Source organism: Trichosurus vulpecula, chromosome 4 (genome assembly GCF_011100635.1).
Source record: "Trichosurus vulpecula isolate mTriVul1 chromosome 4, mTriVul1.pri, whole genome shotgun sequence".
NCBI classification, from domain to species: Eukaryota; Metazoa; Chordata; class Mammalia; order Diprotodontia; family Phalangeridae; genus Trichosurus; species Trichosurus vulpecula.
This window is the reverse complement of record NC_050576.1, coordinates 67,516,725-67,760,517: the sequence shown is the minus strand read 5'-3', so window position 1 is coordinate 67,760,517 and position 243,793 is coordinate 67,516,725. Positions and strand designations below refer to the sequence as shown.

The window sequence follows — 243,793 nt, the reverse complement described above, 5'->3', positions numbered from 1 at the left end:
ATAATATAATCACTACTGTACTTTCAACTACTAACATCTGTGCAAATCCCAAAATGCTACCTAATTCCCCATGAATCCATTGTACAGTAAACTGTTATGTACATAAGCATGTTGCCAGCAATAAACATCCCTCCTTTTAATTTAACAGTCAACTTTGGCTCCTTGACATGGATTCAGAGGCCAAGGAACAAAAGGCTCAAAAGCTGAGAAAGCTTCTACCAAGATCATGTTCCTTAATCTCAGTGTGACGGCTTTGGCAGTTGGAGCCACCAGCCTCTTGTAGGGACAATTATACTAAATGGACTTTGTTTCTTTGATGGGAAAGAGGTGGCCTCAAAAAACTGATGTTTTATTATATGCACTTAAAGCAGATCTTAATGTAGGCCCCAAGATTTAAATTCCATTGAAAGAGATCACTGTGATCATGAACTATTCCATCTCATCCCACCACGTCACAGCTTTCAGTTGAGGTGTTAGCATTTGTCACTAGAATGGGAGAAATTATATTGTGTGTGTGTGTGTATGTGTGTATACATACATATATACACACACACACACGCTTGAGAGAGATGAAAAGTGGCTATCTGAATCAGGGGCCTCTGCGCAGGCTGATTTAGGGGCTGCATGGAAACTCTTCTTGATAAGAGTATTTCAGAGAATGGTTTTAGAAGCTGTGATGGAGCCAGGCATTCTTTCCAAAAGGAGCCTGTTCTTTGACTCTCACCTGAGTCAGTGGATTTTAGGTGACCCGACTCCTTCAAAGGCTGTGTCAGTCTGTGGCACTCTTGGTAGTGTTAAGAATTTCATCCAATCAACACCAGCACCAAAAATAGCTCCAGTCTTTCTCTGCCTTCTTTGAGGATGAACAACTTTGTGCTACAAGCAACTAAACTTGCATCACTGCCATAGAGTAGATCAATTTATAGCCTTGGAAAGACTTATTATCACCTCAAAAGACTGACTCACCTGACAAAGAGTCACGCAAATCCAGATGGTATCTTAATTTTTGCCAAAAACTATTTGTATTTATGCTTTGAAATGCCTGAAACTAGAGCTTGGAGGGCAGTAGCCTGGTATATTCTTAAATTTCTCAACATGATGAAGGAAATGAAAAGCCAGTTAGGTAACCACTGGCTTTCCTATGAGAGGGCTACAAGGCAGCTAGGTTTCTCAAGCTTGCTTTGCCAAAGTACCCAACCATGCTGCCACTTCAAATCACCTGCAACAATGGATCATACTCAGCATGGTTGAGTTCTGAGCTCCTTTCAAGACCTCAGCTGCTAGAGTCTAAAAGGGTGCCTCTGTGATGGCAGGGGCGGGCAGTGTACCTAGAGACATAAAAGAGGTTCTGCAATCTTTCCTAAATGCTAGCACCAGGATTATTCTGGTTTGGTGATTAGAGGATACAGTTTTTGAATTAGCTAGGTATTAATAATAACAATTTAAAAACTGAATGTCTCATCTTGAGAATAAAGTTGACTGTGCTGCTTTAAGAATATCTCCCAAGATTCAGTCTCATTTATCCCTTTGGGTTGCCACTCTGGAGTGGCACCCATATGGATGTTCCTAAGTGTGTGCAGGAGGCTGCCTGGGATGAGCCACTGGTCCATCATAAGTGAGTGGATTCAGATCACTCACTGGAATTACATAAAAGGTCAAAAGAAAAGTTGTCAGATGAACAAGAAAGTTAAGGAGAGAAAATGAGAAAGCAAAAGAAAGGAAAAAAAAATGATGACTTGAAAGAGAAAGTAAGGAAAAAAATAAGTTTACAAAATTATTCCGGAAAACCAAACGTATAAATGAGATTAAAATTTGGGTTTTTAAATCTTTTAAAGGTTGAAAATTTGTAATTAAAGAAAATTATCATTCTTGAGACTAGTTTTCTTTTGAAGGGAAGCCCCCAAGAAGGACAGATTTTAGTTATCAATTGGTTTTGTCTAACCTAATTTCTTTAAGAAGGATAAAAACCTAGGTAAACTTGAAATGCAACACTGAATAAGCTTCCTGCCTATTTAAGTACAATTGCTCTTAGACCAGAGTAGATTCCACAGTGACTTAGTTTGAATAAATATTCTGGAATCTTGGAGACAAATGCCCATTCAATAGAGGAGGATTAAGAAAGAGTACATACTGGATATAGTGAACAGGCCCACAAATCTCTATCCTGGAAGAAGGCATACTTAAGAAAAAATGCTAGATCAATATATGCACTACACAAAACTAGGGCTCTCAGCTATATTTTGAGCTAAACTTGCTAACTTCACAAAGTAACACATAAAAGTCTATCGGTACAGCTCAGAGAATCTTGCCCGTATACATTCTTTAACTCAAGATTCTACATATAACCTTGAAGGATGGACAAGAAAGCTTTCCCCACCAAGGAATTCTATTTCTCATAATCTTCTATTTCCAATATCTTTCCATGTCCAAGCGCAGCCACTCCTAGTGCACAGAAGCTACTAGAACACTGAGAACCACAGTTCACAATGAAATAGATGATGGACAAACATACATTCAGGAAAGAAATAAATTACAAGAAAGCAACTTGTTCACAGTTGGAAGGAGGATGATTCTAAGAGAAACTTAAAATTCAACAATCCTTAACAATAAGTATTTAAACATACACTCACACACACATTCTCATGCATACAAAATTATGAAGAAATCTGGCTTAATTTTCAGTTATTTCAATTGAAACAGACTATGCTTATTTGGGGAAAATGCTAATACCAGAAAAAGGGGATGGTGGTCTCTGAAAAAAAGTACTTGGTACTACAGTCCAAACACACTTTCTCCAGCAGGACTAATTCTGCTATCTGTTTCCAGTAAATTCACAGGAACTTCTGGTACAAAATCTCACAAAAGGGGTATAGAGAGACAGAGAGATAGACAGAGAAAGAGAGAGAGAGAGCAAGAGAGAGAGAGAGAGAGAGAGAGAGAGAGAGAGAGAGAGAGAGAGAGAGTGTGTGTGTGTGTGTGTGTGTGTGTGTGTGTGTGTATACACATACGTATATATGCATATACAGGCACACACCTTTCTGCTTTTGCGGTTATTCTTAAAAAGATTTTAAGGCTTACTTTTACCTTATATTATATGGAAACTATTTTAAGAGAGCCACATTATCATGCCTGTTACTAATCAATGAATTACCATAATTTCAAGAACGAGGCAAATCATGAGGTTCAGTTCTAAGGGTTTTTTCCCCCTAAAGCCCTTAGTATCTGGGGGAAGCAGTACAAAAGAGGTAAAGAGAGAAAGGAGTCTGCAAGAGAGACAAATAAAAAACAAAAACTTTTTAAAGGAACTGGTGATTTATTGCTATATAGCTCAAACTCCCCAACCTATATTTTACAGAGACAAGATAACAGCAATGGTAAATCTTGGGAGAATTCTTTTAAACCAAACCATAGCTCCAGGGGAAGTACTTTGCTAATGATTTTGCCTTCATCACTTCCCTGACTCAATCATTTATTAAAATAGATCTGTTTTTCCAAACCTAGAATGCCCCAGGAAAATACATCCTTGGCACTTTCCATTCTCTTCCAATCTTTGAAGTGGCAGAGGCTAGTCTTTGTACAGTTTGGTGCACAAATAAATTAAATGCATTGCATAATTGTAAATAGATTCAACTCAGTTGAAAGGAAGATTTGGTAATTAGGTTCCACTGAGGGTGATGTGATGGCTACTGCATATTAAGTTGCTGGGCTGTTCATCATCCCTCAAAATCTGTTAACTTCTTTTCAAGTCAAGCCTCCTCTTCCCACATGTGCATTTCTGAAATAACATCTTCAAATCTGTTGCCTAATCAAAATGTGGCCTTTATACTATGATGAGAAAGTAATGGAATTCTTCCCCAACCAAAGCTGGTATAGCCAGACTGAAGCTTTCAGCAGTTATACCACTTTATTACCCCATCATTCTCCCTCCTATCAGAGCACTATCCACCAATGCATTCTAGTTTTCAACTACTGCCATAAAGAGAAAATGCTTCTATTTTTACTGCCAATACCATCTTTGGAAAGCCCCATTTCACAAAAGCAGGGAAGATACTAATAATCAAAACAAAATTAAAAAGAAACAAAAAAGCCTTCCTCCATCTCCTACCTCCTTTTCTCTCCAATCTTGTCATACTAGCTTCTCCTAGAAGATTAAGAGACATAACTCACCCCTTTGATGAGTTGGTCTTGGAAGGTTTATGATGTACACGAAATGAAACTCAAGACATGATAAATTCAACTGAGGTCAGAGGTAAGTATGATTCTGAGTAAAGAGAAAACAAAACATTAGAGTCTTTTGAGTAGAGAGAGAATAAAGCATTAGTCTTTGTGCCCAGTTATAACTGTACATGTAGATAGTAAATTTATACTTTCATTCAGGTGATAGGTAAGAATTCAGTAGAATGAAAGTTCCATCTCAGAACATAGAGATGACAGCTGCCATCTTTGTTTTCTTGCCAAGAACAGAAGCAGCTTCTATGCTAAAGTACCACTTACTGAACATGAAATGAGATCATACCTAGTGCCCATCATTTTATACAAAACTGACAAAGTTACACTAGTACGAGCTAAATGATCTTTTAAAAAAAAATTTAGCCCTTAGTGCCAACCCAGTTTCATTTTCCCAGGGGACACATACGGTGGTTCAAATTTGGCTGTCAGTGGTTCAGTTCAAATTGAGTCAAATAAAGAGTCCATTCTGGACATATTTAAGAGGCATTCTTCATACACACACAGACACACATACACATTCAGCAGATGTCGAAAGAATATTACTAATTCCTATTCTAATGACCTTACAGTGACTTTAACTATGAACTAGGGCAACGTCACAGTGAGACCTGAATAAGAATTTTGGGCAGTTATAAAGAGTAAATCTTTTCTAAGGAAAGATAAAAAACAAATAAAAAAAAACAATAACTGCTCTCTCAAGCCTTATTTTGATTTAAAACTAGCTTAGGCAAGGATTTCATGAGTGTTATGGTCCTGACTAGGCCAACTAAGAGGAAAGAACCAGCATAGAGAATTGTGCTGATAAGTGTTGGATAATTGGGATTTTCCTCTATTCACAGTATCAACACAGTAAAAACCTGTGAAAAGTCAAATAAAGGAAAAAAAGAGACTAAACCTCACCACACACTCATGGTCTTCCTATATGAATAATGTTGTCCATACTTCATTGGAGCCCTCTGTTGCTATACCTGGATGGAATTAACTACATTGGCTAGGAGAACTTTTTTCTTTTATAGCAGTTACTTAACTTCATCTTTACATTTTGGTAATGGTATAAAAGCTATACTTTCTTATTTAAAATTGTCTAAGTAATTAACAAAGCAACAAAGTATTTCCCGGCACACTTTCTCTTATGAGCAGAATAGACTTAAATTTTCTTCTTCCTTTTTGGTAGGTTTAAAAGCTATGTCTAAAGCAGCATCTTCTGGACTTCTCCCCCCTTTTCCTCCCACTCAAATATGGCAAAATCTGTCCAAGCCCCTCTTTTATCAGTGACCGATGAAAAACTCCTCTAAGGGTCCCGGTCTAACCTGAACTCCCTCTTGGCTTGGCCACGAAACACTGACAATCCTTAGATGGCCACTGAAGAGAGGTCTCACCACATTGCATTGCTGCCCCATTCAACAGTGGGATGCCACAGTCCATAGTTCTAAAAACAAAATGCAGCTCCTGAAAAGGAACCACCTGCCCCTGAGCAGACTCTGAAGCAGGCTCTGCCCTTTATGGGCAGGCTCTCATTACATGATAGCATCATACCACTCGAAGAAACTGTGCCTTCCTGGGCCCCTCCAAAAAATGTAATGATCTCTCTTGGAGGAGGGAGTACGGTAGGGCACCCATAATTTATTGAACAAATAACACAATTTACTTTTCAACAGTGACCTTTTGTACTCCAACTTCTTGTTTTCAGAAAAATATCCTTCTTCTCTGCCCACCTTTCCATAGATCACAACATGTTCTCAGAAGGGGAAGAGGGCCTGACCAGCGTGCTCACAATCAGTTCACCTGCACTAGCACAACTAACATCCAATGTTATTTTTTCACTTTTATGTGCCTCTGCACCAAAGCAATCTCTTAAACCACTGCAGATTTTAGATACTTTAAAGCAACTCAACAAAAAATCAGTAACTTTTCCAACAATGAGGGAGGCCAGAGATTTTTCTCTTCTATTTGCACTTGGGTCTGAAAGCAGTTATCTACTACTTACCTGCATGCCTTAGTATTCAAAAAAATCCTACCATAGGCACAAGCCTAATTCCTTCCCCTTCCCAGTCAGGGCAGGGGTCATGCAGGTCTGCTTAGCTCTCTCCACGATTTTCAACTTGAGAGAACCTCATTAATACCTAAAAATGCCAAAGAGGCCCGGTGAATATTGCTGAATCTTGAGAAGGAACGAGAGAACAAACATGATCAAAACTGACCCCCTGTTCATTTGCTGCAACAAATGGGACTTCATGTTGAGCATTCGTGATGATGCTCTGTGTAAATGCCCTGTTGGGTACTATTTAAAAAGCAATACTCTCGAACAAACACTAATTTACTGAGGGGTTTTTGTGAATTGGCAGACTGGAGACATAGGAATTAGTGAGGTTCTTCAAATGAGCAGGAAATATAAGCTATTATATTTGTAGGAGTGAACTAAATTATGGTTGCGATAGGAATAACAGCTTTATATTTCCTGAATCACGATGCTGTTGTAACACAAATTTTTTTTTAAAACTTCGTATAAAATTTATCAAACTTATCAAACATGGAGATATATGGATTTAAAAACACAACCCAGCATCACTTCACTGGGAAGTGACATTTTTGATGTACAATATTGCTGTTATATAAGACCAGGAGCCAAAGAGGCCTGACAAGACTTTGGTGGTCAGCCTCCAGCTCATTAATCCATCTGGGCCAGAGCCACTGCCTAATGCTTAGAGATGTAGAAAGCACTGTCGTGTGTCCCCAGTCCCAGTTAAGAAGTCGCAATGTGGTCCTGTGCTAGTCCACATTTACAGACACACAACGTTTCCCCTCCTCCCCATCTCCCTCACCACACACCTAATCCCCCAAATGCAGCATTGTCTAATGCAAACCTCATAGCTGCTAACTTAACTTTTGGTACCCTATGGTGCTTACAGTTGTATTGCCTACTAGAATACTGCTGCAAGAGGTTGCCTACGTGAAGCAATCAGGCAAGAAGCCAGTTACCTGGATGGGGCAAACAGAAAGCCCCCAATCACATTCTGTTGAAAAGAAACTTGAGAACAATAAGGACCACCAGAACTATTCTTTTTTCTTTGACCGTGAAAACAGTAATAACTGGCAGGGGAGGTAGAGGAGTAAGGCCCTGTCCTTACTACCTCTTCCTCCTCCTCCTCCTCTCCTGTAGCTGATCCAGACGACGGAAGCCTGAATGCTGTGCTTGCTGGAGCTGGGACATTACAGCCACCAAGGTCAGTCACCTGGACCAATTCACAGAGTTGAAACCATGGTTGGTAACTAAATGACAGTTTATCCTGGATTTTCTTAAAAAATTTTTCTTAAAAAAATTAACAAACCAAAGCTGTTGATCCCTGAATCAGAAAGCTGTTTTGCTTAATTATTTTCTGAGGTGTGAAGTGGGGGAAGGGAAGGAAAGAGCCTTGAGTTTTTTTGTGTACTTTGTTAATCCTCTAGTTTGGCAACATCTTGGGAGCTTCTTCCTGTCTAGTGAGGTGGCATTTTGTGAATCCAAGAACCAGCCCTTGGCCCAGATGCTGGCTGCTTATGGCCCAGAAGGGGGCAGAGGACCCTCCCCCTTTCCCCTGCCATCTTTCAATCAGGCCCAGTGGTGGATACAGATCCCTGTGCAGTCTCCCCAGGGGCAACTGTCTCTTCCTGTGGGGGTGATTCTTCCTCAGCCTGTCCCCGGGATGTGACTGTTGTCTCAGGGGAGATGCTATGAGGCCCTTCTAGAGGCATACAGCCTGGGTGATTCTTGCGAAAGTGCTGGTTCAGGATGGCCTGGAAGGGGAAGCTTTTGCCACAAACGTGACAGTGGAAGGGTTTGTTGCCTGTGTGTTTGCGGATGTGATACTCCAGCTGATCTTTGCGGGTATACTTCTTGCCACACATACGGCAGACAAAAGGTGTGATCCCCATGTGTAGGCGCATATGGCGATCCAGGCTGCCTTTCTGGTTGAAGGATTTGGCGCAGTAGATGCAAGTGAGGCGGGGATTGTATCGGAACCACCTCTCAGATACTTCTTGTTCACGAAGATATTCTACATAACCACTTACTCCGATCATTGCTGACTCTTCAACCTGTACCAAGAGTAGCAATACACAAGCACATAAAATATCAAATACAAGTAAATCTAAGTATGTTATTTTTTAAAAATCTACTATATGCCTATGTGGTCTTAGGCAATTTAACCTCTCTGGGCCTGAATTTTATCATCTGTAACACTGGTACACTACCTGACACTTGTATTCTACCTAAAGAACTTGCTGGAAGATCAAAAGAAATATCTGGGGATGAGGAATAAGGTTAAGAACCAAATGACTGCTGGAATTACTATAAATAAGAAAAAACTTTTACAGACACTTACATTTTTAAGTACAGAAATAAAATGAAAAAATATTGGTAGTATTCTGTTTTATTAAAGTCCTGTTCCCATCGATGCATTATTATGTTGTGGAATTCTTAAATCTCTGACAGATCCTACATCAGCTGCTTGAGTAGTTGTTTTTCATTTTTGAAGAGGACCAATGACATCATGGGTGATGTCTTGACTTACATGTGAAATGGATTTAAGTGATACAGAACTGCACAAAGTCTTACTTAGTCTCACTCTCTCTTCCAGAGTTACTGAAGTCCAGTGGCAAACTAAAGTCAAGATGACTGGCAATAGCCTGGGATGCAGTGGAGGACCTTGGTGTCTTCAATGTCTGATCAAATTCTAAGCATTTCACAGCGCCTGCTTCAATTGCCTTCATGGTCACTGTGACCAACTGTTTTCATCTGCCCATTCCATCAGAGGTGGGGTGGGGGAAAAGGGTTGAGGGAAGTCTTCACATGCTTGGGGTAGACAGCCCCCCTAACCTGCTGAGTTTTTGGCCCACAGCTTGGTTTAGCCCATCTGCCAAGATGGGGTACATGGATGTCCAAGGACTAGCACCTCTGCTGTGAGGGCTTGCCGAGCCCTTTTCAGGGGCTCATCCACCTTTGGTGTCTACCTATCACCCAACACTCACTTGTGGCTCCAAGAAGCTGTAGCACACACATCGACCACACCATGGTAAGCCATCTTCTTGGCAGATGGGCTAAAACCAGGTTGACGTCAAATATTTGAGCACGGGACTGGGGAAGGATGAATGTCATTCAAGAACCAGCCTCAGAAAGGACTGATAGCAGTTTGGCTGCAGGGAGACTTATTTTTCAAACACGGCAACTCTTACAGATGGTCAACTAAATTGTAGAGGAAGAACCCACACTAATGAAATCACAGGTCCTATGAAGTATTCTGCTCCATTATCACATAAGAGCAAGAAAGTTAAAGGTGACTTTCTGGTTGATAGACAAACTAGATGCTTCTAAAGCACCTTTTGGATAGACTACCTTATAACTAAACAACTAAACAACCTCTTCTTATTCACCAGACTCACAAGCAATGTTGAACTGGTGAGGTCCTTCTGATCCATCTACATAAATCAAATACCAAAACAACAAACTGTGTGAACACTAAGTAGTCATTTAAAAACAAGAAAGACACAAAATAGGATTAATCTTGAGGACACAAAGGAATTAGATTTATCCTGTGTAGTTCATACAATCATAGATTTAGAGCCAGAAAGGGCATTAGTGGCCAATGAGTCTAACACTCTTATCTTTCAGATGAGAAAACTGAGACTCGAAAAGGTTAAGTGACTTGCTAGGGTCACACAGGTAGTGTCTAAGCTATCATTTAAACTTAGGTTTTCTTGATTCTAAATCCATTGATCATGCTGCTTCTCAGAGGCCAAAACTAGCGCCAATAAGTAGAAATTAAAAGGAGACATATTTCAGCTCAATTTAAGTTGGACTAGGTGATTGCTAAGGAGTTTTCTAACTGAAAGCCTCTATAAAAGCTTAAGTTGCAGGCAGTAACATTCTTAGTGACTTTTCAACATACTATTAACATTTTATACGTATCTCACAGACAGGTGGCTGATCTAACACCTTAGAGCAAACTAGCAGAAAAGCTAGAAAGAGAACCTAGACTGAAATATGAATCTAGTGTCCTATACATTTATTAGTTTTATGAAAAGTTCATTGGAAGTAATCAATATATAATACTTATTGAGTTCTCATAATTCACTTAGTATATAATTCACAGAAGAATTAAGAGGAAGGGGAGCAGTTTATGAAATCAAGAGTTGAAGAGTGACTAAAGTTTTAGAGCATCATTATTTTGTTTTAGATTAAGTCTGAACAATTTAGTAATGTGAATGAAAGATTACAACTTAGTTGGTCAACAAAATCTCATTTCCCCAATATGATATATCAAATCTAACACTCTAAGTATGGTCTTCAAAGACTTTCTCTACCTGGTGTTGGCTGGATGAATATTAGATTAAAAGTCATCTGGTCCAGTTTGTCAGTTTCATTTAAAGACTTCTGTGGTTGAGAATGTCATCATCAACCAAGTAGTATTTATTGAGTACCTACTATAGACTCAGTACTATGGAAAACACAGACATGTCAAGAGGGCAGGATGGTCCAATGGAAAGAGTACTGGACTGAGAACGAATTTGTCTAGATTCACATTCTTGCTTGTCTCAGACTACTAGTGTAACTCCGGAATAGTCACTTAATCTCTGCTAGGCCTCCCTTTCTTTAGGACAAGTTCCTCTAAGATCTCTTCCAGCTCTACAACCGTGACCCTTACTGGGGAGATGGGACTAACACACATAAAGTAACAGCAAACAATACAACATAAAAGTACTAAGTTGTGTAACAAAATCTTTGTAAGGTAGGTGTTCAGAGAAAAGGGGGCTCAGTGATGGCTTAATTAATAACAATTCATATGTAGATATAAAGATATAGATACCTATATATTTATCTCTATATATGTAATTTTTTAAGGTTAACAAGGCCTCTCCCTCACTGCCTTTGACATAGGGAGTGTAAGGATTCTTATTCACCAGCAGTCAAAGGCAAATCTGACTGTGGAGTTCACTGCTTTTTCCACTGCCATCCATTCTCTACATTTAGGGAAGAATTAGTGGAGGAAGTATGCCTTGAGCTGGGGGCATAAAGAGAAGAGCAAGAGAGAATATTTTGAAGTTAGGAGCAAGCTAAGTGTTTCTCAGAGAATGAAAAGATTAACCTATCTGAAATTGCTGAGGAGAACTAAAAAGAGAGGGTAAACCAAATTACATGAGAACCTGAAGCCAGCGAAATTTAAATTTGTTTTGGTAGAAAATGGGAAGTTACTGAAGGTTTTTGAGTCAGTAGAGTGACCTAAGTATAGTTTGTTCTAGTATTCTATCACTCTTAGGGTCAAATACCCCCTCACTAAACCCAGATAAACTGTTTTGGAGACTGCTAGGTAGCTCGGTGGATAGAGTGCTGGGTTTGGAGTCAGAAAGACCTGAATTCAAATCTGGCCTTAAACACTTACTAGCTGTATGATCTTGGGTAAGTTACTTAACCTCTGTTGGTCTTAATCCATTAGAGAAGGAAATGGTAAACCACTCTAATATCTTTGCCAAGAAAATCCCATGGATAGTATGGTTCATGAGTCAGACATGACTCTTTTTGGGCAGCTAGGTGGTGCCGTGCAGTGTGAGGCCTGGTGTCAGGGAGACTTCTCCTAAATTCAAACCTGGTTTGACATTTACTGGCTATGTAATCCTGGGCAAGTCACTTAACCCTGTCCGATATAAAATGAGCTGGAGAAGGAAATGGCAAATTACTCCAGTATCTTTGCCAAGAAAATCCCAAATGGGGTCATGGAGAACTAGACACAATTGAAAAACAAGTGAACAACAAACTCTGTTTTACTACAAATTTCATTTCCTTATTTGGTTTTCTGCAGAAATGGAGAAAAACAGGTGAGCAGCCTCCTCAGAATAATCCTTCATATACATATGTGCTCTCTTGAACCTTGAAACAACACTAAGACTTTTGAGACACAGTATATAAAGACCATTATTAGCAGGACTAGAAAAGTTCTAGGGTTCCTTTGTACCTGTTAACCCTATGATGTCATGAATTAAATCCTTAATTTCATTTCCAGACAGTATTGTTTATTGCTTGCTTCTTCCTAGTCTGCACCCCAGTCTGCATCTAGTCAAGAAAGTCTTCTTAATGTATTTCTATCTTTTCTCATTTTGATACTTCAGGTTAGGCTTTACGCCTGAAGCAATCAGCTTTTGCCTACTCCTTTCTTTTAAAGTGTGGTTGAAACTCTTCCATGAAGTCTTTCTTAAGCAGATGAATTCATCCTATCTTTCCCCAGCATTATGACTGTGTACATGTGGTTGAGTTGTCTCAGTTGCATTTGATTCTTTGTGACCTCTTTTTGGGGTTTTCTTGGCAAAGATACAGGAGTGGTTTGCCATTTCCTTCTCCAGCTCATTTTACAGATGAGGAACCGAGGCAAATAGGCTTAAGTGACTTGCCCAGGATCACATAGCTAGTAAGTGTCTGAGGCCAGACTTGAACTCTGGAAGATGCATGCTGGTGTGCAATTGAGTCTTTGGTCCTACTTAAGTATTCCAGTGAATTAGTTATTGTTAGTGGTCTCATCTTCCAGCAAGATGCTAATTTTATCTGCTTATTAACATCTTTATTTGCATGGCAGTCACCTTTATATAGAAATTATATCCTTCTTTAGAGGCTGGAGGAAAAAAAGATCCCCAAAGCTTTTATTTTGTGCCTCTAATTTCCTGCTGTTTTTTTCCAACTTCAGAAGAAAAAATTTTCCATGGTAATAGTGACAATTCCCTTTTAAGATACCACGAACTTAGTACAGATACAAGTATTCAAGTAACAGGCAGGCCCACTCAGCACTCACTCTAGGCAACTAAGACAGAAACTTGAAGGGCAGATGCCAATCTGCATTGGCATGTGTGGTTTCCTCACTGTGAGTTCCACATAACAAAACACAGGTCTAGTTAAAAAAAATGAGATTATAGCCAACAACTACAAATTGAACATAATATTACCAGTGTGCCAGAAGTTGATAATAACTCATGTTTATCTGGAACACTAATGCTTCTGAAAAGCATTTTCCTTACACTTCTCTAAGGTGGGCTGTCAGTGCCAATGTACAAATAAAGAACCTGAAGCTCACAGACAAGAGATGGCTTGCTCAGGATCACACAACTACTACATGCTGGGATGCAAGTGGAAACAAAGTCTCTTGATTCCAAGTCCAGCCCTCTATCCACTAGGCCATACTGCCTCTCATTTATAAGTGGTGACTAGGGCAGCTCACACAGTATCTTACATGAAATTATTTTTTAAAAAATCCTCCATTGCTTCTCTTTCTAACTAAGTGGCCAGAGAAAAATGACAGAACTGCTCAAACTTCATTATATGTCTTCACTTGGCACATGTTTTTCCAGTCCTCAGTCGGCCTACCATGTGAATACCATTTCACACATAAGCAACAAGTCCAACATATTTGCAAAGTGCTCACTAGTCAAGAAACTGAACAAGGTTCTGTGAAAATAGAAATCATAGTCCCTGTTCTCTAGGACTTTATAATTTATCAGAGGAGATAAGTCTAATACAAATAAGAATATGCAAGAATATGAATTGCAAGTACTTAATAAATGCCTTTTCATTCATTTCATTCAAATGCATAATCGATTAGAAAGGCCAACTAAGTCCTACTCTCCTTGCATGTACTTTGTCCGAAGTAGGTTTAATTTCTCCAAGGACACAAACTGTCCCAGTATTCTAAAAGAAATGCTATGTTGCATTCCTACGGCTTCTTCCCAAACTTCAACCTCCACCAAAAGAACACTTTTTTTGAGTGTTGCAGAACAAGTGTTCGGAAATAATGAGAGAACATTAAATATAATATTTAAGACTCCCTCTCTTCTCAACCTTTATTTTTCCATTAATTCAAAAACAATGGTAACCAAGACTTCCCAAGGTGATCAAAAGGGGTACAACTTAAAAAGACTATGCTGTACTTGTTGAAAGGCATTCTTAAATTTCAACAAAGTCATTCAGATCTGTCACTACATACCTGGGAGTTGGGTTGTTTAGGCTCATCCATTCTCCCAGGAGATTCGCTGCGGGCTCGGTGTCGCTCAGTCAGGGTGACAACACTGCCAGAAGGGCTAAATCTGTCGGCAGAGGAGCATAAATGGGGTAACAGAACAGTAATGTTAAAGAATGTGTGATGAGGTCATTCCCTTAGTCTATGGATAATAAAGGGGAAAGCATATGGAACAGTATGAGGATTTGCAGCATGGTAACTGAGAAATGCTCACACTGGGTCCATTTTGACTTGAAGTTAAGAAATCACATTTGGTCTAATAAATTAAAGAAAAACCATTTTGCAGAATAAGTGATCAATGGCACGTGATGACCTAATGACACTGAGGCACAATATGTAAGTAAAATGCTTATGTCATAACCACAGTACTAGAAAAACACAAAGAAATCTGTATAATGACTCAACGAACAAAACTTAAAGTTAGGGCTATGATTCTGGGCCTGTTACTTTGTCTGTGTGGACAATTACATTTTAAATTAGTAAGAGATCAAATGCCAACAAATTATATTTTCAAAAATCAGATTAGTGAATGAGTGATAGGAGCTAAGCTAACTTCTAGGTCACTTGGATTAAAACTTCAGTTACTTTTCTCACTGGCCAAACCCTGGGGGACAAGAATCGGTACAGTCAATAAAGAGTGCTACATACGATCCATAAGCCAAGGGAGAAAGGAGAGAAAACATCCAAAATGTGACCATCTGAAGAAACAAGAGGTCATTTCTGTGGCACTTATTGATCTCTGCAACTAGGTCTTAAAAGGCCAGTAACATATTTTAGATCTGCTGTTTATGCGGTCAAAATTCATTTTTTATGGACGGGAGAAAAAAATAGCAGAATATATTCTTTGGATTGAATTTAACCAATCTAAATTGTGGGGGACGATGCTTAATGTACTTTCAACTTAATTTAACACCTGTGCCCATTCCTCCTTGAAGGTATGTCCTTAGCTACTTACATAAAAGTATGTCAGAAAGAGAAAAGTAAACGAAGACAAAAAATAATGAAATGGTTAGGCCCTTGGCAGCAGTAGCCACTGATCAAGGCCAGACAGAAAATATATTCAAATGGCAAGCTGAGAAAGAAATGGAAAAATAATCCCAAAAGAACCTCCTTGGCATCACACTATTACCCACCGAGAGCCAAAGAATCACCAGGACCATACCGATGCCTCCTCTGGAGGCGGTGGCTAAAGGAAAGTGAAGCAGGGCTAAAAAGGAAAGTGAAACTCCCCCAAGCCACCTACCTGTGTGATAACATACCAAGGAAGGGAAAGGCCGCCTGGTTCCCAGCTGACGGTCAGCTCCCTGCCTCGAATCCGAGGAAGCCCTGGCAATTACTGACGCTAGTGTGGCTGCAGATGCTATTCTGATTCATGGAAGTGTCTAACTTTACCATAGTTCTCACAACACTGTGAATACTTCAGGACTAGGAGCTTCCTGCTTTAAAAAAATAAGAATGCAAGTCTTTTGGCACACCTCCAATTTCCCCAACAGAGTCAATTCTTATTTCATCTAAACAACAGGTAGGGAAGATGCTCTCTAAGGCAGAGCGATGGCCTCGATCAGTGGTACCTGAGTGACAGTCAGGAAATGCGCAAAAGAAACCTTACCTGTCCATTTCACTGCTGGTTGGCCGAGTGGCCTTGGGTGCTGAAGACCCCAAGGCATAATTCTCTTGCCCTCCTGACCCATGGCCTGTTGTATCGATCACCATGGCGGCAACCTCCTCAGCACTGCTCCCATCTTCTCCAGAGGGCTGATTCTCTGCCCCAAGCCACTCTTCCAGATTCTCAGTTTTGATCCGAACTCCTCCAAGAACTCTCACCTCATCATCACTTCGACCCCCCCGGTCAGCTACCCCAGTCTCCACGTACCACTGTCCTGCTCGGTTAATCCGAAGGATGGGCTCCCGGCTCTCCACATCGGAACTCTGCTCAATTATCTGAGGACTGGTTGATTCTTCAGGGGGACTTAGCTCCCTGATGTCCAGCACCGTGCTAACTTGGCCTCTTCGGCTCCCCTTTGGTGTATTGTGACGTGGGCTAAGGGGGCGGTTTAGATTTGGAGTGACCCTGTGAGATTCTGGGGGTCTTTCCTGGTGCTTTGTCCTTGTCTGGCCTAATTCTGCCTCAACTTCTGCTACATTAATCTTGAAATGTATACCCTCCAGGATCTGTGTACATTTGTCTATGATGTGCTGCATCTGTAGGAAACTGGCAGCTGTTAGGTAGCTGATGATATCTGCCAGTTGTAGACATATCCGCCCAGTGTAACAAAATGAAAGGAGCTGCTCAAAAACAGTAGGATTCTTGATGACTGATATGGAGACAGTGCTCATCTCGTTCAAGGACATATGGTCCCGGAAATAGGGAGAGCTGGCAGCCAACACAACTTTGTGGGCCCGAAAAGCCTGTCCTTGCACATTGACCACAATATCACACAGACGACCCTGCATACGAAGCTGGTTGAGGTGGCTCAGGACTGAGTTGCTAAAGTCAGGGATCTCCAACTGTATGTTCCCACCTTTCTCCATGATGTGCCTGATGGTACAGGCTTTCAGCCCTGCTGAAAGAGGAAATAGGAATAATGACTACCAGTCATGACTACATTCCCGGGGTGCTTTACATCACACAAGTATTTGGAAATTTTACTTCAAAATGCCTCTAGAGAAGAAAGTTACTTTCCCTGGATCTAAATGCAAAAACAGCAGTTATCAAAACATTAAGTCTACTACTCCAGGGTTTGTGGTAAGTCACCATGAAACCTGGGAAGAAACTTTGGACTTTTATTACACTACCATTAGACTTTTGTTACACTATCTTTATTAATAATTCTGTAGCTTCAACTTTGATGCAAGAGTTCAACAGAGAAAGAATAAAGCATCTAAATGTTTGACTTCTTAAATGTATACATTTTTAAGTTAATTTTTTCAAGATGAAAAAGTAGAGAAAACTTTGGGGGGGGGATGAGATACAATGAATAAGCAAGGATATACAAAAATTGGGGCAGATTCTGATTAACTAAGGTTTGTCAGGCACCTGTGAACATTTTACTGCGATCCTTACCCTATGTTAAATATTTTGTGGTATGACTAATAGCCTATTTAAAGATATGCCAGTTTTCCCAAGTAAACCAGCCAGTTCCTGAAAAAGCTGGCTTAGGACACAAAGGCAAATCTTGTTTTAGGAAAAGTGCCATAGGTAACTGGAGTACACAGTGCAGATGAAGAGAAGTATCATTATCTCCATGAGCTCTGTAAGGCTGGGCCGACTCACCCCATCAGAATTCAGACGTGGGAGTTTTTGTGGTGGGTTTATAACTTGATGAACCTTTGCCTAATCTGATTCAGAAAACTTACAAGTTTAAGATGTTGTGTTCAAACTCATTGGAAACTAAGGCTGACAGTCAAAAAGGGTTGCGCATGAGCCCCCGATGGAGCCCACTGTCTGAACACCAGTGTGCAGCTACCTACCTTCCTACCTGCTCGTGTAGTGTGTCTCGCTTCACGTACTTACTACAGTGGCTTCACCACCTTGCTCTACGTTCATTACCAAGAAAGCTCGCAGCTACCAAGGGGTGCACAGAGACATAGACATCTACGTGGTTGCCACTTCTGAAGCTTGCTGTTACACAATTTGACCCCCCTTCCTCCCAAGCCTATTTGTGTTTGTTTTTGAAACATTTAATTCAAAGAGCCCGGCCGATGCCACACGGAATTCAGACGTGTTTATTTTGGAGCCTACACCAGCGCCTTTTTCTGTGGTGGTAGTTGTTTCCTTTTTCCAGCAACTCCCAAGTGGGAAGGGAGGAATCCCCAGGAGAAAAGTCTGTCTGTCTGTCTCTGCCTTGCGTGGCTGGGGGTCCCGCGAGGCCGCGGAGTTGTGCTCAGTTTGCAGATGGGAGAAGTGGGCAAGGGGGCACTTGGGAGGTGGGCAGTTGGGGCAAGAGGGCACGGGGGCGGGTCAATCGGGGAGGGGGGCTACCCCCGGGAGGGGGCGTTCCCCCCCCCCCCCGTGGGTCCAGGGCAGGTGGGGCGGGGTGTGGCTGCGAGGGAGCGGTGCCCGCCGGCTGCCAGGGTGGGTGCGGGTCTCGGGGGTCTGGAGGGAGGGGCCCCAAGCGGGGGGGCGGGTCCACCCGCTCACAGGGCGGAGAGGAGGGGGTGGGGTGGGGCGAGAAAGGTCGCCCCGAGCTCCGGGGTCGGGCCCCCACCCCAGGGCCGGGCTGAGTGGGGGGGCACGGGGCGGGGCGGACCGGAACGGGCCAAGGAAGGGAGGGGGGAGGCCGGGAAGGAGATCTGGGGCCCGGACCCCGCCGAGGAGCAGTACCTACCTCCGGGGGTGGAAATGGGCCGGAATGGGCCGGAACACCGTCCCGGAAGTGAAACCCCCCGCCCCCTCCCCCCGAGCGGGCGACGTGCCGGAAGGAAATCACTCACCCTTACACCGCCCCCCATCCTCCTCCTCCTCCTCCTCCTCCTCCTCACTTGCCCCCTCCCCCATTACACTCCTCCCCCCTCCCCCTTCCTCTGCTCTCCGCTCCGCTTCCCAGGCCACAGCCCTGAATCACGTGCCCCCCACGAGTCCCGCCCCCCGCCGCGGGCTGGAGGAGGGGCCACGAATGCGTTTGACAGGCGGAGGCGGGGGCGGGGGGCGGGGAGGGAGGAGCAGGTGGACCAACGGAGAGGGAGGGCGAAGCTGAGGTCTTCAGTTCCCGCTCTTTGGCGGAGGCGGGGCGGGGCGGACGTCGGCGGGGGCGTCATGACGTCACGCCGCCTTTATATAAAGGGCCTCACGGCGCCCCTTCGTTCTTTCCGAGAGAGCTGGGTGTGTTTGTCGTAGGTAAGTTCGGCGGCCTCGGGTGCTGCCCAGCGTCTGTGGGCCTGACGGTTCTGTTGTCGGCCCATCCCCACCTCCGCGCGGCGAGCTAATTTTCAGCCGCGTGTTGATTAAATTTTGGAAGGCTCCGGATTGCATTCGGGGCCGCCCTGGGGAGCGAGGCTTCGGAGCCCGAAAGGCCTCCCCGGCTTGTAATGAAGTCCTGAGGCCACCATTGGGGGAGGGCGCCTGGCCTTTAGGCCTTGCTCTATGTGATGAAAGCAACGTTGGTAGGGACATCTGAGACTGCTGATGAATGCCAACGTCTCTGATGAGTAGCCTGGGCCGCGCCAGCGTGGGGTGGGGGGCTGCTGAGGGCTCGAGGAGGCACCGAGGGCAACGTGGTGCCCAAGGCCAGGGCGGCTTTGCACTAGAGGCTATTACTGTCTTTAAATTTCGCGAAATGGCCGGGTGACTGCCCGGCGCCTAGGCCTGAACGCAGGCATCACGTGCTCCTTGGCCCACGTGCTCCTTGGCCCACGTGCCCGAGCGGGAAAACCCGGCCGTTGGAGCCGGGCTGGATCGGGAGTCAGCCGAGGGCCTGAGGCCCGTGCTTACTTAATTGGCCAAGCACCTTGCGGCGGATTTTTGGACCGTGTTAAGATTCAGGCCCAGCTTCTGACTGAATTTAGGTTTAGATTGTGAGTAAAGGGAGCAGGCTGGACACGAAGTAAACACGTAGGTTTTGGCGTGGAGCATTTTTTGAAAACTAATGAGCTTTTTCACCATATTAATCTTGGATACCAGTCGGTGAATTTTTAAGACGCTCATTGCAACGGGAGGTTAAAAATATAACTCGAGAGTCAACGTTGGCGTGGGTTGGTTTCCACAAAACCTTGTTTTTGTTTGTTTTTAGGCATGGAGCTCAGAAAAGCCGAAGGAGGATGGCCCTTGCTGGCTTTAAAGGTGAGCTGTGTGGGGAAGACAGGGTTTTAAGGGAGCCTAGGGCCTGCAGTGTGGACAGCCTGAGTTGTAAAAAGTACTATTTAATTTTGGCTGTGATAACTATTGTTCAAAAATAGTGTCTGTAGTACTGTGAGGTTTGCAGAGCACTTAACAAATGTTCCAGACATTAACTCTTAGAATTAGAGTGAACAAGTCAAGCTGCGATCAGTTAATCTCGATAGTCTTAAAGCAGTAGCGTTGGATAAACAGGTCTTGGGGATTTCTAAAGCTGTTAAGCCTATGATGGTTTCAGAGTAGTGGACAGAAATCATTTCTGACAATGTTACATACTGAGGCTTTGATGTTGAGGGATAACGATTGCATTCAGCTTGGCTCTTTGCAGTGTTAAGTCTTTTTTTTCTGTATATTGCAGTTATGCATCATGGATGAAGTTGCTGTTGCTGAAGTAAGTGTTGAATATATTTCAGTTAAAATGCAGCTTTGGGAAACAGTGCTCTGCTGTTTAGCATTTGGCCCGACCTCAAAGCTGTCAAAAGCATTGAACAACTGTGCTTTAATGATGAGTTTTTATTTGCTACTCTTGATCATGAATATGATGAGAATTATTACCACCTTTGTCTTACACTGAAGCACTCAAACTATGCTAATTTGGAGATGTGTGCACAAGGAAATCGTTATTTAATGCTGCTTATTTCTCTCTCTAGGCTCCGCAGGTATTAAAATCACAGGCAAACAGGTAATCACCAAATGCCAAGTTTAAGTATTCACTGTGGTGAAAATCATTGACACTTAAATGATACAGTAAAACAGATACTATGATGGTTGCATAGTTCAGCAGATAGAATAGTGAAGAATGCTTAACCTTATTATCTGATGTGTCTGGCTTATGAGAAAATAGTTTGCTAAAATGTCCACAAAAGTCAAAGGAATGACTTTTTTTTTTTCCCTGCTTTTACCTCTAGGAACTTGACAACTGGAAATAGAAATGGTAAGGCCTGAAGCCATTCAAAGTAGATCCCAGGGGATAGTGCCATTTATGAGTAAAAGCTATTTGAGGCCTATACTAATCAAAACTTGAAAATTTGACAAGATCAACACTAGGAACTCCAGGGACACAGGTTGATAAAACAGCTTGTTTGACTTTGAATTAAAAATTGTGACCTTACTTCCTATCCTTATGGATAAGAAATTTGCACTGTAGCTTGCTCCTTCCAGGGCTTTAAGTAAGGACACTAATATAATAAACCTGAGGTTGGTTCTACCCTTGTCAGGTTTTGTGTTGGCTCTGTAAAAACTCCTGTGAGACAAATTGAGGTGGTTGATACTTTTGGCTGTTAATTAGGAAATTTGTATTGTGTTCAAGGTTAGTTCACCAGTTCAGGTTTTGCTTGTATTGGTGTACAATAAGAGTTTTTTTATGCTGTTAGATTTAATTTCCTATTACCTAGTTTCATAGCTGAATTCCAGGGAAGTTATCCAGTAGTCTCAAAGCCTGTATGATGATAAGCCAATAGACTGACTTTATCATGGAGGTCTAATTAGCTCTACCTGATTTCAGGCATTGTTTTAAACTTTCAATACTAATTCCTTTTTGACTGTTACTTAACTAAGATTGGTCTCTTTTAGGTGTCAGCTGAATCTAAGTTGCTGCAGTTGGATTATTTTGTAAGTGAATTTTAAGAGTTATCCAGGAGACAGTTATGTTGATACCAATACTAGTGCAGGAAGAATTGGTTTCAGATTCAACTTGATTAATTGTAAAAGTCCATAGGTAACTTAACCATGCTGGGATTTACTTGTAAAATGAGAATAGCTTTGTAGGTAATACCTATCCCCATGAGGATGTATGGATCACTTGAGATTTAAAGAGCCTTTTCCAAAATTTATAGCAGTATGTTCAGTTTAGATTTTGTAAGGATTTTTGGAAATAATCAACCACTTAACAGGGTTTATAATGATGTCTTCAAATGTCTGACCTGAAATCAGCATGTAGATAAATCATAGCACTGAAGTGCCCTGTAACAAATTAAGCACAACCTTTGATTCTCTGTGACAAAGTTACATTTAATGTAAACTTTTGGTTTAGGTTTCCCTGGTCTGTCCAGATTCTGTGATTATCACATGAAATGGGTAAGGACACTAAATACTGATACCTGGATAGTTTTGAGGGTCATTGGTTACATTATCCAGATTTCTTCAGGGACTCTTGTTTCCTGGTTTAAGGTTAAAAGAAAACATTAATTTGTGTGGAAGGAGCTATAGTACTTGTTTTGGCTTTACCCTAACTTCCCTTTGGTACGTAGTCTGGGCTGTAGTTGATCCATTTGTAAAATGAGTCCCTGTTTTTGTATGTGTAAAATTCCAAACCTTAAAGAAGTCGTAGTGTATGAAGTGATTTTTGAAAAAGCAAGTACCGAAGGCTTATTTCTTTTAGATGTATCAGTGACTAAGACTATTGAGTCCAAATGTAAATATTCCATTCAAGAAGGATATAAAGACCAAACCTGGTTCTGGGTTAGGCCAATCTGTAAATGTTATGGGGCTGTAGAGTTGCCTTATGATGTACTGTTGGTGATGATTTATATAGTAAAACAATGGGAATCTCTCTGAAAGAGAATGAGGATTTTCTTTTTCTGAAACAGTACTGGTTTTGAAAATGTGTATAGACTGGCTGGACAACTCAGCAAGGACTTAACTCCTTTTTTTTTTTTTTTTGGCAGATGAAAATGAATTGATCTGGGTTGCTGTTGATCAAATGGGCTTATCTGTCCTGAGCCAAAGGTGAAGATGTCGAAAAGGTGATTATAATCTAATAAAATTTCAGAAATTGCAAAGCTAAAGGGGTGTCTCAAAGCTAATACAATGATGATAACATAGTTCAGCAGATGTATGGTGGTGAACACTGGTTTTGTCTTTCGCTCCTATCTGATGTATCTGCTATTGGAGACACCAGGACTATGTTTAATACCTGTAAGTCATTGCCTTTAAGTACTTACTATGCCAAGTACCATTTTGATTTTAAGTTTTTTTATTGTGGCAGTTGTACTTTGCTGCCTGTAGTAAGTATTAGAATTAGTGTTTTTATAGTTGTTTTGCCCTCATTGTATTGTGTCTTTCTTTTTTCAGCATAAAATGTCAAGGGGTTGGAGAAAACTGGTAAGTGAAATCATTTAGTTCATCTTATTGGATATTTGAGTGTGTTTAATTGTAACCAATGATGTAAAAGATTCTGCCAAATGATGGGTTGTGATTTTACTCCTAAACCGTTCCATTTTTTTACACTGAGGTTACATTTAGATACATGAATGCAGTGGCATTATCTTAATTATTAGGAATTTTATAGTCTTGAGGTTTTGGCTATAAATGGCCTGAATGTGAGGGTATATGGGAAAGCAGCACACAACTAAGGAGAAATGACAAAATGGGGACCAAATGTCTTAAGTTTTACATTTTATACATTCTAAAGTTTTTTCATCCTTTCATATAGATTTGGCAAAAAACCCACAGGAACTTAAATACTGTCAAAGGTAAGACCTTTTTAATCTAGATTTTGCTGATTTTTTGGCGGGGTAAGAACTGATTAACCAGTGATGTTAATGATTCTGCCAAATGAAATGGCTATGATTTCACTCATAAACCGTTCCATTTTTATTCTGAGGTTATTACAAAACTAAATGTTGTTGCAGGCATTCAGAAACTTTGGATAATTTTACCTTTTTTTCCCACATAGGAATCCTTCTGATGAATCATCAGAAATAAGACTGCTGGCCCAACTTCCAAGTAAGTTGGGGTGAGGAAGAGCAAACTAATTCCCTGCCCTGCCTTTTAGAATATGATGACATCATCCTTTACTTGAACTCTCTCACTGATCAAGTGATGAGAACCTAAGGTCTGATTAGGACAAAACTGGGAATGTATCTGTTGTTTTTTTTTTTTTTAAACTAAGGGTGGCCTTTTTTGCATTTACAGGTTAGGACCTTTTTGGGGATCTGAGAAGTGGAACAAAACACCAGTATGCTTTTAAAGTGTACACAACAGAATTTTAATAAAATGATATTGTACATTAATTGCTGTCATGATTTTCCTTTAAGAACTATGAATTTCAAATAGATATTAAAGCTCAGCTCACTTAGCACCATTAAAGGGAAGGATGATCTATGACATCCACTCTATTCTATGAGGTATACTTGGAAAGAAAGATCATTTAAGTGACATTAGATAAAGTGAGTTCATAAGCCTCACTGAGTGAGCTTATGTCATTTTGAGTAACTTTCTTTTAACAATAAGAAAGCTAGAATTTTATATAGAGTACTTTTAAGTTTGCAAAAACTGTACATATCTCCTTTGACAGGAAAATAGTTTGAAAAGAACTGCAGGTACATACACAGATTCACAAGGTGCAAGTCAATGGCAGTTGAGGTCGGCGCCCAGGTTTTCTTCATTATAGTGTCCATTAGACTAGAAGTTTGCCAATTTTTCCAAGGAAGTTCTTTGCCATCTGTAAATCAAATATTTTCCACAAAATGACTATGTGGGGCTTTATTTAACTTGCCCTCCCCATTTATACTAGGTATCCTTAAATTGGAAAGATGAGTGAATTCATGTGGAACTGGATGACCTAGAAATTGTCATTGCTTAACCAGTGCTCTAGGAGATAAAGCCACTGATGGCTTCCCTGTCCCTCCCCTGCAAAACTGGCATTTTTTGTAACAGGTCTAGTTTTAAAAGGGGTAAGTTGCATGTGAATTGAGGCTATCTAAGTCAACACAAAGATTAATCCCTTACCCACAACCCTTCTAGCTCTTCCTTCTTGAAATACCATACTTCATTATGTCTGTTGAAGAGTGTAAAAGGGCTGTTATAACGGGCAGTGTAGTAGAAATCAGAATGAAAGGATTGGCCCTCTTTCTGTAAAGTATCTGCCAGAGCTTTTGCTTCTTTGCTGAATTTTTCCGCAGAAGCAAATCCTCCAAATGACCTGTAATGAGATGGAAAGGTTTTACTTTAGCACTTTATATTGACATTCTATGGTGAGTGGTAAAACTAGTACAATGTAGGATGAAGTCCTGATGATAACATTGTACTTCCGTGCCATGGGGGGGCCACTACCTCACTGAAGTCGAAGTGCAAATAGCTACCTGACAAAAATGGCTGCTCCTTTCCTCTGCTCAAGGAACACATCCGGGTCTGTGGGCTCTGGTGGAGAACTCTGATGCTTAGTTGGTACAAAGAAGGAAACCTTGTATTCAGCGTTGCCAGGCTGCACCAAGCAGGTCACTGGCACTGTCATCTCAATCTTAGTCTCTGGTAAGAAAAAACTCAATAGTGACCTACACGTATCCTGCTAAAACCATGAAAAGGGCATTAGTTTGAAGTCATCTGATCAATGTCCTGCCTTGGGAGTCTTCAAGAAGCAGGTGATAGAAGGGTTTGGATATTTTGGTGACTCACCCTGTATTTGGAAAGATACTGGTCTTATGGTACAGTAGCATAATATAGTAAGGGTTATATGCATTTATATAGGAAAAAGGCTTTCATGATAGGTCTTTTGTTATTTAGGGAAAATTAGCCCAAGCCAGTTATTGAGTATACATGTAATACGCATTTTTGTATTCGTGCCAGTAAAAGCACCAACCTAAGCTCTGGGACAGAGTTAAAAGAGGCTGTTAACCTAGACTTTTGGGGTGTGACCAAAAATAGCTTAGTATTTTAACCATAATTTAAGGGCAGTCACCTTGGGCATAGAAGTGGTGCCACTCCACAGTGATTAAGCCTTAGTTTGGATTTAGATGGTGATGTAGGGTTATGTCAACTGTTATAACAAGCTCTGGCTATAACCTCAAAGGTTGGAGGGCCTGCTTAATTATGGTGAGAACTAAGCAGTTACCTGTTAGGGTACTCAGTACTGGTCACCGCCTTAAATCATCTCAACTGCAAAACCGGCCTTCCAATAGTGGTAATGGTTTATTCTAAGAGAAAAGGCCAAAACCTGAGATGAATGCCATTTGGTTTTGTAATCCAAATGGAAGCTTAAGTGGCCTCAGGTCTTCTGCATAGTTCAACTTGCCTATGGAGCCCAGCTCTTGATTTAGGAATACCACCTACAGTGGTAAGAAAGGTCATTCTGGGTAGAGTTTGGGGGGTTGAATAGCTGGATACCTGTCTCATTCTCTCCCTGGAAGTAGTGGAAGAGTTTGCTGAACCCTTGACGAAGTGCCTCCTTCTGGCTCCCACCTTTGATCACAGTGCTGGCCCATAGGCCAGCCTCATAATGCCGGAGTTCACACCCGGGCACCTGGGAATACAACCATCTTTCAGGATGTGCTCTGGTGGACAACCATTTATTTGTTATTTATGTTAGGAAGTGGCCTTGTCATACCAGCTTCCCAAAGCTTTTCAGCTATCAAATCCTGTTTATCTGATGGGCTTTATAGATCCATGAACAAAACCAAGTCCTGCAGCTAACTGGACCCATAACGAACAGGTTAATCAGTTTGTTGGTAGCCTCTATTTGTCCTTGTGTTGCTGACAAACCCTGGCTTACTTCAGAAGCTGACACTGGTGAGGTCTTAGAACATCTCAGTGGTGAAAAAATAGTCTAGGGACATAAAGAGTGGAGAACAGCCCTAGGCTGTAGTTAACCTTTGTCTAGCCACATACTGAATGTCTGACATCCATCACTGTTTTAGTCAGGCAGGATCTCTACCATCTCGGTGTACTTAATGCCTATTGATTTGAGGGTAGAGTATGACCCAAGAAAAACCCTCCAGTGTCAAACCACACTGCAAGCCAGGATCCTTTTTCAGTTGGCTCAGTTCCTGCAGAAACCCCCTATGATAAATCTCATTTCACTTCCCACCACAATTATCTCTACCCCAAATAATGGCAGTATTTACCACAACCGTTGCTGGACTCCATTTAGGTGACTCCAAGTTCTGAGACAGCAACGTCTTTTTTAGGGATCTGATCATGATGTCCACACTTAGATGCCTAAGTGGAGTCAGCTGAAAGAATAGGCAAAGAAAAAGGAGGTCTGATGTCCAGGAACTGGCAAAGGGGCACTTTTTGTAGGATTGTGCTTTTTCTGTCTTCTATCTTATAAATAAACTTAAACTGGACAGGAGAGTGTATCAAGAGAAGAGCCACTCCTGAAATCACTCTCCTGACAGACCCACAATAGCTGCAGTCCAGGGCACTGAAACGAATAGTAGTTGTGATCACTTGGCAGTCTTTGAGAAATCATAAGAAGAGTGTCTTTAAAAGGTTAGAGATGGATGAAAGTCATTTTTTTTACATGGGAAAAAGTGGCTTCTGGAGACTATAGGCTGATTAGTTTGATAAAAATCTTCAGCAAAACATTCTAAGGTGTATTATTAAACAGATGATTTGTGAACACATGGAAAAGAAAGAGGTGATTGCTAGGAGCCAGAGTGTATTTGCCAAGAAAAATCATCCATAACATGTCCACATTTAATAGAGTTGCTACGTTGGTAAGTAGGGAACACTTGACATTTGGAAGTCTCTCAGGATATCCTTGAATAAGATGATGGAACATGATTTGGAGAGTATTACTGGTGAGTAGCTTAACGGCTTCAGGCAGCTAACTTTTCTGGCCCAGCAGATGGAGCACTGGTCTAAGAGCCATGAAGACCTGTGTGAGTCTGGGCAAGTCTCTTAACCTCTGTGTCAGTTTCCCCATCTGTAAAAATGGGGATGATAACAGCACCTCCCTCCCAGGGTGGTTGTGAGCATAAAATGAGATGTTTGTAAAGCACTTAATAAACCTTAAAGAATATAATAAATGCTATTAATATTATTAACTGGTCGAATGACTCCAGAAAGTGGTGATTAATAAATAGCCCTAGATGGAAATCGGTAGTCAGTGGGCTACAGAACTCTGTTGGACACCTTGTACAACATAACTTGAGTTTTAAGGTCTACAAAAATTACTGAGGTAAGTAAGAGTAGGCAGTTTCCTGTTTTACAGGAGAGGCCACGGGCACAGAGAAATGATTTGACAGCCGTATACTACTACCACCACCACCACCACCACTACCACTGCTTTACAAATAACATCAATCTCTCACAGCAACCCTGAAAGGTGAGCGGTGTTATGCTCATTTTATATATAAGGAAACTGGGACAGGCGGAGGTTAAGTGACTCACTCGGAGTCACACTCAGGTCTTCCTGACCCCAAGGCTAGTGTGCTTTCTGTTATACCACAATGGTTGCCATGAAATCAGGATGTTAGAGAAGACACAACAGGTATGCTTATCAAATCTGCAGTTACTCCAAAGCTCAGAGAGGTAATGTTTTTTGGGAGCACAATCAAAACTTAAAATGATTTTTAATAGGTTGGGACTGTGGGCTGAAACTAATAGCTTATAACTGCATTAAGACTTTTCGTCCAACTTGTAAAATGTCAGACCCTGCATCGTACTGAGGTTTGCTAAATGAATGGCATAAATATAGGGCAGGGAAGAATTAGCTTGATAGATTTCATTTGAAAAAGATATGGGAAGGCACTTTGAGGATGGAATGTGGCATATATCAGATGGGGTCACCACCTACCCTGGTGGTTTGGCTCAAACTTTTTTTTACAAGGGAGATGACTGTGTGTGTTTGTGTGTGTAAGAGAGAGGAAATTTATATCCAGAAATGATGTAAAAGTGAAAAGAATCCATAAAAAATGTTTAACTAAAGACTCATACATATAGTTAGAAAGGACCATAGAGATACTGATTATATCTTAGTTGGCCACAAGGTAGCAGTGTGACGCAGCTGTTGTAGAAAGGAACATTGGTCATTTAAAAACAAACGCAAACCCTATCTTGTAACAACTCGTTCTCTTCTCTCCCTGCTGTTGCTTACACACATGCTTGTTCTAAATTGCACATGCAAGTATTAAGTCAAGTCCCACTTGGCAGCTGGTATTAGTTGTTTATGAATTCTCTTCCAATAGACTGGAGAGTCTGGAAAAGCTGCAGCATCAGTTGAATGGCTGAGGGACAACAGGTAGGCTGAGCTGGGTCAGGCAGGAACAACTACCCTGCCAGAGGAAGCTGACTGGCTTTCTGACTGCCACATTAAAGGAGAAGAGACCGAGGGAATGCCAACATCTGAGAAGATGGTGCAGGAGGAATAGGTTTTAGTAGGATGCGTACCCCTGTTTTCAGTACTCTATCTAACCTGTGTAATATGCAAGGTTATTGTGAAAATCGAAGGATGTATAAATGAGGTGAAAATTCATATGATCAAAGGTCTAGAGATAGAAAAAGGCCCTTGGACGTGGATCATCTCATCTAATTTCTTTTTACAAATGCAGAAACTGAAGCCTAAAGAGATGAAGTACTTTGTTGAAGGTCATATAGAAATTGAGAGTGACACTAGTCCAATAGGTTTTATTCAATGCTCGTTGCTTTTGTTTTCTTACCCATAGCAAGAGATCAGCACTCACTGATTCTCAACTACTGGACAGGGCAAGAAAGATAGCTGAATAGGCCATAAGCTTTTCACTCTTACAGTCTCAATGCTATTACTTCTTATTTCAATTCAGTCATCAGGGGAGATGGAAGCTGATCAGTAGTCTAATTTATTTGGACTGTTTTATAATATTTGACTTATTAACCAATAATTTGGTAACAGCCTTCAAACAATTTTCAGAATTAAATCTTAAAAAAAAAGTCTTATACCATACCATAACTGTATGAGGCCTTTTCCTTCCATTCCCTTCTTTCCTCCCCCTCCCAGACCTCCCCCAATTCCTAGAATTGGAAAGAGATTAAGGAATTGCAAATACTTACATCTGAAAACACAAGCTCCCTGGTCCCTGTTTTCCAAAGTGCTAACACATACCCAGATGTACGTGTTCCAGTACGTGTGAGAACACTTATGTCACTGTTGGAAGACTAGGACACTCCTTCCATTTTTCTATTGGTGCAAACTATTATAAGAACCAGAGCATTTTAAGCACCAGCACCCACATATGGCCACTCTGGGTTGGTATGCCATCTGTTTAATTAACGGAGCCTGAAACAAAGCCTATTGCCACAGACGTTAAGAGGAGCACAAAGAGAGGATTTATGTGTTGCTGTTCTCAGGAGTCAAGATTCAGAAAGCTGATATTACATAATAACACAGCTTCTATTCTGCCCATTTAGGATAAAGATGACACTGCCTTTAAAAGGACCAACTCCTAGGTTTCATCTTTTCACAGTGCCCCAGGGCTAAATCGCACTACACTTGGTGGAGTTTCCTCTTGGTGCGCTCCCGTGCCAATGAATTCACAGGGTCTGGATTAACAAGGGTTTACATCAGGTTGACCCAAAAAATAAAAAAGAATTGAGACAGGAATCTGGACTAAGAATTCTTCAGTTCGACTCTCTGTGGGAGCTACTTTACTCTAAAAGGGGAAGAGAGTAAGCATTTATATAGCTTCTATAAGCATTTATATAGCTTCTACTACCTGCCAGGCACTGTTAAGTGCTTTTTTTTTGGTGGGGGGGGACAGTGGGGGGAGGTGAGGCAATCAGAGTTAAGTGACTTGCCCAGGGTCACAGAGCTAGTAAGTGTCTGAGGCTGGATTTGAACTCAGATCCTCCTGGCTCCAGGGCCAGTGATCTATCCACTGTATCATCTAGCTGCCCTGTGTTAAGTGCTTTTTACAAATACTTTCTCTTTCGACCTTCACAACTTTGCAAGGTATTATCCCCATTTTACAACAGAGGAAATTAAGGCAGATGGAGGTTAAGTGACTGGCTCAGGGTAGTAAGTGTGAAGCTGAATTTGAACTCAGGTCTTCCTGACTCCAAGCCCACTGCTCTATTCTAGCCTAAATTCAATAAAAGAATAATCACCATCTACTAAGATTGGACTGACTTTCAGGAATAAGCTAGTGAGATATAAAGACTGAAGTAAGCAGAGGCCTCAGTTTTGTTCTAAGAGGAAGACATTCCAATTACATGGTTTAGACCTAGATGATTCAGGGCCACATATGGTAGGCAGTTTCTGCTTTTTCTAAACACGATTTCAAAATTTTAGGGTACAATTTAGAAATGACTAAACCCACATAATATAGACTCAAAACATTTTATTAGTCCGTAAACATTTAAAGATGCCTTTCTCATACTGACTGATGGTATTCCAGCAAACATACCAGGGGTCTGAAAAAATTTACGCTGAAGATTTTAATTCTTATTTGCAACCTGACCTCACCTAAGTTCTTTCATTCTCCAAGCTTTTAATTCAGGCAAGTTTGAGTTAACATAACTAAAATAGCCGTATGACCTTGGGGAAGTCACTTGGATCAGTCATCTAGTACAACCCTTCCATTTTGGGGATGGGGAAACTGAGACTCAGAGAGATGGGCTTGACTGCCTGGAGTTTGGGGTGGGTACAAGTGGCTATCATGGACAGCAGCTGCTGGAGGAGGAAAGAGAAAAATCCTAGGACCCGTGTGTAAAAGACATTTATTTTTTTTTTTTGTTTTTTTGTTTATTTGTTTTTGTGTGTGGTTGTTGTAGCAAGGAACTGGAAGCTAAGTAGATATCCATCAGTCAGAAAATGGCTTAACCAACATAACAGCATATCATAGGATTTAGGGCTGAAAGGGGTTGCAATGGAACATTATTTTTCCATAAGAAATGATAGAGAAACCTGAGAAGACCTGAATAGATTTAGAGTGAAGAAGGCAAAAACGAGAAAACGATTTATAAGACAATTACAATAATGAAAACAACTTGAGGGGGCTTTCTCAGCTCTTGGCAGAGAGGTAATGGCTGTTGATGTTGGTCCTTAGATTTTGAAGAGGACCAATGACATCATGGCTGTTGTCTTGATTTGCTTGTGAATTGTAGTTAAGTGAAGCAGAGTTGCACAAAGTCAGCAGCCTCACTCTCTCTTCCAGAGTCACTGAAGTCCAGTGGCAGGACAAAAGTCAAGGTGACTAGCAATGACCTAGGATGCAGAACCCCAGGTGAGAGCTGGGTGACAGAGGAACACTAAAGGAGGATGAGCAACCCTGAACAGTGCTAGTCCTTCTTGCACAAACACCGCACACAGTTGACAATAGACAAGGCAGTGTGCAGGTTGTTTGGCTTTTTTATACTTGTATTAGTGAAGGGAGAGCTGTTTGGGGGAGGAGTTGTGATAATGATGCAGAAAAAGAGTATCAAAGAGATACTGAAAAGATATATAGAAGGGGGCAAAAGGAAGTTCAGAAGAAGACATTGGAGACAAGGGGAATTTTGTTACTACTGTGTGAAATTTTATATTCACTTAAACAGAAGCTCAATTTCATATGCAACCCTATTTTTTATTGTTATTCTTATACAGAAATGTTTATTAAATTCATAATAAAAATTTTAAAAGAAAAATTCTAAGGGGCATCACTGGCATGAGTGAGAAGAAGATCATTTGCTGTTTGTATTGTAATAACCTGAACTCTGCCTATAAGAAAAAATCATGGGATTTGGGATAAGGTAGTGTGAGTGGCCTTTGTGAAGTGCTCACCTAGTTCCAATCCTGCTTCTGACACCAGCCAAGGGACCCTGGGGCAGTCACTTAACTTCTCTAAGTCCATTTCTTAATTGTAAAATGTGGTTATGGACACCCTTGGTAGCAACACTTTATAGGGTTGTTGTGGGGCTCAAATGAGATGAAATTTAAAGTGCCGCACAAATATTAGTAATATTATTAATCTAGGTATTATTAGCTGGAGGCCAAGGGCCTCTAGCTAAAGGAAGTGAGGAGTTCTCTTATTAGCTCCATAAGTTTTCATGGAGGAGATAGACTTTCAAATTAGAGAAGATAAAAAATAGTGAGAAGAGGATGTGGGAATCTATTAAATGAGAAATGATATTTTAACAGATGTGCCTGACAGAATTTTATAGCCAAAAAACTCCCTAAAGATCAAGTCCAACTTTCTGTTACAGATGAGGATCAGTTTCTGTAGAGAAATATTAAGTACTGTGTAATCACCTTGAGCATTATCATTATTATTCCTTTCCTTGGAAGTAAGGAAAAAACGTGGGGTTAGCCAACCTTAGAATGACTCATACTTAAAAAAGGTTGGTAGAAAGGGCTCTACTAATTAATATAAAGAGACCTAAACTTTTAAAAGGCAAAGGGAAGGGGAATTCTTGGAGTAAACAAACCAGTTGCATAGGACCATTGTTTCTAAAGCAGAAGGGCATAAAACGAATCCATCAGACATGGGAATAGAAGTATCAGATGACAACAAGGAGAAATTGTTCACAGGACAAGGATCACTGCAGGACAATGGCTACCACTGTTCTCCCCAAGACGCAGTGGCCAGCCTCTCTCTACCCCTTCAGTTCCCCCTCTCCTTTTAAGCATGTATGTTACAGTTATTTCTCAGGGCTTTGGCTAGAATTGAAAATTTTGGCTTCAATTTGAAATTAGTTTAAGAATTCCCCAATTCCCCAAAAGCCCTCAAACTGTACACGTCCTTGACCAAGTGATACCCTAAAGAGATCAAAGAAGAAAAGGACACATACATACAAAAATACTTATAGCAGCTCTTTTTGTGGTGACCAAGAATTGGAAACTGAGGAGAAGCCCATGAATTGGGAAATGGCAGAACAAGGTATGGTATATGAATGTGATGGAATACTATTGTGCAATAACAAATGATGAAGGGGATGTTTTCAGAAAAACCTGGGAAGACTTATAGGAAATGATGCAAAGTGAAGTAAGCAGAACTAGGAGAACAATTCATACAATGACAATAATATTGGAAAAGTAATTAACTTTTAAAGACCTAGTAACTGTTCAACACAAGGACCAACTACAATTCCAAAGGACTCATAGGAAACATGCTAGCCACCTCCAGATAGACTGATGGAGCAAGAGTTCCAATTGAAGCATATTTTCTTCTCTTCCTTTTTTTTTTTTTGATATAGCTACTCCAGGAATTTGTTTTGCATAACTATACACACTGTAATGGGTTTTATTTTTCTTGCCTTCTCAATGGATAAGGAAGAGATTGGGAGGAGGCAAAGAATCTAAAACTGATAACCAAATAAAATTGAACTTAAAAAGAACAGAGATTTCCCAATATAAGCTATTCTTAAAATTGCTCTAGGACATCTTAAAAATTAAACTAAGAGTGGATACTTAGCTTTAAATGACTAATTGGAGATCCTCGATCTGGTAGGCAGAAAAACAGATAGACTTGCTGAGATGGAATCCTGCTGCTGTGATGCCAGGCACGTTAACTTCTCAAGGTCTCCTAGATTAAATCTTGGAGCACCTGCCCAATTTTGTGTGTGTTGTGGGGGGAAGGGGCAAGGACTTTTCTGTATCTGCAGAATCACAGTTCTAGTTCAAAACCCCAAGATTTAAAAGTGGTAAAATATTACTAAATTTCAGAATAAACATTTTTTGGCAGACTTGAAAAGGACTTAGGCAATATGACTAAATTTTCTGGGATCTAATGTTGACCTCTTTGAGATTTTGGGATACTGGTAGCTTTTTGTCAGTGTGTAGCAGGCATGGTGAATATATTTAATAATATCAGGAAATGGGTGATTACATGTCAATGAGAAAGAGGCAGTCGGAAAAAATGGGACCACTCTGCCTAAGGAAGGTTTCTGTTCACTTCAGAAAAACCTTCAGCTGGTACAGAGCAGAACACCAGCACCTTTTATGTCACCATCCAAATCCTCTCATTAAAAATTTTCTGGTCACCAAGTGCCCACCAAAGTAAGGTGAGACACCATTGGCAAGACAAACTTGAGGGAAAAGCACCTTTCCTATTGTATAACCCCATCTATGTTATGTATAACTTACAACATGATCGAAGACAAATTTTATTCACAAAAAAAAATTTTTTTCTTAGCTGACTAGATCATAGGCCCAATATTTATATGTCACCTGTAACCCAACGAAAAATAGCCAGGTATATGAAGGTATTTGAAAATTCTGGACCAAATGCATATTGTCCAATTTAAGGTAAATCAAGGAAGTATAATTAATCATAGTCTTGTTTGTATTTCTATTGTCAACCCTAATCATTAATTAATGGAACCAACCTTCTACTGTTTCATTAGCGCCATTAAGGTCACATTTATATAGTGCTATTTTATAGGCCATGAAATGTGTTCCTCACAATGATCTCCTGAGATCAGTAATTTAGGAATGGTAGAGGAGTGTCAAGAGTCCTGTCCCTACTAGGCACAGGTAGTGTGGCAGTCAGCACTTGAACCTTGTGTTCTTTCTACTAATGTCATGCACATCTTAATTAGTACTGTCGTATGCTGATGCTTCTAATCAGGGCAAAGGATCGCATTTAATGATGAAATTATTCTTTAAAACAACATGAACAGCTGATTTATAAATCTGTTGATGTTACTCTTTGCTTGGGCTTTAGTCATAATATACAACTGATTAGCTGCCTCTCTGTATATAATATTTTTGGTAGTTAATAATAGCACCTAATAGATATATAGCACTTTGATTTTTCAATGGATATTATTTAATCCTCATAACCACCTTGTGAGGTAGGTCATCAAGTGGTATCATGATTAGTTTTCAGATGAAGAAACCAAGGCTGAGACGGGTGAGATGACCTTGGGGCACCTGGACCTAGAGCCGGCCTCCTGACTAACTTCTCGCCTGGTATTCAGTCTCCTCCCCGACAGTGAAAGTGAAACATTACAATTTAGCCAGTAATACCAGGGTGATGACAAAACCACACTGTCTTGACCCTACGACCACAGCGACGATAGCATTTTCCACCCGACACATTTCGATCACTTTTGCTGTAAAGGATGCACGAGTGGGTAGTGACTGGGTGCACTGGAGAGCCATAGTTAGTGGGCACGAAGCCATGACTGATCTCAGAGAGGAGCCTTTCTCACCCACCCTCACCATCCAATGGGCACAGAATCCTTCAGTCTGAGACACCCGATGTGCTCTATTACTGAGAGAAAAGGAGACATCTTCCATGTATTCCACTCCTTCTTCATTGGTTATCTGGATATCTGCTGGACTTCCTTTCTTCCAAAAGCTCAGGAGTTTGGCCTGAAGCCAATTTTTTCAAGGGATTCTCAGTCTTGGCAAGGCTTGGAATGACCAACTGTTGTGAAGACTCAGTTTCACAGATAACAGACTTGACATCTTTTCTGTCTGTGACTTCTGGCCTCTTGACCTTGATGTGGTAGGGCTCTATATCTTCAGAAGATACGTAATCTGGGGCATTGCTCATCAGGTCATGTCCCCGGAAAGACTTTGGAAAGGCAATGACATCTCTTATGCTTGGTGCTCCAGCGACAAGGCACACAAGTCTGTCTAGCCCTGGAAGTGAAATCTCATGTTAACTAAATAAAAGCCATGTGACTTAGGGTTAATAGCTTTCTATCTGAATTCTAGATAATATTCTATGTGAAATCTTGAAGACATCAAATATAATTTACTGAATACCTTAAGGGTTTTAATTGGCTCATGAATCCAATTCGTAGCAACAATTTTTTGTTTTGAGACTATATTCTTTTTTCTACACACTCATTCTGGAACAGTATTCAGGATCAATATCCAAATGCTATTATAATGAACAGCAAAGTTTTGCCAAGAATTTACTGATGGCCCTCTGTGGTCTGGGCAGTAACATATTACTAGGTAGCATAAGTGTAAAAGAAAACAGACTTCTTGTTGGGATATTTACAATCTGGCTGGGGCTGCCTGAAATTTGTCCCTCTTCTTGCTTGATAAGATATGAGGGACAAGTAGCCCTTGCAAACAGAAGGTAAGCAGCACATTGTTTTTTAGGTGACAGGAATGATTTTCATGCACTTACCTAAAGCAATTCCTCCATGGGGGGGTGCCCCGAAGTCTAAAGCCTGAAGTAGGTGAGAGAGCAGTTTAACATCCTCCTGTAATTCCAAAAAGACAATAGTCTTAAAGCTGCACAGACTTTCCTTTTCTACTTCTGGGGAATCTAATACTTATAGAAGTGTAGAAATTCCATTCATCTTGTATTTACATTTCCTCAAGCCTTTCTTCCTTAAATCTACTCTATATTTTCTAATAATCCTAATTTCCAGAGTACTGGCTTATATTCTGGATACCATATTCTAATTTCTATGCTTTAAATCCTAGAGATTTGTCATATTTCAAATTCAAATTAAGACTATATAATGAATGGTATTAAAGCCCTTTTAATTCTTCTCCCTCCTAAGTCTTTTCACCATCGTTTCAGCTTCACATTCTAAATGCTCTGTATTTATGAGCAATGTCTCAAGCTGTAGTAACAATCTTGCTAGCAGCTTCTGTGGGGGTATAAGATCCACCAACAACCAGAACCCAGAAAACTGCCAACACAGGTCCTTTGATCTGCTTTACTAAGGAAAGTAACTTTAAGGGGTTAACAATCTTATTTCAAACCAACATACAAATATCATTCATAGTTCAGGGGGAAAAGATCAGCACCCTGAACTTCAAGGCAAATACAAACAGAAATTACAAACATCAACAGACGGACCCTGTCTGAATCAAATCACAACACAGTTACCAGAGAAGAACCAACATCTGAGTTGTAAAGCTGGGGGGCAGTTGCAGGTTACCCAGAGTCTCAACACTCCTTCTATGAGTGTATCCAAAAATCAAATGCCAAGCTCTCAATTATATCATGTTCAGAGCCCTGAGGGCTCTGACCTCACCCAGGTTGGGTTTTACAATACAACATCCATGTTGTATTGTAAACAAGTATTTTGGGAATGATACTGAATGATATGTTTTGTTATATTTCCCTGAATGTGATCACCATGTATAATGCTTCTATTTGTTCCAGGATCCATGGCCATTTAATTTAGATTTTTGTTAGGCCATGGACCCTGGAGGGGTAGATTATGTAATAGTAATTGAGGTGGGACTTTTTGCTTTTCTTCTCTTAAGTGCCTTTAATGATTCTGGCCTTGTTTGAATGGGGCAGATAAAGTGGGATCTTTTTGTCTTGGCACAGAGACAATTGGGAGTCATTGATTTGTGTATGATGTGATACTGGGGATGGGGAACTATCCCACACCCTGAACTATGAATGATATTTGTATGTTCGTTTGAAAAAAGACTGTTAACCCCTTAATGCTACTTTCTGTAGTAAAGCAGATCAAAAGAACCTGTGTTGGCAGCTTTCTGGGTTCTGGTTGTTGGTGGATCTTACACCCCCACAGCAGCTGCTAGCAAGATTGTTACTACACAAGCTCAACACAGGACTATAAAAACTATAACAGCAGACTGTAAAGTTAACTTTGTAATGTAAAATGGCACTGGTTTACTTAGGTTAAAAAATATCTTTGATTAAAATAAGCTTTATCAAATGCCAAGGTGTTGCATGGATGGTAGCAGAGAAACCCATAGGGGTAAGGTTACCTTTAACACTGCTTCCAGGACATACTTCTGCTGCTCTGCATTGTGAATTCGGATAGAGCCACCTCCTATCTCACTGCCATTCAGCACTAAATCATAATGTTGGCTTCGAACCTAGAAAAGAAGTGGGATTTTCATATAACAGAAGGTTGTTGCCCTGTCTTGATTCAGTCCTATAAGAAGAACATATTGCAAGTATTAAATGAGTACCAATTTGCTAATTACTGACTTAAAACAGGCCATGTGTGGAACAGTTTAATTTTTTTTTGAAGTGCTAATAGTGAAAGTCAGTATTGAAAACTCTGATGCAGAATCTAAAGTTTTCTGTCTTGACTTCTCTCTCTTTTTATTTGAAAGTATAGAAAATGGTACCTTTTCTGGCTCAGTGTAGAGGAGGTGGATGTCGCTGGGGTGAGGAGCAGTAAATGGATGATGGGCTGACTCTAGTTCTGTGGGATCTTCCTCCTTAGGAAGGAAGAGTGGGAATTCCACCACCCAAAGGAAGTGGAACACAGCTGGGTCACGAAGCACTACTCCTCTGGCCTCCAGAAGGTCAGCACATTCCAGGCGTAATTTTCCTAATACAGAACACTGTGAATGACAGGGAGAGAATAAATAGTGGGAAACCTAGTTAACTGACACTCAGATTGGATGGAAGGGCTCAGCTACTAATAGTCCTTGGAATTTATAGAGACTTGTCTGACAAATTATGAGCTATCAGTTAACAAGTGTTGTTTTCCTGGATGAAAAGGATGTGAGAAAAGGTAATGTCAGTAACACCCATTTTCCCACTAATTTCCAAGGTTGATTTTGTTCCTTCTTGAGGCTTCATGCTCAGATAGAAAAACAAACAAAAAAGCCACATTTCTTAACAGAGGAAGTGAAGGGTATTGGATAAATACTTTCTATTTTCTGTAAGTGAATAGTGCTGGAGTCACATGCGTACTTCTCTCCCACGATGAGTGTGTTTTGATGTTGCTGCCTCCACATTATTTTAAACCTACCTGCTGCCATGGACTTGAGAGATCTCAAGTCATCAACGGGTGATAAGCACCTCAGTGACTTTTTGGCAAATGAGAGCTACATCAAGGGCTATGTACCATTACAGTCTGAAGTGGCAGTATTGGAAGGAGCCTCCGGCCCACCACTCGGTTTGTACTATGCTCTCTGTTGGTGAACTATATTAAGCCTAATGAAAAGTAAAAAGCAAGTTTGCCAGGAGTAAAGAAGGCTTTGGGCAAGTACGGTCCTAATGATGTGGAAGATACCACAGTAAATGGAGGTATAGATAGCACAGATAATGATAACACTGATTCTCTTTGGATCTAATGGGGGAAAAGTCAAGAAGCCAAGAAGCCAAGAAATGAAAACCTAGTGCAGTATGAATCAAATTTTAAAAGGCTAAATTTGTTGCTAAGATTTCCATTTTACAGAGGTAAAGCCTTAGGGCGATGAGATTGAAATGGCAAATTAAGAGGAGTATATCTGGTGACCTTCTAAGCAAGTTTCAGTGGTATATAACATTCAGGAACTTCATATAACTAGGTACATTTGAAGATGATAATGTTGGAACAGACACATGCAAGGAAAGAATGAAAAAAGCATTTATTGATCTAGGTGCTAGGGATAAAAATACAAGCAAGTGAGTTAGGTCAAGTTCTCAAGGGAGCTTCCATTCTAATAGGAGAAGACAACATCAACAGGGGAGAGGTGTCCAGGGTGGAGTGCTTTGGACAAGGAGGTGAGAGGAAAGGACAGTAAATGACTAATGTATCCTTTCCAGGAACGGCAGTGTTGACCTGACTGTGATTCTCAGAGCTAGCCTTGGAAGGGAAGGATGGGAGCAGGAAGCCTATTATGGCACCGCATAATGAGGGAAGCATGAACTTGGGCCAAACAAGGGATGCTCAGCCACCAGAGCTCAGTCAAGGTCATGGGGGTGGGAGTTCGTATTCTGGGTTAGGTGAGGAACAGGCTTGGAGAGGCCGGGAAGTAGCACAGTGGGTCTGAGACCCGGCAAGAGACGGTAGAACTCTCACTGACTAGAGCCCAGGATCATAGGAGTGGGAGCCTTCGTTGTTTTTAATAAAATCTAGAACCTTTTGTCCTTGAAAACTGGTTACAAATAAGAGCATGTACAAGCAAAAAAACCCCCCAAACCACCCTACATGAATAAATAGCAATGTAGAAACAACGTACTGCAGCACTTGGACACTTCGTCTCCAGAATAGGAGAGATAATGGTTTCTAAAGGGCTGTTTTCTAAGAGGGATCAGATGTAGTTTGTTCTTGTACGTGGCCTCAGAGGCAAGAGCTAGGAACAATGGATAGATGGTGTAGAAAGGCACATTTCGGTGTGAGCTAAGGAAATCCTTCCTAGCAATTAGAGCTATACAGCAGTAGACTAGTTGGCCTCTGGAGGTAGAAGGTCTCCTTCACTTGAGGTCTTCAAGTGGAGGCTGAATGATCACTCACTGAAGATCTCAGAGAGCCGGGGTTGGCAAACTACAGTCTGTGGGCCAAATTTAGTGCACTGCCTGCTTTTGTAAAGCCAGGACAGTGACCTAAGAATGGTTTTCACATTTTTAAATACGACATACCATTTAAATACAGTTATAACCTTATTAAACAATTAAACATTCTTAGCTCAAACTGTACAAAAGTTGGCTGGCAGGCTGGATTTGGCTGTGCTGTAGTTTGCAGACACCCATATGTGGAAGAAACTCCTACATAGGTATAGGTTGGACGAGATGATCTCTGAAATCTTCTCCAAATACAAGATTCTATGATTTCAAAACTGTGCATGATATCTTTGAGATACCATCACCCCACCCCACCCCACCATCTTGGAATATTTAAAAAGCTGATTATGTTCTTCAAAAGCCTGATTTCTGGATTTCTTCCAAGGAAGATCCAGGAGGAATTAAACTAAGCAAAATGAAACAATTTTTTTTGGCTTATGTCACTATTTGGCTATCCTATTTAAATAGGATTTTCCTACTGAAAACAAAACAAAAAGACCACACAACCAAATCTTTTAAATGAATTCATTAGCAATAAAATCTGTAGTTGTTCAGTCTTCTCCACATTATTGCTATTATAAGCAAAGATTATGGGTTACATTTGGCTTTCAAATTGTACTTCAGGACCCCTTGTAAGAGATAATACAAAGTAAAACTATCAGAGTGGAAAAACGAACTTCATAAAAGTGCTCACAATTACTATAAAGGAGAGATCCTACGCACTAGCGAGAGAAATCCTATACTTCCTTGTCACTAGCCCCCCTCCTCCCTTGCCTTCAGCCATCCAGGAGCCCACTCTCCACTTTTTTTTCCCCCTTTGCCTGGATGCTAACCTGGGAGTCACCACCTCTATTCCTTCTGCTGGGATGGAGGATGAGAGGTCTGATCATTTGCTGAACTTGTCGGCTGACACACTTGTGAACCCAAGGACCTTTGGGGGCCCTGCTACCCACTCAAAGGAACTCTGAGGACTTTGGGGTCTTTCCATCTCTTCTGTAGCTAAACGTTATTTTAGATGTTGTTTCTCCCAACTGTGAGGTCTCACTTTTTCTGTACGTATCCCTAATGCTTAGGACAATGCTTGGCATATTTGTTGTTGAGTCATGCCAGACCCACTGTGACTCTGAGGACCATAGCACACCAATGCCATCCATGGGGTTTTCTTGGTAAAGAGAGTGGAGTGGTTTACCATTTCCTTCTCCAATGGATTAAGGCAAATGGAGGTTAAGGGACTTGTCCAGGTTCACACAGCTAGTAAGTATCTCAGGCTGGTTTTGAACTCAGGTCAGGCCCAGTGCTCTATCTGAGCCACCTAGCAGCCTGGCACATAGTAAGTTCTTAAAAATGCTTTTTTCATTCATTAATACTGAAATAGACAGAGATTTAATCTATGTGCAAAATCTAAAGGTTATATTTTACTGACAACGAGAAATCAAGGATGCTTTTTTTCATTATGAAATATATTTAAAAATAAATATATTTAAAAAGTTGGAGCGAACATATATTTCCATAGAGATGTTGGGATTAACAAAGTACTTTCAAACACATCAGCACTTATTCACAGGGTCACCATTTTATGGAAATGCTACCTAATTTCTAATGTGTCCTACATAGAATGGAAGTGGTGCTATAAATCCTGCCATGAGCTCCTAGGCTTGGCACGTACCAGATATACATGACTTCCTCTTTAGGAAAAGCCTTTGCTGGGAGTTGGGAATGTGGACATGTGTGTATTCCTCCTTACCGCCTTATTGTACTCCCCAGCAGTTAGTAAGAGCACATCTTCTTCCTGGACCCTCATTAGACTGATCAGAGCTGATTTCTCCTCTTCCTTTAAGAGCTTGGTAAGTGGAGATTTCCCGCTTCCACTGGTTTTCAGAAATAAGGGTGAAACCTCCTATGGTAAAGAAAAAGTCACATTTATCTTCTAAATACTACCCAACAAATTTGGCAAAGGGCTTTTGTTGAGCAAGAAATTATTTTCTGTGTAATTTATGTTTTTTATCATTTTGTAAATCATGTTACTGGAGACACATTGTTGGAGAAGAGTGGTCAAGTATGTGTTTGGCTCTCCTGAGCCAAAAGCTCTGAAACAACAAACTATAAACAGCTGGATGGTAGACTCTCTCTATCTTTCAGTCAACTGTACAACTGTGAAAATGTGGTCTGCTGGAGAAAATGGTCTTTGAAAAATGCCTGTTCCCTAGTCATATTTTCATAAGATACCCTTAATGAAGGCATAGTCAAAAAGAGATGAGAAAAACAGACATAAAGGTTGGTAGTCAGTGGTACCTTCTCTATGAGAAAATGCGTTCAGGGTAGCAGTTTAGGAAGCCAAGTTGTGTTATGTCATGTCAAATAACAATAGTAGCTAACACGTACATAGCACATTACGGTTTGCAAAATGCTTTAACATATTATTTCATTTGATCCTCACGACGACCCGAGGAGGTAGGTGCTATTATTATCCCCTTTTCACAGATGAGGAAATTGAGGTAAACAGGTTAAGTGACTTATTTAAGGTCACGTAATAAATGTCTGAGGCAGGATTTCAACTTGAGTCTTGCCTCTAATGAACACGAGGTCTGATTTTTAAACCATTAAAACCTAAGAATGATGCAAAAAGACATGAATAGCATCATCCCGCAAGGTGAAAGACATAGAAGGATTCCCTAAATAACAAAACTTTCTGTATTAGCTATGGCTTAACAGGTCATGTGAATTTTAATTAAGTAATGATAACGGCTCATCTCATATAGTCCTATATTGTTTTTCAGTTGCGTCCAACTCTTTGGACCCCATTTGGGGTTTTCTTGGCAAAGACACTAGAGTGGTTCGCCATTTTGTTCTCCAGCTCATTTTACAGGTGAGGAACTAGGGCAAACAGGGCTAAGTGACTTTCCTGGGGTCACACAGCCAGGCAGTGTTTGAAGGCAGATTTGAACTCAGGAAGATGAGTCCTCCTGACTTCAGGCCTGGCATTCTATCCACTGTGTCACCTAGATACCCCCCATATAGGCCTTACAGTTTATAAAATGCTCTCTTCTCAACAACTCTGAGGCAGACGGTTCAATGAGGCTTGGAGAGACTGAATGACTTGTAGCTCCAAAGAGGCTCTTGGGCTCAGCTCTTCTGGTTCTAAGTTCAATGTTTTTTCTATGACAGCAAGATGAACCTCATTAAAAGTTCTAGATCATGAAAAGGAAGTAAAAAAGCCCCTAATACAACAGACACATTTGCTTCTCACCTGATTAAAATGGTTAACAGCAAATATCTTAATGGCCTCAAAGTCTTTACTTTTAAAATATTTCTGAAAAACAAAACAAAGAGGTAGAGCTCTTAGTATGACATGTGGTTTCACAAACTTATGGCCTTTGTATAAGATATACTAAATGGGACATGAACTCACTGCCATTTTACAACACAGAGGAATTCAATAAAACTAGTTTCTGCTGCTGAATGATAATTACTCAGAATTTTATGTTACTGTACTTATTTAAGCTACATCTCTCACATTTGTTGACCTTCTCTCTTTGGGATGTGGGGACTCAGTAGGAGGAAGTGCTATATTTTTCACAGTCTCTGTATCACTACTATACTCTAAAAAATAGGTAAAACCTCCTAAATAACAGCATATTCATAATTTGATGATTAAGAGCTTTCCCAAAAATTTCTCAAGTCTTTACTTTTTAATTGTATTTATATTCATCTGATTATTTTTTTCTATTAGGATCATCATCATCACTAAACATTTACTCAGTGCCTACCGTGCCTATTTTACTAGGTACTAGAGACACCTCTCCCTTCCCTCCAAATGGCATTTCATCCGTGGGAGCTGGGAGGACAGAGTCTAAGGAGTAAATAATAACAGTTTATTAACTTTTCAGAGGAGCATAGTCAGGTATATATTAGCTGAGGCAGGTCTGAACTGTACAAGTACAACTACTTTCCAATTGTAAGAAGTTATTTCCAGGTAGTGTTGTGCTGGTAAATGCTTAACAACCAATTTTCTGGGGGGATAAAGTACATATGGCATACTCCATCCCCCTTCAATTTATTATTTATTTATCTTTGGAAACATTCATTTAAAAAATTTTAAGTTCCAAACTCTAAATTCTGTCCATTCCCCACCCATTGAGAAGGAAATGTGATATTAATTATACATGTGAAATCACAAAAATATTTCTATATTTGTCACATTTGCAGAGAAAAAAAAGCAAGAAACATAAAGAAAGAAAAAAATTCTGCTTCAATCTGCACTCAGACTCCATCAGTTCTCTCTTTGGAGGTAGATTGTGTTTTTTATCATAAATCCTTCAGAATTGTCTTGGATCATTGTATTGCTAAGAATAGCTAAATCATTCACAGTTGATCATCATATGATTTTGCTTTTAATACTGTTCTCCTGGTTCAGCTCACTTCACTTTGTATCAGTTCATGTAAGTCTCCCCAGGTTTTTCTGAAAGCATGCTGCTCGTCATTTCTCAAAGTACAACAGAATTCCATCACAGTCATATACCAAAACTTGTTCGGCCATTCCCGAATTGATAGGCATCTCCTCAATTTTCAATTCTTTGTCACCACAAAAAGAGCTGCTATAAATATTTTTGTATACAGGTCCTTTTCCTTCTTTTTTTTTTAAATCTCTTTGGGATACAGACCTAATAGTAGTATTGCTTGGTCAAAGGGTATATGCATGATCTTATGGCCCACTGGGTATAGTTCCAAATTGTTCTATAGAATGGTTTTATCAGTATACGATTTCACCAACAGTGCATTGATGTCTCAGTTTTCCCACATCCACTCCAATATTTGTCATTTTTCTTTTCTGTCATATTAGCCAAGTTGATAGGTGTGGGATGGTAGCTCAGAGTTGTTTTAATTTGCATTTCTTGAATCAATTCTGATTTAGAGCATTTTTCCATATAGTTATAGCTTTGGTTCTTTTGTCTGAAAACTGTTGCTACAGCCTTTGACTATCAGTTGAGGAATGGCTCTCATTTTCATAAATTTGACTCAGTTCTCTACATATTTGAGAAACGAGGTCTTTTCAGTGAAACTTGCTGTAAAATTTTTTCACATTTATGATGACTATGTATTTCCCTCCATCCTATTTCCTCCTGTTCATCTCACACACTCTCCTTTAACTCTGTCAATCCTCAAAAATGTTTTGCCTCTGTCTTTTATCTACCCTCCTTTTCTGCCTAATATACATATTATGTGCAAACAGGGACAATAGTCAGGTATTCTGATGTTCCACAATTAAGATACTTTTGTTAATGTTAATTCTTCCAGGAAACATGACTCTATTGCTAATGTACAGAAAATGTACACTATCTATCAATGAATATAAAATTAATTTATCATATCTAAAATGAGTTAAATGTTCCTTGGGGGCCTTTAGTATATCAAAAATATCTCAACTCTTAGTCCTGAAAATAAAAGAATAAGCCATCTTCGGTCACTTTGTTAGGTTTTAAAAATACTATTTTGATATCTTAAAAGAATGATAATGAAATCAGCTAAAAATACTGCAACTGCTCTTCAGCCTAGAGGTGTCAACTCTGCTGATAGATAACAGTAGGACAGGTCCTAGCGTATGCCTTTTGAGTGGTGAAAAGAATCTGACGTGTCGTGTGTGTGTGTGTGTGTGTGTGTGTGTGTGTGTGTGTGTGTGAGAGAGAGAGAGAAAACTTTTTTGCCCCCATTTAATAGTATTTTATTTTTTCCAATTACATTCACTTTTACAAGATTTTGAGTTCCAATTATTTTCTTCCTCCCCTCCCCAAGACGGCATGCAATCTGACATAGACATGTTCTTTTTTTTTTAATTTTTTTTGTGAGGCAATTGAGGTTAAGTGATTTGCCCAGGGTCACACAGCTAGTAAGTGTCAAGTGTCTAAGGCCAAATTTGAACTCTGATCCTCCTGACTCCAGGGCCAGTGCTCTATCCACTGAGCCACCTAGCTGCCCTGAACATGATGTTCTTAACAACCTTACTGCTATAAGAGGATTTTATAAATGCTTAATGAAGCCATGACTTTTAGGGAAATTATTTAAGTTACAATATAAACATCTCTCTTAATAAAATTTGTTTCTGCACCAACTTACTGATATGGCATATTTCTGTTTCCTGACTGGACTGCTCTGCTAGTAGCAAAATATCACTTACTGCTCCTCCAGGAATACAGATGGTTTTGATGGTGCCTTGGGGCTCCTTCAGCACATCTTGAAGAAATTCAATCTTTGTGTTCCTAAATATGTCACTGACATCAACAATCTGGTAGATGAATAACAAAAATGGGCAACAAAATAAAACATGAGTCACATCAAAACTTTTATTTTGTGTTTTAATAATTTTGCTAATTTAATTCATACTTACATATTCATATTTTTGCTCAACACAGAAATTTTCTATAACTAGTAAATTTCTCATCTAATTCAAATGACATAGGAGGAAACTGAGACAAGGAATAGTTGTGAACTACCTGCTAGTAAATACCTAGTGAGAAGACTTGGGTGTCCTGACTTCCCCCAACCTCTATATATCACCTTTTCTGAATTGTATTGTGTTCACTTTGGAAGGTTTAAGTAGAGCTTACATTTTAAGGAGTTCCCCTTGCCTCATATTTTGCAGAAAAAGTTGAGGCTGTTCACTGTGAGCTCCTCTTTTACCTTTTTCCTTACCTTTTATCATTCTGATGCCATCTGACACTAACTCTTCCTTCAAACCTAACTCACATAAGGGACCTTACTCCTTACCAAGGCTAACCCCTCTCCGTGCTCAAGTGACCTCATTCCAGTCCAACAACTCCAAAAGATCGCCCCTTCTGTCACCTCTACTCCTATCACCTATCCTCCATCTTTCCCCGCCTCATTTCCTATCATTTACAATTATGCCCATGGCTCCCCCATCAGGAAACCCTCACTTGATCCTTCTGTCCCCGCTCACGACCCTCCTATGCCTCTTTGTCCCTTTGTGGCTAAACTCCTTGGAAAGGCCATCTACGATAGGAGCCTCCCCTTTCTGTCTTCTAACTTAACTCCCTACAATCCAGCTTCTGACCTTATCATTCCACCAAAGCTATTCTCTCCAAAGTTACCAAATCCAATGGCCTTTTCTCATTTCTCATTTTCCTTGACCTCTCTGCAGCCTCTGACACTGTTGATCACTTGGTCCTCCTTGTTACTCCCTTCTTTCCAGGTTTTCAGGACACCATTCTCTTTTGGTTCTCCTCCTACCCACATGACCTCCTTCTCAGTCTTCTTTCCTGGATCCTCATCTAGACCATGCCCTCTAACCTTAGGTATGCCACAGGGTTATGTCCTGGACCATCTTTTCTTCTCTCTCTAAACTATTTCACTTGGTGATCTCGTTGGCCCCCAAGAATTTAATTACCATATCTATGCTGATAATTCTCAAATCTACCTTTCTTGCCCCAAACTCTCTGCTGACCTCCAATTTCCAACATCTTGAATTAGATGTCCAGAAGACATCTTAAACTCAATACACACACACACACACACACACACACACACACACACACACACACACAGTAGACTGTGTTCATTATTTCTTCTCTTACCTTTTCCTGTCACTGTGGAGGACAATGCTATCATCTCAGTCACTCAGGCTCACAATCTAAGTAGCACTCTTTATTCCCTACCATCTCACTCCCCACAGCCAATCTGTTGCCCAAGGCCTGTGGATTTCACCTTTGAAACATAAGTCTGACACTTCCCCTTCTTCCCTCTCATATTGCCACCACTCTAGGACAGGTCCTCATCACCTCATGCCTGGACAACAGGCTTCAAGTCTCTCCCCAGTCCATTATGTCCTCCATTCAGTCACTAAAGCGATTTTCCCAAAGTATAGGTCTGATCATGTCACACCCCCCCAGTGGTTCCCTGTCACTTCAGGATCAAATACAAAATCCTCTGTCTGGCATTTAAAACTCTGCATAACCGAGTCCCTTCCAACCTTTCAGTTTTCTTACACCTTACTTCTTGACATGTACTTTTCAAGCTGGTGACACTGGTCTCCTGGCTGTTCCACAAACAAGACCCCCATCTCTGTGCTCCAAGCATTTTCTGGCTTGCCTGGAGTGTACTCCTTCCTCATCTCTACCCATTGTCTTCCCTGGTTTCCTTTAAGTCTGACTACAATCCCATCTTCTCCAGGGAGCTTTGCCTTCCCTCTGCTAATTATTTCCTGTTTATTCTGTATAGAGCTTGTTTGTGCATTATTTGTTTGCTTGTTGTCTCCCCTGCTAGATTGTGAACTAACTCCCTTGAGGGCAGGAACTTTTACTTGTTTTTGAATCTCCAGTGTTTAGTACAGTGGCTAACACATAGTAGGTACTTAAAAATGCTTATTGACTGACTGAATAAAAGTACAAACACAGGCAATTCAAATAACCTACCAAGTGACAGAATTGCAGTATTATATAAATTATATAAATCAGAGGAAAACACTGAGGACATTTTGAATAGATGCTCTGCTTTAAGGGTTACATCCTTTCCTACCAGTTAAATACGCCTTGAATTTAAATAATTTAGTGAAGACACAAAATGGTTATTTCCCATCAATGTCATCACTGCCATCATCATCACCATCTTTCAAAGTACATCCTTTTCTCAAAAATCTCTAGTTGACGATTTCCCTGACATTGCTGGGGCTGCCCCCTCCATGTCTGGGATACACTCCCTCTTCACCTCTGCTTCTTAGAATCCCTAGTTTCTTTCAAAGCTCAGCTCTAGTGCCACCTCTGCCATGAGGCTTTTCCTGATCCCTTAGCTTCCAGTACTTCTCCAGCAAAATAATGTGTATATTTTGTATATAATTATAAATGTGTGTGTGTTCTTTCTCCTGACAACGTAAGTTCTTTGAAGGACTTTAATTTTTGTCTTGTATCTCTAATGCCTAGCAGATGCTCAACACAGCAGGTGCTTAACAAATATACGGTAATTAACCGGCCTAGGAAAAGCATTCACTCCGTCACACCAAGACCAGTCTTAAGACATCGCAAAGTCATCAGTATTATTAAATGTGTGGAAGTATATGAGTAAGAGGATAATGTTTCTTAATCACAATGTTAGTGATGTACTTGAAATGTTTCCTAGGTCAGAGATGTAATAAAGGTAAATGCATTCTACTATTTTAATTGCTATTCAGTTGCTATAGTTTCAAATTAAATACTTTGGCTACTAAGGATAGTATATTCACATTAAATTATGAATAAATTGGTTAAATATGGCATATTTTGCATATCTGACAATTATACTGTTTTTTGACATCATTCTTGTACAGTCAGAAGTAATCGTGTGGAATTTGTTTTTCTTGACTTTGTGTATTTGTTAAAATGTTTTGTTTTTCTTTTTTTTCCCAATGGGGGATGGAAAGAGCAGAAAATAGATTTTTGTTAACTGAAAATAAATTAAATTATGTTAAAAAAATTTCTGGTTGGAAGAGTATTTTATGACAGGCTTGATCCTTAGTCTCCATGCTAAAGTGAAGAGTAGGATTTTTCATTTGAATTTATGAGTACCTATTCAGTTGAAATTGGGCTAAGATTATTTTAATCAATTTGGAAAAATTACCATATTTCACGTCAGACTTCAATAGCATCATGCCTGAGATACCCTCAGAGTAGTGAGATAAGACATATATAAGACTTGAATCGCATGGCTTCTTCCCAAATCATCAGAGTTCATCCTTCACTAATGTTTGCTACTTTCTATTCTCGTGTCATCAATTTTGCTGTGAAGACCATTACAGATGTATATGTGTGTATTTACACACACATATATACATGTGTGTACACACATACACAAAATCTGAAGTTGGAGGGGTCACGAAACACTGTGCAAAGTTTTATAAATATCTCATTTGATCCTCACAACAACAATAGGCAGATGCTATTACAACTCCTGTTTTACAACTGATGAAACTATGGCAGACAGAGGCTAAGTGATTGACACACAGCTAGCGAATGTCTGAGGCCAGATCTGAACACAGGTCTTCCTGACTCTAGGTTCTGTGCTCTATCCACTGTGCCACCTAGCTGTCTCTAAGCTGCCTAGAGTTTGATTACTAAAGTCGGTACCCCTAAAATGTAGTACTAGAGTGAATAGAAAGGGCTCTAAAACAGAGGGGTCAAATTCATGGCCCCGTGAGGCCCAGGTACAAACCAAAGCAGATTAAAACATAATTGGGAAATGTTCAACAAAATAAATAAAAATACAACATAAATAATGCAAATTAGTGGTTTTTTTTTTTAAAGTAAATATGTGGCCCATAGAGATCTCTTTCTATTTGAGTTTGATATCTCTACTCTAATATACCCTTTCCATTTTGGTTGATTAGAAAGCATCCTAATTTTAAAAATCAGGCAGTGCCACAGCACACAACTGACTGCTGCCTCCAAAATAAGTTTAAAACGAAGACTGCAGGAATACCTCAAAATGCTTCGCAGAAAAAAGAATTACCTTCATTCCAAAGCGAGTATCTGGTTTATCAGTCCCATATAAATCCAAAGCTTCAGCGTAAGTCATAGAAGGGAAAGGAATAGTAAGAGGATTTTTATCCTTAGGCCATGAATAATGAAGCAAACCCTCAATTAATTTCTGGATCCCGGCCTGGTCTACAAAAGACATCTCTATATCAACCTGAAATCAAGATAACATCACATGGATATCAGTTTCAATAGCTGTTACTAACATTTATAACCAAATTTTCTTTTCTTTTTTAAAGAAAGGATTTTATATAGATATATTCTATGGATGACAAAAATCACTGGATTTCTATACAGAAGCCACATTCTGGTTGCTTTTTAATTCAGATTTGGGTAGCTAAATTAAGTTGACATAGATGAAAGTTTCCAGGAACCTTATCAGTAAATTATGGGCATCATTAAAAAGCAGAAGAAAATTTTGACATTCTATTGGTAACCTGGAACAATATCAAGGTATAGTCCATAGGTCAAAAAAGGATAATTAGAAGTATAACTGCAATGAAGTTATGTTAGACATATGACTAAAATTAAAAGAGAAGTAAAATAAAATAAGGCAGAATGGCAACTGTGGTCTTAGAAATATTTCTCACACAGTGAATAATAATGATGATAAATTGTGTTTACATAGTGCTTAACACAAATACAGCATCAGGTTAGCCTGAATCTATAAAATTCAGATGAATGAACTCATTATACCTGGGTAAATTCAGGTTGCCTTTCTGGCTTAGAACCTTCATCTCGATAGCAACGTGCAACTTGGAAGTATCTGCAATTAAAGAACACCAATAATTTAAGCTCTGAAAGAAAGACACTCATTTTCCAACAAGGCACCATCTTAGTCATGCCAGCAAAACACAAATGAGAATGAATGCCACATAAGGAAGACACATTCTACCATTTTTGCTGTTGTTCCAAGCTAATCTCTCAACCTGTGTGAAGCTATTCCAAACCTTCTCTTCCCTCCTCAACCTTTCCATTCCTCTTTCTACACAGTCCATCCCACTTCTTAAGTCGATCATCTTGTTTCTTACTTTATTAAAAAAAAAAAAACTGAGGTCATTTGAGGTGAGTTCTCTCTCTCTCTATTCATCTTAAAACCCTCTGACATCATCTCCCACTCTTTTTCCCCGGTCTCTGACAGAGAGGTAGCCCTTCTCTTTGCCAAGGCCAACTTCTCAACATTCACTCGATCCTATGTCCTTCTTCACCCTTAATCATCTCTCCATCTTTCAGAATCTGAACCACTCCTCATCAAATGGATCCTTCCCTACTGCCTTCAACAAACAAGACTAAGTCTCTTTCATGCTTAAAAATTTTCACTACATATTACCATCAGTGTAAACTGTTGTCCTATATCTCTTTTCTTGGTCGAACTCCTTGGAAAAGTTGTTCACCTTTGTTGCCTCCATTTTTCTCCTTTCACTTACTCTTCAACCCTTCACAACTGGACTTCCATTCATTCCACATCGCTCAATTCAAAATGCTCTCCTGAAAGTTAGCAATGATCTCATAACTGCCATCTCTGATGGTCTTTTCTTAGATCTAACCCTTCTCAACCTGTTTTCTGCATCTGCCACCTCTGGCCACCCTCTTTGTTTACTCTTTTCTTTCTGAGTTTTTGTGCCACTATTCTCTCCTGGTTTGCTTCCTGTCTTATTACTCCTCAGTTTCCTTTGTTAGCTTACCATCCCTATTATATCCCCCAACTGTAGTTGAGCCTTATTCTTTTAAAAATTTTTCAAATTTTTTGCCAATTATATGTAAAAACAACGAATATTTGTTTTTTTAAAATGTCGAGTTCCAAATTCTCTCCCTCCTCACCATTAAGAAGGCAAACAATTTGATAAAGGTTTTGTGCAGTCATGCAAAATATAATTCCATTATTAGTCATGCTGTGAAAGAAAACAGACAAAAAAAACCCAAGAAAATAAAAGAAAGTTTAAAAAAAAGTGTGCTTTGATCTTCAATTAGACTTCATCAGTTCTTTCACTGGGGGCAGACAGTATTTTTAGTATTTTCTTCAGTGAGTTTTTGTACCTCCTTTTCCATTTGGCCAATTCTACTTTTTAAGTTCTCCTCTTCAGTGAATTTTTGTACATCTTTTTCCATTTGGCCAATTTTGCCTTTCTTTTCCGCAATGGATAATTATGCTTTTACCATTTGGCCTATTCTCCTTTTTTGAGGAGGGCAGCTAGGTGGCATGGTGGATAGAGCACTGGCCTTGGAACCAGGAAGACTCATTTTCCTGATTTCAAATCTGGCCTCAGACATTTACTAGCTATATGATCCTGGACAAGTCACTTAACCCTGTTTTTCTCAGATTCTCACCAGTAAAACGAGCTGGAGAAGGAAATGGCAAACCACTCCAGTATCTTTGCCAAGAAAACCCCAAATAGGATCCCAAAGAGTCAGATACAAATGAAATGACTGAACAAATTTTTAAAAATTTTTTTTTATTTTAAACTTAAATATAAAATGAGAAAAAAAATTGCCATGTACACAGCAGACCATGAGAGAGGATTCAATATAAAATAAATTTCCATTTCACAAAAACCTATATAATAAATACTACACATTGTTTTCAAGGTTTCCTAGCTTTGTTTTGCTTTCTTGTTGGTTTTCTTTTGTTCTCTGCTGTGCACTTTTAATTTTTTCCCCTTTCCCTCCCTCCACCACCCTAAAGAAGGCTACAAATAAGTGTGGATATACATATATATACACACATATACACATATATGTGTGTATGTATATGTACATATATACATACATACACACATACACATATCTATCTATATCTATACATATATACACACATATATACTCATGCACATATATGTAAGACCATACTATGCCTATTTCCTCCTATCATGTTTCTCTGAAGGTGGATAGCATTTTCCTTCATAAGTCCAAGTCTTTCCATGTTTTCCTAAATCAACCAGCTCACCATCTCCTCACCACCAACCAGCTCACCACAGCAATATTCCAAAGCACTCACATCATATCTGAGAGATTGTCTATGAAAGGTACCCCCCACCCAATTTTCTGCATTTCTTCGATTCTTGTTTATATAGATTTTATTTATATAAGAAAATTTTAATTTAAAATAACTAAAATTATCTTTTTTACACTTCAACAATGCTCTTGCCTTATGATATAGTTTAAGGTCTAATACTGCTAAATCTACTTCCTTTACATCTCTTTTTCTCCCTGGTTTCTTTGAAGTTCCCAACCTTTTGTTCTTCCAAATGAACTTTGTTATTATTTTTTCAAATTCAGTAAAATAAATTTTAGTAATTTAATTGGGATGACAAAATAAATAGATCAGTTAGGTAAGACTGTCATTTTAAAAATCATTTTGGCTTTATTTATCTATGAACAATAAATATTACTTCAATTATTTAGATCTGAATTTATTGGTATAAAAAGTGTTCTATGTTTCTGTTCATATAGTTCCTGTGTCTCTTCTGGCAGGTGTACACTCAAGTATCTTATACTGTCTAGGACCTAGACTCTAGGTGTTTTACCTAGATACGCTCTAGTATCTAGACTAGGTATTTTAATAGTCTAAAACAAGACTGAATAATATTGCTGACACATAGTGTAGTTTCTCTATTTTTCACTTTTGATGAAATCTACTTTAACTTTGTCTGAGATCATGATTACTATTCCTGATGTTTTTTACATACTAAATTCTACTCCTGGTCTTTACTTTATCTTTGTGTGTATCTCTAATTTTTATAATGTTTCCTGAAAGCAACATATTGTTGAATTCAAATTTTTAATCTGCTATCTGTTTCTGTGTTATGGGTAAATTCATCCCATTCACATTCTAAGCTACAAGTATTTGTTGTGTATTTTCCTCCTTTCTATTTTTCCTCACTATCCTTCTCACCCCTTTTACCCTATCTCTCCTCACTCCTCTGCTTTACTTCTACCCACTACCTTGCTCTTCTATTCCTTACTCTACCCACCCCTCTAAGAGTCCCTTCCTTATCCTCTCCTCCTACCTCCTCCCCTTACTCTCTTATTTCTGAATTTAGAAGACTTTTATACCCTTCTAGACATGTATGTTGTTCCCTCTTTAACTCATTCCCAATGAGAGTAAGGTTTCAGCACTACCCAATCACCCCCCTACTAGCTTCTGCTGTATCAATTTTTCCTTTTATGCCTTATTTGTATGAGATAATTGCTTTTTTTTCTTTCCCTACAGTTTTATTTTTTAGAATCACCCCATCATACTCAGCTTTGCTCATGCCTTTCTTTCAAAATACCCAAATGATGACAATCATAAAAGTACTGCCAATATTTTCACATATATGAAGTGAACAATTTCACCTTATTGAGTCCCTTATAATCGGTTTTTAATGTTAATCTTATATTTTTCCTGGATGTTATATGTCAAATTTTCCCTTATATTCTGGGGTTTTTGCCACAAAAACCTGAAAGTCTTTGAGTTTGTTAAATGTCCATTTTTTTTCATTCAGGATAACACTTAATTTTACTGTGTAAATTAACCTAGGTTGTAACCCCAGCTCTTTTGCTTTATGGAACACAGCATTCCAAGACCTACCATCCTTTGACTTAGTAGCTGCTAGGTCTTGTATAATCCTTATTGCAAATTCCATGATGGTTAATTGTTTTTTTTCTTGTTGCTTCCAATATAGTCTCCTTATCCTGGGAGCTTTGAAACTTCACTGATAATCCTGTAAGTTTTCCTTCTGGGATCTCTTTCAGGTGGTGATCAGTGGATTTTTTTTTCTATTTCTGCTTTGCCTTCTTGTTCTAGAAGTTCAGGGCAATTTTCCTTGATAATTTCTTGGAATATTGTATGAAGACTTTTTTCTTAATCATAATTTTCCGGTAGTCCAACTACTCATTTTACTTTTCCTCAAACTGTTTTCTAGATCAGTTGTTTTTCTAACGAGATGTTTCACTTTCTCTTCTATTTTTTCAGTCTTTTGATTTTGTTTTATGATTTCTTGGTGTCTTAGAATGTCATTAGCTTCCCCTTGCCCAATTCTAGTTTTCAAAGAATTATTTTCTTCCTTAAGTTTTTGATTCTCTATTTCTAGTTGGTTGACTTTCTTTTCATAATTTTCTTGATTTTCTTGGATTGCTCTTATTAATTTTTCTTTGATCTCTCTTATTTGATTTTTAAAGTCCTTTTTAAGTTCTTCCACGAACTCTTTTTGGGCTTGGGACCATTTCATGTTCTCATTGAAAAAGGAGTGACTTTGGGGCAGCTAGGTGGCACAGTGAGTAGAGCACCGGCCCTGGAGTCAGGAGGACCTGAGTTCAAATCTGGCCTCAGACAATTGACACATGTACTAGCTGTGTGACCTTGGGCCAGTCACTTAACCCCAAATTGCCCTGCCCCCACCCCCCAAAAAAGAAAAAGGAGTGACTTTTCAAGCTCTATTATCTTCCTCTGAATATAAACTCAGATCTTTTCTATCCCTGTAGTAACTATCTATGGTTGGGTTCTTTCTCCTTTGCTTACTCATTTTTATTTATTTTTTGTTTTATTTTGTAGAGAGGGCACTGTCCCAAATTCCTGTATTTTTGTGCTGCTGTTTTCAGAGCTGGTGGGGAGAGGTCCTGTAAGTTTTCCATTCTTCCAAGGCAGCATGATCTAAGGATAGGTGGGATCTCTGTTTTTCTGGCTTGTGCTCTGGTCTGTGAGTGACCACAAGAGCTCTCTTCTGCCCTGGAACTGAAATCAGGGTCCCTGCTCTATAGGGTTACATGCTCTATTGTTCCTTTTTGCTCTGGGACTGTGACCTGAAAAAGCATATGGGCAATGCAACAAGTTACTGTGCCCAGTGCCAGTGAAGGGTCCCCTGTAATCTCTTTTTGACCAGTTGTCTGACCTCCTTACTGTCTGTGAGCTGAAAGCTCTCGAAGCAGGTGCTGCTGATCCAGGCCAGTATAGTCTCAGCTCCACTCTCATCCCAGCATGAAAGACCTTTCCTGCTGACCTAGGTTGTCTTGGGCTGGAAAATTGTTTTATTTTGTCCTTTTGCTGGTTTGCTCCAAATTCATTTTGAGGCGTTATTTTAAAGTTGTTTGGAGGGGAATTTGGGAGATCTCAGGCAAGTAAGTCCCTGCCCTTACTCTATCATCTTGGTTCTGCCTCAAGTCTTAGTGATTCTGACTCTCCCATTCATAAAACCACCATCCAAGGCCCTCTTTTCTTTTCCCTCCAGGTAACCTTGTCAGCTCTCATGGGTTTACTTATCATTGTGGTGCAGGTGACTCATACATCCCTACTGTGCAGTTCCAGTCTTTCTCCTGAGTACCGGTTCTGTATCCCAAACTGTTTATTGTACATTTCAAACTGGATGACTTGGAAATATCTCAAACTCTGTATAACTAAAACTTAACTTGTCTTTTCCCCTTAACCCTTCTAATTTCTGTCAAAGGCACTGCCATCCTTCTAGTCTCCAAGGTTTATTACCTTGGCCTTATTTTGGACTTCCCCACATATTTGAAGAGTCACCAAATCTTGCTATTTCTTACTTTTCACAACACCTCTCAAATGCAGCTCCTTCTCCCCACTCACATAACTACCATTTTAATTCAGGCCCTCCTAACCTCTAACCTAGATGACTGCAAAAGCCTCCTAACTGACCTTCCTGCATTATGTCTCTCTTTACTCTGTCACTTCCACGCTTTTGTTAAAGTATTTTTCCTTACGCACAAATCTGACCATGTGATTTTGCTATTCAACCAACTTCAGTGGCTCCCTACTGCCTGTAGAATAAAATATAAGTTCTTCTGTTTATCTTTTAAAGCCTTATATAACCTTTCTTTCCAGATTCAATGAACATTATTCCACTTTGGGATATATTCAAATTGGCCTTCTTTCTATTCCTTACAAACACTGACACTCTGCTTTCCATTCTGGGGATGCCAGAAATGTACTCCTTCCTTATTTCTGCCTCAGAGCAGACCCTCTTTTACAGCTCAGGCACCTTTTTTTGTATTTTCCTGATCCTCCCGATAGCCTGTCCCTCTGAAATTACTTTTTATTTAACTACTTTGCATATATTTGCATTTATTAACTTTATATTTATGTTATATATATTTTTACATGTACTTTTAATCTTTTTCATTACAATGTAAGTTCCTTATAAATAGGGATTGTTTTGTTCTTTGTACTTGAATCTCTGGCACTGAGTGCCTGGCACATAGTAATGTCTTAATAAATACTTATTGATTTATTAAACCTAATTTTTTTCTTCTGCCCATCACTTAAAGAGTATCATTCCCAAATCTACACTGGAATCATTTGGTAATCCATACATCAGTACAGAATTTCATTTTATGAAACACCTGTAAATATCCTACCCTTCTCAAAAGTCTGAGTTCCTAAACATTCCCATTTTTGGTAACAGCTAGATTAAAGAAATCTTACCTGTCGAAACCACCAACCATCAAAAGCTGCTTGAACTGTTGAGGACTCTGAGGAAGAGAATAAAACTTTCCGGGTTCCCTTGATGGTACCACAAATTCTTTTGCACCCTGATATCAAAGCAAGGAAAAGAATGGGGAGATTGTTGAAAATTAAAAGCAAAGTATAAATAATTGGCCTAAACTACTGTTATACATTGCTAAGATCAAGCAAGTTGAAGTTAAAAAAAAGTTCTGGCTTAGCAGCTGGACAATCAAGATTATCTTGTGCATTATTTTCTACTCAAATAAATGTTAACTTATTTCCTACATTTAAATGTAAACTCATTGAAATGATAAACTCATTAAAAACAGGGACTGTTCTTATTTATCTTTATGCCTTCTCTACTTAACCACCTTTCTTGTAAACAGTAGACACTCAATTAATGTTTGTTGAACTGCTGCTTAAACTATAGTTACTAAGCCAATCAATAAAATTTTGTGCAAAAATACCAAAGTTTGGTAACTCAGTATTCTTCTTGGATCCTTCGGATGAAAGACAACCAATTGTAGACTATGAATCTTTCCCAATCCCTTATCAATTAATACCAGTTAAGTATCTAACAAACCTGAAAATAAAACAGAAAAGTTGGACCCAGCTTGGTGATCTCATCTGCTTCTATGAGTTCAATTATTATCTCAGCATCTTTCTCTCTCTCTCTCTCTCTCTCTCTCACACACACACACACACACACACACACACACACGTACAGATCTAGTCCTAATCTTTCCTGTACTTCAGCTGCATATCACCAACTGCCTGATACACTGCCACCTACTTTTTGTAGATGCCTCAAACGAAAGTATGTTCAAATCTTCCTCCTCAAACTCTCCCCTCTTCCAAATGTCCCTGTCTCTGCTTAGGCCCTTAGGGCACAGCCATATTTACAGTCACATTGGCTGATAGACTTGGCATTGCTGACTCTTCCCTTTTTCTATCCTCTTGATGTTATCAACTGTTGAGCTTTATTTTTTTTAAATTTTTTTTATTTAATATATTTAGTTGTCAGCATTGATTTTCACAAGAGTTTGAATTGCGAATTTTCTCCCCATTTCTACACCCCCCAACTCCAAGATGGTGTACATTCTGGTTGCCCTGTTCCCCAGTCAGCCCTCCCTTCTATCACCCCACTCCCCTCCCACCCCCTTTGCCCTTCCTCTCTTGTATGGCAAGATAAATTTCTACGCCCCATTGCCTGTGTATCTTATTTTCTAGTTGCCTGCAAAAACTTTTTTTTTTTGAACATCTGTTTTTAAAACTTTTGAGTTCCAAATTCTCTCCCCTCTTCCCTTCCCACCCACCCTCCCTAAGAAGTCAAGCAATTCAACATGGGCCACATGCATATCATTATGTATAACTCTTCCACAATACTCATGTTGTGAAAGACTAACTATATTTTGCTTCTTCCTAACCTATCCCCCTTTATTGAATTTTCTCCCTCGACCCTGTCCCTTTTCGAAAGTGTTTGTTTTTGATTACCTCCACCCCCATCTGCCCTCCCTTCTATCATCCCCCCCTTTTTTTATCTTCTTCCTTCTTCTTTCCTGTGGGGTAAGATATCCAATTGAGTATGTATGGTATTCCCTCCTCAGGTCAAATCTGATGAGAGCAAGATTCACTCATTCCCCCTCACCTGCCTTCTCTTCTCTTCCTACAGAACTGCTTTTTCTTGCCACTTTTATGTGAGATAATTTACCCCATTCTATCTCTTCCTATCTCCCTCTCTCAATATATTCCTCTCTCATCCCTTAATTTGATTTTATTTCTTTTAGATATTTTCCCTTCATCTTCAACTCACCCTGTGAGCTCACTCTTTCTCTCTCTCTCCATATATATATATATACACACACATACATATATACATACATACACACTCACATATACACATAAACACACACACACATATATGAGCATATTCCCTTCAGTTACCCTAATAGTGAGGTCTCATGAATCATACACATCATCTTTCCATGTAGGAATGTAAACAAAACAGTTCAACTTTAGTAAGTCCCTTGCAATTTCTTTTTCTTGTTCTTTTTCTTGATTACCTTTTCATGCTTCTCTTGATTCTTGTGTTTGAAAGTCAAATTTTCTATTCATCTCTGGTCTTTTCACTGAGAAAGCTTGAAAGTTCTCTATTTTATTGAAAATCCACATTTTGCCTTGGAGCATGATACTCAGTTTTGCTGGGTAGGTGATTCTTGGTTTTAATCCTAGCTCCATTGACCTCCAGAATATCGTATTCCAAGCCCTTTGACCTCTTAGTGTAGAAGCTGCTAGATCTTGGGTTATTCTGATTGCGTTTCCACAATACTCAAATTGTTTCTTTCTGGCTGCTTGCAGTATTTTCTCCTTGACCTGGGAGCTCTGGAATTTGGCGACAATATTCCTAGGAGATTTCTTTTTGGGATCTATTTGAGGAGGCGATTGGTGGATTCTTTCAATTTCTATTTTGCTCTGTGACTCTAGAATATCAGGGCAGTTCTCCTTGATAATTTCTTGAAAGATGATATCTAGGCTCTTTTTTTGATCATGGCTTTCAGGTAGTCCAATAATTTTTAAATTATCTCTCCTGGACCTATTTTCCAGGTTAGTGGTTTTTCCAATGAGATATTTCACATTGTCTTCCATTTTTTCATTCCTTTGGCTCTGTTTTATAATATCTTGATTTCTCATCAAGTCACTAGCTCCCACTTACTCCAATTTAATTTTTAAGGTAGTATTTTCTTCAGTGGTCTTTTGGACCTCCTTTTCCATTTAGCTAATTCTGCCTTTCAAGGCATTCTTCTCCTCATTGGCTTTTTGGAGCTCTTTTGCCATTTGAGTTAGTCTATTTTTTAAGGTGTTGTTTTCTTCAGTATATTTTTCAGTATTTTTTTGGGTCTCCTTTAGCAAGTCATTGACTTGTTTTTCATGGTTTTCTTGCATCCTTCTCATTTCTCTTCCCAATTTTTCCTCTACTTCCCTAACTTGCTTTTCCAAATCCTTTTTGAGCTCTTCCATGGCCTGAGACCAGTTCATGTTTTTCTTGGAGGCTTCTGTTGTAGGCTCTTTGACTTTGTTGACTTCTTCTGGCTGTACGTTTTGGTCTTCTTTGTCACTAAAGAAAGATTCCAGAGTCTGAGACTGAATCTGGGTGCGTTTTTGCTGCCTGGCCATGTTCCCAGCCAACTTACTTGACCCTTGAGTTTTTCAGCGGGGTATGACTACTTGTAGAGTGAAGAGTTCTATGTTCCAAGCTTGGGGGGATGCGCTAGCTCTGCCACACCAGCATTCCTCCTTCCCCAAGAACCCCCAACCCGGACTGGGCTTAGATCTTCAGCAGGCTCTTCACTCTTGCTCTGATCCGCCACTTGATTCCTCCCACCAGGTGGGCCTGGGGCCAGAGGCAACTGCAGCTGTACTTCTGTAGCTGCCCCACCTCCACTGCCCCCGGGGCAGTGACCGAACCAGGAACTCCTTCTTTCACTCTGTCCCCAGCAGCTTTTCCCACTAACCTTCTCTGTTGTCTTTGGTGTTTGTGGGTTAAGAAGTCTGGTAACTGCTGCAGCTCACTGATTCAGGGCGCTAGGGCACGCTCCACCCGGCTCCTGGTCTGGTTGGTCCATGCTGCCCACGCTGGGCTCTGCTCCGCTCTGCTCCCAGCTCTGCGCAGTATAGACCTTACCCAGAGACCATCCAGGCTGTCCTGAGCTAGAGCCCTGCTTCCCTCCGCTATTTTGTGGGTTCTGCAGTTCTTTTCTGCTGTCTTTGGTGTTTGTGGGTTGAGAAGTCTGGCAACTGCCACAGCTCACTGATTCAGGGCACTAGGGCCCGCTCCGCCCGACTCCTGGTCTGGTTGGTCCACACGGCTCATGCTGGGCTCTGCTCCGCTCCCAGCTCCGTGAGCGAAAGACCTCACCCAGCAACCATCCAGGCTGTCCTGGGCTAGAGCCCTGCTTCCCTCTGCTATTTTGTGGGTTCTGCAGTTCTAGTATTGGTTCAGAGCCATTTTTTATAGGTTTTTGGAGGGACTTGGCGGGGAGCTCACGCTAGTTCCTGCTTTCCAGCTGCCATCTTGGCTCCACCTGTGTTGAGCTTTATTGATCCTGGTTCCATAATGCCTCTTGCATCTACTCCCTCATGAAGCCGCCACCCTGGTTCTTCTCCTTATCAATTCCCACCTGCACTATTTTAACAGCCGCTTAATTCACCCTCATTGATTCCAGCCCACTCCCCACACAGTTGCCAAAATCATCTTCCGAAGGCATAGATCTGACAGTGTCACTCCGTAGCTCAAAAATCATTTCCTTTGGGCACAAATATAATTTCAGAGTTGGATATTTAAAGCCGTCTACATTCTCGCTCCTACTCATTTTTCCTGATTTGTTTAATAAGACTCTCTTTCGCTAACTTTATGTTCCAGTTTAACTAGTCTACTAACTGTTCCCTAACCTTGAGATACCACCTTCTGTCTGTCTCCAATACCAGGAATACACTCCCTCCTTAGAAGCCTTTTGTCTTTTAAGACTCAGCTCATGTCTCACCTTTGGGGGTGACACCTTTCTACAGTCTCTAGGTTGCTGGTGCTCCTTACCTCCTTGAGTTACCTTGTATGGACTTATCTGTGTACATGTGGTACTACCCGAGTAGAAGGTAAACTTCTTAAGGCAAAGGAGTATTTCGTTTTTGTCTTTCAAACTCCAGGGCCTGGAGCAGCTCTTGGCAAAGAGCACGTGCTTAATACTTGCTGAGTCAAAGTGCAATCAGGAGAAAAACAAAATGACATAATGTTCCAGAATATTAAGATATTAAGGAAAAAGTAACAGAAAACTGAGTAAGGAATATACATACCCCTGGAGTTTTCTTAAATAATGTTGGTGTTTCAATATCCACAAACCCTAAAAGAAGAACATCAAATTTGTAATTAGTCAACTAATGAAGCCCAGAATGAAGTACATCATCTCTGTAATTGCTCCTAGAATAGGAATTATGGCTGGTGGATACCACCTAGTTTATTAATCTCTATTTCCACAAATACCACCAAGAAGCAGGTTTTAGGGATTTGGTAAATCCTATAATTCTGCATAAAACAGTTTATAAACTATTTATGATTCCTTATCTCCTGCTGCTGTCCAGGTTTTCTGAATGTTATATGAGAATACCAAAGATAACAAAAAATTTAAATGAAAACTAGAAAAATTTTCCTAGGCAGCACCAAACAGTGATAGAAGTACAAGAAGATGGTTAAAGAAAATGACACACATGTCCTACTCAGAATGGCTGAGAGGAATGACGAGATAGGAGGCTAAGCAGAAGCAGGCCTTGACTTGCCCAAGTCACATGCACAGGGGGGTCAGTGGTAGAGCAGGCATGCAAAGCCAGGCCCCGTGACACCAAGCCCCAGGCCATTTTCACTACATCCGGCTGCTTCTCTTAAGGCAGCACTTTAAGACTTGAAGCCTCAGTCTGTTCAGCTACAAAACATGGGCAATAATTATCTTATGAGTCTGTGATGAAAGCCCTTTATGAGCTTTAAAGAGTGATATAGAGATGAGCTATTATTATTTATCTTCCCAAGTGTGTTTCAACTGAAGATCTGATAAGCATGCCTTTTGTCTTTGCCATTTCAATTCGATAACCATTAATCACTTCCCAAAAAGCAGACCCTTTTGAGCCACTGACTAGACTTTTAGATTATTTTTCTGGTAAAAATATCCTGAAAACAACCATTATTTTACTCATGCTGCTGTATATGCTGAATGCATCATAGGAACGAGGCAGATAGGTACATTTCAGTAAACAGAAAAGATACTGGAGTGCTTAGAGGAACACTCCGACATTGTTCTTACCATGCAGATTACAGAGGTATTCCCGCATTTTCATGACCATCTGGGATCTCAGTCTTAGATTATACTGCATTTGGGAACTACGTAAGTCTAAGTAGCGATACTTCATACGAAGAGCTTCTGTTTTCTAAACAAATTTTTAAAAAAGTGATGTCCATATAGTCTTAAGAGAGAAATATGCTTTAAACAAACATTAAAAGATAATTTTTCAGACAAATATTTTTCCTAAAATGTTAGCGCAACTTTAATTTCTACCATATAATCCATCAGCATTTATATATACAGCCCTAGTAAGTCTTCATTCTAGTTCTTCATAATCCAGGAAGGGTAGTGTTCCTGTTAACCTCATATTTATCAAATGGCAGAAGGCACAATCCTAATTCTACAGATTTCCACTTAATCAGTTTCTGATTTAAATTTCAAGTTTTTCACCCTTGAATGGAACTAGTCTGCTTTGAGAAATGCTACCTACCATGTCACTTCTATTTATTTGATCTTTAGTTCAATTTTGAAATTGTTTTAGTCCATAAACATATCAACTAAGAATTTATTCCTTAGCACAGGATTCTCTGAAAGGGATAAAATGTTGGGGAATAGAATAGAAAGGGAAGAGCTAGTATGCAAACCTTCATAGCAGTAAAAACCATTGATCAAATAGTCAGGGACATATCAATTGTTAGACTTTACCACTGCTGGCATGGGAGCAAGGAGGCTAATCAGGAGGTTTCTGCAGTAATCTAGAAAAGAAGCGATGAGGGCTTGAACTAGGGTAGTGGCTATGTGAGTGAAGGCAAAGGGACAGATGAAAGAGAAACTGTGAAAGGAGAACTGATAAGACTAAACAATGGTTACATAAACAGAAGTGACTTCAAAGTTGCAAAAGTGGAGGACTAAAAGAATGATAGTGTCAATTAAAATGTGTTCCAGAAGGAAGGAATAATTGATGTCACCATTACATAAAAGTCAAGCAGAACTACTGAGAAAAAACCATCAGATTCAATAGTCAGGAGAAAAAGCCAATAGATTCATCACAGGTAATCCTGGAAAAAGCTGTTTCAGTTGAGTGGTGTATCAGAAAGCAGACAGCAAGGGAGTGATTGGTAAAGGAAGTGAGAGAAGAGGCAACAGGAAAAATGACTTTTTCTAAGATGTTTGGCAGTGAAAAGGAGATTTCATACACACACATAGTAGCAGTGTGTGTGTATATGCATACAGACACACCAATACACAGACACACACACATAACATACACATATACACCCAAACCCACAGAGAAATACATAGGATGATAGCTTTAAAGAATAGTAGAATCAAGTGAAAGATCTTGAAAAGATGGAGGAAACCTGGGTATCTGTTGGTGGTGAGGGAGGACCTAGAAGATAAAAAGGATCCTGAATTTGAAAGGGAGGGGAACAACTGAAGGGGCAAGCTCCCAGAGGAGACAGCACAGAACAGAATCAAGGTTGTACAAAGAGAAGAAGGGCTGGCCTTGGCAAGATGAGGTCATCTCTTCAACAGAGATGATTCAAAGGACAAGAAAGTGGCTAATAAAGCTCCGGAATTTCAAGGTATGGAACGGGGAGAAGAAGACACTATAGCAGACGACTCAGGTGTCTAGAGTGCGTGACAGGGCCATGCTTACCTACCTGATAACACAATGGGTGATTTTTGGATCTACAGTTTATTTTTCCTTTAGCAGAAAGCATTCTAAATTATGGTGATTGTGCCTTGTGAGGCCTGAGGTAGCCATGATCACATGAAGGTCCTCAACACTGTTTTCAGCTTGAGCAAGTACGGGGTGTCACGTGTGTTCTGAATAGACCCCAACCGCTACTTTCATGCCAGGCACAGATTTACTCCTAAGATCAAAAACAATCGCAGGAAGATTGCACAGACTGGCAGAGACAGATGAGTTTACCAAAAGTGACAAACCAGCCCTCAAAGAACAGATATCTAGAATGTGTGAGGGTGAAATATTAACCTACCTCACAGCACAAAAGGTGTTTTTTGGATACAAAGGGAACTACAGGTATTTGAGGATAGTTCATAGAGAAGTTGCGACACAGGAAAATTTAAGGTGTCTCTATCATAAAGTGTTTCTATTTCACTCTTTGGAAATCATGCATAGTCTCTATCAATGTTCTACTTTTCTTTGATAATACCAACGTTTCCTGTAAACCGTATAGAAAAAAAAGACTGTAGTGACCTTCATAAAGTCCTTAATTTCAAAGGGCAGCTTCTTGCAGGAATTCAGAAGCTCAGCTGTTTTCACTTCGATTTCAATTTCACCTGTTGGCATTTTCTAAAAAGAGGAAAGAAACACCTATTTTTAAAACCACACAACAGGACGTAGGGCCTTGACTCTCTCCAAACGCTGAGGAGTTTTTAACTGTCCCCTTTCATACGTGCTAGTGTATTTGCCCACAGCGTTAAAAGACAAACTGAATTCAACAATTTAAGATATGATGCGTTATCCTTTTCGCTCTCACCTATATTTAGTGAAAGTGATTCCAGCTTTTGCTGCCTTTCGTGTATGTAAATTTAAGCTTATAACTTAATTTCAGTAGACTTATGTTCCAGATGAATACACAACCTACTTTCATTTTTCATCTACATAAAGGCACAATGCGTTTGTATCCACAAGCATTTATCACATACACACAATTTAAAAATACTTATCACGTACTAAATGGCAAACGTACGCATTCAACTCAATAAGCATTTACTAAGTGCCTACTATGCGCCGGTACTGTGCTAAGTGCTAGGCATGCAAGAAGAGACAAAAGACAGTTTCTGTCCTCAAGGAGCCCACAATCTAATAGGCGAGACAACATGTAAGTAAACACATGCAATGCAAGCTGTATCATTTTTGTGCAGACTTCTGCAGAGGCCCTTGCCACCTGTTCATGTGCTGTATTTTCCCAGGATGCGAGCTTCCTGAGGGAAGGGCCTATTTCATTTGGTCCTTGCATCTCTAAAATCCAGCACCGCGCTTTGCACAAAGCAAGTGCTCAATAAATGCATGTTGGTGCCACACAATTATGGGAAACCACACAAACAAACATATAGAAAGGGGTTATTTTTTGGCCTGGTCCTGCAATTTTATTGGTACTGGAAGTTGCCAGAGAAGAACTCTCATTAAGTGACTTGTCCCGGATCACAAAGCCAAGTTACGTCTGAGGTGGGACTTGAACCAAGGTCTTCCTGACTCCAAAGTCAACCCGTATCCCCACACCAATCAACCTCTCATCAAGAGATTTAGGCATGACAAAGCTATCCATTTTTAGTGCTGCTCTAGTAAAAGTCAACATCCATAGCTACATGTGCTCACGTGTCCACATGTCCAAACACACATACACATGTGTATAAAGAAACAAACATATACATCTAGACATGCACATGTAAAATAATATGCGACATACTTCCAATCCCAGTTCCATGAAATTTACATAGACAATTTTTGAAATACTAACTGGATTTTCCTGCCCTGGAGGCCGAGAGATAACAGTTCCAGTAACCTGAACCACAGATTCTATGGGAGCTTCACATAATAGCTTCTTTATGGAGGCAGCTGACTACAAAAAGGAAAAAAAAAATAGTTACCAGAAACACAGTGACTTGGAAGGCATTTTTGGAGTCACCAATGTGATTCTTAGAAAAGGATGGGTGCTTTACAGATCAGGTGCCAGAGTGTATCAAATAATGTCATTGTCATTAACTTTAAGGGTCTTTTTGAATACTGAAAGGCTTTTTTTTTTTTTATTAAAGTTTTGACAAGGGAAGTCAAAATCTCAGTCAAGAGTTTCTTAAATCTTCCTTTTGGGAAAGAAGATGAAAGGCAGATTAACCCTTTTAAATCAAAACCCATGTATTTTGTACGAAAATGCCTCTATGATTATTAGTGTTAAGGGGAATTCAATCCAACAGCAGTAACACACACTAATGTGGCTGATGGAACACAACCTGATGTCACTAAACTCATCCTGCATCCCTGAGAGTTTATATATATATTACAGAAACACAAGATTTAAACAAAAAACTATTTTCCCTTCAGGAGTATAAACACTAACAAGAACCAGTATGCAAAGTAGAAACCAATGCCATCCTGCTGGCCTGGTGACAAAAACTCAATACTTTAAATCATCCATAAAAGCTGAGCTCAAAGCTGCAGCCACACTTGACTAACTTTCCTCCCCAGCATTCAAGAGTTTTTCCCAAATAAAAACTCTTCTCTCTTACCTCATTTTGGGGAATGACGACTTGAATTAGCCCATGGAAATCTCTCAGGATCAGGAAAAGGCTTTGTCTAAATTCATAAAGAATAAACACCTTCAGGAACAAAATGAACTTTTGAGGGCAGAGTCTTTAAACAGAGTTAAAAAAATGAAAGTAGTTAAAAGGATTCTCAAATATATTTTTCATAAAAATTGTGTGCTTTTCACTACCTATCCCACTATATTTAAATGTAGTGTTAAATATAAAAACAGGGATTGGACCCATGATTTCATTAGTATAGTGAACTCCTAGGTGAGGGAACTCTTCCTCCTTGGCACCTCTTCTATAACTTAGTCAAAGAAGATGGTTTAGGGCACTCTCTTAGGTTAATTGAATCACCCAGTGTCACACAGCTAGTATGTATCCAAGGCAGGACTTTGAACCCAAGTCTTTCTGTTCTCTATAGGGTCTGTTAAAATCAAGTCAGAAAATTTCTGTTTTGAGTTTATTAGAAGCAAATCTAATTAGTAATATTTGGAATACAGTTATATAGATATTTTTCCTTTAGCAAAAAACAACCCCCAAAGCACTATTTTTTTAGGACCTATATTCCATCTTTTGGAGTTATTTTTTTTTATCAGATAAGCCCTAGAGCTAGAAGTGCTCTTAGAGGCCACCTGAAGGCCTTCTAATTCAACTCCCTCATCTGATTGATAAGAAGACTAAGGTCAAGAGAATTTAAGGGATTTGTTCAAAGTCCTATGAGTCAGGAACACCAGAGGCAGTATCTGAGTCCTCTGACTCCAGAGGAAATAGCTTTCATTTTATCATGCTATGTTTTATGTCTTTCCCATGTGAATCATGTAGTCAACATTAGAAGTGCACACATACAGTATTTGGGATAAATGGTTTGGTCATTAAAAATGTTAAACATATGGTATTTGTGTAAATCAGTGCTACCAGGACTGTAACATTAGTATTACTACTGCATAGGTGTGGCTTCATTTGCCATTTTTCAGGTCAGTTTTAAATAGAATATTTTCACAGCTTTTAATCTTGCCTTAGTGAATAATGTTCTTGTGTGAAGATCAGACTCCCATAAACTAAATTTAGACTAAGATAAACTCTTTCTAAACACCTCTTGGAGCCTGGTCATGGTGGTCAGAAGGGAATAGTTCAACCCAAGGACAGGTCTCCGGGCTCCTCCAATTAGTAACACTACCAGAAGGTAAAGGCTTACTACTAGGCACTTAAACGAATGCTACTGGTACCACTGCTTCAGTTAGCTCCTCCTTATAGATATGACTATAGTGGACTACAATCAGGCAAGATTAACATTTAAAAAAAAATAAATTCCTATTATGATCTTTACCTTGAACTAAAAGCCACAATCAGATAAAGGCTGTGAAGTTCACAAAGAAAGACCTCTTTAGATCTTAAGACCCCCAAATTCCTAGAAACACTCTGGGAGAACTACAGGGAGCCATCAATTCTTTGACTCTTCCAGCTGTCTTCAAAGTCCATAGAGTCCTCAGACTGGGAGAGAAGGAGCCGAGTGAGCATCTAATCCCACCCCTCCATTTTCTTGATGATGTAATTGAGGATTGAAGACTTGTTGGAGGTCCCAGGGGGTTCTGGTTAGGGGAGCTAAGACTGGAATGTAGGGCCTATGATTACAAATCCAGTGCACTGCCACTTTACCACACTCAAAAATGCCAAGTGTTCTTAAAAGTTCTAATTCACTTTACCTTCTGTACTGAATCCATCCACACAAGGTGACTTCTTGGCCCAAGTGAGAGGCACGCAATTCTCCACAAGTATTAGTTCGGACAACAAAACTATTGAAATCTATTAAATGAAAAATACTAATGAAATTACATGAGATATCAATTTAAAAAATGAAAATCTGCTTCTTAAACGAATTTATATTTATATTCAAAGTGCTTTAAAGAAAGGATCCCAAACCACAATAGCTCTGGTATTCTGTTCTAGCAGATAAAGCTTATAGAATACTTGAAGTCAGATACACGTATTTCTTCAGTGTTGGCCATCTCAACAAAGGCTGCAACACTTCTGAGATTTAGTAGACAATCTTTGTGACTTGATATGAAAGTTACCACCTTGTGACCAAACTACTAGTGAGCCTCTCTATACCTGACTAGTTCCCAGACTATAGATTTTTTTTTTTTGGCCAGGCCTATACTGAAAGGCTTTGTATGTTGGACTGGACACATCAGTTTAGTCTTGGTTAGCAAAGGTCGCCCCTACACCAGAGTGAGTATAATTACATCTAACATTAATAATGATTGAGAGGAAGCATGATCTAGTGGATACTGGGTTGGCTGCTGAGTCAGGAAGACCTGGGGGTAAGTTCCATCTCAGACACATACTGGGTGTCCCTGGGCCAGTCATTTATCCTCTAAGTGGCCCCAAGTAACTCTCTAAGGCTATGAAGGAGTCCTGTAGAAGAGTTACTGGCTGGAATTAGTAGATGAGTTTCTGCAACAAGAGCTCCCTATACCAATGGTATCACAGTGGCTGGCTGAAAAAAGATTACTTAATTTCTAGAATTAAACATTTTGACAGGAAGGGATCTTTTAACAATAATGTTTAAGATTCATATGGCACTTTAAGGATTGCAAAGTGCTTGACATGTATGCTCTCATTTTATTCTCAAGAGATTAGCACAGCACCTGGCACACAGCAAGTGCTTAATATATGCTTGTTGACTTGACAATAATCCTGTGAGGTAGGTGCTGTTACATCCCCATTTTATACATGAAGAAACCAAAACTGAGAGAGGATAAGTGACTCATTCAGGATCACAAACCTATTGAATGTCTGAGACTGGACTTAAATCTAGGTCTTCCAGCCAGCTCCTCCCATTGTAGATGTTTCCACAGTAAACATTCCACTGCAGTTGTCCTTAAGGAATTTAATAAATGATGACTCCTATTTCTGTACTGCTTTAAGACTTCCCTTCTTTCCCATTGGTAGGCTACCGATCACTAGAGCAAAGGTACCAGGATCTTAGGTAAAGCCCCCAGATATTACAACTGGAAAGGGGTCTTAGAGATCATTTAATCCAAGCCTCTTCCTAGAAGAGTAGTAAATTACCCTCTCTGATTACTTTTGACTGGTCTTTTAACATCCTGCTTGACAAAACTTTTCAGCAGCAACAACTCAGTGAAAAGAAGTAAACATGTATGTACATATACATGTCTCTATATGGGGCATCCTAAAAGTCTTAATGCAGTTTAAGGGTAAAACTGTGTACTAAAAGTTGTTGTTGTTGTTTTTTTTACAGTTTTAAGCTTCCAAGCAGCTTTTTAAGGTTTTAATAGCAGCTTAAAACTGCACTAAGACTTTTGGGACACTCGTATAGAAAAGAGACAGACTTCAGACTAATCTATTGAAATTGATTAAACTTTGGCTGCTTCTGACAGCCGGAATACCCTGGCAGTTAAGCAGACCCAACAGAAGTCCACCAAAATTTCACCTGAAATTCTCTTCTGTGTGCTCAGCGTCAGATATCGGGAGAGCGAGCCCAGTAGTGGTGGGGTTGTCTTTCTGATAGGTCCTGTCCGACTCCTGGACATCCTGTATATCAGGCACAATCCCCAGTGAAAAGGCATGCTGGAACCACAGACAGGAGCAGCTGCTGGAGTGGGCCTTCTGCTGTCAGTCTTGGAGAAACAAAATGGACTATTTAGAAAAAAAAATCTATTCCCGCTCAAGGGAAAAAGGATCCCATTTTTGTTGACTCCCTTTCTCTGGACATCACTGGGTCCAGGGACTAACAGTTGTATGACCTATGTCCTGTTGTACTGCACTTAAAAGTCTAGGGCAAGCTTCCAGCTTAGATGCAGCCAGAGCTGTGCTACAGGTAGGCTGGGATGTGCGTGTGCTGGGGGACAGGTAGGGTGGAGAGTGAGTGTGTGTGTATGTTTAGGTAGGGTGGAACGAGTCCCACCGGAGGCATCAAAGGACAAAACATAAGGTATTTTGCAGGTACAGGCCGGTTGTAACCCGGACTTGGTCTTACATTTCATCCAATTTGCCTAAAAATGTTCTTTAAGTTGGGGCCTGCACCAGGCTCAAGGAGGAGCCCAGAAGGTGGGTTCAAAAGCCACATCCTTTCTGGTCCTCCCACCAGACAGAAAAGATGCATTTATTTAGCGCCTCCTGCATGCGAGGCGCTGGAGATCCAAAGACCCTCGGCCCTCGAGGAGCTTACATTACAGGATCTGATGAGGCTCACTGAGCTGGAGAGGTGGAAGAGGGCGCCGAGGCCATCAGGTCCCTTATGCCGAGGAGAAGGCCCCGGGGGTCCGGAGAAAGCAAACGACTTGTCCAAGGTCACACAGATAATCAATGGCAAAGGGAACTAGAGCCCAGACCCTCGGCCTCCAAATCCAGGGCTCCTGCTGGAGGAAGAACAAGGAGGCGACCCTGTCACCTAGCCCAGCACTGCAGGCAACCTCCACCTCTGGCTCTGGCTCCGGCTCCCGCCCTGGCTCCTACCCCCACCTCCACTAAAGCTCAGCGCAATCTTCTCCGCGCCCTGAGCCTTAAAGCCGCGGTGGGCATGGCGCGTGCGCCCGCCGGCATCTTGCGTCATCTCCTGCGCGCCGGGCGACGCCGCGGCCACCACGTTCCCACGTTCCGCGGCGCGGGGGAGGGGCGCGAGGTTTCCCGGGCAAAGCCAACGGTCTCCAGAGGGGGAGATTAGCCCGGAAAGCAGGCTGGCTCTAAACTGGGGGAGGAGGGGTAGCTTACGTCAGATCGGATTACGTCGTTCGCCTCTGCCCGCAGTAAAGATGACAGGCGGCCCGGCGACGAGGCCGAAGGGGGGGAGGAGGAGAAGGAGGAGGAGGAGGGCGCCGCGGGGGCGGGATAGCTGGGCTGGCCGCGCAGCACGTCGGGAAACAATTTCAAACCGGGGCGGGGCCTCGCCTGGAAGATGCCGTGAACCGGCCGGAGCAGAGGGGATCGCTACGTGGGCTAGCCGGCCCCGGGGCCGCCCTGTCCCCGGCGGGCGAAAGGTGAGACACCGCAAGGGAGCCCCGGCCGCGGCAGCGGCCTCGGGAGCTGGGGCTCGCGGCCCATGGGCCCCCCGGCAGGCGGACCGGAGAAGCTGGGCGGGCGGGCGGCCCGGCCTCTCTCCAGCCCGCGCTCTTTCTGAGCCCTGGTCGTGGGCGGGGGCTCGGGCGGCCGGGGACCCAGCTCCCTGCTGTTTTGCCGGAATGACAGGGACGGCGGGTAGGGGAGCAAGAGAGACCATGGTTAAACCTTACAAGTCCGCCCTGGCCTCCTCCTTGTACCGATCTCGGCCGAATGACACCTGGGGCCCTGCCCTCTCTTGTGCTTTATTTTTTTTCCCCTTTATCCTCTGCACGTAGCCAGGTGCCTGGAACCTCGTAGGTGCTTAATAAGTGCTTGTGAACTGACTGATAAAGTAAACAATAAATGCCTGTTTGCCAAATGACTTCCTTCGTATCCCTAGCCTTGACCAGTGCAGGGTTTCGTCATTGCCGAGAGGCTCAGATAGAATGTCCAGGACCCCACGCGTGACCGACCACGCCACAGCTGTGTGCTCACAACTCGGGTTTCACAAACATCCTGAAATTGTTTCGCCTTCAGGATCCTGCGGCTTCAGTCGTTATTAAGTGTCTGTTTTGTGCCACGCACCGTGTGACCAAACCCCCCCCCCCTTCGCCCTTCACCCTCACTCTTAGACCCCTCGCTTCTCCCATTTCCTCTCTTCCCACCCAGTCCTCCGTGCCTAGGCTGGAATCTGGAATTTGCCTTAGAATCCGCTTACTGTCCTACCTCCTTCACCTCTTGGACTTGTAAACCCCAGGGTACACCTTTCCAGCCCATTTCTTCATTTCTGCTCCTGGGTTGCTGAGTATTTCAGGAGAGAGTTACAAAATCTAGCCGATTTCTCTCACCCCATCTGGACCCCATTAACTTGCATCCTTCCACTCTGTTCTGACTTTTTTTCCGCGGCCACTTTTCCAAAGCTTTGCTCGCTCTTTACACTTTCAATCACATAGCCCTCTGCTTAACAGCAAATATATCCTATATAATTGACAAGACTGAGTCCAGCTGAAAGTTCCCTCAACTACCCTACTTTGCTTGTCATCATCTCCCATGTTTTCTTTCCCTTCCTTTCTTTGAGAAGACATCTCCTGCCCATCTACTTCATGAATGAGTGAGAGTTTAGGCAAGATAGCTTAATGAGTGATAACTCCCCTGCAACATCTCGAAGAAGATGTGAAAGAGTCAGAATCGAAATAAGAGGGGAATGTAAAGAATCCCTTGTAGGATAATCCTCAAAGGAAAACTAGCAGAACAAAGAAATTAGTAATCAAAAACTTATCATATAATGAATCCTACAGAATAAAAGAAAGTGAGGGGAAAATATTCATAAAGATTGACATAAAGAAAAATAATAGCACTATACGCTTAGAAGAGTGAATGGGCATGCTGTAAGACTCTCCAGAGTAGTTAATGATTACAAGAAATACAATAAGAGTGAATTTTCAGAATTTCTACTTTGGTGTTTAGGGACAGTTTTTAGATTTATTGTTCTAGGTTTTTTTAGTTGCCCAATTCATTGGTTTGTTCCTTCTCTCTTTTGTTGATGAAGGTATTTAGAGACATAGATTCCCCCCTAAGGACTGTTGAATTAGCAAGCCTGTAAGTTTTGATACATTTTCCTATTATTGTCGTTGTCTTTCATGACATTTTCTATTTGTTCGTATGTTTTATTCTTTGACCCACCAATTTTTAGAATTAGATATGTAGTCTTTAGTTAATTTTAATTTTTTCCCCTAAACCCCATTGTTGAATATAATTTTTGTCACATTTTGACCAGTAAAGAATGTATTCAGTATTTCTACTTTTTAGTGAGGTTTTTATACTCTAGGTCATGGCCAGTTTTGATAAATATGCCATGTATGACTGAGAAAAAGCAAAATTCCTCTTTTTCCCATTCAGTAATAGCCAGATATCTATTATGTCTATTTTTTCTGAGCTGCTATTCAGGTCCTTAAGTTCTTCCTTGTTTTATCTTTTTGTTATATTTGTTTGGATCTGAAAGGGTTACATTGATGTCTTCCACCGTTATATATTACTACCTCTTTCTCCCTTCACTTTCATTAACTTTTCCTTTAAACATTTAGAAATTATACAGTTCAGTGCATATAGGGGAAGTATTTATATATTAATTTGTTACCTTGGATATCTTTAAGCACAGTATCGTTTTCCTGCTTATCTCTTTTTATCATGTCTTTATTTACTGTAGCTTTGTCTGAAATCATTATTGCTATCCTTGCTTTTTTGAGTTCACCTGAAGTATAATAGATTCTCTTCCAGCCTCTCATTTTAAATTTATGTACGTCTTTATAAATGTGTTTTGTTTTGTTTTTTTGCCTTTTCCTCCACTTTATTTCATACTCCCACCACACCACCACAATAATGACTTCTTCTTAATTTAAACTAAAAAGCATTAGGGGTTCTGGAAAGTTGTGTGTATGTGTGTGTGTGTGTGTGTGTGTGTGTGTGTGTGTGTGTGTGTGTGTGTGTACTGGGGGGAGGGGGAACGGTGTCACATCCTGAGGTGTTGGGGGTGAGGGGAGGGGAGAAGACAAGTCAGCGGATGGTCTTGACAGGGCTCTTGAAGTTGCTGGCTGCCTGAAGCTGCAGTTGGTAGGCCATAGGGTGGATCTTGAAGCCATACAGCCTGGGCACAAATTGGTTGGCAGGCCGTTTGGGCCTGTACTCAGAATGCACCATGAAGAGCATGTGAGGAAAGCCAGTGCCAAAGTAAGCACCATCTGTGTGGTGGTGCCTGGACGACTTGGGGGTGTAAACATCCATGCACTTGGGGCAGTACAGCTTCACCATGGCCTCACCTGGTATGTCTGACAGTCCAATGGGCAACATGGGCTGGTTTTCACAATATACACGGGGACAATAGCCAAAGTCTCCCTGCTGGTATTTTTCCAACATCTGGGCGATGCCACGGTTTGTGAGGACGTAGCGGGCATGAATCAGTCCATACAGCATCTCGGCTGCTTGCTCGATCAGGTCACTCTGGTTGGGGTTGTCCTCCAACTCCTTATCAGGTTCCAAGTCGAGGATCATGTCTAGTGCCTGCCTATAGTGGGGCACCTGTTCATTGAGCCCTGTGAGGTTGAACTTGTCTTGGATATAGTCTTTATCCACCTTGCAGAAGAACTCATTGCCACGAAGCCCACAGAACCATGAGATCCATGATACTTCCTCTGAGCTGCTCATCTTTACGTCAGCTACTGGGCCGGGGCTGGGGAGGGAGAGGGAGAGGTTGCTCCCAGGGGTGGCGGCAGCAGCACCAAAACCACGCAGCGAAGGCCACAGACCCGACTGTGGCAGGCCTAAGTGTGTTTCTTATAAACAAAAATATTGTTGGATTCTGTCTTCCGATACATTTTACTATCCTCTTTCCTTTTATAGGTGAATTCATGTCTTTTATGTCTATAGTTATAATTGTTCGTTGTGTATTTCCCTCAGTTCTCTTTTCATGTACTTTTTTTGCTCTTTGACTCCACATTCCTCTTCACAATGTGGTAATAGAGGCACATGCCTTACAGGTACGATCTATAAATCTGTTCCCTCTCTGGGTAGCTAGGTGGCACAGTGGATAGAATACTAGGCTTGGGATCAGGAAGACTCATCTTCATGAGTTCAAATATGGCTTTCATACAATTACTAGCTGTGTCATGCTTGGCAAGTGACTTAACCCTGTTTGCCTCAGTTCCTCATTTGTAAAATAAACTGGAGAAGGAAATGGCAAACCACTCCTTCCTTCCTCCTTTCCTTCCTTTCTTTTTCAAGTTTTTTTCCCCCACAAAATGACTAATATGGAAATGTTTTACATGATTGCACATGTATCACCTATATCAGATTGCTTACCATCTCAGGGAGAGGAGAAGGGAGGGAGGGAGAGAATGTGGAACTCAAAGTAAATGTTAAAAATTGTTTTTTCATGTAATTTGTGGAAAGATAAAATATTAAAAAAAGAAAATGTCCATTCCTTTCTTCTTGTTTGTCTACTTTTTTATGAATCCCAATTATAAGAAATGGAAAATTCCCCTTCTTTCTTCCTCTTATCTACACTAGTGTATTCATTTTATCCTCCATTTGAAGCAGATGGAAGTACAGTAGATAGAACTCTGGCCCTGGAGTCAGGAAGACCTGAGTTCAGATCCAGCCTCAGATACTAGCTATGGGACCCTGGGCAAGTCATATAACCTCTGTTTGTATCAGTTTCCTCAACTGTAAAATGGGAGTCATAACAGCACCTACCTTGAAGGGTTGTTTTAAGCATCAAATGAGATATTTATAAAAGTTCTTGGCACGTAATAGGTACTATATAAATGCTTATTCCTTTCCCTATTCTCTTTTTTCTCCTAAAACCCTTAGAATATGACTTATTCAACCCCAAGACTTCTGTTTTTTTTTTTCTTATTTTATCTCCAAATACCCTTTGAAGACCTTAAGATTCTAAAGGGGCATTTGTTTCTTCTCCCCCAGTAGAACGTTATCACCTGCATCATCATACAGCTCCATCCAGTTGCACAAAAAAATTTACCTTTCTAGGTTTTTCTAGGCTCTTGTGCTTGTATTTCAAAGTTCCTACTCATCTCTGGTCTTTTTTTTAGCAAAAAATACTTGGAAGTTTCCTGTTCCATTAAAGGTCCCCATTTTTTGTTCCTCATGTAACATCATACGTAGCTTAGTTATTTTTAATTGTAAACCTGATCTGATCTTAAGTGACTAATAGAAAATGGCTAGTAGACAATGTGTGTGTGGGGGGGGAGGGAGGGGCGCTCGAGGGGTATATGTGTGTATAAATGTAAATATGTGTGTGTTTGTGTGTATATAATATGTAAGTGTAGTTGTTGAATCTGTAAAGATGTATTACAGTTTTAGTGTCTAAAATCTTATTTTTTTTTCTTTTCGTATAGTTATGGACTCATCACATGTGCCAGAATTTACTCCAAAACACGGAGTCCCTCCAAGGCTTAGAGATTACTTTACCGGTGACAGCCCTTTTCAAAGACAAGTAGCATCAGTCAGAAAGCAGACTCCATTTGGTCAGACACCATCTAGAAGGAAAATTCCTCTGTGCTCACCATTGCAAGTAAGCTTTATGTGGTCTTTATTTCTAACTTCCAGGGATCCATGGTTATCATATCAGCTAGGTTTTTTTTTTTTTTAACCATTGCATGTGGTGGCTTCTTCAGATCTTAATAGATGACTTCATATCTTTCTGTGGACAAAAATAGGTCATCTACTGGCTAGCTTTTTGGTTATGAGTATTAATAGCTCACATTTACACAGTGCTTTAAAGTTTTCAAAATAGTTCACTCATAACAACTCAGAGGTAGTCATCATTTGAAGAACCTCTGATTTTCTGGGCCTACTGTTTTTTTTTATTTCCAGCAGGTTCTTTCTGCTCTAGGTCCTACTGCTTTTCTGCCTGGTAAACTGTTCCTTTTCTGGAACCTGTATAACTGCCTAACTGACTAGAAACATCAGTGACTCCACAAACACTTATTAATCACTTATAATGTTCCAGGCACTGTGTTAGGCCTTGGGGATCCAAAGACAAAAACGAAAACATTCCCTGCCCCCAGAAAGCTTACAGTCTAGCCAGACCAAGTTTGCTTATACTGAATGCCCATAAAATGATTTTGTGGGGAGGGTACTAGCAACTGGGAGCATCAGGGAAAGCTTTATGTAACAGATATTCTTGAACTGAATATTGAAGGAAACTAAGGATTCTACGAGATGGAGGTATGTGTATGGAGGTGCAGTCTAGGCAGGGGCAACTGCCAGAGCAAAGGCCTGGAGGCGGGAGATAGGGCTTCATGTCTAAGAAACAGTGAGGAGGCCAGTTTGGTTGAATCATAGTGTGTAGGAGAGGCATTGTAATAAGAGTAGAAATGTGTGTTGGAGCCAAGTTGTGAAGGGCTTTACTACTAATACTACACAGAATTGTTTATATTTTATTAAAGAGGTAATAGGGATGTGTGAACTTGAACTTAAAATTATCTTTGGCCCCTGGGTGGAGGATAGATTAGAGTAGGGAGATAGGAACCAGGCATTGTGGAGGCTATATTGCAACAGTCTAGGTAAAGACCTGAATTAGAGTAGTTACTATTTGAATGAAGAGAAGGGATGGATTTAGAATATTGTGGAGGAATGTACTACAAGATTTGGCAAATAAATGATTGGATGCACGAGGTGGGCAAGAATTAGGAGTCTAGCACTGAGATTGTGGACCTGAATAACTGGAAGAATGGTAGTGTCCCAGACAGAAAAAAAACAAAAGAAAAAAAATTTAGGAGAATGGTGAGTTTGAAGGGAAAGATATTGAATGATGTGTTACTGGAGCTCAGGAGAAAGATTAGGGCAGTAAATAAAGATCTGAAAGTCATTAGTATAGTCATGATAATTAAACTTGAGTTAACTGTTCAGATCACCAACAGAGAGCATGAAGAGAAAGAAGATGTCCCGGGACAGAGCTTTGGGGTGTACCCACAGTTAGGAAGCTTGATACAGAAGACAAACCAATGAAAGAGACTGAGAAATGATTAGATAGGAAGGGAACAAAAAGGAGTAGTGTCATGAAAACCTAGAGAGGAGAGAGTATCTGGGAGGAGAGGATGGTCAGCTGTGTCTTAAGCTGCAAAGAGATCAGAAGGATAAAGATTGAGGAAAATCTATCAAATTGGGCAATTAGGAGATCATGAGTGACTTTGTAGAGGGCAGTTTCAGTTGAACAATGAATTTGGAAGCCAGTGAGTGAGAAGTGACTGAGAGGAGATGAGGTGCAGACATTTAGTGTAGACAGCTTTTTCTAGGAGTTCATCTGAGAAAGGAAGGAGAAGTATAGGATGATGGCGTGGGGGAGGGGAAGGTGTAAAGTTTTTTTTTTAAGGATGGGAGAGACATGGGCATATTTGTAGGCAGATGGTAAAGTCAGTGAGAGCCCAGTTGAAATTAAATTAAATAACATAACTTTAAAGCCTAATAGCATGTTTGTGTGAATTTCTTCATCTCCGTTTAGCTGTTACATGAGTAGAAGTGAGGTGCTGAATATTGGGAATAATTTCAGAGTGGAGTTTTATAGCAGGATGAGGATAAAGGAACAAGGGATTTTAGTAAAGAATGGCATACAGTTGGATTTATTAAATGAAGCATCTGAGTTAAAAAGGGAGGAAAGGGTGATGACTTGGAGGTGAAGATGAGGACAATGAATAGGTTTAATAGGAATAAGGCTATGGGAAGAATGGAGTGACAAATTATGATTAGATAAAGGATTTCGGAGTTCTTGATCATGGAAGTGGAATCCTTGTGGGTGACATTGAGCTCAAGGTCATGACCATCTCTGTTTGTAGCTGAGTAGTTCACAGAAGCTGAGTATTTTGAGGAACATCCCTTTTGGGAAGATTTAGTTGTTAGGAAGCTTTTCCTTACAAAGAATCTAAACTTGCCCCTCTAAAGCTTCTATCCAGGCTCCAACATGTGTAATCTGGGACCAAGCAGAACAAGTCTGGTTCCTCCTTCTTGTGATAGCCCCTCATGTTCTTGAAGAGAACTGTCGTGTTCCTCTTAAGTCTTTAGTTATCTGTGCATAAGATGATCTAAGTACTTAAATGTATAGCTTGGCTTTCATAACCACAAAAGGCTAATTGGGAGGACTGAATCTCAGTGGGATGAGCCAGTGATGTAGTTGTTCATACAGATGTGGAAACATCAAGCCTGAGATCCTTAGTTCTTGTGTTTAATATCTAGGTAAAGCAAAGGTAGATGTGAATGAACAAATTTATAATTTTAATTCCTATTTGGAGAGACTGAGGATATTAGGAGGCCAATTCCCTTCTCTAAAGTGTAAGCTCACTTTACTAGAACTTACAAAGCCTTTCAAATGTTCTCTTTTGTTTAGTCACCACACAAACTAGCCGCTAATCCTTTAACTCCTTACTGAATTACCTATAAGATGCAGAAGGCATTTCTACTGCATAAAATAACTCATCTTTTTGTGCTTAAAGTTTATAAAGCACTTTACTTAAAGTCCTAGCAATGGGATCAAAAAGCAATGATCAAAATGTAGGATACATTTTGTAATTGTAAGTGCCAGATTGAACTTTAAAAAAGATTGTACTACTGGAGAGCAATTTGGAGCTATGCCCAAAGGTGCTAAAACACTGCGCATACCCTCTGATTTAGTAATACCACTTCTAGGTCTGTATCCCAAAGAGATCATAAAAATGGGAAAAGGACCCACACATATTTATAGCAGCTCTTTTTGTGGTGGCAAAGAATTGGAAATTGAGGGGTTGCCCATCAATTGGGGAATGGCTGAACAAGTTGGAGTATATTTATGTAATGGAATACTGTTGTTTCATAAGAAATAATTAGCAGACGGATTTCGGAAAACCTGGAAAGACATGAACTGATGCTAAGTGAAGTGAGCAGAACCAGGAGAACATTGTACATAGTAACAGCAACATTGTGCAATGACTAACTTTGAGAGACTTAGCTCTTCTCAGCAATATAGTGAGCTAAGACAATTCCAGAGACTCATGATGGAAAATGCTGTCCACATCCAGAGAAAGATCTATGGAGTCTGAATGCAGATCAAAGCATACTATTTCTTTTTTCTTTCTTTTTCGCGGTTTTCCCCTTTTGTTCTGATTCTCTTTCACAATATGATTAACGTGGAGATATGTTTAATATGTTGTACATGTATAGCCTGTATCAGATTGCTTGCCATCCTGGGAGGGAAGGAGTGAAGGAGGGAGGGAGAAAAAAATTTGGAAATCATAATCTTATAAAAGTGAATGTTGAAAACTATCTTTACATGTAATTGGAAAAAAAAATACTGTTAGGTGGGGAAAAAAAAGATTGTATCAGTTTAATTTCATCAACAATTCAATAGAATGCCAACATAACTCTTCTTACTATAGTTATTGTTTTTCTTAACATTTTGATTTTCTCAATATAATTCAGAAGTAATAATTTTTTTCTATTTTTCTTGAAGATTGATAATGACAGAATGTCTAAATAACTCTTGAAATCTTCACTTTTAAAACATAATAGGTATATAAATATGTATATAGTTAGTCTGTTATCTATATTGTTTGCCCATGTAAACACAACAGTATTAAATATTAGTTTAAAGTTCTTTTCTAGTTTATTTCTCACAATATTACTATGTTAGATTTTACATATGACACAATTGAGAACCAAGAATTTGGTCACATACATCTTTTTGATTAATCTTCTCCAAGTGCAGTTAGGAGTTAGCATTGTAAATGCTAAGTTGGACCTGTGGGTATAAGTGATAGAGCTAGGGTATAAGAAGAGAGGAATATAATTCTCTGTTGAGCATCTACTATGTACCAGTAGGGAAAACAGGGAAGAGCAGGAAAGGCCAAAGAAAGGAATGTGAGAATTGTGAAAAGAGCTATCTATGGTAGGGAGTGGGAAAATGCTATCAATACTTTTCAGAAACCATAAGTTAATTATCCTTGGATTAGAATACATAAAGTCTTAAACACTAAGATCAAATTTCCACTTATTTTAGGAAAACGTTGACCCACAAAAGATTGCCTTTCTTCTGCATAAACAGTGGACTTTATATACGCTGACTCCCATGTATAAGTTCTCCTACACTAATCTTAAACGGTATTCTACACTTCTGAAGTGCTTCATTGCTGCTGAAAAGCAAAAAGGACTGGCTGTGGAAATGGGAGAGGATTTTAATTTCAAAGTGACTTTCTCTACTCTCTCAGGAATGAAAGGAACACACCGGGACCCTGCAGCATTTCTTGTACAGGTATGAGGCATATTTGTATATAATTTTTTTCATGTATCTATAATTAATGACTGAATAGAATGTGTAGATAGCTGAGTGATTTTAATTTTCCACTTAATTTAGAAATTTTTATTTATATGCCTTCCAGCTCTAGATGTATGATTTTACAACCCATTTCCTGTTATTTCTTAATTTAGTAATTTACAAAAATTTGATAGTTTTATTTTGACAAATTTAGTCAACTTACTTCTCTTTTGTGCTTTATTCAGTTTCATCTCTGTTGCCCTCTTATATCTTCCTGCCTGGTGCTCAATATTTTACTCCTTACTTAAGTGCCTTCATCAGATGGTGAACAGAAAAAGATTAAAATCAGTTCATATTATTCGTGTGTTGAGTGGGTTCAGAACTGGTGGATCAAAAGAGGTTTGAGGAAGAGTGTGAAACTTTTGATTTAATATAGACTATCTTTTACTTCACTTGCATATTTTAATGCTCTCCACAATAATACATGTAATAAATGGTGACTCTTATCCATGTCATTGAGATAGTATTTGAGTTAAATTCAGTTCCACTGTCATTGAATCTTAGAGTTGGGGGGGGGGGGAAGGACTCTCATCATTTATGATTTGCAATTTGTTTGCAGTGCATTTCTTATAATATTAATTTGAGAAATTTTATGGTTGATAAAACTGAGAATCAGAGACTCCATAATATATGTCTTTATGATTGACTTTCCTCAAGTATGGCTAGGAGTCAGCAACCTGAAAACCAAGCTGTATCTATGCTGTCAGGATAGGATCCAAATCATGAATCCCAACTTCCAAAGCTTACAGAATCTCAGAGATGGAAGGCACTTTAAAGGTCATTTAATCTAAATTATACCTGAACAAAAATCTTTGGATGAAAACTTTAGTGAGAAAGAATCTGTCACCACCCAAAGAAGCCCATTCTGTTTTTGGAAGCTATAAATAGGAAATTATTAGCAAGAAGCTATAATTGTTAGGAAATTTCTCCTTATATTGACCTAAAATATGCCTTTTTGCAATTTCCAAGTTCTACCCTCTGTGGCTAAACAGAACAAGTCTAATATCTCTTCCATATGATACCTGTTCAAATACTTGCAGATAGGTCTCATGTCAGTCAACAGGCATTTATTAATCACTTACTGTGTGCAGACACAGCTGTAAAGGAAAAGCAAAAATAATCCTTGCTTTTTAGGAGGTTACATTTTAATGCAGGACACAGCATGTATATAAACAATGTATCTACAAGACAGATACAGAGTAGATAGAAGTAACCCTTAGAGAGAAAAGCACTAGCAACCAAAGATACTAGGAAACGCCTCCTGCAAAAGATGACATTTGAACTGAGTTTTGAGGGAAACCAAGATGTCTACAGGGAAGGTGAGGTGGAAAACTTAACAGGAAATGGGGAAACAGCCAATGTAAAGGCATAGTGACAGATAAGGACAAGGGATAGAGTGTCCTGTGTGAATAATAGCAAGTAAGCTACTATGGCTGGATTGTAGAGTATGTAGAAGGGAATGATGTGTAAGAAAGCTGGAAAAATAGGAGGGGTCCCAGTATGAAGAGCTTTAAACATCAAAAGTTTATGTTTGATCCTAAATGAATTAGGTAGCCATTGGGGTTTATTGAGTAGGGGATGACATGGTCAGGCCTATCCCTCAGGAAACTTACTTTGGCAACTGTGTGGATGATGAATTGGAGAGAGGAGAGGCTTGAGTCAGTGAAAACAACTAGAAAGCTATTGCAGTAGTCCTGATTAGGGCTGAAGGGGGCCTGGAATGGAATAGTAGTTGTGTGAATAGAGAGAAGGGGATGGATGTAGGAGATGTGATGAAGATTTGGCAACTGATTAGATATTTGAGATTAGAAAGAATAAAGAATCAAGGATAACACTGGGGGCAGCTAGGTGGCGCAGTGAGTAGAGCACTGGCCCTGGAGTCAGGAGGACCTGCCTTCAAATGTGGCCTCAGACACTTGACACACTTACTAGCTGTGTGACCTCGGGCAAGTCACTTAACCCCAATTGCCCTGCCTTCCCCTCTGCAAAAAAGAAAAAAAAAAAGGATAACATTGAAGTGTGGAACATGGTTCATTTGGAGGAAAGTCATGTCCCCAACAGTAATAAGGAAGTGCAGAAGAGGAGTGGGTTTGCGGCAGGGGAGGATAATGAGTTGTTTTGGATATAGTGAGTTTGAGATGTGTAAGGAACATTCAATTTGAAATATTCAATAGGCATTTGGAGACACAGGAATGGAGTTCAGGAGAGAACTTAGGGCCAGGTATACAGATCTGGGAATGGTTGGCATAGTTAATTGAACTCTTGGGAGATGATCAAATCAGACAGGAGTTTATATTTTATTCTAGAGGCAGTAGAGTAAGCATTTTATTCTAGAGGCAGTAGAGCAGAGGGAGTGACATCATTGGACCTATATCTTTGGAATGTTACTTTGGTACCTGAGCAGAAGACAAATAGCACAGGGGAGAGACTTGAGGAAGCAGGGAGACCAATTAGGAGTCCATTGGGATAGTCTAGGCAAGAGGTGATAAGGGTCTGAGCAGTGGCCCGGATGATTAGATAGGGACTGATTCCAGAGATAGAATTGACAAGATTTGCAACTGATTGGATTTGGGGGCTTGAGGGAGAGAGAAGAGTCAAGGCTGACTCTGGGGCTAGGAAACAGGAAACCTGAAATACACAGTAGTGGCTTCATCAAAGTAGGAAAGGGCAATATGTTCTGTTTTTGACATGTTAAGTTCGAGGTGTCTTGGGAACATGCAGGTGGAGATATCTAGCAGGCATCAGACCGTGTTGGATTGTAAATCAGAAGGGAGATTTGATTAGGGCTGGTGGCATAGATTTAGGAATCATTTGTGTGGAGATAAGTAAACCCATAGGAACTCACTGAGAGCGAGTGGGGTGGGGGGCACCCACTGAAAAGGGGATGGATATGGATAATGATCCAGCAAAGGAAACTGAGGAAGGGCAATGAGACAGGAAGAAAATAAGTAGTGTCATAGAAGCCAAGGGAACCAGAAGTATTCAGGAGAAGGGATGCTTCAAAAGCAGCACAATAGTCAAGTAAGAGGTCATTGGATTCAGTAGTAAAGAGAATATTGGAAATTTTGGAGAGAGTAGCTTCAATTGAATGGTGTAATCAGAAGCCGTTTTACAAGGGTTGAGGAACTAGTGTGATGTGAGAAATTGGAGACAACAAATGCAGGCAATTTTTTAATGGGAGTTTGGCTATGAAAGAGAAGAGATAAAGGATAATAGCTCAAGGGAGATGGCAGGATCAAATGAATAATTTCGTGGCTGGTGAAAATCTGGTCCTAGTGGTAGGAAGCCAGGAAGGAGCTAGTGTGTAAGGAAAGATTGCAGCTGAGAGAAGGGGTAAGCTACCAGAGGAGTCAGGACGGCATGGGGTCAGGGACATGAGTACCTCTTCTTCAGAGACTGGAGCAAAGGAGGAGAAAATGGGCGATGATGCTGAGGTTCTTGAGGTATGGAGTAGGGGAAAAGAAGGCGCTCACAGAAGATAGCTTCAATTTCTTAAGAAAAGTAGGAGGTGAGAGGGCTTTTGCTAACATGTCTGTGGGAGGAGGTGGTGGTGTTTGGGCAAGGAAGGTGTATTAAGCAAGGAAGAGAAGGTAGCTGTTGTGGGCAGTATATTAGTCATTTAGGGAAGAATAAAAAAATGCTATACAAAATTGAGAGCCCAGTTGAGATTAGTTAGCAAATTTATAATTGACCTGATTGTGTGACTTTCTCCAAAGGTGTTGAGCTACATTTTAGTAGTATTGTAGAAGATCCCAAATCTCTTCCCATTTTAGTCCATCCTCCACTAGACTTCCTAAAGCAAAGATTTGACTGTATCAGCCCCTCTGTTCAACAGACTCTAACGACTCTCTGTGACCCTTAGGATTAAACATAAAATCCTCTGCTTGGAATTCAAAGCTCTTAGTAACCTGGGGGCTCTTCCTACCTTTCCAATCTTCTTAAACCGTACTACTTCCTCCCCCTTTCCTCCCATACATCTGTGTATGCTAATCCAGTGACATGGGCCTCTTTGTTGTTCCTCAGACAAGACACTCCATCTCCAGACTCTGGGCATTTTCACTTGCTGCCCCATGTCTGGAATGTTTTCTTTCCTTGTTTCTTTCTCTTGGCTTCCTTAGCCAAAATCCCACCTTCTGCAAGAAGCCTTTCCTGGTCCACCTTAATTCTAGTATCTAGTATACTAATTTGCATGTTGTTTCCCTAATAGAATATGAGCTACTTGAGAGGAGGGACTGTTCTTTGCCTTTCTTTATATCCCAAGTGCTTAGCACAGTGTCATACTAGGCACTTGATAAATGCTTATTTACTCATGGACCCCTTGGAGAGTCTGATGAAGTCTGTGGGTTCCTTCTCAGAAGAATATTTTTAAATGTCTAAAATAAAGTAAATAGAATTAAAAAGAAAAATAACCATGTAATTATCCCCGCCCCGAGTTTATAGCCCCCTTGAAATCTATCCACAGACTTCTTAGTGCTTCTGGATTAAGAACCTCCTGGACTAGAGGTTCTCTAGAAGCATTCCTGTGCTATGTCCTTCCCAGACCAAGCATGGAGCAGTGGAGAGAGTAGTGGCTTTGGAGAGGACCTGGGTTCACATTGTGCCTGGTCCACTTCCTTATTGGGCCAGTCACTTAAACCTTCCTGTGTCTGCTTCTTTGTGTAAAATGAGGAAGGTGTTAGACCAGAGGGCTGCTCTAGTTCTATGGTTCTGTGTCTCTGGTTGTTGATATTAGATAGTTTAAGTGTGTGTACCAGGCTCCAGCACCCATGGCATTTAAAAACATTTATTTGTTTATTTATTTATTTTTAGTTTTCAACATTGACCTTTACAAGATTTTGAGTTTTAAATTTTCTCCTCCTTCTTTCCTTCCCCCCTCCCCAAGACAGCGTGCAATCTTATATAGGCCATATATGTACAATCATATTAAACATATTTCCACAATTAGTCATGTTGTAAAGAAGAATTAGAACCAAAGGGAAAAACCATGAGAAAGAAAACAAACAAAAAATCCCAACCCAATTAATAATTAATAGATTAATAATAGAATTAATTACAACCCATGACATTTAATGGTTTTACATTGATAAATGTGTGATCATGAAAGTGGGAGGAAGGCCAGATTTCTTAAACCTTAATTGGAAAAGTTCTTCGTGTCAGGAGATGGTTCTCTGGAAAGGGAAAGGGGAGGATTATGTGGAGAAATTTGGGTGATATAAAAACAAAAGATACAGTAAAATCTATTTTAAAAATGAATAAGAAAAAAAGAAAAAATAAGCTAAAAAACTGTTAATTGAAAAGATATTTCTTCATTTCCCGACAGAGTATTTCAGTTATGATCAAAGCAAATTAGGAGAACTAGGAATTTATAAGTAGGTAGTTGAACTTGAATATTTTTATGTATTTTTTCTCTTGCAGATTGTATCCAAATCCCAACTGTCATCAAAGAATGCAGAAGACAAAGTGGTATGGACAGGTTGGTTTTGCTGTGTATATGGAGATAGTCTTCTGGAGAATGTGCCAGATGATTTTACTTGTCTACCTTTGTTCCTTGCAAATGGGGCAGAGTCTAATACAGCCTTAATTGGAACTTGGTTTCAAAAAACCTTTGACTGTTGCTTTACTCGATTAACAATTAGTGCATTCAATCTTTCCTGGATGGCTGCTATGTGGACTTCATGTAATCTGGAACATTATGGGACTGCTACAGAACTGCTTTGGTCTGTACCCTGTAGCCCTCAGAGTTTGGACATTTCTTATGCGATAAATCCTGAAGATGCAAAAGCTTTGTGGGACAGCGTCCACCAAACACCCGAGGAGATAACGCAGGAGGAAGTTGACCTATTCATAGATTGCCTTTGTTCACATTTTCACAGACATTTCAAAATCAATTTGTCAGCTACAAGATTGGTGTGTGTGTCAACATCTGTAGCTTCTGCACATACTGATGGGAAAATAAAGGTTAGTTTGAGCAATTAAACCAGAATTAATTAGTTTTGCTTTATGACATAGCTTGTAAAAATAAATGGCAATTAGATTTTTCCAATTAACAATAAGGAAAGTGAAAAAAATCATTTAAGTGTGAGTATGAGATAATCTGTACAATTTACTTTTAGGCAAATTTATTTACAAAGAGGACAACTTCACCATACCATTGTACATAACATCTTTTTATTTCATTGATGAGTTCTGCTCGAGTCCTTACTTTCCCACTTAACTTTTATGCTGCTTTAAGATTTGCAAAGTGTTTTACATATATTCTCTCATTTGATGATTCTCATAACAGGTCTGTCCCTATTGTACAGACGAGAAAACTGAGACAGGTTATGTGACTTGCCCAGGATCACACAGCTAGTGAGTATCTGAGGCTGCCTTTGAATTCACTCTGTCCACTGTGCTATCCAGCTGCCTATGGACAAATCATTGAGCCTGTTTGAGCCTCTGTTTCCTTCCAGGACACTGGACAGGGAACCAGAAGTCCTGACTCTGATGCTATGCAGCTCTCTGGCTTTGGGCATGTCAGTTCACATATCTGGGCCTCGGTTTTGCCTTCTGTAAAATGAGGGAGCTGGACTTACATAAGGAGTTCTTACTCTTCTTTGTGGTTTGGATTCTTTTGGTACTTTGGTGAAGCCCGTGGGCTCCTTCTCAATATAAAGTTTGTAAATGCTTAAAATAAAATGTATGAGATTTCAAAGAAAACCAATTCTATCGAAATGCAGTTAACAAAATATTAGAAGAAAAGCACAAGTTCACAGACCTCAGGGTAAGACTAGATAATACAGAAGGTCCTTGCCAGTGGTCATTCCCATGATTTTATATTCCTACGATCCTATATGAGAAAAGACTTATTACAGGTAAAAAGGTAGGCCATGTCCTATATATCGAAATCCATATCATCTATGAGAAGAAAATTTTGTCTATTTAAATGCCATTTACAGATTGTTTGTATTATAATTATAGCTAGCTTTTATATAGTGCTTTAAGGTTTGTAAAGTGCATTACAAAGACCTCATTTTATTATCACCACAACTCTGAGGTTGTGAGGGAGGTGCTATTATGATCCCCATTTTACAGATGAGGAAATTAAGGCAGACAGAGATTTAAGTGGCTTGCCCAGGGTCCCATAGCTAGTAAGTTTCTGAGGCAAGGTTTGAACTCAGGTCTTCCTGACTCCAAGTTCAGCACTCTATCCACTGAGCCACCTAACTGTCTCAGCCAACAAGGTAAGTTATTAAGGCTTAAAAACTGTGTTAGGACTTTAGTCATGAGTTTAAGTTTGGACTTTAGTCATAATATATGATATAAATTGTCATAGAACCCAAATGAGCTTAAGCACTTTTATCATGTTACAACTGTTTTACCTGCTAAAAGCTTCTACTTTTTGTCCTGTTTTGTTTGTTTCTTAGAAGTGTATTTTTTGGGGGGTAGAGTAGGGAGATTGGGTCTCCCTAACTCCCACAGGCTAGAAGTTCAGGGCCAACTCATGGGTAGATCCCAGTGTTCACTGGTACAGAAGCTTTGTTTGTCCAGCCTGGGTCACTTTACCCTTCTATAATAAAAATCATAGCTAACATTTAGATACTGTCTACTTGTGCAGGCATTCTGCTAAGGCTTTACAAATATCTTCTCATTCGACCTTTCTCACAACAACCCTTTGAGCCAGGTGGTGTTATTGCCCTAGTTTACAGATGACGAAACTGAGGCGAACAGGGTTAAATGATTTGCCCAGGGTTACACAGCCAGGAGGTGTCTGACGCTAGATTTGAAGTCAGGTCTTCCTGACTCCAGGCCTGAACCTCTGTTCACTCTACCCACTTTACCATCTAGCTACCCTTTGTAAGCTCTTTGCTCCCTGGGGCTCACCATGTTAATGTTGGATTTATTGTGGACTTGTGATCAGCATTAGTCCTGCTGCAGCTTAGAAGATTATAGGCACTGGCTACCACACCTGACCCTCGAGTTCTTGGTAGTTGGAGTCACTAGATAAATGATCTATGGATAAATGAAGTATTTCTGTAGATTTAAAAGAATCTGACCAAAAATTAGCCTACGATAGAAACTTTCTAACACTAGTGATTACACCAAAAGCCATGGAAGCAACCTCAGTTACCATATAGTCTAAATTGAAGAGGAATCCCTTCTAGAACTCTCCACTTAAAAGTCTTTAGTGGAGGGGAACCTACTAGGTCCCAAAACAGTTTATTTCAAAGACAGTTCTAATTGTTAGGAAACCTTTCTTTACGTTGTACTAGAATCTGCCTATTTACAGTTTACACTCATCGGTCTTAGCAGTGGGCAGAGTTGGGCAAGAGAAGCTTTCTTTCACTTGATAACACTTCAATCACGTTTCTCCTTTCCCCTCTGCCAGTTTAAACCTTTTCCAGTTTCTTTAACCTGTGGTTACCATACTTTGGAAACATTCCAGTTTATCGTTGTCTTCTAAAATGTGGTTCCCAGAAGTGAAGACAGTATTGCAGATGGAGGCCTGTGTATAGCAGAGTACATAGGGATTATCACCTTCCTTTTTGTAGACACTATGCTTCTCTCTTAATGTTACCTAGAATCTCATCAGCATTGTTGGCTGCTGAGTCACACTGTTTCCTCTTCATGAAAATCTTGAGCTCTTTTTCAGAACTGGTATCTAGATAGGCCTTCTCCATTCCATACTTATGAGGATGATTTTTTTGAACCCATTTAACCCTGTTACATTTCATCTTCTTTTGTTCTGTTTAGATCCTTTGCCTTCCACCGTTTTAGCTCTCACTCTCAACTTCCTGTCAAGTGCAGATTTATTAGGCATCTATTAAATCATTAATAAAAATGCCAGATAGCACAAGGCCATAGAAAAAGTGGTGTACCCCACTCATGACCTCTTTCCAAAGTGAAAATTCCCTATTAATGACTATTGTTTGGGTATAGTCATGTAACTCATTTAGATTCCATCAGAATATTCAAATATTTAGCCCAGTGGTCCCAAGCCTTTTTGAGTATGAACATATTTAAATGTCACATGTGACAGCAGTTGTACTATTAATGTCTATTAAGAAAATACTATGAATTCAGTAATGTTTCAAATTTATTGTTAACTGGACCTACCTTCATTTGAAAATTAGTAGTGTATTTATATATGAAACACTGAGTCTGCTGAAGTTAGGTAGTTCAACAACCATTTATTTTGTGCCTCCTATTTGCAAAGACCAGGGAAGCAAAGACAATTATCATCCTAATCATCATAAAATAGCGTTTATAATATGTTTTAAGGTTTGCAAAGTGCTTTTCATGTGTTATCTCCTTTTCACAACAGTCCTGTGAGGTAGGTGCTAGTATTTTTATTCCCATTTTACAGATGAGGAAAATGAGGCTGAAAGAGGCTAAACAATGAAAAGTCATCTCTGCCCTCAAGTAGCTTACATCCTTCTGGGGGATACAACATGAAAATAAGAAGAAAGATTTGAGGGATGATAAATCACTGACAATTAGAAGGACCAAGAAAGACGTCCTTGTAGAAGTTTGTATTTGAGATGGGCCTTGATTTGAAGGATACTCAAGTATTCCAAGAGGTTCAGGTGAGAAGGGCTTTTAGGCATGGTAGCAGGAAATGGAAGGCTGAATTCAGGGAGCAGCACGTTGGCCAACTGCTAGGCTAAATGTTGAGTATGTAAAGGGGAAGTAACAGGAAATTAGTCTAGAAATTGAGCTGGAGCTCATTTGTGAAGGGTTCCATGTGGAAGGCTGAGGATTTTGGTTTTATCCAATGGGTAATAGGCAAGCACTGAAGATTCTCATTCAGAGAGTAACATTGCGAGACCGGTATTTCCAGTACATTCTTTTGACAATTTGTGGAGGATGAATCAAAGAGGGAAGAGTGCTTATTTATGATTTGTGGACCTCTCATCAGAACTCAGCAGTACCCAGGGGTTTCATGGCCCACAAGATTGAGAATCTCTAATCTAGCCCACATTTGGTACACAAGGAAAGCAGAAGAGACTATTAAATATTTTGCTGAAATCTAGGTATATTACATCCATAGCATTCCCCTGATCAGGCCAACTGGGTGACATAGTGGATGGAGCTTTGGACTTGGCAGCAGCAAGAACTGAATTTGAATCCTGCCTCAGTTACTTGCTAACTTAGTAACCCTGCTCAAGCCATCTCATATGTAAAATGATGATAACCTTAATCACCATTAGATATATTAGCTATTATTACTACTACCACCAGAGTAGCCATTCTGCCAAGAAATGCAGTCTCATGAGACCTCATAGTTTTTAATGAAACTTCTGCCTCTTAGTGTATACTACTTTTCTTTTAAAATGCTTACATATGTAATCAGTCTACAGAAAGTGTTCATTTCAGCCAGCAACCATTTATTAGGTGCCTACTGTGTGGTAGGTACTGGAGAAACAAAGACAAAAAAAAATCTAGAATTTTTCCAGGAATAAAATCAAACTCAGTGGTCTATTCTTTGCAGACTCCATGCTTTTCACTTGTTTTAGTAATTGGGACATTTACTCTTCTCCAGTTTTGTGAGATTTTTCCAATTTTCTACCATCCTTTAAGTAACACTGACAGTGGTTCAGTAATCACATAATTACGATGATGACAAAGATAATAGAATTAGAGATTTAGAACTGAGAGGGACCTTAGAGGTCATCTAATCCAGCGCCTTTATTTTATTGATGAGGGAAGGGAGGCCCAGAGATGTTAAGTCACTTGTCCAAGATCATGCAGATAGTAAGTGGCAGAACTGGGATGCAAAGGCAGGTCCTCTTATTTTAAAAAAAGCTTTTGTTCCACTGTACAATAATAGTAATAATTCTAAGGCTTGCAAGCTTTTATACACACACTGTCTCAAAAGTCTTAGTGCAATTTTGCAGTTATTTAAAAAAAAAAAAAAAAAAAAGCTTAATCTGCACTAAGATTTTTGGGACACCTTGTATTCACTCATCATAGGATAATGTGGGATCATAGTTTAGATCTCAAAGGGACCTTATAACCCTGTGAGAGGTTGGTACTTCAGGTATTCTCTTTATTTTACAGATGAGCAAACTAAGACTCAGAAATGTTAAGTGACTTGCTTGTGATATTTCTAGTAATGTACCAGACGTGGGGTCCCTGTTTTCTTTCTGTTTATATCATGTTGTATCTCTAAGTGTACAAATGCTTTCATCCATTTGGGCAGTGTGGCTGAGTGGAAAGCATCCTGGTTCTGTTGTCAGAGGAGCCGGGTTTAAATCCTGAGTCTCATGGCATATCACCTAACCTATTTGGGTCTCAGTTTTCTCTTCTAATAAATGAGGGGTTTGAACTAGACGACTTCTAGCTTCCTCCCAGCTCTAAATCTATGATCCTATGACTTAAGATTTTCTGGGCCTGATGATTTGAATTTGTTGAGTTTAGGTAGACAATTTTCATGTTTATTTATATGCTTTATTAATGCTTTAATCACAATGCTGTTATTTTCCAATTACATCCCTCTTCTTGTTCTGATAGCTCCTCTGGTAAAAAAGGAATGCAGTTAAGTAAAACAGACTACCACACTGACCATGTACAACAGCATCTGCATTGTTTTTTTTTGTTTGTTTTTGTTCTTTTGTGAGGCAGTTGGTGTTAAGTGTCTTGCCCAGGGTCACCCAGCCAGTAAGCATCAAGCATCTGAGGCCTAATTTGAATTCAGGTCCTCCTGACTCCAGGGCTGGTGCTCTACCACCTTGCTGTATCTGTAGCCCATCACTGCCCTTCAAAGAGGAGAGTTAGGATTCAGCATTAGTCCTATAGGATAGAGATGAGTCATTTAGGTTCTCCCACCCTCTTCTCACTTAATTTGGGTTTCAAGTCCCTCTTCATCATTTCTGTTTTTTTCTTTCCCTGTCTGAAGGTGTGGTAGGAGATAAAAAGGAGCAAAGTAACAGTTGAGACTTGTCATATCTTTAGTATCCATTAGTATCAAACCATCCCTACTGAGGAGTGTTCTTTGTCTTTCTTAGATTTTTCTCTTGCCCTGAGTGTTTTTTTTTTTAAGAAACCTTTCTATTCATCACCAGCCTCAAGTCATTTTGAGCTGAGCTGCATTGCGTCCAACATCCAACACTCTTTTTATGAAAGTATTGCTTTTCTGCATTCTTCCTTAGCTGCTCTTTCATCTTCTGTAAGTCCTTCAAAAATCTAAGCTGTACGATGAATTTCCTGTCATTCGCTGGACAGCTCATTTTCTTTCTCAGAATCTGACTGTTCCTACTTCCATGATGCTGTCTCCATTTGATAAGTGGATGGGTAAGAGTCAACAAAGTCAAGAAGCTTTCTGTGAATAATCAGAAACTGAAGTAAAGGGTTGCCGTTTCCAAAATGGTCTTTTCCTCTCTAATTCCTTTTACTATGGGCAGTACTTTTTCCTTAGGATTGAGATCCCTGCTTCTAACTATATCTTTGTTCTTCCACTACAACTTGGGTGGGGAGATCACCTCAACCTCTTTAAGCTATACCTCTCAGTTACCAGCATGGATTTAGATTTTTTGCCTCACATCAGAAATGTTGAGTGCTACCAAGATCACCAGATCTTTTTTATACAAACTGTTATCTAGTCATCTTGTACTTGTGAAGTTGATTTTTTTGTACACAAGTATAAGAATTTACATTTATTTTTGTTTACTTTCATTAGATTTAGTGCTCTAGCCTATCGAAATATTTTTGTATCCTGAATCTGTCATTCAGTTTACCTATCCCTTCTAGCGTTGTGTCATCCACAGATTTGATGAACATGCCATTTATGGTTTTATCCAAGTCACTGGCAGAAACTTGGAACAGTACAAGGCTAACACAGATCCTTGGGCTTCTGCATTGGAGAGCTTCTGCTATGTTGACGTTGAACCACTGACAACTACTCATCCCATTCACCTATAGTAAAGGTCCTATCCCTTCATTGGTCCTCTTTTTCTTTCAGGATAACCTTATACAAGCACACACACACACACTTTATAGAAGAAGAAGGATTTTCCCATGGTCGCACATAAAATGGAATGTCTGGCAGCAAGAATCAAGTATAAAAAGTAGTTGTTTACCTCGTTTGTTTAATAATGATAACATTCTAGCAATCAATGTGATGTAAAATTGGTATTATAATTGTAATTCAAATAAACTGCTTTTTGACATACTTCTTTTGCTATAGTTTAACCTTAAACATTTCTTTCTTTTGCAGATTCTTTGTAGCAAATATCTGATTGGAGTATTGGCATTTCTGACAGAACTGGCAATTTTTCAAATTGAGTGACATTATGTGGACTGCACATTGTAGATTGATTATATGCCATTTTTACCAGGAAGCTGTTTGGCTGAAATGGGCTAGGCATGTGAGCTGTGCTGTTGCCTGAAGTGGCCATAGCTTTTCTCATCCATCATGGTGTCTGAGGAGTGGTCTCGGTGGGGAAGACTAACAAGGAGCCAGAAGAACGGAGAAAGCAGCAGTGGCTGTTACAGGCAGGTGCTGGTTTGTCAGACAAGATGGCCTTCAATGCCAGCTTCTAGCACCACTGCAGATTGCTGATTTTCATTGTACATCACCCTTTTTTGAAGTCCATTTGAAGTCCTCTTAAAATTGGTATGGGACACTAAAACAAGTCTTTCTAATTACATAGGAAAGCCTAAGCCCAATTGGCATCTTAGACTTATCTAGTTAGTTTTGTCCATTAAAAATCTTTCCCTAGATATTTTAATTCATTTTCCTGTAGTGCAACAAAAGCATTTGCAGAGGAAAAGCAAGAGGGGTTGGATTAATGTGCAAAACTTTAGCTGCTAATCTGCTTTTATTTTGTAATGACTTTAATTATTTTGCACTGTTGAATTAAATATGTGTATTTTAATATGACATAAAGTGTTTGATTTTAAAATGGTAGGTCTCTTTTCCTTTAAGGTTTCAATTGTCATCTCTTATATGGAAAGAGACAACATGGGCATATTGGATTTAGATTCAGAAGACATGAGCTGTTCAAATTCTGATTTGGTTATTTCATTCCTGTGAGAGCTTGAGCAAATTGCTGTTCTTCCATAGACCTCAGTTTGCTCATCTGTAAAATGTAGGGGTTGGACTATATCAACTGAGATAGTATCTGTACAGTGCTTAGCACAGTGCCTGGCAAATAGACCTTAAATAAATGCTTATTCCCTTCCATTTCCCCTCGATAATCTTAAAAGGTGTTTTCTAGCTCTAAATCTTATTTTTTGTAGAAAGTGGGAAGGTAAGCTTTTCTTTCTGGGATGGTACCATTGAGATCTTTTAGTCCGTTTAAACCCAGCCTTATGAAATTATATAATGTTTAGTTTAGTATTAAAACTTATGCCCTATGACTGTAGATCCAGGTTTCTTTTCCTTCTGTACCATCCTATGTCTCTAGGACTTAGATCTGGGAGGGATCTTGGAGATCACTTAATTCTTATTTTACAGAGAAGACTAATGCCCAGTGTCAATTAGCTAGATGTGCTGTTATTATTGACTGAGCTCCAAGACCTTCTAGAAGAAGAGCTTATTAATAAGTAGGGTGGCCCTATCTGGTTAAAGGATGGTTGTTCCTTTAAATATGTCTGATCCTATGGAAGAAAAAGCTTGATTTCTTACAGGGTGCTTGTGAAATATACTACATAAGATTATCTTCGTACTAGAACCTTGATAGGATTAACTCCCTGAAGACTGGAGGATCAAGGACAATGAATACTGGGGCCCTAATCTTGGCCTACCTTCTTTAGCTGGGCGTTTACACATGGAGTAGTTTTAAGGACACATATGAGTTATTTTCTAACTTGTACTATAATTGTTTAGTATCTCATCTAGACTTGTAAGTTCTTTGACATTGTAAATTGTCGTTTATTTTTAATTTTATATCTTCTGGGCTTAGTACCTTCCAAATAGGCACTTAATTTTGCTCAAGTGAATTAATTGGGGTACAAACAAATTAAGCAACTAATTTGTCTTCAATTAGAACAAAAAAATGAGAAAAAATTGTTTTAGGCAAGAGAAGATAAAAATTTTTTTTCTTACTTGATATCATCTCCCTCCCTTTGTTCAAGGTTGCTCTTGTTCAGAATGTGTTCTATCTGTTCTTTAAGGTTCAGCTCAAGTCACATCTGTTCCATGATGCGTTTGCAGACTTTTTGGGGCCCTGATGCTCTCACCATTTTATAAACTGCTATAATATTACATTTCTATAGTGCTTTAGGATTCCTTTTTCACATGTTCTCCTTTGATTCTCACTATATCCCTCTGAAGTAGGCAGGGCAGATGAAATTCCCATTTTGTAATCTCATCAATATGGAGCTAAGACTAGAACTCAGGTCTTCCAAAAGATGCACTTTCTACTACACTATAGCTGCCTCTCTTATAGCATCATTTGGCCCTTAAACTCTTTCACATTATGTATGTATAGGGCTAAAGCTATACTCTAATGTCTTACTGTGGTATGGAGGTGATTCTTAGTTCTCCAAGGCCTTGCCAATGGCAAGCCAGCTCTTACTAAGCTGAAAAGGCTTTATGAGCCTTTTTTTGTTTTTGTTTTTGGACAAAGTAAGCCCTTTGACAGACTGTATGGCTCTTGTCTGAGACCAGCCTAAATTAGGAGTGATGGTGGAAAGAATGATGGAATTTTTTGACCATAGCATCCCTGGAAAACTATCTATTAACAAAGTACCCACAAAGAAGAAATCCTAGAAGTACTTATAAGTTCCTAGTAGGTCTCATCTCTCCATTGAGACCAAGTACTTCAGAACAGGTAACCTCCCTTAGACTTTTGGATCTCCTTAAGTGGCTTGAACCTATGATACAGGCACTTTAAAATTTATTAGACTGAAAAGAATTCTGATAGAGGGACACAAGCAAATGACTGGGAAAGAAAAGAACTTTCTATTGTGTCTTCTACCTCTGCGCTTAATTTTAGAATTCAAGCTTTGTATTTTTGTAAGCTCTTTTACTAGGGATTTTTAATGCTTTATGTCTATAATACCTCTTAATTCTGCTGACAGGTAATAGCCATTTTGCATGCAAGTGCTATGCTGTCTTTCAGTTAGGGTATTTGGGTCCAGAGTGGAACTTGCACAAGAGCCCACTAAAAAGTGGGTGTTTGTAGGCTGTGCCTCAGTAAGGAACTGTAAACAAAAGTCAGCTTTTATTGCTAAGGAGCCAACATCAGTGCAAGCAGACCTCTAACTCTAGCTCCCCTAGTCTTCATTTATTTCGATCCCTTTATGGCCAATGGAGAAGGCACAAGGAGGGTGCAGATAAATGGAAGGGAGACCTACATATTCTTGGAAAGACAAAGAAATTGGCATAATTGGTCTGTTGTGCACCCAAAGGTAACAAAAAGTAATTTTTGGGATACTTGGTCAGTTTATTTTGTAGTACTCGTGATTTGCAGAAGAAAAAGGACAGTTATGAGATGATTGAGTTTTATGGACCAAAATCTACCGGAGAGAATGAAGAGGCAGAGAAATTCTGTTTTATAACTTGACAAGATCCTTCAAATTAAGTCAGCATATACTTTGATACTTAATGCCTTCAGTGCAACCACAGGCATAGGGAAGAATGATGAAAAGCATTTTGGAAGATAACTCAGTTTTAAGAAATGAAAGAAGACAAAGACTTGAAGACTTTTCAGAAGCCTCAGACCTATGTATGTCATGAATACTTTCTTCCAGAAGAAAGTTAGGAGGCTCTGGGCATGGAAAGGTCTGAAAAAACAAAGTTGTTATCTATTATGGGAAACTGGTTATTGATGAGAGTCCTATCAGATTCAATTCAGTGTTCAATCAGACCACTGACTAGTTGAAGCAAAGGTCAAGTTCATCATCAAATAAGAAGCTTCAACCAAACTTATTCAAATAAACAACTATTCCCAAAAAAGACAAAATAGAAAAAAGGCAAAGCCAATGATTTTAAATATCACTATTTCCTGAAAAATCTTAACCAATGTAAGAAAAACCTAGATAAAGGCCTCCAGCAAGTTAGGTAAATCCTCTGGAAGAGGACAATATAGATAAGAATGGCACAAGATAACAGGGCATGAATGGGTTGCTATCTGTACCACTGGAGGAATTGATAAAAGCACAAATTCATTGAAATATTGAATCTTCTTCAGTATTGAAGGAAAGAGTTCCTTTAGGGGAAATAAGCCATCTAAACTGAAAAACTGGAATCTGAGAAATTAGGAAAATATTTTAGTGTGTATAGGGAGAAGATGAAGACTAAGTTTGTGCCTTTACTCAGTATTTTAAATTGAACTTGGTTGAAAGGCTTTATTTTTGTTTGTTTGTTTGTTTGTTTTTTGTGGGGAGGCAATTCGGGTTAAGTGAATTGCCCAGGGCCACTCAGCTAATAAGTGTCTGAGGTCAGATTTGAACTCAGGTCCTCCTAATTCCACAGTTGGTGCTATATGTATCCACTGCACCACCTAGCTGTCCCTGGTTTTTTTTTTTAAATAAACATTTCACATTTATAATTAAAACAGTTAAAAATTTGAATGTGGTTTTGCTAAAATTATTTTTGAAGAATATATATAATATTTAAGCTTACTGTGTACAAAAACAAGTTATATATCTGTTCTTGGTAATAGTTGCTAATCTAATACAGTATTGTAAATTCCTGAGTGCTCTCCCTTTCCTTGCTATAATTAACTTTTTAAATTAGAGGTTTATCTTCCAGTTAGAAGTATCTGATTCAATTCATGGCCTCAATCTATGTTTCCACTTCCTTTCACTCTTAATTCTCTGCAGTTTGGCTTCCATCCTCACCATTTAATTGAAATTGCTCTCTCCAAAATGACCTAAGATTTCTTAATTGAAATGGCTGGGTCTTAATCTTAATCCTTCTTGACCTCTCTGTAGTCTCTGGTACTGCCATTCAGCCTCTTCTTGATATTTGGCTCTAGGTTTTTCTGCACACTGATTCTTTTGGTTCTTGTCTACCCACTATCCAGTCTCCTTTGCTGGATCTTCATCCAGGCCCCACCTGCCTGTATCTCCCAAGGATCTGTCTTGGGCCCTCTTCTTTCTATATGCCATTCTGATTGATGACCTCCCCATTTCCCACTTGCTTTTGGATTTCTTTGAACTTCTTCATCACGCCTTCCTTCCCCAGGAAACACTATCATTGGGAAATCTCATTTTCCTGCAAGGTTGAATCTGCCTGGTATTCAGACCTTATCAGTTCCCTCTGCACCTCAGATTAGGTACTGCCCAGAGGGCAGAAAGGAGCTACACACTCTTCTTCCTGTATCCTATGAACCACAGTTTGGGGACTTCTCCATCTTGCCCTTGCACTGGGTAACCCCACCTCAAGCTTCCTTTTGTGTGTTGTGTTTCTACATTAGAGTACAAGCTCCCTGAGGACAGGGACTCTTATTTTTAACATGTGTTTGTATCCCTTGCATTTAGCACAGTGCCTTGCTTATAGTAGACCTTAATAAATGTTTATTGACAGATCTCATCAGCTCCCATGGATTCAGTAATCATCTCTAAGCAGATTATTCTCAGATCTCCAGTCTATCCATAATCCCTCTCTTGACCTGTACAACAATGTATTGTACTTCTTGAATCGTGGACGTCTTACACTCAGTATGTCCAAAACTGAACTCTTATCTTTTCCCTTAAGCCCTTCCCTTCTTCCTGATTTCCCTTTTACTATCAAGGGCACCACCATTTACAGTCTTTCAGGCTTAGAACATAGGTGACATCCTGTACTCTTCACTTTAACTCCCCTAACCAATCTGTTGCCAAAACCTTTAGTTTTGGGGGGCAGAGCCAAGATGGTGGCTGGAAAGCAGGGACTAGCCTAAAGCTGTCCTCCAGGACCCTCCAAACACCTATAAAAAATGGCTCTGAACAAATTCTAGAACTGCAGAATGCACAAAATAGCAGAGGGAAGCAGGGCTCCAGCCCGGGACAGTCTGGATGGTCGCTGGGTAAGGTCTATTGCATGGAGTTGGGAGCAGAGCAGAGCCCAGCATGGGCCGCGCTGGGACCAACCAGACAGGGAGCCAGGTGGAACAGGCCCTAGCACTCTGAATCAGTGAGCTGTGGCAGTTACCAGACTTCTCAACCCACAAATACCAAAGACAACAGAGAAGGTTAGTGGGAAAACTGCGGGAACAGAGTGAAAGGAGTTCAAGGTTTGGCCACTGCCCGGGGTTGGCGGAGGTGGTGCAGCTCAGAGGCTGCTTCCAGAACTACAGCTGCAGTTGCTTCCGGCCTCAGGCCCACCTGGTGGGAGGAATTAAGTGGCGGATCAGAGCAGGAGTGCAGAGCCTGCTTAGATCTGAGTTGTGGTCCAGGTTGGCGGTTCTTGGGGGAGGAGGAGTGCTGCTGTGGCAGAGCTTGCAGTGACAATGGAGTAGAAGTAGCTCTGAAAACAGCCATGCTTGGATGCTTAAGATTGGGACAAAGCACTCTCTACAAGCAGTCATACCCCGACAAAAAACTCAAGGGTCAAGTAGTTGGCTGGGAACATGGCCAGGCAGCGAAAACAGACTCAGATTCAGACTCAGACTTTGGATTCTTTCTTTGATGACAAAGAAGACCAAAACATACAGCCACAAGAAGTCAACAAAGTCAAAGAGCCTACATCAAAAGCCTCCAAGAAAAATATGAATTGGTCTCAGGCCATGGAAGAGCTCAAAAAGGATTTGGAAAAGCAAGTTAGAGAAGTAGAGGAAAAATTAGGAGAAGAAATGAGAGTGATGCGAGAAAACTATGAAAAACAAATCAATGACTTGATAAAGGAGACCCAAAAAAAATACTGAAAAAAATACTGAAGAAAATAACACCTTAAAAAACAGACTAACTCAAAAGGCAAAAGAACTCCAAAATGCCAATGAGGAGAAGAATACATTAAAAGGCAGAATTAGCCAAATGGAAAAGGAGGTCCAAAAGACCACTGAAGAAAATACTACCTTAAAAATTAGATTGGAGCAAGTGGAAGCTAGTGACTTTATGAGAAATCAAGGTATTATAAAACAGAACCAAAGGAATGAAAAAATGGAAGACGATGTGAAATATCTCATTGGAAAAACCACTGACCTGGAAAATAGACCCAGGAGAGATAATTTAAAAATCATTGGACTACCTGAAATCCATGATCAAAAAAATAGCCTAGACATCATCTTTCAAGAAATTATCAAGGAAAAGTGCCCTGATATTCTAGAGCCAGAGGGTAAAATAGAAATTGGAAAAATCCACTGATCACCTGAAAAAGATCCCAAAAAGAAAACTCCTAGGAATATTGATGCCAAATTCCAGAGCTCCCAGATCAAGGAGGAATACTGCAAGCAGCCAGAAAGAAACAATTTGAGTATTGTGGAAACACAATCAGAATAACCCAAGATCTTGCAGCTTCTACATTAAGGGATCGAAGGGCTTGGAATATGATATTCCAGAGGTCAGTGGAGCTAGGATTAAAACCAAGAACCCAGCAAAACTGAGTATCATGCTCCAAGGCAAAATATGGATTTTCAGTAAAATAGAGGACTTTCAAGCTTTCTCAGTGAAAAGACCAGAGCTAAATAGAAAATTTGACTTTCAAACACAAGAATCAAGAGAAGCATGAAAAGGCAATCAAAGAGAAATCATAAGGGACTTACTAAAGTTGAACTGTTTTGTTTACATTCCTACATGGAAAGATGATGTGTATGAATCATGAGACCTCAGTATTAGGGTAGCTGAAGGGAATACACACACACACACACACACACACACACACACACACACACGTACACATATAGACAGAGGGCATAGGGTGAGTTGAATATGAAGGGATGATATGTAAAAAAAATAAAATCAAATTAAGGGATGAGAGGAATATACTGAGAGAGGGAGAAAGGGAGAGATAGAATGGGGTAAATTGTCTTGCATAAAAGTGCCAAGAAAAAGTTCTGTTGGGAGGGAAGAGCGGGCAGGTGAGGGGGAGTGAGTTAATCTTGCTCTCATCAGATTTGACCTGAGGAGAGAATAACATACACACTCAATTGGGTATCTTACCCCACAAGAAAGAAGGAGGAAGGAGATAAAAAAGGGGGGGGAACGATAGAAGGGAGGGCAGATAGGAGGAGGAGGTAATCAAAAGTGAACACTTTTGAAAAGGGACAGGGTGAAGGGAGAAAATTGAATAAAGGGGGACTGGATAGGAGGGAGCAAAATATAGTTAGTCTTTCATAACATGAGTATTGTGGAAGGGTTTTACATAATGATACATGTGTGGCCTATGTTGAATTGCTTGCCTTCTTAGGGAGGGTTTGCGGGGAGGGAAGAGGGGAGAGAATTTTGAACTCAAAGTTTTAAAAGCAGATGTTCAAAAAAAAGTTTTTGCATATAGTTAGGAAATAAGATATACAGGCAATGGGGCATAGAAATCTCTCTTGCCCTACAAGAAAGTAAGGGAAAAGGGGATGGGGGGGGGAGTGGGGTGACGGAAGGGAAGGCTAACTGGGGAATGGGGCAATCAGAATATATGCCATCTTGGAGTCGGGGGGGTAGAAATGGGGGGAAAATTTGTAATTCAAACTTTTGTGAAAATCAATGCTAAAAACTAAAAATATTAAATAAATAAATAATATTAAAAAAACACCGAAAAACCTTTCGATTCTACCTTTGTAACATCTTTTGTATAGGTCTCTTTTTTCCCTCTGATACTGCCACCACTCTGGTCCAAGTCCTTATCACTTGACACCTGGACTATTGCACTGGCCTTCTGGCTGGACTGACTGTCTCAAGTTCCTCCTTACTCCACTATCAAAGTGATTGTCCTAAACACTGGTCCTGACCATGTCAGCCCCACCCCACCCCCTATCAAGGAACTCTAGTGGCTAGATATAACATCCTCTCTTTGGTTCCATAACCTCCTCCCTTCTATCTTCCTACCTTTCCAGTCTTCTTACACCTCACTTCCCTCCATACTCTGAGATCTAGTGACACTGGCCTCCTTGCTGTTCCTCACAGAAGACAATCCGCCTCTGGACTCTAGGCCTTTTCACTGACCGTCGCTTGTTTTGGAACATTCTCCCTCACCGTCTTTGTCTCCTGGTTTCCTTCAAGTCTCAGCTAAAATCCCACCTTCTGCAAAAAAGCCTTTCCTGATCCCCCTTAATGCTAGTGCCTTTTCTCTGATATTATCTCCAATTTATTCTGTGTATAGTCAATCCTCAACTTTTAGAAGTGTTAATGTTCCTAGAAGATGGCATGAAAGTAAACAAAATGTGAATGTTGATACATTGAACCTATGGGAAATAGGCAGTTTCCCCTTGATCACCAAAAACTGTCCTCTTTCAATAGAGATTGCTGAAAATATACTTTTCTGCATACAATTCTTTATAACAGAACATTAATTCTGATAATATATACTTTTCCTAATATGTTAACTATGAAATAACCCACATAAGATGCAGTACACAAAATAAATTGGTAATATGAAAACATTTTTTCTCTCTAGTAATTCCCTAGAATTGTGACCTTTTGTCTCAATTTAAAAAAACAAACTGATTTCAGACAATATTCACTCTGAATTCATAACACATGAAATCTATAGTATCATACTGTACAGCAAAAAACTAAAACATTTTTTTAACCCAAATCATACCTTCTACTGTACCAGGTGGTATGAGGCCATTGTATTACATAATGCAACATTGATTTGTTAACACCAAACTTGCAGCTGACAACAGCTGCAGATATTCCATCATGAAGTTTATCCAAGTTTATTTTCGCACTAAGCTGCATCACTGACTTTGCATGCTTGGGCTTAGAGCCCAGAGGACTTGCCCTATGATTTGGGGGCATAATTACAACACAGAACTTGAGTGTTAAACATAAACAATGAAAATACGCACCGAATTTACAGTGTTTCTTTACAACAGTAGGGTGAGCAAGACCAGTGAAGTGCCTACTAGGGTACAAGCTGCCCCGTAAACTTATGTGCATTGGGCCTAATTTTTTCTTTACTGCACATGGCTGTGAATGTACACAGTTGCCAGTGTGAAAATGAAAATGAGGTTACCAATTAAGTCACACAAATGCTTAAAAAATGCACAGATGTTGAGGATTGACTATCTCTTCTTCGTATGTTGATTCCCTCATTAAGATTGTGAACTCCTTAAAGTGAGGCACAATATTTGCCATTCTTAGTGGATAGGGAGCTGGACCTGGAGTCAGGAAGCCCTGATTTCAAATCCCACCTCAGACACTTACTAGTTGTGTGACTGCAAGTCATTTAACCCCTGCTTCAGTTTCGTCATCTATCATGGGGTTAATGGTGTAACCTATCTCCATTGTGTGGATTATTTGTAAAACCCTTTGTAAACCTTAAAGTGCTATAGAAGTGGTATGATTTGTATCCCCAGTACTTAGCACAGTGGCTGATACATAGAAGCTCAATAAATGCTTATTGATTTGACTTTGGTAAATTATAAAGTCTTCCCCTTCAAGAGTCAGCTTAAATCAACCTGCAAGAAGCCTTTCCAGGTCCTCGAATTTTCACTGGCATCCTTCATACCTGGAACTGTCTTACTGCTCATCTCCACCTCCTGGTTCCTCTGGCTTCCTTGAAGTCTCAGCTAAGGTCCCACCTTCTGCAATAAGCTCCTAGTGCTCCTCAATCTTAGTGCCTTCTGTCTGTTGGTTATCTCCAGTTTATCCTGTATATGTCTTGTTTATACATAGTTGTTTTCCTCTTGTCTCTCCCACTTAAGACAGTGATCTCCTTGAGAGTAGGGCCTGTTTTTTGCCTTTCTTTGTTTTCTCAGTAATTACAGTACCCAGCACATAGTAAGTGCTTGTTGATTGACTGGCAAACCCTCCATATATTACTTATCTTTAAAAAATGAAGCTCAGGTCTAGTTAAAAGTTATGGAAATTAATGTATATCTTTGTGACTACTGATTTAAAATGTAGTCTTTAGGAGGAATATAGAAAAAAAATCCATATGTAAGTAAAGCCATACTTTGTGTACCTGTTAGGTTCTAGAGTCAGCAAAGAAGGTGAAATTGTGTATAGGCAAAATGACTTTCTAAAGAACTTAATGGTACCCAGAATTTACCTCAAGATCTCATTATTCATAGGAGACAATGTATTTTTCTTCATTGAATAAACATGAAGTAAAAAACGGGGAGACAATGTATTTTTCTTCATTCAGTAAACATGACGTAAGAAATGGGGGAGACAATGCATTTTTCTTCATTGAATAAACATGAAATAAGAAAGGGGGGGGTGGAGATTCTGGAAGGGAGAGGAAAATGTAAACAGAAGGTCCGCTTAATGTTGCTGGATGGTTTTGTGTATACAGCCCTGTACAGTAAATATGCACAGGTGCTAAACTAGAATGTTAAATGGACATATGATTTGACTGTATTGTAAAACCTTAAATTGGCCTTTTATGCTTGGAATTTCTTGGACCCTGGTCAAAAGAATTTCATTGTTGTTAAAGGGCAAGAAGAGAGACATCAAAAGGATCTTACTCAATCTGCTCAATTAGCAAATATTCATTAAATGACTGCTGTATGCAATGCAAATGAAAATAGTCCCCCCCTTAATGAGTTTAAGTTAGTGGTTCATGTATGTTTGGGGAGGGAGAGACACAGGCTATTTGGAAGGGGTTTTAGGGAAGTTAGGGAGGTAAGAGGTGACACCTAAGTTGTGGGAATGTAGGAGTAGGAGTTGATGTTCAGTTGTGTCTAACTCTTTGTGACCCCACTTAGGGTTTTCTTGGCAAAGATACTGGAGTGGTTTGCCATTGCCTGCTCCAGCTGATGAGGAAGCAAGGAAGAGGGGTAGGAGAGATGGAGTATTAATTGGGGGATGGGCTAGTAGAGTTGGGCAGGGTCATACAGCCAGGATGTTAGTTAAGACTTAAAGCCAGCGGTCTGTGTACTGGGCCAAGCTGCATCTCTGTTGGATCCTGTGGGGGGATTTGAGGGAATACATGGGTAAGAACTGCTTAGAATGAAAAGGTCTGGAGGGTTTATGAGCCACATATATGAGTGACCTTATGGATTCATCGAAGTACAATGCATAGGCATGTGTAAACAAGACAGTGTAGAAAAGCACTTGGAGGTATAGGCTCTGCGTTAAATTACCTGCTCTGTTACTTAACTGAATACATGACCTCAGGCAAGTCACTTAACCTCTAACCCCAGTTTGCTCATCTATAAAGTGAGGTAGTTGGACTAGGTGATGCTCTCTGAGGTCTCTTCTACTTCTAAAGTTGAGAAGATCCCCAGGTGATGCTTATGCTACGATCTTTAAACCTGAAGACATTCCTACTGCATAAATAATTCATTACTTATTTCCTTAAGTTTGTGAAAAGGACTATTTTAGTCAGGGAAGTATATCATAGTAGTGTGTAAAGTTTTTGGGAAAAAGTCAATACACAGAGAGTACTCTGCATTTTAATTTCACCAGCATCAAAATGCCCTCCCCACATTAAGTCAAATATCTGGTTCTGTTAATTATATACTTAAATTGCTTGTCTTAATATAACCACTTTCTTTAAAATATCTTGTGTTTTTGAACAGTTTCCATGGGGCTTGCAATATGTAATAGTTTTATATGTAAGTTTTCATATGAATAATAAGAAATGGAATTTAGCTGCAGCAGAACTGCTGGCTAAACAAAACAGAATATCCTTCTGACTTTAAGATGATTAAGCACTTCCAGAGACAGCCAGGAGAGTGTCTAGAACCTCTATCCCATTATAATTTGTGCTGGGTGAGAACACGTATTTAAAGTAAGACTATGTCTATGATTCAATACCTGATCTAAACATCTAAGTTCAATCATCTAGCATATAATTATATATAATGATATTTCACATGCTATCAATGTCTGCTGGAGCAAGTAACAATAGCTAACATTTAGATAGCACTTTAGTGGCGGCTAGGTGGCACGGTGGATAGAGCTCTGGGCCTGGAGCCAGGAGGACCCGAATTCAAAAGCAGCCTCAGACTCTGACTGCAGGTGACCCTGGGCAAGTCACTTAACCCTGTTTGCCTCAGTTTTCCTCATCCGTAAAATGAGCTGGAGAAGGAAATAGCAAAGTACTCCAATATCTCTGCCAACAAAACCCCAAATGAGGTCATGAAGAGTCAAATATGACAAATTACTGAATAGAAACAGCAACAATCAGTTTAAAATGAAGGGTATGAAGTAGATGTGATAGCTCCTGTGCTAGGTGTGGGGACATAAAGATGAAATGACACAACCCTGCTCCTTGAAAATGAAGGGACCTATTTTTAAGGGGTACAAGAGGACAGTGGTCCATTCCAGAGGCAAAGAATGACGACAGCTTCCTATGTCTACAGCACTTTTAGGGTTTACAAAACACTCCTCCTAACTCTGGGGAAGGGAAGGCAAGTAGTCTTATACCCTCTTTTCTCCAGAGGAAACTGAGGCCCAGAGAGTAACTTGCTCAAAGTCACACACCTGGAGATCAAATCTCCAGTGCTTTTTCTACAACCCTGAACCTGTTTTTCATGGCAAGTAGTGTGACATGATACTAGAAAAGCAAGTTGTAGCCAGAAAGTGGAATTAAGTTTGTAAAACTTAAGTTTAAATATATCTATCTTGTTTTCCTAGGCACATAAAGCTTTTTAAACTGCTAAAACCCTTTAAAGGGCTGTGATGAGATTACTTACAGACAACTTATGCTTAAGTACCTATGCTCCAAATATATACTTTATGTGAAGTTATCATAGATCTCTGAGGCTCAAAATACTCCACTCACTTAGGATACCTACCTTCCTTTAAATTAGGGAATTCTTATCTTTTTGTATGTCATGGACTCCTCTGGAATCTGGTGAAGCCAATGAACAGACCCACTCTCATGTTTTTAAGAGAATAAAAGAAATATACAGTATTACAAAGGAAAATAAAGATATTTTTTTTTCTGATCCAAATTCAAAGGTTTCCTGAAACCTATTAGTAGATCCTTTGGCGGGTCCATGGACCCCAGGTTAAGGACCCCTGCTTTAAATGCTGTCCAGCTCACTTCTGTAAGAAAAAGAGAACTAAATGTCTGCCTATTTGTCAAGATGCAAAAAGTGATCGAAAAAAATTGAATGGGAACATATAAAATTTAACAATATGTCTCAGATTTCTTTTAATAATATTAGCTAGCATTTATATAGCACTTTGAGGTTTGAAATGCACTTTATATATTAACTTCTTTGGTCCTCACAATAACTCTGTGAGGTAGATGCTATTATCCCCATTTTACAGTCGAGGAAAGAGATTAAGCAACTTGCCCAAGGTTACATAGCTAGTGTCTGAGGCAGGAGTCAAACTGACATCTTCCTGACTGTTTAAGTCCTGTGCCCAATTTCCTGCATCACCCTGCTGCCTTCTGGTAATGCTTAAGCTTGGCAAAGTAATACCCGCTTCCACCGCAGTTAAAAAGCCTAAATTCCTCACTTCAAGATTTGGGAGCTCGGCCATTCTGAAAACATAGCTCTGTAACAATATTAGTTCTCTTGGGCTGTGTCACATCTATCCAGTTGTAGCGCAGAGCCCTTGAAGCCATTCACGTAGAATCCAGATCTTACAAGCTCTTTACAGAATAGAGGGAAAGAGTTGCCCCAAGCATTCTTCTTCCCCTTAATTTTCAAATCTCTTCCTTCCCTCTTCTCCTTGTCTTTTTTCTATTTCCTTTTGTCTCATTTTTTCTTCCTTTCTCATTTGCTTAGTCAAACTTGACCTTTAAAAGGTTCCCACTCCCCCACCCCGCAACAGCACAACCAGTCACCACCATTTCACAACCTTTGGCCCTAAGCAAATTCTGTTGGGAGATTGGGAGAGGTGCAGGGTAGGTACTCATCCCTTCCCCTCTTCATCAAAGAAGCTTGGTTATGGTTGAGAAAATGTTGTTATCTACAAGTAGTTCACAGGTGGATACACAGAATACTATGTGGTTTACCATTTTATCTTTCTAAAGAGGCAACTTTGTCTCTTTGCCAAATTCCTACCATAGCTGGGGAGAAAAAAAAACCATGCTGGATTAGGGGTGTGTGTGTGCATGAGCATGTATGTTGACACACACACAAACATATATTAGTATACATAACAAACTTCTGCATTATGGTATCCTTTGTTTTGTGGAATGGATGTATATCAGGAAAGATGGCCACAAAGCAAATCTTATTTCTAAATTTATACCCATCTTCAATTAAAAAAAAGGAAATGCATTTCCAAAGACAAAGTCTACTGACAGCTTTTGGTGAAGAAGACTTTGAAATGGTAGATGGTGCTCCTTCATGACTGATTGCTTTGTAGTACCTTCCCAGCTCTGAGTCTTGTGACATGTTTCTCTAGGAATCCTTCCTAAGCCTGAGGATTCCCTGATTCTAATAACTCTTGGGATTTTGTTCCTTTCCTCTGAATAGAAACAATATCAACAATGCTGGACAATACTGATATTTTGCTTCTAGTTGCTGCAAATGCATTCATGATGCATTCTGGAAGGAAAAACTCTTAAGTAAGAAATTTTAGGTTATGTAATATGAATATATTTCCTATTAATCAATACTGGACATAGTTTAATAAAAACAAGGAATGCATGCAATCTATTGTGGTATGTGGTTCCTGACAATATTTCAAGTTATAATCCTTTTTTGAACTCCTACACTGGGAAAAAGCTTACAGATGTATTAATGCTATCTCAACCTATATTAAACTATATAATTAAGCTTTCTAATTTAGGCTGATAATTCTCTTATTTCTTTAAATTTAAATTGCTCACATCTGAACTGTAAAGGTAATCTATGAGGCATATATCAATAAGCAGGTAGAAAGCAGCTGGACAGCTGTACTGATCACTAAATAAAAAGGGACAAGCACTAAATAGCATTAAAGAAATTTATTAAGGTAAACACTATTTTTTTAACAAGTTACTCATGCTAGAAAAAGCATAAATGATACATGTAAACAACTGTTTACCAAATACTTCTTTTTTCTTGTAAAGGTGCAAATGATTTTTGAATGTAAACACAAGAATTGCCAACCATTTTTGTTGGGGAAAAAAGGGATGGTCATTCACTTTTGTTGTCATCGTGGAAGTCTTATTCCAAGACTTTCATATCAAGCACATGAATAAGGAAACAAGGAACAAACCCAGAGAAAGGAGGGTTTTTCATCATTGCTTTTCCTTTTCACTAACCTTACATGCTTAGCTCTTCACCAGCAAGGATGAAGACAACAGTGTGTAGCTTTACACAACAAACCAAACATTGTTAGTCAGACACCTCAATCGGTTTCACTCACTAACATATACTCTGTTACACAAATTGCAGAATCCCATCTTGTCGCAGGTAGGCCTCAGCCTCTCCGGGCCTGCACACTAAGTGTAAGGACTTGTATAACAGTGTTCACTGAGGGGGAGACATCAACTCTCCCTGCTGGTCCGTGGTAGTGATAAGGAAACAGAAAGCAGAGTTGCTTCGGTCTGCAATGCTTTTGAGCAAGAACTCTTGCAGAGTTGCAGATGATTCTGCAGGGTTCTCCAGGCAGTACGGGAGGGTCCCCTAACTGGCTTTTTAGAGGCACTGAGCAGAGCTCTAGTTCTAGCAGAAAAACCTAGGAGGAACATTGCTTTAAAAAGACTGTAATAAAAGCAGTCAATGAACAAGTTCACATAGGAAAACAAGAATTAAGTTGTCACTGAAGAAAACTGCAGCATTTGAGAGTCTAGACTTTTATTGACCTAACATTCCTTTTTGACTTCTAATGTTTAAAAACAAGAGTTGTTTTTTTTTTTTAAAGACTTTCAAGTCATGTGGAACTTCAGATAATAAGGAGGCTGACTACTTAATGTATTTTGTATAACTGTTTTTTGCAATTGTGATCCTTAGAAGCTGATCCATCATATATAGTTTTGGAATTGGAATACTCAGAAAAGATAGGTTATATGTAGTCTTACTCGGCCAAATGAGCATTTTCAAAGTCAATCACTTTAAAATAACAATTATGGGTTTTGTTGTTTATCTTTTTTTTCTTCCTTTTTTGGTGATAAGTAAAAAGAAAATTATATAACAAATGAAAACAAAAAATAAATATTCTTCTGCACATTGTCAAAAACTTTTGTGCAAAGGTGGCATCTTGTAGGTCAAGTACTTTTTTTCTGAAGCTTTCTGCTAAGGCAAAAGTAATGTTTTCAGTATCATTTTCCACTTTTGCCCACTCCACACTACAGTTTCCATTATGTGGGAAACATTTCATTTCATCTTGGAAGAGGCAACTTGTTCCCTTTGCCAGACTCCCAACATACCTTTTGGTTCTGGGGTCTTGCTTATGCTGGAGTGCTCTGAAGGTTTTTTGCTCAAAAAGCATATAAGGTATTTAAAAAATTAAAACATAAGCGAAGCTTCAACGTGTTGGGAAGAGTCCAGCCAATGTAGTTTCCGATAGCTGCTCTTTCAGAAAAGTCACTGGATTTATATTTCCACATTGAGGCACCGGCAAAGAATAAAATTTGATCTGTTTTCGAGAACCTCATATAGCTCCAAAGTCAATGAGTCTTTCCACTAGACACACAGGCATATATGTGAATGAGAACCACAGGGATTCCTCACACATGCTTACCATATGTGAGACTCACAATGTGTCATTTTAATCACACCTACACCACCCCCTAGCCGACGATAATTCATACCACCATATAACCTGCAAAAAAAGAAACACAGTCAGATTTTCTAACAGTTCAAATCTGTTCACGAATCAGCCACATAAAACCAGTACAAGATAACAAATCAGTCAAAAATGTTTACTGAAGATATAAGTTTCTCTGGTGTGGTATACTTTATAGTTAAAAATGAAAAATAAAATATGGTAAGGTATTTGGGGCTCTCTCTACTCAAATTCCATTTTAAAAATCATTAGTCTAGCACTCAGTCAATATGTCTTTATCAACTGTCTACTATACGCTAGGTACTCTACTAGGCAATGGGGGATATAAAACCCAAAATGAAACAGAACAGAAACCTCTGATTAAAAAACCAGAAAACAAAAACCCAAGCCCAAGGTAAGTAATCACTCATTGCTAGGAGTGTTCACATAAAGTCAATACAACAACACCTTTTGGAATTTATAACAGAATCTGATTTCCTGTGATAGGACACAGCAATCAAAAAACTAATGGTATTCTAGGCTGCCCTGAGAGAGGCATGTCCAGAATACCAGATGTGATAGTGATTCATCTGTTGAGGTCACATGTCCTGAAGAATCTGTTCTGCTTAGAGCACTATGCCTTAAAGGACACCAATGGGGGGGAGACAGTCCAGAGGGGAAGAGTGGGGAGGGCAAGGGGACTGGAGGCCACACTGTACAAAGACCAACTCAAGAAACTAGCTTTTTAGCCTGGAGGAGAGAGGGAACATGGGCTTGCCTTTGAGCACCTGACAGGATGTTGAAAGGAAGAGGTATTAAAAATGTATTCAGAAAAAGGGTCAAGGGGGTGGGGGGAACTGCCAGGAGGCAAAAGATCTAGCTTTGACCTAAGGAAAAACAGAGCTGTTCAAAAGAAAAAGGAGCTGCTTCACTAGGGATCATCAAGGGAAGGCTGGGTGATGGTGAGGACCCCACACAGACTCCATCTGGGCTTGATGGCCTCTGAGATCCTCTACAACTCTCAAGTTTCTGTGACAGACTCAATCACCATTACCCATTTCGGTTTGCTGGCCATCCAGCTTTTCAACCTAAGGAGAAGAGGACTGAGGAACCATATTTTAGGAATATGAGATTAAAAGTAAAAAAAAGCTCAACGGTTCCACGAAGTATACAATATTCCAAGTATGTCAAACTCCAAGCAGATTGTTTCTTTGATCTGAAATATTAAAATAGATGTTGCTACATTTATAACTTTGGAAAGAAATCTGGCCTCTCTCAAGTCTTCTAGACTGACTAGTATAATTTTCCTCTTTTTTTTGAAGATTTGTACTGATAAAAAAAGGAAGCAGTGGTGGAGAGACTGTGAGAGAAGGAGGATTACAAGAATTATGACAGCAAAATTCTCTTGGGCCTAGTGTAGAAAGGCTGAACCTAGGAACAGCAGCTAGAAACACATCACTGTCCCAAGAAAAACCTCTGAAGATCTGGTCACAGCATTTAATATAGTAGCAAAAAGCTTAGTAATAGATCGTTCAGCACTCTTCCTTCTCCTTACTTTCTTACCAGATCTTGTATAACTTTGTAGTCCACACAGTACCTGGCACATGATAGGCACTCAATAAATTTGCGGAATGAATGAGTGAATTAATTCATGTCTCTTTAATTCCTGTTGCTGATGAAAACCAAAAGAACCTGTCAGGGGGAAATGTCTAAATCAGCAGTTTTTGTATTAGTACAGTATGCTGGCTATTTTTTCTTGTTGGGATTACAGCATCTAGTAATACCTGGTATAGGTTTTAGCAATTATTTTTTGCATGTCATAGTTCAGTAAGAAGGTTAAATTAAATCAAATCCCTTCCAAACAAGCACACTTTGGAAGCTCTTCCCAAAATAGTTAAGCACAGGGTTCAAATAATGGGAGGAAGTATTCGATATAAGTGGACTCTTAAAAACCAAATGGTAATTATAAAAATTCATGCCAGTCCAAGGCATATGACACTATTTTCTTTCTATGTGATCTGACAGATTTATAAAGAAATAAATTTCCTACAAGGATAATGATTATTTTAAAACTATCTGCCAATTAATACAGCATATAGCCAACCAATCTAAAGCAGTTTCAATTGAAAAAGTGGTATTTTTCCATAAAAAAAAAACTGTCCAAGCCTGTTCAGTTTACAAGTGATAGAGGCAGAACAGTGCAGTATAAACATCAGATGACTTTTAGGGTTCCTTCAAGCATTAAATTCTATGATCCACTTGTGTCTAGTACAGAAAGGACAGTGTCTAAAACACATGGATCCAACCAACCATTTGTAAGAAGCAGCATTTCCATAGAACAGAACACAGAACTCCTTACAGATTGTGAAGTTTGTGATAAGTATTTGCAAAAATCAGATAGGATCTGTCAGATGATCCTAGAACTTTTCACAAATTTAACCTGGGAATGTGGGAGGCAGCTTGGTATGGCAGAAAGACCACTAGTCTTGGAGTGAGCAAGGCGTGGATTAAAATATTGGCTCTGACACTTATTAGACATATCATCTTGGGCAAGTCACTTCACCTAAGCCTCAGCTGTGTCATCTATAAGGCTGGATGGTAATGCTTACACTGACCTCATGGGTTCAAAGTAGTTTAGAAACATTCAAGGACTCCTTTTGTACACATGTAGAAACTCAGATGTGCATAAGGTCATGGAATTAAATGGTAGAATAAATGGAAAAATTTGGACGACTTCCCAAATAGTTCTTATCCAACATTTCCCTCTAAAAACCTAAAACTCATGATGAAAAGAAATACTTCACAGTAAGGGAAAGAAAGTCATTTAAACATGTGTCTTCATTTCTCCATCTGTAAAAACAGAATACTAGACTGGGGAGTCAACAGAGTACTAGACTGGGGAATCAGGAGATCTGGTTTCTATTCCCAAATCTACTACTTATTTTACCAAAAGTCATTTAATCTCTCTGCATCTCAGTTTCTTCATCTATAAAATAAGCAAGTTGGATTAGAAGGTCTCATAGCTCTAAAATAGTAATTCTATAAATATATAATGAAATATATTTTAGGACATTACCTATGGAATCATGGGGAGTTATTGTAAGCTGATCTGATTATATGTAAAAGTTGTCCAAATACTTTAGCAAAATGGCAACATATAGATTCAAGATAACATTAATATTGCAATGAACAACTTTGAATTATCCATAACATTCTTTCTGTGACTAGAGTTATATTGCAAAGGAATAAATACCTGACGAACCAATGTCAGGAACTTCATTATGCTATCAAACATTTTTCTAATTGGGAGGGAAGATCTATATGGTTAAGAAATGGCTGCCTCAAATGATATAATGATACAAAGATTTTAAGCTGGATCACTTAACCATTTCATTGCACTAGGGATTCAAGTCAGATCCAATTAAATGCTATGTTACTAGTATCTTTCCAATGAACTCCAACAACTTCTTGACTCAATTATCTAAGATTATTCCCAATCACATGTTATCTCATGTTCATATAAAGGCCTAAGTTTGCTGTGAATGAAAGAGATAATTTTTCAGTACAGTTTAAAGATTACCTCCATGTGTTAGCATCAGGATCAAAGACTTCAATTGTCTTCAAATATGTTGTACCATCAAAACCTCCTACTGCCATAAGCTGTCCATTCACTACTGCAAGGCCAACCTATAGGACAAAAACATAAAAGCTATTTAGGAGACAGAAAGCCATAACAAATTTTAGATTGGTCTTCCTAATTAGATTGGTCTCTTTAATTAAAAAAAAATACTCTTTAAGCTTTATGATAAAGTGAGATAATATATACAAAAAGTGCTTTGAAAGCCTGAAAGGGTTATATAAATATTAGCTATCATATTTATTCTTATTAACTATTATTTAATAAGAGGCAGCAGTGGAAAGTGGGCTGGCCTCTAAGTCAGAAAGAGCTGAGTTCAAGGGTTTCCTCTGATGTGCACTCTCTATGTGATCACTGTTAAATAATTTAACATAATGGAATGCTCCAAGACTATTAAAATGTATTGCAATTGTATTGGTACGGGGACTTTATTTATCTGAAGTTCCCTACACTGATGAAATCATAGGCTAGGACCAAAAAATACTGTTCAAATTCACTTGAATCCCTCCACCTACATGCAGTCATTTTCAGTTTAATTATATATATGAACAGAAAAGGAAATGGAGAAGTCCATAAATCTATTGTCAAATGACCGTATCTACAAAATTAGACTGATTTCTAAAAAAAAAAAAATCAGAAAAAGTCAACAGCTCCCAAAACATTAATTAATAATCAGATAGAAGAAAACAATTTAATACAAGAATATTTAGGAATCCAGGCAGCAAAAACGGTCTCAGATTCAGACTCAGACTTTGGAATCTTTTTTTGGTAGCAAAGAAGACCAAAACATACAGCCAGAAGAAGTCAACATAGTCAAAGAGCCTATATCAAAAGCCTCCAAGAAAAATATGAATTGGTCTAAGGCCGTGGAAGATCTCAAAAAGGATTTGGAAAAGCAAGTAAGAGAAGGTAGAGGAAAAGAGGAAAAATTGGGAAGATAAATGAGAGTGATGTGAGAAAACCATGAAAACCAAGTCAATGACTTGCTAAAGGAGACCCCAAAAAATACTGAAGAAAATAACACTTTAAAAAATAGACTAACTCAAATGGCAAAAGAGCTCCAAAAAGCCAATGAGGAGAAGAATGCCTTGAAAGGCAGAATTAGCCAAATGGGAAATACTACCTTAAAAATTAGATTGGAGCAAGTGGAAGCCAGTGATTTTATGAGAAATCAAGATATTATAAAACAGAACCAAAGGAATGAAAAAATGGAAGACAATGTGAAATCTCATTAGAAAAACCGCTGACCTGGAAAACAGATCCAGGAGAGATAATTTAAAAATTATTGGACTACCTGAAAGCCATGATCAAAAAAAGAGCCTAGACATCATCTTTCAAGAAATTATCAAGGAAAAGTGCCCTGATATTCTAGAGCCAGAGGGGAAAACAGAAATTGAAAGAATCTACCAATCACATCCTGAAAAAGATTCCCAAAAGAAAACTCCTAGGAATATTGTCACCAAATTCCAGAGCTCCCAGATCAAGGAGAAAATACTGCAAGCAGCCAGAAAGAAACAATTTGAGTATTATGGAAACACAATCAGAATAACACAAGATCTAGCAGCTTCTACATTAAGGGATCGAAGGGCTTGGAATATGATATTCCAGAGGTCAATGGAGCTAGGATTAAAACCAAGAATCACCTACCCAGCAAAACTGAGTATCATGCTCCAAGGCAAAATATGGACTTTCAATAAAATAGAGGACTTTCAAGCTTTCTCAGTGAAAAGATCAGAGCTGAATAGAAAATTTGACTTTCAAACACAACAATCAAGAGAAACATGAAAAGGTAAACAAGAAAGAGAAATCATAAGGGACTTACTAAAGTTGAACTGTTTTGTTTACATTCCTACATGGAAGGATGATGTGTGTAATTCATGAGATCTTTCTCAGTATTAGAGCAGTTGAAGGGAATGTGTGTGTGTGTGTGTGTGTGTGTGTGTGTGTATGGACAGAGGGCACAGGGTGAGTTGAATATGAAGGGATGATATCTAAAAGAAATAAAATCAAATTAAGGGATGAGAGGAATATACTTAGAGAGGGAGAAAGGGAGAGATAGACTGGGGTAAATTATCTCACATAAAAGTGGCAAGAAAAAGCAGTTCTGTAGGAAGGGAAAAGGGGGCAGGTGAGGGGGAATGAGTAAATCTTGCTCTCATTGGATCTGACTTGAGGAGGGAATAACACACACTCACTTGGGTATCTTACCCCACAGGAAAGGAGGAAGGGAATAAAAAAGGGGGGAGGACAGAAGGGAGGGCAGATGGGGGAGGAGGTAATCAAAAGCAAATACTTTTGAAAAGGGACAGGGTCAAGGGAGAAAACTGAATAAAGGGGGACAGAACAGAAGGGAGCAAAATATAGTTAGTCTTTCACAACATGAGTATTGTGGAAGGGTTTTGCATAATGATATATGTGTGGCCTATGCTGAATTGCTTGCCTTCTTAGGGAGGTTGGGTGGGGAGGGAAGAGGGGAGAGGATTTGGAACACAAAGTTTTAAAAGCTGATGTTCAAAAAAAAAATTTGTTTTCATGCAACCGGGAAATAAGATATATAGGCATTGGGGCATAGAAATTCATCTTGTCCTACAAGAAAGTAAGGGAAAAGGGGATTGGGGGGGGAGTGGGGTGACAAAAGAGAGGGCTGACTGGGGAATGGGGCAATCAGAATATATGCCATCTTGGATTGAGGGGGGAGTGTAGAAATGGGGAGAAAATTTGTAATTCAAAATCTTATGGAAATCAATGCTGAAAACTAAAAACATTAAATAAATAAATAATAAAAAATATTTAGGAATCTCACTCATCGGGAAAATATTATCAACTGAATATAGTAATGATATCAAAAGGAGCAAATAAGCAGGAAAGTATCTAGAGGATGGCAACTAGGATGGCAAAGGACCTTGAGTTGAAACCATCTAAGACTGGGTGAAGAAACTGGGGACATTTAGTCTGAAGTAGAGAAGAATGGGGTAGGGGATATAGTAATTATCTTTAAGAATTTGATGGCGTGACATGGAAGAAGGATTTGATTTGTTCTGAAAGTTACAATGTGGCAAATTTAGATTTGAGTAAAGGAAAGACTCAGCTATCCAAAATGGAACCAAAAAGGTGACTTGGTAGATCCTCCATCATTGGAACTCTATCAGCAGAGGCTCAATGACCATTTTTCAGCTAGGCTGTAGGGAAGAATTCTTTTTTTGAGGGCATGGCTTGGATTAGATGGCTGAGAATATTTTCAATTCCAAAATTCTCTGAATTTAAGCTAAAAGACTATTCGTTAGTTATAGGTAATATGAGTTGATAGTTGATATTTCTACTCTAATCACTATAATGCTTTGGCAGTGTTGATATTTTAGTTTATTGTTAGTGCAAACTAGTATTCATTCATGCTAGCTTAAAATAACTCTTCATTTCTTTCTGCTGTCCTCCCCCTTCCCTGCCCACTGTGGAACTCACCTGCAACCTTTCTGGACAACGTCCCCTTCTTACCAACCATAAATGGCTGGACAATGGTCCCCTATTCCTACTCTTCTTGAGGGAAACAAGAATCCCCAGTGCCCTGTGACTTTTAGGCCCACTTGTCTTAGGTCCACTGCTCCCCTCCCTGCATGGATGACATCCTGGATTTAGGCCTTTTCGTCTACTCTGCGGCTAATCTCTTCTTATGTGTTATCTCCTTTAATTAGAACATGAACTTTTTGAGAGCAGGGATTAACTTTTCTCTGTATCTCTAGCAAAGTGCTCAGCACATAGTAAACACTTAATAAATGAATTTCTATTCATTCATTCACTGGTGACCTTATCAACTCCCATGAGTGAAATTTCATTTCTATGCTTATGATTGCTAATTCTATGTGTGTAGCTCTAGTCTTCCTCTTGACTTCTGGGCCTGCATCACCAATGGCCTCGTGGACATTTTGAAATGGATATTCCGAAGACATTTCAAACTTAACATGTTCAAGATAGAGTTAGTTATCTTTTCTCTAAAAACTACTTTTCCAAACCTCCTTATTTCTGCAGGAGAATATGAGCTCTTTAAGCAAAGGGCATGGAACATAGCAGGTGCTTAATAAATGCTTTTTGATTAACTTGTAGGCCTGGTAGCAGCAGGAACATGCTATTTCTGCCTTAACAACACCTGGATTTGCAGTTGTTTCAGATGCACTTTTACATATACTATTCCACCACACCAGAGGTGCAGCGGATAGAGTGCTGGGCCTGGAGGAAAGAAGACCTGAAGTCACATATGACCTCAGACACTTACCACTCTGTGACTCTGGGCAAGTCACTTAACTGCTATCTGCCTCAGTTTCCTCAACTGTAAAATGGGAATAATAATATAGCACTGACCTCAGAGGGTTGTTGTGAGGAGTGAATGAGATTTATAAAGTGCTAGTACAGCACCTTAGTAAAGCATACAGCGGAGCATAATAAATGCTTAGTCCCTTCCTGTTCTCTTTGAAGTCTGGGATTAAAAAAATGTATTAAAATACACAAGAATGAATGTATCCTGTACTTGAACTTCTAGAAATCACCTTTGTCCAGGGCTATGTCTTGTTCAACAAATCTCCCAAGTCCCCCTGATCTGGACCTACAGCCCTAGAACGGACCGGAATAAAACTGACCCCTGGAGATGGGCGATGCCTTTTACTTGCCTTTCGGGGGCTTAGTTGTAGGGGTATACAGTATTTTGTTAAAATGGCTGCAGACAGAATTAGGGTGGGAGAAAGAAGCAGTCTGAAGATAACTTACAGTGTGGGAAAAGATACAAAACATTAAAAATAAACTCAATTTCCTAACTGTGATATGACTCAATACTACAAGTTTTAGCTGGTGACAAAAGTACACAAAAACTTCCTTTTTAAAGGTGATACACTGAAAAAACCTTTGCTCTATGTGCAAGAAGTAGACTTACAAACCAAACTTGCAGTAAACTAAACAATCGGGTAAGAGCAGTTGACAGTCTCCATTCTACTGCAAGATACTTTAAAGAAGATGAGATGTTTTTTCATCAGAATGAAAGTTTCCCTGATAATTCCTTTTAACCAGCTCCCAATGAAAAGAAGCCACTCAGGTCCCTGGTACTTACTCCACTTCGGCGTGATGTCATGGCCACCACTGGAGACCACTGGTTGGTTCTAGGGTTGTATCTCTCAGCACTGCTGAGTTCAGTAGTGTCATCTCTGCCTCCTACTGCATAGATCATATCCTGATACACTGCACAGCCAAGGTGTTTCCTACGGGTACCCATAGGGGCTATTGTGTGCCAGCGGTTTTCTTGAGGGTTGTAGCGTTCCACTGCAGGGGAAAAAATCATTAAGGGATTCTTGAAACATTTCCACATTGTCAGTATATATTGCCAGTGGAACTTTGTAAGTCCAAATCACTGTAACTTCAATGCTTTATAGTTTTAAATAAGGAAATTCTTAATCACCAGCCCAGATATTAGCTTCCTTCCATGCCACACTCTTAAATATAGCAAACTACTTACTATCAGACAGCTATGGAAAGTCACCGTTAACAATGTGGGATATGACATATTTTTCCAACTGAAAGATCTCTTTTAGGTTTATTCTAACATCTGTTCTCCATTGTAATATTCAAATGTTCCAACCATCTCTTGCTAATAGTAGTCTTACTCCCCATGCCAGGGAAGACAAACAGAGAATCGTTACAGGCTCAGGCAAAAATATTCTGAGTCTGGGACTGGTAATGATTAAAATCACCAGCTCCCACCCACAGTGGGTATCTGTTTTCTTGGACTGTGATATAAAGAATGGATTAATACAAGGCATTTCTCTGGAAATGTGAACAAGTTAAAGAAGGTATCCTATTCTTGTTTTCAATAGCTGTCTAATAGCTTCGAAAGAAAAGAAAATGGAACACTTCTGGTGTATCTTAGAAGGCTAAAACTGTAGAACAATTTAGGGAAAAGGCAAAGTTTTTAGACTATACCAGGGGATAAACAGCTATCTGTTCAGTGTCTAGAGGGTAACTCTTTCTATTTTAGAACAAGGGAAGAAAGCTATAGTAACTTGTTTGCACAGAAGCTCTGCCTAGGACAGTGGGCCTGGGGACAGGAAGATGTGAGTTCCGGCCTCAGATACTTAGTAGCTGTGTGACCCTGGGCAAGTCACTTAACCCGTTTGCCTCAGTTTCCTCATCTGTGAAACGGGGAGAATCACCTGCCTCCCAGGGTGGTTGTGAGAATCAAATGAGACAAGTGTGCTCAGCACAGTGCCTGGCATGTAGCAAGTGCTACATATTAGCTACTGTTACTATTAGTAGTGGTCTAGCATCTTGGCAACTTTGTCATCTGTTTTAGGGAAGCAGTCAAATCTCAGAAAGGACTAACCTGTATTGAGAGGAGACGTCCCATCAGATCCACCCACAGCATATAAAAACCCTCCTAACACAGCCACTGCCACTCCGAGCCTCCTGGTACTCATGGAAGCTACTCGAGTCCACTTATTCTCCTTTGGGTCATATCTGTAATAAGAAAATGTAAAGCCTGGGTGCATGTTCTGATTAAGAGGGAACTTTTTTTTACAGGACCTACATTATACCAAAGATCTTTGAAGATATATTCTTGCTTATTGTCAAATGCAGTGAAACTGTTAACATTTAATTAGCTGTTGGGAAAAAATCCTGTGGATTTATGCCAGTTGGCATGAAATATAAGTAGGAAATAGTGAAAATTCAGTTAACCTGATAACATTTACTGAGCTCTTGCAGTCACACGGTGCAGTGGATAGAGTGCCAGGCCTGAAGACAGGAAGAACTGTATTTAAATGTAACCTCAGAAATTTACTAGCTGTATGACTCTAGGCAAGTCACTTGACCCTGTTTCCTCTAGCTGTGTGACCCTGGGCAAGGCACTTAATTTTTTTTGCCTCAGTTTTCTCACTGTAAAATAATCTGGAGAAGGAAATGACAAAGCACGCCAGTATCTTTGCCAAGAAAACCCCAAATGGGGCCATGAAGACTAGAACACAACTGAAATGACTGAACAAATAAAAAAAAGACAACTGTGTGCAAGGTAGTATAGGGAGATACAAAAGGGAATATTAGAATTAGCCCCAGATCTTGAAGAAGAAAGGGCAAAGCACACACAAATATAAAACTATTTCCATAAAACTACAAAGATTTCAAGAAAGAAAAATATACAAATAAAGGCTAACATGGAGATAATGAACTCACTTTATGTAACTGCAGAAAGAATGCAGAGTGGATGACAGGAGTGGTTAACTAGGGATATGAGAATGATGCTTAGCAAAATTTTTTTAATGAAAAGTCCATTTTTAAAATCCCAACATTATTTCATTGTTGTGATGATGGTAAATAATGGAACACTACAGTTTCTGAACAAATGAAATTAAGAATCATTCTAAGGACAATGGAGAAGCAAATGGTGGGCATGAGCAGGGGATAACACATTTAAAACAAGAAATCACAAAGAAGTGTAATGTCAGAAAAGAAATGTATGAATGAAAAGAAAGATGGACTAATCAGATGGTGAGAATGAAGGATAACTAACAGACACTTGGCAGGCTCTACTGATATCCTTACAATGTGGAATTGCCTTAATTAGTAGTAGAGTTTCAGAGTAACTGAACATTCTTCCTGTTAGTCCTTTGAAAAATGCACTTAACGGTGCCCTGATTATTCCAAACTTACATGTAATAGCTTCTTTTAAAAGATCTCTACATTTCTTTTCATTCAGAAACTTATTTTATTTTAGAATGTAAGATGCCTGAGTATAGAGACAGTTTTGCTTTTTCTTTGTATAAAAAGGCCTAGTGCCTGGCGCACAGTAAGCACTTAATAATTGCTTGATTGATTTAAAATGATTTTTAAAAAATCACCTCTCAACAATATTGAGACAAGAGACGCCATCTTGTCCACCCACAGCATACAGATAACCACCAAGAACTGCTACTCCAACACTAGTCCTGCAGGTGCTGGTGGGGGCCACATCGCTGCTCCACTGATTTGTTTTTGGGTCATACCTGTCAAAATAAATCAACAGCTGAGTTTAGTTTACCCTGCATGTATGAGAAACCTCAAATTAATTTATAAATTCTTGCCAAAGGGGATATATATTTTTCCAAAGCTTTCTATGGTTTTATAATGTCTAAAATAATGTCCATTGGGAAGTACAGTTTTATTAATTATTTCTAGAAACCTAGTACAATTCAGAATCTACATTTCTAAACCTGGATGATAAAAGATAACATTTATACAGTACTGTAAGTTGGTCAGATGCTTTTACTGGATACAGTAGATTATTCTACAGTAGAATATAGAGGAGGACTGAGTGGTGTAATACACAGAGTGCTAGACTCAGAATCAGGAAGACCTGAGTTCAAATTCTCTCTTAGACACTCACTAGCTTTGTGGCCTTGGGGAAATTATTTAATCTGTTAGCCTTAGTTGCCACATTTGTAAAGTGGAGTTAATAAAAGCACCTACCTACCTCACAGGGTTGTTGTGAGGATCAAATAAATTAACACAAATGAGATAATGCAAATCTTAAAATGCTACACAAATGCTATCATTTAGAAAGGTGAAGAACCATTACAGACTATAGAGATGAATGGAAAAGTAAGTGATGATAATCAAAAGAGTTTGTTTAATGATGCAAATCTAAAACTAAATTCTTGACAATTGATTGGCTATTGGGAAGAAAGGTCTTAAGGGAGAAAAAAAGGCAAAAATCACTCTGAGGTTTTAAGCATGAAGAACTAGCAAAATGGTGATGTAGTTATTAATAGAAGCAAGGAAAGCAAGAAGAGGTATAGATTTTAGGCAAAAGTAATTAGTTTAATATTAGATAGAAGCGTCTAGCAGACAGCTGAAAATGTGGGTCTGAAACTCAGGACAGATATAAGATATGCATCATATTCACAGATAGTTGAATGGATGAAATCGACAAAGTTTAGAGAGAGAAGATCGAGACTAGAACTTCTGATTATCTACAATAAGATGGTGAGAGAAGAAAGAAGAGCCAGCAAGAAGATAGAGTATATGTGGCATAGAGCTATAATTACAGAGAGATTCCTTATAAATACAGTAGTCCCTCAGAGGTTTTCATAGATGACATTGTACTGACTACATCAAGCCATGGTATTACACAGCTTCCTAAAAAAAGAGCAATAAACACTCTAAAGTGTTTTCCTAAGTTGATGAAAAGTTGATGAAAGTTGATGAAAAAAGCCTATTGTTCAGACTACAAAATGTAGTGGTACAGACAATCTATACAGGTTGTCTACCAGTAAGTGGAGATCTTGTACAACACAATGCACAATGAGAGGGCCTAGTGCTGAACAGAACAGGTTGAATTATCCTTAGGATACTGCAGAATCTTTTTTGATATCCCCCAAGCTCACTAGGACCCATCTTTTTTAAATACCTATTTTTTTTTCTTGTGGTATTATATAGTTGTGAGTAATGGAACACTAGTCTCTGAAAAACAGAAATTAATCACCCAAAGAGGGAATGAAGAGGCAAATGTTGTGTATGAGCAGACTAGAACACATTGCAAACAAGGAATCTGTAATTCTTTGGAACTGCAAAGGAAAATTACAAAGGTAAATCAGCATAAAGGATATTATAAGAGAAGTGAATGACTAAAAAAGATCGACTTGTTATGAGGTCAAGGGGAGGGATAACCAATAGACAGTTCAGGTGCTATGTACTGGTATTCTTATGATGGTAGGCAAAACTGAAAAAAGAACCTAGCACACTGGGCTGATCCCCATGGCAAAGCTACGAGAGGCATGGAGAAGATTCACACAGGATGGGCAGCCATCGGTGGTTGTAACTGATATCACTGGAGGAAATATTCACATTGATAACAGATAATAAATCCATCTGAATACTGCATAAAGAGTCAATTATCTTAAAATGTTTGTTTTGGAAATGCAAATTTGTTCTGATAAGACTGATATATTAGGGAACATTTTTGAGCAGAATGTGAATTTCAAGTGTGCTTCTATGCAATGTCTTCTGCAGCTTTTACCTTTTCCAGAGAAAACTATACCACTTCACAGTAACTCTCAAACTACCACCCTTCTGGTACTCACTTCCACAAGCAGATTTCAGGGCTCTGTCAAGGTAAAGTACCATCCATATTTATTGTGTATCTTCTGATGCAGAAGGAGGCAGATCAGAAGGACTGGTGCAAACTTCCTCTTCCTTCCAGAGGTCCATAGTTGTGGTCTACCCAACACATCAGCCTGGATAGCTGGGGCACAGGCGGATGCCACCAGTGCTTATTTATTTCTTAAGCATCTAAGATGTATGAAACTGTGCTACGATTTTTATTAGGTTGTTATCTTTTTCCCAATAAGCCCTTCAGTTTATATTGTATGATTTTACATAGTGAGGTGCTTTCTGGGAACAAATATGTCATATTATAGAAGTACAGACTGTATCCTCAAGAAGCTTACAATTCAGAGAGTGCTTTTTTTTTTTTTTAGCAGTTTGGAGATGTAAGAGAGGGGAGAGAGAAGACATAGTAATCTGAGAAAGACTGAGGAAAATTTTTTTAGATCAGGGAAGATATGAACTTTTATATAGGTAGAGGGAAAGGAAATAAAAAAGAAAGGTAGGTAGAGGGAGAGGCAGTAAGAAAGAATCTGCTAAAGAATAACAAATTGAATCGATCCTGAAAGAGGTAGAAAGGGATAGGGACAAGAGCAAAATTGGAAGGCTTGATTTTGTTAAGAAGAAGGGTTGATTGCTTTGAGAAAGGATGGAAAAAGAATAAAAAAGTGAATATACAGAAAAGTTTTAAGGCATAGAAGGAAAGAGTTGAATGAGATGGCCTTGATATTCTCAATAAGGCAGAACTGAGTTTCATCTACTGAATACTAGCAGCATGGTTTGGGGTTTGGGTAGAGTGTAAAAATGTAACATATTCATTCATAGGAAATAAAGATGGGGAGGGAAGGCAGGACTATTTCGTTTTTTGTTTCTGCATCTCTGGTGCCTAGCATAGTGCCTTATACTCTGTAAGGATTTAATAAGTGTTAATTGAATTGGAGCAGCAGTGAGAATTCAGGTGGACCCAATAAGCAGTTTCCTGACTTAATTTAGGATATTCTATGTCTTCTAAAAATGAACAGAAAAAGCAGAGATGGCAGGGGTAACTGAGGGTTGAGAACTGGCAGAAAGTAGAAGGGGAGAAAGATTCTAAGGTGAATAACAAAAGCATTGTTGAACATTGAGCCATCAAGGTGAGTGAAACCAGAATAGGGCTGATAGACCTAATAAGGAATATAAAGAAGTAAAGGTCTGGAGGTTGAAAAGAGAGCAGACCATAGGTTTAAGAGGATAAGGGACTATGACAGCATGTGCATAGAAAGCTGCATTCAGAAAGTGGAATTTCAGGATTCAAGATTTTAAAGACCAATCAAAGGTTGTTCATAGAAACTTAGTGATTTTACTATAACAGGAACAACAGTAAAGTAGGAACTGTTATATCTATTGCCTAAATTCATGTAAAGACTGAAAGCTTTCAGACCAAATATGTACAACCAGCAGTGAGGTGGTGCAGTGAATAAAGTACTGCGAATGGACTCAGGAAGACCTGAGTTTGAATCTGCCCTCAGACATTTGTGAGCTGTGTGACCCTGGGCAAGTCACTTCACCTCTGCTTGCTTCAGTTTCCTCAACTCTAAAATAGGGATAAGAACAGCACCTCCCTCCTAGGGCTGTTGTGGGGCTCAAGTGAGATGACTATATAGTGCTTTGCACAGAGTAAGTGCTATACAAATGTTAGTTATTACTATTATTAATAGAGGAAAAAAAACATTGCTTCCACCTACCTTTCAACACTGTTGAGATAAGAGGATCCATCATGGCCTCCTACTGCATACAAAAGGTCATCAAGAACACTGACTCCAACCCCACAGCGTCGTTTGCTCATTGATGCCACCATTCTCCACTCATTGGTCTGTGGGTCGTATCGTTCCACACTAGAAATGGCATCCCCACTACACCAGCCACCCACTGAGGGAAACAAAAGAAAAGGAAGGTCAAAAACACAGACTACATCTCTATAAGAAAGAAGAAGTGTTTAAATCTTGGCCCAGTACCAAGTTTAAATGAGAAATATTTTTTGAAAATATTTTTTTTTGTTATTTAAGAAATATCAAATTATGCTCTTAAAGAAAGCTTAGTTCTTATCTGGGACTTTCTCACCCCCATGTATTTTACATATTCAAAAGGAGATTGAAGCAGAAACAGGAGTAGATGGTAAAAACCTGCTTTTTTTTCTTCTTTATTACTATACATAGGTTAATAAATTTATTGGGGGTTTTTGTTCTAGCCTTTTACCTTCTCTGAACTCAATATCTTGTCTCCTTTCAACATTTCATCTCATCTCATCTCTGTCTACTATATCTAACATGTACTTCCTCCTCACTTCCACCCTTAAGAATTTCTCGTTTCTTTCAAACATCAGTTAAGATGCTACCTCCCTACATGAAGCCTTTCTTGAAATTATTTTGTACTTACTTATTTGAGTATATGTTGTATTCCTCAGAAGAATATAAGCTATGTGACCTTGGACAAGTCATTTGGATTCTAAACTCAGATTCTTCATTGATAAAATAGGTATAGCAATAGGGTGGGGATCAAATGACATAGTATAGGTAAAATGATTTGTAAATATAAAGCATTACATGAATATAAGTTATTGGTACTACCATTACTTTATTTTACTTTCAAAGACTAAATCAGGAAGTCAAGTACACTAAATAGACTTAGAGAAAGCTTCTGGGTAAGACGATAAATATTAATCCTTGAAATGCTATTTTGCGATTTATGTAAAAAGTTCCTACGAAATAGGAAGCCATCCAAAATCTAAAAGCAATTCTGTTGCCAACACTGTGGTTAGCAGTGACAGTGGAATTCTGCTTGCTTACCAGACACAGATGGCCTTGATATTCTCGAAAGGTAAATGTGGCAAACATTAAGGTGACCATTAAAAACTGATTTCAACAGGAAGAAATGGTTCAGAATCAAACGAATACTGTTGCATAAACTGTACTTCCGAGCATTCCCAATGCTATGTAGTGACGTAAAAAGCACTGTGATCTCCTAAGCAATAATGGTGTAACTGGGAACATGGCTAGTCAGCTTATTATTATTATTATTATTGTTGTGGTTGTTGTTAGCTGAGTGTTGACCGCACACTCAGCACAGCAAAGCATGTCCAAAGCCACTGCCCTTGGGACTCATCATCTAAGTTTATACGGGATGTAATTATGGAAAGATATTCCATATAAGGTGGTAGGGGAGTCCCCAAAACGTATGAGGCTATCTTATAAAAAACTACTTCCAACGTAGCTTTGAACTATACAATTTCCCAGACTTAGGACAGGAAGGGGCCTTAGAGGCCCAGAGAAGAAAAGGAACTTGCTTATGGTCACCCAGGCAAGTGAGGGGCAGAACTGGGATTCACACTCTAAATCCTGAGCTCTCTACACTGAGCCATGATGCTGCCCCTTCATTAGTCAACCAACAAGCATTTAAAGAGAATTTTTTATGTGCCAGACACTTCTCTGGGCACTGAAGACAAAAAAGCAAGCCAATCAGCACTCTCAGGGACTTTCGTTCTACAACAGGAGAGACAACATGGATACAGATAAGGCCATACAAAATGAAAACAAGATAGTTTTGTGAGGGTGGGCACTAGCAGCGAGGACTGGAGGAAATCTGGAAAGGTTTGTATTGTGTAGAAAGGGGTGCTTGGACTTAGGCTTGAGGGAATCCAGGGATTCTAAAGAGGTGGACTCAAAGGGGAATGGTTAGTTTTGCTTTGGGCATGTTGTATTAGATATCCATGGCACATCCAGTTCTAAATGTTCAAAAGGCAGTACATTATAAAAGACTGGAGAACTCAGGAGAGAGACTAGGGCTAGATATGTAGTGGGGATGGTAAGATCTACTGAGGGTTTTTTTTTTATGATGGGGAAATTTGTTTTTAATCAACAATGAAGCAACCACTAGATCTGAGGTAATCTCTAACTGAAGACTGGACAGAGAAAGAATGATAATGGTGACAAACTGCTGGAGAAGATGGGATGAGAGAGTCGAGGGTCAATGTAAAGGGGCTGGCTTTGGCTAGGAAAAGAGTCATCTCTTTATCAAAGGCCAGAGTAAAGGAGAAAGTGATGATGTCGGGGGGGTCTTAAAATGTAGCAAAGAGGAGAAGAAGGTGCCTCTGGCTTATAGAAGATAAGCCAGGTTGGCTGGAAAATTGAGTGTGAGAAGGGAAACAGAAGCCTAAGAAGATAGGCTGGAGCCAGACAATGAAAAGCTTTAAACATCAGGCAATAAAGCTTTTATAGTAGGGGAGTGACGTGGTCAGATGACCTTAAGAAACATTATTTTGTTTGTATAGAAGAGTAATCAAAAAGTTGGGGATCCAGTTAGGAGACTTGCAATAGTACAGGTGACAGGTTATGAACTGATGGCTGTGTGAACGGAGAGAAGGAAAAGATGTAAGATATGCTGTGGAGGCAGAATGAATAAATTAATTAAAAAGCATTTATTAAGTACCTACTATGTACCATGAACCATCCTTGGTGCTGGGGATATAAATAAAAAAGTGAGACAGTCTTTGCCCTCAAGATGCTAGTATCCAAATCAGGGAGACAACAGATACATGGGAATGATGGCCAGGGAGGGTAGCCTTGGTCCAGGAAGCTCAGGAATGGAGGGGAGTCACATAGCAGTCAAATGTCACCTCTTCCAGAAGCAAGAGTAGCAATGATTTGATTACTGTGTCCAGAGCAAGAAGTGGAAGAGGATGGGGAGGATAGGTGGCAAAATATTTGAGTGGATAGGTGTTAAGAATGCTCTGGGGCCAGATATAATGGGTGAGTTGAGCTTGCATTCATCAATCAGGAAAAGTTAGCCCGAAACTAGTATTAAAAAGCTCCCCTCAAGGTGGGGCAGAGGGAAGGAATCCTTTTAAGGTCAGTTTTGAAGGCTGTTGTTCTGAGAATGAGACAGCAGATATAAAATGTCTGGGGTTGTTATTCATCTTTTGTTCTTGAAGAGGACCATGACATCAGGAAGGTGATGTCATGTCTTGCAAGTGAACTAGATTTAAGTGGAAGGCACCTAACCTCTCATTTGTAAAATGCTAATAATACTGATAGCACCTCATAATGTTAATGTGAAAATCAGATGAGGTAACGTAATAAAGTATATTGCAAGTACTGTGTAAATATTAAGAGAAGTTGAAAGACATGGATTACTCTGGTAAGGTAAATTCTTGTTCAGAGGAACAAGTGAAAATAGAAAGTATCACTCTTTAGGAAAGGTGAGAATGAGTAGACTAACACATAAAACACCAGGAATTTCAGAGAAGCAGAGTGATAAACATAAAAAAAATGCATAAGCAAAAACAACAAGATGGTAATGTGAGATCTAAATAATGGCTAGCTCCTCTTCTCCAATGGTATCCTCATGATATTAAAATGAGGCGGGTAGGGCCCTAGCATGTTGGGTGGGTGGACAACAGTCATATTGGTTGTCACCTGCATTGTATGCCCATGGGTTCAGAGATCCATTTGAATATAAATATCTGTTATATGGCAAATGTCTCTCTGATCCTCTTAATCTATATCCTCACCTATCCTTTCTTGGTTCCTTTTAGTCTCAGAGAATGAGGCCTTTTTCCTTAATGAAGGACTAGCTCTGAAACCATAGTTCCCCATCTGTCCCACCTCTTCTGTTACTTTGTTCCCATGACCATTCTCCTCTTAGATATATTTTCAGTATTTCTGTCTTTTGGGTCTTTTCCTTCCACTTAAAAACATACTAAAGTCTTCTTTATGTTAAAAAGCAACAACTTTTCCCTTAACTCTGCTACTGTCTAGAAATTCTCCTCTTTACTGCTTATCTTCTATAGAGAACAGTCTATCCTTGTTACCTCCACTTCTTTATTAATCAATCAACAAGTGTTTATAGGCATTAAGTGCCTACTGTGGGCTGGGCACTGCGGTAGGGGTTTAGCATACAGACAAAAAAGGAAAAAAATTCCTGCTCGAAGAGTTTACATTGCATTGTGTAAAATAATACGTATTCGTATAAGTATGTGCTGAATGCATATGGAGATTAAATATGAAAAAATGTAATAAGGTAGCTAAATATAAAGTAGTTAGGTAGTGATGGCACTAACAGTTTGGAAGGATAAAGAAAGAAATCATGAAGAAGGTGGTGCCTGAGCTACATGTTGAAGAAAGCAAAGGATTCTCTAAGGCACAGGAGAGGAGAAAGTCTATTGCAAGATGGAAGATGGACAGTGCAAAAGGTGTGCTATGTGCGAGTAAAAGACTTTGGGGGCAGAGCCAAGATGGTGGCGGGAAAGCAGGGACTTGCTTAAGCTCTCCCCCAAATCCCTCCAAACACCTGTAAAAACTGGCTCTGAACAAATTCTAGAGCTGCAAAACCCACAAAATAGCAGAGGGAAGCGGGTCTCCAGCCCAGGATGGCCTGGAAGGTCGCTGGGGAGGGTCTATTGCACAGTGCTGGGAGAGGAGCTCAGGCCAGTGCAGGCTGTGCCAGGACAGACCAGACAGGGAGTTGGCCCACAGCAGGCCCCAGGGCCATGAATCATTGAGCTGTGGCAGTTACCAGACTTGTCAACCCACAAACGACCATGGAGCAGGTTAGTGGGAAACTGCTAGACTAGGTTAGAAAGCAGTCAGCCCCAGCCCTGGGGGTGGTGGAGGTGCTGCGGTGGTGGAGCTCCAATGTCAGCTGCTTCCGGAGTCCCTGGCTCACATGGTGGAAGGAATCAAGCAGCAGACTAGAACGGGAGTGCAGGGCTTGCTTTGCCCTGCTTGGGTCTGGGTCACGGTCCTGGTTGGCGGTTCTTGGGGGAAGAGGAGCACTGGTGTGGTACAGCATGCTGTGTAGAAGTAGCTCTGAAAACAGCAGTGCAGCCCCTAAAGCTTCGGACAAAGCACTCTCTACTCTACAAAAAGTCACACCCTGACAAAAAGCTCAAGGGTCAAGTAGTTGGCTGAGAACATGGCCAGGCAGCAAAAAAGGATGCAGACTAGATTCACACTCTAGAATCTTTTTTTGGTGACAAAGAAGACCAAAACATACAGCCAGAAGAAGTCAACAAAGTCAAAGAGCCTACATCAAAAGCCTCTAAGAAAAATATGAATTGGTCTCAGGCCATGGAAGATCTCAAAAAGGATTTGAAAAAGCAAGTAAGAGAAGTAGAGGAAAAATTGGGAAGAGAAATGAGAGAGAAGCAAGAAAAACCATGAAAAACAAGCCAATGAAAAAATAAATAAATAAATAAAAAACAAACAAAAAAAAAGAAGTCAATGACTTGCTAAAGGAGACCCAAAAAAATACTGAAGAAAATAACACCTTAAAAAATAGACTAACCCAAATGGCAAAAGAGCTCCAAAAAGCCAATGAGGAGACGAATGCCTTGAAAGGTAGAATTAGCCAAATGGAAAAGGAAGTCCAAAAGACCACTGAAGAAAAAACCACCTTAAAAATTAGATTGGAGCAAGTGGAAGGTAGTGACTTTATAAGAAATCAAGATATTATAAAACAGAACCAAAGGAATGAAAAAAATGGAAGACAATGTGAAATATCTCATTGGAAAAACCATTGACCTGGAGAATAGATCCAGGAGAGATAATTTAAAAATTATTGGACTACCTGAAAGCCATGATCAAAAAAAGAGCCTAGACATCATCTTTCAAGAAATTATCAAGGAAAAGTGCCCTGATATTCTAGAGCCAGAGGGGAAAACAGAAATTGAAAGAATCCACAGATTGCCTCCTCAAAGAGATCCCAAAAAGAAATCTCCTAGGAATATTGTCACCAAATTCCAGAGCTCCCAGATCAAGGAGGAAATACTGCAAGTAGCCAGAAAGAAACAATTTGAGTATTGTGGAAACACAATCAGGATAACACAAGATCTAGCATTAACGGATCGAAGAGCTTGGAATATGATATTCCAGAGGTCAAAGGAGCTAGGATTAAAACCAAGAATCACCTACCCAGCAAAAACTGAGTATCATGCTCCAAGGCAAAATATGGACTTTCAATAAAATAGAGGACTTTCAAGCTTTCTCAGTGAAAAGACCAGAGCTGAATAGAAAATGTGACTTTCAAACACAAGAATCAAGAGAAACATGAAAAGGTAAACAAGAAAGAGAAATCATAAGGGACTTACTAAAGTTGAACTGTTTTGTTTACATTCCTACATGGAAGGATGATGTGTGTAATTCATGAGATCTTCCTCAGCATTAGAGCAGTTGAAGGGAATATGTGTAGGTATATAGACAGAGGGCACAGGGTGAGTTGAATATGAAGGGATGATATCTAAAAAAAATAAAATTAAATTAAGGGATGAGAGGGAATATATTGAGAGAGGGAGAAAGGGAGAGACAGAATGGGGTAAATTATCTCACATTAAAAGTGCCAAGAAAAGGCAGTTCTGTTGAAAGGGAAGAGGGGGCAGGTGAGGGGGAATGAGTGAATCTTGCTCTTATTGGATTTGACTTGAGGAGGGAATAACATACACAGTCAATTGGGTATCTTACCCTACAGGAAAGTAGGGGGGAGGGGGATAAGAGAGGGGGATGATAGAAGGGAGGGCAGATAGGGGGAGGTGGTAATCAAAAGCAAACGCTTTTGAAAAGGGACGGGGTCAAGGGAGAAAACTGAATAAAGGGGACAGGATAGGATGGAGGGAAATATCGTTAGCCTTTCACAACATGAGTATTGTGGAAGGGTTTTAAATAATGATACATGTGTGGCCTATGTTGAATTACTTGCCTTCTTAGGAAGGGTGGGTGCAAAGGGAGGAGGTGAGAGAATTTGGAATGCAAAGTTTTAAAATCAGATGCTCAAAAGAAAAATGTGTTTTTGCATGCAACTGAGAAATAAGATATACAGGGAATGGGGCACAGAAATATATCCTGCCCTACAAGAAAGTAAGGGGAAAGGGTATGGGGTGGGGGAGTGGGGTGACAGAAGGGAGGGCTGACTGGAATGGGGCAATCAGAATATATGCCATCTTGGAGTAGGGTGGAGGGTAGAAATGGGGAGAAAATTTGTAACTCAAAATGTGGAAATCAATGTTGAAAACTAAAATATCAAATAAAAAGTTAAAAATTCTAAAGGGACCCAGGTACATGTTATTATTGTAACTTGATTTAAGCAAGCTGAGTCTTTAAATAAAGGTGTACAATCATATCTAAACAAAAAAAAAGTTTCTATTTTTTCCTAGTGATAGACATAGGAACCACTTGTTACTGAGTAAGGGAGTGATATGACCTGACTTGGGCTTAAGGACAATTCGCTGGGCAGTTTTTGAACATGAAAGTAGAATACATGCAGGTGATGGCAAGAACAAAGATGTTAGCATTGCTGTATGTGGAAGAGGAATGGAGGGACATGTAACAGGGTCAGAGCTAGAAGGGAACTTAGAAATTATTTAATCCAGCTTGCTCATTTTACAGATGAGGAAATTGAAGCCCAGAGAAAATAAGTGACTTGCTCACAGTCATGTAAGTGGCATAGCTAAGATTCAAACCCAGATGTTTTAACTCCCAACTAGTCTTCTTTCCAATGTACCACAAATGGTGGAAGTTTTTGCAGAGGTAGGTTGTATTTCATTAATAGAAAAAAACTTCCTCACAGTTAGAACTCTCCAGAAGTTGAATGGGCTGCTTTAAGAGTAGAATTCCCCATTAATGGAGATCTCCAAACAAAGGCAAAGTGGCTTCTTGTTAGCAGGGATACTGCAGAGGAAAATCTTGTTCAGATACGTGTTGTGCTAGATGATTTCTTTAGTTTCTTCCAAATCAGATTACACAACTCAATCAAGAGGAAGAAGGGGTTTCTCCAGTTTTATTAAGTAGACTAAAATGTAGCAAATGTGAGATGAGATGTGACAGTAACACATCTGAGGTACTGTCATAACAGAAAGCATAAAGTGTACTTAAAAAAAAAAGACAGGTAACAAATAAATACGGGTTTGTGTTTATTCTGTACCTAAGAGAGAAAGTGCTCTAATTTCTTTGTTGAGGCAGAAATATTCCTACAACAGAGAAGGAGAAATCATTAAATTACTCAACTTCATAAAAATATCCCTTAAGAATATCCATTATCCCTTGATTGTTATTTCTCTACTCACCAAAAAACCTTTTGATTTTTGTTTTCTTAAGTAAACTTACCCAATGGGAGGTGGAAAAACAATACAATTTATCAGGCCAGGTAAAGCTCCTATAAATGCAGTGGCATTCTAGCTCATGAATAGTTATCGTCTGAATTTGGTTAGTGTCAATTCATTGCCCAGAAGGTGATCAACCCTACAATACTGACATTCCAAAGGTGAACCCCAGCTTGTTAAGATGGAAATCCTATCCAAGAACAAGGCCTGGCCAGTCAGTCTCTTCTTTTCTCACATTACTTTCTAATCATAGAGTTTGTACAGCAATGGGTACCATAGGTAGACGTTGATCACACACCAATCACATTGGACACAAACCTGCAAACAGTACCTCTCCACATCGAATAGGTTTTCGTGGACGTGTCCTTGGTCCTTGCATCAGTGGTCGTTCTTGTGGCAGTAAAAGGTAATTTTTAGCTTCATCCACCAGGTCTCTGGGAGAAGAAAGACAACTTTATTTTAGAGGTCTGAGTAACACTATCAAGCTTTAACATAGTTTAGGAATGTAATTTGATGAAAACCTCAAGCATATATCAAACTAAGTTACAAATGTCAGCTACTATAAAAGATGATAAGAACAATAGCACACATCACACTATGAGTTGTTTTAGTTATTATTTTCATCATGAATCCGCCTTTTCAGTTCTGCTTTAACCTGGAACATGAATATGAACCTTTACAAAATAAAAAGTTTTAGTTTGGGACAAAAAGTACCTTAACAAGAGACTGAACTAAATGTGTAATACCAGTTGCCATGTCTGTATAGTTTTTTTTTTTGTTAAAATATATTTTGTTGGGGGGCGGAGCCAAGATGGCGGCTGTAAAGCAGGGACTAGCGTAAGCTCCCTGCCAAGTCCCTCCAAAAACCTATAAAAAATGGCTCTGAACCAATTCTAGAACTGCAGAACCCACAAAATAGCAGAGGGAAGCAGGGCTCCAGCCTAGAACAGCCTGGATGGTTGCTGGGTGAGGTCTATCACGCACGGAGCTGGGAGCGGAGGGGAGCAGAGTCCAGCATGGCCCGCGCAGACCAACCAGATCAGGAGCCAGGCGGGGTGGGCCCTAGCGCCCTGAATCAGTGAGCTGTGGCAGTTGCCAGACTTCTCAACCCACAAACACCAAAGACAGCAGAGAAGGTTAATGGGAAAAGCTGCTGGGGACAGGTTGATAGAGTTTGACGTTCTGCCACTGCCCCCCGGGGACAGCGGAGGTGGGGCAGCTACAGAACTACAGCTGCAGTTGCTTCTGGCCCCAGGCCCACCTGGTGGGAGGAATTAAGTGATGGATCACAGCAGGAGTGCAGAACCTGCTGAAGATCTGAGTCCAGTCTGGGTTGGGGGTTCTTGGGGAAGGAGGAATGCTGGTGTGGCAGAGCTGGCTGTAATAGCTCTGAAATCAATAGCGCATCCTTCAAGCTTGGAACAAAGTACTCTTTACTCTACAAGCAGTCATACCCCGCTGAAAAACTCAAGGGTCAAGTAAGTTGGCTTGGAACATGGCCAGGCAGTGAAAACGCACCCAGATTCAGTCTCAGACTTTGGAATCTTTCTTTGGTGGCAAAGAAGACCAAAACATACAGCCAGAAGAAGTCAACAAAGTCAAAGAACCTACAACAAAAGCCTCCAAGAAAAACAGGAACTGGTCTCAGGCCATGGAAGAGCTCAAAAAGGAGTTGGAAAAGCAAGTTAGAGAAGTAGAGGAAAAATTGGGAAGAGAAATGAGAAGGATGCGAGAAAACCATGAAAAACAAGTCAATGACTTGCTAAAGGAGACCCAAAAAAATACTAAAAAATATACTGAAGAAAACAACACCTTAAAAAATAGACTAACTCAAATGGAAAAAGAGCTCCAAAAAGCCAATGAGGAGACGAATGCCTTGAAAGGCAGAATTAGCCAAATGGAAAAGGAGGTCCAAAAGACCACTGAAGAAAATACTACTTTAAAAATGAGACTGGAGCAAGTGGAAGTTAGTGACTTGATGAGAAATCAAGATATTATAAAACAGAACCAAAGGAATGAAAAAGTGGAAGACAATGTGAAATAACTCATTAGAAAAACCACTGACCTGGAAAACAGAGCCAGGAGAGATAATTTAAAAATTATTGGACTACCTGAAAGCCATGACCAAAAAAAGAGCCTAGACATCATCTTTCAAGAAATTATCAAGGAGAACCGTCCTGATATTCTAGAGCCACAGGGCAAAACAGAAATTGAAAGAATCCACAGATCGCCTCCTCAAACAGATCCCAAAAAGAAATCTCCTAGGAATATTGTTGCCAAATTCCAGAGCTCCCAGATCAAGGAGAAAATACTGCAAGTAGCCAGAAAGAAACAATTTGAGTATTGTGCAAACACAATCAGAATAACCCAAGATCTAGCAGCTTCTACATTAAGAGATTGAAGGGCTTGGAATGTGATATTCCAGAGGTCAAAGGAGCTAGGATTAAAACCAAGAATCACCTACCCAGCAAAACTGAGTATAACGCTCCAAGGCAAAATATGGACTTTCAATAAAATAGAGGACTTTCAAGCTTTCTCAGTGAAAAGACCAGAGCTGAATAGAAAATTTGACTTTTAAACACAAGAATCAAGAGAAACATGAAAAGGTAATCAACAAAAAGAACAAGAAAAAGAAATTGCAAGGGACTTACTAAAGTTGAAGTGTTTTGTTCACATTCCTACATGGAAAGATGATGTGTATGATTCATGAGACCTCAGTATTAGGGTAGCTGAAGGGAATATGCATATACATATATATATATATATATATATATATATATATTTATACACGTGTGTGTGTGTGTATGTATATATGTATGTGTATATATATATATATGCATAAAGAGAGAGAGAGAGAGGGCACAGGGTGAGTTGAAGATGAAGGGATGATATCTAAAAGAAATAAAATCAAATTAAGGGATGAGAGAGGAATATATTAAGAGAGGGAGAAAGAGAGAGATAGAATGGGGTAAATTATCTCTCATAAAAGTGGCAAGAAAAAGCAGTTCTGTAGGAAGGGAAGAGAAGGCAGGTGAGGGGGAATGAGTGAATCTTGCTCTCATCAGATTTGACCTGAGGAGGGAATATCATACACACTCAATTGGGTATCTTACGCCACAGGAAAGAAGGAGGAAGAAGATAAAAAAGGGGGGGGATGACAGAAAGGAGGGCAGATGGGGGAGGAGGTAATCAAAAACAAACACTTTTGAAAAGGGACAGGGTCAAGGGAGAAAATTCAATAAAGGGGGATAGGTTAGGAAGGAGCAAAATATAATTAGTCTTTTACAACATGAGTATTGTGGAAGGGTTTTACATAATGATACACATGTGGCCTATGCTGAACTGCTTGACTTCTTAGGGAGGGTGGGTCGGGAGGGAAGAGGGGAGAGAATTTGGAACTCAAAGTTTTAAAAACGGATGTTCAAAAACAACAAAAAAAAGTTTTTGCATGCAACTAGAAAATAAGATACACAGGCCATGGGGCGTAGAAATTTATCTTGCCCTCAAGAAAGGAAGGAAAAAGGGGATGGGAGGGGAGTGGGGTGACAGAAGGGAGGGCTGACTGGGGAACGGAGCAACCAGAATATACGCCATCTTGGAGTGGGGGGAAGGGTAGAAATGGGGAGAAAATTTGTAATTCAAACTCTTGTGAAAATCAATGCTGAAAAATAAATATATTAAATAAAAAAATATGAAAAAATATATATTTTGTTTTAATCAGTCAAGATCTACCTTCTCACTCTCCTACCCTAACCACCCCTTGCCCTACAATGAGATCACAAGAAAAACAAAACCCATTACGAGTATGTAGTCAATTGAAACACATTCTTACATTGGCCTTATCCAAAAGAAATCTGTCTTACTCTGCATTCTGAGTCCTTCATCTCTATAAAGAGATGCGTAGCACATTTCATTGGTGATCCTTTGGAATCCTATCATTATGCTGATAAGAGTTCAGTATAATAGTACTCCTTCACATTATATACCATAACACTCAGTCACTTCCCAATTTATGGGTACCCTCTCAAAGTCCCATTCTTTGCCACATGAAAGAGCTATAAATATTTTTGTACATCCTTTGTTTTATGTAAGATTAATTTATCCTCTTAAGCTACCCTCTCTCTAAGTCATTCTCCTTCTAATATATCCTACCCCTTTCTCTCCACTCTTTCTCTTATGTTTCCCTGATGAGCAAAATGTATTTCTGTATTCAACTCTTGTGTTCTAGTCTTTTCATCAGGAATGCTTAGAATTCCTCTATTTCATTAAGAGTCTAGTTTTCTTTCCCCTGTAGCATTATAATTAGTTTTTCTTGGTAAATTATTCTTAGCTGTAAACCCTTATCTTTTGCCTTCTGGAATACCATATTCCAACCTCTCTGCTACTTCATAGTAGTGGTGGCTAGTAAATCATATGTGATCCCAACCATGGTTCTTTGGTACTTGAAATCTTTCTATCTGCTTGCAGTATTCTTTGACCTGGAAGCTCTAGATTTCGGCTATACTGTACCTGGGAATTTTCATTTTGGGGTTTCTTTCAAGGGGCAACCAATGGGTTCTTTCTTTTTCTACTTTGCTCTCCAGTTCTAGGACATCTGGGTAGTTTTAAGATTTCTTGAAAAAGGATGTTTAGGCTTTTTTTTTTTTTGGTCACAATGTTCAGACAGTCTGATGATTCTTAAATTGTTTCTTGATCTATTTTTCAGGTCAGTTGTCTTTGCTGAGATAACTTTTTTGCATTTTCTTCTGTTTTTTTTTTCCAACCTTTTGACTATCTTTTAATATTTCTTGTTTCCTCCTGAGGTTATTAACTGCTATTTGGCTCATTCCAATTTTCAGTGAGTTTGCTGCTTGGGCAAGGTGCTGTACCTCTTGCACCAACCTATTAATTCACCTTCCAACTCTTGCTTCTATCGTTCTCATTTATTTTTCAATTTTTCCCCTCTAGCACTGTCATTCCTTTTATAAAAACAGTTTAACTTTTTTTTAAAACATAGTACAGGGCCTCCATACCTGGGAATGCTTCTCCCTGTACTGGTATTCTTTTCAATCCTGCCCTGGATCTGAGACCCAGAACTGATATGTACAAGATGGTACCCCACAGTTACTTTAACTTGCATTTCTCTAATTATTTGTGGTTTAGACCCTTTTTAATACGGCTACCGATGGATTGGATTTCTTCCTCTGAAAACTGCTAATTCGTATACTTTGACCATTTATCATCTGGGTAACGACTTTTTTTTCTTGTAATTGTGACTTAGTTTCCTAGATATATCTTTCAAATCAGACATTGTTGCAAAGATCCCCGCGTCCCCCCCTCCCCCCCATTTCTTGCTGTTTTCCTAAAATGAAAGTTAATTTAAGGAAAGAAAGAGTACTTATACCTTGGGAAAAGGGGGAGGCAGTTAGGAAAGGCTTCTCATAGGACATAGCATCTGAACTGCACCTTGAAGGAAGCTAAGGATTCTAAGAGATCAAAGCGTAGAAGAGCTGCAGGCAGGGAGAAGAGATAAGACAACTTGTGCTAAGGCACAGAAATGAGATGTAATATCTGTTTTGGGAAACTGTTAGTAGGCTAATCTAGTTGGGAGATAAGAGTACAATAAGGAGGATGATATAAATTAAGTGTGGAAAGATAAGTGGGAGTCAAATTGTGAAGAACTCTATTTTTCTTTTATTTTTCTCAATTACATGTAAAATTTTTTTTGATAACATTCGTTTTTTAAAAATTTTGAGTTCCAAATTTTCTCCCTCCATCCTTCCTCTCCCTTACTTGAGAAGGTAATTTGATATAGATTATACATGTGAAATTATGCAAAAATATATTTCCATATTAGCCACGTTGCAAAAGAAAACAAACAAAAAAGAAAAATAAAGTAAAAAAAAGTGCTTTGATTTTCATTTGGACTCCATCAGTTCTTTCTCTGGAGATAGATAGCACTTGTTTTGAATCACTGTATTGCTCAGAAAAGCTAAGTAAAGTTAAGTCATTCACAGTTGATCTTTGTACAACACTGCAGTTATTATTGTGTACAATGTTTTACTGGTTCTGCTCATTTTACTTTGCTTCAGTTCATATACATCTTCCCAGGTTTTTCTGGGAGCATCCTGCTCATGATTTCTTATAGCACAATAATATTCCATCACAACTTGTTCAGCCTTTCCCCAACTGATAGGCATCCCCCTCAATTTCTAATTGTCAGCACAAAAAGAGCTGCTATGAACATTTTTATGTATATAGGTACTCTTCCTTTGACCTCTTTAGGATACAGATCCAGTAGTGGTATTGCTGGGTCAAAGGGAATGCACAATGCATCAGTTCAACTCTACCAATAATTCGTTAGTGTCCCACTTTTTCTACATCCCTTCCAACACATTATTTTCCTTTTCTGTCATATTAGCCCTGATAGGTGTGAGGTGGTAGAACTTTACGTTTCTTAAAAATTACACCTTATTTTTTTTTTCAATTAACAAAAACCTGCTTTCTCTCTCCCTGCAAACCTCCCAAATAGAAAACAAAACCAAACCCCTGTTGAAAACATGTACAGTCAAGCAAAAAACTTTTACATATACACATAATACATACATATGCATAAATATACACATATACCTATATATGCATGCTTATGCATATGTGTGTATATCTATATGTATATAAGTATAAATAAATATAGACAAAACACATGCCTCATTCTATACCCTGGGCCTTAAACATCTCTATCAGGAGGTGGGTAGCATGTTTCATTACTGGCCCTCTCAAATGATGACTGATTATTACAATGATCTTTTGAAATTGTTTATCTTTATGATATTGTCACTGCGTAAATTGTTGTTCTGATTCTTCCCATTTTACTCTACATCAGTTCATATAAATCTTCTCAGGTTTCTCTGAAACCATCCCCTTCATCATTTCTTACTGCAAAATAGTATTCCACAACATTTATATACCATAACTTGTTCAGCCATTCCCCAGCTGATAGACACCCTCTCAGATTCCCATTTTTTGACACCTCGAAAAGAACTATAAATGTCTTTGTAATTATTTAGATAGAGGTTGTTCTGTTTAGAACAAATTTCTTCCAATTTCCCCTTCTCTATTTCCTTGTTGAGTGGAATGTATTTCTTTATGTGTGTTTGTATTCTTCCCTTCTTTGACCAGTTCAGATGAGAATGAGGTTCAAGTGTCAGGCCCTCCTCCTCCCTCATTTATATAGACTTCTACTTGTGCATCTTGATTTGAGATAATTTTTCCTAACCTTCCTTTCTCATTTCATTATTCTTTTAAGATCATCAAGACATAATAGAACCATTCCTAGGTCCTCTAAGTAGATTCCGTCTAGCACTCCTGATTACAATAGGTTTTGGAAGGTACACTCGTATCATCTCCTGGGATTTTATCCTTGTTTAGTCCTTTATTTTTTGTTCACTTCATTCCTATTTTTGAACTTCAAAATTTCTCCATAGCTCTGGTCTTCATCAGGAATGCTTGGAAATCCTCTATTTTATTAAAGGTTCTTCCTCTCCTCCCCCCCACCCCACCCTGGTAGCATTATACTCAGTTTTATTAGGCAAATTATTCTTGCCTGTAAGCCTACATCCTTTGCCTTCTGGAATATCATATTCCAAGCTTTCTACTCCTTCATAGTGGTGGCTGTTAAATAAATCACATGTGATCCTTACTGTGACCCTTCAGTACTTGGATTCTTTCTTTTTGGCTGCTTGTAGGATTTTTTCTTTGACTTGGAAGTTGTAGATTTGGCTATGATGTTTTTGGGTGTTTTCATCTTGAACTTTTTCTTTCAGATAGTGACTATAAATTCTATATCCACTTTCCTCTTTGCTTCTAAGAGATCTGGGCAGTTTTCTTTTAAGATTTCTCGAAATACAATGTCTCAGCTCTTTTTTTGTCAAGGTGTTTAAGTACTCTAATGATTCTTAAATTTTTTCTCCTTGATCTGTTTTTCAGGTCAGTTGTTTTTGCTATGATGCCTTATGCTTTCTTCTAATTCTTTAACTTTTTGAGTTTTAATATTTCTTGTTGCTTCAAGAAGTCACTGGCTTATATCTGTTTCTAAATCTCTTGCGCAAAGCTGGTAACTTTCTTTCCAATTCTTGCTTCCATATTTCTCATTCTCTTTTCATTTTTTTCTTTAGTGCTCTCCTCTCATTTATAAAAATATTTTCAACTTTAAAAAACTCTGTTTCATCTTCTAAGAATTCTAGTTGAATTTGTGCCCAAGCAATGTTTTTATCAGAGGCTTTGCTTGTTTTAGAGTCATTCTCTTCTTTTGGATTTCTGTCTTGTGTATCTCTAACAGCATAATAGCTCTTTATGGTGTTCTTTTTTTGTTTGCTCATTCAATTAACCTACTTTCTGACTTTGGGCTTGATTTTTGGGGTGGGATCTTTGTACTTGTGGAAGGAAAGTCTGAATTGCTCCTTTTGCTGCTTCCTTGGGGATACCAAACGCTCTGTAATTCCAGGAACTCAGGTACAGCTCTGGCTGGGAACCCACAAGCTTTAATTGCTCCCAATATAGACTGATTTAGGGCAAAGTCTGTGACCCCAATGACCTCAGGTCTGCAAGTTCTTGACTTGAATTTCTGTCTGAGCAATAGTACCATGCTGCTAGACTCAAGCCACTATGAACTTGACCTGGTTATTCCTCTGTGGGCTTCAGACAGAAGCTGGAACTGAGATCCTGATTTGTTCCTGGAGTCTGAGCCATCCATTGCTGCTTGCTTTTAAACTTGCTGCTGCCTTGGGGCACAAGATAGGGCACAAAACTGTTCCTTATCCTGGCACGCTACCCCTGGGTACAGGTCTTCTTCTCCATCCACTCTGGATCTGTGACCTAGAATGGGGGGTAATTAAGTGACAGAGCTGCCAGATGGCACTTTTCCCCACTCTCTGTGTGAAGTCATGGTGCCCTGGTAGGGGTCTGGGACCTTTTCTTGCCCTAGTGCACAACCTCTCTCTGTACTGGAGTGCTCCATACCCATGGTGTATTCCTGACCAGACCTCATATCTCCAATGTCTCACCATGACAATCTGGGTTGGAAAAATAACTCAATTGATTTTTTTCTTGGATTTCCCCATCAGGACTTGGTCTAGTGCATTTTCCAGGTCGGTTTAAAGTGGTTTTGAGGGGAGCCCGGCTATATTTCTTCCTGCTACTCTGCCATCTTGGCTCTACCTTATGAAGAATTAAGTGCCAGGCTGAGGAACTTGTTATTTTATCCGAAATCAATCAATTAACAAGCATTTGTTAAGCACCTACTATGTGCTAGGCAAAGTGAATATAAATACAAAGAAACAATCCCTACATTTAAGGAGCTGCTATTTTGCTGGAGAAAAATTGGAGAAATATAAATATATACAGAATATATCAATCAACCAACAAGTATTTATTAAGTGTCTGTTATGTGCAAGGCACTATGCTAAGGGCTGGGGTGATGAGTACAAAGAAAGAATCCCTACTTGCAAGGAACTTACATTCTGAATATTCTATAAAGAATAAACACAAAATAAATACAAGGTAGTAAAATGCAAGATTAGGGAGGGAACCAGCTACTGGATGATCACCAAAGAGAGTGCTGTAGTAACCCATGAGAAGAAATGGTAAGTCAATGAAGATTCCTGACCACAGGTGTGACTTAACTAATCAGACTTGTTTTAGGAATATAAATTTGGCAGCTGGGTGGAGGACAGATTGAAGGAAAAAGAAATTTGAAGCAGGGAGATCAACTAGGAAATTATTACTGCAATAGTCCAGGTGAGAGGTGATGAGGGTATGAACTAGGTACTAGCTGTACACATGGAAAAAAGGAGAAGAAAGATGTGAGAGATGTTGTAGTGGCAAGATTAATAAGACTGGTCAACCAAGCCATATAATGGGATAAGAGACAGAAGTGTTAAGAATGAATTGGTTGGGAACCTTGCTGACCAGAACGATGATTGTAATCTTAACAGAGATAATGAAACGTTGAAGGTGGATTGAGTCAGGGTTTTGTTTTGGACACTATGAGTTGGAGACGCCTGTGGGACTGAACTTTAGGAAACAGATGATAGCTGACATATAGAGTGGGTCATCTGTGTAGAGAGGACGTAGAACCCATGAGAGTTAATAATTCATCAAGAAAGTGTAGAGAGAGGAGAGAAAAGGGCTTAAGACAGAGAAGTTTTGTGGGGAACACAGGTTTAGTGAGTGGGAAATGGATGATGATCGAGGAAAGAATGCTACAGTGATTAATCATGATTTAAGAAGACCTATGATGAAGCAAGTTTTCCACTTCTCGACAGAGAGATGAACTAGAGGTGGAGAATGAGAAGTACATTTTTTGACACAGTCAGCGAATTAATCTGTTTTGCCTGACTATACCTAATTGTTACAAAGAGTGGTTTCTACGCAGGAAAGGAGAGCTGGTGGGTAGTGACAGTATTGATAGAAAGGAAGAAAGAAAGGCCTTAACTAAACATTAAAAATCACCGAAGAGAGCAGAAAGGAGTTCAGAAAGTGTCACAAACAAGGAAGCTTTATTACTACTGTGTTAAGTTTAAAATTTGCTTTAAAAACCAAATAACAGAAAAACCTTTATTTATAATCTTTTCTATTTTTCTTTTGTATTGAAACATTCTTGTCTGTTAAGTTTATAATAAAAAAAAGTTTTAAAAGTGAAAGAAGACAAAGGAAGAGTCAAACAGTGGAAAGTAGGGAACAGCAGAATCATGGAAGCAAAATGCATCCAAGGGAAGGGGGTAATTGACAGTGTCAATCTTTCATAAAAAGAGATGAAATAAAAACAAGCACTGAGAAAAGGCCTCCATATACTGGGGGCAGCTAGATGGCGCAGCGGGTAGAGCACCGGCCCCGGACTCAGGAGGACCTGAGTTCAAATCTGACCTCAGACACTTGACACATTTACTAGCTGTGTGACTGTGGGCAAGTCACTTAACCCCAATTGCCCCCCCCCCCCAAAAAAAACAAAAAAAAACCCTGGTAATCTTGAGAGTAGAATTTCAGTTTAGTGCTAGGTTCTGAAATGATACAAATAGTTGAGAAATAATGAACAAAGATGGCTTTTCCTAGGAGTCAAAATTTAAACTTAGGTTTTTAGACTTCAAGCACAGCTCTTTTTATCACACTAAAATACCTTGAATTGGGAGCCCACTGTGTTCAAGGTGCTATTAATTTATATATTTAAGTTTCCAGGAGTTGAAGGCAAGGGATGGGGTTGAGTGGAAGACTGTGAACTAAATTCAGAACTCTTTGAGAAAGGAAGGAGAATGACCTGAAGACATGATATGGATGATACAGGTGAAGTGAATCTCAAAGATGTCGATGAGTACTTCAAAAGGTGGCAAATCAATGATCTGCAATGGCAATGAGGAGTTGTGAGAGAAGGAGCAATCAGCATAGGACAGGGATTCAGGTTTCCATTATTAATAGAAAATGGAAAACGTGTCAGGAAAAGAAAACAAAGATGAAGGGGAACTGTTAAACTTCCCTTAAGAAGAAGAATTTCAGAAGGCATGATGGAACAGGATATGAATTCTGGAAGAAGAGAGCTGAGGTGGATAAGGATGAGAGTACAAGGATACATGTCTGGTGGAAAGGATTTTTGTGTTAATGACTGAATCAGTGACAGAGTCACAGGCATAAGGGCAATAGAAACAGGAAGTTTGCTTGCTGGAGGATGGGAAACATTAATTTCATTATAGCCCCTGACCTCCAGGATCCTGTCATCACAGAATAGCCAGTGGGGAAAGTAGCTCTCACTTTCCTGGCTGGTCATTCCAAATACTCAGGAGCTGGGGATATACAGAGCAGGTGGATATGGCAGGGAATTCTAGGAGACAATGAATAAATGGTATTGGCTCCTCCAGGTTGGACTGATGAATTCTCAGTGCCAATACCATGCCCTCATTCTGAGATTACGGAGAATGAGACACAGAAAATATCCTGTATGTAGAACAATCACTTGGCAGCCCCAAACCCCAATTCCCTTGCCAGGCCTTCTAGTACATATGGCTGCCTGAGACTTAGGCTCTCTGATAGAACATCATCTCTTTTAGGGCAACTCCAGCTCCATAACCATATTCTAAGATGGCAAGAGAGAAGGAATACCTAGATGACATTCTAGTTGTGGAACAGGAAATTACTTTTCTATACTTGAGTGCTTATGAGCACAGGCTCTCTAATAACTTTGGCACCTTAATGCTCTGGATCGCTAAAAGAGTTAAGTCTCTTTGAGAGCAGGCTCTCTAGTGCTTCTGGTGCATGAAGTCTGAGACCTCTAATGGATATGAATCTCCTCTGGGACAGAACCTCTATTATTTATGGTTCCTTGAAGTTCAGGATTTCTTATGGTTCTAAGACTGTTGGCAAATGATGATTGTGAGTGGATGCCTGAAGGCTGGACTCAATTCAAGTACAGCATCAACTACATAGCTTCATAAATGTTTGTTGAATGAATGATGTCTGAACGAGCAAAAATTGCTAACTAGTACAAAGGCTAGTAGCATTACTTCTTAATTCATCCTGAGACATTTATATTTATCAGATTTAAGCAGAGAATTATCTCTTCAAACCTAAAATTGCCTTAAAAATCTTCAATGTGTTCAATAAGCATTTAGTGTTAAATTATAGAAATCTACTTTTAGATTTCATTGCTACTTCTATATCAATAAATATCATAATACAAAAACTAAAAGAATGGAATAATGTAAGTTCAGTCATCCCCTTTTGAGCCTTTTCCTCTTGGCTCTATCCTAGAAGAAAAACTGATAAAACAATGTGGTTTTAGCACTAAAAAATATACCAGAAGTAGTAAATTCAAGAAGGATGAGAACATATAAACACTTAATCCCTCAGTTTCTTCCTGGCAATGGATATTCTTACCTGCATTCTTCATCACTTTTGATGAGTGGGTCAGAGCCTACTGTACCCACCAGGAACTTGGGACTAAGCAAAGGCAGACGAACATGCTGCAGCACCTACAAGATAATAAACACCACTAAAGGGACCACTCTACAATCTGTAGAACATCCAATTGAGTGCATGACTCAGGGACATCTATGTTTTCCAATTTTGCTTTCAATTATATTGTGATCTAATTGGAAGTGGTGAAATGGAAAAAGAAAAGAAAAGAAAAGTAGATGATAGTCCTAAGATAAAGATTTATGGAAGGACATGAACAAGAATCAAAGGTTGAGAAAATATGAAGGGGTTATGATCTGCATCAGAAGAGGGACTAGTCATACTGCTGAAATCACAAGTTAGAAATATTTTTTAAAAAAAGGTTTTCAAACAACCAATACAATGGTGCAAATATAGTAATATAATTGAGTCTAGTTTTTTACTTCAAGTAACTGATGTCATTTAAGAAGGCTATTTTGAGTTTTTAGTAAGCATATACAATTCTCTTGAGCTTATGCAAATGGACTTAAACAAAATTAGCAGTGGTGGATTAATCTGGTTAATCCAATAGAGACTATACAAATTAATAATGGTGGTTTTCTCAACTGTTTTCCATCCTTCAGCTAATCAGGTTCTACGTCATCCCTTTATTTCTTGTTTCTCCTTTCCCATCCCCCACTACTAAAGAATATCAGGATTTCCAAGTTGTTGGGAAGAAATTACGATATTTATATTTACCTTTATATTGACAATTTCAGACTTTAGAGATCATAATTTACATTATGTTCTAAATCTATAGTTGTTGTAAAACAGTGGAGATTTTCAGGGAAGCAACAGGCTGAGATACTTAAGAGAAGCATAAATCATTCTAAACATTCTTTGGCCAAGCCAGTGCTAATTTTATAGTCCTAGATAGAGAAATTTAAGATTTTTTCCATGTTTCTGGCTTAAAATCAAACTACTTCCTCTAGTGTAGAGGAGATCCTTACATGCACTTTCCCATTACTACCTGTGGAAGTTGGGGCCGTCTTTCTTGAATACTGTATTTAACCCAGGCCATCACAGCATTGAACACCTGTTCTTCACTTCGAACATTTAGTTCATCACTGGATATAATATCAATGAGTTGGTTGGCTGGAAGCAGCATAAACTCCTCACTTTCCATCACCTGTTTCAAAAGTAGGCAAAGATAAAATGAAAATGTTTGTAGTCACAGACAACTGTGATGAGGTCACCATTCTAGTGCAAAAATTATTAACTTGTTCCAGTTTGAATCAACATCAGACAGTGGGACTTAAGAAAGGGCAAAATTAGAATTAGGAAATCTTAGTTAGCAGCGTCTTAAACAAAGAAGGGCTAGATGTCTTCAATGGCAGAGGGAATTCCAAGGTGAGAAAGCTCCCTCTAAAAATGTGGGTTGGTATCTTCTCTGGAACTTTTAATCTTAGAGGGTTGTACAGAACACTGAGAAGTTAAGTGATTTGCTTAGGGTCACTAAGCCAGTATGTGTGGGACTTGAAAACCCACAAATTTTTAACTCCAGGGACAGTCCAGTATCAACTAGACCAGATTACCTCATAGCAGACACTTAATAAACGTTTTATGAATTAAGTTGTATCCTTTACCTGATACCTGAATCCCCTCCAAAATATCCGTCCTAAAAAGTTCATCATGTCCCTTTGTTTGAATGGCTCCAAATAATAGAAAACTTTCTATTTAATAAGAATGATAGACAGCATTTTAATGGTGCTTTAAAATTAGCAAAGTGCTAATGTATATTATCTCATTTGAAGTAGCCAAATCCATTTTTGAACAACTCTAAATATTAGGAAGTTCTACTATGCCCAAATCAGCTAAAATTCCTCTAATTTTGATACTGTGGTTGGAGGGTTGCCCTCTAGAACTACATAGAACAAGTCTAGTCCTTCCATCGATAATCCTTCAAGTATTTGAAGATTGTTATTATGTCTATTCTGTCTTTCCTTCACTAGGCAAAAAATGCCCAGGTTCTTCTCCATGGCATGGCTTTCAAGTCTCCTCTGCAGACTTAATCTGCAATATATAGGAAGAGAGGGTAAGCAGAAGGGTCAAATGCAGTAGAAAGGTCAAGGAGGGTGAGGAATTAAAGACCATCCCATTTGTCAATTAAGAGATCACTGGCAACTTTGGGGAGAGAATTTTTAGCTGAATGATGGTACTGGAAGCTAGACTACAAAGGGTTTAGAAAAGGGTAAGAGGAAAGTATAGGCATCAGTTGTAGAGAATATTTTCTAGGAATTTGGTTGAGAAAGGGAGGAAAGAGTTAGCATGATACCTTGAAGGGATGGTAGGACCTAGTGAGATTTTTTTTTTAAGGATGAGGGAGACCTAGGCATGCATGAAAGCCTTAGATAAGGATGGGGAGAGGTTAAACATTATTTTTAAAAAATTAATTTAGTTTGAGAAGAAAAGAAAAATGAAATGAGGAGAGCATTGCTAATGTAGACGGCATGATAATAACAGGTGACAATGATAATGCAGAATTACTCGGTTTTTATTTTGCTCCAATTTTCTCTGCCAAGGAGATATTCAATCTGAGAAGTATTGAAGAGAATCCTGTGAACAGGGGATTGAAATCCAAGGTAAGGGCAGAAATAGTAAAAGAACATTATATTCAGAATGAGTTCAGGGAACCAGGCTTACTTGAATTATATGTAAGAACCAGCACATATGATTACTGAACTACTGGCTAGTGATCTTCATTTGAGAGGCCTAGAAGAAGCAGGCCTCTTGTTGCAGAGGTAGATGATAAAGAGGAAGTATTTACCCAACATTTGAAAAGGAAGAAAAGTACAGTTATAAGATATGCAATGGCAAGAATACCTTTAATTCCTAGCAAAATTCCAGAGAATATTATGAAAATGATCTCTTTGTAAATACTTAAAAAAAAGAAACAGTGCTCATTAAGAGCCAATATACTGTTGTGAAGAACCAGTAATGCCATACTAACTTAATTTCCTTTCCAGATAGTATTACTGAAGTACACATAACATATCTTGATCTGAACAAAACATCTGAGAGGTCTCTCTTGTTAGTTTTGTGAAAAAGATGGAAAGATCTGTTACAATTAGAATGAATGCCAGATTTGAATGAGTTGAGCAAAAGAGCAGTCACCACTGGGTTAATGTCAACTGTAAAGGAAGTCACTAGTGAATTATGTCAAAGTATTCCTTGGTCCTATTTTGTTGAAAACTTTTATTAATGATTTGAATAAATGCATAGATAGTATACTTATTAAATTTATAGATAATAGGAAACTAGGGAGAGTAGATAACACATCAGATGACAGACAGGATTGACAAGAGAGGTGGCATGGTATAGTGGATAGAGTTGGCTTTGGAATTGGGAAGAGAAGACCAAGGGTCAAGTCTCATCTATGCTATTATCCCTTAAGGCTGTTTATGATTTTTTGAAAGAACCAGAAGTTATATATAGCCAAGTGGATATGTAAACTGAGTAATCCTTTTCAGTCAAAATTTAGGTGTGACAGTCATTTTTTTTCAGGCAATTTCAAAAGCATTCCGAAGAGCAACAGCCCCACTGGAACAGATGTATACTCTCCCAGGTATTATGTGACTGTATTATTTTGAAGGTGCTAATACCCAATTAAATGTATACTTATTCATTTGTTTAAAAAAATGACTGTCTTACTTGATAATCATTTTCTAGAGCAGCTATGGTTGGGTGTGCTTGAGTTCATTTCTATCTTAGCCTGCTGGGTTCATTTAAAGCTAATGGGGCATATATATGATCAATGGTCGATGGAGAGGACTTCTAGGTCATTTGGGCAAGGAGATGATGGACTAGATATTTTGTCTGATCCTCAAAACCTCTCAAACTTCTCTCAAACAGAAATTATGTGCCAAAGACAGAGAAAATTCAGCTGTTTCCATGGTCTAGGACACCAAGAATCCAAAAGAACTGAGAAAGACCTTGATAAGAATTCTTTTATAAGTATAGTTCTAGTATCTAATATAAAACATGGGAAAAAAAACTATAGGCTAATATATGTGTTGAATATTAACTCAAATATTTTTTAAACAAAATCCTATCAAACAGATTACAGTGATTTGTCCAAGAAATCATTCATTATGATTAAATAGGATTTATACTAGAGATAGAAGGATAGTTCAACTTTAGGAAAACAATTATCATGACTAATGATATTAAAAGCAAAACATCTAAAACAACATGATCATCTCAATACATGCAGAAAAGGGCTCTGACAAAGTACAATGCTCTTTTATGCTAAAAACCTTAAAGAGTATAGGCATAGAAAGAAAGGCTTTAAGAATTAATTAAAGAATATTAATAATATAGAATAATAATAGAATAAAAGAAGAATAATATAAAATAAATTAAAGAATTTTAAAAATATCTATCTAAAATCAAAAGCAAGCATCATATGCAATAGGGATGTAATAGAATCTTTTTCCTAGCAGCAGTCGTAATAACTGACACTGTGGGTAGGCCACTGAAGGCACTTTAAGGTTTGTAAACATGATCCCATGATATAGTTCCGGGATTTCTAGCTTTTGTGAAATAACTTACCTCTTGAAAGTTATGTTGGGTGAATTTGTCTGCAATCCTCAAAAGCTCACGGCATGAATGAGTGTCTGCAAAAGCTCTAATGCCTAGGCAGTTGGATGGGTCTAGCTGTCTCTTTAAGAATTCACAGCAGGCTTCCTGGATTTCTGCCAGCTGAAGGAGGCAAGCAGCTGGTAGAAGGGTCTGAACATTGCCCTCTTCCACTGTGATCTGGGAGGTGTATGCAAAGTCAATCAGCAGCTCCATGGCCCTTTCATCAATGTCTCTGATCACTACCTCAGTCTGCCGGCTCTCTGCTAGTTCTCCTGTAAACATGGCCCGAAAATAGGGACTACAGGCTGACAAAATGACTCTATGGGCGTAAATCTTCTTAGCACCTACAACTAGTACCACATCACACAGTTCCCGGTGCTTCCGCAAAAGGTTGATTACTTCTAGGGTTTGCCGGGGGTGCTTGTCGGAGATATAGGGCATGCGAGCAGGCTGGGGAACCCCTTCTGGAAGCTTGTTGGGGTCTCCAAGGGTACAGCGGCTTGTTACATCCATTCCAGTTTCTCCTGGTCGAGTGCTGGTACACCTAAAGGAATGGTGTAGAAAAAGACATGAGAACAGATATATTACTGATTCATCTTTGCTTGAAAGGATGGATAACTCTGAGGTAGTGTTGTGCTGGGACAAAAATGACTGGTCAGAAATATATTCAGAGAAGCGTCTTTTCTGGCAATTCTTGAGTCTAAAAATATTCTGAGAAATCTGGGGAGACCTGCTTAGTATTCACAACTATTAGTTTTGAACAGACCACAAAATTTTTGCTATCCAATGCCTTAAAATAAGAAATAAGATATCATAGAAACAATTTTGTCAAAATATTTTGATCAAAGAGGTAGGCCAAACCATAAGTCCTGGGATTTGGGGCAGGAGGAAGATCCATCAACCAACTGCAGTCTATTTGTATCACTTTATAAAAGAAATGTGGTAAATGATTATTTTTCTCTATAAAGTACTGGCTTTTGGACTTTACTCTATGATCTGCCTCATCCAAAACACTGTTATTCAATGTTTTTCCAAAAACTTAACAGATTATTCAGATATTTGAAATTTCTCTATGGCATAGTTTAAGATCTGCAGAACATTGCTAACAAAATATGGCCAGATCAGAGGGAGAAGCTATTCAGGTGAGATATGGCATAATAAAAAGAAACATTTCTTCAATGTAAAAATGAAAAGTGGTATAACAGCTGAAGGACAAGCATTGATTCCTGTGTAACAAAATCAAGAGACTAACTTACAAATGAGAATGTCAATTTATTAGTTTACAATGGGAAAAAATGTCTGGCAAGAAAATAGTAAGTACGAGGGTATGACCTAAATGAGCCTGGGCAAGCCAACAAGGCTTGCCCAGATGAGGTTTTTGTTTAGGTCTTAAAGACATTTCCCTATGGAATTATCGTCAATGCCATTACATTGAGATAACTGATAACAATTCTTTGATGGGGTGGAGGGGACAGTAGTAGTACAGATAATCCAATTATAAAATAATCTAAAGGTTACTGGGTGAGAATAGAATTAGAATGAAAGTAGGTGAATGTTTTTAAGGAGTTATTTCCATTGAGTTATTGTAGACTCATAAACTATTGCTCTAGAAATATTTTATCTCAAGGATTGGTACTATAGTTTTCTAGAATTAAAGCACCTTCATGTGACACATTTTAGCTTCAGAATCATAGGATTGTAGATTCAGAGCTGGAAGAACCTCAATGTCCCACTAGTCCAACCCTCAAGAGGAAACTGAGGCCCATTTAACCTCCAGGGTTACACAAGTAGGTCTTCTGACTCCAGAACCACTGTACCACTAGGGCTATCCCTTTCCTAGACCTCCTGAAGACCCCAAAAGGAAAGACTGTAAGCTCAAATGAGATATTTTTAAAGCACTTAGTGTAGTGCCTGGCACATAGTAGGCACCTAACAAATGCTTATTCATTCTTCTCCCTCACTCTCTGATCCTCTGTAAAGGCAGGGACTTGGTCATAGCACTTGAAGAATGCTTGAATCGAAAAAATTATTTTTTCATAATGGAACATTTTCATCAAACAGCCTGAGAGGCATAAAGAATATATATGCCCTCTAACAATGGTGGTTTCTGAAAAACATTCAACTCAGTAGAACAAAAAAGCAGCTTTTAAAGGCTCTTCTCAAACTCTCTCTTACAGCCGTTAAAATTATACAGCTTTCTGTGACAGATGTGACTGGGGAGACAACTCCATTTAATGACGCACTGAGAATTTACATTGAAGCATAAAACAGACTCTATGTTTACTTAAGATGTTCATCAGTTTCATGAAGAATAATCTTGCACAGAGTTCAAATGGTACTATATTCATTGCATCAGGTCCCTGAACACTACAAAGCCTCTTTAGGGAAATCCATAAAAATTTAGAAGAGATTAATTTAACCACCTACACTGGAGAAAAATAAAGTGGATTTTGACATATAGTTGGACAAGCACACCGCTGAATTAGCCAATAGATATACAGAACATTTATATTTTATAAACAATGCACCAGGCCCACAGCTGAGTAAATGACAACTGGATAGCATTTAGGAAATTGGCTAGTATTTTCAGAGTTTGATGTCAAAAAGCCCATGCTTTCCCAGTGAAGGTATATGGCTTCAAGTCATGAGAAGACCATAATTTAAGAAAAATTAAAATTATAAGTGGTCCAAAGAGCAATGGAAAGATGCATAATGGCTTTGAGTATATTACCAATAATGATAGGTGCACAAGAAGTGGCATAAAGGACGCTATTAAGGCCATAGAAGGCATTGTGGTGCCAAAGAATGAACTATGAATTTGGAGTTAAAAGGACCAGGTTCAAATTCCAGTTCTGCCACTTTAGTCAACAAATATTATGTGACAGGCACTGTGGTAGCACTTACTAAGTGTATGACCTGGGGTAACTTTCTGGGTCTCAGTTTCTCCATATGTAAAATAAGGAAGGTTTGGCTAGATGACCCCTGAAGGCCCTGCAGCTCAAAATTGGTATCTTGTGATTTTATGCACGGTTGGAAGGAGTGACTGGTTAGTCATGAAGAGAAAATGAATCACAACTGAAGGGCAGCCCAAGCGCTACACTGGTACCTTGAGATATTAAAAAAAACAAGAATAACGATGATGATAAGAATAATTCAGATTTATATAGTACTTTAAGTTTACAAAGTTTCTCACTCTTAAAATGCAAAATGAGACATTTTGGGACATGACCAATGTGAGAATCTTTTGGCTAAACTATGTTTATTTGGTATGAGAGTTTTGTTTTTTATTGTTTATGGGGCAGGAAATGGAGAGATAATAAATGCACATACTAAATAAAACACAAAATAAAAAATGTCTTAGAAGTAGTCTGTGAAACAGGCAGAAGAGGGAATAATGTATAGTAAAGGGTTGGACTTAGAATTAGGAATTCTAACTTGAATCTTGTCACTTGAACTATGACCATGGGCAAGTCATTTAACCTCTTTGAGAGTCAGTTTCCTTATCTGCAAAATGGGGATATTATCTATTGTATCTGTTTCAAAGGGGTATCATAAGGCTCAAATGACCTTAAAGCATTATGCAAATATCCATCATTATTCATGTATTATCCCTATTTTATTAAAAAACAAAAAAACAACTGAGCCTTAGAGAGGTTAAATGACCTGCCTATGTACAAGGCTACTAAGAGTTTGAACAATATTTGAACTTGGTGGTATCTGGACTACAAGTCCAGTATGCTTTCCACTGTATCACATTGCCTCTTAAGAGGAAGACATCAAGCCCACCTTGTACAATTTTTATGTAGATTATATAGAAAGGCATGAATAAGCATCACGTAGGATGGAAAAGCCATGAAAAAAACATTAGGTGCAGCAACTGAGAATACCACAGATCAAGAAACTGGGGCATATGGGGGTTTCTAGCTTCTACTTTGAAGTGATTTTAATGTTAGAAATGTCCAAATTGGGTCCTTTTTAGTCATTCTGAACACATATACTTCTGTATTTAAAGCTAAACGGGGGTTTAAGCTGCATATAATTCTTGTGACCTGGCAGGAATAACTGCTTATACTTGGAAATGTAATGGTTGAAAAATAACAAAGCTGTTAAAGAATAATTTTACTCACCCACATAAACAAGCAAGTAAGCTTTTAATCACTTTGCTATCAGTGCTACATTTAGGCTTCCTTTATACTTTATAACTTGAAAGTGAAGAAAAGCAGCTTTAACATGTTCCATGTTAACAGAGACTGAGATGTTTAAAATAAAAATTTTCATGCTAATCTTAATTTACATACAATTTAAAAATGTAAAAGACTTAGTGCCATAAAGTGTGTGTATATGTGTGTCTATAATCACTCCTCCTTCCAGTGTTCTTCCAGGCCATCATTCTAGCTCTGGCCTTTTCTTCCTGTTCAGTTTTGATCTCATAGTAGATGAATACAGCTACAAATTATCTTGTGTTTTGAATCCCATGGCCCCTTGTCCTATGCTCGTATCTTGCAAAAGCCCAGCCTTGTGTTATCCATACCCCTTTCCCCACCACACCTCCTTCATCTACTCTCTTGGACTCCATTCAAGCTGCTAAACAGTAGTGAATGAAAAATCACACAATTAGACACACCAGGTCTATTACACATTTATGATATCTAATCCAAACTGGGCCCCACTGTTACACAGCAATCCTTTTATTCTTCCCTTACTCTTTAGCACATTCCAACAGTGCACGTTCTAAATCTTCTCTTCTTGCAGCCCTCGCTCCACTTCTTAACAAAGGACCATACCACATACTTTTCTGAGGAACGGAGGTCATTCAGAGTAAGCTTTCTCTTCTCTATTCTATTCCTTAAAATGCTTATATCATTCATCTCTTCTTTCCTCCAGGGACTTTCTTTCCTTCTTTTCTACGAGGTCAATTCCTCCATTTGTACCCTTGACACTATTCTTTTCTGACTTTCTGAATGCTTGTCCCTGTATCTATTCTTCAGTCTTCCTTCACTGCCAACAAACACATGCCCTCAACCTTAACAAACCTTTATGATAGATGAAATCTGAAATGACTGAGAAAACAAAGCTTTGAACTTTCAAGCATATCGATTTTATTAAGCAACAAATTGGAATCAGGTCTCCTCAGTGTGGCACCTGACTCTGAATACAGGAAGAGATAGATTTTTATGTATTAAAAAGAAGACAATTAATAGGACGTAAACCAGGATACAAAATCAGGTAATCCGATTTTTAATTGGAGTAATGATTAGGGACTTTCCAAGTTGGGAGGGGGAAGAGTGAACAGGTACAATTCCCTGAAATCAGAAAATGAGGTATCCCATTCACCCCAAGTATTTGTATTCAATCAATGGAAGATGGAAACAGTAACTGACTGACCAGCATGCTGCCAGTTTTCAGATAAGACACACAGGTAGCTTGAGATGTATAAATGCGAGAAAACTTCTTGCATCAATCTTCAGCTCTGACTGGGTTTCTGATCAGCATAAACTAGTTGGGGTGGGGAACCTACAGTCTTGAGGCCTGAGGTTCTTACTTAAGGATCTCGAACCAACAGGTAGAGGTGGTCTAGCTTCCCAGCCACAAACAGGGCTAGGTTCAAACAATGCAATGGTCTTCTCCCAATTCCCATAAATGAATAAAGTTTTTTCATAAGACAGAAATTGGACTAGACCCATAACTGAATAGAAAGGGAAATGAAGTCAGATCCAGAACTGAGTCACAAGATGGAGTCAGTGTGGTTCATTCAATTCCCACACTTTTACTCCACAAATCCTCAGGTTATCATCCTATAAAGCTCTCCTACTTTTCAGAACCAAGCTTATAGAAAAATTTGCCTCCAATTGCCTTTGCATTCCCAATACTTAGCACAGTATTTAGCAAAGAGCAGATGCTTGAAATTGTGACATTTGATACTTTCTGTCAACATACTGTTGGCTGAATTCATGAAGCCCATGGAGGGACTTCTCATTTCACTTTTGATCACATTTGACAAATTCAATGCCATGTACTTGTTGTAAACTTTTATTACTGATTCCAAAAGTATTTCTTATGTTGTTTTTTTCTTTGGCTACCTTAGAGACCTATTAAGAGATCCTGTGTTTCATGACTATCATGTAGGTTTTTTCGTTACAATGAAATAGTGTAATAATTAACCTCTTAGTGCTCTAGGCAATTTTTCTAAAACTAGAAGTGGTAGAAAAAGTGCTGTTTTGCATTGGTACTGAGTCTCCTTACCTGGGAGTTCCCTGTACTAAGGAAACCATAGGTCCAGTCCCGATACTTTCCAAATCTGTTATGGCCCATTTTATAGTTCTAAAAGTACAGATTAACACTGGTGTTGCTCCAATATTAACTGCTGTCAATAAATTCTACTATTCGTGGAGCTTTGATTTTGGGACGCCAGTATCTTTTAACAATCAACTACAGCTTTTTCTTTTATAACTTCATACTTGATGGGTCTTACCTCAAGGAGATCAAGGCATTTATAGATACTACTTTTGTCCAATGGTTCAGTTTGGCCTCTTAATTGAAATTCGAAGCCTTCCATCTCTGTATTTCCTTGGAGTATATTAAGACGTTTACAAGTCCAAGTGATATTTTGTCATCAAGTCCAAATAACACTTTGATATCACTGGACAAAAATACTATGGGATAACTTATTTAATGTGTTTTTCAGTGATTAATAAGATATTTTGGTTTGACTCTTTTAATTTGTAAGCCATGTGTAATTCCATTTAGAAGAGATGATTTTTTTTAATCTTTTTTTTTTTGGAGGGGGGAAGGCAGGGCAATTGGGGTTAAGTGACTTGCTCAAGGTCACACAGCTAGTAACTGTGTCAAGTGTCTGAGGCTGGATTTGAATTCAGGTCCTCCTGACTCCAGGGCCGGTGCTCTACTCATTGCATCACCCAGATTCCCCAAGAAAGGATGATTTAAAGCTGGGCAGAACCATTTCTGAAAAATGTCACATTTTATATCAACTGTTCTTGATATTATTGTTTGGTGTTGTTTTCTTACTATATTTGGGCCTTACATATTTATAGTACATAACTAAGCCACAAATGCAGAACTCAATCAAAGTCTTTGCAATAACCTATAAAAGCAGTTTAGTTGTCGTAGTACTTTTAGGTGGCTTATTCAGTAATTTCTATAAAAAGTTTTCCTTTATACCCCTGGGACTTTTTGGCCTGCCCCTTTTACTCCTATGCCAATACATTTTTTTCTTATGTTTATAGATTCTTCTAGCGATACAAGCTGTGAATGCTTTAAAGTACGTAAGCATGTAATTAGTCTATATCTGAAGGACTCACTAGTGTTATCTTCTTTTGGTATTAGATATGTGATGATAAGGCACACATGGATATGAGATCAAAGTAAGTCAACAAGCATTTATTAAGCACCTACTAGGTATGTGCTAGACACTATGATAAGAGCTGGGGATACAAAGGGAAAAAATAGTCCCTGTTCTCGACGAATATACAGTCCAATCCAACTGTTAGTGGAGATGTGATCAGTATAATCTTTTGAGAAGGTATTTTCAATTATGCAAGTAAAGTGACTAAAATGTCCATATCTTTTGATTTAGAGATTTTGCTACTAGCACATACCCCAAAGAGGGCACTAACAAGGAGGAAGTCCCTATATATACCTAAATATTTACAGCAATATTTTTTGTGGTACCAAAAGAACTGAAAAAAGTAGACACTTATTGATTGATTGTAGATTGGCTAAATAAACTGTAGTTCATGAATGTAATGTAAGATTGTTGTGCTGCAAGTAACAACAAATATGATGAATGTTGTTGTTGTTCAGTCATGTCCTACTCTTTGTGACCCCATCTGGGGTTTTCTTGGCAGAGAAACTGGAGTGTTTTGCCATTTTCTTTTCCAGCTCATCTTATAGATGAGGGAACCGAGGCAAACAGGGTTAAATGACTTGCCTAGGATCATACAACTGCTAAGTGCCTGAGGCCAGATCTGAACTCAGGGAAAAGAGTCTTTCTGACTCCAGGCCCAGCACTCTACCCACTGAGTCACCTAGCTGCCCAAATATGATGACTACAGAAAAACACAGAAATACTCACATGATCTGATGCAGAATGAAACTACAAAGCCTTGCGGTTGGTATGAGCCTACAATTCCTGAACCTGAGAGATTTAGGTTGGCAGATCCCTTGAGCTCTCAAGTTCTGACCTCCAGAGGGCTAAGCTGATAGGGTGTTTGCATTAAGTTTCTCATTCATATGGTAAGCCCCCAGAATGATGGGGATGAGTTGGTGTCCAGATTGCCTAAGGAGGGGCTAACCTGCCTAAGTGGGAAATAAAGCTCCTGTGAAGAATCAGTGTGAGATTGGAACTACAAACAGTGCCTGCATTTCTGGCTTGGATGAGAGAGAGAGAGAGAGAGAGAAAGAAAGAAAGAGAGAGAGAGAGCGAGCGCAAGCGCTGGCCTTTAAAATAAATTCGAAACAACAGGGAGCAAAGGGAAGGAGGAAGGATGCTGGTAGAAATTTTTGTGGTTGACATAATTTATTTTTTAAGGAAATGTTGTAAAATTACAAAGAAGAAGCTTAGCCCCAAAGAAGAGATATGAAAAGACACTTCCTCTGACTCCTTGGCAGAGATAGGAGGTTTGTGGGTGTAGAACACTGCATATATTTTCAGACTTTCGATATATTGTTTTTGCTGGTATTCTTCTTTTTCTTCTTTAAAAACATCCCTTGCAATACGAGGTGGGTCTCTGGAGCCATTTAAAGAAATTTAGTGATGTAAAAACAAAAGATATCAATAAAAAATTTACTTAAAATAAAGATCTTCATCTGAGAGGAAGCTGGTTCAGTGATTTGCTAGTAATTCAAACACCACTGTGAAGCATTTGTGCCAATCATTGGGGATCTTATACAGCCCTGTTTTCCAGTTCTGTAGAGAAACTAGTCCTTATCGCCTCCCTTTATGCAACTGTTCAGTCACTCATTATATTAGTGGTGTGCACATTATTTTTAATTTGATAAAACTTGCATTTTCATTGCTTTGGACTTTCTGCAATCAAAGACATCATCAGAAAATTTCCATAACCTTTCTTTAGAAGTACTTTCTTTCCTCTGATTTCTTCACTTCTCAAGCAGAGTTTCTGACACTGAATTTTACTACTCTGCACTCTGTGCTATGACCCCTTGTATCACCTTACACTTTCGCTTCTACTTGATGATTAAGAAAATCTAGAATTTCAGATGTACTTTTGTTTTCTGGATTCTGCTCTATACGTTTCTTTTTTGTTACCTTTAACTTGGGCAAGGTGGTGTAAAAATTTAACTGCATGTATAAGCTATTAAGGCGATCCTTGAAAGTCTTTCTGTAGATCTTCAACTGCTTTCTCAAGACGATTCTACCACATCGGTGTCTGACATCTGTGCTCAGGACATTCCTTGAGAGCTCCACAAATACTGCTGCGTGCAGGTCTCAAAATGTTTTCATATCTTCTGTCAAATATGAGATATTTCAATGCATGAATGCATTCATTTATGATTGTTCTAGAAAATGCCAATGAATTTCTCAATCACAAAATTGGAAACTAAGGAGTACCCATCTATTAGGGAATGTCTAAACAAATTATGGTATATGAATGTAATAGAATATCACTGAAGAAATGATGACATGGACAGTTTCAGAGGTACCCAGAAGGCCTGCTATGAACTGTGCAGAATGAAGTGAGTAGAACAAGGGAAACAACTTATCCAAGGACAACAACATCACAAAGAAAAACAATTTTTAAAGACTTTAAGAACTCTGAGGAAGCAATGATAGAAGTCAACAGTATGATATAGTAGTCAAGAAGAGCAAAAATAATCTTAGGCTACCTTAAGAAAAGAATAGCTTCTGGGAATGAGATGAAAGTCTTGCTGTACTATGCCCTGGTCAGAAATATCTAGAGTATCATGTTCAGTTCTGAGGGTTACCTTTTAGGAAGGATATCAGTTAAGTTGGAGAACATTCAGAAAAGGGCAACCATGATGGTGACAGCTCTTGAGTTTATGTAATATCTGGATTATTGGAAGAAACTGAGGATGTTTAGATGCAGTGGACATAATACCTGCGTTCAAGTACATGAAGCCTTAACACATGGAAAGGAAATCATACTTGTTTTGCTTAATAGGCAAGTCAAATGACCAAATGAGTTAAAATAGGAGAAATACCTTGCAAGCTTTGAAGTACTATATAAAAGTTATCTTTATTTTTTTTTTTAGGCAGCATGGAGAATGCTGGACTTGTAGTTCATAGACTCCAATTCTGCCTAAGACAGTTATGAGCCCTATTACCACAAGCAATTTATTTAACTTCCCCAGGAATCAGTTTGCCAAATGGAGATAATAATATGTGTTCTCCCTTTCTTGTGCAACATTAGTGCTTACTTTATGAGGAAAGCACTATATCTACACTAAGCGCCATGTAAATATGAACCATTATTATTACTGGCAGCTAAACGGTACAATAGCTGGGCCTGGAGTCAAGAATACCTGAGTCCAAATCTGACCGCATCCACTTACTAGTTGTGACCCTAGCCAAGTCACCTAATCTCTGTTTTAATTTCCTCATTTACAAAATGGGGTTAATAACAGCATTTACCTTCCAGGGTTGTTGTGAGAATAAAATGAGATATTTGTTAAGTGCTATGCAAACCTTAAACCTATATAAATGCTAGTCATTAATATTGCTATTATTATTATTAACTGGTGCCAGAGGACAGAACTAGGACCAATCAGCAGGAGGTGGGGGAGCAGGGAGAGGTTAAAATTAACAAAATGTTGGCAAGACAATATTGCTGTTCTTTTTTCAGAAGGACTGATACCCAAAATTTCTGCCACAGCATTCATTCCCTCAACACGTTTATTAAGTACCTGTTATGTACCAGTCATGGGGACAAAATCCTTTTCAACTCTCAAAACTCTTTCCATACTCTAGATAGAAAGAATAGCTATAATTAACCTCAACAATTAATCTCTCATTTACAATGTAGCAGACTCTGTGTTAGATGCCAGGGATATAAAGACAAAAATGAAATTTCTTGCCCTCAAGGAACTCACAATGTGAAATAACATATTTTTTGGTAGTGAACAACATACCCCCTTCCCTCATCCTCCCCAAATATTTCCTTCCAAAAGCATAGAAATACCTCATTTTATGGAATAAATGTGAAGGTTATCTAAATAAACTTTATTACATAAAATCCTGTTTTTCTCATTATCAATTATATAATGAAGATCAATTTAGCCCATAGGTTCTTTCTACTAAACCTAAACTATTCTGCTCCAAAATGTAGCAACATTTTAGCACATGGAACATTGTTTAAAAATAATTTCAAAATAAAGTAATAATTCTCTAATAAAATGATACTGAAAATATATTATAAAATCAGTAAGGTAAAATTTCATTTCCCATAGACATTATTTCTCTATGATACACACACACACACACACACACACACATTAATATATAACCTCATTAGTAGGTCAAATATATTCTACTCACCCCAACACTGAAGATTTGCTTAAATTAATCTTAGATACAGACTCACCATCGTGCCAATGCAAAGAATTTAGGGTTATTTTTATGTTTAGCTTAATGTTTTAAAGAAAAAACTGACTTAAAATGGACTTGAAAATCCTGCAAAACAAATTAAGAGGAACTGGATATGGAATCAGTACTATAATTTATACTGAAAATTGCTGTGTCTGAAATGAGCTATAATTGGGCACTGGAAATTGCAAGATCGTAGATTTAGGGCTAGAAGAGACTCAATACAATACCCTTATTGTAAATTGAGGCTCAGAGAGTTTAAATGATTTTGCCCCTAGGTACTAGCCTGGATTTGAACCTAGGTCCTCTGATTCCAAATACCATCTATCCTTCCATTATACCACAACTGTCAAATTTGACAGGTGGTAGCTAAGTCCTTATTTTGGGTTCAATCACTGAAACAGATTTTTAAAAAATCAAACTGGGTTTTCATTTTCATAGAAAAGTTTCATAGAAAATTCAGTTCCATACAATTAGTTTCTTTTACTTATAGGTGATTTTGTACAGGGAATTCATAAAAGGTTAATTTTTCCATGTCACTGAAACTTCAAGAAAACAAAATTCTCAATGAATTGGTAAGGTTTTATATATATACAGTGTTGTGGAGATTAGCAACTGATTGGATATGTGGGAAAAGAGTCAGGAGTAGAGGATGGCTCTGAGATTGTGACCTTGGGTGACTAGAACAGTGGTGACATCCAGTAACGGGGAAATTTATTAGAGACAAGTGTTTGGGGGAAAAAGATAATGAATTCTGTTTTGGATATGATGACTATGAGATATCCAGTTTAGGAAGCTGACAGAATTGAGGAGAGAGTAGAGCTGGTCATACAGATTTGGGAGTCATCTGCATGGAGATGATCACTGAACCTGGAGGAGTTGATAATATCACCAAGGGAGAGCAGACAGAGAGTAAAGCGAAAGGGTTAAGGACAGTGTCTTTGGGGATACTCCACTTAGGGGTGTGATGAAGTATGTGAGAGAGAAGAAGCAGGCAGATAGACAGGAGGGGAATCAAGAGAGTTTAGTGCCACAAAGGACAAGGAAGGAGAAGGGTGGTCAACAGTGTCAAATGCAAGAGAGGTCACAAAAGGACAAGGACTGTGAAAAGGCTATTAGACTGACAGAAGATTGTTAATAACTTTGGAGAGAGCAGTTTCAGCTGAATGATAAGGTCAGAAGTCAGAATTAAGGGCTTGAATATGTTTGTAAAAGGGAAGCATTCAATAGATTGGGAGAGATTGAAATGGTTGGGGCAATCTGCTAGAAGAGAGTACGGGATCAAGGGTACATGCTGTTTGGTTGTCCTGGCACACAGAAAGGCCACCAAATCATCACAGACTAGGGGGAGGAAGAAACAATGGAAAGGGATATCAGAAGAATATGGGATAAGGAGGAAGGGAAAAGAGGGAGCTCCTAGTGAATAGCCTGGTCTTGGCAAATGGCTTCTCCTTTTTTTTGGTGAAGAGGCAAGAGAGTAGGGAGAAGGAGTGGCAAGGGAGGCTTGAGGAGGGAAGAAAAGGTCTGGAACAGCTACCTGAGAGAATGGGATAGGGAATCAATTAAGGAGGAGCAGGACTGTATTACTCCAGTGAAGGGACACTTGGGATTATTCAGCATAAATCTGTAGTGGCCCTGGTCAGCAGTTTCATGGTTTCTTCCAGTTCTGTCCAACAGCATGTGAGTAGAAATGAAGATGGTGGATGGTGGGAATAATTCAAGGTTGGATTTTGATAAGGTAAGATCAAAATAAGGGCAAAGGAACAAGGGATTACAGAATAGAAGATAGTCTAATGTTCAACTGATTCACCAAGGGGTCAAAGATTGTTTTTAAACCTGGAAGGGACCTTATCAATTATCCTAACTCCTTTATTTTATAGATGAGGAAACTGAGGTCTCAGGAAATGACTTGTCTAAGATAACACAAATAGCAAGTAACGAAGGTGATATGTGAATTCAATGCTCTAACTCCAACCCTATATTTTTTCTATAACACCTTACTGTTGAAATCTTAACTGCAGTATCTCACTTTACTGCACTGTCACTGAGAATGTGCAGTAAAAACTCTCTCTGGTTATAATTTAGTTTACCAAGAACTTAATCCTAAGTACAGAGAAAGACGAGTACCTTTTATAAATAACACCAAGATGCAAATTAATCGTCAAAGTGAAGAGCAGCAGACAAGAGTGTCTCTGGCTAAGTGGCAGTGACAAGGAAAGAGTTATTAATTGTCATCTGCCCTAAAATTCCCTTCATTATTGTGGATAATTGGCTGATGACTTTGATACTCAATACAGTAAAAAAAAATTAATGAGAAGTTGAAATGAGAGATTGAGGACATATTTCATTCAGAAATGATTAATAAACCCCACAATCTGTACCTCCTTTTATGTGAAATAAATAATAAGCCCTTATTTTATGAGTTATATAAGAGATGGAATTTCTGGCAGCTAAGAATGAGTAGCAATTGAGTTAAAAGCAGAAGTGATGAAGCATTTTATAATTGTGTTGTTTATTTCTCCATGTACTCTGATGTCACAAACTTCATTTCTATTATAGGACAAGATAAAAATAAGATAATAGCACTTGTCACATTTATAGCACCTTTTCATCAATACATTTCAAAAGGATTCATTAAATCCTAACACCCCAGTGAGCTGAGGTAGTAGGGATAAACTGAGGCAGAGATGATGAGTAATCTAAGGTTGCCAATGCATCCTGGTTCTCATTCCTGGAACCAGACATAAATCAACCAAACTTCAAAATGTTTCCTCTCTTAAAATGATCTGACAGAACTATATAATTTATAAGCTGAAGTTAACCAACATCTAGAACACAGTTACAGGAAATATCAAGAAGATAATTTAGAAATAAAGATTTGTTTTAGGTTTCTGCTATGTGAAAAATAACAATTGCATTGACGCAGTTTCTTTCTTTTTAACCATATTAGTCATAGTGTGAAAGAAGACACAGACCCAAAGGAAAAAGAAATACAGAAAGTGAACAATAGAATGCTTTGATCTATAGTCAGACTCCATCAGTTCTCTCTCAGGAGGTTGATAGCATTTCCCATCATGAGTCCTTTGGAATCATCTTGGATCACTGTATCGCTGAGAATAGCTTAGTTACTCACAGTTGATTACTGTACAGTATTGCTGTTACTATATACAATGTTCTCCTGTTCTGCTCACTTCACTTTGCATCAGTTCATACAACTCTTTCCAGGTTTTTCTGAAACCAGCCTGCTCATCATTTCTTACAGCACAGTAACATTCCATTATAATCATATAACATAACTTGTTCAGCCATTCCCCAATTGATGGGCATCCTCTCAATTTCTAATTTTTTGCTATCACAAGAAGAGCTGCTATAAATACTTTTGTACAAATAGGTCCTTCCCTCCACTTTTTTTTTTAATGTCTCTGGGATAAGGAGGTATTGCTGGGTCAAACGGTATGCGCAGTTTTATAGTCCTTTGGGCATAGTTCCAAACTGCTCTTCAGAATCAGTTCACAACTCTACCAACAGTGCCTTATTTTCCCATATCTTCTCCAACATTTATTACTTTCCTTTTCTGTCATATTAGCCAATCTGATAGATGTGAGGTGATACCTCAGAGTTGTTTTAATTTGCAATTCTCTAATCAGTAGTGATTTAGAGCATTTTTTCACATGACTATAGGTAGCTTTGATTTATTTATTCTGAAATCTGCATGTTCATATCCTTTGACCATTTATCAACTGGGGAATGACGTGTATTCTTACAAATTTGACTCGGTTCTCTATATTTTTGAGAAATGAGGCCTTTGTCAGAGATACTTCCTGTAAAAATTGTTTCCCAGCTTTCTGCTTTCCTTTTACTCCTGGTTGCATTGGTTTTGTTTTTGCAAAACCTTTTAAATTTAATATAATCAAAATTGTCCATTTTACATCTAATAATGCTCTCTATCTCATTTGGTCATAAATTCTTCCCTTTACCATACATCTGACAGGTAAACTATTGCTTGGTCTCCCAATCTGCTTATGTTTAAATCATGTATCCATTTTGATCTTATCTTGGTCTATACTCTAAACCTAGTTTCTGCCATACTGTTTTCCAGTTTTCCCAGCAGTTTTTGTTAAATAGTGAGTTCTTGTCCCAAAAGCTGGGGTCTTTGGGTTCATCAAATGCTAGATTACTATGGTCATTTACTACTATTGACTGAGTTTCAATAAAGATTCCAATGTTATTTGAGAGAAAGGAAGAAAGGGGGAAAATTGTACTAGATTCTTTTTTTTGGGTGGTGGTGGGGGGTGTCAGGCAACTGGGGTTAAGTAACTTGCCCAGAGTCACACAGCCAGTAAGTGTTAAGAGTCTGAGGTCAGAATAGAACTCAGGTCCTCCTGACTCAGGGGTTCGTGATCTATCCACTACACCACCAAATTGCCCCTTGTACTAGATTCTAAGAGGTTTCAAGTTGTCAGTTTCTTTTTCAGACTGTTTTCTTTTTCAATAGCTCAAGTTATCATGTCTCACACCTTTTTTAGACCTTGAATACTCTGAGCAGGAATGTAGATCTTCTTAGTAATTTGTTTAATTTATTAACATAACATATTCCAAAATATCAGGAGCTAATGAAACCAGAATCAGGTTAGAACTACATTCCATAACACAGAATTAATGATAGCCATCAGTTACAATAAGGAAACAACAACAAAAACACACTTTCTTTTGGAAATTTAACCCTACACAATACTGTAATATGGTTACTGATTATATACCACAAAAATGTTCCAAGAACTTGTAACCAAAAAGAAATATTTGCTATTCAAAATTAAAATAAGTAGTTAAAATGCTACATTCAAAACATAGTTCAAGACTAAATAAAAATTTAAAATAAGCCATGAGTTACTACCATCAAGTGACATTCTAAGATTGTAAGTTAAAAAAAAATTTGCTGATCTGTAATGGTAGAAGGAGTTTCTATACCAAGAGTTCTCTATGTAGACAAGATCACAAATATGGACCAAAAATATGTTACTCTAATCTTATTCTACAAACATTTGATTTCCTAATATTATTAGTTTGTTTTTGAAAAAGGAAAACGCATTTTGGCATAAATAAATCTTGTTAAAGAATATTTTAACTGTCTAAATCTTCTAGAAAATTTAGATCATCAGCTGCTGAAATTCAGCCATCAAAATTATGTCTTTTTAAATGCTTACCTGCGCATTGGCTTTCCGTCCATGCACCATGAAGAGAATCCTTCTCTCCAAATTTTAAAGCTCAATCTAAAAAACCAGAAAATCATCAACCTTATTAGCAACATTAGTTCTAAAGAATAAATTCATTCATTTCTATGTTCATGGGATATGGATTTTAAAAATGACAGTATTCTATAATTCAAAGGTTTAATACTCTAGTTTCTGTAGGCTAAAAATAACTAGAACCCTGGAAAAACTAGACAATCCATTATTTCATTATCTTAAAGGAAAATAAGGCAATGGCTAGGCTACCAGAGTAATCTTGCCTTTCCTTAATTTTAACATCAGTGTCACTTATTTTTTAGTGAGCATCTATGGGTACATGGCACTGCCTGGAACTTAGTGTTACTTACAATGAAAAGATGAACAGAAAAGGCCCTCCTTGTTCAACATCTGATTTGAAGGCTCTTAATATGTATTATTATGAATAGAATCCAAAGAAAAATTTGACTTTAAATACATTTCTCTCTCTCTCTCTCACACACACACACAGCCTTTTTGCTCCTGAGGTCCACATCCGAAGGGCAAGCAAAACATAATTTTTTAAAAACTTTTTCTTCTGTCAGCTTTCAATAACCAATAAATGAATAAGCATTTATTAAGAGCTAGCACCACGTGCTACTTGATGAGGATGCAAAAACAAAAATGAAATATGTCTCTGGACTCAAGGAACTTAACATTCTAAGGGGGTAGACAAAAGTTATACGTAGAAAGATAAGCACAGGGACTGGACCTGTGAATTCTGGTAGAGGGAACACTCGAGTGAAGAACTTCCCTCTATCAATGTAGGCTACTGCTTTTTTTCTTAACTTCTTAACTTCTAGTCTTAAAGATTTGCCTAGAGCACTGAGAGGTTAAATGATTTGTCCAAAGCCTGAGGTGTTACTTGAACCCAGGTGTTCCTGGGTATGAAACCTGTTCCTTATCCATTATGTTAGGTTTTTTCTCTATATGTTTTATGTGATATATGTGAATAAAAATATACTTAATAGTGGCTAACGTTTATAAAATACTTACTATGTGCCAGGCACTGTGCTAAGAACTTTACAATTATTCCATTCGATCCTCACAAAAACTCTAGGAGGGAGGTAGTATTATCATCGTCATTATTATTATCAATAATAATAATCTTATTATTCCCATTATACAGATGGGGAAACTGAGGCAAACGGAGGTTAAAGGACTTGTCCAGAATCACAGTTTGTAAGTGTCTGTGGCCACATCAGGGCTGCCTGACTTCAGACCTGGCACTCCCAGCTCCCTCTACATGTAAGTAACATGAGCACACATGCATTTATGTATAAGTGTATTTTTGTGACGCATTTGTATACACCCACAAAAATATATACAAAAATAAATGCCAGGTTATTTTGGGGAACAGGAGCTTTAACATCTTGGTTGGGGGTCGTTTGAGGGGTTCGGAAAGGCCTCGCTGGGGTCGAAGGGGAGGGGGCGAGCCTTCCATCGTGCTCGTGCCAAGACTGGGAAGGAACGATGGAACGTCCGTCGTGGGGCCCAGCACAGCCGGTTTAACTGGACCTCGGGGAGTGAGGAGGGCAGTCATGGAGAACAAGGCTGTGAAGGTAGGTGGACAGAGGGGCGAAGGGCCGCCCAGGCTCGCAGGCTCCCTAGGGGACCGGCGCGGTCTGGCAGCGCCGGCCGAGGCGTTCTGGTCCATGACTATCACTTAGCGGTCGAGGAAGCCGGGGCCCGGACACCATCGGGTGACTCGCCCAGGGTCACACGGGCAGCGGAGCGGGGTCTAAAGCCGGGTCCTCAGACCCCACGGGGTTAGGCTGCCTTTCACGGGCCCCTCTGGCCCCCAAGAGCCGGGGACAACTTCTAGGCCCTGGATTGAGCGCCAGGAGGCTCCCGGGTGTCCTACCCTTTCATTTTACGCTCGAACAGAAGGGCCCCTACAGGAAAAATGACTTGTCCAAGGTCACCTGGGAGGCGGCAGGTGCAGTGTCTGAACCCTAGGGGTGGGGGGCAGACCCAGCGCACTCCCTCCTGGAACCTGTGCCCCCGCTGCCCGCGTGTCTCCTCCGGGGCTTGTCAGCAGACGAGAGCATGACATCGCCCCGGCCCCGACGGAGGAGACCCCGCCGACAGCCCGCGGAGGGGGAGGGAACGGGGGGCAGCGGTGACAGGAGAAGGGCGAGGGTGCCCGCACCCACAGACAGCCCAGCGCCGAACCCACCCTCCGGGTGTTGCCCGCCGGCGGGCTCCCTCCCCGGCCCCCGGCTCTCTCCCGCGGGGTCCCTCACTCACCCAGCCACACACCCGCCCCGCAGCCACCGCCGCAGCCGTCGCCGCCTCCTCAACAGCAAGATCCAAGCCCCTAAGAGCCACTTCCTGCTCGTCTCTGTCCAGCGGCCGGAAGCGGTCCGGTGCCCACAGAGCGTCGAGAGGAAACTCGTACTTCCGAGAAGAGTTCCGGGAGGTTCTAGCGGGGGCGGGGAAAAGAAAGGGCCTCGGGGTCTGGTCCGTGAGAGAGCGCACAGCGCTGTCTGCAGAGGGCGCTCATTTGGAGAGCAAAGTCAGGCAGTGTTACGAGGCATTTATTAGGAATTGTGTAAGACCTAGGGTTCAAGACCTGCAGACAGACCGTATGATGGTGGGCAAGTCACTTGACTTCCCAGGGATCCTCTAAGAATACAAAGTTGCAAAGCAGTTGCTAATTTCCACGGGTAGAACAAGCTTGCTTTAAGGCAGCGTAGCACGGTGGATGGAGAGACAGCCAGGGACGCCTGCAAGTTAAGCACAGGACCCCGGGTAAGTCAACCTCTCCGTGCCTTAGTTTCTCCCCCTAGAAGGAGGGGAGACGGGGAACGGAGGGGGGGACTGGGGGAGGGGGAGGGGGACTCTGACCTCTCAGGTCTCTTCCGGGTAATCGATAAGCTAAATAGATAAAGCCTAACCCCCGATGAAAGTCACCAGTTGAGGGATGTGGATAGAGGCCTTGTGGATGCTGAGACCCAAATGTCAATGAAACTGCTCAGGAGGTCGCATTCCCTGGGAGGGTTGGGGGTGTAGTGGGCTAGGGAGAACATGTGTATAGTCAAAGTTGATACAAAGTGATGAATGGGGGAAGACACCGCCAGCTGGGGCTGGTTTGGAAAGAGTGCCAAAATGAGGAGGAGGAATTTTATCCTGGTGCCCTTAGTGAGGCATTAAGGGTTCTTAAACAGGGAAGTGGCATGGTCAGACTTATGCTTTAAAAATATCCATTCGGCTGGTAGGAGATATATTGGAAATGGGAGAGACTGGAAACAGGGAGAGTGATTTGGAGATTATTACAATAGTTTAGACTGTTGTCTAGATCATAGTCCAGATAATGACATCGTATGAATGGAGAGAAAGGGGATGGATTTAGCAGAGATGTTGAACTGTCAAGACTTGGCAGAAGATTGGATGTGGAAGGTGAGAAGTGAGGGAAGAATTGACTATGAGGGTGTGAAGCCAGGTGACCACCAAGATGATGGCACACAACAAAAGTAGGGAAGCCTGGAGGAGGGGGGGTGCAGGGAGAGAAGATAATGAATTATGTTTTGGACATACTGAATTTGACATTCCCATAGAACATCCAAATGGAGATATCCAGGTGATCTCTTTTGAGATCACAGAGGGAAGGTGCATAGAGAGATAAGAGACACCAGAAAAGAACCTTGGGGAATGCTCACAGGGTGTGGCCTGGATTAAGATGCATCAAACCAGACTGAAGAGGAGCCAACAGCATCATGGAAGTGGAGGGAGGAGAGTGTTAACCAAGTTTTACTGAGCCAGTCTCTAACCTGGGAATGACGAAATAGAGTGGGCCAGAGACAAAGTGCTAGTAATCCAGTAGTGGTTTAATTAATTAGTTTCATTATGAGGAGCAGATTTGCAAATTAGGAATTCTCCTGATCAGAATTCCACCTTGCAGTAGTGAAGGCAGAAATTATATATATATATATATATATATATATATATATATATATACATATACATATATATATGTATGTATATATAAATCACCCATGGGAAGGGGGGGAGAGGGATTACAAACAGTCGTTTCCAGGGCCTGAGTGGTTTCCCATAACAAGCACACAAGTCCATAATACAGGTGTTCTGGAGTCCTTGTTTCAGGGCCTTGGAGATCAACTTGGTGGGTCACAGAACCAGAGTTCTGTGATGGGAACAGGTTCTACCATCATTGTTTCTCTTCACTTAAGCTACACAGGCGCAGGAATGCAGTGATTGTGAGAGTGTTGTCAAGGGTCTGATTGATCAGGAGGTAAGGGCCGGTCGAAAGTGTCCAGTGTTGAAGAGTGGAAGGAGGATAAAGACTGAAAAAAAGGACGTAGGATTCAGCATTTTAAAAATCCTTGTCAGCCTTGGAGAAGGCAATTTCATTTGTGTGGTAGAGTCAGAAACCCAGGGGTTGAGAAGTGAGTGGGAGGTGAAGAAGTGAACGCAGTGATTGCTGACAGCTTTCTTCCAGGAAGCTGACTCTGAAAGGGAAGGGAGATGAAAGACAGTAAAGGGAGGAGTTACCTGGCTTTCTAATAGTGGAAGAGCTCTGTGCCCAGGGAAGGAGCCCATAGGTGAGAAGAGGCCGGAGATTAGAGAGATAACAAGGGGTAGGAAGAAATGGTATCCAGGATACAAGTAGAGGTCCTGGCCTCAGAAAGGAGAAGAGCTACCTTTTCTTCAAAGGTTGGAGCAAAACAGGAAAGAACAGGAAATGATGTAGAGGGGTTTCGAGATGTAGAGTACCAGAAAAGAGGGAACTCACTTTGCATGGCTTGTTCTCAGTAAAGCAGGAGAGAAGGTTCTCTGCTGGAAGGGAGTGGGATGGGGCTTGAGGAGAGAAGTTTTGGGTGTGGAGTTGTCGTTGTACAATGTGGAGTCACTCAGTAGGGAATAAAGGAGCTGCCCTGTAGCAGTGAGGATCTGGCTAAGATCAGATAGCGAACTTATAATGGATTTAACACAGTTGTAGTGGATTTAACACAGTTGCTTCACCAGAAGCATTTAGCAACATGCAGATTGGAGTAGAGAATCCTAATAAAATAGCTAGCATTTATGTAATACTTTAAAGTAATTTGTAAGTACCTTACAAATATCTCATTTCTGTTCTTACAGCACCTTGGGAGGTAGGTGCTATTTTATCCCCATTTTACAGATGAGGAAACTAAGGCTGACAGAGTTTAAATGACTTGTTCAGAACCAGCTGGTAAAAGTCTGAGGCTGGTTTTGAACTCAAGTCTTTCTGTCTCCAGGCCCAGTGCCCTGTACCATTAGCTACCTCAGAAAAGGGTACAGGTCTAAAAAGAGATGACCAGTCATAGGGTGAAGGGGCAAAGGATCCTAGGACCAAAGAGTCAAGATTATTGAGGGAAAAAAGCGAGGTGAGAATTAGAATCATAGACTGGAAGAAAAGGGAGGGGTGGGGGTATTGGAGAGTACACTTAGGATGGAAATTAGGTATGAGAAGAGTGAAGCAGAGAGAGAGAGGTTGAAGTGTAGAAAGTTGCCATGAGACAGAATTTCAGAATTTGGGATGATGAAGGTCAAATGATTATGGATAAGATCAAGGCTATGCCTGTCCTCTGCCTTAAGTGGAATGAGGTACAGGTCATGAATGTTGAGACGGATGATAAATTGGGGGGGGGCCCAGGGCACTGGAGGGAACACCAGCACATAAACTGAAGCCCTCAATTACGAGGGAAGGAATTGGAGCAGAGAGGAAGACAGTTGGCCAGGTTTCCAACTCCCTAAGAAAGAAGGAACCCAGTAGATGGCAATGAGAATCTGGAAAGGGTGATATAAATTAATGGAAGGAACCTCAAAAGAGGCTACTGAATTATGGTAGCAAAGGATGGTTGGAAGTAAGTGGTAGAGGAGTAGGGAGTACGTGTCCTCCTCCTGGTGTACTGTCGAGGGAAGTGAGAGAAGGTGCACCTACAACTACAGAGGATGTCCAGGGATGAGATATCCTCTAGAGGCATCCAGTTTTCATAAGTACAGGAAAATATAAGGAATTTGGTGGGAAGAGATCTAAGACAAAGGGAAGTTTGTTACCCATAGGAGGGGAGAGAGAATAGTTGGGATTTCCAAAAAGCACAATGGAAAGCCAGGGCAGAACAGGATAGAGTCTTAGGAGGGTTAGGGCTGAGTGGAAGAGAATGAGAGAGGGAGGTAGTAGTAGGGTAAAGCGGTGTTTTTTTCTTAGATAGTGAGCAACTAAGAGTCACAAACATCTAAGTGAATGAGATGGCAATGTGCAAGTCATAGCATGGGGAAGTAGTAATATTTGCCTGGGGATTCCACCCTTAAGGGTTCTTTGAGAAGGAAGAGTTGTCATCAATGTGTTCTATCTTATACCGGGAGGGAGAGACATTCTTCTGAATTAGTAAATACCTGGTGACTGAATCCTCAGGGGCTTGAATAAGTTCACATTTGGTACCAGTTCCTTTGCCTTATCTCAAAATGGAAGGGGATGATACATAGTGAGAAGATGCTCTGTACAGATGTGAGGCCTGCATGAAGTTGGTTGGGTGAAGACTGAGTTCTTTGTGGACAAAGTACCCAAGACCTCAAGGAATTTGAGGTCCAGGATTCCCTCTCTGGATGCCCTTGGGCATTAGGACCAGATAGGGCCAACTGTCTCTCTTCATATAAATAGCTTCCTTAGAGCATATATGCAACAATTCTGCAATTTTTCTTGCATAATTCCAAATTTTTTCCAGTAGAAACTTGGAGAAAATGAGGGGGGTGGAATGTCTTATGAAAGAACTGTACACAGCCAGTTTAGTAATTCTGCTAAAAAGAAAAGAACAAGGTTACTTTGGTATTTACAAATTCTTTTAGGACACCGGCAGACAGTGTGTCTGGGTACTGGTTTATTTTCCACTCACTAATCTTGTGCCCCAGTTCCTTCTCAACTACCTTCATTAACTTGTTCTTAGTACAGCGATGCTGGCTTCTAGGAATCGCTACATTTGAAAATAAATGCACAAACTTTAACAACTGACATGCATTTAAACCTTAAACCACTACTTGAGATAGATCATGCAAGTGTAATCCCCATTTTACTGGTGAGGAAACTGGAGTTCCCAGAGGTAAAGTGACTTGCCTGTGGCCACACAGCTAGTAAAGGTCAAAGGCAGGATTCAAACCAAAGCCTTCTGACTCCTATTTGACCAACTAACATCACTCCTTTGGTATCAAATTCAAATCAAAATGAGGCCCCTCAACCATACCGAAGATTTTTGCTGCTGCAAACTGGCTTAGTTTAAACATTTTAATCTTTTCTGGGTGTTACTGTATTTTTATTTTTGAAAAATATTTCCCATTTACATTTTAATCTGGTTTAGTCTGTACTCCAGAATGTGGCTCTGTGGGTTTGATGACTGTGCTATTTCACACTGCACCTCTGTGATGATGTGTTGTTGTGGGCCTTGTTCTTCAGGAAAACATTTCAAGGAGAATATTGTTGGTCAGTCAACAAGCATTTATTAAGTGTCTGCTATGTGCCAGGTACCATGCAAAGTGCTGGGGTTACAAAGAAAGGCAAAAGACCAGCCGGGCTTGCAAGGAGCCCAGGCCTAGGGGGGAGAAAGCATGCAAACAACTGTGTAGAAACAAGATGTAGGCAGGACAAATTGGGGATAATCAGCAGAAGGTGGCACTAGCGCTAGAGTTCTCACCGTTGCTGCAGTCTCTAGTGTGTGTTATTATTAATTTTGTAAAACAAAAGCATCTGGGTATTGTTAACTGATAAACCTTCTGGCAATACTGGTTCTCCTCTTTCTGATTCTGCACCTTTATTCTTGCTACTCTCTGCACTGGGGATAGTACCCCCTTAGCTTTGCCAAACTCTCTCCTCTCCCTTCCCTCTGGGATGGAAAGAGTACAGTAAAGGGGAAGAGCCTGGGTTTGAAATCAGAAGATTGAGGTTCCTCTCTCAGTTCCATTATATACTAGTTGATTTGGGGTAAATTATTTCCTTTTCTTTGAGCCTTAGTTTTCTCATTTGCAAAATAAAAAATATGATGCACTCTAAATCTCATAATGGATTGGAATAGATGACTTCTGAAGTCTTTTCCATCTCTAAATCCAGAATTTTAGGAAGTCCTGCTTCCTAAAAGCCTTAACTTGATGGACTGGTAGTGAAGCAATCATTTTATTCCACCCTCACCCACAGCAAAACCCCAGTCTCCGAATGGATTAGAAACATTTACTTATTTGGGAGTTTGGCACTTGCTACTTTACTGACCCTCATGGGCTTCTCAGTAATTTTGTTTTTGTTGTCAGCTTGGGATTTTAAATCTATAAAAGTCAGGCATTGTGTCTTAGAATTGGTCTCCCAGAGCGCCCAAGGTAGTCCCGGACATCAAGAACAGGTTTGATAAATGGCTCTTCGATGGTGACAGAGGAAATCAAGGCAGAATTCCCACAGAGCAAAAAGATCAGGTTAGCCTCCGCTTCTAGTGTCTTACAGGTTTTACACATAACCGTCAGAAACCCTTCCTCTTAGAGAGCAAAAGCTAAGCGTGGGTAAGGCCGGGACCCAAAATGTGCCCTGTTTTTAACATTAAAATCCTGGCCTCCTGGAGAAGGCAGAAAGCATATGTGGTGCAGGCTTGGAGTTAGGGCCAAGAAGCGGGTCTGAGGACAGAGAGGGAGGGAGGGAACCGGGCTCTCTGCCTGCCTGCAGCCGCTGTGTGCCTGCGTTGCTCTGGCTGCAGGGGGATGGGCTGCAAGATGCTGAGCCTCCGCCTCCGCCTCCCCCTCTCCTACCAGCTCGACTCAATCTCTGCAGCTGCCCAATGAAGGCCAAGGCAGCCATTACCATGGTAACGGTGGAAGCCCAGAGATCAGTAAGAGAAGAGGCGGGCAGGGCGGGGCAGGGATGGGTTGGGGCTGTGTCTAGTTTGGCTGAGATAATTGGGAGGCAAGGAGGTGATTGCAGGGGGTGGGGGTGGGGTGCAAAGCAGAGCCCCGGGCTAACTCCCAGATGTCCCCAGTACCAGCCTCTGTGAAGGGCAGCCATCCCGGTTCTCTACCTGGCATCTGACCTGTGTGTGTGTTACAATCAGGGACATCACAAAAGTTCTCTTCTCCCTGCCCTTCCTGCAATGGCATAGAGTGATGCCCCTTTTCTTAGGGAAGTCTCTCTGAATCCACATCTCAGTACCTGTCTCTTCTCCTGTCTTTCTAATCTGGGCAGGCCAAGCATCGTCTTGTGTTGTGTTGCCTTCTGTGGAGAGCCCATAGGTCTGGGAAAGAACAGGTGATGTCTTGAGAAGTGTTCTCAGAGATTTCCTTGAGCCTGGGGTGAGGGGGTGCCTCTCTTGGGTGTCAGGTGGTAGAGGTCTTTTCCTTTGGAGGTAGTCACCATCATCATCACCATCACCATCACCATCACCATCACCATCACCATCACCCTTATCATCATGACCACAACCACCACAATAAGAAATCTCCTTTCTGCTATATGCTGCTGGAGTTGTGCTGAAGATGCCTTCAGCGCAGAAGATAAGGTAGCATCCCAACCCAATTACAAAAGCAATGCAATGGTCTATACAACATTAAATGTAAAAGGACTGATAGTAGGTAGAGACCAGTACTAATACCAGAACCATTCCTATCTGAACTCCACTGAAAAAGATGAGAATTAGAATACTTTCCAAAATATTTTCTATACATTATCTCAGTTAATTGCCCGCAACCCACAAAAGTAGGTAGGATAGGTATTCCCATTTTGAGGGATGAGGGAATTGAGGTACAGAAGAGTTAAATAATTTGTTCATGGTCACAGCTAATTAGTGACAAGAGGCAGGTCTAGAACATAGGCCTTCTTATAAATAATAGTTTTCCTTCCATTTATACCATGTTACTATCTCGTAATTCCATAGTATCCTCAGGCATGTATTTTAGCCTGAGTTGGTGGTGATTGTTATATAACTAAGTGATAAAAAATAAAAAAGAGAGAGAGATCAGTAGGCTGTTGCAGAATGTTTAATGGAGTGCCTTCATCTTGGTAGGGTCACCAGGGGTCCCAGGGTTTGGTCTTCAGGTTTACAAGTTTAGAAATTTAATTTTATCTTTTCACCTAGGAATGAACGTGATCTGAAGGGGATTGATTCAGACCAAGTAACTTTAAAAAAAGACAGTTTCATAAACCAGAAAGGCAGTTTATTAATTCACACTGACAAAATTGCTGAAAAGACCAGGATACTGTTGCCATCTTGTCAATACATTCTCTCTCCAATAAGAGAGTTTATTTGGTAAGCAAAGTTAATATCACAGGGTTGCTTGGTGATTACAGTTATGACAAAGAAAGCTGATTGATCTAGACATCATCTATAAGTTACAATAGCTTGCTGTATCCTTGACTGTAAGGCTTTATCTGCCAGCCAGACAGGGATATTCAGTCTGACTGGTCAGGGCACCCTTTCTTCTAAACAATGCTAAGGAAACATGTTCTTATTTTAATACCATTTTTTTCTAGACTCCTTGCAGAGAACTGCATATTTTGATAATTTAGTGGATGCTTAATTTCTTTTTCTTTTTTCTTTTTGCATTTTCTTTGTTCAATGTGTTTATTGCATCTCAGAGGGCATACATACATGCGCTGGGTTTTTAAACCAAAATACTAAGAAAAGCCATTTTGAAATTAGCTTCACGTTATTTTCCCCCCATTACAGTGTATATTATCCCCACAGTAAATTCAGATAGAACCACTTGTAAATAGTACCATACATTGATTAAATAATTTGAAAGACTTAGGTGAACATCTTTCCAACCCAATATGCTTTCACAAAGAGCTGCCAAGCCACTTGTAACGCTGATCAACAGTGACTTCATTTCTGCATCGAAATCTTCAGCCAAGCCATCAGCACAAACAGTATGGAAAAAAAAAGGGGAAAATCCAATATGTACAGTGAAAGAGCGTATTCATTGAATTAGTTTAAATCCTAATTATAAATGGCACAAAAACAACGCTACTCAGAGCTCATTTTGGGAATGGAGAAACATTATACAGACACACATACACACACAACTACTACACAGATGTATGTAAAAGGTGAAATAAAAATAACAATCTTTGCAGTAATATCCTGACTACCTACATACCAAAGAGTACCTCCACAATAACTTTAAAGCCCTTATGAGAGAGCACAGTTATCTTTGCTTTTTTTCAACTACATGAGGAGAAACTGGCCATTTACTTATTCTTCAGTGCTTTTAAGCAAAACTGGATAAATAAGCCAATTTAGATGCAAAACTTGTGAAATATAATTAAAATATATATATATTTTAAAATATAACAATGATCCATATGGTATTCTTTCCAATATGATTCTTCATTCTTGGTAAGGTAGCTTCAAGGAGAAGTGTTTATTATGGAAGTTAACCTTTATATTCCTTTAAATAATAATATTTCTGAACATATACAGTGCCACAAAAATAAACATTTCTCACAACAATTGAAATTCCTGTGGTTGGAAAAATGTACTCCACACCAAAAAAAGAGTTTTGTATATTTAAGAGTGTTTTCCTTATCATCTGCTATTATCACATATGCCTTGTAACAGAGATACAGAAGGAAACAGAACTTATGGAGAAAGTTTTAGGGTTTGTCCAAAAGTTATGTACATTGAAACCTTGAAAAAACACAGACACATTGCTCCAAACAGCTCACCATACAACAGCTGCATAATCTGTCCCACATGAGGTTCAGAAAAGCACTTAAGGCATCAGAAACATGCATCCATTGTCTAAGTTGTAAAACACACAAATAACCCCAATACACTAAAAGTGAGAGAGTTGGGATAACAGCTAAGGTAGTACACATTCCTAATATTCACTTTCACCGCTGGGCTGCATGTTTTGGAAGAGAAGATATGAAGAAGCGCTGGGTTTGGTACTGGTGGCTCACTTTGAAACTCTGAACATCAAACTTATTTGTAGTCTCCAAACTCACTTCCCTCCCCCGCCCCCACCCTTTTTCAGTCACAAAAACTGCAGCTTAAATTCTTTATAAGAAATCCTTGATGTTAAGATCCACTAGTGGGTCCTTTGCTGGAGGTTTCTTGGGGCTGTGAGTGGCAGGTGTAGGGCTTGGAGAAAGCCGTGCACTAGGTACAGAGGCAGCTCCAAATGGTGGCCTCATCATAGGTTGTGCAAACATAACTGGCTGCTGTGGCATCATGGGCACACCCATTCCAGAAAAAGGCATTCCAAATCCTGTGCCTGGCTATCCGACAGGTGGCGCACCAGCAACTGGAGGAACCGTACTAGCTCCTTGCAATGGGTCGCTTGGTGGGACACTAGTAGACTACGTTGCTGGTGCTACTTTTGGTTGCCAGTTAGCTCCTCCTGTTAGTTTCCTTTCTCCAGCATTCCACTGAAGATCTCCCTTTTTTGATGTGGTACCAGAAATTCCGAGATTGCCTACTAAATTTGCAAAAGATGAATCAAGATCACTTCCAAGGGTTTTGCAGGACCAGGTGTTATAGCTGAAATAGGGGCAGGCTGACCAGCAGGGATCATAGTTGGCATAAGAAGATCCCCTAGACCATCAAACACTGATGGATCAAAGGAGCTGCTGCTTGTAGTTGATGGTGATGTTCTGAAAGCTGCTTCAAAATTAAGCTGCAATAGGTTGTTCTGAGCTGGTGTCACCAGTGATGGAGAGGGTGCAATGAAAGAATCTCCAAAACCTTCTCTGTTGTCTTTGGTGTTTGTGGGTTGAGAAGTCTGGTAACTGCCACAGCTTACTGATTCAGGGCGCTAGGACCTGTTCTGCCCAGCTCCTGGTCTGGTTGGTCCTTGTGGCCCACGCTGGGCTCTGCTCTGCTCTCAGCTCCAGGCACGATAGACCTTACCCAGCGACCATACAGGCTGTCCTGGGCTGGAACCCTGCTTCCCTCTGCTATTTTGTGGGTTCTGCAGTTCTAGAATTTGTTCAGAGCCATTTTTTATCAGTGTTTGGAGGGTACTGGGGGAGAGCCCTAGGCAAGTCCCTTCTTTCCAGCCACCATCTTGGCTCCACCCCCTGGATGCTTAATTTCAACAGTGTGGATATTCCCAATATCTTTCCAGATCACAACCCATCTACAGCTCATCAAGTTGTCCTTGGCCACATTCTCCTATAAATCCTCTGGAGAGGATCTATCTAATGATCTTGGGTTGGTGTTGAGGAGGTGTTTGCAAATCTTTGTAGGATCATAGGAACATAAAAGGGACCTCTGAAGTCTACTGACTTATTTTTACAAATAAGGAAACCAAGACCTAGAAAGATTAGGCAGTTTGACCAAGGTTATATAAGTAATAGAAAGTAACTGATCCAGAATATGAACCTAGGTACTCTGACACCAAACCAGGCACTCTTTCCACTATGCCATGAGACATATTTCATAGACATCTATGCTGCATTTGCATTGTCCATTTGTTATCCTTGGTTCTTCCTCTCTGACAAGCCCGCTGCCGATCTGACCAGTCCCTTTCAGTGTTTTTTGCTTGCTGGTCATCCATAACTCATCCCCTAACTTTAGATGTACACCAGATCTCTGCCCTCATCGGATCCCATGGGTTTAATCATTTTCTCTACAGAATACTTACAAATCTCAGTAGGTAGCCACAGTTTCTATCACATGACCTAGTTCCTCTATCACTAACCACTGTACCTTTTGGTCATTTTGAACTGGCAGTCCCCGAGACATCTCAAACTCAGCATGTCTGAACCAGAACTCATCATTTTTCTTCCCAAATCCTCCCCTCTATTGAACTTCCCTGTTTCTGTATAGACTACCAACATTCTTCTAGTGTCCCAGGTTTGTAAGCTTGGTGTTATCTTTGGCTCTTCACTCTTCCTTGCTCCACGTTTCTCATTGGTTACCAAACCTTGTTCTTTTTCCCCCCTCCATGACATCTTTTGAATCACATCTGTTCTCTCTACTCACAGTGCCACCAACTTTTCATCACCTCAGACCTAGACTACTGAGACAGTCTTCTAAAGGGTCTCCCTGCCTCATCTTTCCCCACGCTAATCCATCTGCACAGCTGTCCAAGTGATTTTCTGCTGGCATTTGCCTCCAGTGGCCATGGCCACCAGAGGCCGCAGAGGGTAAAAAGAAAACACAGGCCAGGCGAGAGCGTAAAGGACAGCTCTGTTTATTAATCTGAGGGACAGGATTTATATACATTTTTAGGCAAGCAGAATCAACAAGTTCACATGGGAAAACATTTGCATTGCATGACTTCCTCATGCTTTGTTCCCTTTTGCTATAAACAGTATTGTGTTAATAGCCCACAGGTGGTGTTTAGCAGGTATGTGCCGTGGGGGTTTTGGAGAGAGCATGTGTATACTGAGGAGGCTTAGAGAGCCTTTATTCTGAGCAGCATGTGTATGCCGAGGTGGGGTATGGAGAGCTCATTTGCTGAGTTATCAGCCCAAGGGCAAGAACAGGCCTCAGGGAAAACCTGGCCTGTATCTTGTCCCAGAATGGACTTTCTCAGAGCTGGCCCTCTACATCTCCCCCCTATTTTTAAGATGGAGCTTAAGCCAATAATGAGTCGAATATTGACTTGTAGGAGACAGGGCCTTATGAGACACAATAGTGTTCAGAAGGCAAACAAGGGAAGAAAGTGGCAACAATGTTGCTTTGATTTGCTTTAGGAGTTGCCTTCAGAATCAATTTCTGGGGCTTTGCTGTGTTCAAATTCTAAGTCACTTATATCTTGTGTCACATTATGAGTATGCCATAAATTTGTAGACACAAAGAAATAGGGATATGGGAGACAAGCTTGTACGTAGTAATCCTCTTTTAAGTAAATATGGGAAGGATTGATTGGTGCATTGACAAATCAAAGGGGGAAGTCCCCTTTATGAATATACATACAGAAAGTCAAAAAGCAATTGTCTCTTTAAGATTCAAAAAATCCTTTCTTATACAGCTGTCTGTCAAGGAACATCATCAGTGAAATCCTCTGGTCCTTAGCATCTGCTCCAGCCATTTTCAGCACCGCATCTTAGCATCTTCTTCTTCTCTTCCTGTGAGAACCAGCTTTCTGTCCATTCTCCTACAAGAGTGATCTTAACACAATGCATAATATTCTCACATTGCTTAGGGAATATTTACAAAGCAAGCCCTAAGTGGCTCGCATGCATTTCTACAGTTGTTTATAAAGCTTTATAAAGTTGGTGATAACAAAATTTCTAGTTACTGCAGAATTCCTAGATGTCACAAAGCTTCCTAGTCAAAAAGGTGTTGTAATAGAATCTCACATTGGTAACAGTAAGAGAATGATCACAGGAAAAAAACTGCTGCTCTTAGAATCCTTTAAAACAAAGCGAGCATCTTAAGGTGAGGTTTAAGCAGATTGTATCATAAAGGCCAGTCCTTGGGTATCATGTTAGGTGTGGGGAGTCCTGGTTGCAGATTTCCCATAGTTTCCATTCTATCATGATTTTTTCTCAAATCAGTAAGCATTCTCCATTTTCCAGATTTCTTTCTTATAGTAAAAATAGGAGAATTCCAAGGACTGTTGGAGCTTTCAATGTGCCTCACCTTTAATTGTTCATTAACAATATCGGTAAGGGCCTGTAGTTTTTCTGATGTTAAAGGTCACTGTTCGACCCATAATTTATGACAGTGGCCCTTCCTAAAAATCCGGGGGGAGATGAGATTGTATAGTGACCTTCATATATCCCAAGAGGTCTCTCCCCCATAGATTTATAGGTAGATGTGATAAAACATATGGTCTGAATTTTCCTCTCTGTTCCTCTACCTCCCAGCCTAACCATCCTGCACTTTGTTTTGGGATGGTGACCATCCCTACTCCTTGCAGTGACATATCACTTGTTACTAGTGGCCAGGCTTTTGGCCAAAGTCAGTTTGCGATGATTGATTTGTCTGCTCTGGTATCTATCAATCCTTCATATTCTATGCCTTCTATTTTTATTTTTAAAGTTGGTCTTTTTTCTCTAATATCTTGTACCCAGAAAGCCTCTCTTCCTGTGCTTCCAAATCCTTGTGAGCCCTGAACTTTCTGAAAATGATTCCCTGTGGTTTCATATTTTATCAAAATCAATTGTGCTATTCTCTCCCCCTTTCTTATATGTATAGGATGTGGCAAGGTTGTGTATAATAAAATTTTGATTTCTCCCATGTAATCTGAATCTACCACCCTGGGGATTATAATGAGCCCTCTGAGGGAGGAGCTACTGCGTCCTATGAGGAGTCCCCTTGTTGTGGTAGGCAGTGGGCCATACACTCCGGTGGGGACAGAGAGAACTCCGGTAGAGAAGGTCAAAACCCAAACTACCTGGAGTAGCATGAAGGAGATCTTTTATGGTGAGGGGTAAGGCGTGTTGGAACTGTCTGAGGGGGAACTAGGGAAAGGGCAGCCCCTATTGTTTGCTGGGGCCAGGACTGGCCCCGAGGGCAGTTTCTCAAATTCAGATGGCATTCTGAATGCCCAGTGGTTCCCCATTTCACGCCTAAGGTACAGTGTGGTTAGTTGGGAGGCAGAACTTTTCTGTATCCCTTTATGTGGCACTCTACATTCCTTGTTCATGTGTCTGGGTTATTGCATTTTAAAATGGTTTTTGGCTGCTGTTGATTAAAAGCAGTGGCCACTAACTCAGCATGGTATGCCAGTGTGCCCACTTTTTGGCATCTTTGAATCATCTCAGAGATGGTTATATGAGGTCCCCCACCTAGCAGGGCTCTCTTACAATCTGCATTACAATTTTCAACTGCCAACTTCTGTAACAATATATTGGCAGCTTCAGCATCCCCTGTACTCCTTTGGGTGGCTTGTGTGAGTCTATTAAGAAAATCTGGGAATGTTTCTGTTGCCCCCTGTCTTTTGTTTTTCCAAGATAATTTTAATGATTCTAATTTTTACTCAAGTAGATTTTACTTTTGTATTATACTCCTTGAAAAACTTTTTGAGAGTGAGAACTTTGAATTTTCCAGTCAAGGTGAGTGGGACTCTGGAAAAGATCCAGTGGTGCCTTGTCCTTTCTCCTTGTACTGGGGAGCTCAAAGTGTCTCTTTTTGAGATCTATGCTTAAATTGGCCAGATTTGGAATGGAGGGGGAAAGAAAGAGCATTTTTTCCAACTACTTCCCAGAAGTTTTCAAACCTTATGTCTTTCTAATTATGACCTGATACTTCTCCAACTTGCTTTTTCCACAACAAAACCTAGACAAGAAAACATTTTTCTCTCTAGAGATAATGGACATTACAGGGTGTCAGATTACACGCCCCACACAGAAACACAAATACAGAACACAGACACAGAGACAGGAAACACAGAGAGGATTTTTTGAATCCTTTACACAAATTGCTTGGCCCTCAGGAATGTAATGGAGGCCAGGTGCCATGTTTTATTGGGGTCTTGATGACCCTGCTTTTTAAGATGACCTGGGGCAGATCCCCAGCTGTAGGGGAAATGTGCCTATCTCTGCTGTCTCTAAAAATTCTTGTAATTTGGGTAGTTGTTATTAAGAGACCTCTTTCCCTTACTAGCTTCTTTAGAACTTTCATATGTTATTCTTGGTCGCTTTCCCAATTGCATTTGCCCCATCTCTACAATCCCCATGTAAGCCTGGTGATTACCTTAGAATAGGAAAGTGAAAGTAAAAGAGTTAATCCCCATATAAGCCTGGTGATACTTAAAAGGAAAGTGAAAGTTTTTAATACCCGAGAAAAGATTATTGCCCTTACACCTTAATCGACTGTGTTTGTCCACCGAGCACCTTTTGTTTTTGTTTTTTTTACCAGGGCCTCTACCGCAGGAGACTCAAGTCTTTCAGAGCCTCTGTCCTCCTAACCTGTCTGCTTCAGGTTCATCTGCTTTGAATCTGTGTTCACCTCAGGTCTGTCTGCTTTGGGTTTGTTTGCTCTGAGTGTCTGCCTCGGGTCCATTTGCTTTGTATTTATCTGCTTCAGGTGTTCTTGCCTCAGGGCCCCACATTGGGCGCCACTTGTTGGCACTTGCCACCAGCAGCTGTGGCCACCAGAGAGTGAAAAGAAAACATTGGCCAGGCGAGAGAATAAAGGACAGCTCCATTTATTAATCTGAGGGACAGGGCTTATATACTTTTTTAGGCAAGCAGAATCAACAAGTTCACATGGGAAAACATTTGCATTGCATGGCTTCCTCATGCTTTGTTCCCTTTTGCTGTAAACAATATTGTGTTAATAGCCCACAGGTGGTGTTTAGCAGGTGTGTGCCGTAGGGGTTTTGGAGAGAGCATGTGTATACTGAGGAGGCTTGGAGAGCCTTTATTCTGAGCAGCATGTGTATGCCGAGGTGGGGTATGGAGAGCCCACTTGCTGAGTTATCAGCCCAAGGGCAAGAACAGGCCTCAGGGAAAACCTGGCCTGTATCTTATCCCAGAATGGACTTTCTCAGAGCTGGCCCTCTACAATTTTCCGTAAGCATAGATCTAAACATATCAGTCCCCTACTCAGTAAACTCCCTTGGTGCTACATTGTTTTTAGGATCAAATAAAAAATGCTCCATTTTTCTTTGAAAGCCCTTTGCCACTTGGCCTGAGGGCAGCGAGGTGGTGCCATAGTGCACAGTGCTGGGCCTGGAGTCAGAAAGACATCTTCCTGAGTTCAAATTTGGCCTCAGACACTGACTAGCTGTGTGACCCTGAGCAAGTCACTTCATCCTGTTTGCCTCAGTTTCCTCATCTGTAAAATGGGCTGGAGAAGGAAATGGCAAGCCATTCCAGTATCTCTGCCAAGAAAACCCCAAATTTGGTCATGAAGAATTGGACACTACTGAAACAACAACAACAAACCATTTGGCCTGACCTATCTTTCCAGCAGCCTCTTTATGCATTCCTCCTCTTCCCACATTCTCTGTTCTAGCTACACTGACTTTCTCTCTGTTCTTCACACAACACACTCCACCTCCCTTCTCTGTGACTTTGCACATATCTCCCATGTCTGCAACGCTAGCTTTACTTTAGCTTCCTCATATGCCCATATTTCTTTAAAATGTAACTCAGGCACATCCTTCTACTGGAGACTTTTCTCGTTCCCACCCAGCACTCTCCCTCTTTGCTTTGTATTTATTTTCTGTTCATTCTGTATAAATAAACAAATAAATGCTGGCTCTTTGAGTCCAGACAAGTCACCTAGTACTCTAGGCAATGTTAAAATGACTATAAATTGAAGAGAATGTATTTACCATGCCCTATGTATATTTTAGATATACATATATATGTGTATGTGTATGTGTACATATACATACATATATATCTATATCTATATCTATACATATACACGTTTCCTTCCCTGATAGAGTATCAGCTGCTAGGAATTGTTTTGTTCTTTCATCTTTGGATCTTCTTGAGGGTAGAGGTTGTCTCATTTTATTTTTGTATAACCAGTGCTTAGCACAGTGCCTGGCTGATTAACTGACTGCCACATGGAGGAAGGGAAAAGTGGGTAGTCTGTCTCTCTGCTTCTCTCTGTTTCTCTCCATCTCCCCACTTCCCTCTCCATTATTCAGCAACTCTCTCATCCCACAGTCCTCACGAATCTTGGCAGAAGTACAAAGATTCCAGTCTGTCTGACTAGCCAACGTCCTCCAATATTTTGATGCCATCTACCTGGTGTAAGGTGAGGACAGAAATATCTGCTGAGTCCTTCTTTCCTGATTGCTACCACTTTCCCACTTTTTCCTTACAAGCCCCAGTCATCATCTTATGTTGCCTATGGAGGGCAGAAACTTTATTTTATTTAGTAATTTATATGGGAAAGGGAAAACATTTCTTGATACTGGGAATATATTTCTTCCATTTGGACTTTATGCAGCACATTCTCTGTAATAGTGGCAAATACCTTTGGTCTCCTTGCTTTATGCTTTAGTTGATATTGATAATTAGTGAATCATCAAGTGAAGTGTGGTGACATCTATCAAGGAATCTTGTATAATGCTCATTTATATGGAAGGGAGACACCTGAATGAGGTAGAGCCTTTAAGAGGCAGCATTTTGCCCTACTGAGTCAGTTGTATTTGTTTTGTAATTAAGAAACAAACACAGTGAGATCTTACATATATCATCATCTGTATCTTTCTGACAGCTGTGAGGCTGTGAAGACTTGCTTTGCTCAGCCGTAGAAAATAATTTAGGAAATCCTACCTATTTTCCTTTCGCATCACAAGCAAGGATAACTTCAATACATGTGTGGACCATTCTTAGAGATTTTATAAAGTCGATAAAGTAGGCATATGGCTTGCTAGTTGCTGGTGTCTTTTCAGTTACTTTTTTTGTGGTAACAACACTGTCTGATTTTTTTTCTTTTATTTTGGAATCTTTTTCTTGAAAGATCTTGTCTTAAAAATCTTTCCCTAAGTATCTTTAAAGTTCTCTGTATCCTTCTGTTTGTCTTTGATCTGGTCCAGCAGCTTTTCCAAACTTTTTCTTCTTAAATGTCATTATACTTATTCATTTAGCAATTAAGTATTGAATTTTTAGAATTCTAATGACTGGTTTTATTATTATCGATAATGAGAATAACATGCTATAGAAATACTGGCAGATCTGTTTCATTTTATATCTATATGTTGTCCTCTGCAGTTTTATCTACTCTATGTTTTTGGGATGATCTGGCTACGAGGTGTCACGCTAAGCTTTTTACAGCATTGTGCTCCCTTTCGCTGCTTTTTGCTGTTTTGCAGGGTGATCTTGTTCATCATCTTTTTTCCTCCTGCTTGGTGATGTTTTGCAAAGGAAATAAAATGTCTGTTGGCTGGCAGTTTCTGGACTTTTTGGTTTCATTGTGGTGACCATTTTATATCAGTTAAACCTTAGGCAATGATAATTAGCACATTTAGTATCATTACTTTTATCCATTTTCCATGTTTGAGCCAGCAGCTTGTTATGGATCAGGTTAGAGCTGTTACAATTATATGCGTTATCTTTTCTTATTTTTCTTTTCTTTTAATTTGGTGTTGATTTAGATCTTTGCTTTAACTAAGTGATGACCTTCTACCTTCCTTGCCAGCCTCTTCTGGATGTTTTCCAGTTTATCAGCCTCCTTCCTAAAATGTGGCAATGAAAATTAAGCAAAATGTTGCAGATATGGTGTGACCAGGTGAGGGTGCAACAGGAAGATCGCTCCCTTTGTTCTGTATGCTATGATTCTCTGATCGCATTAATTGTTTTGATTGCCATGTTGTATTATTGACTTACATTGAACTTGAAGCCCACTAAAACCCCATGGATTTTTTTTTGGACAAAAAGCTAGTAACTATGGTGCAATAAGTAAAGTGATGGACCTGGAGTCAGGAAGACTTGAGTTCAAATGTGACCTCAGATGCTTACTGGCTGTGTGACCCTGGTCAAGTCATTTGACCTCTATTTGTCTCAGTTTCCTCATCTGTAAAATGGGGAAAATAATAGCTCTTACCTCCCAGGGCTGGTGTAAGGCTCAAATGAGATAATAATTATAAAGCACTTAGCACAGTGCTCGGCACATAGTAATCACTGTATAAATGTTACCTATTATTAGCTATTATTATCTTGTACTTCTCACTTTTAAAATTTAAGTTTAAGATTTTATATTAACCCTGTTAAGTTTCATTTTAGTAGTTTTAGCTGATAATCTAACTCAAGGGTGGGGAACCTGTGTCCTGAGGCCACATGTGGCCTTCTAGGTCCTTGAGTGTGGCTCTTTGACCGTATCCAAACTTCACAGAACAAATCCCCTTAATAAAAGGATTTGTTCTGCAAAACTTGGATTCAGTCGAAAGGGTGCACCCAAGGAACTAGAAGGCCTATCAAAATCTAGCGTATCAAAATCGGTCGTGTGTGTCTGTGTCTGTGTCTGTGTCCGTGTGTGTATGAAGGGTTTCTAGTTTATCTTGCCTATTGCCCATACTTTGTGCGTTTATGTATAACTATCTAAGGCATGGGTTTTATTATTTGCTGTTTTCTTGAAGCAATCCAAATCCTACCTGTCTTTTAAGGACCAGCTCTAGTCGTATTCACTTCTTGAAGTTTTTCCTGGAAATAATCTTTGTGTGGCACAGAAATTAAAGAAAGCAGTACTATTCAGGGTGTTCAAAAACTCTTAGTGCAATTTTAGGCTATCAAAACTTAAAGTTTGCTCCAAGATTTTTGGGATCCTTCATTTGTACTTTTAATAGAGCAGGTACTTGAATTAGTGAATATAAAAGCATTTATTAAAGCTTCCTATGTGCCGAGCACTGTGCTAAGTGCTGGAGTTGAACAAATACAAAAGTCCTTGTCTTTAAGGACCCTGCATTTTAGTAGAGGAAGACAGCACATAATGTGGAGTGGTGATACTTGGGTTTGGAAAATTACAGGGATAATCATTACCGGGATAAAATTACAGGGTTAATGGATCAACCACTATTCATTAAGTACTTGCTAAGTGCTAGAGACACAAAGAAAGGCAAAAATATAGTCACTGCCCCGAAGGAACTCATTGTAACGGAGGAAACAAGATATAAATGACTAGGTAGAATCAAGAGGTAAACTGATTTAAGGGAGTGAATTACACATGCTTTCTAATAGCAATGGCAGTATTGATTTTATTTTTTATGGTTTCACAACTGGAAAGTAGGGAGAAGTAGATTCTGCAGTTGTGTCAAGGCAACTGGTGAGAAAATGGCCAGGGATGAAAGTGATGGATACTTGATAAGGGAACGAATGAGCTCCCATGTTTTCAACTTGTTTCCATGTGTTTTTCTCCTCAAAGAGATTATTCAGTTGAGTCACCTTCTGTTTGATTCTCTGAGATAATTCATATCACTAAATAAAAAATATTAGGGCTAAAATTTTGTTTCATTTTGTTTTTTGTTACGAGGGCCAGTTTAGAAATGAAATCCTACCTGTTCTCCTCCTACTAAATTCTAGTCTGGATGGCTTCTATCCCTATGGCTATGATGTTTAAAAAGTCCTAGAGACATAGTTTCTGCGTAATGTAGTCACTTTAGTAATAATGGCATCATGTTTATTAATAAAAGGAGGTCAGTGACACTCTGGAATGCCAAAGACCCCCTCATGGCTGTGGGCTTACAGTTTATATGCCTTTGGAAGAATGAGTGTTCCTGAGGGTGGCAATCAACTGTGATTGGTTAACAATTAATGAGAGAATGAAGTCTTGGGGTATGTGACTTGGATCAGCCAAGTCTTGGTCAAAGAGACTTGTCAATTTCCATATCACCTGTCTAACAAAAGGAAGAACCCATGTTTTCCCAGACCTGTCTGAGCAAACACAATGAGCAGGCATGTACCTATTAGCCTAAATTTAGAATTTCTTTTACTCTCTTTGATTAGATCTAGCCATCCTTGCTAGATAAGCCTTTGAGAGATATTTCCCACACTGGTTGATTTCCGGATGAGGAAGCAGAAAAGGGGGAAAACCTTGTTCTCAATACAATAGTTATTAATACAAGAGAGAAATAATCATTTTTCACATATGTGCCAGATGAGGTACTAAGTGATTTTGCAAGTATCATCTCATTTCATCCTCACAACGATCTTGAGAGCTAAATGCTATTGTTATCCCCATTTTACAGGTGAGGAAACTGAGACAAGGAGAGGTTAGATGAGTTGCCGAGGGTCACACACATAGTAAGTGTCTGAGGCTGGATTTGAACTTGTCTAAGGACATACAGATGGTATACAGATGGTAGCAGAGGCAGGCAGGATTTCAGGCCCCTGTGAATTCAGATCTAGGGCCCTGGCTACTACACCTCCTAGGAGGTATACAAAGTTCTTTCTAACTGCAAAATCAGCCGAATTAGTAATGGGTGGGGTACAGCGGCCCTGGTCACGGTTCTGGGCAAGAGAAGAGTGGTCCCTTACAGACCAGAGCACAGGCTGGGAGAGCACTGACTACATCTCTCCTTGGAAGAACTAAGGGTTTGCAGACCCCCAAAGCTCGCTCTGATAAAAGCACCTGGCAGGAATGAAAGTCTTGGAGAAGGGTGCGGGGAGATGAGGCTAGAGATGTCTGTTCTGCCTCCCTTGCAGCCACATACAACTACAGCACCTCACCATATGTGATCCCTTTCTCAGCTTGGGGCACCATATCCTTATATGTGGGTGCTCTGTCCATAGGAATACAATTTTTGGTTGCTTATATTTAGGGCTTGGGGGCTCGACTTCTTTCTAAAAGCTTGGACAATTTGCTTTTTGTCTTGTGCAGTTTTCATTTCTGACTTCTTGAAACATAGCTCTGAAAAAACAGGCTTTTAAAAAAGTAATGGTTTTTTAAAAAGTCTGGTGATTCTCTGGACCAGCCCATTGCTTTTCAAATGGAGCTACCTGATACCCTAAGTCCACATCACTCTGGCTATAACCCAGAGGCAAATAATAGCCCCAACCCAAGCCTCTATAGCTAGCTCACTGTTTAGGTGTGGATGGCTTAGAACAGAGGTTCTCAAACTTATTTGGCCTACCACCCCCTTTTTTAAAAAAAAATTACTCAGCACACCCCTGGAAATCTTTAACCCTTTATCAGTATTTTTAAACAAAAATTATGTCATTTCAAAAAAATGTAATTTAAAAAAGTGACGCATCTTAAATTTAATAATTTATTGTAAATTTGTGGGTTTTTTCCTTCATTGAAATTTTGATGACGTGTGTCGTGTAACCATATGGTATCATATTGCAAACAAGTTGTTACACGCACATATTCCTGCCGATGTGTACTGGACTTCCCAACAAGGCTCGACATGCTCACCTGCTAACACTTGCTTGTTAAGATCTGTCAGCAGTCTTGACCATTGACTGGTCATAACTTGCATTTTGTGTGTATATTTGGAAAATAACGTAGTCACTACGACTTTAGCTCTGTTACACAACAGATGAAACATGCATGAATGGTTTTTCAATATTTTCTTCTCTTCTTTCCTTATGCTTTCATCACCCTCTTATTTTTATTCAACATCCCCCAGTTGTACCTGAGGCTACTACTGCCCCCCATATCGGCCCAGTGCCTCCCAGGGGTGGTATCACCCACTTTGGGAATCTCTGGCTTAGAATGAGTGTAAATAGCAATTGTGTCCTATGCCTGTGCTGAAACTTAGAGGATCTTCCCCTTCCAGATTGATGTTTTTGTGATGTTAAATTAGGCCATCTTTTGTCTCAAATCTTACCCAGCCTGGTAGTCTTTGAAAGGGAGTTGCCTCAGACAACCTGAGGCCTGGGAAAGACCTTTATTTAGAAAGGCCAAGGTCATCCACTGCATTCTCTGCCACTGCCAGTCTTGACTTTTGTCCTGCCACTGGACTTTAATGACTCGGAGGGAAGAGTGAGACTGGAGGCTTTGTGCAGCTCTGCCTCACTTAAATCTGATTCATGGGCAAGTCAAGACATCACCCTGGTAATGCCACTGGTCCTCTCTGAAGAACAACAATTCAGTTAAGTTCAACAAACGTTTTTAAGCATTTGCAAGGCACTGTGCCAAAAGTTTCTTTTGGGCAGAAAAAATCTTTCCCTTACTCTGAAAGCACTCACTGTTGGGCTAGGCCCAAAATACGTGCCCAACATCTATTGCTTGGCTGCTCAGAACAGTTTTTACATCACTCATTTTTCTCTCTCAGGTGTCACACAAGAAAATGGTTCCATTATTGGAACCAGAACCTTCCAAGGAAGCCGAAATCCCAGAAGAACAAGAAACCAGTGAGGAGTCTGAGAATATATCTAGCTTAGAAAGCATTATTCAACATATTCTTACAGGAAACATAGAGAAACTAAAGAAGATTTTTGAAGACCCAGAAAACCCCTCTCACTCTAAGGTCATGCAGCTAGTTTTGGAAGAAGATGTCATTGGTAGGAACTTCTTGTATGCAGCATGCATGGTTGGGCAAAGCGACCTGATTAGAATGTTGGCACAATGTGGTGTGAACCTGAATGAGAAAACGGCTAGAGGTATTCTATTTTTTTTCTTTGGTGTTATTTCTTAGGAATGAAATCAGTCAACTAACAAAGCAATCTAGTATCTTTAATTTAAAATTGAGTAAATTTGACCACCATTTTTATATTTTCCTTTAATTTATACACAGGTAACAGGAGTCACCAGAAGCAATGTAGCTTAAGTGACCATTGTATTGTGTAAGGGTAGAGAAATTCCCTCCTACATGGCCCCATGCCTTTCTTTCAGTTCTCTTCCCTCAGGCTGGAGAAGCCCATGTTCCAGTGGCTCTGAGACCCCAAATCAACTCTTTCTGACCAAGTCTTTTGTCTGCTTAGAACAGGAATTCTTGACTTTTTTGTCTTGAACCCATTTGTCAGTCTTGGTGAAGGCTATGGACCCCTACTCAATGTAATGTTTTTATATGCATAAAATAAAATACATGGGATTACAAAGGAAGCCTATTATATTGAGATAAAGTCATCAAAGTTTTAAAAATAAATTCATAGACCCCAAGTTAAGAACCCCTGCCCTCTATAAACTCACAGCAGTCATGGATTTAATTATCTTCTGTATGCAGATCACTCTCAAATTTATATATCTAACCCTATACTCTCTCTTGAGCTCTAATCTCACACCATAGACTGCCTATTGAATATTTTGAATTGGCTGTCCTATAGATATCTTAAACTCAGCATATTAAAAACTGAACTCTGTCTTTCCCCTCAAACTTCTTCTCTTCCTCTCAGACTTTTCCGTTTCTGTTTCTATCAAAGGTATCACCATCCTTCCAGTCACCCTTGGTGTCATCTTTGATCCCTCACCCTCCCTTTACCCCACATACCCACTAATTTGCCACATCTTATCAATTTCATTGCTGTAGCATCTCTCATACACATCTTCAAAGCCTAATTCAAGGCTTTATCACAACTTACTTGGGCTGTTATATTGTAGTAGCCTCCTAAATGGCCTCCTTGGGGCAGCTAGGTGGTGCAGTGAATGGAGTGTCCAGCCTGGAGTCAGGAAGACCTGAGTTCAAATCCAGCCTTAGATTCATACTAGCTGTGTGACCCTGGGCAAGTCACTTAACTCTGCTTTAGTTTCCTCATCTGTAAAATGAGCTGGAGAAGGAAATGGCAAGCCACTCCAGTATTTTTGCCAAGAAAACCCCAAATGGGGTCACAAAGAGTCAGATAGGACTGAAACAACAGAACAAGAAGAAAATGGCCTCCTTGTCTCAGGTCTATCCTATCACCAACCCAGTTTTTCACAGAGCTGCCAGAATGATTTTCCTAAAGCGTTGGTATGATCATGTTACTCTCTTGCTCATGAAATTCCAGCAGCTCTTTATTACTGCCAGGATTAAAAAGCAGAAACAAAAAACTCCTCCATTTGACTTTTGCAACCTAGCTTCAACCTACCCTTTCAGGGTTATTATATATTACAATCTCCCATATGTAATTTATCCAGGCATACTTTGTTCATGTTGTTTCTGCTGTTCCTCACACACAACACTCCTTCTCCTATCTCTGTGCCTTCTTCTATCTCTTAAAATTCCCAGTTTCCTTCAAAGTTCAGCTTATCGCCTTCTATATGAAGCCTTTCCTGATCCTCCCAGCTGCCAGCGCCTCCCCCTTGAAACAGCTCATATTTATTTTGTCCATACATATAGATGTACATGTTGTCTCCCGTTGAGAGAATGGAAATTCCTTGAGGGTAGGGATCCTTTCTCTTATGTCTTTGTATTCCTGACACTTAACAGAGTACCTGGCATATGGTAGGTGCTTGATTTAATTAAGTAAATGACTGTATCTATAGAGACAAGAAAGCTACTTGGGAATATCTGAAAGAAAGACATCAGCCTTGGCATGAGAACACACTCACCTTGTCATTATATGTGCAGGGTTTCCTTTCAACACCATACTGAATGTACATTTATGCTACTGTCCTTTATCCTTGTACAGCATTAATAGTTTTCTAACACCTAGTGGGCAGTGTACTCTTTGCTTTATTTGTGAGCCTATTTGTGCATATGCCTTTTCATATTATGTCACACAAATATGAATATTTGTATGACATGGGAGACACTAACACAGGACCACTCAGCAAGAAGTGCCCACATCAAAGAAGGTGCTGTGCTCTGTGAACAAAGCAGAATTGAAATAGCTCAAAAGAAACTCAAGATGAGCAAATTTAGAGAATCTACCCCAAATGTTCACAGGGACTGTTTGTTTCTGATCTGTGGCAAAGCATTCTGAGCTTGTATTGGTCTGATCAGCCACAGTCGGACACACTGAAATTTGACTCTAACATAGTGATGTCATTTTGGTTCTTTTTGAGAACGTACAACAACTGGCCCAAATAAATGTGTCGGGGATTCAAAAGTGAGTCTGCTTGTTATTTTCAGTACTAAGAACCTAAATAATGAGTTTTTAAAATGAGGTATTATCCAGTTGGTTCTCAGATACTTTTTTGTTGAATAGATACAATCACAATCACTACCGTCATTGTTGTTTTCAGGACATGGATTGTGTCTTCTTGTGAAGGTAGGGGGTGTCTAGATAGCATTTTCAAGTGGGAAAACAAATGGACAGAGTGCCTGTCCAAAGTCACAAAGTAATTCCATAGTTGTGTATGGAATTCTTAGAGAGAGCATTGTTACTGGTGTCAGAGGACCTAGATTCAAATCTTGCCTCTGATGCCGTTTGGGCAATTAGCCCAACTGAACCTCAGTTTTCCCATCTGTTAAATGAGAGCATTGGACTAGATGTTTTCTGAGGTTCCTTCCAGCACCAGAGCTATGATCTGATGAACAGAACAGAGGTGGTGGTTTTACTTCCGAGCCTTTAAGCAAAACTTTGTAAAAATGTTTCTCATTCATTCATTGTTCTCAGAAAGGCCCCTATCATCTATCTGTCATGGTCTCATCCTCTTTAAGCACTAAGAAGTACTTTGGTCTGAAACAGAAGCTTTTTACTGGGCCACTTTTTTTTTCTCCCAGCCCAGTGTTTCTAGTCCTATTTAGTCACAGTAACATTTTGTTACCTTTTCACTATCATCATGAAATATTTACTCAATTTTTTTTTCTCTGATACTTTCACTAAAATTAAGGGGGGGATTATATGAACTCTCTCTTTGCATTTTAAGTACTTTCTCAGTCTAATTTCTTTGGGAAAGTAGTAATTTCCATGATTGTAGCAATAGTGTTTGGGCACAGAATTTTATGATGATTCCTGAGTTTGTAGCTCAGAGCTGTAACTAGGGTAAATTGAGCAGAATCCCCTCCCCTCTCCCCCGGAAACTAGATTTAGAGGGCTCTGACAATATTTTCTTTTTAAGTAACTCCAGTTAGCTCTTCCCTAGCCGGCCTAGCCCTGCTTTTCTTCCTTCTTCTTCTGCCTTGTAACTCCCCAGCAGTGGCCTTCTGTCCCAAGGTTTCCGTTTCTCTACCATGCTGCCATACTCCCATGAGCTTGCCCTTAAAAATTAATTTGAGGGCATACTTCACACTCCTTGACTAGGGAATATTTTAGGAAGCTTGTCTTAGGTCATACTAGATGGTCTTTGTGATCCCTTCCAGCTCTAAATCTCTGATCCAAAGGATCCAGCTTGCTGCATTTTAGAGACTTATCTCTTCCACCAGAAAAAGTACTCTGAAATATCCAAATGTGTTTGATTTGATTGCCTTTGTTCACTTTGTCAGGTTACACACTCTTACACTGTGCTGCAGCCTGGGGCCAAGTGGAAACTTTAAAGACACTGGTGGATCTGGAAGTGGATATCGAAGCACTGAACTTCCGAAATGAAACAGCCCGGGACGTGGCTCTTCGGTACTCTCAGACAGAGTGTGTTGATTACCTGGACTTTGCAGGTACCCGTGACCTGAGTTATAAGCATTTTTCTTTTTGCCTTGAAAGTCATTGATTCAAAGGTTGTGTCACTGAATCAATCAGTCCATCTGAATGATGGATAGTACATGATGAGACAGGCGCTATGATGTAGAGCAGGGCTGTCCAAAATGCATGCAGCCTGCCTACAAGCATAGAAATTTACATAAATGCTTTAGTAAATGAAGCCGAGCTACGTGGAGAGCTCTCACTAAAATGGCAAATCAAAATATATTGTCTATTGTTTCAATAAAAACCCAAGGTTGGACAGCCCTGGTGAGGAAAGGATACAGAATTTGGAATTAGGAGAGATGGCAGCTCACATTCCAATTCTAACACAAGTCGTGTGGCCCTGGGTAACCTATCTAGCTTGAGTCCTGAGGATAATCATTCTTGTGTTACTTATGGGGTTGTTTCAAAAATCAAATGAGATAATGTAGGTAAAGTGCTTTGTGAACTTCAAAATAGTCTACGTTGTAGTTCACTTTTTACACCCACATTGAATAAAAATAGTCACAATCACCACTGTGCTTTCCGGATATGGATTCTGTCATCTGCTGAATTTTGCTATAGTCGTGGAACATGGCTTTTTATAGAGTGGGAAATTGGCACAGCAGGAGCTTTTTACTTGGCTTCTCAGAATTTCAGCAGGTATTTGTGTTTGCAAATGCTTAAATATAGGTAAATTCAGTGTATGTGTTAATCTAGTTTTTCTGGACCCAGGCAGAGTGGCCCATTCTTTCAACAAAATAATTTATTTTATTTATACATTATGGGCTACACACCTGAAGTGACATCTCTCTAAAAGAAAAGAAACAGTGCATGTGGGTACACATAACAAAGAACACCCAATTTATAGGAAGTGTACTTAACCTTTATGCAAGCTGCATTTAGAGAAAAAGTACAGTCTGAAAAATGCATAGTTTAGAGTCGGACCACTGTGGCAGCAGTTTGATGGTACATTGTTTTCATTTAGAAATAATTCATTTCAACAAATATTTGTTAAATACTTACTACGTATAAAGTGCTGTGCTAAGAAATGGGTACGCAAAGATAACAACAACGATGATAGCTAACATTTTTATAGTGCTCTAAGGTTTGTGAAATACTTTCCAAATATCTCATTTTATCCTGACAACTACCTGGGAGTCAGGTGCTGTTGTACAAATGCAGAAACTGAGGCAAACCTAGGTTAATAAGAGACTTAGTTTCAGAAGTGTCTGAGGCCGGATTTGAACTTGTCATCCTGACCCCAGACCCAGTGCTTTGTCCACTGCTCTGTCTATCTACCTAGCTGCCAAAGATGAAAGCTGTCAATTTCCCTTCTATCAAGGAGATTATAACCTTGTTGGTGAATAGAGCACATATGCAAGTCACTGTCGTGTATGGTAGAATGTGATAGTGACAAAGGATCAATCCAAACAAAGTATTCTAGGGAAATGTGGGTAGGGAATACTGTCATAAAAAGAAAGAGAAGCACTATCAGTACAAAAATATTCATAGCTCTTCTTTTTCTTGTAGCAGAAAATTGGAAACACCCTATCTGTTCAAGATAAACACTGAACAAACTATGAAAGGAAAAAGTATTTAAGGAGGTGCAAATAAATGTACAAATAAAATAAATGTTTTTGTTGAAAGAATGGGCCACTCTGGAGAAACTGAATTAACACATGCACTGAATTTTCCTATTTACCTGCCCCTTTTATCTGGGGCAGAGGATCAGTTATCTTCATAATGTGGAGATACTGGTCAGGAGATCCATTCTTTGGAGTTCCTCCAGCCTACTTGATAAAACTATAGGATGTAAGGGGCAGGTAACAGAGACAAGAAGAGTTAAGGTCTTAAAGTGTAAAGGAGTATTTATATTTGTGTTAACAGTCTATTGGTTCTTTTAGGAGATGTGAAGAAGTTTTTAAATTAAATTCAATGGAATTATTGGGTGGTTAGTTTTTGCCTGGTTAAAGAATTAGCCATGCTCCTGGTGTCCTTTAAAAAGCAAGACCCACTCTCTAAGGAGTCTGTCAAGGCAGGAAGCAGGTCTAAGGGGGACAAGCTCTAGCATCTGAGAAGGGAGCCAGCTTTGGAAGAAGAACCTAGCTCTCGAGAGGGAATTGCTCCTTGCCTCTTGGCAGAGGGTTGAGGAAGACCAGTGGGCTGTGTGTGTGTGTGTGTGTGTGTATGTATGTGTATGTGATTTCTCTCTGCCTCCCTGGGCCATCCATCATGACATTTTGCCTAGTCAGAGACACAGGGCCTAACAAGGAGCAGGCCCAGGAGCCTAGGGGAGGCATGTAGCCATCAGAAACACTGAACCTGGGGAACTAGCCTGAGGCTTTCAGGGCACCGGCATGTCTGCACCTTCTCCTTGCCAATTATACTCTCTAAGTATGTGCCTCTCCACTAGTGTACTAGTAGTTCAAGTAAGAAGGACCTGTAGTCAGGATCATGAAAGACTTGACAACTAGTACTAAAAATAAGAGATTTTAGAATTTAATATTCCAAAGGGCAAAAGAGATGTTTATAACCAAGAATAACTTCTGCAAAACTGAGTATGTCTATTCCTATAATCATGTCATTTTTAATGTTTTCGCTATCAATATGACTATTTGTTTTTAATTTTCCTAATATTCAACCAGTCCCACATTTCTGGTATGAATGCAACCTGGTCATAGTGTATTAAGTTTTGAATAAGTGTTGTGGCCTCTTTGCTAATATTTTATTTAATAATTTGTATGAATATTCTCTGGGGATATTTCTTTCTCTGGTTTGTCTCTCTTTAGTTGAAGTATCAAGACCGTACTTATATCATAAAAAGATATAGTAGGATCTTTCTTTTTTCTATTTTCATAAACATTTTATATAATACTGTAATTGATTTTTCTTTAAATGTTTTATAGAATTCACTTGTAAATTTACCCAGGTTTGTTTGCATTTTTCCCTTCGGCAGATCATATATGGCTTAAATTCAATTTCTTTTTCTGGGATTAAGCTATTTAAAATCTTTATTGCTTGTTCTGTTTATCTTTAAAATTTTATATGTTTGTAAATATTAATCATTTAAGTTGTTGGCTTTATTGAGAAATATGTATACTCCTTCTATTTCCATTCAATAATCACTAGACATGTAATATAACTAATTTTTCTAAAATTCTTTTCAGGTCCTTAACTTCTTTTTCTTAATTGGTTGAGATCCTTAGCTATTTTAGATTTTTTTCTGTTTCTTTAACTTGTCTAACGTTTCTTTAAAGTATGTGGTTGCTATGCCATTTGTTGTATATTATATATTGATATTAATTAATTATCTATTATACCTTTAAGTATAGCATAACTTCACCATTTATCTCTTTTAATTGAGCCTGTTTTTGCTGTTGCTTTTTCTCAGATCATGATGTCCACCCCTGCTTTTTTGAGTTTAGCTGAAGCAAAGTAACTTTTGCTTTAACCTCTTCTTTTAACTCTGTGAACTTTATGTTTCAGTGTATTTCATGTAAAAGACCTATTTTTGGATTCTGCTTTCTTATCCTTTCCACAATTGTTTTTCATTTGATAGGCAAGGTCATCCCATTTCCATTCACAGTTATGATCATTAAATGTGTATTTCCTTCCATTTTAAGAGATAGGAAATTGTTTGTTACTTATGTAGCAGTCATTCTTGAATTAGGTGTCTGTGTGTACTCAGATCACTAATTTAAGCAGAACAAAGGGAAAAATGAATACCAATAAGAAACAACAGTAAGAATGGGAAAAAGATATGATATTCAGTTACAACTGCATATGATGAAGTTATTGCCACTCAAAATTCAGAAATGAATGAAGGAGAAAATACCAAAACTGATAATGACAATTTTATTTGGAAACTTAATTAATATAAGTCAATTGTCATAACAAGGAGACCAAAGAGTTCCCAAATAACTTCAGTCAGTAAATACTCTGTCTACTTCCAAGCAGAGAGCTATGATTGTCAAGAGAAATGCTTGTTTAGAAAATAAACTTGTTTGTAAAATCTTATAGACAAGTATTACCCCATAATTCCAAGACAGGTTGAAGGAAAAACAAAGGAAAGCTTGACTCAACTCAGCATAATTATCCCGAGGGCATTTAAAGATTAAAATGGGAGGATAAACAACAGATGGAAAAATTGATTTATTTCTGGCTTAGTTTCTAGATTCTTGGTCTCCTTGTAGCAATTGATTTACTTCAGTTTAATTTCCTTTTTAAATTGTAGGAAGGAGGAAAAGGAAATCTGTGAATGATGTCTGTACTTTTGTCCACTTGTCATTTTCTCTGTCAGCTGCTTTAAGTAGGTTAGTTTGGATTTGCCTTAATCACATGACATATCTTATCATTTTTACTGTTTCCTCTAATTTGGTATTGATTTTTATCTTTCCTGTAACATATACAGATTGCCAAGTAAGAAATTTTTCCTGCATTTGTAATTAATCATTTCCTGCCAGTTAAAGTATGATCACTTTCAATTTTTGGCTTCTTCTGTATTTTTTGCCTCTTGACTTTTTCCTTTAAAAAAGCATTCATGACATATAGTCATTTGGCTTTAGCACTGCTTGTCTTCTACTTCCCTAATTTCTTTTACTCAGATGATATTTTCCAATCTGTTTTTCATATCTTCCACCTTTGCATTGAAATGATTAAATGTTAATCTATTTATTGATTGAATTTAAAGGGTTTTATTGAGTTCTCTTTAGAATTTCTTTACCTCTTTTTTTTATACACATGTTGGCACAGAAGCTGAAATTATTTTAATTGTGGTCCTTTTGCAAATGTATACCATTAGTATTGCAATATTATGTGACCAAGTATGTCTTGTAATAGTGTGTAATATTTGTGTGGGGGAAGGAGGGGAGGGAGATTTGATCAGGAAACCCTTGATCAGTTGGTTTCCCCTACTTAGCTGATAAAAACACAGAAGATAGGTAGGTAAGGCAAAAAAGTATTAAGGTCTTAAATGAGGTATAAAGAAGAGTTTATACTCCATTAACTCTCTATGAGGTATGAAGAAGCTCTCTTTTCAGAATGGATGGAATTAGAAGGTGATAGGGTACAGGATCAGGGAGCCCCCTTGAATTCTCCTTGAATCTTCCCACTTGGTGAGGCATTTGCCTGGGGCCATAAGCCTTTCATTATGGCTAGACCCAATCTCTAGGTTACGCTTTTTTTCTAATTTTAATTTTATTATTTATTTATTTAATATTTTTAGTTTTCAGCACTGATTTTCACAAGAGTTTGAATTACAAATTTTCTCCCCATTTCTACCCTCCTCCCCACTCCAAGATGGCATATATTCTGGTTGCCCTGTTCCCTAGTCAGCCCTCCCTTCTTTCACCCCACTCCCCCATCCCCTTTTCCCTTACTTTCTTGCAGGGCAAGATAGATTTCTATGCTGCATTTCCTGTATATCTTACTTCCTAGTTGCGTGCAAAAACTTTTTTTTTTAAATATCTGTTTTTAAAACTTTGAGTTCCAAATTTCTCTCCCCTCTTCCCTCCCGACCTACCCTTCCTAAGAAGGCAAGCAATTCAACATAGGCCACATGTGTATCATTATGCAAAACCCTTCCACAATACTCATGTTGTGAAAGACTAACTGTATTTCACTCCTTTCTATCCTATCCCCCTTTATTCAATTTTCTCCCTTGACCCTGTCCCTTTTCAAAAGTGTTCATTTTTGATTACCTCCTCCCCTCCCTTCTATCATCCCCCCTTTTTTATCTCCTTCCTCCTTCTTTCCTGTGGGGTGAGATACCCAATTGAGTGTGTATGATATTTCCTCCTCAGGTCAATTCCGATGAGAGCAAGATTCACTCATTCCCCCTCACCTGCCCCCTCTTCCCTTCCTACAGAACTGCTTTTTCTTGACACTTTTATGTGAAATAATTTACCCCATTCTATCTCTCCCTTTCTCCCTCTCTCAATATATTCCTCTCTCATCCCTTAATTTGATTTTATTTTTTTTAGATATCATCCCTTCATATTCAACTCATCCTGTGCCCTCTGTCTATATGTACATATATATGTATATTCCCTTCAGCTACCCTAATACTGAGGTCTCATGAATCATACACATCATCTTTCCATGTAGGAATGTAAACAAAACAGTTCAACTTTAGTATGTCCCTTATGATTTCTCTTTCTTGTTTACCTTTTCATGCTTCTCTTGATTCTTGTGTTTGAAAGTCAAATTTTCTATTCAGCTCTGGTCTTTTCACTGAGAAAGCTTGAAAGTCCTCTATTTTATTGAAAGTCCATATTTTGCCTTGGAACATGATACTCAGTTTTGCTGAGTAGGTGATTCTTGGTTTTAATCCTAGCTCCTTTGACCTCTGGAATATCATAATCCAAGCCCTTCGATCTCTTAATGTAGAAGCTGCTAAATCTTGTGTTTCCACAATACTCAAATTGTTTCTTTCTGGCTGCTTGCAGTATTTCCTCCTTGATCTGGGAGCTCTGGAATTTGGTGACAATATTCCTAGGAGTTTTCTTTTTGGGATATTTTTGAGGAGGCAATCTGTGGATTCTTTCAATTTCTGTTTTACCCTCTGGCTCTAGAATATCAGGGCAGTTCTCCTTGATAATTTCTTGAAAGATGATATCTAGGCTCTTTTTTTGATCATGGCTTTCAGGTAGTCCAATAATTTTTAAATTATCTCTCCTGGGTCCATTTTCCAGGTCAGTAGTTTTTCCAATGAGATATTTCACATTGTTTTCCATTTTTTCATTCCTTTGGTTCTGTTTTATAATATCTTGATTTCTCATAAAGTCACTAGCTTCTACTTGCTCCAGTCTAATTTTTAAGGTAGTATTTTCTTCCATGGCCTTTTGGACCTCCTTTTCCATTTGGCTAATTCTGCCTTTCAAGGCATTCTTCTCCTTATTGGCTTTTTGGAGCTCTTTTGCCATTTGGGTTAGTCTATTTTTTAAGGTGTTATTTTTTTCAGTATTTTTTGGATCTTCTTTAGCTAGTCCTTGACTTGTTTTTCATGGTTTTCTTGCATCACTCTCATGTCTCATCCCAATTTTTCCTCTACTTCTCTAACTTGCTTTTCCAAATCCTTTTTGAGCTCTTCCATGGCCTGAGACCAGTTCATGTTTTTCTTGGAGGCTTTTGATGTAGGCTCTTTGACTTTGTTGACTTCTTCTGGCTGTATGTTTTGGTCTTCTTTGTCACCAAAGAAAGATTCCAAAGTCTGAGTCTGAATCTGAGTCCATTTTCACTGCCTGGCCGTGTTCCCAGCCAACTTACTTGACCCTTGAGTTTTTCAGTGGGGTATGACTGCTTGTAGAGTATGGAGTACTTTGTCCCAAGCTTGAGGGGCTACGCTGTTGTTTTCAGAGCTATTTCTACACAGCGAGCTCTGCCACAGCAGCACTCCTCCTCCCCCAAGAACCGCCAACCAGGACCTGACTCAGATCTAAGCTGGCTCTGCACTCCTGCTCAGATCTGCCACTTAATTCCTCCCACCAGTTGGGCCTGGGGCCAGAAGCAACTGCAGCTGTAGTTCTGTAGCTGCATCACCTCCGCTGCCCCCGGGGCAGTGGCCAAACCGAGAACCCCTTTCACTCTCTCCCAGCAGCTTTTCCCACTAATCTTCTTAGTTGTCTTTGGTGTTTGTGGGTTGAGAAGTCTGGTAACTGCCACAGCTCACTGATTCAGGGCGCTAAGGCCTATTGCAACCAGCTCCTGGTCTGGTTAGTTCAGACGAGGCTCAAGCTGGGCTCTGCTTTGCTCTACTCCGCTCCCAGCTCCGTGTGATAGACCTTACCCAGCGACCATCCACGCTGTCCTGGACTGGAGCCCTGCTTCCCTCTGCTATTTTGTGGGTTCTGCAGTTCTAGAATTTGTTCAGAGACATTTTTATAGGTGTTTGGAGGGACCTGGATGGGAACTCACATAAATCCCTGCTTTCCAGCCGCCATCTTGGCTCCACCCCCTCTAGGTTACTCTTAACCTAACCTAGCCCTCCATTGTCTGGCTAGTGTCTGCCCTTGATCCTATCAAAGTGTCAATGCCCAAATCTATTACCCTTAAACTAGCCTAGCCCTACATTGTCTGTTATCTCCAGGTAGCCTTCAGCTACTTCCCACCCTTAATCTCATTCTCTTGGTTCCTGGAGTCTTGCCCCAGTTCCATCAAGCTCCTCCTTAGACTCCTCCTCAAGACCCTTCCTAAAAGCCTCCTCCCATCACCCCAGGACCACCCTAGATCCCACACACAATCTTTCTGTATATAAGTTTCATCTTGCCTCCTTGAGGATGCTCAGATTCAATCTACCTCAGATTGAATCTGGCCTGCTTGTGAAAACGAGCATTACAAATGGTGAGATTTCTTAAGACTCAACCCAATATGACAAATCTTTAATAAACTCTATTTTTCTCTTTGACTGAGAAGGCTTGAGTCGAATTCATTCGAGCAGGAACCCAGTGTGTTGGTATTTTGGGGTCTCGAGCACCCCTGAAGACATATGATTTCCTGACTTCAGCAAAGGTAGTTGACCATAGATCAACTATGCCCTTGACTTCCCTTCAAAAAAGTAACACATAGTCCGTAGCACTCAGTTGAACCAAAAGACATCTCTCTGCAGTGTGACCTTTGATAGCAAAGAAGACCAGGTATGGAAGAAGAACCCATGGAATATAATTCCCTATCTCTTATGGAGGTAGGCTGGAATTTCTTTTTCTCCTCTCTTTCTGCCCCCTCCCCCCCTTATAGACTATGTCATCTTACAGCTGAGCTACTCAGCCAGTAAAAGATGCCATACCCAATGGAGAGCAGACCCAGAGAGCTGAGGCAGGAAATAGATTTGCAGATGTGACTTCTGTGAGTCAAGGAGAAAGAAAGCCATTTCTGGCCATCATGAAGAGGAACCATCCAAAGAGACCAATGAGGTGGCCTATATAAGAGCTATGAACTAAGGTAAGCTGAAACCAGAGATGGAAAGATTAAACATTGACATCATGAGTGTCAGTGAACTCAAATGGACAAGAATGGGTGAATTTAATTCAAGTGATCATTACGTATACTACTGTAGGCAAGAATCCCTGGGAAAAGCAGTATTGGGATATAATTTTAAAAATGACAGAATGATATTTCTTTGAATCCAAGGCAAACCATTCAACATTACAGCATATAAGTCTGTTGTTGTGTTTGTCCTTCATTTTCAAAGAGGACCATGACATCAGGGAAATGATGGCATGACTTGCAGTTGACTTGGATTTGAGTGAGGGAGAGCTGTGCAAGGTCACCAGCCTCACTTTATCCTCCAGAGTCATCTGGATCCAGTGACCTGATATTTAACAGGATGACTGGAGATGACCCAGGATGCAATGGGAGACACTGGTTCTTTTAGGCTCTGGCCTTTTCATGTACTCATTTAGAGTGAGGTAGCACCCATTCAATGAATAGGCCTCTTTAAGGAGGGATGGCTCCTTTAATTAGAAAATAAAAAATCAAGGTGGGAGGGGAAGACCCTCAGGGTTTCTGTTCCAAAGAGAAACAGTTACTGTTGACATTCAGTGTAAGCCAGGAGGGCCCAAAATAAAGGCCTTAAGTGGTGCTTTGGCAGGGACCTATTCCCGGAAGGAAGGAAGGAATCTAGCCCATAAACCAGCCAGTAAACCCCAAGTTAAGTGAGCAGCTTCTGCCAAAGAGGCCAAAGTTGACTTGGAATACAAAATGAAGCAAGGCAGAGACTAAGAGAGTTTTGTCAAGATAACTTGCTGGTCATGGCAAACACTCTTTTTCAACAATATAAAAGGTGACTCTACACATGGACATCACCACATAGTCAATATCGAAATCAGATTGATTATGTACTTTGCAGCTAAAGCTGGAGAAGCTCTGTGTGGTTGGGCTCAGATCATCAGCTTCTTATTGCAAAATTCAGACTTCAGTTGAAGAAAGTAGGGAAAGCCATCAGACTATATATGTTATGACCTAAACAACATCCCTTAGGAATATGAAGTGGAAGTGATGAATAGATTTAAGGGCTATGATCTGGTAGATGGAGGGCCTGATGAACTCTAGACAGAGGTTCACAATATTGTATTGGAGACAGCAATAAAAAAAACCATTCCAAAGGAAAAAAAGAGCAAGGAAGCAAAATGGATCTCTGTTGAGACTTTACAAATAGTTGAAGAAAGAAGGAAAGTGAAGGGAAAGAAGAAAGGGAGAGATATACCCAACTGAATGCAGAATTCCAGAGAATAGCTTGGAGAGATAAGTAGGTTTTCTTAAATGAACAATGCAAAGCAATAGAAGAAAACAATATAATGGCAATGACAAGAGATCTCTTCAAGAAAATTTGAGATGTCAAGGAATGTTTGATGCAAAAATGGGTATGATAAAAGACAATAATGGTGAGGACCTAAGAGAAGTAGAAGCGATGAAGAAGAGGTGGCAAGAATACACAGAAGAACTATACAAGAAAGATCTTAATGCCACCAATAACCATGATGGTGTGGTTCCTGATCTAGAACCAGACATCTTAGAGAAAGTCAAGTGGACCTTAGGAAGTGTTGCTAACAATAAGACTAGTGGAGGTGATGGAATTCCAGCTGAGCAATTTAGAATCTTAAAAGATGCTGCTGTTAAAGTGCCGCACTTGAATATGCCAGGAAAATTTGGAAAACTTAACAGTGGCCACTGGATTGGGAAATATCAATTTATGTCTCAATTCTAAAGAAGGGCAATGCCAAAGAATGTTCAAATTACCAAACAATTACACTCATTTTACACACCAGCAAGGTTATGCTTAAGATTCTGCAAGCTAGGCTTCAGCACTGTATGAACTGAGAATTAGCAGAAGAGCAGGCTGGTTTTTGAAGAGGCAGAGGATCTAGAGATCAAAATGCCAACATTCACTAAATTATGGAGAAAACAAGGAAGTCTCAGAAAAACATCGGCTTCTTCACTGACTGCACTGAAGCCTCGGACTGTGTGGATCACAGCAAAATGTGACAAATCCTCAAAGATATGGGAGTACCAGATAATCTTAACTTCTCCTAAGGAACCTGTACGTGGTCTAAGAAACAACAGAACTGAACATCGAACAACTGATTGGTTTAAGATTGAGAAAGGAGTATGATAAGACTGTATATTGTTACTTTATTTAACTTATATGCAGAGTACATAATATGAAATGCCAGGCTGGACAAATCGAAAGCCAGAATTAAGGCTGCTGGGAGAAATATCAACAATCTCAGGTATGCAGATGCTACCACTCTGATGGTGGAAAATGAAGAAGAATTAAGAAGCCTCTTGAGGAGGGTGAAGGAGGAGAGTGTGAAAGCTGGCTTGAAGCTTAACATGAAACAAAGCAAAGCAAAACAAAGATCTTAACAACTTGTCCCATCACTTCCTGGCAGTTAGAGAGAAGAAACGGAAGCAACGTCAGATTTTATATTCTTGGGGTCAAAGATCACCGCAGACAGTGACTACAACCATGAAATAAAAAGGTGCTTGCTCTTTGGAAGGAATATACTAAAAAGTAGAACCATCACCTTGCTGACCAAGTGCCATATAGTCAAGGGTTTTTCTGGTAGCAATGTATGGCTGTGAGAGTTGGGCTTTAAGAAAAGCTGGGTGCTGCAGAATCGACACTTTCAAATATTGGTGCTGGAGAAGACTTTTGAGAGTCCCTTGGACAGCAAGGAGATCGAATCAGTCAATACTTGAAGAAATTAAATCAGATTGTTCACTGGAAGGATAAATACTGAAGCTGAAGCTTAAATACTTCAGCCACATACTGAGAAGACAGGACTCATTGGAAAGGACCTTGATGTTGGGAGATATTGAAGACAAAAGGAGAAGGGGACGGGAGACGATGAGATGGATAGATAGTGTCATGGAAGCAACAAACATGAGCTTGGACAGACTTCAGGAGATTAGTGGAGGATAGAAGAACCTGGCTTGCTATGGTCCATGGGGTCACGAAGAGTTGGACATGACTGAATAACAACAATACTTACATAGTTTGACTAAGAATGGGAGGGGGTACTAGGGGAATCAGTGTTTATCAGATGGCTACTATGTGCCAGGCATTGTGCTAAGTGCTTTATTATTTTATTTGATCCTCACAACAAACCTTGGAGGTAGAATGGAAACAATAATTTAAAGAGTTGCGGTACTTTTTAAAAAAATAATATAACTCATTCATTATGATGAGAATGGAAACATATTTACTTTTAGTCATGAAATCCTTTTTGTGAATAAACTCTCTATGATTGATAATGACAAATTTTTTTTCACACTCTTCTGAAAATTTTGAGTTGATCAATAGGGTGTAATCCCATATATTAATTCTCATGAGAACATCAGAAAAATAGCGCTGGCTATTTTTTCCTTCTCTTACTGTAACTACAAGGGAGAGAGCTAGCAGAGTCCCAAACAAAAAGACAGAAAGAGAGAGAGAGACAGAGAAAGAGAGAAAAGAGAAAGAAGAGATACTGAGAGAGGGACAGGAGAGGGAGAAGGAAGGGGAGGAGAGAGGTGGGGGAGGAAGGAGGGAGAAAGGGGGGGAAGAGATGAGGGGAGAGAGGGGCTTTTGTTCTCTCCTTTTATAGGCTATTGAGTGAGAGGCTCTTCCTCAATCAGTTGCCAGTCAGGCAGTCTACCATCCCTGTAACTTTGAGCCAAACACACATGACCATCTCCACAGGACCAGGCAAACTCAGCTCCAAGGGAGGTGCCCATATCAGTGTAACAGGGGACAGGCCAGTGGGAACCTAGCACTTAGGAGCATGCACACACATCATGCTTTGCCTAAACCCCTCACCTCTCCCTCCCCCTTACAACTTTGGAGCATGTGGGGATTCAGTGGCTCTTTCCTTTCTTCTTACTGTATGGGTCTTTTAACTGGTTGCTGAGTTAGAAATGGGTGTATATATAAGATATACTTATTAGTCAAATCAATCTATTTTCCTCCCTGGCTGTGTTTGAGTGAGGAGTATGAACTGCTGTGGGCCTCCAGGTGGGAAAGTTGGTATAGGAGATTGCATCATACATAGCACCCTGGACTCCCACTGAGCTCTTCTGCTTTATACAAGTAAACACTTAGGGCAATTCACTTCATGCGCTGGTGCTTGTGTCCTCCTCCTGTGACAGGACTTAGATAGTCACAGAGCTTGCTCAGGAAAGCTTAAAAAAATGTCTATAAGTGTTACTTAATTCAGAGCTTTACTAGAATACCAAGCTAAGATGCTGTTCTATAGAAATGCTTTATTTAATTCCTAATAATTCATCATTTAAAGAAGAGCAGAAATACATAGCAATGATAGCATTAGATTTTTCTATCCGTGTTAGTAAAATACTTCATATAATGCTTTTTTTAGCTGAGTAGAAATGACTTCTCTACGCAGAGTTTGTGAATATAGGTCTCACAAATGTGACAAAAAAATATGACAAAGGCCACAAAAAATATTTTTTATCCAAAAAAGAATCTTCTCTTTCAATAGTTTCCTTCTAAAAGATCTATGCTAGAGAGATTTGAATTAATGTGTGAACACATTTTGAAGCTGCAGTCGAGTGTGTCTCCGTCCCTTTTTTTCTTTAATTTTCTTCTGTGTTTTAATTTTTTGGAGGGATGGTGGGATGCTTGCTTTAGGTATCTTGTCAGCATTGATGTGGTTGACATCAGCCTGCAGAGGATTTGGTCGATGTCATAAATGGACTGATTTTGTTGATCACCATCTGAGGAAAAATTATCTTCTGGCTAAAAGGAAGAAACGACCAATAGCATAAAACATTTTTCTTTCTGGACACCAAACCTAACCTGTTTGTGAATATATAAACCCAAATTCTAATGATATGTTCCCTCCATAGTTTTCTGTTTTCTAGCCAAAATGTCATTCTGAAGGGGATGTAGAAGTGAAGGCATGCTGTTCTTTGCACTCTTCAACCCGCCTCTACCCCAAAGGAGATCAGCTTGATTGCCATCATCAGGTTCTTACTCAGTTGTAGGGAGCTATGCTAGGAGACTGAATACAGTATAGCTTAACCAGGAAATAGGAAGAATTAGTCATTCAATCCTTGCCATTCCTTTCTCTGAACTTGGCCACATCACGTTGTCATCTCTAGTGGGCTAGTGTTCAGCTGACTTCACAGGTGCTGAAACTCTGCCATGCTGGATGACTTGCTATCTCTTGTAAGTGTCCAGAGTTTCTCCACGTTCATGCCTTTGCTCATGACTATAATGCTCTCCTCTCTATCCCCATGTATTAAAATAGTGTCTGTTTTCCAAGGCTCAGTTCAAATTGTGTCTCTTGAAGCCTTTGCTGATTATACCAACCAGAAATAATCCTTCTGTTCTTGTATTGCTTTTATTATTTTATATCATATTCTGCATTATGACTACTTTATAATTATTTAATATTTATGCATATGTGGCTTTCCCTCTTGAGAGACCAGAGTTGATAAGGTCAAGGATCATGTATATACAATTATGTACGTAGCACAGTAGTTTGCATGTAGTAGGTGTCTGATAAATTGAATAAATCAATGAGAACTTCTCTTAAGTGGCAACTAGGTGACTAGAGCGCTAGACCTGGAGTCAGGAAAACCCGAGTTCAGAAGTGGCCTCGGAAAATTCACAGCCACGTGACCCTGGGCAATTCCCTTAAAGGCCATCTGCCCCAGTGTCTTCATCTGTCAACTGAGGTGCGCCCACCTCCCAGGGTTGCTGCGAGGATAAAAGCTTTGCAAACCTTCAAGCACCATATATGTTAGCTGTTATTACTGTTACTGCACTCGTGAGTTACTAATGTTACATGTCTGTGACTGTGGGATCATAGATACATAGATGAGGAAACCGAGGTGCAGAAAAGGTTAAATGACTAGCGCGTAGCCATGGAGATGGTGCCAGACATGGGATCTGAACCCAGGTTCTTCTTTACTCTACACCCAGCATCCGGCGGTGACTCCACACTGCCCAGTATCAGCTAGGGAGAAGGAAAGCTCAAGAGGTGTATAAATGGTCTCAGTGCCATCTAAATTTCTGCTCCCCATTTACCCCAAATTATAGAATTACAGAATCTCATTGTCAGGGGAGCACTTAGCGAATGTATCCTCCCATCCACACAGGGAAGAGAATTTCCCTATTTATATAGCTCAGAATTGAAGCAGAGGAAATGACAAAAGATCAACAAACAGAATTTATTAAGGCATAGAGCCCTACTCTTGGGCATGTTGGACACATCCAGGGGTGGGAAACATGCTGCCTCGAGGCTACATGTGGCCCTGTAGGTCCTCACATGTGGCCCTTTCGCTGAATCCAAATTTCACAGAACAAATCCCCTTAATAAAAGGATATGTTCTGTAAAACTTGGACTCAGTCAAGGCCACATGTGGCCTTAGGTTCCTCATCCCTGGAACTTGGGTTATGAAAACCCACAGAATTTGAGAAATGAACATGAAGGGGAGACTAACCTAGAAAGGGTAGAATTTGGGTATAGATAGATGTGAATTCTCCTCCACTCCTCAGACCCTTTTTTGGTAATTAAAATAATAACTGGTGAAAGATCAAGACATTCTACATTTTTAAAAATATAGAAAGGCAACATAGTATAATGGAAAGGTCATTGGACATAAGAGACTGGGATGAGGCATTTGGAGGACAAAGTTTGGAAACTGAGTCTCCCCCGACATTCTGTTGAAGAATTCTGCTGCCATAGTGTTTTCTGCAGTTTTTAAGACTTTACTGCAATACATTGAACTTGACTTATTCCAAAGTAAATACCTTCAGTGGAATATTTGGCCCTAAAATCATGTACATTTTACAGAGTAATGTACAATAGGTGATCCTTCCTCCCACAATTACCAGTCCTAGGTGTTGTAAGCCACCCACTTTGTCACCCCCTAGTACTCATTTAGAAACCTGAGTTTTGGTTCTGGCTGTGGCACTTACCAGCTATGGGACCTTAGGCAACTCACTGATTGTTCCTGAAACCCAGTTCCCTCATAGTAAAATAAGAGATTTTGACAAGATAAGTGTTTCCCAATAGCCTGCTGAAATTTTCAGAATTCTCTCCTGTGGACTTTTGTCATCTCAGCTTCAAGTTTGGCAGCTCCCTAAGGCTCAGGGAGCTGGCATCATGACCTTGGTGAGATAGTCTGGAGGGAGGGGAAGAGGAGGTTAGGAGGAAAAAGTCAGAGGGTGAAGGTAGAGGAGAAGGAAGTCAATTTTTTGAGTTAATAAGTTTTGGAAAGTAAGAACCTTTGGTAGTAAATTTTTTTGTTTGTGTCCTAGTTTAAAAAAATTGCCATGATTTCTGCCAGTCAAGTCAATTTAAATAATTTATAAATTAAATATTTTATATTTAGGTATTATTCTGTGCTTCTAAAAGTATGTAGAAAACTGACTTTAGAATCCTAAAGGCCTGACAGAACATGTGATCTCTCAATGCACCAGGACATTCATGAAGACCACAAGATGCACCCCACCAAAGTGACAGTCTACATTGGTAGAAGGAGTTTCTTTATTGGGAGTTCCTTACACTAGTTGTATCAAATCAAATAGAAACACAGGGCCACTAAACCATACATAAGGCTGCCTGCAGCCACGTATTGACTTAGAAAACCACATATAACCTAGAAAGCCACATTGACTTAGAAAACCACATAGAATTATCTATGTTCTATTGTATTTTTATTAATAAAAAAATTTCCCAATTACATTTTAATCTGGCCCAGGCTACACGTGAGAGTATAGGCCTGCTGTTTGACACCTCTGCTTTACACCAATGAAATCACAAGTCCATCCCCCCCATCTGTGCTGCTCCCCATCTCTCCCCACAAAAAGAAAATTAAATATGCTAATATTAGCATTAGGAGACATCTTGAACTGTTATTTTCTCTGAGAAAAAAGTTTGCAGTGCCTGGACCTTTTAGTGAGAGTCAAGACCAGAAGTTACAATGCATCATCTTTTTCAGTACTTTTTTGGGGGGGAGGGGTGGACTTGTGATTTCAGCCATTGCGTATCAATCAGCAAGTGCCCTGCAACCTAGTTATTAGACGCTTTGCTGGAAACAGCAAAATGAAGTAACTTGTCTTTGGTCACACTTCCAGTATGTGTCAGAGACAGGCCTGGAAACCAGGTCTTCTGGGCTCTGGGCCACTCCTCTAGGCACTAAACTTTGCTATCTTATCTCTAAGCAGAATTTCTTAACCTAGGATCTGTGAACTTTTGTTAAATATATTTTTAGAACTATAATTTAATATAATTGGTTTCTTTTGTAATTATCTTGTATATTTAATTTTAAATTTTATACATTTAAAAGCTTATTCCGAGGCTTTACCAGACCACCAAAGGGGTTCATGATACAAAAAAAAAGGTTAAGAACCCCAGCTCTAGTGGAAACTGGTCTGGATTGGCACTCTCTGAGCCTTAGTTACCTCCTCTGTATAATGCAGAAAATAGATTTTTCACTGCTGACCTTATAGGATGTTGTTTGTAAAAACAAAGTATTATGTAATCAGTGTGAGTTGTTAGGAAATGGTACTCTGGTACTGTGACCTCTTTAGTTGAGAAAGCATAGAGTGCTTAATCAGTATTGTTCTTATGAGATAGATGAGGGACAATAGCATATTGCATATAACCCATTGGCAGATGAAAGAAATATGTGTATTTTGGTATCTGAGTTACAGTCCTAAGAGACAAAATTATCCATTGTGTATTCTGTTGGGGTGTGCGTGTGGGTGTGTATTTGTAAAATGTCACCCCTCTTTGCTGAAAAATCTCAGGACACAATACAAGAAAATCAAAGGATAGTACATGGAAAATCTGATGATCTGTCCAGGGGGCTTGTTTTACTTTCCCAAATAATGTCCTCTCTTGGCAAATTATATATAATCAATGTAAGAGCTATTTCCCCCAAATGACGTTGGGGGATTTCCCCAACATAAGGTTGCCTTATAGTCAGGATAACCTTTTTTTAGGACAACATACTACATTCATTTGTGTTCTTGAGGTGTTTGCAGGTATGTATACATACATTATATAACATTTTCATTACAAATTTCCATCACTACTTCACCTTCCTTGCGTGTTTCTTCCATTGGGTCCAAAGATAATGTCCAGATAAAATAGTCAGGATTACAAAGAGAGTTTCCACTAAAATATAAGAGAGCTTGGTACAACTCCAAAAATTGTGGCCCAGCTGGTCCAGAGGATAGGGAAAATAGGAAGATGGAGGCGTAAGCTGCATCAAGTCTACTTCCCCTGGAAAAATCTCCCATCCAACTTTTGCCCAGGTTGTTCTAGCACAGATGCAGAAGCTTTCTTTGACAAAGCAGACAGACCATAGAGGAATGACCAGAGACAGGCCTTGAATGAACATGTTTTTTTTTCCAACTGGGAAAAAAAATATTATGGCAAGTTGACCTTGTTTGTGCTAGAAGCCATGTCAGAGATTGAGTAGAAAAAAGTCCTTAAAATTCACAATGAAATACCTTAGGTCCATTTTAAACAGCATGATATTTCAGTCATAGCATTTTAGATGAGAGCTATAATTTTCTGAGCCAGGGCAGCAGGAACTTGGGGAGCAGTGTGACATCGTCAAATGGACCGATTCGAGGATAGTTCTATGAGGTCATAAAGAACTTCAAAAGTTTCTAAGTTGGCAGTATTAGAACTAGAAGATATAACATAACCTGCCAGCACTGTGGATTTTTTATCTATATGTGTGTGTGTGTCTGTTTATTTGATCTTTGTAAAACCTCTTTTATTCAAAGAAATTAAGGCACATTTCACATAAATCATGAAACTATAAACCTATGCCAACTATTTAAGTAGTAAAGATGGGTAGCATAGCCTAGTATTTCAATTTATAGGTAATAAAGGGGGGTAGTAAGTATAGTGAGACAGCGGAAACAGGCAGAAGGCAAAGGAATCAGGAAGGAGCAAGATTAGCTGTCCCATGGCAGTCCTACATGAGGCAGATTTTGAAAAAACAAAGAGATGGAAAATAAATTTTTTATGATTTTGAAGCTGATATATCCTGTTTTAAAAGGCAGCCAGGTGGTGCAATGCATGCAGCATGGCACCTGGAATCAAGAAGACCAGAGTTCAGATCTGGCCTCAGACATTTACTAGCTGTGGGTCCCTGGACAAGTCACTTAACCCTGTTTGCCTCAGTTTCCTCATCTGTAAAATGAGCTGGAGAAGGAGATGGCAAACCACTCCAGTATCTTTGCCAGGAAAATCTCAGATGGGGTTGTGAAGAGTCAGACATGACTGAAACAACTGTAGAACAATAACAACATATCCTGTTTTACTATTTCATAGAAAACACTGGTATACGTTCCCTCCAAGTATAAACTTCCTTGTAGGGTGATGGTGACTAACAGTAGCCGTAATGTTACATTTTAGTAGGTTATTCTTTGTTAAAAGAAAGGGCAGGTCACTTCAGGTTTTCCCATTTAAAAAATTCTTCATATTTGTCATTATTCTACATTAATATTCTACTATATTCATATAATCTACTCATGCACAGAGATTTTTCAGCCAGTCCCCAATCTTTGGGTCCATGGTTTGTTTTCACCTTTATGCTATCACAAACAGTGCTGCTATGAGTATTTTGGTACATACGGATATCAGTAACTTCCTTTGAGTATAAACCCAATAGTGAGATTGTTGGGACAACGATTATGAATAATTTTTAAACTTTTCTTACTGTCAAATTATTTTCCAGAATAATTGGATCACTTCGCAGTTTTACCAACAGCAAATGAATTCATGTTTTCCTACATCTGCACTAGTTTAGGCATTCTGATGTGTGCAAAATGATACCATTGATAATTTAATTTATATTTCTCTGATCATTAATCATTTCTGATACTTTTAAAAATGATTGTTGGTAATTTTAATTTCTTCTGTTGTGTTCTAGTCATATTCTTTCACCATCTTTTGGGAAATAGCTTATAATCTTTTAATTTGTGTTAATTCTCTATAGATTTTGAACATCAGACATAAAAATCTGACAGATGTTTTGTGTAAAGTTTTTTCCTGGTCTATCCTTTTTTTCCTCTTTCATCTACCTGCATTTATTTTATTTTTGTAAAAGATTTTTTAAAAATATAAAGTTGCCTATTTTGTTTTTTAAAAATACTCTTTATGTCACAGCTAATGAATTTACCTTACTTAATGATGCAATTTTTTCTATTTATTTTATTTATCCATTTTGAATTTCTTGTGTTTAACATATGTGTAATATATTTTAGGATAAGATGCTTAGCTAAGATTATTTTCTGTCAACCCACTATCCACTTTCCTCTAGCAATTCTAGTTGAATAAAAAGTTTTTTTTCTTTCTCCTATACATTGTGTTCTTGGTTTAACTTCCAGATATTTAATACATTTTGTTGTCATTTTAAATATTATTTTTCTTTATATCTCTTCTTCCTGGTTTTTCTTAGCAGTATAGAGAAATAGTCTCAATAATTTTTATTGCCTCTTAAGAGTTTTCTAAGAAAACCATAATATCATCCAGGAATAGAGCTACTTTGGCTCCCTTTTTCCAGTCCTCATTCACTAATTTATTTTTCTCATCTTATTGCCAAAGCTAACATTTCTAGTATCGTGTTAATAAATAATGGATATAGTGGGCATCCTTGCTTCACTACACATTCACTGGGAATGTTTGCAGTGTTTCTCCATCATAGATAATACTATCTCTTGGTTTTATAGAAATTCTTTTGAATATATTAAGGAAAGGTTATTTCATTCCTATACTTAAAAAATTCCTACACTTTTTAGTGTTTAGCATAAATAAGTGCTGTATATTTTTTTTGTTTGGTTTTTTGACAGGGCAGTTGGGGTTGCTGAAGGTCACACAGCTAGTACATGTGTCAGGTGTCTGAGGTCGAATTTGACTTCAGGTCCTCCTGACTCCAGGGCCAGTGCTCTACTCACTGCACCACCTAGCTGCCCCAATAAGTGCTATATTTTAATGAAGGATTTTTCTGTATCTATTGATATAATAATGTTATTTTATAGTGCTTCGAGTGCTCCTACTTTCACATGTTCTCCCTAGTAAAGCAATGCCAGGATCAAGGTGTTCTGTGACTCTTCATTTACTCAAATCTGTGGCTGATGCAACGAGGTGTCTCATTGAATGGAGTGCTGGGTCTGCAGTCAGGACAACCTGAGTGCAAATCCAACCTTAGACACTTACTGTCTGTGTGACCTTGGGCAAGTCATTTAACCTTGGTTTCCCTCAGTTTCCTCACCTGAAAAATGGGGATAATCATAGCACATACCTCCCAGGGGTTGTTGCAAAGATCAAATGAGATAATATTTGTCAAGTGTTTAACAGGTGCTTGGTACTTAGTAGGTGCTATATAAATGCTTATCCCCTTCCTTGATGAACTCTTCTCTGCCCCCTCCCCTCTGCCCCCGAATCTGCTTACTTTTACTAGTCAGAAGGAGTCAGGAGCAAAAGCATTTGATAAAATAACATAATCAGAATAGTCGCAATGGGGTATTCCTCCCACAAACTTGGGACACTCCCACTGATGTATATATGCCATCATTGTCAACAGTGATCATGTGTGAGGAACACAAATGTATGGAGTGCTTGTGGCCAGGGCACATATTACTGACGGATACCAAAAGAGGGAATATGTGTGGCTACAGTTGCCGTGTGGAGGGGCGTATACTTAGGGAATATATGTGTCCAGGGTGCATGTGTGGGAGGGCAGCTTGCATGTTTGACATTATAGGGCTGGTGGTGTCTTACAGTGGTGCACTGCTCCTTGTGGGCCTGCTTCCCAGGGGGTGCTGATGTTTACAGTATCATTTTACCCCTGCTTTCCACTGGTCATTGCATCACATCTCTCTCTGCTGATACTCACTGGGCTTCACCTGGAGTCCTCAGCCATCGCTTAGGAGGAGTGGTTTCTACCACCTCTTTTTTAGTTTGGAACCCAAAAAGAGCTTCAACTCTCCTTCAAAGACAGGGAATTAGGGAGGTACCTCTTACACTCAGTCATTGGACTAGGAAAGAAAACCCAGGTTCTTTTTCTCCTTAGAGAGAGTGAGCTCTCAGTTCCCAGATTCTTAGCCTCTAGAGGCCAGGCTATTTTGGAATATAGAACAGCTAGATAGCCCAGATGCATGTATACTGTCTTCTGAACTCCTTCTTCTTGTGAGAAGGCTCCTATTTCTTGTCCTAATTCTCTATTTGACTTTTAAGTTAGAAGGTCTCCTTTAGAGGTAGCATGGCGTAGTAGATAAGGCACAGGCCTTGGAGTCAGGAAGACCTGTATTTAAATCCCACCTCAGATACTTACTAGATGTGTGACTGGGCAAATCTCTTTAACTGTTCAAATCCTCAGTTTCCTCATCTGTAAAGATTGCAAACCATCTCAGGGAGGGAAGAGGGGAGAGAGGAAGGAGTAGAATTTGGAACTCAAAAAAACAGTGAATGTTAAAAATTGTTCTTGTAAGTAGTTGGGGGAAAATAAAATATTATTTAATAAAAAAAAGAAGTCGAACAACCATTTGTTGTGTAAGTTACAATGGTGATTCCTTTGATGTATGGGTTGGGCTAGATGGCTGCTAAGGTCCCTTCCTACGCTCAACTTCTGTAGGAGACAGAATAAACTTTTTTTTTGTTGGATCAAGTGTTCTTTCTTAAAATGTATATAATAATATATTATGTTTATAATTTTATTTATGATTTTTCCGTTATTTCCTATTTTGAAATATTTGGAGTCAGTAGAGACCTGGCCTTAAATGTTTCCTCCTCCTGAAAATTATTAACAGTGGGATCATGGGCAAATCCCTTACTCTCTCTCATTCTCGGCTTCCCTATCTATGAAAAGGGATAATAAGTCTATAGTGCCCATTTTACAGGGTTGTTATAAAGATCAAATAAGATAATGTGTATCAAGTATTTTGTAGATCTAAAATGCTATCTAAATATTAATTATTATCATTACTATTTGTTGTTGCTGGTTATTAAGTTAATTTTTTTAAAAAAAGAGTAGCTATCTTTGTAGATTATAAGCTTTTCATGATCAAGGACCATGTCTTATATTTACATTTTGGGTTGTAACGCCAACTCCCTAGAATACTGCTGGGCACATGGTAGGTATTCTATGAAATGGTAGCCTTCTTGGGGACAGGCTATATCTCTCATTTTGACCCTGCATTGCTAGGACCTAGCACTTGAGCATAGGAGACAATAAACATTTGAGGCATTGAGCTGAATAAATAAGTGCTTTTTTTTTTTTTTTGGTTTTTTGGCAGGGCAATTGGGGTTAAGTGACTTGCCCAAGGTCACACAGCTAGTACATGTGTCAAGTGTCTGAGGCTGCATTTGAACTCAGGTCCTTCTGACTCCAGGGCCAACGCTCTACTCAACTGTGCCGCCTAGCTGCCCCAACAAGTGTTTTTTGATTGACAAGTCTCTTTGTTGAAATTCCATGAAGAACAACATGGCAAGCAGGGTAGATTTTTGACAGGAAGTTTTTTTTTTAATTGCACTTTTAATTTGTGTTTTTTCAGTTGCTCACCTGGCTCTGAAAAAGTCCATTGCAAAGATCCAGGCAATCATTACAGATCCAGAGAAGGCACCAGGAAAGATGAACAAGGAAGACAAGGTATTTTGCTTAGTTTTTATTCTGAGAACCCCCGTGGTCCTGGATCTCGATGATAGCAGCATGTATCTGGACTATTATACTTTTCATGAATACTTCATGAAAGAACAAATGAATGAATAAAGCATTTATTAAGCAAAGCTCTGCGCTAGTCATGGTGGGGTACAAATTAAACAGGAAGGCAATCCCTGCTTTCAAGGAGCTCACATTCTCTTGGGGAAGTTAATGTATATGGAAAGTTTCAGCCAAAAGTCAGATGGAAAGGTCCTATGGGTGTAGCAGCAAAGCAGATGGTCATACCTCTTCTTCAATGTCATTTCTACTGTTAGAATGATATCACTTTTTACCTCACTTAATCCATGAGATAGTCCTGTGGGGTTGGTAGTGCAAATTACATATTGTTATGCCCATTTAAAAGAAGAGGAAAGCTAATAGACAAAAGAGTAGCTAATTCACATAGTCAATCAACAAACATTTATTAAGCACCTCCTATGTGCCAGGCCCTGTGCTTTAATTAATTATTTTTGCCTTATTGATTAATTTTAAACATTTAATTAGTTAATAGCATTCAGTAAGAGAGCAGGGATTTTGGCAAAGGCCTTCTGAATCCAAATGCACTGTTTTTGACTTCACCACCCCGTCTCCATCTTACGTCTCGACTCTTCTGTTTTGCAGATGGGTTCTGATTCTCAACTGTAATTATTACTGTTATTACATGACAACTTCTGATGAGGTAGAAGCTCACTGAGATCAAAATAGATAATTGTTGAGTAACTTGGAAATGTGCCAGATATCAAGAACAAACCAAACAGATCCTTTCTGGAACAACAGATTTTAATGTTCCTGAGACACATACTCTCATTGCCAAAAATGTGTTTGTGTGTAGGTCTTGAACTCATGAATTTGTCTCCACAATTCTGAGTCTTCCCTTAGAGAGTGTATACTTGTGTGAAAAAGAAGAACCTGAAACAGGCCCCTCTACCCTGAAACAGTCTGATATCACCCCCTTAAAATGGCATGTATCAAGCCTGAGCAAGTGACACACGCTAGAAATGATTGTATTGTATACTGAGGCTTCTCCATGGCTTGGTCAGTAGCCTACAGATAGGAGAATTTTGTGGGTCTGGTTACAGCAGATTCTTTACAATGAATAATTTTAACCAAAAAAAACCCCTTTCTTTGACCCCTCTGTATAATAAACCATGCTTTCTAATGAAAGAACCACATTGTCTGTCATTTGCATTGTAGGATAAGATAGGAAACTAAGGTAAAACTATGTTCTGTACCATTTTTCTCCCAATTACCAAGCAACAATAACTTTTTGTGTGTCCTTACCTCTCCTCATCTCAAACATCAAAACTCTTCCATCATAAAATCCCTTCTTAAAATCACAACTTCCTGTTCTTCCCATCCCTAAAATACTAAGAATTGTTGAATAGAAAAGGATATTGAATAGGGGTGAATTTATCTACACATACCTTTAAATTTTCCCCTTCTATGTTAGCACGGAATAGTTCTTCTTTTCATATGTAATTTTATTACAGAGAGCACTGGTATCTTGTCTGCTGTATTTGCTTTCCAGCTTCAGCATATTGGGCATGTGTTACTTGTTTTTACAGTATTTGTTGATTTGAATTTTCACATGCGAAGGGACGACAAGACTACCCCCTAAGGCCTTGGAGGGTGTCTTTTTCCACTCCTTTATAGGTGGCAAGCTCCCACTGGTTTGCTGTCTTGATTATCTATTTGTCAAACAGACAAGTAGCTTTTAGGAAAGAGTATTTATTGAGATGAAGCAGTAAGAAAAGTTTGTATAAAGCATCCCTCCAGAAGTTTATGATGCACTCTTTCTCCCACAAATATATATAGAATCCAGGGGAAAGTGGGCTCAACTTAGAGAGCATGTATGCCAAAGGAGTAACTTATTTCCTGGAAATCCTCAACATATTGTTTTTTAGATATGGTTTAGTTTTTCTGCTGGTCTCTTTGTAGACCTGAATCTTAATTGAGTCTTTCCTTAGCTCCTGATACAGTCATTGCTCTCAGTTGTTCCAGAGACCCTGCTAGGAGGCCAGTGGGAGGTTCGGAATCCCATAGAACCTCTGAGGTTGGGAAGGTGCTTCTTCTGCCAAGGTGGAGGTGGGGAGAGGAGGAAGGGAAAGAGGGGAGACCAAGGCCAAAGCCCAAAGGTTCTTTCTTTAGGCAGCTCCTTTTGAAGGAGTTTAGATGGAACACTCCTCATTTGCTGCTTGCTGGAACCCACATCTCAGACAGATGCTTTTTTAATGACCTGGGTTCTGAACTGGCCTTTTATTTTCTAGATGATCTGTGAAGCAGGACTAAGTCTCCTTCTGTGTGCTCCAGTACTTCCTAAGACATTTCCCACTTAATTTAATTGTTTTACTGATTGACCAAGACTTGTTCTCACCTTTGTGGGGAATAATATAAGAGTATTTTATCTTTTACTTTGAGTGAGGATTGTGTGACTTCATTGATTTACTCAATGGTTCTTTTTGTATCTCCAAGCTTAGCATAGTGACTGGCAAGATAGTCAGTGCTTAATAAATGTTTGATTCAACTGACTGATTAATCCCATCCCCCATAACAAAATGGGGAAAATGGGCAGCTTGGTGGTGCAGTGGATAGAGCACTGGGCCTGGAATCAGGAAGACTCATCCTCCTGAGTTCAAATCTGGCCTCAGACATTTACTGGCTGTATGACCTTGGGCAAGTCACTTAACCCTGTTTGCCTCAATTTCCTCATCCGTAAAATGAGCTGGAGAAGGAAATGGCAAACCACTCCAGTATGTTTGCCAAGAAAACTCCAAATGGGGTCATAGTGAGTCAGACATGATTGAAAATGACTGAACAACGAAATTCAAAACAAAAGGAGCCTTTTAAATATTTTTTTTTGAAAAAAAAAAGGAGAATCAAAGAAGGTTACTCAAGGTGGATGGGGTGGTGATAATAGGCAAGAGAGAGAAGGCAGGGGTTCAATATTTCATCCTATCATCCTCCACCTATGCAAATATATCTCTATCCCAAGGAGAGACCTCGATACAAATTCCACCCCTTATACGTCTATAAATGACCATGGATAAGTCACTCAACCTCTGAAGTTTTCTCTTCTTTATATAATTTCCCCCTTATCCCTATAAACCATTTCTCTCATCTATCAAAAGAAATAATAGTAGGACTTATGGAATTGTTGTGGGGAATCGAATGAGATAATATAAAGTATTTTGCAAACCTCGAAGCGCTATATAAATGTCAGCTGTCGTTATTGTGGACCCGTAAGTTGGTGTGGGTCACTACCACCTCAAATTATGTGAGGGACTACTGTTTCCCTGGCAACACTATTTGGAGGTTTCCTGGGGTTGTTTACAGTGGGGGCTTGTGTTGTTGACCTTTTAGCAAGTGGAATGAAAAGTCCCCATTTCCTCTTTAGAATTTGCTCATGAGTGCCTGCCGGGCCAAAATGGAGTGGCTTGAGCTCCATGCAGAAACAACTAAAGAAGAGCTTCTTGAACAAAAGCAGCAACTGGAAGATCTTGTGAATCCTATTTTGGTGAAAATGGCCACACCACGTGAGTATTGAACAGGAGAGCTGTTCAGTGGGAAAATGCCGGAAAGGATGAAAACTAAGGGGAAAATATTTTTAAGCTGTCCTGATTTCCTGATGTTTTTTACTACCAACTGTAGTCATAGATGCTCCTTGACCTTATCATTACTAATTGATCCATTAGTTTAAAAGTAGTTGTAGTTCTCTATTATAAATGGTATCAGCTTACTTAGCCTCTTAGATGCCTGCTTTCACTAAGATTAATGTCATTCCACTGACATAATTTCATACTGGATGTCAAATGCTATTTTTTTTAACCATTTACACAACTCATTGATCTGGAAAATCTTAGAATAGTCAGCTAGTTGAGAGTGTTATACACCCACACACACACCCACACCCACACCCACACAAACATGTAACATATATATGTTTAACATATATATTTAACATACATATACATGTTTATATAATGTGTGTTAAAATGGAAATATCACTGGAGTAGGAGTCAGAAGAACTGAATTCTAATCTAGGATCTTTGACTAACTTGCTGTGTGATGTTGGACAAGTCATTTAGCCTTTTTGAGCCTTTGTGTTCTCATATGTAAAGGGAAGACTTTGGATTAAATGACCTATAATGTCCTATTAGTTCTAAAATACTTGGATTCTAATTTGATATGTAATAGGGAATTCTGCTCCTCTTCTTCTGAGTCTTTTGGGGCCCCACCCAACCCAAACACTGTATCTAGTCCCTTACCCCTTCCCTTTTGGAAATCTTTGAAGAAGCAGTTCAAGGTCATTTGCACAACCTGACCCAAATGGCCTAGAGAAAGATAGGAGATGGGGGGAAAATGGAAAGCCAGTAAGTGTGCTTCTCCAAATTTCACAAGACTGAGTTGGAGGGCCTGAAATGAGTGGAAGGCAACACCATCCATGTTCTGGGGAAGGTGGGAATTAAATGGCTACTTCTAGAGCAGATTAGGTCCACAATACATTATAGTAAATGATCATAGTAATTTAGTGTTTGATAAACCCAAAGATCCAAGTTTTGGGGGCAGAAACTCATTATTTGCCAAAAACTACTGGGAAGACTGGAAACAGTATGACAGAAAGTAGGTATAGATCAACATCTCACACTGTATACCAAGATAAGGTCAAAATGGGTATATGATTTAGACATAAGTGGTGATATGAGCCGATTAGGGGAACATGAAATGGTTTACCTGTCAGATCTATGGGTTAACGGAAGAATTTAGGACCAAACAAGATATAGAGAGAATTAAGAAATATAAAGTGGATAATTTTGATTATATAAAATTAAAGGGTTTTTTGCACAAACAAAACCAATGCAACCAAAATTAGAAAGAAAGCAGAAAACTGGGGAAAAATTTATGACAAGTATCTCTGATAAAGGCCTCATTTCTCAAATATATAAAGAACTGAATCAAATTGATAAGAATACATGTCATTCCCCAATTGATAAATGGTCAAAGGATATGAACAGGTAGTTTTTAGACAAAGAAATCAACACCATTTATAGTCATATGAAAAAATGCTTTAAATCACTACTGATTAGAGAAATGCAAATTAAAACAACTCTGAAGTACCACCTCACACCTAGCAGAATGGCTAATATGACAAAAAGAAAAATGATAACTGTTGAAGGGGACGTGGAAAAACTGGAATGGACACTAATACGTTATGGGTGGAGTTGTGAACTGATCCAGCCATTCTGGAAAGCAATTTGGAACTCTGCCCAGGGGGCTATCGAGCTGTGCATACTCTTTGATCCATCAATACCCCTATGAGTTCTGTATTCCAAAGAGATTAAAAAAAAAAGGAAAAGGACCTATTTGCACAAAAATATTTATAGCAGCTCTTTTTTGTAGTGGCTATGAATTGGAAATTGAGGGGATGCCCATCAATTGGGGAATGGCTGAACAAACTGTGATATATGATTGTAATGGAATATTTTTGTGCTATGAGAAATGGCGAGCAGTTGGCTTTCAGAAAGATCTGGAATGACTTACAGGAACTGGTGGAGAGTGAAGTGAGCAGAATCAAGAGAAAATGCACACAATAACAGCAATATTGTATAATGAACAACTTTGAGTGACTTAGCTATTCTCAGCATTACAATGATTACAATCCCAAAGGAATCATGATGAAAAGTGCTATCCATCTCCAGAGAAAGAATTGATGGTGTCTGAATACAGATGGAAGCATACAGTTTTTCACTTTCTTTCTTTTGGGAGGGGTGTTTGAGCTTTTTCCCCACAAAATGATTAATGTGGAAGTGTATTTTATATGATTGCATATGTATAACCTGTATTAGATTGCTTGCTGTCTCAGGAATGGGAGAGGGAAGGAAGGGATAGAATTTGGAACCCAAAACGTAAAAGAATGTTAATAATTGTTTTTACATGTAATTGGGGGAAAAATAAAATATAATTTTTTTAAATGACTACTTCACTATGAACTAACCTTAGCATACTCAGCCTTGCTATGACTTGATCCAGAGTGGGGAATAGGTATTTACACATTCATTGATAGAAGATAGGAAAGAAGTGTTCCAACAACTACCTGAAGAAATCTTTTGTTTAGGAACAGTGACAGAAGAATAAAAAGGTGAGTACAAGGATATTGTGAAGGTGATTTAGAGCAATTTGAACTTATAAAAGTTGGAAACTGAATTTGGGAAGGAGAAATTTGGGAGAAACTGAGGATAAATAGATCATTTCTAAGTCCAGCTACTTCTATTTCCTGTGGGAGAAGGTGGGAGGAAGAGTGGGAAAGGAAACAAGGAATTAAGCTGAATAAGAAGAAATAAATTTCTAAGGTGTTTTAGAGGAATTTGGATTGTGAAAAAGGCCAGATCCCGAATTTGAAAGGGAGAAATTTGATAGAACTTGAGAATAAGGTGAAAGTGAACATCTTCTGTCGTAGGAAGAGAAGAACTCAGTATGAAGATGGATCTGAAAAAAGAAGAGGGTTAAGGGGCTAAATAGAAGGACTCAAAGGAGAATGTAAAGAAGTTATTTGGCAAAGGAATGAACAAGATAACTAAGGAGTCTGTGAGAAAAGGGAAAGGAAGTAGGGTGTGGCTAAGAATTACAGAGACAAAGGGAAGAAAGTGGAGTATGATTGTACAGTGGTCGAAAGCAGAAGTTGGGCTATAAAAGTGAAGTGTAAGCACCCAAGGACAGTTAAAAAACAAGGCTGACTATCTCAGGATCAGAACAGGGATAATTTTGTAGCGATTTGCGCTGAGTTTGTAAAGTTTGTATTTCTGCCACAGCCAAGTGACTTATGTATGTTCCAAGATTATATTTGTTTTCTTCCTACAAGAGAGGGGAAGGGATGCAAGGAACACCTCTCCACACTCCAGACTAACAAGAAGAGTGAAATGTTCCTAAAAACAAAAACAAAAGACAGCAATAGGACTTCCATGGGGGAAAAGAATCTTAGCACAGTGCCTGGTAGATGGTAGGTGCTTCATACAAAGATTGATTGATTGAAGCGGCAGAGGGGAAATATGAGCCTTGTCAGGAAAAATGTCACATGGAGGAGGAGAAGGAAAAGGACAAATGTACACTAGGAGCTATAAAACACATTTGAGATTCTTTCTGAAGAATGGGGTGCTGGTGCCTGGTGACTCAGGTATGAGTTCTTTATCAGGTTAAATAAAACTTGCCCTATATTTAATGTCTTGTTAGTCTGAGTGCTTGCAAGGGAGCCAAGAGTTCTTTTCAGGAAAATAAAATCATCTAAATACTGATTTTCTTAGGGTTTCTCTGGGTGGGGAAATAGAGATTTTTCTTTATATGTGAGTTACAGAGACCAAAAACATATTCATTTCCAGGGTTTCCCAGGCCAGGGAGATCTTGTTAGATCTTCTCAAAATTGTACCTATGTCCATAAGGTTGGTGGTCAGGGCCCAAATGACATAAGAGTAATGTAAAGTAAATGTGGTCTCAAAGTTTAAGGTAAAAAAGGGAACTTTTTAGAATGATGCATATATAGTTACAACCTTTGTATTCAACTAATAATTCATTATGGTTAGGACGTATAACTTTTTTCTCCTTCGGATATTATTTCTTGAACTGACTTAGCTAATTTAACATTGCAAATGAATTAAATTTTGTTAAATCTGCTTACTTCCAGGTCCAGTGAAAAGTGCCAAATGATTCTACCTTCTTATGAATATATATTTATACAAATACATTTTTAAAGAAGCATTTTCTTTTAACATTTCAAAAGAAAAACCTTCAAGTACTAATGGAAGTTAAGATACTAGTGTTATTTCTAAAATGCAAAATAAAAACAGCTCTTTTATTATACCCTGGTAGCATGTTGATAGCACAGACTTCTTGGGTTTTTATCCATATCAAATAAACAAACCTATGTTATGTTTTTTATTCTCCTATAGCAGAGCTCTTGTAGGTAGGTACACTTAAATGTTTCCAAGGCCCCTGGAGTAACCATGCCCTCAAGAAGGGGAAAGGCTTTGTTGGAAGCATCAACGTGCAGTAAGCAGTTATTAGATCAGTGGCCATTTTTCTTTGAATCTGCTTGTCCTAAGACTAATGTTGTTTGAATCCATAATGCCAGGCAGATAAGACAGGTGGTTTTTCCCTGACTTCACTCCAAGGAATGCATACAAAACAAGAGTTTCTGACTTCAACTATCTATTTCAGTCATGAATCACCACAGGGAACCACAGAGCATTTATACCTAAGGCTAGTACCCAGAGTCTATAAAGACAACTCCCATGTGCCTGCAGAGCCTTGAAGGATGACATTGGTTGTCTAGTAATGCCAGTGGTTTATCATCATCATAGCCCGTTTTAAAATAATCGATTACTGGCCCACCAAAGCAGAGATGCCAGGTGCCATTTCTTAAACTAACCATATTTTTGCATGATTTGCTGATGATGCACAATGCTTTATTATTTTAGAGTGGATACCAACAATGGTATAAATTCAGCACATTCTTTGGTGTATGTATACCAAAGTTGTATGTATGTATATACACGAATGTCTATCTATATCTGTCTGTCTGTCTCTCTATCTACCTATCTATCTATCTAGCAGTGGTTCCTAACATGTGTTCAGTAGACCATAGCTTGGAGGTGGGGGTGGGGGCTGCCAATCCATACATGCACCAAGCATTGTCATTTTGCTATTATTTTTTTTCAGTCAATGGATACTAATAGTACTATTGTGTGGGTATCTCTAGAGGAAAGAGACTGGCAGGATGCAACAATATATTTTTATGGGTATGTCTACATCACATTGAGTATAAAGTTTAGAAATCACTCAGATGTTTTATTTACATAACATAAAATATCAGAAAATTTTAGGAGTGGATTGAAAAAATAGAATTTTAGAGCTAGGGATGATTGATCAATTCACAAGCATGTGTTAAGCATTTACTATGTTCTTAGTTCTGGAAATCCAGAAACAAAATTAAACAGCCTTTGATCTCAGAAACCATATTAAAGCCTGGGATAGCTAAAGAGGGCCTAACTTAATATGTACCCTAGACTTGAGGAGAATTGATTTTGGATGTGTGGGAAGAGGGTTGTTTACTAGGTCACAGAAGGTTCCACATGTGCTGCAAACACTCAGCTATGGCTTAGAGGTAGAATGCCCTCTCTACTACCTCACCCAACCCAGGAATCCTCAGAGGGATCCTCAGAGTCTACAGAGATCCTGGAACAGACAAGCTGAGTCAGGTCAAGGGAAGAACGCAGAAGCCAGCTCCCAGGTGGAGACTTCCAGGAAGTTACAGCACTTCCAGAAAAGCTTTACCCAAACTCTGTGGCTGGCTGGCTGAGCCAGGCTCGAAGGGAATAGTCTTGTGGGACTTGTTTGTGGTAATCTACACTCCTGACCTGAACCAAATAGAGCTTGAGACTAGTGTAGTCCTAATGCCTGAACCCAACCCTAGCCTAGAAGAGAGGGCAGCCTCTGGGTGTTCCACAACAGTGGTGTGAGCCAAGCTTCAGGAGCCCTACTTGGGAGCAGCCCCTGAGCCCTGCAGCAAGGGGAAAGAACCTCAGGAAGAGCCTCCAGCAGGGAGATGTCCCAGAACCCTGTGACTAAATGGGGCCCCCAGGCAGAGCACCATACCATAGCAGCCCTGAGAAGGGCCTTAACTCGGGACTAGGCAGGCCTTGACCATACCATGTGTGACCGTGACTCAAGCGCATGCCACGCCATGCCTAACAAACCAAGGAAAACTCTGAATACCAGGAATTTTAGAGAGATGCTCGGGGTAAACCCCTAAGAGGATTAGCAACCCCATAAGTCCAGGTAAAGCCTTGGAGAAAAAAAAATGTCATAGCCAAAGGGATTGCAGGAAGAAGTGAAATAAGAGATAATAACAGAATGGAAAAGCTGGGGAGGAAAGAAAAATGAGGAAAATTGATACCTTAGAAGAGATGGTGGAAAGCTTCATACAATTGGTGAATGTCCTAAAAATACTATAAGAATAAAAAATTTTGAGGACTTATAACCTGGTGATGAATGAAGTGAGCAAATCCAGAAGAATGATTTATGCAGTGACCACAACATGTTAAAAACAAAGCTTTGAGAGCTGTAAGAACAGCCACCATTAATGATTGCAGAGGGCCAGGGATGAAAACGGGCTATCCATTACAGAGAACTGATGGATTTGGGGTTCAGAATGTGACTTTTTTGTGTGTACAGCTGTTAGGGGAATTTGTTTGACTTGACTGTGCATATTTCTTGCAATAAATTCTTTTCCCTTTTATTTTCAATGGGATGGTGGATGGGAGGATGAGAAAATACATTTTTATTAAATTTTTTAAAATACAGGGGTTGGAGGTTGCTTCAAAGTGAAATGTTGGGTGAACTTTTAGATGAGGTCATCATATTATTAGTTTTGCTTAACTGTTTTGTTATGAGACCTTTCATAAAGTAGGAATAATTTGTATTATAATATGTATGTAATATATATATATATAATATGTATGTAATATAAAACAAAAACATCAATAAAACTGAAAGTGACCAAAAAAAAACCCAAAAAGAATTGGCTGGAGTATGAAGTTTATGGGTATGTAGCTTGCTCATGGACACACCACTAGTAATTAATTTTGAACTCAGATCATCTTGACTTCAAGACCAGCCATCTCTCTTCTATAACATGATTCCTTTTATAAGTGTGACCACTAATTCGTAGGGGGCAAAAAATCAAGAAAGGAGGTAGCAATAAAACTCCAACTTTCCTTATACAAATATATAAAATATGGGTCATAAGCAAGGTTTACATGGGAACCAAATATAAGGAATGCTAATGACAGGAAAAGGTACTTTTTTTCTTTTTTCTTCTGTCTTTTAGTTAGAAATCACCAAAAAGAGAAGAATCTCAGACTGGATAGGATGGCTACTTGGGATTGATGGGACAATGCTAATTTGTTACTAAGAGAGGACAAAACTAATAAACTTTTATTTTCTTCTATTTTTTCTGCCAAGGAGAATGGTCACTGTACTGTAACAAACAGAACAAAAATCACTAATAGGGAGCTGAAACCCAGTATGTGTAAAGAGAGAAGTACAAAGCATTTTGCTACTCTTTTAAGTCACTAGGCTCAGATGCGCTGCCTACTGAGTATTGAAAGAACAGCTGGGTGTGAATACTGAGGTGATATCCATAACCTTCAAAAGAGTATAAGAAGGATATAGAACTAGGAAGATAGTAGAGTAAGCTTGTTCTCAGCACAACTCCCAAACCCCATCATTTCAAATCAGTCAGAAAAATGCCTGGTATATACTAATTAAGCTTGTTATCAGAAGATGGGAAACATCTCCATGCAACCTAATGCCCATTGAAATGAGAGTGGAGCAATGAAGAACCCATGCTCTTACCTCTGTACAACCTGTCTGACCCCCTGGAACTCCATTTCAAGGTCTGGTTTTGGTTCTAATCACTCCTTTGCTACAGCCCAATCTGATATCCCCTCCCTGCTCCCAATCCCTCACTTTACCTATTCCTTAACGAGAGACCCGGTATTGTTCTTACCTGTCCCTATAACTAGAGAGAAGAAACAACTTTGTGTGTGAGAGGAAACCTAGCACTGCAGAGATCATCTGTGCAAGAGAAGAGGAGGGTACCAGCTCAAATGTAGTTATCCCCCGCTTCAGTGCAAAGTGAGCTCTGAAACCACCCAGCCCTAGTGGTGTGGACAGGAGAGAATGTTGAAGAACAGCTAACTGGGGGAGGGGCTAAATGATGTGGAACCTTCATATGATAGTACCTACTCAGAAAGAAAGGGATGGTGGCAAGATGGTTAACAGAAAGTTGGGAAGGAGCCAGGCTCTCAAATAGGAAAAACAGAAAGGATACTCATGAAGAAAGAAGAAAAACTGAGAAAACCAGGAAAGATTATAACGCACACGCACGCAAATTATGCTATAATTGAAAATAACCTGAAACTCCTCAAGACTTTCATCTAAGGTAGCTACTTGAATAGAGGCAGGCTAATTCCTAACACCCACTCCCACAGAAGCCTAAAGATAGCATCAGACTGATTAATGAGCAAGTAATACATGAGAAACTATAGTAACTCCATCCACTCCAGAAATCTGCAAAAAGTTGAGTCTGAAGCTGGGCAACAGAAAAGGGGGTCCACCAGAAAAGCCAGTGCCGGCAGATGGCAATATCATTTTAAGAATGACTTTGAATGACTAAGTCATTTTTACTATTATAAATACATAAATGAAAAATAAAGGACATATGAAAAAACATGCTAACTGCATCTAGAGAAAGAACTGATAAATAGAAGTATATATAGGATAATTTTACATATATAAATAATACATATACATACACACATAGACTTATTTGTTATGGCAGGAGGGGAAGGAGGGAAGAAAAAAGGAAAAAAATTTACATATTATATTTGGAGGGAATGGTAAGTTGTACATGTTGAATTGGCAGTTTCATAAGCAATCATCTTTTTTATTGTACTGTTATGGAAATGCTTGTTTTGTTCCATGAATTGAAAATAAATTTGTAATTACCCCTCCCAATAAAGAATAGCATTTGAAAAACCCTAAAAAAAATAGCCAATACCAGCAAACAAGACAGAGGCCTCCCAGTATGACCAGAGATTGGCCAAAGAAATCTGTAGCCTACAAGACTTTAATTTTTATCTATCTGTCTGTCTGTCTATCTATCTATCTATCTATCATCTGTCTGTAATTTATTAGTGAAAGGCTGTCACTAGAAAGCCCCAAAGTAGTTGGAAACCTACAACATGTAGCTTGGAACTACTGGAAGCAGGGGCGACCAATCTGGGTACAGTAAGGGCTCAGACCAGGACACTCCCGATCCAGAGGCTCTAAGGTCCATAGCACTCGAGACCATAGAAAGCCTTCATAGTCCAACATTCTAAACCTCAAATAAACAGAAGGGCCTAAAACATATTGGTGCTATTATAGCACAGGAACCCAGGTAATCTAGGTAGAGATTAAGAAAATCTAACCATCCCCCCCCAAAAAATAAGCAGGGGTAGAGGTTGGCTCTGGCATAACGTCCATGTTTAAGAACTAAAGCTGGAAACAGAAGAGACTGAAGGGGAGTAACTTCACAAAAACTGCAAGCAAAGACTCAGGAAAAATGTTTGTTTTTTTTTTCACAAGAACTACATGGATATCTGAAAGAAAAGAAGCAAGAGATAAAAAATTAAAAGCCTGAAGGAAAGAATTGGAAAGAAAATATATTGATTAGAATAGAAGGTATTACTCAAGTAACAGACTTCCTGAAAATTATAGTAGACCAATCATAATTCAATGGCTCAATGAGACAAGAAATGTTAGAACAAAATGAAAATATTGAAAAAATTCCCCTTCCCCCAAGATGAGCATCCTCTGTAGTATTAAAAAAGTCAGGAGGTACACTGTGTAATCTACAGTACTGTAAAGAACTGTATACTTTATAGTATAAAGTACCCATATCTACTGGGGCAGCTAGGTGGCACAGTGGATAGAATGCAGAGCCTGGAGTCAGGAAGACCTGAGTTCAAATCCAGCTTCAGACACTAACTGTGTGACCCTGGGAAAATCAATAACCCTGTTTGCCTCAGTTTCCTCATCTGTAAAATGACCTGGAGAAGGAAATGGCAATTCGCTCCAGTACCTTTGCCAAGAAAAACCAAATGGGGTCACAGAGAGTCAGACATGACTGAAGTGACTGAACAACAACAATAGGATATGTACTACTAGGTATAAAGAGTCAGAAAGGCAGAAATACCCCAAGAAGGCCAGAGACAGAAAGAAAAGCCCTCACCCGTCCAAACATTCCTATCAAATTTTGTAATAGTAAAAAACTAGTAACAAAATGGATGTACATCATTTGAGGAATGGCTGAACAATTATGATACGTGATTATGATGGGATATTTTTGTACCATAGGAAACAACAAATGAGGACTTTGTAAAAATATTGAAAGATATGAACTAATGCATAGCAAAGTAGGGAGAACCAAAAGAACAATATGCCCAAGCTATACAATAATGTGAATAAAAAGAACACTAAAAATAGTTGGACTCCGACATTCCTGGATGTAAAAATGTTACGGACATAGCCGTTGGGCCTGTTGTTTATTCTTAAACTTTTTTTGTCGTTGCAAAGGATGCTTCAGTGAGAGAGAGAGGGTTAAGGGGAAACAACTGAGGTCAAAACAGAAAGCAATAATAAAACTTTTTAAAAAGAAAAATGGCTCACACCTGGAGAAGGTAAAAACATTATCCAGATTTTTTTTAAGGGTAGAGAATGTGGGATACAAACTATAGGTGTGAACCACTTGGAGCCCCAATCACCTGAGAAAGGCCTAAAACCTAGATTGGCCAATCTGGAGAAAGATATTTTTGGCCCACTCTGAGCTGAACCTACCATAATGCCTTCTGTGCTCTGGAATTACAGACATGCTTTGCTTTGCTCTCCGAGAACCCAAAATACCCTTTGCTGTATCAGCAGCTACAAGGCAGGAGCATTCTTCTGCTGGTGACTGTCTAGGGCAAGACACTTTGAACCAGACACTATCTTGAATCATGGGGCTTTTCTTATCTTGGTATTTCATGGACACATGTTATGCTACATATATATATATATATATATATATATATATATATATATATTGTCATGTTAATGATAAAAAACACAGACATCCTGAAACTCTAATTTTAATTGACATTTTGACACTTCTACTATCTTATTGTATTTGTACATCTATCCTATTAAGAAATTCTTTTGTTATATTATGGTTAACACATATGGAGACTATAGGTTTGGGTTGACATAGGCATCTTGAGTTGGGATTGCTCTGAGTGTATAAAGGGGAGCTTCAGTTTGCTTACCTCTGAGTTCAGAATTATTTTCTGACTCCATGCATGCATGATTCTCTGGCTTAATGAGAATAAATAGGCATGTTATAGCATATGTATAGCTTGATTCTGTTTGTTTCTTGGTCAAACTTTTAGTAAGGTGGACCCCATTCTGTTTGTTCTTGAACAAACCTTTGGTAAGGGCAGCCCCTGTTCTTTTTATCCTTAGGGCAAACCCTCAGTTAAGGGGGAAACTGATTTTGTTTGTTTCTTTGGACCGAACCTTTGGTAAATAGTTGGTTGACATAGGTCAGTGAGCTTTATTTTGACTCAATACAATTTTAAGATATATTAACAAAGTTGTGGTTAGTAAACATTTGGAAAAGGAAGCCGTGAACCCTCAAAACCAGTACAGCTTCATCAAAAACAGGCAATGCTATATACACCGGGAGAGTAAAAACTAGAAAGAAAAGTCTCATGTTTACTAAAATACTCATTATAGGAGTTTTGTGGTCTTAAGGAACTGAAAATAATGTGGCTCTCTTTGGTGAGAAATGAGGCAAATTGTCTTACATGAATATGGTAGAATATTATTGTATCATAAAAAAAAAATACAAGGTCTTTCAAGAAACCTAGGAAGATCTATATGAATTGAAGCAGAATGAAGTAAGCAGAACCAGGGGAACAATATACATGATTACTATAAAATTATAAATGAAAAACAAAACTAAAAATCAGCCCAAACTGAGATTAATTGCAGTACCGTGTTGAGGTGAGGAGACAGATAAATTTATTCTGTCTATAGCTTGTATGTAAATAGTTGTTTACATGTCATCTCTTCCTTCAGACTGTGAGCTCCCTGAAGGCAGGGACTATTTTTTATCTTTCTTTGTATTCCTAGCACTTAGCACGGTGCCTGGCACGTATTAGGTGCTTAGTGAAAGTTTATTGACTGACTGACAGTTGAAATACACTCTTCTTGTCTCAGCTGAGATATGGGGATTGCAGAAGTAGAAGTAGAATGTTGCACATATATATGTTGCCCATATCATGGTCATTTGATTTTACTAAATTCCTTTTTTTTTATTACGATGATGGAGAGTTTAGTGGGGAGATGGACCTTATCTGGAAATAGCTGTGGAATAAAGGACAAAGGACATCAATTTTAAAAAAGCCATGCAAAAATAACCTTATCTCTAATTTCCCCCTTTTTAAAAAATGAGTTACTAGACTGGTAGATTAGGAAAAGTTTAGTAAAGTGCTGATAATGTCACATGTTGTCCTTCTGAGTAAAAGCATATATACCAAACTTGTCAGATTTACAGATAAACAAAGTTGGGGAGACAGAGAAGCACTGAATGAGAGGCAGGATCAAAAAGGTGTTAACTGATTAGGATCTTGGTGCCAATCCGATATGATGAAATTGAATAGGTATAAATATAAAATCTTACATTTGTGTCAAAGAAAAAAATCAACCTTACAAGTTGGGGGCAGTCATGCCAAAAAAAAAAGGCAAGAGTTTTTCTTTGAAAGGTCTGAGGGTTTTAAGGGACCAGCAAGTCAGTAAGAGTGAACAGGATTACTTGGCAACCAGAAAGCTAACTGATTTTAGGTTGCATGAGGTGACCATCTTGCTGTACCCTTTCTGGATCTGATCTTATTTGGAGTGTTCATTTTGGGGTGCCACATTTTGGGAAGGGTGTTGAGAAACAAGGACAGCGAGCCCTTGCCTACAAAGTTTAGATGAGGGAGGTGGGGCTAGTGAGCTTTGAGAAGAAAAGACTGGGGGATGGGGATGGAATGATTGTTGTTGTATTCTTGCCTCAGTTTCCCCATCTGTAAGATGGGGATAATAATAGCACCTACCTCATGGGGTTTGGTGAGGATCAAGTGAGATAATATTGTAAAATACTTAGGAGGGTACTTAGCACATAGTAAGGTGCTTAACAAATGCTTGTTCTCTTCCTGCTACCACCAAGGACATTAATCTTTAGACAGCTAAACACAAACTTATGTTAAACAAGAAATTGAAACCCTAGTTAAATCAAGTAGGTGGTAGAAGAATATTTAATTGTGTTCAATGAGTTTCTCACTTGGCCTGTATGAACTATATCTCAGAGCGCTGAAAGTTTTTGTGAAAAACTGCCATTCGTGACCTTCGAGAAAACACGGCTAATGGGAGAAGTACCACAAGATGTGGGTTTGGCAAATATCCTGATTTTCGAAAAGGGGAAGAAGATGAATGCTTCAAACTTAGGCTAGTGATCTTGATGACTATTTCTGTAATAATTTTAGAATAAATTATTACACATGTATTTTGAGGGCTTAGGGAGGAGGTGATCACTATGACCCAGCACGGAAGCTATACTTGATTAATTTTCTTTTTTGACAAGGTTAGTATAATAGCAGATTAGAAGAATGTCTTGGACATAGTTTATTTGGATTTCAGCAAGGAATTTGACTAAGTCAGGTTATCCTCGTGGAAAAAGTCAAGAGGTGTTGACCATAGGACAGTATATTTAGGTTGGTTGACTAACTGGACCCAAAGAATGATGATTACTCACTGATCTACCTGGATGGAGTTCTTTGTGTGCCCTAGAAATGGTTTCTTGATCTTGTCAATATTTTTTTTGTCAGTCATTTCAATAAAAGCATAGATAGTAAGTCCATAAAATTTGACAATGACTTAAAGCTAGGAAA

General features: G+C 39.4%; 7 protein-coding genes, 1 long non-coding RNA gene and 9 other non-coding genes across 17 annotated transcripts; 12 read left to right on the top strand and 5 right to left on the bottom strand.

Annotated features, from left to right (window-relative positions):
• Nucleotides 1–7,373: 7,373 nt before the first annotated feature.
• On the bottom strand, nucleotides 7,374–16,808 carry ZBTB37 (zinc finger and BTB domain containing 37). Its single transcript, XM_036756628.1, has 3 exons — nucleotides 15,871–16,808; nucleotides 14,229–14,328; nucleotides 7,374–8,304 (listed from the first exon to the last, which is right to left on the bottom strand). The coding sequence occupies exons 1-3, from the start codon at nucleotides 16,791–16,793 to the stop codon at nucleotides 7,816–7,818; spliced, it is 1,512 nt and encodes a 503-aa protein (XP_036612523.1). The 5' UTR covers nucleotides 16,794–16,808; the 3' UTR covers nucleotides 7,374–7,815.
• A 2,529-nt stretch (nucleotides 16,809–19,337) lies between these two features.
• On the top strand, nucleotides 19,338–19,413 carry LOC118849314. Its single transcript, XR_005010362.1, has one exon. It is a non-coding gene; the product is annotated as a small nucleolar RNA SNORD74 (small nucleolar RNA).
• Nucleotides 19,414–20,144: 731 nt separating this feature from the next.
• Nucleotides 20,145–24,098, top strand: LOC118849140. The gene is made up of 10 exons (XR_005010286.1): nucleotides 20,145–20,485; nucleotides 20,745–20,776; nucleotides 21,003–21,028; nucleotides 21,667–21,705; nucleotides 22,127–22,170; nucleotides 22,761–22,838; nucleotides 23,167–23,196; nucleotides 23,528–23,567; nucleotides 23,771–23,820; nucleotides 24,010–24,098. It is a non-coding gene; the product is annotated as an uncharacterized LOC118849140 (long non-coding RNA).
• LOC118849343 lies at nucleotides 20,315–20,377 on the top strand. The gene has a single exon (XR_005010392.1). It is a non-coding gene; the product is annotated as a small nucleolar RNA SNORD75 (small nucleolar RNA).
• On the top strand, nucleotides 20,851–20,921 carry LOC118849340. Its single transcript, XR_005010389.1, has one exon. It is a non-coding gene; the product is annotated as a small nucleolar RNA SNORD77 (small nucleolar RNA).
• Nucleotides 21,532–21,594, top strand: LOC118849315. The gene has a single exon (XR_005010363.1). It is a non-coding gene; the product is annotated as a small nucleolar RNA SNORD44 (small nucleolar RNA).
• LOC118849341 lies at nucleotides 21,990–22,054 on the top strand. The gene has a single exon (XR_005010390.1). It is a non-coding gene; the product is annotated as a small nucleolar RNA SNORD78 (small nucleolar RNA).
• LOC118849300 lies at nucleotides 22,604–22,684 on the top strand. The gene has a single exon (XR_005010346.1). It is a non-coding gene; the product is annotated as a small nucleolar RNA SNORD79 (small nucleolar RNA).
• LOC118849317 lies at nucleotides 22,895–22,977 on the top strand. Its single transcript, XR_005010365.1, has one exon. It is a non-coding gene; the product is annotated as a small nucleolar RNA snR60/Z15/Z230/Z193/J17 (small nucleolar RNA).
• Nucleotides 23,250–23,329, top strand: LOC118849313. Its single transcript, XR_005010361.1, has one exon. It is a non-coding gene; the product is annotated as a small nucleolar RNA SNORD47 (small nucleolar RNA).
• LOC118849312 lies at nucleotides 23,623–23,701 on the top strand. Its single transcript, XR_005010359.1, has one exon. It is a non-coding gene; the product is annotated as a small nucleolar RNA SNORD47 (small nucleolar RNA).
• A 364-nt stretch (nucleotides 24,099–24,462) lies between the features above and the next one.
• LOC118845402 (heme-binding protein 2-like) lies at nucleotides 24,463–27,011 on the bottom strand. The gene is made up of 5 exons (XM_036753303.1): nucleotides 26,937–27,011; nucleotides 26,200–26,335; nucleotides 25,179–25,344; nucleotides 24,826–25,018; nucleotides 24,463–24,538 (listed from the first exon to the last, which is right to left on the bottom strand). The coding sequence occupies exons 1-5, from the start codon at nucleotides 27,009–27,011 to the stop codon at nucleotides 24,494–24,496; spliced, it is 615 nt and encodes a 204-aa protein (XP_036609198.1). The 3' UTR covers nucleotides 24,463–24,493.
• A 6,764-nt stretch (nucleotides 27,012–33,775) lies between these two features.
• Nucleotides 33,776–73,630, bottom strand: DARS2 (aspartyl-tRNA synthetase 2, mitochondrial). The gene is made up of 18 exons (XM_036756366.1): nucleotides 73,194–73,630; nucleotides 72,456–72,642; nucleotides 70,705–70,804; nucleotides 68,981–69,047; nucleotides 68,215–68,316; nucleotides 66,948–67,043; nucleotides 64,745–64,868; nucleotides 63,747–63,793; nucleotides 58,878–58,984; nucleotides 52,157–52,226; nucleotides 51,435–51,614; nucleotides 47,119–47,226; nucleotides 44,194–44,256; nucleotides 42,691–42,843; nucleotides 38,798–39,016; nucleotides 38,429–38,539; nucleotides 36,858–36,933; nucleotides 33,776–36,358 (listed from the first exon to the last, which is right to left on the bottom strand). Exons 2-18 carry the CDS (start codon nucleotides 72,589–72,591, stop codon nucleotides 36,027–36,029), a joined length of 2,091 nt encoding a protein of 696 aa, XP_036612261.1. The 5' UTR covers nucleotides 72,592–72,642; nucleotides 73,194–73,630; the 3' UTR covers nucleotides 33,776–36,026.
• Nucleotides 73,631–73,915: 285 nt separating this feature from the next.
• CENPL (centromere protein L) lies at nucleotides 73,916–97,543 on the top strand. The gene is made up of 5 exons (XM_036756368.1): nucleotides 73,916–74,001; nucleotides 78,973–79,148; nucleotides 83,604–83,855; nucleotides 89,334–89,876; nucleotides 97,114–97,543. The coding sequence occupies exons 2-5, from the start codon at nucleotides 78,975–78,977 to the stop codon at nucleotides 97,183–97,185; spliced, it is 1,041 nt and encodes a 346-aa protein (XP_036612263.1). The 5' UTR covers nucleotides 73,916–74,001; nucleotides 78,973–78,974; the 3' UTR covers nucleotides 97,186–97,543.
• LOC118847758 (casein kinase II subunit beta-like) lies at nucleotides 76,604–77,294 on the bottom strand. The gene has a single exon (XM_036756369.1). It carries the CDS (start codon nucleotides 77,261–77,263, stop codon nucleotides 76,616–76,618), a length of 648 nt encoding a protein of 215 aa, XP_036612264.1. The 5' UTR covers nucleotides 77,264–77,294; the 3' UTR covers nucleotides 76,604–76,615.
• Nucleotides 97,544–112,771: 15,228 nt separating the features above from the next.
• KLHL20 (kelch like family member 20) lies at nucleotides 112,772–175,148 on the bottom strand. Its single transcript, XM_036756059.1, has 12 exons — nucleotides 175,037–175,148; nucleotides 172,727–172,792; nucleotides 155,912–156,485; nucleotides 152,331–152,489; nucleotides 151,304–151,398; nucleotides 138,722–138,837; nucleotides 130,002–130,185; nucleotides 126,036–126,179; nucleotides 124,526–124,659; nucleotides 123,260–123,468; nucleotides 118,111–118,217; nucleotides 112,772–114,587 (listed from the first exon to the last, which is right to left on the bottom strand). Exons 2-12 carry the CDS (start codon nucleotides 172,747–172,749, stop codon nucleotides 114,503–114,505), a joined length of 1,830 nt encoding a protein of 609 aa, XP_036611954.1. The 5' UTR covers nucleotides 172,750–172,792; nucleotides 175,037–175,148; the 3' UTR covers nucleotides 112,772–114,502.
• Nucleotides 175,149–175,414: 266 nt separating this feature from the next.
• ANKRD45 (ankyrin repeat domain 45) lies at nucleotides 175,415–229,792 on the top strand. The gene is made up of 5 exons (XM_036756057.1): nucleotides 175,415–175,540; nucleotides 198,374–198,701; nucleotides 202,388–202,555; nucleotides 226,087–226,181; nucleotides 229,627–229,792. Exons 2-5 carry the CDS (start codon nucleotides 198,389–198,391, stop codon nucleotides 229,774–229,776), a joined length of 726 nt encoding a protein of 241 aa, XP_036611952.1. The 5' UTR covers nucleotides 175,415–175,540; nucleotides 198,374–198,388; the 3' UTR covers nucleotides 229,777–229,792.
• Nucleotides 229,793–243,793: the final 14,001 nt, after the last annotated feature.

Coding starts and splice junctions, on each gene's coding strand:
- ZBTB37 (XM_036756628.1), bottom strand. CDS start 16,793: ATGGAGAAAGGTGGGAACATACAGTTGGAGATCCCTGACTTTAGCAAC. Junction 14,329..15,870: donor ACCAGCAGTGAAATGGACAG/GTAAGGTTTCTT, acceptor CTCTGCCGACAG/ATTTAGCCCTTCTGGCAGTG. Junction 8,305..14,228: donor CTAAACAACCCAACTCCCAG/GTATGTAGTGAC, acceptor CTCTTGGTACAG/GTTGAAGAGTCAGCAATGAT.
- LOC118845402 (XM_036753303.1), bottom strand. CDS start 27,011: ATGATCAGATCCCTAAAAAAGACGTTGCTGTCTCAGAACTTGGAGTCA. Junction 26,336..26,936: donor GGAGTCCAGCAACGGTTGTG/GTAAATACTGCC, acceptor TTGTATTCCCAG/GTGCCCGGGTGTGAACTCCG. Junction 25,345..26,199: donor CCAGGGAGAGAATGAGACAG/GTATCCAGCTAT, acceptor TTTTCTTACCAG/AGACTAAGATTGAGATGACA.
- DARS2 (XM_036756366.1), bottom strand. CDS start 72,591: ATGCCTTTTCACTGGGGATTGTGCCTGATATACAGGATGTCCAGGAGT. Junction 44,257..47,118: donor TCTGTATTCCTGGAGGAGCA/GTAAGTGATATT, acceptor TTTGTTTTTCAG/AAATATTTTAAAAGTAAAGA. Junction 38,540..38,797: donor TCTACACTGAGCCAGAAAAG/GTACCATTTTCT, acceptor CTTCTTTTCTAG/GTTCGAAGCCAACATTATGA.
- LOC118847758 (XM_036756369.1), bottom strand. CDS start 77,263: ATGAGCAGCTCAGAGGAAGTATCATGGATCTCATGGTTCTGTGGGCTT.
- CENPL (XM_036756368.1), top strand. CDS start 78,975: ATGGACTCATCACATGTGCCAGAATTTACTCCAAAACACGGAGTCCCT. Junction 79,149..83,603: donor CTCTGTGCTCACCATTGCAA/GTAAGCTTTATG, acceptor CACTTATTTTAG/GAAAACGTTGACCCACAAAA. Junction 83,856..89,333: donor CTGCAGCATTTCTTGTACAG/GTATGAGGCATA, acceptor TTTCTCTTGCAG/ATTGTATCCAAATCCCAACT.
- KLHL20 (XM_036756059.1), bottom strand. CDS start 172,749: ATGGACGGAAAGCCAATGCGCAG. Junction 130,186..138,721: donor TGGAGAGGTACTGTTTGCAG/GTTTGTGTCCAA, acceptor TGTTTCCCTCAG/TGGGTGGCTGGTGTAGTGGG. Junction 118,218..123,259: donor TGACATCACGCCGAAGTGGA/GTAAGTACCAGG, acceptor TTTGTCCTATAG/GTTGGCCTTGCAGTAGTGAA.
- ANKRD45 (XM_036756057.1), top strand. CDS start 198,389: ATGGTTCCATTATTGGAACCAGAACCTTCCAAGGAAGCCGAAATCCCA. Junction 202,556..226,086: donor TGATTACCTGGACTTTGCAG/GTACCCGTGACC, acceptor GTGTTTTTTCAG/TTGCTCACCTGGCTCTGAAA. Junction 226,182..229,626: donor AGATGAACAAGGAAGACAAG/GTATTTTGCTTA, acceptor TTTCCTCTTTAG/AATTTGCTCATGAGTGCCTG.